A 231,041-nucleotide genomic window follows, 5' to 3' on the forward strand; every position below is an offset into this window, starting at 1 on the left:
AATATTTTTACTATTTAATCATATATAGAAATTAACAATCGGTGACGACAAAAAAATTGGGGTTTTGGTTAGGATAATCGATTCATATGCGTTCACGCTTGGCACGGCGGTGCCGATGTTTTCCGCCGTTTACGCTCATAAGACCCCAGCAAAATGTTGCAAAAGATGCCATTCAATCATGGGTGAAAGTAATCTGGCATGCCATCTTTTTAGCATCTTCATCGATGAATTTTATTTGAGCGTGGACCCCAAAAGAAGCTATTCATTTTTGGATCCAAACCACCATAATTTACAATGGATGATGTTCCGAATGTCATCAGGAACGCTACACCAACCAAAGCGTTGGACGCTAATGTAATCTCTATGGTAATGCTGAAACAGGTGGATATGAAACAGCTAAATCTCAATAAAATTCTCAACCTGTCGCTAGCCACGAAAAATTGGCAGGTTGTTCCCGCCACTGAAGCCAAAGGTGAATCGTACAGGCCGAGTTCGTTTTGTCGCCCGTAGTAAAGGCCCTTAAGGCGCTTGTCCTATCAAAAGCACTCCACATCGTTTGTGGATATCGAACAGACAACTAATTAATTATACGTGTGGACGACAGGTGCACGTGGAATTCAGGAACTATAAGTCCAAGCCCTGTTGAGGGGAACAGGGAGTTCCCCAAGGTGGGGGTAATATCTCCGAAACAGTCAGAATGCCGCTATAAGAACTCCTCCTCACTGCTCTAGTGGACCATCTACATGAGGAGACAAAGATTCTTTCGGTACAGCAGCACCATGGTATGCTTTCACTGCCGTAACCCTCGGGATGGTACAGCCGTCTACATTCCTATAGGGTAAGGATCGATGACACCGCACTACAAACTGCACCTTTTCAACTCCCCTGCCAAACCTACTCAACTAACTCCAGCAGATCAGTGGTTACATCCCATCAAAGTAGCCACATTCCAAGGACTGGATATAGACCCAGCGCCAGATTACGCAGAATAATGAACTTACCAATATAAAATAAAAACACTGTTACAACAACAACTCCCAAAATTAGACTCAGTTTCTTTCCTTCATGTATCTCCTCACCAAAACTTCAACCTTTTTTATACCCTCAGCATTTATGCAAACTAGGGTATATACACTTTGATATGACCAAAAATGTGCCTAATCGAAATAACGGTTTTAGGCCCCAAGTATGTTTGGACGAAATGCGTTTCATACAATTTGGAGCCGATTTAGCCATGCCCATCCATCTGTCTGTCCGGCTGGCTGGTACGCACGATAACTCTCGGACGGATTAACCGATTCGGTCCAAAATTTGGCTTTCGCAATATTTTGTCCAATCTTAGTTTAAGTTCGAAGATGGGTTATATCGGTCCACTCCTTCTGGACCTTCCCCACAAAAGTTCGAAAATGTTCGGAAAATTTGTGCACATGATAACTCTTGAAGGGAATAACCGGTTTGGCCCATACTTTGCACATCGTGAAATTTCTACCAGACTTAGATGAAGTTCCAATATGAACTCAATAGGTCCACTCCGTCGGATATCTCCCGTACAAAATTTTGGAAAAGTTCAGTTTAGTACCTGTTCTCGAATCGCTTTGATGTTTTTGTAGCCACGTGCATTCACTGCCCCCTATATGACGATACAAGTTTCATCAGGGGCAAGACCATACTTCCTGACAAAATAGACTGAAAGGTGCAAAAAAAAACCTATGACACCGTGTGTAGTGGTCGGAGCGCAAGATAACTCTCGAACGGATCTGCCGATTAGTTTAAGTTCGAAGATAAGCCATATTGGTCCCTACTTCAGGTACCCAAAAAAGTACAAAAATGTTCGGAAAAATTGTGCGCACTATAACTCTTGAAGGGAGTGACCTATTTGGTCCATACTATTGACATTCTAATAAATCTTCCAAATATAGATTAGGTTCGAATATGGACTATATTTCTTCATTCCTTCGGGTGCCTCCCACAAAAAAATTTCGCAATTTCTGTCTGTTGAAATCAAGATACAGCTCGCCATTTTAAAGATAGAGAGTCAATATTTGGTACAGAAGTTTTTATTACTTGCAGGATGGTTGGTACTGAAAATGGGATATATCGGTCCACGTTCTGATATAGCCCCCATAGAAACGTACCTCCCGATTTTCGGTATTTTTAAGGTTTTAGCTTCATTATCCTACCAAAATGGCTGAAATTTGGTATTTAGTTATCGTTTGGTGTTTAAAACTTTCCACCTGAAATTTGTTGGTATAAGTCCACGCATTCATATAGCCCCCATAGAACGGTACCTCCCGATATTCGGTATTTTGGAGGTTTTAGCTTCATTATCATATCGAAATGGCTGAAATTTGGTACATAGTCTTCGTTGAGGGTATAAAACTTTCCCATAGAATTTTGTCGGTGTCGGTCAACGCCTTCATATAGCCCCCATAGAACAGTACCTCCCGATATTGGGTATTTTGGTTTTAGCTTTATTATCCCACCAAAATGGCTGAAATTTAGTATTTAGTTATCGTTTGGTGTATATAACTTTACCCCAGAATTTTGTCGGTATCGGTCCACGCCTTCATATAGCCCCCATAGAACGGTACTTCCCGATTTTCGGTATTTTGATGGTTTTAGCTTCATTATCACACCGAAATAGCTGAAATTTGGTACTTAGCCTTCGTGGGGGGTATAAAATTTTCTCCCTGAATTTTATCGGTATCGGTCCACGCCTACATGCAACCCCCATAGAACGGTACCTCCCGATTTTCGGTGTTTTGAAGGTTGTGGCCTCAATTTTCCACTGAAATGGCTGAAATTTGGTATATAGTCTTCGTTAAGGGTATAAAACTTTCCCATAGAATTTTGTCGGTGTCGGTCCACGCCTTCATATAGCCCCCATAGAACAGTACCTCCCGATATTCGGTATTTTGGTTTTAGCTTTATTATCCCACCAAAATGGCTGAAATTTAGTATTTAGTTATCGTTGGGTGTATATAACTTTACCCCAGAATTTTGTCGGTATCGGTCCACGCCTTCATATAGCCCCCATAGAATGGTACTTCCCGATTTTCGGTATTTGGATGGTTTTAGCTTCATTATCACACCGAAATAGCTGAAATTTGGTACTTAGCCTTGGTGGGGGTATAAAATTTTTTCCCTGAATTTTATCGGTATCGGTCCACGCCTACATGCAACCCCCATAGAACGGTATCTCCCGATTTTCGGTGTTTTGAAGGTTGTGGCCTCAATTTTCCACTGAAATGGCTGAAATTTGGTATATAACCTTTTTTGGGAGTATAAAACTTCCGCCTCTAAATTTTTTGGTATAGATCCACGCCTTCATGTAGCCCCCATAGAACTGTACTTCCCGATTTTCGGTATTTTGAAGGTTGTGGCCTAAATATTACCCCAAAATAGCTGAAATTGGTATTGAAACTTCGTTGGGGGTACTCAATCCTCCCCTTTAAATTTGTCGGTATCGGTCCACGCCTTCATATAGCCCCATAGAACGGTACCTCCCAATTTTCGGTATTTTGAACGTTGTGGCCTCAGTATTCCACCGAAATGGAGATATAAACCTGCTCACCAGGTATATGTCTGTACAGGTCCACGCCTTCATATTGCCCCCATTCCAGTCTAAAATCCCTCGGTATAGGTCCACGTTTCGATCAATATCCCACCGAAATGACTGAAATTCGTTATAAAATATTCCAGAACAGTATTATCAGTATAGGTCCAGGTCTTCCTATATCCCCATAGAAGCGTACTTCTTGATTTGTTGTATTTTGTAAGTTTTAGCCACATTCTCTTACCGAAATATTTGGTATTAAGTCTTCTTTGAGTCTAAAAACTTTCCGTCAGAAATTTGTCGGTATAGATCGACGTGCCTCACATTGTTTTACCGAAATTGCTGAAATTTGGTATTAAGTCATACACGAAAGGAAACAATTCATTCTATTTTATTTCAATACAACTCGTGGTGGAGGGTATAACAAGTTCGGCCCGGCCGAACTTAAGGCCTCCGCCCTTCTTACTTGTTTTTAAAATGAGTAGTAATTTAGGTGCACCTGTTATTGTATTTGTTCCACAATTAATTAATTTTTACTTATTTTTGTTACTATTTTTTTGTTACTTTTTCTAACACAACTTTATATCACATTTACTTTTTCACATTTTTGTTTGGGCGCCACTCTCAAAACTCGATCACACATCCCTGCCATCCTTTCGAAGTATTACCTCAGCATCATTGATAATTTTCACAACACGATTATTGATAACTTCTTTAATGTTGGAGGCCCATAGAAAATCAATATGTGCGAAATTTTTCAATGGTATAAAATGATCGACGTTTTTGTTTCCCAAAATCGAACTAAGTTTCTCTACATCTTTTCTCGTGGATAACTCGTCATAATCGCTGTAATACAAATGTAATGGAAAGCGTGTATTGATATTGGCCAAATTATAATCCGGAGGTGTTGAGCTATTGTAACGCTCCATGTTGCCTTCAACGCCGTAATCATATTGACGAAAATATCCCGAAACTTTAAGTTGAATATAGTGTATGGCCTGATGAGTTGATGCCGATGAAGGATGGGTGTCAAAGGCTTCTTTGAGCAGCGACTGAAAAAACATCGATTCATTACTATGGGAAAGTTTTAATGGAGAAATATTACAAACCTTTTTTAAATACGCCGAATATCCACCATATATAAGAAAACCCACCCTCATACACAATTCAGGGCTGGCTAATTGTTGTCGACACTTATCTATGTAGAATATTTGCTGTAAAATTGGTTGTTGTAAAAGTGCCGAATCACCCAACAATGGATCCAATGCTGAATAAGAACCAAAAATCACAGCCATTATTTCAAATAGTAATGAACGCATATTCTTGGCAAAGGCCACCGGTGCCAACATATGCAGCGTTCTTAGTTTGGAGTTATATTCCGGTTGCATTGAAAGTAAAACAAACATAATTGTTGTTCCTTGAGAATGACCCACATAGTGAAGGGATGTCTGTTGTGTCTCTTGCAGTATGTAATCAATTGTTGTGGGTAAATCAATGGTACCAATTTCATGCCAAGAAAAACGCCAAAATTCACGAGCAGTCGGAGAAAGTTTAACATGGCGCCGGCCATAGTTGTTGCCACGAGCATTACCCAACCACACATCATAACCACTGTCGACCAAATCATATGCCAAGGTATCTGGTATGCCTTTAAGTACCCAACAATCGGAGGAGCTTAAGAGACCATGCCACATTAGGACCACTGGTCGCCTGGAGATTGCAGAATCATCTAAGGTGGTATTTCTAATACGAAATATTGTAACAATGTAACCATCCTTGGTGCGTATATCATGTGTTTCACTAGCATATCCCGCACTTCTTATTCGATCAGCCTAAATAAGAGAAATATATTTTTTTTAATTTTTTTATGAGAAAATTCTTAAAATTTTATTTCCTGCTTACACTTGTTACGGCAAAAGCACTTTGTAATTTTAGTATTAGAACACCGATATTGATTACAATCGTCGTCTTCATTATTTATTACAGTCACAACAACGCAGCCAGACAATGGGAAGATTTCAAATGGTCTAGCCCAACATCGTTTGTGGTTTTTTATAAAATAAAACATAGCAAATAGTAATAACAATGCATCCAGAATACAGCTGGTTAAGTCGAATCAAAACACACCTTGCACTATTTTAATATTTAGTACAAGTTGAGAATGTACTATTTTACTAGAAATTAAATTGTAAGCAATGTAAATAAATTACATTTTGTGTTTTACCGCAAACCGTGTTAAAAAGTTTCAATCGGCTTTACCGACAGTTGTATAACCTCAGCTTATGAAAGCAAAAAAAAAAACAATTAAAAAGCATTAAGTTCGGCTGGGCCGAAATTAAATTAAATTACAGGTAGTTCGGTCAAATATGTAGGAAAAATACTAAAAATACCGAAAATTGGTAAGTACCGTTATATAGAGCTATCCCAAAATGTGGTCATAACCTTAACATTTTTTTGTTGAGATACCTGGAAGCCTCAGATGTCAAGTTACAGGTATTTTATTTTTGGTGGGTTTTATCCCTCAGCATTTATGCTAACGAGGGTATATACACTTTCATACGGGCAAAATGTGCCTCATCGAAATAATAGTTTAAGACCCCAAGTATGTTTGGACGAAATGTGTTTCAGACAATTTGGAGTCGATTGAGCAATGTCCGTCCGTCTGTCTGGCTGGAGCGCACGATAACTCTCGAACGGATCAACCGATTAGGTCCAAAATTTGGCTTTCGTAATATTTTGTCCAAACTTAGTCTAAGTTCGAAGATGGGTTATATCAGTCCACCCCTTCCGGTACCTCCCACACAAAAGTTCGAAAATGTTCGGAAAATTTGTACGCACGATAACTCTTGAAGGGAGTAACTGATTCGTTCCATACTTAGGAAATCGTGAAATGTCTACCAGACTTAGATAAGGTTCCAATATGGACTCAATCGGTCCACACCTTACCGTACCTCCCACACAAAATTTCGGATAAGTTCAGTTTAGGACCTGCTCTCGAATCGCTTTGATTTTTGTTTTAGCAACTTGTATTCACTGCCCCCCATACGACGGTACAAGTTTCGTCAGGGGCAAGTCCATACTTCCTGAGAAAATAACGTGAAAGTTGCACAAACCCCCTATGACACCGTATGAGGTGGTTGGAGCGCAAGATAACTCTCGAAGGGATCTGCCCTTTGGTTCCAAAATTTGGCGCTTGTAATATTTTGTTCAAACTTAGTTTAAGTTCGAAGATGGTTTATATCGGTCCACTCCTTCCGGTACCTCCCCCACAAAAGTTCGAAAATGTTCGGAAAATTTGTACGTACGAATACTCTTGAAGGAAGCAACCGATTTGGTCCATAATTTGCAACTCGTGAAATGTCTACCAGACTTAGATGAGGTTCCAATATGTACTCAATCGGTCCACTCCTTCGGGTACCTCCCACACAAAATTTCGAATAAGGTTAGTTTAGGACCTGGTCTCCAATCGCTTTGATTTTTGTTTTAGCAATTTGTATTTACTGCCCCCAATACGACGGTATCAGTTTCATCGGGGGCAAGTACTTCCTGAGAAAATAGCCTGAAAGTTGCAAAAAACACTATGACCATGTGAGGTGGTTGGAGCGCAAGACGACTCTCGAACGGATCTGTCGATTTGGTCCAAAATTTGGCCTTAGTAATATTTTGTGCAAACATAGTTTAGGTTAGAAGATAAGCCATATCGGTCCACTCCTTCAGGTACCTCCCCCACAAATGTTCGGAAAAATTGTTCGTACGGTAACTCTTGAAGGGAGTGGCTGAATTGGTCCATACTTTACATATCCTAATATATCTACCAGATATATTTGTCCACTCCATCCGGGACCTCCCACACAAAATTTCGGATATGTTCACTTTAAGACCTGCTATCGAATCACTTGGAGTTTTGTTGAAGCAACTTGAATTCGCTGCCTCAATTACGATGGTAAATGTTTTTTTCAGCGGCAAGTCCATTCCAACAGCCCGAAGGGTGTAAAAAACGCATATAGCACCATATGTAGTGACTGGAGATCCACTTCCATAATGGTCAATGTCGATCCATTCCTTTAAGTATCTCCTCCGCAAAACGTTTGATCTTTTATCATAATCAACATTTTTGCTGGTTCATAGGCACAAAATTTTTAAAACCCCCTAAATACATACGTTTTTTGGGAAAATTTTGTTTCAATATACACAGGCTGAGGGTATATCTCTGTCGGCAAAGCCGATTAATACTCTTTTACTTGTTATTTTGGCTTTTGATCAAGTGAAAACAAAGTTGTTCTGTCGATCTGTTCATGTCCGTCCGTCCGTATGGGGTAATCACTCTAGCATCCACAAAAATGGACATAGGACGCCGAAGTTTTAGTAAAATGCGTCTTTTGTTTGCAGGCAGGTCATGTTCGATGATGGGCTATATCGGTCCACGTTTTGGTATAGCCCCCATACAACCGATTTACGGTATTTTGGCGTTTTTAGCTACATTTTCAGACCGAATTAGCTATATTTTGACATTTAGGGTTCTTAAGTGTCAATAAACTTATATAACAGAACTAGTGGACATAGGTCCATGTTTTGGAATAGCCCCCATATAACGGTACCGCCCGATTTTAGATATTTTGACGTTTTAAGTCACATTTCTAGACCGAATTAGCAAGATTTTGACATTTAGGGTTCTTAGTGACCAAAAAACTTATATTCGAAAAATTATGAACTTAGGTACCTCCCGATTTTCGGTATTTTGAGAATTTTACCTAAAATTTTTAACCGAATTAGCTGTAATTTGAACATTTGACATTTGAAGTTCTTAGTGGTCACCACACCTCCCCACCAAAAATTGTCAAGAAAGGTCCATGTATGGATAAAGACCCCATATAACGGTACCTCCCGATGTTCAGTAATTTGATGATTTTAGCTAAAATTTTAAACCGAACTAGCAGTAATTTGACATTTGAAGGTTGTAGTGGTCACCACACATCTGCATCAATAATTTTCAACATAGGTCCATGTTTGGATATAGCCCCAATATAACGATACCTCCCGATTTTCGGTACTTTGAGAATTTTACTTAAAATGTTTAAACGAACGTAGGTCCATGTTTTGGTATAGCCCCAAAACAAACCTCCCGATTTTCAGTACCTTAGCTTTATTTGTTGGCCGAACTATCTGTAAATTGAAATTTAATAGCCAACAAAAATTCTGCTACAGAAATTGTTCATTTAATGTCATATTTTCGTATAGCCCACATATAGGGGCACCTCCGAACTAGCTGTTAATGACATTTGAAGTTCCCACGTTATATACCGATTTTCGGTATTTTGAGGATTTTAGCATCAATTTTTAACCGAATTAGGAGTTAGTTGATATTAAAGGCTCCCAACAAAAACTGTCAACATAGGTCCATGTTTTATATAACGGTACCTTCCAATTTCTAGCCTACCAAAAATTGTCAACATACATAGTTAGATATAGGCACCATATAAAAGTGCCTTCCGAATGAAGCATTTTATGTATATTATCTGACATTTTAACGTACCCACTTAAAGTTGGGGACAGGAATGAAAACTAATTATTCCATTTAAGTTCAGAATATTTTATGGTAGAGGGTATGGAAAGTTCAGCTGAACTTAACGCCTTTTTTACTTGTTTTTTATTTGTTGTTTTTTTATCGGTTATCATTAGATAGCTAAAATAAAAATTATAAAAAAATTACCCAGTGGACTTGGATGCCATTTTCGCGATTTAATATTTAAAACCAATTTTTATCAATGATTGCACGATTAAAAAATGTAAGTCCTATTTGGTGGTGGGATTCGAATAGTTAATATTATTTCTATTTTTATATTTTCTTTATACCAGTTATTTTAGCAAAAAAATAAAAAATACATTTTTAAACATTTGTTTTGTTGTTATACCCTACACCACAATGTCGAAAGGGTATTATAAGTTTGTTTTTCCGAAAATTTATGTAACACAGCGGAATATTCGTCGCACGATTTTCAGAATCGGTTTTTCCTGGCCAAATCTCTGTAACTTTTGAATGGATAGAGACATAATTCTTTTTTTGTTCGACAGATAACAAAATCATCTTTCCGATGGATTAAAAACACTCGATTTCGGTGTAGTAGTTGCAGAGGAATTCAAGGTCACATGTTCTAACTATTTAAAAAAGGTCAAACATCAATAAACAAACTATAAAAATACAAAAAATTAATTTTTTTTGGAAAAAAAATGTTTCAAAATTTTTTTTTTAATTTAAATTTTTTCCCAAAATTAAAAAAATACTACTTGGGTTTTCATAAAACTCATATAACTCTTATAAAATCTTATATATTTAAAAAATTTCCATTTTTGTAAAAATGCTATAATTTATTTGGGAAACGGTATGGAAAAAAGCACATCTTTAGCCATGTAATTTCAAACAATTTAAAAAAGTGTTAAACGGACGGAACTAGCTGGCACAAAAGTATATATGGGCTGAAAGAGGACACTCTCGGGCATCATTCTGTGAAAACGGAACATTGCACGATGGGGGGGGGCCAAGGGCAGGTTTTCGAGGCAAAAAATCAATTTTTGAAGTGTACAATTTGAAAAAGGTTATAACGGATTTCTATTGCCAACACTCCGAATCGCTCAAAATAAAAACAAATAAATCAATCTGGTAGCATTACACAACGATATACCGATCTGGCAATGGTGACATATTTTCTTATGCATCATTTTCTGACAGTCATCATAAATAAATATTGAAAGCATTTTAGGCGTCAAACAGAACATTTCAAAATTTTTATATGTTTAATAAATGGAAAACTCTTCTATGGGTATGTAAAATAAGATGGCATTAACAAATAATAAAAATGTTACGTGTGTTAAATGTATTTTTGAGTTAATATGTGATGTCTTTTTGGAGTATTCTGCTTTGCCGTCCATGTGTTCTCTGGAGTATAACTTTCGGTATCGGTGTGTATCTGTGATATTATATATATGTGGTGAAAGGTATTAATTCTAAGTCGATTTAGCAATGTCCGTCAATCCGTATGTCCGTCCGTTCGTCTGTCCGTCTATTCTAATCAAGCTATCTTCCGAATGAATAGAGGTAGAGCGCTGAAATTTTGTCATTATGTATCTTTGGTGTTAACATAGACCAAGTTCGAAAATGGGCTATATCGTATAGCCTCCACATAACGGTACTGTCCGATTCTAGGAATTTTAAGGGTTTAAGCTATATTTTTCGACATTTAGGGTTCCCAGTAATAAAAAATTTTTCACAAAAAATTATGGATACGGTTAAATATTTTGATAATACCCACATGTAAGGGTACCTCCCGATTTTTGGCATTTTCATGTTTTTAAGTACATTTTTACTAAATTTGTTATGTCTTGACATATAGGGTTCCCAGTGGAAAAATAACTACATCTGTAGCAGGCCTTCGTGGAAGGTGGATACCTTTTACCAATGAAACACCGAAGACTTGCGTTTGTAAGTGAACTTTATTAACTTTTACTTTGCTTGTTCGATCAAATGGAAACCAGTGTAGCTGCCTAGGATGTGTTTTACATAAATGGACGATACTACTTGTTGGTGGGTCAAAAGTCGATTGCAAAGCGATTTTATTGAATTTTGTTCTGTTTAAGTACTCCTCGTGAGAAGAAATAGTAGGGCGTAATGTAAATTAATAGTTGTTTACAGTTGCATATAGAAAGTATTGAATGCTTAGTTGTAATAATTAGGTATGTACAGGGTTGCATATAAATATTTACAAGGCATTTAGCCGTTAAATTCAAATCAAAGATAAATCTATGTAGTATGGAATATTTACTTACTTACTTAGCTGGCCCATTACAGAACATTTGTTCTATAGGCCGCACTCTGGAATACCGCGCCTTTTCATCTCATCATCCACTTGTTTGCGCCACCTATTCCTTGGCCTGCCAATTCTGCGTGCACCGCCATGTGGCATATATTCATACGCCTTTTTAGCGGGTTCATCATCGCTCATTCTTATGATATGGACTAGCCAACGCAATCGCTGCATCTCGATACCTTTAACTATATTGAAGTCGTTGTATAGCAGATACAGCTCGTGGTTCATGCGACGTCGATATTCACCGTCAACGCAGATTGGACCGTAGATCTTTCGAAGAATTTTTCTCTCAAACACACCAAGCACTGCCATGTCTGCTTGCGCAAGTACCCAGGCTTCGGAGCCATACATCAGCACGGGTAGTATCAGTGTTTTGTAGAGCGTTATTTTTGTTTGACGAGATGTGGCTTTGTTTTTAAACTGCTTACTTAAACCAAAGTAGCATCTGTTGGCCAATACAATTCTTCTTTTTATTTCACAACTGATGTCGTTTGTTGTGTTTACGGAGGTGCCGAGTTAGACGAAGTCTTTAACTACCTCAATATTATAGGAACCAACATCCACAGTCGGTCCGAGCTCAATGGATGCATTGCGCGTCGACACCATCAACTTGGTCTTCTCACCGTTTACCGCCAGACCCACTTTAGCAGATTCTCCTTCGACCTTTATAAAGGTATCAGTTACTTCTTTTACTGATCGGCCCATGATGTCTATATCATCAGCATAAGCAAGTAACATGTGACTATTGGTGTAGATTGTGCCACTTCTTTTGACGTTTGCCTCTCGTTATACGAGCAGGATGTTGAAGAGGTCACACGAAAGGCTGTCTCCTTGTCTGAAACCTCTTTTGGTACCAAACTCTTCGGAGAGGTTCTTTCCTATTTTAACTGAGGACCTCGTGTCAGTTAAAGTCATTTTACAAAGCCGGATGAGCTTTGCGGGGATACCAAATTCAGACATGGCTTGGAATACCTTTGAACGCAGCGGGCTGTCGATGGCTGCTTTATAATCGACAAAAAGGTGGTAGGTGTCGATCTGCATCTCTTGGGTCTTCTCCAGGATTTTCCGCAGGGTAAATATCTGGTCAATGGTGGACTTGCCAGGTCTAAAGCCGCATTGGTATGGTCCAATTATCTCCTTGACCATAAGCTTTAGTCGTTCGCACAATATCCCTGACACGATCTTGTAGGCAATAGGGAGTAGACTTATGCCCCTATAGTTAGAGCATACAGTCTTATCTCCCTTCTTGTGGACGGGGCACAGGATACTCAGGTTCCAATCGTCGGGTACTCGTTCTTCCTGCCAGATGGTGCTAACTAGCTGATGAATACACCTTATCAGCGTGTCGCCTCCGGTTTTGAACAGCTCGGCTGGTAAGCCATCGGCCCCTGCTGCCTTATTATTCTTCAGCCGATTTATTGCTGTCTTTAGCTCATCTTGGCTGGGCGGTATACATTCAATACCATCTTCTGGGATTGGGACTGTGGTATCTTCGTCGTCTTCGCTGCTGTTGGATACCAACAGATTTGAAAATTTTCTTTCCATATCCTGAGTACATACACTATCTGTATCAGTTACCAAATTACCTTGCTGGTCTCTACAGGAGGATGTGCCTGTACCAAAGCCAGTTTGATGCTTGACTCTTTGGTAGAATTTTCGGACTTCATTCTGGCTCCTGTACATCTCGATTTTTTCACACTCCCGCTTTTCCATCTCTCTTTTTCCTGCGGAAAAGACGTTTCTCCTCTCTCCTTTTCTCCCTGTATCTCTCTCGTGCGCTACGCGTTGCTACGCATAGTAGCCCTATATGCCGCATTTTTCTCTTCGGTGGCAGCACGACACTCCTCATCATACCATGGATTCCTTGGTGGAGGCCTCTGGTATCCAAGTATGGATTTTGCGGCTGTTTGCATGGAGTGGGCAATGCTTTGCCATTGCGCTGATATGTTATCGGGATGAGGAGTGCTTTGATTAAGCAATTGGGCTAGTTGAGTGGAATATGCTGTGGCTATCTGTTGTGATTGCAGCTTACCGATGTCTAACTTTCGTGTTATGTCTGTTCGTACTTTGTTTGCTACGTTTAAGCGGGTGCGTACCTTTGCTGCAACAAGGTAGTGGCCCGAATCAATGTTTGCGCCTCGGAACGATCGTACATCCAACACGCTCGATGAATGTCTTCCATCTATCACAAAATGATCAATTTGGTTTCTTGTTTTCTGATCTGGAGACAGCCAGGTGCCCTTATGAATATCGAGATGATCGCCTAGAATGATTTTAATGTCATGGGCAGGGCAACGGTCATATGTTTCTTCTAAGCGCTCGTAAAATATATCTTTGGTCTGCTCGTCCTTTTCTTCAGTGGGAGCATGAGCGCAAATAAAGCTGATGTTGAAGAATTTAGCTTTTATTCGAATTGCAGCAAGTCTTTCATTCACTGGGGTGAAGGTGGATACCAGATGTTAGCTCACTACCTTTAACGAGTGTTAAAGGCAGTTCCCCAGGTGACACCACGGGGAGGTCAGTGTCCACTTGGGATGAAAGAGGGACCAAGATAAATCCTGGGCTTTGCCATGTTAAAACCGGTCAGGACCGTTGCTTGGTATCTTCCATCCCCTACGTCACCCAGTATGGAATATTTACAAACTTATAACTAACGTGAAATGCAAATAAAATAGTGATAAAATAAATGAATAAGAAATATATACATAATGGGTTGCTTCACATCTTATTTTTGAACCAAATTTAGAATGCTTGCATTAACTTATATCGAAGTAAAACACCAAATTCTGTTAAGATCTGATATTATGGCTTTTATGAGACAAAAACGTGAAATCTGGAAAATATATATAGAGGAGCTATATCTGAACTGACATGGTCCAATTTTTGCACATTTGGTTCTAAGAAATTTTAAGTAAGGTTTGGGTTTACGACATCATTTTGCAATTTAACATAATTATCTGATAATATTTAGCGGGTTAAATTGACCAAAACTTTTGTGTACAAATTGTTAAAGTTTTTAGTGTAATGACCATATCTTTATTGCTAGACGACAGGTTCCACCTACGTAACTTATATTTGAAAGAGGAACTCCCGACCTTCCCATTGATACAAATTATGTTGATGTACGTGGTCAAATAACAGAGTTACAGCCTATTTTATACAGGGATCCCACAGTTTCAATTGTGCAGTGTAATCATAATCAAGCTAGAAGTCGCAGTTATACTTCAATGCTGATAAATTTTTGCGCGTGGTAAGGATTTTGGTCAAGGAACATGACAATAATTTTCGATAATTGTCGGAATGTGTTTAGCAGGCGAAACTTGCCATAATTTGTGTATGAAAAATATCCAAATTTAATTTTTGGTTTGTATTTTTAACTCAGGGGGACATATTCTTGAAAACCAACTCTTGACCTCTCTCTTGATGCAAATAATCTCAATGTAATCTCAATGTAAATAATCTCAATTAGATAACGGAGCTACTGCCTAACATATGTATAAGTGGACTCCTTTACTGTTTTGTTTTTTTTTCTGTTATTCCTCTTGGGAGCATAGGGGCTTCCACAAAGCATCGCCATTTTACACAGACATTTTTTCTTAAAGTGTGGCCAATCCAGCTCCATTTCAAATCATGATAGGAAAATACCCAGTTTTTTAAATTGATGATTTTTAATTGATGCTAATCAATTCGTTAAAAATCACCGAAAGCTTTTTGTAATTGCTTTGCCAAAAAAAAATAATTTGTATTAAGAACGAAAAAAAATATTCTTTCTTAATACAAATTTACTTATTTATTTATTTATTTTTTTTTTGGAGAAATGAGTATGTCCCGTCCGTTTGTCCATTTGAAAATAAAGAAAATAACACATAACGAGTCACAATATATAAAATAAATTCTAGTGCCCAGAAGAAGTTGTGTAAGGTATCACATGGTCGGCCTTGTCCGATTATAGCTCTCTTTTACATCTTTAAGTTAGGAATTTATCTTAAACATCTTAAAAACTGCTTCATTTTTTGTTGTTAAAAATGAAGTAGCAATTGTTGTACCAGCCGGACAACAATCTAACTAAATTGATAATCAAATAACAACACTTTGGGAATTATATGAATGAACATCCGAGCCGAATAATCTACCAAATATTAAAGTGATATTTTCTCTAGAAGAAGATGATGATGATTTAAATATAAAAGAGGATTTTAATTTGAGATATTAAATGGCTAAACCTATTGTGGGCACAAAAAAACTTCATTCAGTAATACCCATTAATGCTGGTACAATAATGACTAAACCATTCGCAAAATCGAAAAATTAATAAGTTGTTAAGATGCTTAAGATAAATTCCTAAATAAAACAACAACAAAAAGGTCAACAAATTTATTGTTTATACCCTATACCACAATGTGGGAAAGGGTATTATAAGTTTGTTTTGGTAAAAATTCATGTAACACCGCGAAATATTCGTCGGAGACCACCAATCTTCATATCTCGACGAGATAAAGCGATTTTGAGATGTGTGTCCGTCCGTCCGTCTGTCCATTATAAATTGTAAACACGCTCCAGGCCGCAATTATGGACCGACCGTCACGAAATTTTGTATGGAGGTCGGGTTCAGATCAGAATAGATCCCTATTCTTATTGGTGATGATCGTGAAATATTTAGCGGGTGAAATGGACCAAAAACATAATATCTATCCAATTTTCTAGCGGCTCTGTAGGTCTCAATAATAGTCCGATCAACGCGTAATTTTAAATAAGGTAAGAGTATATCACAAAGGAGAAGCTTGCAATTTAAGATTGCGATCGGATAATATTTAGAGGGTTAAATGGACCAAAACTTTTGTGTGAAAATTGTGAAAATTTTTAATATACAGCTTATATCTTAATTCCTGGAAGTGACATTTCGGACAAGTGAGATATACTTGAAAGTGGAACGCTTGACCTTTCAATTGATGCCAATTATGTTGGTGTACAAGATCAGATAACAGAGTTACTTACTTACTTACTTACTTAGTTGGCCCATTACAGAACATTTGTTCCATAGACCGAATTAAGAAAAGATCTCCATTCCTCTCTGTTTTTCGCTTGACTTTTTGGAATACCGCGCCTTTCCATTTCTTCATTCACTTGTTTGCTCCATCGAAGCTTAGGCCTGCCGATTCTGCGTGCACCGCCATGGGGCATGTATTCATACGCCTTTTTAGCGGGTTCATCATCGCTCATTCTCATGATATGGCCTAGCCAACGCAATCGTTGCATCTCGATACGTTTAACTATATTGAAGTCGTTGTATAGCAGATACAGCTCGTGGTTCATGCGACGTCGATATTCACCGTCAACGCAGATTGGACCGTAGATCTTTCGAAGAATTTTTCTCTCAAACACACCAAGCACTGCCTTATCTGCTTGCGCAAGTACCCATGCTTCGGAGCCATACATTAGCACGGGTAGTATCAGCGTTTTGTATAGTGTTATTTTTGTTTGACGAGATGTGGCTTTGTTTTTAAATTGCTTACTTAGACCATAGTAGCATCTGTTGGCCAGAACAATTCTTCTTCTTATTTCACAACTGATGTTGTTTGTTGTGTTTATGGCAGTGCCGAGGTAGACGAAGTCTTTAACTACCTCAAAATTGTAGGTACCAACTTCCACAGTTGGTCCGAGCTCTATGGACGCTTTGCGCGTCGACACCATCAATTTGGTCTTTTCGCCGTTTACCGCCAGACCCACTTTCGCAGATTCTCCTTCGACCTTTATAAAGGTATCAGTTACTTCTTTTACTGATCGGCCCATGATGTCTATATTATCAGCATAAGCAAGTAACATGTGACTATTGGTGTAGATTGTGCCACTTCTTTTGACGTTTGCCTCTCGTATAACCTTTTCTAGCAGGATGTTGAAGAGGTCACACGAAAGGCTGTCTCCTTGTTAAAGTTATTATAGGTGAACGAAATAAAGGCAGCTCCCCAGGTGACACCACGGGGATGTCAGTGTCCCATTGAAATGAAGGAGAGACCAAGATAAGTCCTGGGTTTTGCCATGATAAAGTGCTGGGTATCTTTCATCCACTTCATTCGAATTACAAATAGAGTCATTGGAATTACAATTGTAAAAATTTGATTTACAAATGGAATAATTTGAAATTCAAATGACATTCTCGAATTACAATTATAATATTTCGAATTACCAATTGGCTTCTAGAATTATTAATGAAATCTTTCAAATTACAAACCATGATGTTTCGAATTACATCTGAAAAATATGTAGTTTCTATGTAACATACCCCATAAACAATCAGATATACCATTGTAATCATTAGGGTGAAGTGTAATGAAACTAATATTTTCCTTATTTGAAGTGATTAACGTTACACAGAAGTTCTTAATTACACATAGTTTATATTGGATTTAGTTACGGCTAGCGTGAATAAATGGTAAATAGATTAAACTAATTAGACATAATTATATGATCTGCATAAAAACCTCTGACCACTGATAGATTTTCGCACGTCCTACAACGTCTTAATAATCACGGTGTCATCGCCTTCCAAGAATCTTGCAGTGGAAATTTTTTTCCGACGCGTCTGACCGACTTCGGTCCGAACTCTGTCCGACTAGTCTGACGAACTTCTTCCGCCATCTCTCTCTCTCCCTGAAGGATTTTTTTTTCTATTTTCTCTTGTGCTGCTTTGGCAAAATTCAGTGTAAATAAGCGGAGAGAAAAGAATTGTACATATTGCGCTCGCACATTATGGACAAATTGTAAATGTGAAATTGTTGATGTGCCGACGTTGATGAAGTACGAACGAAAAATTGAGTGCTCGGGTTTTAATTTTTGTATCGGAGGATTTTTGTCAAAGAGAGTAACAATAGGGCTCTCGCGGCTGCGGAATGCTGTTTGTTTGTAATAAAGAGCTGTGTGTATGGTGTAATAGGAGACGCAGAAGCTTTGGTGGTGTGTATGCGGTAAAACACGTGTGTTTCGTGCTTTGTTGTTGTTAACCAACGTAGCAAGCGAAGAGGAAAAGAAAAAAATTGTATTAATTATGTTGTTCTTTTTTCTTCAGTTTTCTAAATACAATCGTTGAGCAAAGACGGTAAAGTGAGTGAATAAGTTAATGTTTTGCGTTTTCATAAAGAAATTGTACCTTTAATAAATTAAATGCCCAATACATTTTATAATTGAATCAAAAAGGTGAATGGATTTTTTTTATTGAACATGGAAGATATCGCATTTAATTTTGGTAATTACATCAATACATTTTTCATATCCATATGTATATTTGAAATACGGAAATAGTTATTACATTATATAATGATTTGATGCCGATTTCCCGCTGATGTTTTATTTTACAACTAAGGAGAAGTGTTCCACGATGTTTCTATATAATTTTTTTCTTTTTAAATGTGCGAATTTTTATAAATTATTTCGTTTGTTTTGTTTTAGTTGAAGATTCAATCATATGATTGCTTAAGTCTGAGGTATTCCCCCATTGGCTTAACTTCATCATTACCTTTGAGAGTGATGTTTACAAAACGCACTGACAGCCTGCAAAATTTACTGATCGCTACCAATATCATACCAAGGGAATTATCAATTAGCTTTTCAGTTTTTGAAATGATGATTTTTCTAGTGAAAACCTGAACTCTTTAAGCATCGAGTTCCCTTCGCCGGGATAAAATCATGATATTGGTAGCGATCAGTAAATTTTGCAGGCTGTCAGTGCGTTTTGTAAACATTACTCCCAAAGGTAACGATGAAGTTAAGCCAATGTAGGAATACTCCAGACTTAAGCAATTATATATTTTTTCATTCAGTTTTTCTTTTATTAAAGTCCGTTATGTATTTTTTTGGTATTTTGTATGTACCTATGTTTCTGTTGTTGCTTTTGCTTTTTTTCTATGCCTTTTAATAAACCACCACCGTTTATAAATGTGTGTATATGTTTGACATAGCCAGTGAGCGCTTACTGAGAGCAAGCTAGCATACATTTCAATGTGTTTCACATTGAAATTCACGCTCCCTTGCTCACAGAAAGCGACCACTGGTGCATGTGTTTGTTTTTTATTGTGGCTTTTGGGTTTTGTATTTTTTTTGAATCCAAACATATAATTTGTTTGAACCTAAACATATAATTTGTTTGCACCCAGACATATAATTTGTTTGCAGGGCCCAGAAAGTGATTCTATGTATATCCCCTAAAGAAACTATGGGTCCATCTCGTTTCCTTTTCCATGTTACATACAAATGCACAAAAACATAATACCTCTTCGCACAGTGTTGTGTAGGATATAAAAACACACCTGGCGGCACCGACTAAAATTACTGATGAGCACCAAAGCTTACGAATTGAGTATGCGATTTGGCCTACTTTATATATCCTAGTATTTCTTCCAAACGTACATAATCTATCCCAGCAAAATGTTCGATGCCAAAGATGTCATTCAATCATGGGTGCAAGTGATCTGGCATGCCATCTTTTTAGCGTCTTCATCGATTAATTTTATATGAGCGTGGACCCCAAAAGATGCTATTCATTTTTGGATTCAAAGCATGTCATTTACACCAATGCTTTCACATGTCATTACGACGAGAGTTTTAACAACGTTGGTTGTGATTTCGAGTCTCCGACAACACCAAGCCTATTGTAAATAATTAATCTTATATATTTAGAAAAATGTGTATAAATAAAAACACAAAATTCATCTCTATTGGATCGATGGAATGGGTTCAAATGACTTCATTTGAACCAATGCAAAAGATGCCATGAAATCACGTCATCGCATGGAACCCCTTCCTTCAAAATTTGCTGGGAAGTTAAAAATATTCGCTTATGGGCAGTTTAAGGACTGTTCGAGTTTTGAATTTCCCCGATGATTATACTTGCGCTAACTATTCTTGTTATGAGTAATTACATCTGTAAAATACATTAATATCCTATGTTTAAATCCATTTTACTATATTTTAATTTTAATATTTTCCTTCCCTAAATATATCATTAGCTGAGTTTGTGTTAAATATACCCATGAATAGCACTATCTGTATAAGATTTTATTAAAAATAATCTGACAGCAACACTTGTGTTCTGAATACAAACATTCGTCACACACATGTCTACAAAAATCTTTCTTAACGCGAGAAATATTTAACGAAAGCAACTTCTGAACAGCACAAACACACAAACAAAATCATCAACGATTTTTAACAACTGAACGAAATCAAAAATTGGTTTAGAGAACAACTCCAACAACTCCTATTTAGAATCTGTAAAAGAAAGGGTGGGTCCCACCGTGGTGCAATGGTATGCGCACCCTGGTCGTGGGTTCGATTCCCCGGCCAGTCAAAATTTTCAACGGTGGAAAAATACCCCTCAGTAATGCTGGCGACATTTCTTGAGTATTTCAGCCATGTAAAACTTCTGTACAAAGTGCTGTCTTAAGACACGCCATTCGGACTCGGCTATAAACAGTAGGTCCCATATCATTGAGTTAATATGAATCGGGGTGCACTCATTAATATGAGAGAAGTCTCCCTTGGCCCGTATGGAATGTTTGTGGAACAATTATTATTATATTATTATATAAAAGAAAGCAACCAGAAAATTAATATTAAAATGATCTTCGCTCTAACAGGCAAAATTTCATATAAAAAAACCAGCTGAGCCCGGATGGGATATGAACCAACATCCATGAAAACATATGAAAATTTTCTCACGACATGTTAGCGTTCAAAGCCAAAATCATAACTTCGGATAAATATTCGTCTCTGTAAAAAACACTTGCATTTGAAAGAAAAACATTTGATAACAGAGTATCCACTCTCACGGCTGATATTCCTGATGAGCTGCAAACTAACAGCGAAAGTAGCCACATAAATTGGTGGTTGTGTGGGTTCGAATCGTCGGCTTTCCTTTTTCACTTGCAAAAAATCCTGGGTCATTAAGCTCAACTCCAACGAAAAAATTAATAAAAATTAACATTAAAATGATCTTCGCCCTAACAGGCAAATTTTTAAATAGAAATTTAAGGAAATTCTGAAGAAAAGTTTGATTGTTATTGCATATAAATACCAATGAAATATGTTTTCCGAGTAAAATGAAGAATTTCTAAATTTGTTTGGAATGTCGAAATACAGTTGAATCGGTTGGAAAACGTTTCTAAAGGTATGGTCACATTAGGCCGGCAGTGTGCGCTTACTGAGAGCAAGTAAATAATACATGGAAATTTATGCTCATCTGCTCTCAGTTAGTGCACACTGCCGGTCGCTGGAGCAAATATTTGCCTAAATACGTGCAATCGGTTGTTGGTGGCAGTGTGACTGCTGGAAATTTTGAAAAAGTATCACAAAAAGTATCATTTCTGGAAAAAAGTGGCACAAGTTTTTTGAAAAAGTAGCACAAAAAGTTGCACAGTTTTTTTTACTATTGTTAAGGGGTTATAGGCACATATTAAGCACCAAAAAATCATTATTCATGAATTCTTTAGGAGAAATCTAAATATTGCATATTTTTCTGACAAATGCCCGCCTACGAAACATTGTTTTTACTAAAGCTGTTTGCGATGCGTATCGTAGTTCGAAAACAAATAAACCGATAAGCATATATCGACGCCTCCAAACAATAGTATGCTAAGTCGACTTAGCATGTTTTCAAGTTCTTTACATTTTTATAATTGACGTACTTTAACTTAAATTCTGTCAAATTTTGGTAATAATCGGACAATCCGAACAGAAGTTATAAACAAATACCCAGCAAAATGTTTGTAGCCAAAGAAGTAGTTAAATCATGAGTGCAAGTGATTCCGGACTACATCTTTTTACGTGAAAGAAGTCATGATTTTTACAAGGGCATGGTGCAGTGAGGATACTGTCTAATTTACTTCTTAAGCACACATTTTGCATTAGTTCTTTGTAGTGAATAAATCACAACAACATATGATTCAACTACTTCTTTGGCTACAAACAAAGATGTAGTTCGAAATCACTTTTATTTTTTTTTGTATACAAATTACTTTTTATGGATGCAAACATATTGCTGTTATTATAATTAACAAGAAACAAATTAAGTTGTTTGTCTTTTTATTTTTTTTTTTTGCAAAATTTTAAAATTTCTAAAATGTGAAAAATTTATGAAATGGATTCAAATCGGACATTGTCAAAATGTGAAGAACGGACTGCATTTTTCATGACTCTGCGTGGACTGCTTCAAAAAAAGCTATTCAATCACTACTTCACAAGGAACAACTTCAAATAAATTTTGCTGGGTATTTACTTAGCATAGTACTGAAGGTCAAAGAAATTTCCAAACTTTTAGAGCTTGTCCTGCAAAACTCACTGTTCAGAATTAGTAAACTATTATTTGGAGGTGTCGAACGTCCTTTAACTTAAATTCTGTCAAATTATGGTAATGATCGGTCAATTCGAACAGAAGTTATAAACAAATATTGACTTAGCATAGTACTGAAGTTCAAAAAAATGTCCATACTTTGAGAGCTTCTCCTGCAAAACTCACTTTTTAGACTTAGCATACTATTATTTGGAGGTGTCGATATTGAGTGCGATAAATTTCTTGTCCTTAAGCGAAACGGAAAATGTCGATTTCGTCATAAATGCGTTAAAAAATTAATAAAAATTCCTCGCTCGATTTTTATAATAATAATAATCCCATGGGCATCGCTTTCAAAATATCATTTCTATGCTACGTTCAAAACACTATAAATTTGTCCCTTCCAAGACTCATATCTTATCCATATATAATTTTGTATCCCTAGGTTTTTAATTACTTATTTGTAACTTCTTCTGATCACATTAATGTTGGTAATAGTACATTAAGAATATGCTGGATTTAGCAAATCCAATCGATTTATATTGTTATTTTCATACAGTGTATGTCAAATAAATCGGGATAATATCGTCATATAAGTGTAAAGATAGTTGCATTTGTGTGTTCGCCTATTCCTGGTCTAAAAGGCGTTTAATGAAAATATTCCAATAGCCGAACGCACACACATACAACAACACACAATTAGAGACCACCTACGACTCATTGTTATTTGACTAAGAACCCGTCAAGGATCAATGAATGCAACTGTCGAAATCTTATCCAAAATGATCAAGCCCACTGAGCTACTCATATGATTGTGACACAGTTCTTCCCGTGGGCTTGATCATTTAGTATAAGATTTCGACAATCGCATTCATCGATGCTTGCCGAGAAGTTTACATTACAATATATGTAGTTTAAAAAGGTAGCACAAGGTATGAAAAAGTGGCACAAAATATCAAAAAGTGGCACATTTGGTATCAATATAAAAAGGTGGCACAAAAGTATCAATGCCGAAAAAAAGTATCAAAATTGATACTTTAGTGGCACAACGGTCACGCTGGTTGGTGGTGGTTTAGTGACAAACCACGTGGACCAATGACAATCATTTTCTTCTCCATAGAGAACTCGAAATACCGAACAGAGAAAACTCGAAGAAAAATACGACTGCTTTTTGTCACGCAGTCGTATTTTTTTTTTGTTATTTAGTGTAAAATTCAGTATCTCCGGTAATTGGCGTATTTTTCAATCTAAACATACCAATTGATTAATTACAAATAATAAGCAAGAATGAATGTATGTACGATGGCATTTATGACAGATATTGATTTTAGAGTTTATTTATTGTTTTGCACGCAACCGGTTTTATTGGCAACAACAACACTAATTAATTTAATATAGTTCTCACATTTATATTGCTGTTTATTTGCATCATTACATTAATTATTATAAAACATATTTCCCAAGAACATCTTCAGAGAAACGTTGATAAAAATATGATGGTGTCCTTTGGTATATTGAAGCCATGACCTTCTATGTACGAGGCAGTTGTTACCAATATTGAAAATAACAAGTAGGAAAAGCGTTAAGTTCGGTCGGGCCGAACTTTTTATACCCTCCACCACAAATTTCAGCCATTTCGGTGGATTAATGTGGCCACAACCTTCAAAATGCCGAAAATCTGAAGGTACCGTTCTATGGGGGTTATATGATGACGTGGACCTATACCTAAAAATTTCTGGGGGAAAGTTTTATACCCCCAACGAAGACTAAATACCAAATTGCAGCCAACTCGGTGTGATAATGAGGCCAAAACCTTCAAAATACTGAAAATCGGGAGATATCGTCTTATAGGGGCTATATCAAAACGTGGACCTATATAAACAATTTATGGTATAAATGCTTCTTAGCCTCTGGAAACACAAAATACAAAGTTACAACCGATTCTGTTGTCAAATGGGACTTATACATTCAAAATATATTAAACTGACACGTACTTTATATGGGGCGTTTTATGGGGGCTATACCAAAACGTGGACGTGGAGACACAAAATACCAAATTACAACCAATTTGGTGGTAAAATAGGACAAATATCTTAAAAATTCCTTAAAACGACGACGCGTCACGTGTCATTTTGTATGGGGGCTATACGAAAGCGTGGACCTACATAGCCCGCTTTCAATACCAAAAGTCCTATGTACATATAATATATTTTCCCAAAATTTCATCCACTTACGTCAATCCGTTCGGACGCTAGAGTGATTTCCACAGACGGACAGACGGACGGACATGGCTATGTCGATGTAGAATTGCACGCTGATCAAGGATATATATAGTTTGTGGGGTCTACAATGATTATTTCGAGTAGTTACAAACGGAATGATAAACTTAATATAGCCCCATCCTATGGTGGAGGGTATAAAAATCCTGCTAAAATCACTAATGTGCACCATAACTTACAAATTGTGTATCCCATTGGCCGATACAAACAATAAACATACGGACATTTAATACGTGTACCTTCCTCACAAAAGTCCACGTTTTGCACGGTGAATGAAGACGCTCCTACGATTAGAGGATACTGCCACAGCTCGCCAGATATCATACATACATACCCAGCAAATTGTTCGATGCCAAAGATGCCATTCAATCATGGGTGCAAGTGATCTGGCATGTCATCTTTTTAGCATCTTCATCGATGAATTTTATATGAGCGTGGACCCCAAAATTTGCTATTCATTTTTGGATCCAAAGCATGCCATTTACAACAATGCTTTGACATGTCATTTTCACCAACCCTTTGCAAAGGCATTATCATTACGACGAAAGTTTTTACAACGTTGGTTGTGATTTCGAGTCTCCGACAACATCAAGCCTATTATAAATAATTAATCTTATATATTTAGAAAACACAAAATTTATTTTTATTGGATCGATCGGATGAGTTCAAATGCTGATGAAAAGATCGGATCTTTCACGACTTCCTTTGCATTGGTACAAATGCTAATGAAAAGATCGGATCTTTGTTTGAACCAATGCAAATGATGCCATGAAATCACGTCATCGCATGGAACCTCATCCTTAAAATTTTGCTGGGCCCAGCAAAATGTTCGATGCCAAAGATGCCATTCAATCATGGGTGAAAGTGATCTGGCATGTCATCTTTTTAGCATCTTCATCGATGAATTTTATATGAGCGTGGACCCCAAAAGATGCTATTAATTTTTGGATCCAAACCATGTCATTTACACCAATGCTTTGACATGTAATTTTCACCAATGCTTTGGCATGTCATTTCCACCAATGCTTTAGCCTGTCATTTTCGCCAAGCCTTTGCAATGACATTATCATTACGATTAGAGTTTTAACAACGTTGGTTGAGATTTCGAGTCTCCGACAACATCAAGCCTATTGTAAATAATTAATCTTATATATTTAGAAAAAATTGTATAAATAAAACACAAAATTCATCTCTTTTGGATCGATGGAATGGGTTCAAATGCTGATGAAAAGATCGGATCTCTCACGACTTCCTTTGCATGGGTTCAAATGCTGATGAAAATATCGGATCTTTCACGACTTCCTTTGCATTGGTTCAAATGCTAATGAAAAGATCGGATAATTCACGACTTCGTTTGAACCAACGCAAAAGATGCCATGAAATCACGTCATCGCATGGAACCCTTTCCTTCACATTTTGATGGTTGGTTGTGCTGGCCAAAAAAATCCAATTTTCATAATTTTGTGTGAGAAAACTACCAATATTTTTAGGTAAATCTTTTATTCCTATGAAAGAGCACATCTTAAGCTTCCTTTGGAATTTTTATTGTTGAAAAATATTGCACCCTTTTGTGCTAAATGGCTACCTGCGAAACCCATTTTTTGTAAAAGCGTTATACGGTGCCAACACTTGCTCGAAAATGAATGGGCCAATATTCATATATTCTAATAATCTTGTTTTTAAGAGAGACAGAATTTTCAAAAACCTATTTTAACAAAAATATTGACCAGTAAAAGTCAAAATTTCGATTTTAACGAAAAAAATTGACCGATTTTTGGATAACCCCTTAAGGGCTTTCCGAAAATAGTATTCAAATTTTTACTGAAGGTACACCCTGAGGTTCTGTTTACAACGATATAATGTTTTTGTGCGTAAGTTTGTGCTTCTTGACATAATTGCCCAAAAGCTGAAAAATCTTACGGTGACCAACTAAAATGGCTAGTTGGCACGATCGAAAGGAATGACACCAAAAACTAGATCCTAAAATCTTAATAGGGTAAAGCCTGTGTTATCACAATTACAACATTTCAATTTGTATACACTATCGAAAAGAGAGTGATTGATATCGGCTCAAATTTTGCATATCGCAATATGTATATCTCTCAAACTTACATAACACGGTGTGTAACTTTTGAGTCATGGTTTATTAAACATATTCTGACACAGCAGCGTGATAGAAGATACGTGTCCCGGCGTTTTTCCCTATCACTTCCACTTTCGCGGTTATGGGCCCCCAAAGACCTAAGGCCTTTGTGTCAAGAGAGTGCATATAGCCAGGCACATATCTTCTAAACCGCTAAGAATTTGGTTTTACTCGTGGAAGAAAAGTTGTAGCTCTCGCCTTAAGGAATAATAATTGTTAACACATAAAATCCAATCAACCTCACCTTCAAGGTCAAAATCGTCAAGGTCAAATTTCCCTCTAATTTTTTTTTTTTTTGGATTTTAGTCTACAGATATCAAACCGATCAAAATTAAAGCAAACATCCAACTAGAAAAATGTACCTTAGATCTTAGTAAGCAACTTTCTAGAACATACGAACTCTGTAAAAACGGTTCTTTATGGTCAAAATAGCAAATAAAATGTGATTTGTATCAGCAAACAACTTCCTGGAACATACGAAATGTCTATGGCCGGTTCTTAAATGTGAAATAAGCCAAAAACTTTTGAAAATATTCAATTTTTATACTTTTTTATCCGATTCCGGTCCACAGATACCGAACCGCCCAACTACAAAAATGTACCTAAGATTTTAATAAACATCTTTCTAGAACATAAAAAGATCCTAGGATCGGTTCTTAAAACTGAAATTCACAAAAAAATAAATTATTTTTAACGTTTCCCCCAGCTCAGGTCTGGAAATAACGATTGTTCAAAACTCAAGAAAATTTGAAAGGTTTGTTATTTACGGACCTGAACAGGAAAGAATGATATAAAATAATCGAATCGAATTTCTAGAAAGTTGTTTATTAAAAGCTTAGGTACATTTTTGTAGTTGACTCTATCCTTAATTTTTGGGCGGTTCGGTATCTATGGACCGGAATCGGATAAAAAAGTATAAAAATAGATTATTTTCAAAACAATTTTGGCTATTTTCACATTTAAGAACCGGTCATAGACATTTCGTATGTTCCAGGAAGTTGTTTGCTGATATCGTTGGTACACAATTGTGGCCCATTGTTTTCTTGAATTTTGAACGGTTTAGTATCTATGTAGCAGGGACCAAGAAAAGAGGACACAAATTGCATTTGATTTGCTAGTTTGACCATTAAGAAAGGTTTCTACAGAGTTCGTATGTTCTATAAAGTTGTTTACTAAGATGTAAGGTAAATTTTTCTAGTTGGTCGTTTGCTTTAATTTTGATCGGTTTGATATCTGTAGACAAAAATCCGAGAAAAAATTAAAAAGGAAAATTTGACCTTCACGATTTTGAACTTGAAGTGAAGTTGAATGGATTTTATGTGTTCACAATTATTATTCCTATTATACGAGAGCTACAACTTTTATTCTACGAGTAAACCCAAATTCTTAGCGGTTTAGAAGATATGTGCCTGACAAAATGATCCCTTTTGACGTCAAGGCCTCAGGTCTTGGGGGGGGGGGGGGGCCATAACCGCGAAAGTTGAAGTGATAGGGAAAAATGCCGGGACACGTATCTTCTTATTTTTGGTCTTCTATCACGCTGCGTTGCCAGAATATGGCTAATATTTTTCGTGTCGCACAGTGTAAATCAAGTTCGAACTTCGAAGATAAACAATACAAATCTGTTGGAACAAGTAAAAAAGTATCAGTCGGCTTTGCCGACAGAGATATACCCTCAGCCTGCGTATATTGAAACATTTTCTTTTTCGCAAAAAACGTATGTATTTAGGGTGTTTTAAAAATTTTGGGCGTATTAACTGACAAAAACGTTGATTAGGATTAAAGATCAAAAGTTTTGCGGAGGAGATACTTAAAGGAATGGATCGACATAGACCATTGTATGTGGTCATAGGGGGTTTTTACACCCTTCGGGCTGTTTTCTCAAGAAGTATGGACTTGCCCCTGAAAAAAACAAAGTGTTTCGATAGCAGGTCTTAAAGTGAACTTATCCGAAAATTTGTGTGAGAGGTAATGGATGGAGTGGACAAATATAGTCCATATTCGAACCTGATCTATATCTGGTAGATATATTAGGATGTGTAAATCGGCCACTCCCTTCAAGAGTTACCGTGCGAACAATTTTTCCGAACATATTTGAACTTTTGTGGGGGAGGTACCTGAAGGAGTGGACCGATATGGCTTATCTTCGAACTTAAACCAAGCTTGGACAAAATATTACTAAAGTCAAATTATGGACCGAATCGGCAGATCCGTTGGAGCGTTATCTTGCCCCTGATGAAACTTGTACCATCGTATGAGGGACAAGAAATCAAAGCGATTCGAGAGCAGGTCCTAAACTGAACTAATCCCAAACTTTGCGTGGGAGGATCCCGAAGGAGTGGACCGACTGAGTCCATATTGGAACCTCATCTAAGTCTGGTAAACATTTCACGATGTGCAAAGTATGGACCAAATCGGTTACACCCTTCAAGAGTTATCGTTCGTAAAATTTTTCCCAACATTTTCGAACTTTTGTGGGAGAGGTACCGGAAGAAGTGGACCGATATAAACCATCTTCGAACTTAAACTAAGTTTGGACAAAATATTACGAAAGCCAACTTTTGGACCGAATCGGTTCATCCGTTCAGAGTTATCGTGCGCACCAGCCAGCCAGACGGACGGACATTGTTTAATCGACTCCAAATTGTCTGAAACACATTTCGTCCAAACATACTTGGGGTCTAAAACCATTATTTCGATGAGGCACATTTTGCCCGTATGAAGTGTATATACCCTCGTTAGCATAAATGCTGAGGGTATAAACAGTGTTTTGTCTTTTCTTAAAGAAATTGTGCTTTTTAGTAAATTAAATGTCCAATACATTTTATAATTGAATCAAACAGATGAATGGAAATATTTTATTGGACAAGGAAGAAGTCGCATTTGATATTGGTAATTACATCAATACATTTTTTATATACCTACATAAATACATAATATGTATATTTGAAATATGGATGTACCTATTTATTACATTATATAATCATTTGATTCCAGATTCCGATTTCCCGCTGATGATTTCAACTTTGAGGAAAATGTGTTTTATTTTACAATTAAGAAGAAGCGTTCCACGAGGTTTCTACATAATTCTTTTCGTTTTAAAAATGCGACATTTTATAAATTATTTCATTCAGTTTTTCTTTCATTAAAGTCTGTTATGTATTTCTTTGGAATTTTCTATGTACCTATGTGTTTGTTGTTGCTTTTGCTTTTCAATAAACCACTACAATTTATAAATGTGTGTATATCATTGATGCTCAAAATAAAAAGAGAGTAAAGTAGTGAGAGAATCACAAGAAAATTTTTATCAGCATTCAGTGGTTGTTAGAACTGCGACCAGTACACATGTGGCGGGTGTGTGCTGTTTTGTTCAGTGTCCCCACTAAAATTATGCGTACATCCATGCACATGTTTACTTGTCGGCTGCTCAACGACGACTGATTGTTATTCTCATTGTGAGTACACGTATCATGTAGTCACGTTAACGTATATGGATGATCTTGGCTGGTGTATATGATAGAGATAGCCAGTGAGCGCTTACTGAGAGCAAGTGAGCATAAATTTCAATGCGTTTTACATTGAAATTTACACTCCCTTGCTCTCAGAAAGCACCCACTGTTTGTTTTTGTGTGGCTTTTGGGTTTGTGTTTGTTTGCACCCAAACATATAATTTATTTGCACCCAAACATTTATGTTTGGGTCCTGCATACAAATATATTTTTGGGACATATGTTAGAGAGATGTTTTTTTTTCTGTGTATAGTATCCTTTCCTTACATATGAATAATAAATGACGCAAAAATATCAATTAATTATTTCAATATCAATTAATTAGTGCAATCATATAAAAGAAATTCAGTGGAAAGCTCTTCTCCTCCGGGACCCGCATTAACCCTCAAAATTTCGTGACGATCCCATCAAAATTTCGACCTGTAGCGTGATTTCAGAAAAATGAAAAAATGGGATGTATTACCGATATCTCCCTTATATGGTATCTCCCTACTTCACATCGCTGTAAAGATGGGATTTTCTACTTTCAAAGCCAGGCTTTGTTTTTTTGGAAAGTCCCCAACCAAATCTGTGATATTCGTAATTATATATTGGTATACACCACCCTTATAGAAGCGGAAATATTCGCTTTGGAAAAAACGTTAACTTTTTTCCAAATAAGTTTTTTTGCCCATTCTGGTCCCTAAATATTAACCGACCATCACCAAAATCAATAGCAAAGTCTGACTATGAAGAAAGAAAATCTCATCTTTACAATGACGCAATGTAGGTTGTCATAGGTAGTCAAACAACAGAGATATCGCAATAGTCGGTAATGCATCCCTTTTTCAATTTTTTGTGCAATCACACTACAGGTCGGAATTTTTATCGGATCCTCACGAAATTTTGGGGGTTGATGGGGGTCTCACAGAGAACGAAGCCTATTGGTGGTTGGCGTACATCCCACTTTTCCATTTTTTATTTGAGTTGTACTAAAGATGCACTTAAGACATTCAGAGCAAAGGCGCTAAGCTACCCCAATTGTAATATTTTGAATTTTACCAGCCAAAAGCTTAGGCATAGGGTACAGGGTATCACATAGTCGTCCCCGACCCGACTATAGCCTTGGCTCACTTGTTTTCCTTATGTACATAGTTTTACTATTGCTCCGTTTGTCTATTTGCTGGGAAACCGCTCATTGGAAAAACTTCATATGCGTTATTACGTATATTCGACCTATAATTTGGTGCAGTTCCTTCATGCCGATCCGCATCCACTGCCATAGATTCTAAAATTTTTCGTTTGTCGTTACGCGCTGCTCTTTTTACATTTCGTGCAATAGTGGAATATCTTGTTTTTTATTGTGGGGTCTGTGTTCACCTGTAGCTTCATACTGTTCCTTTCAAGAATCAGGCTCCACGTAGTGTCTGATATCCAGCCCTTCCATTGCATTTTGCGGTTGTACCCAACGTCTCTTCCACGTTGCCCTGGCGACGGGTAGACATTGCTTAGGGCGTTTCCGATTTCCTCTTTCTTTTCTCGGTTTTTAAGTTTAGATACATTTATTATCTTTGGCAATTCCTGTTGATTCCACTTATACATTCTTTTAAGCTTGATTTTAATTGTCCCGACCACTAGTTCGTGGATATTTCATTACTTATTTTTTACTAGCTACCCCGAATAAGGTGAAATATATTTTGATACATTTATCTGTAGGCCAATTTTCCCCAGCAAAAATTCGGATCCTTTAGTCATTACGTAACCCATTACAAAGTAACATAAACAAGCTTCTTTTTCCATTACAAGTAATCTGAAAAGTAATGGGATACTTCTTAAAAAAATTACAAGGCAAACCTACTTACTTTGCTCCTCACTAAGTAATGAGGACGGTGGCACAGTGAGTGTGTGTCCGACTATAAATCCTAGGGTTGTGTGTTCAACGCTCACTGTCGGCACGCGAGTTTTTTTAATTAAAACAGTTCGTGGTGCACATGTGCACTGCACATTTAAGTTCTTAAGCAACCCTTAATGTTCGTGTGGGTGGCATAGTATGTAGTGTCTTTGACTAGAAATCAGAGGGTTCGTGTGTTCAACTTACACAGCGAGCGAAATAAAATAAAGTAAAATAAAAGTAAGAAGTGTGATGAAATTAAAAAAAAAACATCTCTACATCAACTGTTCTAAAAATAGAATTTTTTCAACTTACTTTTCAACTTCTAGTGGCCACAGAATAACTAGTTATTCTAGTGGTCATAAAATAACTACAAACTGAGTGCGACATGCCCTTGTAAAAATAATGGGGAAGAAAGGGGGTTTGCGAGTAGTTACGGCTGCCAAAAATCCCTTACAAAACCCATGATTTTGGGAGGACTTTTTTTGCTGGGTCGTCACACATTCCAACCTTTATTAAAATCGGGTATATATAGAGTGTTTGGTTCATTAAATACATGAAATCGGACGAAAATATATGTGGGAACTATATCCAAATCTGAACCGATTTCAATATAATTTGGCAAATTTATTTCTAGACCAAATTCCTTCACACATCCAAAATGTGGAGACATTATCTGTTATAGATATTTGCATAAAAAATCAAAATTTTTTGAAGATACATCCGTTTCTGATGCTATATCGCCGGAATTTCAGAAATTTGTATAGCCTATGTTACTTTCAGGCCATGTAGTGATATACTCTGAAATTTTCAGGAAGATCGGTTTAGCGGTTTTTGAGTCCATAAACTTCAAACAAACGTACAAACATTTTTCTACTTTACATATATATAGATTACTTATGTATGTATATCACTAAATTTTTAATGTGTATTCTAAGTATTCGTTCATAAATCACAAATTTGTTACATATGGACTTTCAAAGTCCATTAAGTTTGGCACAATAATTATCGTAAAAATAATAATAACAAATATATAGTAACAAATGCTTTACTACCAACTATCATCTTTAAGCTTATCTTCCGTATCCTGCATTATTTTCAATACGACTGGATTAATAAGCCTTTTAATATTATAACCCCACATAAAATCGAAATGGGCAAAATTCTTCAGATTAATAAAATGTTTAATACTTCTATTACCTAAAACACCAAGGAATTTTTCGACATCTGGCTTGGTGGCGAAATCATCAAAATCGCTGTAATAGAAATGGAAAGGAAAACGGGGCATAATTTTGTTCACTTCATAGTCGGGTGGTGTGGTGCGATTATAATGCTGAAGGTTGCCATCAATACCATGGTCGTATTGGCGAAAATGTCCCGATATAAAGAGTTGAATAAAATGAAACGATTGGCGGGCTGAAATGCTGGCTGGGTGGGTTCTGTAGACATCGGGTAATATAGACTGGAATAAAAATTCGAAATTTTAGAAATATTTGTCATTACTCCAACTTTACTTACTTGCTGCAGATAATCGGACATTCCACCATTAAGCAAAGCGGTCAAGAAGCCACATAACTGCCTTGATGACTTCGGATTATTACACGTTCTAAAAAATCTTGATGTCATTGGTAAATATCTTGAGCTGATATAGCTAACCAAAGAATCCAGAGGCGTGTGCATATTCACCAATGGTGCAAATGAGAGAACCGGTGGTGAACGTGTATGTTTGAGATATGCTATTGGTGCAAACATGTGTAAGGATTTTAATTTTTCCTTATATTCCGGTTGCATGGAAAGTAGAACGAACATTACTGTAGTGCCCTGGGAATGACCCACATAATGAATATCTGATTGTTGAGTTTTTTGCAGTATATAATCTATGGTGTTGGGTAAATCAATGACTCCAATTTCATGCCAGGAAAAATTCCAAAATTCCGGTGAATTTATTGCCAACTGTAAATGTTGTTTACTATAGGTATTACCACGAGAATTAGCCAACCATACATCATAACCATTATCCACCATGTCATAGGCCAAGGCATCTTTTAGGCCATTCATAACCCAACAGTCGGAGGAGCTCATTAAGCCGTGCATCATGAGAACAACAGGAGCAGAGGAAGAGGTTGTCTGATTTATCCTGCCAATTATGCGAAAAATAGTCAGACCATAACCATCTTGAGTGACAAGTGTATGTGTTTCACTACCATATCCAGCCGCTTTGATACGATCAGCCTGCATGCGGGTAACGTGATTAGAATTATTCATTTTATGAGCTAACTTTTTTTGCCAAACACTTTACTTACCGTTGTCAGCGTGCTCGTCACATGCTGCAATCGAACAATTAAAATAATAAAATTTGTAATAAAAACGTTATTCATTGCCAAGCGGGAAGTCTTAACAGATCGAAAGTTATCACAGAAATGGTCACAGAACCTCAGAACAATTTTATAAAATAATTAGTATTGGATGCAACAAAAAACAAGTTAAAAAGTATCAGTCGGCTTTGCCGACAGAGATATACCCTCAGCCTGTGCAAATTGATACACTATTTTCACAAAAAACTTATGTATTTAGGGGGTTTCAAAATTTTGGTCGTATGAACCGACAAAAATGTTTTTGCGGAAAAGGTACTTAAAGGAATGGACCGTCATAGACCATGGGGGGTGCCATAGGGGGTTTTTACACCCTTCGGGCTGTTTTCTCAAGAAGTATGGACTTGCCCCTGAAACAACGTAATTGAAGCAGCGAATGTAAGTTGCTTCAACAAAAATCAAAGTGATTCAATAGCAGGTCTTAAAGTGAACTTATCCAAAATTTTCTGTGGGAGGTACGGGATGGAGTGGACAAATATAGTCCATATTCGAACCTTATCTATATCTGGTAGATATTATGAGAATGTGTAAAGTATGGACCAAATCGGTCACTCCCATCAAGAGTTATCGTGCGCACAGTATTTCCGAATATTTTTGAACTTTTGTGGGGTAGGTACCTGAAGGAGTGGACAGATATGGCTTATCTACGAACTTAAACAAAGTTTGGAAACAATATTACGAAGGCCTAATTTTGGCCGGAATCGGAATTTCCGTTCGAGAATAATCTTGCCCTTCCACCCATAAACATGGTGTCATAGGGTTTGTTTTTCAACTTTCGGGCTATTTTTTCAGGAAGTATGGACTTGCCCCTGAGGAAACTTCTACCATCGTATAGGGGACAGTGAATACAAGATGGTACAACAAAAACCAAGGCGATTCGAGAGCAGGTCCTAAACTGAACTTTTCCGAAATTTTGTGTGGGAGGTACTCGAAGGAGTTTACCGATTGAGTCCATATTGGAACCTCATCTAAGTCTGGTAGAAATTTCATAATGTACAAAGTATGGACCAAATCGGTTACTCCCTTCAAGAGTTATCGTACGCACAAATTTTCCGAACATTTTCGAACTTCTGTGGGGGAGGTACCGGAAGGAGTGGACCGATATAATCCATCTTCGAACTTGAACTAAGTTTGGACAAAATATTACGAAAGCCAAATTTTGGACCGAATCGGCAGATCCGTTCGAGAGTTATCTTGCGCTGCAACCACTACACACGGTGTCATAGGGTTTTTTGTAACTTTCAGGCAATTTTCTCAGGAAGTATGGACTTGCCCCTATTGAAACTTACAGCGTCGTATAGAGGACAGCGAATACAACTTGCGTAAACAAAAATCAAAGCGATTCGAGACCCGGTCCTAAACCGAACTTTTCCGAAATTTTGTGTGGGAGGTACCCGAAGGAGTGGACCAATTGAGTCCATATTGGAACCTCATCTAAGTTTGGTAGAAATTACACGATGTGCAAAGTATGGACCAAATCGGTTATTCCCTACAAGAGTTATCGTGCGCACAAGTTTTGCGACAATTTTTGAACATTTGTGGGGGAGGTACCTGAAGGAGTGGACCTATATGGCCCATCTTCGAACTTAAATCGAATCTGGACAAAATATTTCGATACCCAAAATTTGAACCGAATCGATTGATCCGTTCGAGAGTTATCGTGCGCACCAGCCAGCCAGACAGACAGACAGACGGACAGACAGACAGACGGACGGACATTGCTAGATCTACTCAAAATTGTCTGAAACGGATATCGTACAAACATACTTGGGGTCTAAAACCATTATTTCGATGAGGCACATTTTTGGTCGTATCAAAGTGTAAATACCCTCTTTAGCCTAAAGGCTGAGGGTATAATGAATTTACATTTTAGCAAATGTGTGAGAGTGAGAGTGAAAAAAGTTTACTTTATGCGAAGCCAAGGTTCACCCTATTATAACACGAGAACTACATATTTTAGTACAACATTAAATTTAGACTATGTTTAGACAAAATAATGAAATATTTTGGAACAAAGCTCAACAGTTTGGCTATAAAAGTTAATTTTAGTGGAAGCTATGAACGCGGAAATAAAAACAAGTAAGAACGGCGTTAAGTTCGGCCTTGTTACCCTCCACCACATGTTGTACAAATTTCTGACGGAAAGTTTTTAGACTCAAAGAAGACTAAATACCAAATTTCCCATATTTCGGTAAGAGAATGTGGGTAAAACTTAAAAAATACAGAAAATCAAGAAGTACGCTTCTATGGGGATATATGAAGACGTGGACTTATACTGGTAATACTCTTCTGGAATATTTTATAACTCTTGGAAGACTAAATAACAAATTTCAGCCATTTCGGTGGGATATTGACGTCACAATCTTCAGTATTACGAAAATCGGGAGGTACCATTCTAAGGGGGCTATATCGAAACGTGGACCTATACCGACGAATTTTAGTCGGAAATGGGGCAATATGAAAGAGTGGACCTGTCGAGACAAATTTCTGGCGAACAGTTTTATATCACACTGAAGACTAAATACCAAATTTCAGCCATTTTCGTGGAATATTGAAGCCACAACATTCAAAATACGGAAAATGGGGAGGTACCTTTCCATGGGGGCTATATGAAGGCGTGGATCTATACCGACAAATTTAAAGGGGAAGTTTGAGTACCCCCAACGAAGTCTAAATACCAAATTTCAGCCATTTCGGTGGAATATTGAGGCCACATCGTTCAAAATACCGAAAATCGGGAGGTACCGTTCTACGAGGGCTATATGAAGGCATGGACCGATACCGACAAAGTTCTGGGGGAAAGTTTTATACCAACAACGTAGACTAAGTACCAAATTTCATCCATTTCGGTGTGATAATGAAGCTAAAACCTTCAAAATACCTAAAATCGGGAGGTACCGTTCTATGGGGGCTATATGAAGGCGTGGATCGATACCGACAAAATTCTGGGGGAAAGTTTCATACCCCTAAGGAAGACTATGTACCAAATTTCAGCCATTTTGGCAGGATAATGAAGTCAAAACCTTAAAAATACCGAAAATCGGGAGGTACCGTTCTATGGGGGCTATATCAAAACGTGGACCGATATATCCCGTTTTCAATACCAACCATCCTGCAAGTAATAAAAACTTCTTTACCAAATATTGACTCTGTATCTTTAAAATTGCGAGCTGTATCTTGATTTCAACAGACAAACAGACGGACGGACATGGTTAAATCGTCATAGAATTTTATGCTGATCAATAATATATATACTTCATAGGGTCTCCGACGAATATTTCGATGTGTTACAAACGGAATGACAAATTTAATTATACCCTCCATATGGTGAAGGGGATAAAAATAGGTAACAACTAAAAAAGTATCAGTCGCCTTTGCCGACAACTAAATACCATCAGACCAGAGACGTAGCCAGAAATGCATCTCGACACTAATACACCACAAGATACCACAAAGACTCCTTAAAACTTTAGTGCGAGAGTGGTATGAAGGATTTCATATTGGAACTGAATCTAATTTTAAAATGTTTTCCTTTCGGTAGTCAATGTGGTTGGTTCCTCTGTGTGAAGATTTAAAAATTCAGCAAGAAGAACCACAAGGCAGGTAAATATGTTTAACACGGAGGTCAAATAAAAGCAGCGTTTCGGCCGGTCCCAATCCCCATGCACGGCTTTGGCAGCTGCCAATGAATGGGGTGAGATCTCCGAGTACTGCATTCCTGTGCTTCCTGTCCGTTTGAACGCAGTTTGAATGCTATACAAGCCTGCCTACTAGACTCGTTGATTTAGAAGTTATCTTTCCTGACCTGTCTATGTAAGGAAAGCCTGTCAACAAAATTGTGGCATGGATGTTCACGGCGATAACACCTAAGCAGGCAACACATCGACAATATCTTGTTGTGCTGATGGAACCGGTAAAATGTTCGTCTCCGTCATTGAGATGGTTCCACTGGTGTTATGTTACACTCCTCAGATCTGCATGGCAGGTATGAATATTCCTTCACTGCGCAGCGCTAACATTTACATAACTCTGGCGCCTTATAGCATGCCACAGACCACCCACTACTCTATAACAGATCAAAAAGTTTCTTTGGAAGCAACCCAAGTGCAACAGGCCAGCGATTTCATAACCCTGTTTCTAATTCTCACCTTGTCACCCAAAACCCGATCGCCGAGCAACACTTCCGATTACCACTGGTCCGACATCAATAAACGGATCATCAACGAGTAAACATCAATAACCTGATAATCTTCAACCCGATCACCAACGAGCCTACAGCAATATCTTGATTACCATCGAACCGACTGTATCAACCCGATCACCATCAAGCCGACAGCAATCACCCTATTATCATCGAGCCGGATACAGCTAATCGATTATCAAATTCATATTCCATCGATATTCCTTCGTAGACCCAACCCCAAGAGTTTTATAATAAGCATTAAAATTGTGAACACTCGTGCTTTACTTAAGGTTTGTGGGTGCTTACATAGGCCGACCCTGGCAGCGACTGTGCTTACCTCATCCTAGGCAACACCCACTCGTTACAAATGTTCGGTTCAAGTCTCAATATTTACCGCAGTGTATTATATTTTACTTACTTACTTAGCTGGACCATTACAGAACATTTGCTCCACAGACCAAACTAAGAAAAGATCTCCAATTCTCGCTGTTTCGTGCTTCGCGTTTGGAGTACCGCGCCATCTCAGCATCCACTTGGTTGCGCCATCTACTCTTTGGCCTGCCAATTCTGCGTGCACCGCCATGTGGATCGAATTTATACGCCTTTTTAGCGGGTTCATCATCGCTCATTCTTATGATATGGCCTAGCCAACGCAATCGCAGCATCTCGATATGTTTAACAATATTGATGTCGTTGTATAGCAGATACAGCTAGTGGTTCATACGACGCCAATATACACCGTCAACGCAGATCGGTCCGTAGATCTTTCGAAGAATTTTTCTCACAAACACGCCAAGCACTGCCTTATCTGCTTGCGCAAGTACCCAGGCTTCGGAACCATACATCAGCACGGGTAGTATCAGTGTTTTGTAAAGCGTTATTTTTGCTTTACGAGTTGTGGCTTTGTTTTTAAAGTGCTTACTTAAGCCAAAGTAGCATCTGTTGGCCAATAAAATTCTTCTTTTTATTTCACAACTGATGTCGTTTGTTGTATTTACAGCGGTGCCGAGGTATACGAAGTCTTTTACTACCTCAAAATTATAGCAACCACCTTCAACAGTTGGTCCGATCTCAATGGACGCATTGCGCGTCGACACCATCAGGTTGGTCTTCTCGCCGTTTACCGCCACTTTAGCAGATTCTCCTTCGACCTTCATACAGGTATCGGTTAATTCTTTTACTGATCGTCCCATGATGTCTATAGCATCAGCATAAGCAAGTAACATGTGGCTATTGGTGTACCTCGTCTTTTGACGTTTGCCTCTTGTATAACCTTTTCTAGCAGGATGTTGAAAAGATCACGCGAAAGGCTGTCTCCTTGCCTGAAACCTCTTTTGGTACAAAATTCTTCGGAGAGGTTCTTTCCTATTTTAACTGAAGATCTTGTGTCAGTTAGAGTCGAATTTTCGGACTTCATTCTGTCTCCTGTACATCTCGATTTTTTTACACTCCCGCTTTTCCATCTCCCTCTTTTTCCTGCGGAAAAGAAGTTTCTCCTCTCTCCTTTTCTCACGATATCTCTCTCGTGCGCTACGCTTTGCTACGGATTGTAAAGTAGCCCTATATGCCGCATTTTTCCCTTCGGTAGCAGCACGACACTCCTGATCATACCATGGATTCCTTGGTGGAGGTCTGTGGTATCCAAGTATGGATTTTGCGGCTGTTTGCATGGAGTGGGCAATACTTTGCCATTGCGCAGATATGTTATCGGGATTATGAGTGATTTGATTAAGCAATTGGGCTAGTTGAGTAGAATATGCTGTGGCTATCTGTTGTGATTGCTGCTTACCGATGTCTAACTTTCGTGTTGTGTCTGTGCACTATTCAGTAGAATTTTTAAAATCCAGGACCTTACCTCAAATTTTACTGTTTTAGCTCTGATTGTTCATCCAATGTCAATGGTATTACATGTAGAAACATTTCATACATTTTAAAGGTGGATTTTAATAACACATTTCATTTGTCGGTTCACTCAACACCAGTGCTGCAATATTTAGTATTATGTAATACTTCTAGAATATTTATTGTACGACCATCTCTATCAGTGAACATGACAAATAAATAAAAAAATCCACTTCTATTTCTTACCCAATATCAAATTCATTGCACTTAAGAACTTTTCGCATACTAATTATGTAACTCCTGATTCATTGCTACACCCAACACCAAATTTAGTACTATTTTGTACTTTTCGTATTTCTAACACGACTTGAATAACTCAGTCCTCACAGACCTCCATAACTTATTTCATTTCGAAAACTCCTTATCTAAACACCAACACAGATCCTAATACAAAAAATCGAAATTACAGCTATATCCATTTATGCAACACCAAAACGATATCAAATTTAGTACTTATAATAGGTTTAAGTTTAAAAAATACACCCGTTTATCCAGAATTATATCCCAAACCGCGATACTCACCCCCTAAATAATTTTTGCCGAGGGCTCTGATATTATATTCTTTTAAGAGGTTTTCCAAAGTTTTTTCAGGAGATTTTGACTCAGTATGGAATAAATTTTAATTTAGAGTCTAAAAGTTTAACAAATAATTTCTACCTATAATATCCAATTTTGTAACGTCATTTTCTTAACAAAGTATTTTACTTTGATATATTATGAAAAATGTCTCAAATCGTCTTTTCCACTTCAAAAAAAAATTAATGCTACATATGCTACATGAGCACCCGATTTTCCAACACAGCGTATCAATCCCTTTTATTTTATGTACAGTTTGTGAAATTCTATATGGCGGCCACGATGTAGCATCTGTTGCATATTAGGGCGCAAAATACTGTGAAAAATTTCCACGAAGTTCATTTACATTTTATGCGCATCCGATTTCGATGATAACCTTTAAAAAATACATCATTTGATGTCGTTTCATTGCGATCCATCAAGAACCGTGGATGTAGCATCGCACTTAATTTTTAAAAAAAAAATCAATTGTATCTCCGGATTAGCGATAGTTTTGAAATATATGTTTTCGAACATTTTAAACAGGCGTATAGATCTATTTATTTCAGTAAAAATTACACTTCCAAAACGCGTTGCAATGCGCGCAATTGTCAATAACATTTTCTGCAGATTTTCGATATTTGAGGGGTATCATATCCGCCGATCTAGTGGACGGATTTGGACGCGTAATGGCATACTAGATTCAGAACGTAAAAAAACTATGTTTACGCGGGTTTCACTGACAATTTAGTGGCAGTTGCAAATTTTGAATCAAAATACAGGTTTTTATAAAAATTTACTCAAAAAAATTTGGACTTTAAGCTGAGATTGTTGTGAACCTTTAAAGGCTACCCGTCCGAGTTATACATAAAAAACTGCGTAATCGCGAGTACTACAATCTCATAATCAGTTTTTAAACGAGTACAGTTGCGCGTCCTGATTTGAGCAAAAATTCAAAAAACCCAATTTTCAGTCTTCAAAATCTCAGCATCCGTTTGAGATTGATGCAGTGGTGATATTAAAAAATCATACATTAGAAACTTCATCTCTGAAGTGTATTCTTTAACTTCTTCTTTGAACATTATACTCTACGTTGTATTGTAAAACAACTAATTGAAAATTGACTTAATATGACCACAGCTTCCGCTCAAATTATAATTTTAAGAAATACATCGGTGAATCGTGCTAAAACAGTTTATTTTACCTAAATGCGTTCAAAAGTTATGGTATATTACAACAATTCGCGAGTTACAATACCCCATAAATTTTCTACAAAAAGGCCGATATATACTTTGTTCCGGGACTTACAGTGAAATTTTGTGTAGAATATTTCTTCTTTTAACACTTTTCGTCTAAAACTAAATTTAATGTTACTTTCATGCATCAACCCAAAAAGAGAACAAAACAAATTTATTCAAAAAATATTTGGATATTTTGTTGGCAAATCTATCTATATATGAGGAAAAGTCAAAATTTTTTAGTTTCCATGAAGCCAAGGTTTGCACTATTATAATACGCGATCTATTGTAGTTTACCAGTAACTATGACTATTGCTGGATTAATTGAGATGTTTTTGTACAAAGCTCAAAAATTTAGCAAAAAAATTTAATTTACGTGGTAGTTACGACCGCGTAAAGGAAAAAACATAGGTAAAAACATGTTGAATCTAAACAGGTTTTTTACATTGCTATTCGATTTCTGATTAAACCATTCAAATGACTGGCATCTGTCCAAAGTAAAAGTATCACTTTCCAAAATTTCCACTGCATCCACCTTTTATTGATGCTGACATTTTGAAGCCGGATTTCAGGTGTTTTTTGTATTTTTTATGTAACTGGGACGCGCATTGGGATATTTAGAAAAACCAATTATAGGATTAAAGAACTCGCGATTTCGCATAATCTGATATGTATATTGAGTATGTAGCCCACACAGCAGCAGAGTAATCTATTGCCGAAGGCCAAAATTTAGTGCAATATTTTTTCTAAAAAAACTATTTTTTGGGTACAGTATTTACAATATCGTTTTGAGTGTGCTGGTACCCCGCGATATTTTAGTTTTTCGACGATCCGGATCATATGAATCACAGATCGTAAAAATCCATCTACTAGAACGGCGAAAACAGCAACTGCAAAAATTGAAAAATTTGCGAAAAATGTTTTTCAAAATATCGCTGACTAATTCGCGTTTTATGTGGATCGTTTCCATTTCAATGAAGAAAATGAATCATCACTCGCGTTTATGCGAAAACAGCGGTTTGAAAAATTTAGTGGCATGGGAGCTGCATCCGATTTATCCAAAAAATACTGTGTGATGCTACATCCACGGTTCTTGATGGATTTTATTGAAATATGTTTAGATCGATGTATTTTTTCACGGTTGGTAGTGAAATCGGATGCGCATAAAAAGTGTATGCACTTTGTGCAAATTATAAGCATTATACAGTTTTTTGCACACTACGCTGTAGGCGATGCTACATCTTAACCGCCAAATTAAATCCTGGCACATGTGTACAGATTAAAAGAGAAGAATTTTCCGTATTGATAAACCGCATGCGCATCAAGTGATTTTGAGGATTTCGCGATTTACACGCATTTCAAAATGAACATTACCCGATACAGTTTTATTTGAAGATTATACCCCATTCAAAGGAAACCAAAATGTATTATAACGTTGCCCATATCTTCCGCTAGATGTTAGCGTGTACTCGAGAAGTGATTAGAATAAAAAATGTGATTTTTTGCGTGAAATTTAACTGAAATAGGAGAATAACTCCGACCTAATTTTACTACATTTTCTTCAACTAACTCACAAAATAAATTTGAAAAAATATTTTCTCTTACAAAAATTTTATAAATTCTCTCAATATATTTTTTTTGTTTTTGCTATAATATGCAAACCGCTAAACAGATTTGTATATTTTTGGTTTCATTTGAATCTTCGCGATGTTTAGATTACGTACATATTTTTAAAATATTTTTCCGATGCATAAACAGCTTAATTTTTATTAAAACAATTGGCAAGCCAGCAAATTTTTTTAACTCTTTCTCAATTTCCGCGAAAACTTAAAACTTTTTCACTAATGTTATGTGGCCTCAGTAATCATATATTACGTAGGGAGCCCCTAACTAAGAGAGTTTCTCAATATAATGATTAGAGTCTTTTAAAGATTTTTTTCTTTTTATCAGAATTGAAACCGCCATAACTTTTGCGCGCAACAACCAAAATTAGTATCTCGAACAGATTTAAGAATGGGATTTTTTTCCCAATCTACGTACCAAAAATCTTTCATGTAGCTTAAAAAAAATTTTTTAATTTTTTTTTTTATGGAAAACTAAAAAATTTTGTCTTTTCTTCATATATATATATATATCTTCTATCTATATATATAAAAATGGTGTAAAAAATGTATAGTAATTCATAAAATGAGAACGGCTAGGCCGATTTCTGTAAAATTTGTTGTCAGTTATTCGTATTTTCGAGGAGAAAGTCTTTACGGAAGAAAATTTTGGAAAATCTCTCTGGAAAAGTCGGAAAATTGGAAAAATCGAAAATTGAGTTTTTGTATGAAATTTAATTCCTTAATAGCGAGACGAAGTTCGCCGGGTCCGCTAGTATATATATATAAATGGTGTAAAATATGTATGGTAATTCATAAAATGAGAACGGCTAGGCCGATTTCTGTAAAATTTTTTGTCAGTTATTCGTATTTTCGAGGAGAAGGTCTTTACGGAAGAAAATTTTGGAAAATCTCTCTGGAAAAGTCGGAAAATTGGAAAAATCGAAAATTGAGTTTTTGTATGAAATTTTATTCCTTAATAGCGAGACGAAGTTCGCCGGGTCCGCTAGTTTGATATATATTTTCTTGATATATTATAAATACATATTTCATTTATTCGGCGACTTATATTAAAATTTTATGGAGAATATTTTTGTATCTTTGACGTCTTCTATCTAGAATGAAGTTTTGTGGCACAAAACTTACTAAATTCAGAAAAAGTACAATATAACCCTAAAATGTGATTTTATTTTTGGCAGATTCCATGCGTTTAGGTACGATTTAGAGTTTTGGTGTATTTGGGGACCTATAGTAAAATTTTATGACAAATTATTTTGTAGAATATTTTGATCTGATACGATCAAAAAAGGGATAAAAATACCAATTTAGTGACTAGCATGAGGGTTAAAGATACCCCGCATTATTGTCACTAATATTGCCAAAGACACTTTATACCTAAAATGCAAGGATTCCAAGGAATCTAATGTCAAAAATTTCAAAACCTGTATAAATGGGCGGAACTTGCCACCCCTATTTACGTTCTTCTTTTTTTCGGCCCTCTTTCATAATCTGTAATATTAAAACAAATTAAATTTTGTTGTGCAGTGTAATGTATCTTATATACCTGATGAAGCTATCTATAGCTACCGATTTGTTGCCTTCTATTCTAAACACTTGCTTTCAATAAGACCAAAGCTTCGTTATGCATGACATCTGGTACTTCCATTGATTTGGCTAAAATATGTACCTAAAATCGGGGAAACGGACACGTTCGGAAGTTTTACATATCTAGCGCATTTAAAAAATAGGGCACGTGTGTAACCCGTTCCCCCGAAATTCAGCAAAATATTTAGCCAACTTCCACCAAGGGCCATCCCTGAGCATCATCTGAAAATTACATGGAAGTCGGTTTGGAAGTTTCGGAAATATAACATATTCAAAAAAGTGGACGTGGTCGGGTCTTTAGGCCCGGAATAAGTACTTAAAGTCGGAGATTCTATCACCGTTGCACAGTGGATGCGCCCAACGACAAAAATCAAAAAATTCATGTCGTCATTTTAAAAATTTAAAGATGCAAGTCGCTTCAAAGCATTCCAAATTTTTCGAAACTCAACTTATTTTTTCATTTTTCGCGGTTCTTAAGGAGAAAAACCTCACAAACATGACTAATTTTGAAGAAAAAATGTATTTAAAAATGACAAAAAATAGTTATATTCTAAGCGAATTTATGAAACAAAGGATTATTTTTAACGCCTTAACTTATGTTGAATCATTTAGTAAATTACCTGAGCTTCATTTTTCTAGTTATGAAAATTCCTGTAAATTGCAAGGGTTGCCAAATATTTTGGTTATAATATCGGTCAAAATGTAAATACTTAATATTGATGTATGGGTTTCCTTAAAGTTTTAGTTACTTTCCAAAAATACGCAAGAGTGGCCACTAGTACCAAATTGGAGCCTAGCGCTCGCGAAAGAAAAAAGTGTTGGGACTATTCACTTTAACAAATAAATTATCTTTTTGGGACACCCTAATGTTGGACCACGCTACAAAATGGAGATTTTTCCCTCAGTGAGAACCAAAAATACATTATTACAAGTAATTCTGCAGACAAACGTGGCTAAATCTTATAAAGTACCAAGAAAAGGATGGTAAACCTATATGGAGGCTGTGGTCAAAAGTGGACCGATATGACATTTCTTTATAAGAAGGTGTTCTGAAATCTGAGTTCATTATGTATAAGAACATATTCTCTTAGAATATTTGGTTGACATCTGCCTAAATAAATCGATATAAAAATCATATAGGGAGTATACCAATTAATGGACCAATACTGACAATTTTTCGCGGTTAGGTTTACTATAGCTTTGTTCCCTTACTTTTTTTAATAGTAAAAGTGGTAAAAGAGAAACGTGTCAAAAGTGCTCTCTCATGAACATTTTTATCAGAAAAGTAAAGGAACGGAAAAATGGTAGATCTGGTAGCAATGTCAAAAAGAAACATAAAAAATCAATCTTCTTTCATTTCACAGTTTTTAATTTTGTTTTGTCAGCGGTTCGGTTAAACAATATGTTGGCAACAGTAAAATACTTCAATTCAGAATGATTCGTTACATGGGAACCACGCGATATGTTGGACCTAGGACTCCAATATTTTTGTTATAGTGGTTGTAGCCCCCGAGGGCCAATCGATAAAATTTTCAGCTCGATATATCATATAGAAGAAATTTTTGTCAAACCTTCCCATGTAAGTGCCACCACTGTGCGTTGCCTCGTAAATTAATTTTTAACCGATACGTTCATAACTTTTGCAAAAAAGCGTTTTTAAAAAATAGGGCCTTTGGATGTACCCCACCCCTCCGAAATTAAAAAATATAAAGCCTATTTTCACCAAAAAATAGGTTCAGCCGATTTCCCAAAAGTTTTGGTCCGATAAACCCGCTAATTATTATCTGATCATCATGTTAATTTGCACGCTTTTTTGTCTTAAACTCAAATCATTCTTAAACATTTACGCCGATCGGAATATTATTGCGATCAACAGGACAGCTACAAAATCGGGTAAAAATTTTGGGTTTGGTCCATTTCACACCTTAGGATCATAACCAAATCTAATGGGGTCACTTCTGGTCGGAACCCGACCTCTCCACAAAATTTCGTGACGATAGGTCCATAATTGAGGCATGGAGTTTTATTAAAATTTTTAATGGACAGACGGACACCCATAGCCAGATCACTTGATCTTTCAAGATATGAAACAGTGGCAAGGGGGTCTACGAATACACGAATATTGTTTTGTAAAGTATAAATATTTTATTTTAAACAAGTAAGAAAATGTTAAGTTCGCCCGGACCGAACTTTCTATACCCTCCACCAAAATTAAATTAAAAGAGAATGGAATAACTCGTTTCCTTTCATGTACGAAAGTACTTAGGTTCGCCTAATTACCAAATTTCAACCATATTGGTGGGATAATGAGACTAACACCTTCAAAACACCGAATATCGGGAGGTACCGTTCTATGGAGACTATATTAAGGCTTGGACCTATACCATCAAATTTTAGGTGGAACGTTTTTTATGCTCAACAAAGACGAATTACCAAATTTCAACCATTTTGGTGGGATACAGAAGCTAAAACCTAAAAAATACCGAATATCGGGATGTACCGTTTTATGGGGGATATATGAAGGCGTGAACCTATACCAACAAATTTCAGGTGGAAAGATCTATACACCCAACTTTAACTAAATACCAAATTTCAGCCATTTTGGTGGGATAATGAAGCTAAAACCTTCAAAATACCGAATATCGGGAGGTACCGTTCTATGGGGGCTATATGAATGCGTGGACTTATACCAACAACTTTCAGGTGGAAAGTTTTATACACCCAACGATAACTAAATACCAAATTTCAGCCATTTTGGTGGGATAATGAAGCTAAAACCTTAAAAAAAACTGAAAATCGGGAGGTACCGTTCTATGGGGGCTATATCAAAACGTGGACCGATATATCCCATCTTCAATACCAACCATCCTACAAGTAATAAAAACTTCTGTACCAAATATTGACTCTCTATCTTTAAAGCTGTATCTTGATTTCAGCAAACAGACGGACGGACGGACAGATGGACATGGTTAAATCGACATAGTTAAATGCTGATCAATAATATACATACTTTATAGGGTCTTCGACGAATATTTCGATGTGTTACAAACGGAATGACAAATTTAAATATACCCTCCATATGGTGAAGGGTATAAAAATCCGTAAATTGTAGGAAAAGGTTGTAAGTCCATGCAAAAAAAAAACGAAACTGTACAAGGAAAAGGTCGTAAGTCCAAAGACATCCAATGGCCTTCCAAACGCGACGGAATTTGATCAAACAAAGTTCAGGTATTGAAGCGGAATAAATAAATGAAGAATACTGCCTTTACCACCATAATAAAATCGGTAATACAGAAAGGGCTGGAATGTTTTTTCTACCTTCTGAAAAATGTATGAAAAAGGACTTTCGAACTTTTCCGACGAAGCAGACGATATATATAGATATTTTATTATTTATATCACTAAATTTGCAATGCGTTCTGTAAGTATTCGTTTATAAATCACAATTTTGTTACATATCGTCACCATACATGTCCGAAGACGTAACGCACAAAATCAAAACTTTACAGGAGAAGCAAAAAACGTTATAAAATGATAAATAAAACTTATAAAATGATGATAAAACTGTTTTATGGAATATAATTCTTATGAGGGCGAGTATTCGTATAGGATTACGAATGGGAGTAATAAATGAAACCAAAACAGCGGAAACGCTTGGTTTTGGGATCCGTCACTGCAACAAAATCTGCAATATTATCCCATTTTCCGAAATGCCATTTCTTGAATAGGATCGTTGTTTTTGAACGTAGAAGCTTGCAATTTTGCCAGAGCATGTATTTTAACTTTATCTGTCAGATCCCATCAAAAAAACGAACTTTGATTTGCGTGTGGGTTTCGTTTCCGGCTTTTTGGTGACGATATGGACTTTCAAAGTCCATTAAGTTTGGCACAATAATTATAGTAAAAATAATGATAACAATTATAAGAATAAATATTTTACTACAAACTATCATTTTTAAGCGCATCTTCCGTCTCCTGCATTATTTTCAATACGACTGGATTAATAAGCCTCTTAATATTATAACCCCACATAAAATCGAAATGGGCAAAATTCTTCAGATTAATAAAATGCGGAATACTTCGATTACCTAAAACATCAAGGAGTTTTTCGACATCTGGCTTGGTGGCGAAATCATCAAAATCGCTGTAATAAAAATGAAAAGGAAAACGGGGCATAATTTTGTTCACTTCATAGTCGGGTGGTGTTGTACGATTGTAATGCTGAAGGTTGCCATCACTACCATAGTCGTATTGGCAAAAATGTCCCGATATATAGAGTTGAATAAAATGAAACGATTGGCGGGCTGAAATGCTGCCTGGGTGGGTTCTGTACATATCCGGTAATATAGACTGGAATAAAAATTTAGATTTTTAGAAATATTTGTCATTATTCCAACTTTACTTACTTGCTGCAGATAATCGGACATTCCACCATTAAGCAAAGCAGTTAACAAACCACAAAACTGCTTTGAAGCGTTTGGATTATTACACGTTCTTAATATTCTTGCAGCTATTGGTAAATATCTTGAGGTGGTATAGCTAACTAAAGAATCCAGAGGCGTGTGCATATTCACCAATGGTGCAAGTGAGAGAACCACTGGTGAACGTGTGTGTTTGAGATATGCTATTGGTGCAAACATGTGTAAGGATTTTAATTTTTCCTTATATTCCGGTTGCATGGAAAGTAGAACGAACATTACTGTAGTGCCCTGGGAATGACCCACATAATGCATATCTGGTTGTTGAGTCTTTTGCAATATATAATCTATGGTATTAGGTAAATCAATGACTCCAATTTCATGCCAGGAAAAATCCCAAAATTCTGGTGAATCTATTGTCAATTGTAAATGTTGTTTGCCATAGTTATTACCACGGGCATTAGCCAACCATACATCATAACCACTATCAACCATGTCATAGACCAAGGCATCGTTTAGACCATTCATAACCCAACAGTCGGAGGAGCTCTTTAAACCGTGCATCATTAGAACAACAGGAGCCGAAGAAGAGGTTGTCTGATTTATCCGACCACCGATGCGAAATATAGTCAGACCATAACCGTCTTTAGTGAAAAGCGTATATGTTTTACTATCATATCCAGCCGCTTTAATTCGATCAGCCTGCATGGGGGGTAACGAGATTAGAATTATTCATTTTATGAGCTAACTTTTTTTTGCCAAACCAGTTTACTTACCGTGGTCAACGTACTCGTTACATGCTGCAATCGAACAATTAAAATAATTATATTTGTAATAAATACGGCTTTCATAGCAAAGCGGGAAGTCTTAACAGATCGAAAGTTATCACAGAAATGGTCACAGAACCTCAGAACAATTTTATAAAATAATTATTACTGGATGTAACAAAAAATTAATTTACAGTTTAGCAAATGTGTATATGAGTGAGAGTGAAAAAAGTTTACTTTATGCGAAGGCCAATGCGAAAATTGTTCTTTGTATTTTATATTTATATTTTCTATTTTATATTTTATACTAGTAGACCCGGTTCCGCGTTGCTGACCCGTCATATTGCGTTTTTATGACAACTTTTTATGGAGTTTATGCTTTATTATTAAAAAATAGGTATTTGTTACCTCATTTTTTCGGGTCCATTGTCAAACCGAGTTATTCATTAGGGATTTTTAACTTATCAACAGATTTTGTCGGCAACCTTCTTTACTCTTACGGACTTTGTCGGATTTTTGACTAATGGTTAAGTCAAATTCTCCCGCTTATTGAGACGTACATGTTTTTAGTTTTTCATGGCTGATTGACCGTTGAACATCACCATATAATGAAATTTTTAAATATGTCGTTTTTTTAATAGGGGAGATACCGTGTCACCTTCGAAATTCATGCCTACAGGTACCACGGCACATTCCATAAAATTTCGTGATAATCGGTTCACAAAACAATATTCCACTTTTTAGCCGTTCCCAATACTCGTATTGACGAACATACTAGGTAGACATAAATTATTAGCACACTTAAACGGTGAGAAGCTTTATGTTTGCGAAATTCATGCAAATTTCCAAAAGAGTCTTAAAAGTGTAGAAAAATGCTGATGAGACGAATTTGGTTATTAACAAGCAATAAATAAAATTTAAATAAGAAATAAACTTTCCAACATACAATTAGAATAAAAAGCATGCAGATATATATTATTTATAAGTCAGTCCAGTTTATTTTATAGTATTTATAAATACATATTAAATGAATAAAAACTAAACTATATAAACATGTCATAAAATAGAGAGAATTTTTATTTGGCCCAAAGTCATTGACTTACTATATTGTATTACAACAATGTGTATTTATTATTAGCGGGGAAATTTTTGCATTGTTTGGAAAGAGTTAAGTTCACGCCACAAATCCTCAACCAAGAATCAACTGTTTTAATGAAAGTGTCCAAATAGTTATGTGCCGTATTATGAATGGAAATATTCCTCTTACTATTGTCAGTAATATTTCGAAAACACTATACAATTATTTCAATGAATCTTAACTCGAATATTTCCAAAAATTTGGAATTTGGTATCCCATTTACTCTCGACGTGACATTTCAAAACGATTATATAAGTGTCCTCCTGTTTTGGTACTCCTGCCAGAGGTTTCTTGTAATTTTAGAAAAAAACAAGTAAAAAAGTATCAGTCGGCTTTGCCGACAGAGATATACCCTCAGCCTGTGTATATTGAAACAATTTTTTCCCAAAAAACGTATGTATTTAGTGGGTTTTAAAAATTTTGGGCGTTTGAACCGACAAAAAAGTTGATTAGGATTAAAGATCAAAAGTTATGCAGAGGAGATACTAAAAGGAATGGATCGACATTGACCGTTATGGAAGTGGATCTCCAGCCACTACATATGGTGCCGTAGGGGGGTTTTTACACTCTTCGGGCTGTTTGCTCAAGAAGTATGGACTTGCCCATAAAAAAACTCTTCCCTTCGTAATTGAGGCATCGAATGCAAGTTGCTTCAACAAAAATCAAAGTGATTCGATATGAGGTCTTAAAGTGAACTTATCCGAAATTTTGTGTGGGAGGTACCGGATGGAGTGGACAAATATAGTCCATATTTGAACCTGATCCATATCTGGTAGATATATTAGGATGTGTAAAGTATCGACCAATTCGGCCACTCCCTTCAATAGTTACCGTACGAACAATTTTTCCGAACATTTTTGAACTTTTGTGGGGGAGGTACCTGAAGCAGTGGACCGATATGGCTTATCTTCAAACTTAAACTATGTTTGGACAAAATATTACTAAGGCCATATTTTGGACCGAATCGGCAGATCCGTTCGAGAGTTATCTTGAGCTCCAACCCCTCACACGGTGTCATAGGGGTTTTTTGCAACTTTCATGCTATTTTCTCAGGAAGTATGGACTTGCCCCTGATGGCACTTGTACCGTCGTATGGAGAGCAGTGAATACAAGTTTCTAAAACAAAAATCAAAGCGATTCGAGAGATGGCCCTAAACTGAACTTTTCCGAAATTTTGTGTGGGAGGTACCCGAAGGAGTGAACCTATTGAGACCATATTGGAACCTCATATTACCCTGGTAGAAGGTTTACGCTATACAAAGTATGGACCAAATCGGCCACTCCCTTCAAGAGTTATCGTGCGCACAAACTTTCCGAACATTTTCGAACTTTTGTGGGGGAGGTACCGGAAGGAGTGGACCGATATAGCCCATCTTCGAACCTAAACTAAGTTTGGGCAAAATATTACGAAAGCCAAAATTTGAACCGAATCGGTTCATCCGTTCGAGAGTTATCGTGCGCTCCAGCCAGCAGGACAGACAGACAGACGGACGGACATGGCTAGATCGACTCCAAATTGTCTGAAACACATTTCGTCCAAACATACTTGGGGTCTAAAACCATTATTTCGATGAGGCACATTTTCATCGTATCAAAGTGTATATGAGAAAAAGTCAAAATTTTTTAGTTTCCATGAAGCCAAGGTTTGCACTATTATAATACGCGAACTATTGTAGTTTACCAGTAACTATGACTATTGCTGGATTAATTTAGATGTTTTTGTACAAAGCTCAAAAATTTAGCAAAAAAATTTAATTTACGTGGTAGTTACGACCGCGTAAAGGAAAAAACATAGGTAAAAACACGTTGACGCTAAACAGGTTTTTTACATTGCTATTCGATTTCTGATTAAACCATTCAAATGACGGACATCTGTCCAAAGTAAAAGTAGGAGAATACAAAATGAAGATTACACTTCTAATGTATCACTTTCCAAAATTTCCACTGCATCCACCTTTTATGGATGCTGACATTTTGAAGCCGGATTTCAGGTGTTTTTTGTATTTTTTATGTAACTGGGACGCGCATTCGGATATTTCGAAAAACCAATTATAGGATTAAAGAACTCGCGATTTCGCATAATCTGATATGTATATTGAGTATGTAGCCCACACAGCAGCAGAGTAATCTACTGCCGAAGGCCAAAATTTAGTGCGATATTTTTTCTAAAAAACCTATTTTTTGGGTACAGTATTTACAATATCGTTTTGAGTGTGCTGGTACCCCGCGATATTTTAGTTTTTCGACGATCCGGATCATATGAATCACAGATCGTAAAAATCCCTCTACTAGAACGGCGGAAATGGCTACTGCAAAAATTGAAAAATTTGCGAAAAATGTTTTTCAAAATATCGCTGACTAATTCGCGTTTTATGTGGATCGTTTCCATTTCAATGAAGAAAATGAATCATCACTCGCGTTTATGCGAAAACAGCGGTTTGAAAAATTTAGTGGCATGGGAGCTGTATCCGATTTATCCAAAAAATACTGTGTGATGCTACATCCACGGTTCTTGATGGATTTTATTGAAATATGTTTAGATCGATGTATTTTTTCACGGTTGATAGTGAAATCGGATGCGCATAAAAAGTGTATGCACTTTGTGCAAAATATAAGCGTTATACAATTCGTTGCACACTAAACTGCAGACGATGCTACATCTTAGCGGCCAAAGTAAATCCTGGCAAATGTGTACAAATTAAAAGAGAAGAATTCGCTGTATTGGTAAACCGCATGCGCATCAAGTGATTTTGAGGATTTCGCGATTTACACGCATTTCAAAATGAACATTACCCGATACAATTTTATTTCAAGATTATACCCCATTTAAAGGAACCCAACATTTATTTGAAAGATATCCATATCTTCTGCTAGATGTTAGCGTGTTTTCGAGAAGTGATTAGAATAAAAAATGTGATTTATTGCGTGAAATTTAACTAAAATAGAAGAAAAACTCCGACCTATTTTTCTTACAATTTGTTCAACTAACTCACAAAATAAATTTTAATAAATATTTTCTCTTACAAAAATTTTATAAATTTCCTCAAAATATTTTTCGTTTTTTGCTATAATATGCAAACCGCTAAACGGATTTGAATAGTTTTGGTTTCATTTGAATCTTCGCGATGTTTAGATTACGTACATATTTTTTATATATTTTTCAGATGCATAAACAGCTTGAATTTTATTAGAACAAGTTGTAAACTACCAATTGTTTTGAATGCTTTCCTAATTTCCGCGAAAATTTACAACTGTTTCACTAAAGTTATGGGACCTGAGTAAACATATAGTATGTAGGGAGCCCCTAATTAAGAGAGTTTCTCAATATAATGATTGGAGTCTTTTAAAGATTTTTTCTTTTTATCAGAATTGAAACCGCCATAACTTTTGCGCGCAACAACCAAAATTAGTATCTCGAACAGATTTAAGAATGGGATTTTTTTCCCAATCTATGTACCAAAAATCTTTCATGTAGCTTAAAAAAAAATTTTTAATTTTTTTTTATGGAAAACTAAAAAATTTTGTCTTTTCTTCATATACCCTCCATAGCCTAAAGGCTGAGGGTATAAAAAACAAGTGAGAAAAGTCTATAGTCGGACGGAGCAGATTATGGGATACCCAATACCACTATCCCTCGACAATCGCTCTCCACGGAACTTCTTTTTAATGATTGTGGAAATTTAATTATCAAATATCAGAGATGTAATGTATAATACTTATGACCAAAACCAAAAAGTTATCTAGCATGACAAAGACATTTTTGTAGCAGGAAAGGAAAATTTAGTTCACACAAACTAAAATGTAATGAAACCCACTTATGTAGTACTACTACTTCCGTTGTTTAACCGCTACGTTATTGAAATTTTTACCAATTTCACACAAAAGTTCCAGTCCAATTAACCCGCTAAGTATTATCTGATCTTCACGTTGGTTTGTACGCTTCGTCTTCATCCTAAATTCAAACTTTGTTTAAAATTTTGCGGGTTATTATTTTGACCTTAAATTTGGGCATATCTAGCAAACACTTTATTGCAATTTTCATCAGAGGAAAGGTCAGTAGTTTTTTTCCATATGTAGGCTACTTTGCGAAATATATATGTCCTCAAGGAATTAAAATATCGACCAAAAATAAAATTTTTATATTTTTCATACAAAAGTAGTGGTCCATTTCACCCGCTAAAGAATATCATATTATCATTCAAAATTGTAGGCATCTTTTTCAACCTATACTCTTACCTGGTGCAAAATTTCGTGACTATTGATGTATAATTGCGAATTCTAGCGAGTTTATTATTACACTACAAACAAATAACGGAATATATTAGGCTGTAACTCTGTTATCTGATCATGCACACCAACTTAATTGGCATCAATTGAAAGGTCAAGCGTTCCACTTTCAAGTATATATCACTTGTCCGGAATGTCACTTCCAGGAATTAAGATATAAGCTGTATATTAAAAATTTTCACACAAAAGTTTTGGTCCATTTAACCCTCTAAATATTATCCGATCGCCATCTCAAATTGCAAGCTACTCCTTTGTGATATACTCTTACCTTATTTAAAATTACGCGTTGATCGGACTATTATTGAGACCTACGCTAGAAAATTGGATAAATATTATGTTTTTGGTCATTTCACCCGCTAAATATTTCACGATCATCACCAATAAAAATAGGGATCTATTCTGATCTGAACCCGACCTCCATACAAAATTTCGTGACGATCGGTCCATAATTGCGGCCTGGAGCGTGTTTACAATTTATAATGGACAGACGGACGGACACACATCTCAAAATCGCTTTATCTCGTCGAGATATGAAGATTGGTATACCACATTGGGGGTCTCCGACGAATATTTCGCGGTGTTACATGAATTTTTACCAAAAAAAACTTAAAATACCCTTTTCCACATTGTGGTATAGGGTATAAAAACAAGTAAAAAAGTATCAGTCGGCTTTACGACAGAGATATACCCTCAGCCTGTGTGGATTAAAATACTTTTTTTTTCAAAAAAAAAAAAAAAACAATCTTATGTATTTAGTAGGGTGGTTTTCAAAATTGTTGGCGTATGAACCGACAAAAGTATGGATAGGATTTTAAAGCTCAAAAATTAGCGGCCCTATCGATAGATAGGGCTTTTTTATCACACTGGACTACGAAAAACATAATATCGCTGTAAACAGGGCCACTAGGAAAACCTTCGGTAAAAATTTCCAAAAGATCCTCCAACCACACAAAATTGTTGAGCATTTGTGTCGGCGGTGCCACAAGGTTTGGACAGATAGGGCCCAAATTTGATCATAAACTAGGTTTCAACAATAATTAGAGATTTAAAGTTTGGAACAAATCGGTTGCTACGTCTATGAGAATATTTTCGAACTTTTGTAGGGGATGTACCGGAAGGAGTGGACCTAGAAGCACCACATTCGAATTTCATCTAATATTCGAAGAAATATTAAAATATCCAAAGTGTGTACGTACGCAGTATTCGGTTCGAGCTCTCCAGCCACTACATATGGTGCCATAGGGTCTTTTTTTACAACTTTCGGGCTGTCTTCTCATGAAGTATGGGCTTGACCCTGAAAAAACTTTTACAGCCGCAATTGAGGTAGCGAACGCAAGTTGCTTCAACAAAAATCAAAGTGATTCGAGAGCTGGCCTTAAAGTGAATTTATCCAAAATTTTGTGTGGGTGGTACCCGAAGGAGTGCACAAAAATAGTCCATATTCGAACCTAATCTATATATGGTAGATATATTGCGGTGTGTAAAGTATAGACTAAATCGGTCACTCCCTTCAAGAATTATCGTGCGCCCAATTTTTCAGAACATTTTTGAACTTTTGTGGGGAAGGTACCCGAAGGAGTGACCGATATGTCTTATCTTCGAACTTAAACTATGTTTGGACAAAATATTACGAAGGCCAAAGTTCGGACCGAATCTGCAGATCCGTTCGAGAGTTATCTTGCGCTCCAACCACTACACACGGTGTCATACGGGTTTTTTGTACCTTTCAGGCTGTTTTTTCAGGAAGTATGGACTTGTCCATGATAAAACATATACCGTCGTATGGGTGGGGGCGTGAATACAATTTGCTACAACAAAAATCAAAGCGATTTGAGAGCAGGTCCTAAACTGAACATTTCCGAAATTTTGTGTGGGAGGTACCCGAAGGAGTGGACCGATTGAGTCCATATTGAAACCTCATCTAAGACTGGTAGAAATTTCACGATGTGCAAAGTATGGACCAAATCGGTTACTTCCTCCAAGAGTTATCGTGCGCACAAATTTTCCGAACAATTCCGAACTTTTGTGGGGGAGGTACCAGAAGGAGTAGACCGATATAATCCATCTTCAAAATTAAACTAACTTTGGACAAAATATTACGAAAGCCAAATTTTGAACCAAATCTGTTGATCCGTTCGGGAGTTATCGTGCGCACCAGCCAGCCAGACCGATAGACAGACGGACATGGCTAAATCAACTCCAAATTGTCTGAAACACATTTCGTCCAAAAATAATTGGGGTCTAAAACCATTATTTCGATGAGGCACATTGTGCCCGTATGAAAGTGTATATATCCTCGTTAGCATAAATGCTGAGGGTATAACAATTGTTGTTATGGACGGAACATAATGAAATACATACATACGTACATATTTTTTTTTTTTTAATTTTCGTTAGACGCAATTTTCAAACCCAACTAATAAATCCAGAATACCATCCAATATTCGTAGCTGTTAAATATAATTAATTGTTGACATTTCACAAGTCACCAAATCATCATTAGAAACAATTATTGAATGATTTGTAAAACACTTTTTACACTTATTTACAGTACTGCACAACGTGAGCGGGAAGAAGCGATGTGCAAGGCGGGTTAAGTGACATACCGTAGTAATGATTTTTGATGTTGTTGAAGGAGAATGAAAACTATTTAAAAGTATAGGTTTAATGCTGGGTTGGCAGCCGCTTGCCGAAACTCTATGGTTTCGGGTCAATCCGGTATGAGAGAAACATCTGCCGTGGGATTGAGTAATGATTTTTGATGTTTGTTGCCATACAGCCGCTTGTAACGATGATCAAGTCTGAATAATTTCAAATATAAAATATAAATTTGAAAAAATGTTATTGGCGTATTTTAAAGTACAGTATGCCGCAAAAATTCAACTCGATCGGATCAAAATTGCCTGAGATAAAATACAATTTATTGTGATTTGTATGTAGCATGGAAACTTTAAAAGCGTGTTTCTCGAAATGGCATTTTGAAGTCGGTGCCAACGATAGCTCAAAAACGAATTGGCCGATCTTCATATGGTTTGGTGAGCTTATTATATACATAAAAATTTGTCTTTAAGCGAGGCAGATTTTTGGCAGATCACAATTTTTTTTAAATCGATTTTTTAAAATTCTTTTTCGCTTAAAGACAAGATTATTAGGTTCTTGTTCTTCTTATAAGATGTGCTCTTTCGGATGAAAAAAACGACTTAAAAACATTGGTAGCTTCTTGGAAAAAATTATGAAAAATTGGTTTTTTGGTCTGCACAACTGGGGATAACCCCTTAATTCTCTTTCGAGTTGAGTTGTAATGACCTAAGTCCGATCATCAGGCATATTAGAATGTTATTTTGGTGGGTGGACAAAGGCTCAACTTGAAAACTTGCATTTATACCACAAATCATTCGAAAACTGTATATTCGAATTATTTATTTCTTTTAATGTTAGTTATTTAATTCCCAACATTTCCTATAGTCCGACTTGGCTGGTAAAGCCATTTTTCAATACTTTATTACAAATACTATGACAGCATTTTTCCAACTTTATTTGTATTTGTCCTTCTGTATCAGAAGATTTGATCATCAATATTTGTCATTGGAAGCTTTGACAAGTTTATGGTGGATTAGAAGCTAAGACGCCGGCAACTGTGTCACTTGATTGTCGGAGACCCAGTTTCGAATCCCAACCAGGCTCATGCTGAAATATTATTATTACGGTATGGGTGTAGCAGCGTTTACGCAGAACTGGTAATTCCCAGCAATAACCCAGCAAAAATATTCATTACAAATTGGCCTACTTTCTCATTATTTTAACACGGGCATGTCATAGGGAGTAAGTACTTATTTTTTGGCTACTAAAAAGTAGATAAATAAGTAGTTACTCCCTGGTTACTTCAAGTCGTAACTACTTATTTAAGTACTTTTTTATTTACTTTTGATTGCCAAAAAATAAGTACTTACTCCCTATGACATGCCCTTGTTAAAATAATGAGAAAGTAGGCCAATTTGTAATGAGTATTTTTGCTGAGAAAGAGTGCATTCAAAGGTGAATTTCATTGCAAGTACTTCTGATTGCTATGCAGTCCATTTTTCTTCCCAATCCTATACTTGAGTGCACTGTAATAAATACATTACGGTTACATTACAGTAAATTTCTTTTTAATGTTCGCAACAATTAGTAAAAGGAAGTACATATCTCACAAAAAATTAAAAACAAATAAAAAAGATTTAAAAAAAATCCAAAAATTTGGTAGCCAAACAAGCTTCATTACTAGTAGGCTGAAGAATAATGGGTTATTACTTTAAAAAATTATATTGCAAAAATACCAATTTTACTCATTGCTAAGTAATGGGTAATGGTGGCACAGAATATTGTGAAATTGAACATATTTTTGGAAATACATAAATAAAAATATACATTTAAATTATTTTTTTTTTAATAAAAAAAAATATTAAGCTATTAGTAGGATTAGAAAGTAGTGCGTTTTTGAAAGTATATATTGAGACTACAAAAACCCTAGTAGGGTTTTGTCCTGTCAGATCCAGTTCAGATTTCATGGCCTCGTCTAAACCGGGCTAAAACTACTGTTTTTTGCATTTATCGGGTCTTTATCTCAGAAACGATTAGGAATTTTGCCTTGTTGTCTTTGGCAATATTGTAGCCCTAAACTAGTAGAACTTATTTTTTTGAAAAGACCACATAAGAAAAACTCCATCTAAGGCATCAAAATCTATAAAATATAGAAAATTTTACATAATTGCTGAAATTCTAGTCAGTAAACTATTGCGAGTTGAACCCAGTAACCGTTTGCAAAAATCTTCCAAATAAAGTTCTCAACAATTCTTCGGAACATTCTGAAACTCTAAAATGCTTACTTCATGTTGTTTCAGCGGTATTTTGCATCATATCTTTTACAACACGTATTTCAAACACAGTTCACACCAACAGTTTATTCTCGCATTTCGGATTTCACTACATTATTGACATTTTTATTAAATCGTCGTTGAAAAATTTACTGTAAACAACGGCATAGAGGCATTTTACATTCCAGGGAATATTTTTCCAAAACAAAATATTCAGAAAAAATTAACGGTTTTGGAGATGCGGTGCGAAATGAATAAAAATTAAGGCAGTTTTGCATATATTTTGAAATTTGTGACAATAAATGTAGTTTTTGAGTTCATTATTTCTCAAAATATTTTATTCTTGTCCTTATCTACAAATTTGCTTCAGAGTTCAGAAGAAGATTCGCATTGGTTTAATAGATATAGCCCCGAATTTCTTTAAAAACTCAATATTTAACCATGTTTAGATGGGGCCATAAAATCCAAGTTGGATCTGACACAACAAAACCCAACTAGGGTTTCTTGTCGTTTAAAAAATCCTCAGATTACATTAAAAATGTTGTACAGTGTAATTGGAGGTGTAGAACTAAAAATCAAAACAACCTTGTGTAAAGCCCGGCACAAAGAATACAACACTAATAAAATAATGTATTCGTAATATTTCTACCAGTCATTCAATGATAAAAAAAACATTTAATGATGTTTAATAAATTACAGTTACTTACGCTATAAATACTGGAAGCGGGAGCGGCACGTGTCATGTTCTGAAAGTAAACAAATTAAAGTTCATAAAAATTTTAATGTTAAAACAAAATTTCCTTTGCAATTCCATTCGAAAGAATTTAAAATATTTTTGCGAGCACATCTACAATGTTTGGTATAGAGATTAAGGAAAAAATTCTAGTTTAAAATCTGTTCGCGTTCATAAAATTGGCCGATGCGCGCAAAAGTTGTAGCGGTTTTTATTCTTATTTGTTGTTATGAGAAAATTTTTGCATAAATCGTTAACAGCATTCCATATACACATAGCCCAGAAAGTCTGCGTTCACCTTACTACTTTTCAAAAACGATGCTAAAACTTTAATAAATAGGTAAATGAGATCAGTTTTTCTTTCATAAATATGTTATTGGCACTCTTTACTACCAGAATAAAAAGAAAAATTCCTGAAAATATATTATTATTACGAAGATAACGGTAAAAAAGTGTTACAACTGCTAAATTAGAGCCCCAAAAAGTCTGCGTTCACTTTGTATGTTGCAATAATACCGTTAATTTTTTTGAATTTTTTTGCAATTTTCTCCCATTTTTAATCAATATTGTCACAACTGATCATTCTGTGAGGTCGTTTACACACTTAACTTAAAAAAGTAAAATATTTCAAGAATGGAAAACAAGGACAAAGAAATTGGCATCGATAAAAGGAAAATTCTAGGTAAATAATGGAAAAAGCTATCGAAATATTGGCGAAACTGTTGGTAGAACATATTAGTCTATACATAGAGTAATAATTAACTATAAAAAAATCGGAATTTTGAAGTCAAAGCCCAGATCTGGACGGTCAAAGCTCAGTTTTGGGCGATCAAAAATCTTACCAGAACGGGAGGACATAACTAATATAGTTAAAACAAACAGTCCGATAATTACTTCAAAAATTGTTGAAAATGTGAAAATGGCATCCAAAAAAAGTATTTGTGCACAAACCGCCAGAAAAATACTGCATAAAGCTGGATATCATGGTATAGTCGCACGGCGAAAGCCGTACATATCACTAGTGAACAGGCAGAAGCATATTGAATTTGCTAATAAATACATAAACAAGCCTCCAAGTATTCCGGAATTAAGTCATATTTTCGGCTGAAAGCATGTTCTATATGTTTGCAATGAAAGGACTTCAAACTGTTTGGAGAAAGCTCGAACAGCGCTTGAAAAAACAAAATCTTGTTTTACACTGTAAAAACAGGCAAGGGTACTGTTTTGGTTTGGGGTGTGTAGCAGCTTCTGGAGTGGGCCAACTTGTATTTATTGAATCGACAATGGACAAGTATGGTTACCTAAACATCATAAAGCGCAATTTGAACCAAAATGCAGAAGAAATATGAAATTTTGGTTGCAACAACATAACGTTTCAAAGCATACTGCTGAGACTGTAAGGTTTTGGCTCCTATATAATGCCCAGATCTGGGTTCTGACGTAAAATTTCTGGTTTGTTTATAGTTAATTATTACTCTATGTATGGACTAATACGTTCTACCTACAGTTTCGCCAATATTTCGATAGCTTTTTCCATAATTTATCTAGAATTTTCCTTTTATCGATGCCAATTTCTTTGCCCTTGTTTTCCATTCTTGAAATAACTTACTTTTTTAAGTTAAGTATGCAAGCGACCTCACAGAATGACCAGTTGTGACAATATTGATTAAAAATGGGAGAAAACTTCAAAAAAATTAAAAAAAACTAACGGTATTATTGCAACATGCAAAGTGAACGCAGACTTTTTGGGGCTTTAATTTAGCAGTTGTAACACTTTTCTACCGTTATCTTCGCAATAATAATATATTTTCTGGAATTTTTCTTTTTATTCTGGTACTAAAGAGTGCCAATAACATATTTATGAAAGAAAAACTGATCTCATTTACCTATTTATTAAAGTTTTAGCATCATTTTTGAAAAGTAGTAAGGTGAACGCAGACTTTCTGGGCTAGGTGTATATTCGTAGATGTATAAATATTTATTAAATTTATTATCATTTTCGCGGAAAATCAAAAAATAATAAAAAAAATGTTGAAGTTAATCCAAATTATCCTGTCCCAGAGCCCGTACAAACCCTCAAAAAATAAATTAAAAAATATATGCGGAATCTAGACAATGCGTAGAAAAATATGATACCAAATTTATAGAGATTGGGTACATAAATTGCATATTATACCAACAACAAAAGAGAAAAACTTATTGTTGGAAACTATTGTTGCAATAAAGTGGGTAAAAGTCGCGCAATGTGCATACGATTCTGATGCGCATCCGGTTTCATTAGCGCCCATTAAAAATACGTCAATAAACACCTATTTCAAATAGATTCTTCATGAACCGCGGATGTGCCTCCACATTCTATTTTGGGTAAAATAACCATATTACTCGCGTATCTCTGTAATTTATGACACGCGTTTTCGCAAATATTATAATTGCGTATAAAGGATTCCATTTACGTAAAAAATTTTAAAGAAAATCGCTGATTTGGTGAAATTGTCTCAATTTTTGAACTGGATATTCCGACAGTAAAACTGATTTTTGTACCGATTTTAAGTAACCGATTAAGTTTATATGCATACCATTACAAAGCTTATAGGGTTGTCAATCAAATGAAATTAATTCGCTGATTGAAAGTTTGCTAGTTGCAATGCTAGAACAAAAAAAGACGTTTTATTGAACCGATTTCAAATTTTTGTCCATATCTGTGCTTTTGATAGACAAAAGTAACCAACAATTTGATGCATATTGTAAACCATAGAACATGAGGACAGCCGGTTACCACAATAAGTTCTTTCGAAATTTTAGAGCCAAATATTTGTAAAGTAAATCCATCTGCTGTGGTAACATTTTGGGTTTCGCTTTAATATATATAATAATTGTTCCACAAACATCCCAGGAGGGACAAGGGAGACCTCTCTCATATCAATGAGTGCACCCCGATTAATTTTAGCTCAATGATATGGCACCTACAGTTTATCGCAGAGTCCGAACGGCGGTGTCTTAAGACACCAGTTATAGAGAAGTTTTACAAGGCTGAAATACTCAGGAAATGTCGCCAACATTACTGAAGGGGTATTTTGCTACCGTTGAATGTTACCTGGCCCGGGAATTGAACCCACGACCTTCAGCGTACAAGGCGGGTGTGCATACCATTGCACCACGGTGGCAACTTTAATAAATATGTTAAATCTGCGATCTACATAAAAAATTACAAAATCGATATTATTTTCTTCTTAAACTGTAAGATTTAAGCTTGTATCCACACCTACGGTAATCTTCCCAGCTGTACAGTGCACAACTTGCTTCAATTGTGAAATAACAAATGCATATATTAATGCCAGTATTCTTTTCATGATGCTTTTCAAATCCGCATTTCTAGACAAACTGACTATTTCAATTGTATTGTCAGTAGTCAATGCTTCCGCATTTTATGTGACATGAAAAAATATACATACATCACTTTTTATATTGATTTGTATTCTGCAATAGAGACAATCGAAACGTGATTGACATTTCTAATTGCAGCTCTTTCTATTTGCACAATCAATCGGCAGGGTGGATTTCCTTTAAAATACACACTAAATTTCCGTGCGTGTTGCGTGTATTAGAATGTCAAGATTAGTGAAGTGCTAGTGAAGTTGCTAGCTTTACAAAGCTAGTGACATGTCATAATCCTGTGTGAAACTATAAGGAGTTCCTCATTTCTAAACAAGTCACATCTGTTGTGACAATTTCTTCATGCACAAATATAAATTTAATAGGAAGGAATAAGAACCCAGCAAAATGTTCGATGCCAAAGATGACATTCAATCATGGGTGCAAGTGATCTAGCATGTCATCTTTTTAGCATCTTCATCGATGAATTTTATATGAGCGTGGACCCCAAAAGATGACGTTCTTTTCTGGATCCTAAGCATGTCATTTTAACCAATGCGTTGACATGTCATTTCCACCAATGCTTTGGCATGTCATTTCCACCAATGATTTGACATGTCATTTTCACCAATGCTTTGACACGTCATTTTCACCCTTGCTTTGACATGTCATTTTAACCAATGCTTTGGCATGTCATTTTCACCAACCCCTTGGCATGAAATTTTCATGTCTTGTTTGGAAAATGGAAATGCTGTATTGAACTATGGTTTTCATGAAAAACAAAACTCTTTATTAATTCAAACGAATTCATGAAATAGCTACAATTAATTTATCAGTTTAGTTTTTCAAAAGTTTACATCCAAAATTGCAATGTAATCACCACAGCTGCAACGCAAAAGATTACTTCCTCCGTTCTCCGCAACTGATATTCTTTCATCTTACAAAAGGTTTTTTCAATTATCTTCCCATCACCAGTTCAGATTTCGACATGGACTCCAAATGCACTCCTTTAAGTATTTTTATTTCGTAAATTACTTTTATTTTATAATTTTGTTATTTTATAACAACATGTTGGTAATTTATACTCTTTTGTTTAGTGACGGAAATATGTAGGGATCTACAACCCGGCTTGCTTTAGGGATCTCTAAGAACAAAATGTAACGAACGGTGAGGAGAGACTTTTTATGGAAAATACCATTTATGCCTATTTAATTTATTTTTAATTGTTTCTTTCCAAAAGTAGTTTCTTCTTTATTTTCAGATTCTTGTTCCTTTTCGTTTCGGACTTTTTTTCCAAATTCTAAGAAGCGAGATTTGATTTATTTCGTTCTATGTCAGATTTAGAACAGACAAGGGAACTTTTAAAATAGCAATGTGTGCAGTCCGATTCTATTTTTAGCTCGATGGTTGGGACTTCATATAATACCAATTGTTTAGAAGTTTTAGTTGTTTGATATGCAGGAAATGTAAGACAACATCACGACGACAGTTCTAACAACTTTGGTCTGCTCCAGAAACTGCAATAATCAACTTATTTTTACTACGATAACAATTTTTCCTTTATGTTATCGGAAAAAATAGTAAAAATTAGTAGATTTTTGCAGTACTGGAACATACCAAAATGAAAATAAACAGGCGTGTAAATAAAAACACAAACATCATCTCTATTGGATCGATGGAATGGGTACAAATCCTGATGAAAAGATCGGATCTTTCACGACTTCCTTTGCATTGGTTCAAATCCTAATGAAAAGATCGGATCTTTCACGACTTCCTTTGAACCAATGCAAAAGATGACATGAAATCACGTCATCGCAAAGAACCCCTTCCGTCAAATTTTGCTGGGAAGGAACGAAAATAACATTAGCAACTTTACAAACGAAATATAAATACCAATTTTTCAGTCCAAGAAGTGAAAAAGAATAAATCGGTTTAGCCAACATCTCATACCATCAGCCTATTACTATAACAAGTAAAGAATCGTTAAGTTCCGCCGGGTCGAACTTTTTGTAACCTCCACCATAAAGTATAATGAACTAAATTTGAATAATTAGTTTCCTTTCGTGTCCACAATTTTTGGTGGAGCAATTGGTAGCTTCGAGATACCAGTAGCCGACTTTGCATGTTGGAGGTATTGAGTACAAATGCGACGATCCTAAATTAAAATAAACAAGTAAAATAGTATCAGTCGGCTTTGCCGACAGAGATATACCCTCAGCCTATGTGAATTGAAACTTTTATCTACGGACAGATCGAATGTACGTATGTATTTAGGTTTTTTTAGAATTTTGTGCGCCTTTTTGGACATTTAAACTGTCCGACAAAAATGTGGATTAGGATTAAAGTTCAAAAGTGTTGCGCAGGAGGTACTTAAAGGAATGGACCGGCATAGTCCATTATGGAAGTTCATCATATTTTAAGAGTCAAATCTTTTCGATAGATATCGCGCCCACTAGTCATTTCAGTGAGTCATCTTATAACTTTTGGACCAGTATGCCAGGAAGCATTGACTTGTCCACGGAAACATAATATCGCTGTAAACAGGACCACAACGAATATCATAGGTATACATTTCCAAAGGATCTTCGAACACATCCGAATCTGCATTTAGACACAAATGTTGAACTTTTGTGGGGGAGGCTCCCTAAGGAGAGAATCGATATAGGCCATTTAAGAAGTTAAACTAAATTTGGAAAAAATATTAGGAGATCAAAAGTTTGGACCAAATTAGTTACTACGTTCAAGATATATCGTGCATACCATTTTAGTGACTTTTTTCAATATTGGGGGGAAGTACTGGATGTTGTGGAACGATATTGCCCATCTTCGAACTGAAACTTAGTGTGGACAAAATATGACGAAGGCCAAATTATAGACCAAATATTACGAATGCCAAATTTTGGACCGATTCGGTAGATCTGTTCGAGAGTTGTCTTGCGCTCCAACCACTACACACCGTGTCATAGGGGATTTTTTTTGCATCTTTCAGGCTATTTTCTCAGGAAGTATGGACTTGCCCCTGATAAAACAGATATCGTCGTATGGGGGCAGTGAATACAAGTGGTTACAACAAAAATCAAAGCGATTGAAGAGCAGGTCATAAACTGAACTTTTAGAAGGACCGAATCGGTTGATCCTTTCGAGAGTTATCGTACGCTTCAGCCAGACGGATATGGCTAAATCAACTCCAAATTGTCTGAAACGGATATCGTCCAAACATACTTGGGGTCTAAAACTATTATTTGGATGAGGCACAGGAAAGTGTATATACCCTCGTTAGCATAAATGCCGAGGGTATAAAAATTACTTACATAGCTGGCACATTACAGAACATTTGTTCCATAGACCGAACGAAGAAAAGATCTCCAATTCTCTCTGTTTAGTGCTTCGCTTTCTGGAATACCGCGCCTTGTCATCTCTTCATCCATTTGTTTGCGCCATCTATTCTTTGGCCTGCCAATTCTGCGTGCACCGCCATGTGGCTCGAATTTATACGCCTTTTTAGCGGGTTCATTATCGCTCATTCTTATTATATGGCCTAGCCAACGCAATCGCTGCATCTCGATACGTTTAACTATATTGATGTCGTTGTATAGCAGATACAGCTCGTTGTTCATACGACGTCGATATTCACCGTCAACGCAGATTGGTCCGTAGATCTATCGAATAAATTTTCTTTCAAACACGCCAAGCACTGCCTTACCTGCTTGCGCAAGTACCCAGGCTTCGGAACCATACATAAGCACGGGTAGTATCAGGGTTTTGAAAAGTGTTATTTTTGTTTGACGAGTTGTGACTTAGTTTTTGAAGTGCTTACTTAAGCCAAAGTAGCATCTTCGTTTTATTTCAATTCTTCGTTTTATTTCACAACTGATGTCGTTTGTTGTGTTTACGGCGCACTATAGGTAATTTGCCCTGTTTTTGAGGCAAAAAATAATAACAGCGGAATTAAAGGATTTTTTAACTTTTTAAATTATTTATGTGTAAAAGTTAGATAAAATAAAGATTTTTACAGATAAATTCGGATATAAGGAACAACGGTTATAAGCAACTACGTATATAACGAACAAAGCTATTTCTTCCAATCCCATTTTCATTAGTTTTCTTATACACAACAAACTGGTTAAAACGATCACGGTAGTAAGTAACACAAATTTTGTCCCCGCGAGTAGATTTTCCAACGAATTGTTACTACAGTTTTGATAATTTTTTTAATATACCTTAATAAAGACGAGTTTAGTACTCCTTTAAACCGTATCAATGATTAATATGTAATAGAGAGATAAAATAAAGCTTACTACTGCCGCACCGTTTACAGAAAACCACGGATATACCGAACAATTTGTCGCCATTACTTATTTTACTTGCAATGAAATTGTAGACAACAATATTTTTTCATTTACTATTTATTTCCTCAAACCAAACTTCCACAATTTTAAGACATTTTATTGAGAAGTAACCTAATAAAATCTCATAAATATCAAAAAACGGGCAAAATCGGGTTTTGAAACCTAGCAGAAGACTTTCAGTAATGTGTTCTAGGTGGCAAAACTACGGCCAAACACGGCCAATTTAGTATAAGTCTATATGAAGTAAGATTAAGAAAAATAAAATATTTATTTCTGACTTTTTGTGTTTTTGGGTCGCTAAACAAAATGTTTAAGCTATATTATATATTAAATAAATTCCTCTCGCAATTGCCAATCTATTCCATTTTACATATATTTATATTTGGTTTATTTTTCCGCGGTTTTAAATACATTGAAATATGCCTTACAATATGTATTTTTTTAGTTCTTCTTCGAAATTCTCACTTTGACTGCAATTTAAACCGCGATAATGACGCTGTTTTGAAAAATATCGTTCATATTAATAAATTTTGACATGTTCTTTTTTCAATGCCAACTAAAAAATTACTATTATTAAAAGTTGCAAAATCGACTTTTTGCCTCAAAAACAGGGCAAATTACCTATAGTGCGGCGGTGCCGAGGTATACGAAGTTATTTACTACCTCCAAATTATGGGAACCAACTTCAACTTTCGATCTCTATGGACGCATTGCGCGTCGACACCATCAACTTGGTTTTCTCACCGTTTACCGCCAGACCCACTTTAGCAGATTCTCGTTCGACCTTCATAAAGGTATCGGTTACTTCTTTTACTGATCGTCCCATGATGTCTATCTCATCAGCATAAGCAAGTAACATGTGGCTATTAGTGTAGATTGTGCCACTTCTTTTGACGTTTGCCTCTCATATAACCTTTTCTAGCAGGATGTTGAAAAGATCACACGAAAGGCAAAACTCTTCGGAGAGGTTCTTTCCTATTTTAACTGAAGATCTTATGTCAGTTAGAGTCATTTTACAAAGCCGAATGAGCTTTACGGGGATACCAAATTCAGACATTGCTTGGAATAACTTTGAACGTAGCGGACTGTCGAAGGCTGCTTTATAATCGACAAAAAGGTGGTAGGTGTCGATCTGCATCTCTTGGGTCTTCTCCAGTATTTGCCGCAGGGTAAACATCTGGTCAATGGTGGACTTGCCAGGTCTAAAGCCGCATTGGTATTGTCCAATTATTTCATTAACCATGGGCTTTAATCGTTCGCACAATATCCCTGACACTATCTTGTAGGCGATAGGGAGAAGACTTATGCTCCTTTAGTTGGAGCATAAAGTCTTATCTCCTTTCTTATGAACGGGACACAGGATGCTCAGGTTCCAATTGTCGGGTACGCGTTCTTCCTGCCAGATGGAGCTAACTTGCTGATGCATACACCTTTTCAGTGTGTCGCCTCCGGTTTTAAACAGCTCGGCTGGTAGGCCATCAGCTCCTGCTGTCGTATTATTCTTCAGCCGGTTTATTGCTGTCTTTACCTCATCTTGGCCGGGTGGTATACTCAATACCATCTTTTGGGATTGGATCTGTGGTATCTTCGTCGACTTCGCTACTATTGGATACCAACAGTTTGGAAGAATGCTATTTCCATAACCTGAGCACACTATCTGTATTAGTTACCAAATTACCTTGCTGGTCTTTACAGAAGGATGCGCCTGCTCCAAAGCCATCAGTTTGATGTATTACTCTTTGGTAGAACTTTCGGACTTCATTCTGGCTCCTGTACATTTTGGTTTTTTTCACACTCCGGCCTTTCCATTTCTCTCTTTTTCCTGCAGAAAAGACGTTTCTCCTCCTTTTCTCCCGATACCTCTCTCGCGCGCTACGAGTTGCTACGGATTGTAAGGTAGTCCCATATGCCGCATTTTTCTCTTCGGTAACAGCACGACACTCCTGATCATACCATGAATTCCGTGGTGGAGGTCTCTGGAATTCAAGTATGGACTTTGCGACTGTTTGCATGGAGTAGGCAATATTTTACCATTGTGCTGACATGTTATCGGGACGAGGAGTGCTTTCATTAAGCAGTTGGGCCCGGTGAGTGGAATATTCTGTGGCTATCTGTTGTGATTGGAGCTTACCGTTGTCCAACTTTCGTGTTGTGCCTGTTCGCACTTTGTTTGCTAAGTTTAATCTGGTACGTACCTTTGCTGCAACAAGGTACTGGTCCGAGTCTATGTTTGCATCTCGGAACGATCGTACATCCAAGACCTTTTAATCGCATTGCAGCGAGTCTTTCATTCACTGGGGTGAAGCTGGAGACCAGATGTTGTAATCTCCGACCAACTACAAATCCGCAACCAAACTCATGCTTTATGTCATGGCAGCTATAATACAGTGCGTCACCTTAAGGTGTTGTTGTGACGCTTTTCCCATTCCATCGTATTTCCTGTATGGCAGTAATGTCGGCCTTGTACTTTTCAAGTACGTCTGCCAATGCGAAGACTGCACCTTCTCTATAAAGAGTGCGAACATTCCAGGTGTAGATTCGCAGATCATGGTCTTTAAAACGTTTGCGGGGTTCGTCAACTTTAGAGGGGTTTGTTTTTCTTTTCATTCGTTTTTTTCATAGTAGGCTGTTTTTTCTAGGGGAGGGTTACTAACTCGACGCCCAAACCCAAGTTTTTAACGTTCTTATGGGTGAACGCGCGGCACATGTTAGCACACTACATTTAACGGGTGTTAAAGGCAGTTCCCCAAGTGACACCACGGGCAGGTCAGCGTCCACTTGCGATGAAAGAGGGACCAAGATAAATCCTGGGCTTTGCCATGTTAAAGCCGGTCAGGACCGTTCCTTGTTATCTTCCATCCCTTACGTCATCCATACAAGTGCACTAACACATAATACCCCATCCCACAGTGTGGTGTAGGGCAGGTACCGGCACCAATACAAACGCATTGTTTGCGGTCTCTCCACAAACAGCGTGTGCGTCAATACTTTGCTAAAATTAAAAATCATTGAAACTAGCGAACCCGAAACATTCTCCATTGACTTCTGAAGGAAGACTGAGTGGTGGTTGTTCTGCTGTTATTCTCATCAAGGGCACGTGTGGCCCTTTTTACCGGATGCTGGTGTAGGGTATAAAAACCGTCAAATGAAAAAAATTATAAAGGAAATATTTTTCATTTCAAATTTTCATAGAACAAGAATCCAGTCCCTGTTAATGGAAAATTTGTTTTCATTTTCACCACACATTTTCATTTTATCCGCTTGCGATACATTGAACTGCTGGTAAGGAGAAATGTAGCTTGTATACATGACATTGTAATTGGTTGTTCGACTTATTCCTTTTTTTTACGGGGCTGTTTTAATTTCCCTGATTTTTTTTAATAAAACTTCATCAACACAATTTAATCAAATTTTATTTGACGAGACCTTTATAATAATTATAATTACGACTATATCACAATCAATGTTCTCGTTATCTTAATTCTAAATGAGTAGTATACTATGTACGACTAACCCCCCCTTACGACTTATTTTCCTTCTGCAGCAAATGTTCCACCTTATTCATTTGCTGCAGTATTCCATTGTTCAATATAGACTTGATATTGGCACCCCATATAAAATCGCCATGAGCAAAATTCTTCTCAGCAATAAAGTGTGGCACGCAGCGTTTCCCCAGAATTCCACTCAAATACTCAACATCTTCTTTCGCTGACAGAACATCGTTGTCACTGTAGTATAAATGTAAAGGAAATCGTGGATTTATGTTGCCCAGCTGATAATCGGGAGGTGTTGTTTGGTTGTAACGTTTTAAATTTCCCTCCAAGCCATAATCATAGGGTCGAAAATGTCCCGAAACATAGGCCTGTACCAGGTGAATAAATTGATGTGTAGAACAGCTGGCTGGATGGGTGTTAAATATGTCCGGATAGAGAGACTAAACGCATTTCAAATTTAATTTCCAAATTTAAAGAATATTCTTCATTTTCTTGTTGACTTACCTTGGGTAGGTGTGTGGAGTAGCCCACTGTAAATGTTAGCCAAAAATCACACAAAAAATTTTGAGTCGACGCCATTCGACATTTAGGTATTCCAAGAATTTGTTGTACAATTGGATTTTGAAAGAAAGGCCGATCACCAACTATGGGGTCCAATTTGCTATATCTACCCAAGAAGGGTGCTGTGAGACGTATTGGCTTGGAGCGTGCATGTGTCATAAAGGCAATGGGTGCAAACATGTGACCAGTTTTTAATTTCTGATTATATGCTGGCTGTGTGGAGAGTAGGGCAAACATTATTGCAGATCCCTGCGAGTGACCAAAATAATGCAACGAAGTTTGTTTGGTTGTGCGTAGTATATAATCTATGGTGGCTGGTAAATCATCTACGGCCACATTATCCCATGAATATTGCCAAAATGTTGGGTCGGTCGTTGAGAGTGAAACATGGCGATTACCATATGGGTTACCACGGAAATTTCCCAACCATACATCATAGCCATTGTCTGCCAAATTGAAAGCTAATGCATCCTTAGGTCCTCTAAGTACCCATGCATCTGAAGAGCTGATTAAGCCATGCATCATGAGGACAGGAGATTTCTGTCGTCCAGTTATTGTAGAGTTTATGACACGAAATATATTTAAAATGTAACCATCTTTTGTCTGAACCTTATGAGTTTCAGAGTCATAGCCGAAGTTTTTTATTCGATCAGCCTAAATAAAGAGGAATAAACATGATTTTGTACGTTCCAAAATTATGACAGATTGCAAATCAAATTGCTAAATACTTACAGTAGTTCGTGGTACTGCATATGTCGCGTGCAGAATTAAAACTAATGGAATTAATATTACTACTGGCCTCATTTCCTAGATAAATTTTCAATATAATGTTAAAAGGAATGGGTATTTTTTCAAATAGTGAGCTTGAGAAATGATGTTACTACCGTAATGTACATTACTAGTAAAAATGTTCACAACAGGTACAAAGTCTCCATATAACCGAGCAAAAAAAATCATTGCCAAGTAACGGATTTTTATAGTTATTTTTGGTAGTCCTAACAAGGACATGTCGCACTGAATGACTAGATATTCTATGGTCACTAGAATTGGAAAAATACGCTAAAACATATCGCTCATTTACTCAAAAAGTGGCATATCTCAAAAAATTCAGTTTCGAAAAAAAACTTCCGAAATTAAAAATATAACAATCTGGTATCGATTGTTCAGGAAAACACAAGTGAGGATTGTTGTAGACTGCCGGACGGACAAATTGTCTCATTGTGATCTGTGCTATTGATTTTGTTGTCCTCGGCTATTACTCACTGATCTCTCGTTGTGATCTTATCTGATAGATACCATAACGTGTTAGAACGGAGATCACCTCTTGGGATCTTATCTGATGGTTATGTAACGCGTTAGAATGTAGATCACAAACTGAGCGATTTTATTGAATTTTGTTCTAGCTTAAGTACTAATCGTGAGAAGAAATAGTAGGGCGTAAATATATTAGTAACAGTTTACAGTTGCATAAAATGGTATATCGAAAGTAGTAATTAATGAGTTGTTTTACAAGAGTAGTAGAATAAATTATTTACATAGTTGCATTCTGTCAGTTAACTTTAAAATACAATGAATCAATCACAATGGGAAATTGGAATATTTACAAACTCACAATGACAAAGGTACAAAACTATGAAAATTTTTACTATTGAAATGTAGAGGGCATGAAAGTGTAATTATTGAAATATGGATTGCTTCAGTCTCCCCCTCTGATGCTGAAAGCGTCCCGATGAAGCATCAGAAATTACGGATTGTTGAACTTCTATTGTAACCTGCATCAGTTTTGCATCTGCTTAGGATGGACTGCATCAGGAACAATCGGATGTTGAAACTGCTATTGTGCCAATAAGACTGTAGTAATTGCATAAAGATGCCGTTGAAGACTTACTGCGGAACCTCCCCCTGGAGTAAAGGTGACTAACTAACGGTAGAGGTGGATGTATTTTGCCTCCCCCTGGAGCAAAACTGCATCGTACACGTACATTGTTGGTGAATCATCAAATTTCTTTTTCTCAACGTGGTTCGCGGTCCATTTTGCAGGAGTAAACATGAATAACTGACAGCAAAGGTGGATGTATGTTTACCTCACCCTGAAGTAGAACTCATACATCGTACACGTACATAGTTGTTGACACATCAAGCTTCTTTTCTTGTGGGTCATCTTTGGATACGAATGCGGCAACTGATCGTTCCAAGAATTACGCTGTGCTATTGATTTTGTTGTTGTTGTCCTCGGCTATTACTACATTTCAGCAAAGGTACGGTTTTTGCCTTTTAGCATTAAAAAGTTTATGTTTTGTTTTTAGAGAAAACGATTCAGAGAAATTGAAAAGTCTGTGACTTTGTCTGAATGGTACGGGAATAGTTTCGTTTGTTTGTGTTCATTGATTTTTAGAGCAGTTAAGGTGAATTTGTGTACATTTTTAACTTTTTTAGCCAAACACTCCACACACTGCGTCACATGTACGAACATTAAGGGTTGTTTAAACGCTTACATGTGCACCAGCAACTCTTCGTAATTTTGCTAACAAACAAGTAAAAAAGTGTCAGTCGGCTTTGCCGACAGATATAAACCCTCAGTCAATGTGAAGTGAAACTTTCAACTACGGACACATCGAATGTATTTAAGGTCTCTTCAGAATTTTGTGACCCCTTTTTGGACATTTGAACTTGCTGACGAAAATGTGGATTAAGAATTAACCGCACTAAGACACAAATGTTGAACTTTTGTGGGGGAGGTACCCTTAGGAAGGACCGATATGGGTCATTTTAGAAGTTAAACTAAATTTTGACAAAGTATTAGGAGATTCAAAGTTTGGACCAAATTAGTTGCACCATTCAAGTGATATCGTCCTAGCATTTTAGTGGCATTTTTTAAATATTGGGGAGAAGTACCGGAAGTTGTGGACCGGTATTGTCCCATGAAACTATGTTTGGATATAATATGACGAAGACCAAATGTTGGACCAAATCGGTTGAACAGTTCGAGAGTAATCGTGCTCTCCGAGCGCCACATATGGTGACATAGGGATTTTTTACATCTTTCGGGCTGTTTTCCCAAGAAATATGGACTTGCCGCTGAAAAAACGTTTACCGTCGTAATGGAGGTAGCGAATGCAAATCGCTTCAACAAAAATCAAAGTGATTCGAAGGCAGGTCTTAATGAACTTATCCGAAATTTGGGTGAGAGGTAGCAGAAGGAGAAGACAAATATAGTCCATATTCGAACCTGATCTATATCTGGTAGACCTATTAGGATGGGTAAAGTATGGACCAAATGGGTCACTCCTATCAAGAGTGACCGAACACTTTTGAAATTTTGTGGGGGGATACCTGAAGGAGTAGGCCGATATGGCTTATCTTCGAACGTAAACTAAGTTTGGACAAAATATTTCGAAGGCCAAATTTTGGACCGAATCGGCAGATCCGTTCGAGAGTTATCTTGAGCTTCAACCACTACATATGGTGCCATAGGGGTTTTTCACCTTTCAGGCTATTCTCTCAGGAAGTATAAACTTGACGAAACTTGTTCCGTCGTATATTGGACAGTGACTACAAGTTCTTACAACAAAAATCAAAGCGATTCGAGAGCAGGTCCTAAACTGGACTTTTCTGAAATTCTGTGTGAGAGGTACCCGAAGTAGTGGATCGATTGAGTCCATGTTGTAACCTCATCTAAGTCTGGTAGATATTTCACGTTGTGCAAAGTATGGACCAAATCTGTTACTTCCTTCAAGATTTATCGTGTGCTCAAAATTTCCGAATATTTTCGATCCTTTGTGTGGGAGGTACCGGAAGGCGTGGACCGATATAACCCATCTTCGAACTTAAACTAAGCTTGGGCAAAAATTACGAAAGCCAAATTTTGAAACGAATCGGTTGATCCGTTCGAGAGTTATCGTGCGCTCCAGACAGACGGACGGACAGTGCTAAATCGACTTCAAATTTTCTGAAACGGATTTCAACCAAACATACTTGGGGTCTAAAACCATTATTTCGATGAGGCACATTTTGCCCGTATGAAAGTGTACCCAGCAAAAAAAAATCCTCCCAAAATCATGGGTTTCGTAAGGGATTTTTGGCAGCCGTAACTACTCTCAAACCCCCTTTCTTCCCCATTATGTTTACAAGGGCATGTCGCACTCAGTTTGTAGTTATTTTATGACCACTGGAATAACTAGTTATTCTGTGGCCACTAGAAGTTGAAAAGTAAGGTAAAAAAATTCTATTTTTAGAACAGTTGATGTAGAGAATTTGTTTTTAATTTCATCACACTTTTTACATTTATTTTCAATTTCAATTTTTTCAATTCAATTGTTTCTTTATTTTCAAATAACATTATAAAAAATATAATTTTAACAAACAGTTTTCGTATGATTTTTAAAGAAACTTACAGCATGGTCGGATTTGACCGTCTGCTGGAATATCGAGTTATTTAATAATGTTAATAATTAAATTCATCTATTAATAATCTTCTGTATCTCAATGCTTCTTTTAAGAACCTGTGCAATTGAGGCCAGCACCAAACTTCACCACCATTTAAAATATTAATAATCTCGTTTTGCGTTAATTGGGTTTCATGAAAGTATTTAATCCGTATACTATTCAATACTGGACATCTTCCGACAAAATGAATTAATGTTTCGGATTCTCCCAGATTGCACAAAGAACAATTTTGTCCATCACCAGTTCTATTTTTGTTAAAGTTTAACCAGAACAAATCACCTCTAGCTTTCATAATAAATGATATTTGCTCTTGACTGAAATTGGCATTACAGTAAAAAGAACCCGCATTTATATCAAGGTGCTTATATATGCGAAATTCGCTAGAACGAGCGTTTTGTATCGATTCGTTACGGGAACTATTCTTCATTTCTAGCAATAGCAATTGCCCTGCCTCTAACCAATTCCTTTTATTCAGCATAATACTACTGTGTTCAATGTTGTACTGCGCAAGTTGTGATGTATAGTCCCGAAACCAAGCCAGTTTTTTATTGACAACTTTCGAGGCCAGTATTTGGGGCAATCTGTGACTTTGGAGATCAAATAACACTTTTGCCATGTATTGCATATGTAGAGTGTAGGTATAAATATAACCAGGTTCATATCCAGTTTCCAGTGATATTACATAGTTAGGCGTAGTATCAGGGAGACGTAACATTTTTTTGATAAAAAAACGATATATTTTATCAACTAAATTAAAGTATGAATGACCCCAGATTTGTGCTCCATAGCTATGTATCGAACGACAAACAGCTAGGAACATTTTCCATTTCGCTGTTAAGCTCACAGATGGTTTTGAGATAAATGTTTTCCATGTTGAGTTTAAGGTCAATTTCAAGATCTCTTCTTTTTTTACGAGGTGTTTGGTAAATGACAATTTGGGTGTTAGTATTATTCCGAGGTATTTGTACTCGTTCACTACTCTTAACGTTTCACCTTTGTATTTCCAATTTTCATTTGAAGATAGTTTACCACCTTTCCTAAAAATCATTATTTCAGACTTAGCTTGGTTCACTTCCATACCCCATTTATCACAATAAGAGTCTAGATTATTAATCATGCTTTGTAATACTTTCGGGTTGTCTGCCATTATTACGATATCATCCGCGTACATTAGTAAGCGGATGTTAGTATCGTCTACATAAAGTCCGCCTTCTAGATGTTCGTGCAGATCGTTTAAATAAATTGCAAATAGAATTGGTGACAATAAACATCCTTGTTTGACTCCACTATATGTGTTGAAATGATCTGATAGTTCGGATCCTGACCATACTGCCGACTTCGTGTTTTTGTATATCCCTTCAATGAATCTAATAGTTTTTGAGGAAAGGCCAATTTCGTGTAATTTATATATTAATCTATCTCGTGGCACTCTATCGAAGGCAGCCTTGAAGTCAACGAAAAATGCGTACACCTTTTTGTTGTCATTAAATTTCAGATTCACTACAGCCGATAAACTAAAGATGTTGTCCACTGTGGAGTATCCTTTCCTAAAGCCTGCCTGATACTCGTTTAATATCTGATGTCTATTAATCCAATCAGTAATTCTGCCGTTCACCATTCCGATCATCAACTTGCCAATACAATTCATAAATGTGATACCGCGGTAATTATTAACATCATTTATATTTCCCTTTTTGTGGATTGGAAATATGATTCCAGTTCTAAATGCTTCGAAGTCATCGCAACCATTTAAGATTTTTGTGTATATATTCGCCAAATTCGTTAAGAAGTCATCGGTTGCGTACATAAAAAATTCATAAGGGATCCGATCATCACCTGGTGCTTTATTGAGTTTGACATTCTTTAATTGGTCCTTGATTTCTCCAACTGTAAATTCTCTATCTAAATATATATCACTTAAATTGTTAGGAGCATAATAAATCGCTGTAGTCATACATTGTGGGTTTAGGAGGTTTTCAAAATACAATTTCAGAGTATCTGCCTTTATACAGCAACCGAGGTCTTCGTCTGACTGCCTAATTTCTTTCACAAGTTTCCACCAGGTCTTGCTGTTATATATTGTGTCCAGCTTTTCCTCTAAATTTTTATAATAACTTTCCTTTTTAATTTGGCATAAGTTGTCGTAATTTTTCTTATGCTGTATATATGCCACTCTATCACATGTATTTTGGGATTTTCTGAATGTGTTCAGCGCCTTCATTGTTTTCTTTCTGCTTTTTAAGCATTCGAAGTCGAACCATTTGTTCTTAAAATTCAAAGTTATTGGGTCCGAGCTCTAGGGTAAGATTTATTTATAATTTCTATTATATCCTTAATTTTGTGATTCTCTGGTAGATTGTTTAAGTGTTGGTTTAAAGATACCTGATAGATTTCTTTGTTAGCATCTTTCCATCTCAATTTTGGCAAAAGATTAAGTTTTTCTGTCCTTTTACGATTAAAGGTGGGTATCGACAAAGTTAGGACTATTGGAAAATGGTCTGACCAAATTTGATCATCCACTCTAAATAGCTTTACCATACTTAACATTTCCAACGAAACTGCACACAAATCGATTACAGAACGACCATTTCTATTAGCAAAAGTAAATCTACCGTCCATATCTCCTGTTGTTCTACCATTCAACACAACAAGGCCACTGTTGTCACAAAATTCAACATATTTTCTTCCGTTAGTGTTTGTAATTTTATCTTCTGATTGCCTTGTGTAACGACAAATTAGGGATAGTTCAGAGGGCAACTCTTGTTCTTCTCCTATTCGTACATTATGGTCTCCCATGACTATTTTCATATTATCGTAGACTTCCACAGCTCCTTTTAATGTATCAAAATCATCAACCCAGTTAGCCCCTCTTAAGTAGACTGGTACAATCTCGAAGATAATAGAATCAAATTCACATTTAAGTACATCTTGGTTTCCTCGTTGAAAAAATCGATGCTTGAAGCCCTTACTTTCCAGATCGTTTCTTATACCATATAATTTTCCTCCAATACCTCTCCCCCGAGTGTTGTTTCTACTAGCAGCGTTCCAATATATTTTAAATTTTCTAAATTTACCTGCGAAGAACTCTTCCTTATGCGCCTCAACGTGAGTTTCCGATAAAATGAAAATGTCAAAATTATGTATATATTCGTAGAAATGGTGGTGAAGATTTTTGCTATGCAACCCATGAATATTGTAAGCTACAATGTTTAATGTATGATTTTCCTTATTTTCAATTGTTTCTATTTCGTTATTTTTCTGATTTATTTGTTTATTAATGTCTCTTTTGTTTGTATTTGTTTTAGTTATCTTCAATAGTTTTTTGAGTCTAACTGCGACACCAAGTTGTTATAGCTAATATTTAGATTTCGGATACCGTCTCCAAAGATGTTGGTTAACACTTCTAATCCGCAGCTGTGGCCGCACTTTAGCTTGAAATCACCGTCCCAATGAAATGTTCTACCCTCTGCCACAAGCTGTTCTCCTCTTACACCAGTTTTTAATTCCTTATTGATCTTCTGAATTTCCTTTTTTAGCAACAGCATAACTCTTTTCTTCTGCAGACGTACCCCACTCAAGTCTCGTTCGACGAAAATAGACGAACCTGCTAGGAATTTTGTACACTTCAGCACTTCCGCTACAGTTTTTACATCTCTAAATTCAACAAGCAATGTCATTCTATCTTTTGATTCTTTAATCTTCTTAACAATTTCTACTTCCGGTTCATTATTCATCCTCAGGTTGTATCGAAAGAAGTTATTAACTGCTCCATATATTGATTTCTGGCATGGTAATCCTCTAACTATCAGTTTTTTACGACCTAGCTGATCCTCTAGTCTTTGCAGTCTTTTACTACCCTCTTCCTTGGCCTCCCTTAGCGATTTCATCTCAGCTTTCAATTCTGCATTCTCGGTGGTTAGACGTTCAACATCGCTTCTGATACTCTCCATATTGCTTTTTATATCCTGTATGTCCGCTTTTGATGGTAGATTTTCCAGTTTCTCGTCTAGCAGTTTAGACATTGAGTCATGCATCATCTTCATGAGATCTAAAGTGCTCATACTCGCTACCATGACAGGACTCTCAGGAGAAGTTTCTATTAATTTGCGTTTAGCCATTTGTTCGCCGTGAGCCACTGTACTGTTAGTGCTACGTGGTGTATTTTTTGTGGGGGATGGCATACTTTTAGGCATAACTTCAATTGTTCGCACGTTCTTCTTCTTCCTTATATTGTGTTTCTGGTTGATATCCCAATTTGTTAATGTGGTAACTTTACAAAACCACTATTTGTTAGACAGAGTAAACACAGCTGTTTTTGTTTAGCCAGACGGAGAAACTCTTTTCACTTTTGAGTCAAAATAAAGGAATTTGTTTTCCAGTGATAAATTTTATAAAGTTTGATTTTAAAAACACAATTTTTGTGACAAATAAAGTTGGAACCGAATACTATTCAATGTTTCCCGGTAGCTGGTCACGAGATTTATGGTGCTAAAGTCGAAGCAAGGAGATATTGATCCGATTGTAGTGTCTGACGGATAAACACTTGGAGCTTGGTAAATACGTGACCGATCTCAATGGAATTAAAACTCGACTCTTTATATTTTACATTTATTTTACTTTATTTTATTTCGCTGTCTGCCCGAATTGAACCCACGAACCCTCTGATTTCTAGCCAAAGACACTACACACTATGCCACGCACACGAATATTAAGGGTTGCATAAGAACTTAAATGTGCAGTACACATGTGCACCACGAATTGTTATTTTTTAATTAAAAAACTCGCGTGCCGACGGTGAGCGTTGAACACACAACCGTAGGATTTATAGTCGGACACACACTCACTGTGCCACCGTCGTCATTACTTAGTGAGGAGTAAAGTAAGTAGGTTTACCTTGTAAATTTTTTAAGAAGTAACCCATTACTTTTCAGATTACTTGTAATGCGAAAAGAAGTTTGTTTACATTACTTTGTAAAGGATTACGTAATGACTACCGGATCCAAATTTTTGCTGGGTATATACCCTCGTTAGCATAAATGCTGAGGATATAAAAACAGGGTTTCGCAGACGGCCTCAAAACTTCGTACTATTTTTCTCTTTCAGATGAAAAAAAAATCTGCCAAAAAGTTACGTAGTTTTCTCGAAAAAAAATTATGGAAAATGGCTTTTATTGAGCTTTACAACTGAGGGTATTCTTTAAGGCTAAGCACACTAAAATGTTGGCTTACATCCAGTTTGAAACTTGGTCATGAATTGCTTACAATTTTTATTGTCTGTAGTCCTTATGATTTGTATTGCCCCTTCATTTTCACATATTTTGAATTCCGTCCAGAATATACTCGTGCAAAAAAGTAAAAACGACAAAAACTTTCTAACTTTGCTATTTTTCAATGTAAGATTCGGCAGAAACAATATTGATATGTTCGAATGTACGCTCTTTCTTACAATAATAAAATAGTTTTTAAATAACTACTTTATTATTGTAAGGTTATGCAGCTTAACCTCAGTTTTGTTGTTTTTTATATTATAAATAAAATACAAGTTTTTAAAGTGGGGGTTGGTTAAAACTGATTTAATTTCGGGAAAGGCAGAAAGTTTATAATTTCGCCACTAGACCTCATCAGTTCTCTTAGTTCTTTGTATTGGAACAAATAACTTATCCCCAATTTTATGAATTCAATTAAATAAATAAAATACAAGTTTTTAAAGTGGGGGTTGGTTAAAACTGATTTAATTTCGGGAAAGGCAGAAAGTTTATAATTTCGCCACTAGACCTCATCAGTTCTCTTAGTTCTTTGTATTGGAACAAATAACTTATCCCCAATTTTATGAATTCAATTAAATGCTTATTCAACATAGACATCTAAAAACCCTCGTAGTCCAAATAAATAGTTTCCACTGTTATGTCTTTATAAAATTCGCATTTAAATTAATTCACCGGTCACACTTATTCTTGTGCTCGAGTCGTGATAAAATTGGGGAAGACTTATTTGTTTCAATATAAATAACTAAGAGAACTGATTAGATCTAGTTGCGTAGACCAAAACTATTGTCTTCTCTGTCTTTCCCAAAATTAAATTAATTTTAACTACATCCCACATTAAAAAACTTGTTGTTTTTAGAATTTAAAAACAACAAAACTGAGATTATGCTGCATTACCGCCTCTTCCCTGTTAAAACATATTTCTTGAAAACTGTTTTAAATTGTTGAATTAGTCTGCACTGTGAAAATAATCCGCGACAAATTCAGAAACAAACTACTCGTAAAAAATCTTTTCTCAAATATATAAGTGTAAATCGTTAATATCTGCACTGAACCTATCATTTGTAGCAAAAACAAATAACATTTATATTGAGATCATGGGGAGTGCCCGACCCCATAACATAGAATTATAAATTCCAATAAAAGTCATCTGAATTATGAAAAAATTAGAAATTTACATTGGTAGCCGTAACTAATTTCAAATTTACCTTTTACACATTATTTTAAAAAGCCTCACTCAAATACATTGAAATACAGATATTCTATTTTTAGAACTTTTGTGGTTCAACCAGGGTTTCGGAGTCGGAGTCGAGCTGGAGTCGGAGTCTGAGTCGAAAAAAATAACTCAATAAGTTTGTTCTGCAATTAGAAATATAACATTAAATTCTGGAAACAATTTTTGTTTTTCAAAAATCATTACTTATTTTAAAAAAAGGAGCTAAAAGAAAACATTTAAGCAAACGGTATACTATACAAATTTAGAGGACGATTCACAGGATATTTACTGTCTTTTGAAGTCTATTCTTTTCATCTCTATTTTGATTACAAAATGCATGTCCAGAATATTTTTTGGTCCAATTGATTCATTAATTTTTTGCAAGCAAAAGTAAAGTTCTACGACAATTGAATTATAATTGGGCATATAACGTCTTTTATATAAGCCCTACAAGTCTTCTGTCAGAAGACCTAGCGGTGTTCTCACAAAAAAAATCTTCTGATCTTTTTATCCTGTATTTTGGGAGATGTCATCCTTGTCTTCCATTAAATGACCTGTTGGACTCCTAGGAAGCACATTGTGTTTGCTATGAGAAATTTTATTGATTACACTGTGACATAAAATGGAAGTCAAAGTCTGGAGGTAAAAAATTCACGTTGGGAATGAAAGCCCCTATTGAATATAATAAGAACTCTAAATGATCCATGATTCATTAGAAGTTTCTGAGTTATGACGTAATGATTTTTTTATTGACCCCCAATAATACTTGAGTAAGTAGCTTTATATCTTTGTTTGGCGATATTGATTCATCATTTTGGCATGAAATATTTTCAGATAAATATAATGAATAATTTTGTTTTGTTCTTCTAGCTTAGTTCCTTCCTTGTCCTTTTTGTTCTTTAACTGAAAAAGAAACACAAGATCAGACTTTCTATATTAAACATTTTTATAGAAATGTTCCTCTAGTAATTCATCGATCGATTTAATTTTTAATCACCCAAAACCCAAAATTTAAATTTTGTTTTTTTCGGTCCGCTATTTCTGTAAAATCTAATATTTTTTACAAAATCGATCGATGAAGGACTAGATTTTGACGCCCTTGATGAGCCTACAAAAAAATATGAAAATCGGATTATTAGTTTTCGAGCTAGAGTAGGCACCGCAAAACGCTTTAATGTAGACGGTCATTTGCCACAAAACTTCTTACCGACTGTTTATGTATTTCGAAACAAACTTTAGTTTTCCAAATTTTATTTCTTTTGCTTTTGCTTCAAAACAAAAAACTAATTTGAAAAACACACTCAAATTTGGTAGTGTTTCTTAAGTTACTGGCAGTGTGCGTTTACTGAGAACATATTAGGGTAAATAATGCATTGAAATTTATGCTAACTTGCTGTCAGTAAGCGCACACTGGCGGTCGCTGCAGCAAATATTTACCTAATGTGACCTTACCTTTACTCATTCATTTTCTTATCGACATACATAAACAGACCCTTAATATTTTTCAACAAAAAATTCAGAAAGCAGATTATGTTAGTAAGTCTTTCAGATGAAGGAAAAATCTACAAAATATTCGTGGCTTTCTTCGAAAAAAATCATGATAAAGGGTTTTTATTGTTTTTTTTTTTTTTGGATGGGTGCCACCTATTTAGGCTCTCGAAGAACGCTAACCCGTTGCCTTATATCAATTTTAAAACCTGCTCATGAATTACTTATAATTTTAACTGCTTGTAGTCCTTATGATTTGTATTGCCCCTTCATTTTCACATATTTTCTGATGCATAAAAGTTCCTTTCAGAATATTCTCGTGCAAAAAACGGGCAAAACCGACAAATACTCGAAGAGCTCCAAAACTGTTGGCTTATATTATCCATTGTAAAACTTGGTCATGAATTGCTTATAACATTATGAACACAAATTTTGGGGCAGAGATAATTTCTTTTGGAGATGAAAGCCCTTGGTGAGTATATTAAGAACCCCAAAGGACAGATCCGCCGTGAGTCGAACTTCCGCGTTTTGGCGTGATTAAGTTTTGCTAGAGACCCTGTAAGGCATCAAGAATTAGCGTTATATATTTGTTCACTGTTGTTTTTGCTTATTTTTGAGATGACATGTCTGCAGTCAAATCGAATGAGGATTATTTTCGTAGAGCACTTCGGCCTTCTAACTCGCTTCCTTCAATGTCCTTTTCGTCCTTTATTTTAAGAGCCGCTATAATAGTAACACAAGATGACGTTTTTCAGCTTCGAAATGTTCTTAAAAAATGTTGCTCAGAATATTTTAAGGTACGGCTCTCATTGACAACTAATCGATTTTGTCGCGATTTCGTGGTCGTTTTGTGCATTTACCCTGTTTTTGTTCAGAAAATGACTATATTTTGTTTTTGGTATATTCGTTACAGAACATACAAAAATACAAAACACAGTTTTTTCTGAGCAAACAGGGGTAAATGTCAAAAATGACTATAAAAACGCGACAAAATCGATTAGTTGTCAATGAGAGCCGTACCTAAAATTTTCTGAGCGACATTTTTGCAGAACATTTCGAAGCTGAAAAACGTCATCCTGTGGTAATTTATAGCGCCTCTTAAAATAAAGGACAGTAAAGGAAGCGAGTTAGAAGGTCGAAGTGAAGACATGTTACCTCAAAAATAAGCTATAGCAACAGTGAACAGAGATATAACGCTAATTCCTGACGGCTTACAGGGTCCCTAGCAAAGACTTCATCACGCCATAACGCGGAAGTTCGACTCACGGCGGATTTGTTCTTCGGGGTTCTTAATATACTCACCAAGGCCTTTCTTTCGCAAGAGGAATTTTCCGTGCCCCAGACTTTCACCTCCATTTTGTTGCACAGTGTAATTTTTACTGCCTGTAGTCCTTATGATTTGTATTGCCACTTCATTTTCACATATTTTCTGACGGATAAAAATTCCTTCCAGAATATGATCGTGCAAAAAAAGAGCAAAACCGACAAATACTTACTAACTTGTATTTTTTTTTTTTTGCTTTTTTCCAATGTAAGATTCAGTAGAAAAAGTATAGATATGAATTTTACTTCATATTTATGTTCTGTAGTTGAGTATTATACTCTAACGGATGCCCTTTCTAAATAAAATGTTAGGAAAAATCCACAGATTAGCCTATATGGGCCCAAATATACGAAAAATTTAAACATTTGTGAACATTTTATTATAGGAATTTAACGTCGGAGTTGGAGCCGGAGTCGTGAAAAAATTGGTCTGGAGCCGGATTCGAGCCAAAAATACCTCGACTCCGAAACCCTGGTTTCAACTTCATCACAATGCACACTTCTGATTTGTAAATAAACACAATACATGTTGTACCACAACTATCGGTAATATAGTCGGAAATAACATTATCTGTGCCACCGTTACTCATTACATAATAATGGGTTTTGTTTTGTAAAATTTTAAAGAAATATACCATCGTTTTCAGCCTTCAGATAATGCAGAAGATTGTTTACAATATTTTACAAAGGGTTGTTCAGCTTATGTGACGACCGATTTTTACAGGGTTTTTTGTCTTTACCGACAGAGATATAACCTCACCCTATGTGAATTGAAACTTTCATCTGTTGACAGATCAACTCAAATCCTTTTCCCAAAAAATAATGTATTCAGACAAAAATATGGATTATGGTTAAAGTTCAAAAGTGTTGCGGAGGAGGTACTTGAAGGAATAAATAGACATTTTGGAAGTGGATCTTATTTTGGTATTAATTTTCCTTCGACAGATATCGCGCCCACCAGGCATTTCAGTTGGTCATCGTATAATACTGCTGTAAACAGGATCACAAGGAGTAGGATCGGTAAATTTCCATAGGATCTTCTAACAGTCCCTAAACTGCACTTAGACAAAAATGTTGAACTTCTGTGGGAGAGGTACCTGAAGGAGTGGCTCACCTTCGAACTTAAACTGAGTTCGAACAAAATATTACTGAAGCCAAAGTTTGGGCAAAATCGAGCCAATCAGACGGACGGACATTGCTAAATCTACTCCAAGTTGTCTAAAACGGATTTCGTCCAACCATACCTTGGGACTAAACCAGTGCCGAACAGACATTTGTCGCTGGTTACGAAGATTTTCGGCAATTCACACACACGACCCGAACGCAAGGAAAGAGCGTGGAAGAGAGAGAGAGAGTAAATGTTTTGATTTGTTTTTGTTTTGTAGCTAGCGTGCATACAAACTTACTGACACACTTTTGGCTTCCCTCTTCTTGGGCGACACTGGCCTAAAACCATTATTTCGATGAGGCACATTTGCCTCATTTTGAAAGTGTATATACCCTCTTTAGTCTAAAGACAGAGAGTATAAAAGATTGTTTTAGTAAATTTGTTGGATTTCTTCAAGTTGCCTCTTTTGTCACATGCAATTTAATTAGATCACAGTGTAATGCTCTAAAAAATAAGAAGTTATTTTGCGCAAGTGTCGAACTCACGACAATTTGTGTATAATTCATTAGTGTATTAATGAAGGAAGAGACGTCAGATTACTTTTACCTATTTCCTTCGAATTTTAGAAAACTGTTGTATGTCGTTCATAACATAAAGTATAGTTAAACAAAGCACTCCAATTTTAATATCCAAATAATAAGCAATTATGAGGGCATGCGTCATTTGTCATCACCACATATCCCATAAAACTATGCCGCACTCAAATTGTATCATCATCAAATTCAAAGTCAAATGTGCATATATATTTTACTCAAAAATTTAGTATGTGGTACAATTTGTTTATTTCAAGACACTTTTTCATTATGATGAACTGTTTTCAATTAAATGGTAAATATTTTTCCAGCCATTTCACAAGCTCACTTTGAATTTATTTCTATAACATCTCTTTATATTTATATTTACTATATTCTTTTTTTTTTTGCGGTGCCAACGATTATTACTATTATTATTTTTTTTTTTGTCCAATGTCAAATTCTTAAAAATACACAAAGCCAAAATTTCTTTGGCATTGGATAAGTTTCAAGTTCACAGTTATACTGAATCGAAGGTTAAACTTTTTGCAAACATCTAAGGTTTAGAACAAACATGGAAATAAATTAGAAACTAACAATCAACAACAACAACAATAAATTTATGTATATTTATTCCAACGGAGTATCGTATTTATGTTCTACCTTCTAATTAATTTTTCATGATCCATGAATGCGGTTTTTGTTTTGGGTTGTGATTCAACCAGTTTATTTGGCAACATTAACGACCAGTGTGACCACATTAAAAAAAAAGTCACCATTAAAATAATGCTAAAACGTGCTTAAATAAATATCAAAATGCCAAAAAATAATGCAAACTTTAGAAACTTTATTTTTTAATAAAATATACCCACAGTATAGAAGGTGTATTAAGTTTGGTTTTCCATTTGTAGCGCATTTCATGGGCGTATACCCACGGAAAGAAGCAACGAATACTCCATGGACAACATGATACTAGTGTATGATTTTTCGATTTATCCACTGCTGCATCCACCTAAAATTGATGCTAACATTTCGAAGCCTGAATTTCGGGGTATTTTTGATTTTTTTAAATAATCCATACGCGCAACAAGGTAATATTCCAAACTGATCATAAGATTACAAAACTCGTAATTTTACGTCGTTTTATGTGTATCTCATGAGTGTGCTGCGTACAGCATACTAGTAATTAGAGTCCAAAGTCGAAAAAAATTTTCTTGAAAACCCTATTTTTCTCATGTAAAATTTACAAGTGTCATTCAATTTCCTTTGAACCCCGCGTGAGTTTAGTTTTTTTATTCGCCGGCTCTAATGACCATTCCGCTTTCGAATCCATCCACTAAAACGGCGGATATAGATACCCTGAAATTAGGAAAATCTGCAACAATATATTTTGACAATTCCGCGCATTGAACCACGATTCTTTTTGATTATTTTGTACATAAATGCTATCCTCTATACGCGATTATAACATTTGTCAACAAGGTGTGTCATATATTTCAGAGATATGCGACTAATATACACGCAGAGAAAAAAATATGATTGATCCAACAATATTCGAAGAGCAAAATATGTATTGTAAAGATATTGTTAAATTCCAAATGTAGTATTGTGATTCCAACAATTGGGTTTTGTTAAATACAAAAATAGTTTTTGTCAACTGGACAATAGTTCTCTCTTTTCTTCGACAATTTTTTCTCTTCTCTCGCTATTCGATGCCGTGTTGAAAAAACAATTACGGTGAGTTTTGTTTGTATGACATGTATGTATACCAATAATGAGACTCTTGTTTTTATTTGTTTCTGTTTTGTTTCATTCTTCTATCTTCATTGTGCTTTGAGGTTTGGTGTTATACCGGAGTTTGTTATTGTGTTTAATTATTCCTTATGTTGTGATGGGTGCTTGTGGCTTTTTGTTTGTCTTTATTGTCAGCCAATGCAGCAAACCATGTATTGTGTACATCAATGATTGCAATATTATACGCGACATTTATATCCAAGTTATGTGAAAAGTGTATATGAGAAGTATATACACTCAAATCAAAAATTTCTGGGCTGGTTTTCTGGGTTGACAATACTTTTTGTAAACAAAATTAGATTATGATAGTTCCTACAATCGGTATTGTTAACGATTTTTACAATATTGCGGAAATTCGAAAGTCGTTTTTGTTTTCTATGTTTGGAACAAAAGATGGTAATTTTGGATTTGGATTACAATGTTTGAACAAAACAAATACATTTTTGGAACCAAAACAGATATTTTTGTTCCAACAAAAGCGAAAAATATTTTTTCTCTGCGTGTAGTTGTTTTACTCAAAATAGAATGTGGAGGAACAAATTATTGCCAAAAATTATTGCAACAAACCTTCGCGCTGCGTTAAATGTTCTCGAAAGCATAGCTCAGTAGAATGTGACACAGAAATAACCCCATCCAAAATCCTGTAATTGTGGTAAACAACACCCCGCATGCGAAGGAGGATGCGAAGTTGCAAAAAAACGGTAAAAACTGAGAGACAGAAAATTGAAAACCAAAGATTTGCCGAAGAAACCGTATACAAATCATAAAATGCCTTCTTATGATAAAGCACCTACAAATTCTGAACGCTCATACTCGAGTGTAGCTAAGCCGGTATTACATGACGAATCAAATAATGTTTTGTCCCGAATACTTCCGAGACTTTGTGCACAAGAAGAGTTTTTTACAAATATTGAACTCCGTTTAACCTATCTAGAACAAATATCAAAACAACAATAAAAATGTCAAACTCATTAAAAATAATGCTATGGAATGCCAATGGGCTACAGAAGCACCAGAGAGAACTTGAAGTTGTCTTGAACAACGAAAAAATCGATGTTTGTTTAATTGCCGAAAAACATTTTACCCAACATTCACACATAAAACTGTGAAACTTATCACACTATTCACCCATCGAACACCGCACGAGGTGGTAGCGCTGTTGTTGTCAGGAAAAGTTTGAAACATTTTGAAGAAGACAAACTTCAAACAGAAGAATTTCAAGGAACAACTATAAAATTATATACAAAAACGGAAAATTTACTTATAACCTCACTGTATAGTCCACCGAGACATCAAATAAAATCCGATCAATACAAATGTCTGATACAAAAACATAATACAAGATTTATAATTGGCGACGACTTTAACGCAAAACACACTAATTGGGGATCACGAATAACAACCACCAAAGGACGAAAGTTATTAAGCTCAGCAAAAGACTTAAGTTGCTTAAATTGTCAGTTCTGGTAGCCCAACTTATTGGCCAGCCGATGTAAACAAAACTCCAGACTTAATAGACTTTTTCTTGTTAAGAAAATACCAGTTTCTCGAATAAAAGTAGAAAGCGGCTATGATTTGAATTCAGATCATTCTCCCGTTTTCCTTACACTATTTAAAACAAGTAAAAAAGCATTAAGTTCGGCCGGGCCGAACTTTTCATACCCTCCACCATAAAATATTCTGAACTAAAATGGAATAATTACTTTTCATTCCTGTCCCCAACTTTAAGTGGGTACGTTAAAATGTCAGATAATGTTTATGTACATTTATGCTTCATTCGGGAGGCCCTTTTTTATGGTGCCTATATCTAACTATGTATGTTGACAATTTTTGGTGGGCTAGAAATTGGGAGGTACTGTTATATAGGGGTTATAATAAAACATGGGCCTATGTTGACAGTTTTTGATGGGAGCCTTTAATGTCAAATAACTCCTAATTCGGTTAAAAAATTTAGCTAGAATCTTCAAAATATCGAAATTCGGTACATAACGTGGGAACTTCATTAACAGCTAGTTCGGAGGTATCTGGGCTATACGAAAATATGAACTTAAATGAACCGTTATATGGGGGCTATACCAAAACGTGGACCTATGTCCACAAGTTTTGTCAAATTATAGCTACATCGGTCTGAAAATGTAGCTACAAACGTCAAAATACCGCAAATCGGGGGTACCGTTATATGGGGGCTATACCAAAACGTGGACCTATGTCCACAAGTTTTGTTATATAAGTTTATTGACACTTAAGAACCCTAAGTGTCAAAATATAGCTAAATCGGTCTGAAAATGTAGCTAAAACTGTCAAAATACCGTAAATCGGGGGGTACCGTTATATGGGGGCTATACCGAAACGTGGACCTATGTCCACAACTTTTGTTATATAAGTTTATTGACACTTAAGAACCCTAAATGTCAAATTATAGCTATATCGGTCTGAAAATGTAGCTAAAAACATCAAAACACCGTAAATCGGGGGGCACCGTTATATGGGGGCTATACCAAAACGGCGACCTATGTCCACAACTTTTGTTATATAAGTTTATTGACACTTAAGAACCCTAAATGTTAAATTATAGCTACATCGGTCTGAAAATGTAGCTAAAAACGTCAAAATACCGTAAATTGTGGGGTACCGTTATATGGGGGCTATACCAAAACGTGGACCTATGTGCACAACTTTTGTTATATAAGTTTATTGATACTTAAGAACCCTAAATGTCAAGTTATAGCTAAATCGGTCTGAAAATGTAGCTAAAAACGTCAAAATACCGCAAATCGGGGGGTACCGTTATATGGGGGCTATACCAAAACGTGGTATAAGTTTTGTTATATATGTTTATTGACACTTAAGAACCCTAAATGTCAAATTATAGCCAAATCGGTTTGAAAATGTAGCTGAAAACGTCAAAATACCTTAAATCGGGGGGTACCGTTATATGGGGGCTATACCAAAACGTGGACCGATATATCCCATCATCGAACTTGATCTTCATCGGCCAGATGAGTTAGAACATGAAGTTGATAAACTTACAGATACAACTCAATATGCAGCTTGTCAGAGTACTCCCTGTAGAACTACATTCCACATGGAAAATAGATACCCGGCTTATACAAGAGAAAAAATTCTACAGAAACGGAAACTACGGAAAAAATTGCAACAAACACGTCATCCATCGTATAAAACGCTTCTTAACAAATTAACAAAAGAACTCAGCGCAGATATAAAGCAGTTCAAGGATACTACGTTTCATCAACACCTTCAAACACTTACAAGCGATAAAAATACTGATTTTTCTCTATGGAATGCAACTAAAAATATAACACCCCAGCAAACCAATCGTACCGATATCTTAACGAAATCGGAACAAAATTCGGACGATAGGTCCGATGTCTGATCCGAAATCGTAACGATATCTTAACGAAAGTTGTATGAAGTGGTTGACATAATTTCGGAACGAAATGTCGGTGCGACATCGTACGATTTCGATCCGATTTCGTAACGAAATCTGAAGAAAATCCTTGGGAAATTCGAAAAGGAAATTTCTTTCCGACATTTGTTCCGATATCGGAACGAAATCGGTACAAAATCTGAACTATTTCCGCTCCGAAAAATCGTTTAGAAATCGGAACGAAATCTGAACGACGTTGCTTCCGAAATTGTTCAGACTTGTCGGAAATCCGACATTTGGTTTGCTGGGACGACCTATTACAACAAAGACTCCATTAAGAATCAACGACACACAATGGGCCAAAACAAATGATCAAAAGGTTACAGAGAATTGCAATGCTAAACCACAATTCATTTTGGGATGGAGAATTTGCATCAGTAACAATCGGTGAAGTTCTTAATGAAATAAACAAAAACATGAAGCTGAAAAAATGTCCAGGCTTTGATCTGATAACAACAGAAATACTGAGAAAACTTACGTACAACTGTCTCACAAAAATTACCCAATTATTTAATGCCTGTTTCAAACTAAGTTATGTCCCGAAACTTTGGAAAACAGCAGAAGTTTTAATGATCCCAAAACCTGGAAAACCCGCAACAGAAGTTACTTCTTATAGGCCGATATCTCTTTTACCAATGATGTCAAAATTACTAGAGAAAGTGTTTTTAAACCGACTGAACCCCATAATTACAAATTATAAACTTATTCCTAATCACCAATTCGGATTTAGAAATTCCCACTCAACAATCGATCAAGTTAATCGTATAACAAATGTCATTGAACAATCCCTGGAAAATAAAAAAATATGTTCGGCAGTTTTTCTCGACGTATCTTAAGCATTTGATAAGATACACCAGAGCCTCAAACTTCGATTGTAGCTACTTTCGCTGATGATACTGCAATCCTAACAATAGCAGATTCAGCAGAAAGAGAAGCAAATTGCAACCTGCAGCAAGCGCTACCCAAAATATAAACTCATGGACAAGGGAATGAAAATAAAACTAAACCATAACAAATGCAATGCACACCCGCCTTGCACGCAGAAGGTCGTTTGTTCGATTCCCCGTCCAGGCAACATCAAAATTTTCAACGGTGGCAAAATACCCCTCAGTAATGTTGGCGACATTTCCTGAGTATTTCAGCCATGTAAAACTTCCCTATAAAGTGGTGTCGTAAGACACGCCGTTCGGACTCGGCGATAAACAGTAGGTCCCATATCACTGAGCTAATATGAATCGGGGTGCACACATTGATATGAGAGATGTCTCCCCTGTCCCGTCTGGGATGTTTGTGGAACAATTATTATTATAACAAATCAGTACATACAAATTTCACAAACAAACGCCTGCAAAATATGCCGGTGTACATAGACGGATTGTAAATGCCTTTCTCAAACAATGCAAAGTATCTAGGAATGACACTAGATGCAAAGTTAAAATGGAAGGAGCATGTAAATAAGAAAACAGAGGAACTCAATATTAAGTGGTCAAAATTAAAAGGTCTACTAGGCAGAAAGTCTGCATTATCAATAGAAAATAAATTATTAATATACAACCAACAGTTAAAACCAATATGGGTCTATGGAATACAACCCTGGGGTTGCACCCAAAAGAATAATACAAATCAGATCCAAACATTCCAAAATAAAGTCCTAAGGAGTATGGTTTACGTCCCTTGGTACGTAAGGAACAGCGATCTACACAAAGACCTTCAGGTAAGAAAAGTATCTGAAGAAATTAAACACGTTGCTAGAAAACATGACGCCAGAATCAGAGCTCATGTGAATCCAGAAGCAGTAAGCCTCAATAATCAAGAAGGTGTACTACGAAGACTGAACCGGAAGAAGCCGTATGATCTCTTAGGATCCTAATTTGTACATATTGTTATTATTATTTACCATATGTATACTTATATGCCATAACATGTAAAACACGATAAAAATTGCTTGTTAGTCTTAGTGAACTAGTTGCAGTCAATAAATAAATAAAAAAATATATATACAACAATGGTTTTTTCTCGTTATATCCGGCAAAATTGTATAATCGCTTAAAGAAGGCTCTTGTGGATTTTGGCAAAGAAATTGTGAATAAAAACAATCGCGGTGCTTCAAACGACGTATTAAGATCGTCACAGACGACGAATCTTGGATCTATGCTTAGGAGCCCGAACAAAATAGTATTCCACCGTTTAGGCCTTCGAAAGCGAGCCAAATCCAACGAAAGTTCTTCATGGAAGAAGCACTTCAAAGCAAATGGCTGCCTGTTTCTATAAGGCTTGAGAAATGTAGGACGGTTAGTTCTGAGTGGTACACTACAATTTGTTTGCCTGAAGTCTTCTGAGAAATTCGAAAAACGAACAAGAGAAGACGAATCATTCTGCATCACGACAATGCGAGCTCTCACACATCGATTCAAACCAACTCCTGTTTGACCGGACAAAACGTGGAATTGATGGGTCATCCGCCGTACATCCCTGACTGGCGACCCAATGACTTTATTTGATTTCAGCATATCAAGAAAAAAGGCGTGGTCAACGATTTTCGTCGCCAGAGGATGCTGCTGAAGCGTTCAAAAACCGTGTTTTGAAGGTGTCTAAATCGAAGTGGAAAAAGAGCTTGAACAATTGGTTTGAGCGCATGAAAAAGCGTATAAATCATGCGGGAGACTACTTAAGAAAACAAACATAAACCAAATTTAAAAGATGTGGAGATACTAGCAACGGAAAATAACTATAAAAAACGCTTTACTTTAGAGATGCTACACATTATTAATATACCGAATGTCAAAAGAATCAATTATAAAACAGACACAGACCTCTGTGCACATACATAGGTATAGAAACTTAGTGCATAAAAACGGACGAAAGAAAACTTAGTTTGACGTTACCACAAGAAAGGAACGGATAGTCTTCCAAAAATTCATGTAATTTGATTGTGTTATATTTAATATATAACCTGTTGTTATGAAAAATTGTGTTTTTAAAGTACAGATCGCTGAAGATGATTGTCGAAGATAATTGAAATATTGGATAAAAATAAAATAACAATTTAACAACAAAACAAGTTAAAAAGTATCAGTCGGCTTTGCCGACAGAGATATACCCTCAGCCTGTGCAAATTGAAACACTTTTTTCACAAAAAACATATGTATTTAGGGGGTTTCAAAATTTTGGTCGTATGAACCGATAAAAATGTTGATTAGGATTAAAGTTCAAAAATTTTGCGAAAAAGGTACTTAAAGAAATGGACCGACATAGACCATGGGGGTGCCATAGGGGGTTTTTACACCCTTCGGACTGTTTTCTCAAAAAGTATGGACTTGCCCCTGAAACAACTTTTACCATCGTAATTGAGGCAGCGAATGTAAGTTGCTTTAACAAAAATCAAAGTGATTTAATAGCAGGTCTTAAAGTGAACTTATCCAAAATTTTGTGTGGGAGGTACGGGATGGAGTGGATATTTGTCCACTCCATATTCCATATTCGAACCTGATCTATATCTGGTAGATATTATGAGAATGTGTAAAGTATGGACCAAATCGGTCACTCCCATCAAGAGTTATCGTGCGCACAATTTTTCCGAATATTTTTGAACTTTTGTGGGGTAGGTACCTGAAGGAGTGGACCGATATGGCTTATCTACGAACTTAAACTAAGTTTGGAAACAATATTACGAAGGCCAAATTTTGGCCGGAATCGGCATTTCCGTTCGAGAATTATCTTGTGCTTCCATCCATAAACATGGTGTCATAGGGTTTGTTTTTCAACTTTCAGGCTATTTTTTCAGGAAGTATGGACTTGCCCCTGAGGAAACTTGTACCTTCGTACAGTGAATACAAAATGTTACAACAAAAAGCAAGGCGATTCGAGAGCAGGTCCTAAACTGAACTTTTCCAAAATTTTGTGTGGGAGGTACTCGAAGGAGTTTACCGATTCAGTCCATATTGGAACCACATCTAAGTCTGGTAGAAATTTCATAATGTGCAATGTATGGACCAAATCGGTTACTTCCTTCAAGAGTTATTGCACGCACAAATTTTTCGGACATTTTCGAACTTTTGTGGGGGAGGTACCGGAAGGAGTGGACCGATATAATCCATCTTTGAACTTGAACTAAGTATGGACAAAATATTACGAAAGCAAAATTTTAGACCGAATCGGCAGGTCCGTTCGAGAGTTATCATGCGCTCCAACCACTACACACGGTGTCATAGGGCTTTTTGTAACTTTCAGGCTATTTTCTGAGTAAGTATGGACTTGCGCCTAGTGAAACATACAGCGTCGTATAGAGGACAGCAAATACAACTTGAGTAAACAAAAATCAAAGCGATTCGAGACCAGGTCCTAAACTGAACTTTTCCGAAATTTTGTGTGGGAGGTACCCGAAGGAGTGGACCGATTGAGTCCATATTGGAACCTCATCTAAGTTTGGTAAAAATTACACGATGTGCAAAGTATGGACCAAATCGGTCATTCTCTACAAGAGTTATCGTGCGCACAAGTTTTGCGTCAATTTTTGAACATTTGTGGGGGAGGTACCTGAAGGAGTGGACCTATATGGCCCATCTTCGAACTTAAATCGAATCTGGACAAAATATTTCGATACCCAAAATTTGAACCGAATCGATGGATCCGTTCGAGAGTTATCGTGCGCACCAGCCAGCCAGACAGACGGACAGACAGACAGACAGACGGACGGACATTGCTAGATCTACTCAAAATTGTCTGAAACGGATATCGTACAAACATACTTGGGGTCTAAAACCATTATTTCGATGAGGCACATTTTTGGTCGTATCAACAGCTTTTTAATGACCTTAAGCCAAACGATCATGAAGAAAAATTATAACTCAACAGATCAACAATAAAACTATTTTTATGGTAAATATTCGCGTTTTCATTATTAGGCACGATAATTATCGTGCAGCCCTTGTAGACGTATTTTCATTCATTTAAAGCTGAGTAAAGGCGGCAGCCCCGGCTGAGGTTTGAACCTCTCCAATAAACGGACAATGTTGTCGAGGTCCTGGCGTTCTAAGCCACTGACAATCTATCAAACTTCCGAAATGGAAGGTATTAAAAATCATAAATTTGTATGTATTGAGAAAGGTTTCTAGACAAAGACACTAGGCTGACTTGATACGTAAAAGGCTTCAAAAATCCTTCATATCTGCAAATTTGTAATAATGGTTGTATAAATATAAGTTATCAAAATCAGCCGTTGTCTTCTAGCCATTCAGATTCAATATGTCTGATGAGCTAAATTAGTGTGACTTCGCTAGAATTCACTTTTTCAATACAAAACTCTTTAAGTCATGCCAAATAAAAATATTCAAGACTGGGCCGGATACCGTGATGAACTCAGTCTTCTTACAGCAGCTAAAACATACAATTATCGCTTTCCACATAAAATAAATATTTCCAATAAGAATGTAATAAAATGTATGATCGCTTAACATCCGGACAACGGATATGCAAATAAAGAAGAAGAAGAAATAATGGAAATTTTGTTGTTTTGTGCTGTTCCAATTCAAAGTGTTCCAAATCAAAGTACTAAAATATCTCAGAATTCGTGGATAGAATAATACTAAATGGAAATTTTGAGGCTAAATACAAAAAAAAAATAATGCTGAAGTTAGCTGCAAAAATGCTAAAATGGTCACACTGTTAACAACACCGGATTAAAGGTCAGAAACTGAATCGAGTACTCGTACACAGTACAAAGATAGAATTTGGGTAATTAAATTAAGAATTTTTATTTTATTGTTATTATTTATTTGTTTGTTACTTAATTGTGATGTCGTGAGTCTGGATAATTGAAAGTTCACAAAAAGTGCAAGTTTGTGTAAGATAAATGTGGATGTGGCTACGGTAATATATGTACGTATTTTTAAGGAGGCTGTGAGTTTTATAATAAATGTTGATTTCAAAAAATTTCTTTTATTTCTATATTTTTGGAAACATTTGAATTAAGATTTTTTGGAATCATTGCAAAATTACTTGAATACACCATACCTCTAGGAATCTGTGGACATTTTGGAAGGATGCCTTCAAAGACAAAACTATTCTACGTAGAATTTCGCAACAAGTCACCAAATAAATAAAATATCATATATTACGTCATAGATTGGAGACGCAATATATCACCTTCCGAGAAGAATAGAGCCAAACAACTCTTTTGGTAGCAAATGACTGGTTTTGCGTTCAGGAAAGATCATCAAGGGAGAACTTCAGACGCGAAACCTGAAATAAATACAGCTGAAGATTGATCAATAAGCAAGCTCCAAAAGTAAGTAAGCTCCAATTGTTAACCGAAATGGAGGAGAGTGATGTAATAGAACCATCATTAAGTCGATGATGATGTGATGATGTCACCAAGAATTGACGGCACATGGGAAACATTAGCCGGCTTATAATTGTTCTCCACCCACAACATGCAGAGTGGTAACTGGCAAGTAGATATCGCTGAAAAACATATGGAGAAGACAGCATTTGACGTTAACTGCGGGCTCCGGTAGTTTAAAATTAAGTCGTACGGATTGAGCAAGGATGGAGATGGTGTTAAATGGGGCTGAACTGGAAATCTTGCCTAATTTACCTGAATGACATTATTGTCATTATAAAATCGTTCGACGAACACCTGGCGAGCTTTAAGAAGAAGAATACAAGCCGTCAGAGACCAGCCGAAGCCGCTAAATTTGCGTGGGTTAAGGAACATTTTTTTGTCTCTTTCTGCAAGTACTCGATTCGTCCCGAATTTTGCCATTTTGCCGTCGGCGATGGATGCAGAAAGGGCAAAAGTTTCAGTGGAGCAAGGAGCAGGAAGAGGTACTTGGAAAACCAAAAGACAGGCTTTTATCGCTGATATCGATAGCATCCGAAAGCCCTCTATTGAAATCTGATCCGAAAGCTATAATAAATGTTGTCCAAGTTTAACAATGGTCCAAGTGGAAGATATCTGGGGATAACCAAGACCACCGAAAAAAAAAAATAGATTTTACTAAGTCGGATGTCAAAATTATTGTAATTGGACCTTAACGTGCATCATAAGACACGCCATACTGTGTTTGTGGAAGTCCAAAGTTGTAGGGGTTGAAAAATTCCGAAGATACTACCCCGCCTTGGGGAGATCTCTGTTTGAGTTCGTGTTCCTGAATTGCTCATATGACTGACGTACACACACGTAGTTCATTATCCAACGTTTCGAACTAGGTTAGAACCTGGTAGCATATATGTTCTCAAGCAAGCCTCCTGTCAAACGGCTTGTTCTTGTTGAGTTGACTGCTTACATGTGTGGTTATGGCGTGAAGGGCAGTCGTCGTACTATACTGTCTCTGGAAACTATGCTGGTAATCGGCAATTTTGCAACTTCCTCTAAGGCTCGGGGGGACTAAGGCCTAAAATGTACCTGCTACTGCCGGGAGGAGACCTATTTGTAAGATTCTCCCTTAGTGTAATCTTTCAAGGTTTCAGTAACGGGACCGCCCTTAGCCTAGGCTTCTGAAACTAGGTTGATGAAACGAGAATTTAAGTACATTCGTATCATCGGGTTCCGAGGCCCTATGCTCCTCAAGGAGTTAAGCGGACAAGAAGAAGAAGTACCCCGGGTTCACTTATTGCTTTAAAATGAGTTAATTGCATCGGATGACTTCTGCTACTTTATATTCGCCCTTACTCTCATCTTTCACAGGTTTTAGTAACAAGACCACCTTTCCATTTTTCAGGCTTCGCAAACCAAATGTTTGGCTAACTATAAAATTAGCACCTTGGTTATATTCCAGATTCACCAAATTGCTTCAACATGAACACGGATATCTTGTCTGGGCTTTTAATGAATTTACTTCCCCCAATGACTTCTGCAACTTCAGCTGGAATTAACTGACAGCTGCAGACTTGATAAGGTCTCTGAAACATTCATCAGCGACCTGACCATCTGAGGGAATAGACAGTTCCCCCAAGCCATTGTCCCTGAGTTTGTTCTTACTAATTAGCTTTCATAAAATTTACAAAAGTTCGGCGTTCAGAGGCTATAAAGTCGGCTGGTCGGCTGTTGTGTTCTGACCTATACGACATGACGCCTTAACGTGAGACATCGTTGCTAAAACCCTTGGACGCGATGGCGACGTCATACATAACACTTGTGGCGGCGGCGAGTTCTTCGATAACGAATTGACCGGAAACTATACATCACCAGTGTTCCGGCCATCGGCTGCCATCTCAGTGTCCACATGTTTGTATTTATATAGACCCAACCTAGCGGTCTGGTCATGTGGGACTTTAATGATCATCATGAGTTTATGTCCTCAGGAACGATTAGAGGGGTATAGTGCTGGCTGAGCAGATTGATAGCTCTACGGTTTGCACAATCAATGAGGTCGCCCCTGCCAGAATTAGCGGAGAGTTTCTCTTGGGTCAGACTAGCTCCCCATAATTGTCTCCATCAGCAGACCTTCCGATTTTATCACCTCTGAACGCCGCACTTTCATTGATAATGGGGGAAAAAACCAATTAGCCTAGTTTCAGGGAGTTCACTAATTACCGCTTCATAGATCTGGCAAACCCTTCTGATGTTCGGGTAGCAGAAGGACGTCCCGAGACATCATCACTGATGCAGGCGCTTGCCATATTCCGAAATTAGACCAACGAGATTAGCAAATGGTTGGCTGGGGAGTAAAAGCGGAACAAAAGGTGAAATAATTTGGAAAGATGGTATAAGTGAATTTTGGGCAGCAGTAAATTCACTCCCGAACCCTAGAAAGAAGAAAGATAGGACTTCAGTAATCCGAGGAGGTGCGTAAATTATTTCAATGGATAGTTTGTCAAGCACCCCGGGAATGACAGGGCAAAGGAAAGAGTACTATGTCGCATTAGAACTCTTCATGTCGAAGATAAGCCACCTCAATTTGCAATGGTTACTGTCCAGCTACTGAAGCCAGGCAAAGATGCCGGCACGGATGAATCGTACAGACCGATTTCGGTTTTGTTGCTCCTAGCATGGACCCTTGAGGATTTAATAATCCCCAGCGTTAGAAATAGCTATTCAGTGCCGATCATCAGCATGAATTCCGTAAGCAGCAGAGCACAATAACCAACCGCGCATGACATCATCTCCACAAATATTAATCGAGGACTCAACCAGAGCAAACGGTGTGATAGAACAGTGATGGTGGCGCTCGACTTATCAGCATGGACTACATGGACTGTCATGGTACCAGAATTCCGACCAACAAATATCCCATTCGACAGCATGTTCAGGTAGTTCGAGCATGCCACAGCTATCTGCGACAAGCTGAGGTGTAGAAACGAGGTCCTCAAGACCCTAACGGGCAGCATTTGGGGTGCAGATAAAGAAGCCTTTTGACCACATACAACGCGATAGGTCGCGATGCCATAAACAACAATCGTGTGAATGCAGTCCTCGGAGAACACTCCCCATCTATTGCAGCTGAGGAGCGTCAACTGCCACGATAAACCACACTAGTTTTGGCTCATGAACTACGCTCGGAATGGTGCTGTCGGCCTGTCCATTGTCAGATGTTTCAATAAGAAGACTGAATATCCATACTGATGGACCAAAGATATTCTCCCTTTCAATTTAGGCATTAAATCGCCTAGAATGTTTTGAATTGCAGCAAATCATTCTGGAGATCCGAAGTTTAAACCTGCGACCAACTACAACTCATGATTTTTATTATGACAGCTAAAATACAGTGCGTCACCATCTTTGGCTGTTGCTGTGACGGTTTTCCCAATTCATCGTATTTCCTGTATGGCAGTAACATCGGCCATATACTTTGCAAGTAACTCTGCCAGTGTGTAAAATGCGCCTTCTCTATGAAGAGTCCGAACTTTCCAGGTGCAGAAGTGGAATTCAGTAACTCATTCTTCGAGTTACCGACAAAAATCGGTCAAATTAAAGTGCTTACAATTTCGGTAATTAACGAAATTTGTCGTTAAGTTTACAACCAAAAGATAGTTGTCGCCTAGTTCTACCAATTGCAACAGTGTTGTCAACTTCTATTGGCACCTTTCATTCATAATTTTGCGCTTTAATTTTAACGATTTTTGTCGGAAACTCAAAAAAAAGAGTTACAGAATTCCACTACAGATACGCATATCAGGGTCCTTAAAATGTTAGTGGGTGTTGTCAATTTTAGAGAGGATTGTTTTTCTTTTTGCTTTTTTTGGGTTACTAGCCCAAAGCAATTGAGCGCAGCTCACATCCTTTCACGGATGTTTAAGGCAGTTCCCCAGGTGACACCATATTCTGAATTCGGTTTTAAATGTTGGTGTTCAGTTAGGACCCACCAAAATGTGTTTCACTTCTCTTAATCCGCAAAAGAATATGCGCTTCTTCGAAGAAAAGAACAATTTCGGAAAATTTGATTAAAGATACTTATTTTCAATTTGCATACATCAAATCGATGTTCATGGCAAGCAAAAAACAGTAATCAAAATCAATGAAGAAGGAACAAAACAACAAAAACAAGGGATAAAAGTAAAATAAATGGTATGGATTTAACCTATAAAACCTCAGAAAATAAATGACTCGTTAATGAATTTTGAAAACATTCAAAACAAAAAAAAAAAAAAAACATGTATTCGATTTGTAGTCCCTATTGAATTAATGTTCCCGGCCAGAAAAACATGCAGAAATTATGTGATAATGTTTTTTATGATCACCAAAGAGCCTAACCAGACAGAACCTCGCATAACTGATGCTGTTGCTTTAATCGAAACGAAACGATGAACTAAAAGGAATTCTTGGAAACAATTTGTTTCATCTTCATTGTCGGGTTTTCCCTTTTTTATTCTTATTCTTTTGATTCTTCTTCCATCATACCGTTTGGTAATTCCACCAAATAACAGCATTATGTTTATGGTAAAGGGATTAAAATGTTGTTGCTGTGTTTTGATTCCGTTTGATTTTTTTCATGCCTTGATAAATGTGAATTTTATGCAAGAACACATTGCAATTTAATAAAAAAGAAAGAAACAGCATTCATGGCAAGAGTCGGGAAGTTGTTTTTTTTTTTTTAATTTTCTTGTATCGTCAACGTCTCTGAACTTTAGTCGCCATTTACTGCAACTTCAAGCAAACGACCGACCTACGACCGACCATACGAATGTGAAATAAGAACAACAACAAGATGAAAATAAAACAAAAAGTATTATTAAATAACAATAAAGCAATAATCATAACTATAATTTTCATTGTCATCGCAGGGTAAAAATCTAACAGCGTGCTTGTTACAGCCCATTCCTCAATGAACGAGTGCTGTTGTTTCTTTTTCTGTTCAATGATCATTTATATACTACAGTGGACATGGTGAAAGAAAGTTAGGAGGGGACACAAAGTCAATTTCCTATAAGCGTGAATTTTACAGATTTCAAAATATACGAATTTTTTTACGGCGCATCTCGAATTTTCAATATCGTGAGTAGAAAAAAATCGTCCACTTGGCCACTGTTCCTTTCGTTAGCTTTCGTGGGCACTAGGGAGAGGCACAGATAGACGTACAATACCTCGGCTGTGGGTTCTTCGATACCGGATTGTTCCGGAACCACACAACACTGGTGTTCCGGCCGGCGGCTGCCGCCTCAGTGTACACATGTTTGTATTTGTATTGTTTTTCTGTGTTGGGAGCAGCATATCCGGGAATGCCTGCTCGGATTTGTGCTTCACTCGGAGACGTTGGTCCATTGTGTTCATCCTGTGTATGTTATAGTTGCAGATTTAAAGATGTTGGATGGAAGATGTTGATGAAGGATGTTGATGCGGTACAGTAAAGATGATAGGGTAGAGATGATGGTGAAGTGCAGGTAGAATGAAAATGCAAATATGAGATGTTTGATACCGAGGTATAGATGATATTGTACTGGAAAATAAAAGAAGTCTGATTAGTATCTAATAGTTAAGGACCCTTGTCAAGCCATGATAGATGTTTGACAAAGTTGAGTAGAACAATGGGATCTATGTTAAACAGGAAAGTCAGAGTGTCTGCCTCATATCTACCCAGTGTTCGGTATCTCCTTACAAACCCACAGCCAGGTTCCAATAGCCATCTTTGTTGTGCCCTCTCACTTAAGGTCTCCCGAAGTTTGCCGATGTAGTACGAGGGGTACGAAAAAAACCTTCAGGCCTAGGCAACTCGCAGTGTCGCCAGGTGGCATTTGACGTTTTTTTGGAAAGTTTGACAGTTTTTAGCCTAGGCGTACTCAGGTCAGTTTGACATATGACCATGTGTTAGGTTGTTTACAGTAGCTTGATTGAAACACCTTTTACAACATCTTCTGGCGAAGAAAATGGTTGACCACGCCTTTCTTTTCTTGATTTTCTGGAATCAAATTAAGTCACTGGATCCCCAGTCGGGGATGTACGGCGTATGACCCATCAATTCCACGTTTCGTCCGGTCAAAGAGGCGTTGGTTTGAATCGATGCGTGAGAGCTCGCATTGTCATGATGCAGAACTATTCGTCTTCTCTTGTTCGTTTTTCGAATTTCTCGGGAGACTTTAGGCAAACAAATTGCAGTGCAGAATTAACCATCCTACATTTCTGAAGCCGTAAAGTCGCCACACGGTAAGTTTTGCCGAAGAAACAGGCGAACATTTGCTTCGAAGGTATTCTTCCATGAACAACTTTCGTTGGTTTTGGCTCGCTTTCGAAGACCTAAACGGTCGATTCCTGTTTTGTTTCGGGCTTCTAAGCATACATCCAAGATTCGTCATCTGTAACGATCCTATAAATGCCGTTTGAAGCACCGCGATTGTTTTTATTCACAATTTCTTTGCACTAATCCACGATATCCTTTTTTTGAGCAATTGACCAATTTTGCTGGATCTAGCGAGAAAAATCCATTTTTTCGACCAGGTGTGTTCATGCAATATCGAATGTTAGTTGGTGGAATAAATGCCCAAAGATGTCTCTATCTCACGGTATTTAACGTGGCGGTCTTGAATTAACCGTTCACGTACAGCTTAATTTTTTTCTGACACAACGGCCGTTTTTGGGCGACCCTTACGACCTTCGTCTTCTAGCGAATGTTCGCCGCGATTGAATTCATTGAACCAGTTTTTCATAGTCCTATAGGATGTTCCTTTATCGACATACAAAGATTTGGTTTGATTGATGCACTCTTGTCGTGATTATCCACGTCGAAATTTGTGAAAAATTATGTTCACAAGTAAATTCCATTTTTTTCGCAAAGTAATTTTTTCAAGTCACTGTAAACAACCCAACACATGGTCATATGTCAAACTGACCTAAGTACGCCTAGGCCAAAAACTGTCAGACTTTCCAAAAAAAAAAAAACAAAAAAAACGTCGAATGACACCTGGCGACACTGCGAATTGCCTAGGCGAGAAGGTTTTTTAGTGCCCCTCGTAGCACATCGGTGGCCGGACGGTTTCATCAAGTGATAAGTCGATAGACTTGGAGCCACCTCGAGCTAGTTCATCTGCTATCTCGTTTGTCATAATGTTGCTGTGACCCGGAATCCAACATAACTTTACGATATCGTGTACATCCTGCAGAGCTTTCCTGCAATCAAGAATAATATAATAATAATTGTTCCACAAACATCCCAAAAGGGACAATGGAGACTTCCCTCATATCAATGAGTGCACCTCGATTTATATTAGCTCAATGATATGGGACCTACTGTTTATCGCCGAGTCCGAACGGCGTGTCTACGACACCACTTGTAGAGAAGTTTTACAAGGCTGAAATACTCAGGAAATGTCGCCAACATTACTGAAGGGTATTTTGCCATCGTTGAAAAATGTTTGATGTTGCTTGGCCGGGGAATCGAACCCACGACCTTTAGCGTGCAAGGCGGGTGTGCATACCATTGCACCACGGTGGCAATCAAGAATAGATCTTGAATTTATGGTCCATGAGTTGATAGCCTTGAGGCCGTCTGACTATCGACATATATAGTCACCGGTCCTGTAAGACTGCCTTCAAGCCCTTTCTCGCCACGCCAAAATCCGGACTCCCGGAGTCTAAAAGCAGTTCCCGAAGCCTGAAACTGGATTAAGATATCCAAAGGTGTGGAGGATGACGTTAAAGCAGCCTGAAGAGTGTTTTTAATCGATCCGGTAATCAGCAATGACGCGGTTTCTTGTACACTTGATAGTTTGGAGAGTAACGCTTTGTTCCCAAGAGCTTGCCACCAAATCAGCCCCCCATTGGTAAGTATGGGCAGGACCACGGTTACATATTTGTGTTCGCAATCTACAGCTTATCCCAATGGAGTTCTTACAAGAGTAGAGTGCCCTGAGTCCTTTCTTCGTTCGCTCCTCTACATTCCTTTTCATGTGAAGCGATGGTGGGTGACGTAGGGGATGAATGATACCAAGCAACGGTCTTGACCGGCTTTAACATGGCAAAGCCCAGGATTTATCTTGGTCCCTCTTTCATCTCAAGTGGACACTGACCTCCCCGTGGTGTCACCTGGGGAACTGCCTTTAACACCCGTTAAAGGTAGTGAGCTAAAATGTGCCGCGCGTTCACCCATAAGAACGTTAAAAACTTGGGTTTGGGCGTCGGGTTAGTAACCCTCCCCTAGAAAAAACATCCTACTATGAACGAAAGAAACGAAAGAAAAGAAAAACAAACCCCTCTAAAGTTGACGAACCCCGCAAACGTTTTAAGGACCATGATCTGCGAATCTGCACCTGGAATGTTCGCACTCTTTATAGAGAAGGTGCAGTCTTCGCATTGGCAGACGTACTTGAAAAGTACAAGGCCGATATTACTGCCATACAGGAAATACGATGGATTGGGAAAGGCGTCACAACAACACCTAAAGGTGACGCACTGTATTATAGCTGCCATGACGTAAAGCATGAGTTTGGTTGCGGATTCGTAGTTAGTCGGAGACTAAAACATCTGGTATCCAGCTTCACCCCAGTGAATGAAAGACTTGCTGCAATTCGAATAAAAGCTAAATTCTTCAACATCAGCTTTATTTGTGCTCATGCTCCCACTGAAGAAAAGGACGAACAGACCAAAGATATATTTTACGAGCGCTTAGAAGAAACATATGACCGTTGCCCTGCCCATGACATTAAAATCATTCTAGGCGATTTTAATGCCAAAATTGGAAAGGAGAATATCTTTGGCCCAACAGTCGGGAAATTCAGTCTCCACAGTGAAACATCTGACAATGGTATGAGGCTGATAGACTTTGCAGCTGCAAAAAACATGGTAGTTAGCAGTACCAGATTTAATCATCTCGATATTCATAAGGGCACCTGGCTGTCCCCAGATCAAAGAACAAGTAATCAAATTGATCATGTTGTGATAGATGGAAGACATTCATCCAGCGTGTTGGATGTACGATCGTTCCGAGGCGCAAACATAGATTCGGACCACTATCTTGTTGCACTTATTGAAATTGACCTTATATGCATGCCAATCCGTACTGAGTTTCGTCATACTGGATTTATTGAAGGATTTCCTTGCTGCTTTACGGATAGGTGATTGGGCAGCAGTCCTCATAACTCGTCAGGAGGGCTTTGTTAGAGAATCCACAGCTCTCTCGACTTTCTCGACGGTGTGGAGAGTATTACTTCAACATAGTTTTGAAGCCGTCAGGGATTCGAATTTACCCCAAATCCGTTCTCCTGGAATTTCTATGAGGGCTTTGTGGTACCCCGAGTATAGAGATCTGACATAAATTATTTTTTTAAATCCACCATACTAAGATGTTGTTCCGGATTTGGCAATGCTCTACGACAGGAAGTACGTTGCTGCATGTTGTCGTCATCTGAAAACGCGACTCCTCCGCAGTCCCCCCAACTGAAATCGCACATGCAGCACTTAATACCAGCCGTTGTTGTTCCAATCGCTGAAAACCTTTTTACAATTTAATTGCAATGAACTCCGAGGTAAGATGAAGGAAATAGTGGATTTCATGAGTCGGAAGAATATCATAGCCGCGGCGGTGCAGGAAAGCAAGCTCACGAACAACTGCGGCTTACAGGTTCGTGATGTTTACAACATATAAAGGAAGGAACGCACCAGAAGTGGATGTATTGTACCAGTCTGTTCAACACAACCCATTTAGCTCGTACATGGAATGTATGAGGGTAGCAGTCAGATGTGTAACTGCCGAGGTAGAGTCGCTGAACGTATACATCCTGTCGATAAGTAGGTGTCCTTCATGTTATAGGTCGAACATTAGCCGTCTTTTATAAAGACATAACCGTTTGATCTTTGGGTAACTACGTCGCATTAGAGTTCTGGAAACGACCAGAGGGGTATAGTGCTGGCTGAGCAGATTGATAGATCTACGTTTTGCACGATCAATAACGACGCCCCTACCAGAATTAGCAGAGAGTGTCACAGTTTGCCAGACATAACAATCGTCGTGTCACCTGGTCTGACAAATGGCGCCACCTGGCAACCCGTCGTTTATCTTGGATTAGACCATCTCCCCACAATTGTCTCCATCAGCAGACCGTCCGATTTCATCACCTTTAAACGCTACAATTTCATCAATCATCAGAGATTTAGTTCACTAATCACATCTTCAGAGATCTGCCTAACACTTCCGATGTTCGGGTAGCAGAAAGGACGTTTCGAGACATCATCGCTGCTGCAGCCGCTCCCCATATACCTGCTGGTCGAATACCCGAAGTGAAAAAGGTGCAGAGGCGACGGGATTAGCAACTGAGTGTCGAGCCAGCCTCAGTGGTGCCAGATTTAGGTAGCGACACTTAAATTTAAAACATTGGTCGGTAAACATAAGCGGAACAAGTGGTTAAATCATCTAAAGAGTTCCAATATTGGTGCAGGAATAAGTGCATTTTGGGCAACAGTTAAATCACTCTAGAACCCTGGATAGAAACAAGTTACTGAGCTCCTAACTCGTTTGGCGACATTACGCTGACTGATACGGAGAGGTGTTCACGTTTTTTCAATCGACAGTTTGTCTAGCACCCCGTAATTGACAGGGCGAAGATTCACATTAAATCTCTTCCTGCCGAGAACGAACCACCACAATTTACAACTGATGATGTTGCGAATGTCATCAAGAACTCTAAATCATCTGAAGCGTTGGGCCCTGATGGAATCTATATGGCAATGCTGAAATAGCTGGATGCGCCGGGACTCGAGTATCTCACCAATGTCCTAGCCATACATATCGTTCCCGAAGACTGAAAAGTGGACAAGAAGTCCAAGCACTTTCGAGTGATATCTCCTGAACTATGTAACCTCTTTTTGTCCTGTATTACACCCCCTCCACACAGACATTGAGATCGTAACGTACAGTATCGGCCAAAACTAAAGCACCCCCTCAGTAAATTTTTTTGAAATGATAATTTTTTTATGAAAGCTAAATTATAAATTTATTTTTTATTTTTCTTTTTATTTATTTATATCTTTATAATTGAAAAATACAAAAATAAGGAGATCAGAATTTAATAAACAAAAGTTAAAATTCAAAGTCACAAAAGTCAAATTCATAAAAATAAGGAGATCAGAATTTAATGAACAAAAGTTAAAATTCAAAAAAATATTTTAGGTCGCAAATATAAGCGGACAAAACTAAAGCACCCCCCAATTTGAGGTATAACAAAAACTATTGAAATCAATATTTCGTTGCGTATCCTCTATTCTGAATGACACAATCACACCTTTTTGGTATAGAAGATATTAAATTATTAATTACTGCAGGCGAAATAATTGATTTTCGGAAAATTTAGCTTAAATCCTCAAAATACTGAAAATCGGAAGGTACCGTTATATGGAGGCTATACCCAAACGTAGACCCAGGTCCACGATTTTTGGTGGATATGTTTTGTGACCACTAAGAACCCTAAGTACCAAATTACACCTAATTTAGTAGGAAAATGTGGCTTAAATATCCAAAATACCGAAGATCGGAAGGTACCGCTATAAGGGGGCTATACCAAAACATTAGCCGATATTGTTCATATTCATCCAAAAGTGATGCTACTGCATTCTCTGGTCAAATACTAAATCCCTTAGGTTTAAAAATTAGCAAAAGAACGAATTGCAAAAGAACGGTAGACGCCGGCTTATTCAGTCGACGACCAGCAAAAAACCTTCTGCCTACATGTTTTACAGCGTCTTTGCAATATTTAGGATTTAACGGTTGCCCATTTGGTCCAAACCTTTTACCATCTGAATACTTTAAATTAAACATAGATTCGTCGGAAAACAGTTCAAATGGGTCTTGACGAATGCCAGTCTGGCTCCTTCATTTTTAGTCGATATGAAAGGTTTTTTTTTTTTTTGCTGGTCGTGGACTGAATAAGCCGGCGTCTATCGTTCTTCCGCAATTCGTTCTTTTGCTAATTTTTAAACGTTAGCGTATTGTATTTGACTAGTGGATGCTGTAGCATCATTTTTGGATGAATATGAACAATATCGGCTAATGTTTTGGTATAGCCCTCTTATAGCGGTACCTTCCCATCTTCGGTATTTCGGATATTTAAGCCACATTTTCCTACTAAATTAGCTGTAATTTGGTACTTAGGGTTCTTAGTGGTCACAAAACATATCCACCAAAAATCGTGGACCTGGGTCCACGTTTGGGTATAGCCTCCATATAACGGTACCTTCCGATTTTCAGTATTTTGAGGATTTAAGCTAAATTTTCCGAAAATCAATTATTTCGCCTGCAGTAATTAATAATTTAATATCTTCTATACCAAAAAGGTGTGATTGTGTCATTCAGAATAGAGGATACGCAACGAAATATTGATTTCAATAGTTTTTGTTATACCTCAAATTGGGGGGTGCTTTAGTTTTGTCCGCTTATATTTGCGACCTAAAATATTTTTTTGAATTTTAACTTTTGTTCATTAAATTCTGATCTCCTTATTTTTATGAATTTGACTTTTGTGACTTTGAATTTTAACTTTTGTTTATTAAATTCTGATCTCCTTATTTTTGTATTTTTCAATTATAAAGATATAAATAAATAAAAAGAAAAATAAAAAATAAATTTATAATTTAGTTTTCATTAAAAAATTATAATTTCAAAAAAATTTACTGAGGGGGTGCTTTAGTTTTGGCCGATACTATATATGGATTATTGTACGATACTGGCGCACAGTGGTGCCACTTACATGGCAAGGTGTGACAAAAATACTTCTAAATAATATATCGAACTGAGATTTTTTACAATGGGTCCTCGTGGCCTAAAAACACTCTTACAAAAATATTGCAGTCCTACGTCCAAAATTTCGACATTTTTAGGGGTTGTTTAGGTTTTCATGACCTAGCAAGTCCTATCAAAATGAGACTGAAGAAAATGTTGTAGCTATAAAAATTCTCTACAAGATTGACCTTTACGGTATTTTCGTAGGTTTTACCATTTTTGAGTTATTGAAGTTCAAATTGGGACAATGCACTGACTGTATCGCCCCTTATAAAATAATGTCATGAAGTGTGCGCCTTAACTAACTTTTAATGAAAACCGCTTACACAGGGGAAGTTTTTCTGAATGCTGAAACAGCAATGTTCATAGATGAGAAAAATCCAAAAACAATAAAAAATCGCTGCAGGGATTTTTAAATAAATTGCGGTCAAAATTCACATTTTTTGGGTGTTTTTAAGGTTTTCACGATTTTGCTTGGAAACCGCAAGTCCAATCGAAATGGAGCTAAAGAAAATGTTATAGCTGTGAAAATTCTCTACAGGAGTGACCGTTATGATTTTTTCTCAGGCTGTACCATTTTTGAGATAAAAAAAGCTCAGTTTACATTTTTAGATTTTTTTAGGGTTTCGCGATTTTGCTTGAATACGGCAAGTCTTATCGGCATGGGACCTGAGAAAATCTTATAGCTGTGAAAATTCTCTACAAGACTGGCTTATGTAATTTTTCCTAGGTTGTACCATTTTTGAGATATATATATATAAGTTAAAGTTGGGAAATTGCAGTCATGACATTGTTTTATAAGGAGACGATACAGAATTGAATTGAATTTGAATTGTCCCATTTTCAACTTCTATATCTCAAAAGTTGTAAAACCTACGAAAATATCATTAAGGTCAATCTAGTATAGAATTTTGATAGCTACAACATTTTCTTTATTTCCATTTTGATAGGACTTGCGGTTTCCAAGCAAAATCGCAAAACCCTGAACAACCCCTAAAAATGTCAACTTGAATCGCGATTTATTTAAAAAGCGCTCCGGCGATTTTTATTTTTGTTTTTTGATTTTTTTCATCTATGGACATTGTAGTTTCAGAATCTGCAAAAACTTCCCAGGTGTAAGCACCTTCCATTTAAATTTGATTCAAGAGCACCGTGATAATTTAAAAAATTCAAAAAATATAAAATCAGCAACTAAAAAAGGGAGTTAAACTTTTGGCTATAACTGCCAAATCCGCAAATTTCCGCAAAAGGTCTATACAGTTTGGAAATCTACAGGCGCTAGGCTACAATTTAGTACTAGTAGCCATTCTTCCGAATTTTTGAAAAGTAACTACAACTTTATGGAAATCCATTCATCTATATTAAATATTTTAATTTTGACCAATATAATAACCAAAATATTTGGCAACTCTTGTAATTTAGAGGAATTTCATAACTAGAAAAATGAAGCTTAGACAATTTGCAAAATGATTCAAAAAATGATGAGTTGAGTTTCGAAAAATTTTGAATGTTTTAAAGCGATTTACATCTTTAAATTTTTAAAACGATGACATGAATTTTTTGATTTTTGTCGTTGGACGCATCCACTATGTAGCGTTAGGTACCTACCCTGATGTAATTTGTGGACTGATCTTACCATTTTTTTCCATCCTATGAATACATATGCAAATATCCCCCACTAAATATACGGTTACTCTCTTCACCACATAGACGGCAGAGGTGAGTACTGAGTTGAATGTTATAATCGATGGCAGCAAAATTAAAATCGGATTTTTCATTCTTCGACCCACCGTTCATAATCTTATTACGAAATGGTTTGGTTTTAATACCATGAGAATATTTTGTTAATGCAGACAATTGCCAGTGTTATTGTTACAATAACGGAAAGCAAACAAATCATTAATAAGAAAATGAATAAAGAGAGGAAAATAAAACAGCAAGTACTACCAAACTACAATTCAATAAACCTACATAAATCCAACAACTTCACATAATAACTTCACAAAAAAGAATGAATTGAAAACCAAATGGAAGATGGATAAAAAACATTTCCTTCAATCGGTCAAATCTGTAGTAAATCAAAGTTAAACATAAATTGTAACGGTACCCAAGGAGTTTCAGACCATTATTAAAATGTTAACAGAGGAAATAATACATCTTGGCCAAAAGAACCACATTTAACAATATTGTAATATTGCACAAACACATTTTGGAGGGAGGCTATGACTGCGGATGCAATATTTTTTCGCTTCCAAGACCATTTCATTGAACAATTCAATCAGTAATAAAATATCTTAACCATATTGCAATCTGTCTGCGTGTGTCCGTCTTTTATTGCAACCCAGACATCAATCATTCATTCTCTCATCAGTCAACGAATGCAGTTGTGCGTAAACGCAATGGTGCAACAGTGCAGTAACCGTTGGACAAGAGAACAAAACAAATTGTGATAGATTTACTGTAGCAATAAATTTTGACATTAGGGTTGAGAGAGATTGACAATTTTAATTTTAACAAATCACGATTACAACACTAAGAAAATGGATTTTTAATAATCCGTACTTACTTACTTACTTAGCTGGCCCATTACAGAACATTTGTTCCATAGGCCGAACTAAGAAAAGGTCTCCATTTCTCCCTATTTGTTGCTTCGCACTCCGGAATACCGCGCCTTTTCATATCTTCATCCACTTGTTTGCGTCATCTATTCCTTGGCCTGCCAATTCTGCGTCCACCACCAAGCGGTCATTCTTATGATATGGCCTAGCCAACGCAATCGTTGCATCTCGATACGTTTAACAATATTGATGTCGTTGTATAGCAGATACAGCTCGTGGTTCATACGACGTCGATATTCACCGCCAACGCAGATTGATCCGTAGATCTTTCGAATAATTTTTCTCTCAAACACACCAAGCACTGCCATGTCTGCTTGCGCAAGTACCCAGGCTTCTTAGCCATACATCAGCACGGGTAGTATCAGTGTTTTGTAGAGCGTTATTTTTGTTTGACGAGATGTGGCTTTGCTCTTAAACTGCTTACTTAAACCAAAGTAGCATCTGTTGGCCAATACAATTATTCTTTTTATTTCACAACTGATGTCATTTATTGTGTCTACGGCGGTGCCGAGGTAGACGAAGTCTTTTACTACCTCAAAATTATAGGAACCAACTTCCACAGTTGGTCCGAGCTCAATGGACGCATTGCGCGTCGACACCATTAACTTGGTCTTCTCGCCGTTTACCAGGTTCTCCTACTTTAGCAGGTTCTCCTTCGACCTTCATAAAGGTATCAGTTACTTCTTTTACTGATCGGCCCATGATGTCTATATCATCAGCATAAGCAAGTAGATTGTGCCACTTCTTTTGACGTTTGCCTCGTATAACCTTTTCCAGCAGGATGTTGAAGAGATCACACGAAAGCTGTCTCCTTGTCTGAAACCTCTTTTGGTGCTAAACTCTTCGGAGAGGTTTTTTCCTATTTTAACTGAGGACCTCGTGTCAGTTAAAGTCATTTTACAAAGCCGGATGAGTTTTGCGGGGATACCAAATTCAGACATGGCTTGGAATACCTTTGAACGCAGCGGGCTGTCGAAGTCTGCTTTATAATCGACAAAAAGGTGGTAGGTGGCGATCTGCATCTCTTGGGTCTTCTCCAGGATTTGCCGCAGAGTAAATATCTGGTCAATGGTGGACTTGCCAGGTCTAAAGCCGCATTGGTATGGTCCAATTATCTCGTTGACCATAGGCGAACGACTGCACAATATCCCTGACACGATCTTGTAGGCAATAGGGAGTAGACTTATGCCCCTATAGTTAGAGCATACAGTCTTATCTCCCTTCTTGTGGTCTGGGCACAGGACACTCAGGTTCCAATCGTCGGGTACTCGTTCTTCCTGTCATATGGTGCTAACTAGCTGATTAATACACCTTATCAGCGTGTCGCCTCCGGTTTTGAACAGCTCGGCTGGTAAGCCATCAGCTCCTGCCGCCTTATTCTTCAGCCGATTTATTGCTGTCTTTACCTCATCTTGGCTGGGCGGTATACATTCAATACCATCTTCTGGGATTCGGTCTGTGGTATCTCCGTCGTCTTCGCTGCTATTGGATACCAACAGTTTTGAAAAATGTTCTTTCCATATCCTGAGCACACTATCTGTATCAGTTACCAAATTACCTTGCCTGAACCAAAGCCATAAGTTTGATGTTTGACTCTTTGGTAGAATTTTCGGACTTCATTCTGGTTCCTGTACATCTCGATTTTTTCACACTCCCGCTTTTCCATTTCTCTTTTTCCTGCGGAAAATACGTTTCTCCTCTCTCCTTTTCTCCCTGTATCTCTCTCGTGCGCTACGCATTGCTATGGATTATACAGTAGCCCTATATGCCGCATTTTTCTCTTCGGCGGCAGCACGACACTCCTGATCATACCATGGATTCGTAGGTGGAGGTCTCTGGTTTCCAAGTATGGATTTTGCGGCTGTTTGCATGGAGTGGGCAATACTTTGCCATTGCACTGATATGTTTTCGGAATGAAGAGTGCTTTGATTAAGCAATTGGGCTAGTTGAGTGGAATATGCTGTGGCTATCTGTTGTGATTGCAGCTTACCGATGTCTAACTTTCGTGTCGTGTCTGTTCGTACTTTTGTTTGAAATCTGGTGCTGCTAACTACCATGTTTTTGCCGCTGCGAAGTCTATCAGCCTCATACCATTGTCAGATGTTTCACTGTGGAGAATGAATTTCCCGACTGTTGCGGCAATGTTGTTTTCCTTTCTAATTTTGGCATTAAAATCGCATAGAATAATTTTAATGTCATGGGCAGGACAACGGTCATATGTTTCTTCTAAGCGCTCATAAAATATATCTTTGGTCAGTTCGTCCTTGTCTTCTGTGGGTGCATGAGCGCTAATTAAGCTGATATTGAAGAATTTTGCTTTTATTCGAATTGTAGCAAGTCTTTCATTCACTGGTGTGAAGCTGGAGACCAGGTGTTTTAACCTCCGACTAACTACAAATCCGCAACCAAACTCATGCTTTACTTTTCCAGTACATCTGCCAATGCGTAAACTGCACCTTCTCTATAAAGAGTGCGAACATTCCATGTGCAGATTCGCAGATCATGGTCCTTAAAACGTTTGCGGGGGTCGTCAATTTTAGAGGGATTTGTTTTCCTTTTCTTTTTTCTGCGCCCAAACCCAAGTTTTTAACGTTCTTATGGGTGAACGTGCGGCACATTTTAGTGATCATTATATGTAATATAATTGTTCCAGTGAGACTTTAAAGATACCTAGGTTTTTAAAAATAATAGTACCAAGAAAAATTCCATCCTCCCCTATTGTATACTCTTAAAGAGATTGGCGTTGATAAATTTGTTACAGGTGGCGGCGTTATAATAGTAATTCAATATGAAAGACACGTCAATCAATTTGAATGAGCCATACACGTTGTTTCTTTGTTTTTCACAAAATGTAACGCATTGTGTTGCAAAGCAATATACAAAAAATATGCCATTACATAAATTTGAATTGTGTCAAAACAACTTTGTAATATTCGATTGGGATATTAAATCTCGCAACAAAGTTTGCGAAATTATTATTAACAATAAATATTGTTAGTGCGTTAGCTTAATTATTACTTTCAGTTGTGAACGGTGATCAAATTTCAAGATACTAAACATAAAAATGAAAATTGAATTCATCACAATTACTACAAATATCTAGTACCATATAATATAGTATGAAGTAAGATTTATTACATGAGTTGTTAATTATGATCCCTTAATTAACAGCCATTAAGGCCGAAAAGCTGGACATCAATATGAATGAAATAAATAATAACAAATATGAAAAAGAAATCTTCTTACCCATAGCAGTATTTTAATCTATAAAGAAAGAAGAAAGGACATTATTATTATCTCTTTGAATTCTTTTTTGTTTTCCTGGGAAATAATTTATTTATGCCCTCAGCCTTTAGGACTGTTTCAGACAATTTGTAATTGATTTAGCCATGTCCGTCTGGCTGGCTGGTGCGCACGATAACTCTCAAATGGATAAACCGAATTGGTTCAAACTTAGATCATGTTCGAAGTTGGGCCATATCGGTCCACTCCCTCGGGTATCTCCCCCACAAAAGTTCAAAAATATTCCTAAAAATTATGCTCACGATAACTCCCAACTCCCCCATTACGACGGTACAAGTTTTTTCTAAGACAAGTCCATACTTCCTGAGAAAATGGTCAGAAAGCTATAAGAAAGCCCACGGGACCATGCGTAGTGGCTGGAACGCACGGATCAAATGGTCCATATCGGTCTTCTGCTTAGAATTTTCTGTAGAGGATTTTCACTGCTACAACATTTTCCTTAGTCCCATTTCGATAGGACTTGCCGCTCCCATGCCACATCGTGAAAACCTAAACAAAAACCTAAAAAGTGAACTTTGGCCGCAATTTATTTAGAAATCCCTCAAACAATTTTTTCTGTTTTTTTTATTTTTCTCATTTATGAACACTGTACTTTCAGAACCCGCTAAAATTTCCCAGGTGTAAGCGGTTTTCATTTAAAATTAGAAAGGCGCACCGTACATGGCATTAATTAATAAGGAGGCGATAAAGTCAGTGCATTGTCTCAATTTGAACTTCTACATCTCGAAGAATGGTTAAACCTACGAAAATATCATATAGGCCAATTTTGTAGAGAATTTTCATAACTACAAAATTTTTTCTAATCGCATTTCGATAGGACTTACGAAATCGTGAAAACTTAAAAACCCTCAAGATGTGAACTTTGGTCGCGATTTATTTAAAATGCGCTCCGGTTTTTTTTTATTTTTTCTAATATATGAACATTGTAGTTTTAGAACCCCCAAAAATTTCCCAGGTGTATGCACCTTTCAGGAAGAAGAGAGCAATGGAAAAACGGGAGTGCGAAAAAATCCAGATGTACAGGAGATAGAATGAAGTCCGGAAGTTCTACCAAAGAGTGAAACATCAAACTGAGGGCTTTGGTACTGGAACATCCTCCTGTAGAGACCAGCAAGGTAATTTGGTAACTTATACTGTTGGTATCCAATAGTAGCGAAGACGACGAAATTACCACAGATTCAATCCTAAGAAGAAAATCCAAGATGAGGTAAAGACATCAATAAACCGACAGAAGAATAATAAGGCAGCAGCAGCCGATGGTCTACCGGAGTGTTCCAAACCGGAGACGACACGCTGATAAAGTGTATGCATCAGCTAGTTAGCACCATCTGGCAGGAAGAACGCGTACCCGACGAAGCCGAGCATCCTGTGTCCCGTCCACAAGAAAGGAGATAAGACTGGATGCTCTAACTATAGGGGCATAAGTATACTTCATATTGCCTACAAAATAGTGTCAGGGATAATGTGCGAACGACTATAGCTTATGGTCAACGAAGTAATTGGACAATACCAATGCGGCTTTAGGCCTGGAAACTCTACCACTGACTATATATTTACCCTGCGCCAAATCCTAGAGAAGACCCAAGGGATGATATCCCCACAAAGCACATACGGCTTTGTAAAAATACTTTAACTGACACTCGATCCTCAGTTAAAATAGAAAAGAACCTCTCCGAACAGTTTTATACCAAAAGAGGTTTCAGAAAAGGAGATAGACTTTCGTGTGATCTCTGCAACAAGGTCATACGAGAGGCAAGCGTTAAAAGAAATGACACAATAATTATATCATTATCTGTACCAGTTACCAAATTACCTTTCTGGTATATACCAGAGAATGTGCCTGTACCACCAGTTTGATGTTTGTTGATATTCTAAAGATGCTCTTAGGGCAAAAAGCCTCCTTAAAATATTTTGTGAACTGAAAACTTTCCAATGGTTTTCTAACAAAAAAACACAAATCAAAAAGATCCCTCAAAAATAGTTTAAGCGCTGCACGATGGGGCCAATGGCAGGTTTTCGAGGCAAAAAGTCAATTTTTGAAGTGAACAATTTGAAAAAAATAATAACGGATTTCGATTGCCAACACTCTAAATCACTAAAAATAAAAAAATAAATCAATCTGGTAACATCACATAGCGACATACTGATCTGGCAATGGTGACATATTTTCTTATGCATCATTTTCCGACATTCATTATAAATAAGTAGTGAAAGCATTTTAGGCGCCAAAAAGAACATTTCAACATTTTTATATTTTTTAAACATGGAAAGCTCTTCAATGGGTATGTAAAATAAGATAGTGTTAACAAATAATAAAAATGCTATGTGTGGTAAATGTATTTTTGAGCTAAGATGTTATGTCTTTTTTGGAGTATTTTGCTTTGTTATCCATGTGTTCTCTGGAGTATAACTTTTGAGATCTAGGTAGATCTAGGATATTATATATACAGTCTGTCGCAAAAGTTAGTATACACCGTTGAAACCAAAATGTATTAGGGATAAATATCACTATAACTTATTGAAAACAACAAACAATAAGTTTTATTTGATAGACAAGAAGGTTGTCTTCAGTAATAACAATTAAAAGTGCGCAATATTTGCATACATTAGCAAATGTACGGTTCGAATCCCAAAAATAGCAAAATTTATGTCGCAAAAGTTAGTATACAATGGAGAATCCTCGTGGAACTGTGTAAAAAATTCTTGATATTTTTGAACAAAATGAAACTAAATCTGTACTTAAGATCATAAAGAGTATATTAATTGGTTTTAATGGCAGTTATAGTACTTATAGTGACAAGTCCAACGTACTCTGGATCGTAAAATCCACAAAAATTGGTCATCTACAAATACAACAACTATAGGGACAAAATTCAGGGTGTTATGTCCTGTTTATGGATTCTAAAGCCATGAAATGCTCAGAAAAGCTCTAAAGTTTCAATATGGGGTGATCTTAATCGAGTTTCGGCTTGTCCTGTTTGAAAAAACGGGAACTTCTTGAAGAAAACCCATACTTTTGAGGTGATTGTCCTTTTGAAACATGTAATAATCCTTAATCCTTACACATAAGGACTTTCCTTTTGAGTTAATTTTCTCACAAATGTTGCCCCCTTTCATATTCCCACCAAAAGTAAATAGTAGGAGAACCTCAAGGTCCGTTGTAAGCCCTACAGTTAAACTGTCCTACCGGCCTTTTAGCAGTATCGAACATGCTTCTCATGTCCCTAGTGTCTAATGTACTACTAATGTCTAATGAACTACTTCTAACTGATCCATTTAGTTGTATTTTGGTCCTAAGTGAAGCGAACACAGCTTTTCAGAACGTTGTTGCTCAATCCATGCGTTATAACAGCAGAGAAAGCTCTGTATTAAAATTTTTAATGAGCTATCATATCCTTCTGTGGTGGTGGAGTGTCACTGTAGAACTTACACCCGAACTTGAGGTTCTGCTACTATTTGTTTTTGGTGGGAATGTGAAAAGGTACATAACTTGTGAGAAAATTAACTGAAAAGGAAAGTCCTTATGTGTAAGGATTAAGGATTATTACACGTTTCAAAAGGACAACGTCCTCAATAGTATGGGTTTCCTTCAAGAAGTTCCCGTTTTTTTCAAACAGGACAAGCCGAAACTCGATTAAGATCACCCGATATTGAAACTTTAGAGCTTTTCTGAGCATTTCATGGCTTTAGAATCCATAAACAGGACATAACACCCTGAATTTTGTCGCTATAGTTGTTGCATTTGTAGATGACCAATTTTTGTGGATTTTACGACCCAGTGTACGTTGGACTTGTCACTATAAGTACTATAACTGCCATTAAAACCAATTAATATACTCTTTATGATCTTAAGTACAGATTTAGTTTCATTTTGTTCAAAAATATCAAGAATTTTTTACACAGTTCCACGAGGATTCTCCGTTGTCTTTTTGGGATTCGAACCCTACATTTGCTAATGTATGCAAATATTGCGCACTTTTAATTGTTGTTACGGAAGACAACCTTCTTGTCTATCAAATAAAACTAATTGTTTGTTGTTTTCAATAAGTTATAGTGATATTTATCCCTAATACATTTTGGTTTCAACAGTGTATACTAACTTTTGCGACAGACTGTATGTGGTGAAAGGTATTAATGTGCACTATCATTGCCTTTTCATAAAAATCTGATTTCAGATGTCGTAATACTTAAAAATATGGGCATTTTTATGTTTTGGTTGGCGAATAATGGGAAACCCATTAATGTTACCAATTGGATTTTAGACAAATTTAATAGACGTATATAATAATAAAAATATATAATTTCACAGATGTCGCAAACTTTGGCTTTTGTGGCGGAATTTTACTAAATTTGGAACCTTTTTTATTAACTTATAACAAAGCACCGACAAAACCATGAAATTAGAACATATGTATATAGGGGAGCTATTTCTATATCTGAACCGATTTCAATATAACTTGACAAACTTATTTGTAGTCCGAATTCCGTAACATTTTCCAAATTTTATTGTAATTTTATGGAATTTGCATGCTTGGTCAATCATTTTCCTGAAATCGGGCGAACATATATATTGGAGCTATATCCAATTCTGAACCGATTTCAATATGATTTGCCAAAAATGTTTCTAGGCCAAAATCCGTCACACATTTCAAATTTCATCAAGATTGGACATACATAGCGGGATTGGTGCACCAAATACCTAAAATCGGGCGAAAATATATATTGGAGCAATATCAAAATCTAAACCGGTTTCAATATAACTTGGCAAACTTATTTGTAGTCCTAATTCCGTGGTATTTTCCAAATCGCATAAAAACTGGGCAGAATTTGCGTGTTTGGTCCATCAATTGCTTGAAATCGGGCGAACATATCGACGCCTCCAAACAATAGTATGTTAAGTCGACTTAGCATGTTTTCAAGTTCTTTACATTTTTATATTTAACGTCCTTTAACTTAAATTCTGTCAAATTTTGGTAATAATCGGACAATCCGAACAGAAGTTATAAACAAATATTTACTTAGCATAGTACTGAAGGTCAAAGAAATTTTCAAACTTTTAGAGCTTGTCCTGCAAAACTCACTGTTCAGAATTATCAAACTATTATTTGGAGGTGTCGAACGTCCTTTAACTTAAATTCTGTCAAATTTTGGTAATGATCGGTCAATCCGAACAGAAGTTATAAACAAATATTGACTTAGCATAGTACTGAAGTTCAAAAAAATTTCCACACTTTGAGAGCTTCTCCTGCAAAACTCACTTTTTAGACTTAGCATACTATTATTTGAAGGTGTCGATATATACGGCAGCTATATGTATATATGAACCGATATGAACCAAATTTGGCATATTAGTTTCTAAGCCCATTATAAACATCTGTACAAAATTTGGAAGGTCTAGCTTGCCCCAGTGATTTGTTGCCTCGAAAACCTGACATTGGCCCCATCGTGCGCTGCTCGGAGACCGCCTTTAAGTTCATACTTGTGCAATTGTATACAACTATATAATGTTTTTTATGGACGAGTCCATACTTCCCAACATCATGGCTCTAAAAACCAAAGCTCCGAAATAATCCCTCGAATTCTACTCGCTCGGTGTACTCTCGTGAGTAGAAAAAATAAATCGGTCTATTTTTACTCGTCACATATTTCAGAGTCAAAAGTGTTTGCGAGTACGAGTGCTTGAAGAGTACGAATTTTGCAAGAAAAAATGAGTGGGCGTGGAAATGCCCGAAACAGAGTAAAAGCGAGTGAAAAAGTACTGATATTTTTTTGAAAAAGTTTGTGTTTTTTTCCCGCAAGCCACTGTTAACAGCGCAACACAGTGTTGCTTACGTCAGAAACTTTTATAGGATCCCTTGTAGACCTAGTTTATGTTTGTTTTTCCGTTTGTAACGCATTAAAATAATCATTTGCGATAAGCACAAAATTCTAAGTCGATTTATGCGTGTCCGTCCGGCTTTTGTTTGCAGGCAGATTACCACGTTTTTATACAGCCCCTATATAGCGGTACCGTACGATTTCGGATATTTTGAAGTTTTTAGCCATATTTTCAGACCGAATTAACTAAAATATGGCATTTGAGGCCACAAAACTTATATTGTAAGGGGAGAAATTGTAATGGAGGAAATAATTCCCTTAGGTAATTATTTATTGATATAATTCTTTATATTTAAACAGAATAAGTCAACATGCATTATTCTTCCCCAGTCTTTTCTTTGCAATTGTGGCCTTAAGGCTTCCAAAGCTTGAGAGCTATTGAGCAAAAGAGTAAACAAAGATACAACAATCACGAACAAATTGGCGAGAACAATACACTAACAATGACATAAACTTGTTCGTTAAGCGAAGAAGAATCATAAGAATGGAGAAATAGAGAACTTTGCTCCTTCGAGTCAAAGTGGTTTAAACTCTGCAAATTGGATGTAAACATTGAATGTTGACATGAACATAATAACGTAACATATACAGTCTGTCGCAAAAGTTAGTATACACCGTTGAAACCATAATGTATTAGGGATAAATATCACTACATATAACTTATTGAAAACAACAAACAATTAGTTTTATTCGATAGACAAGAAGGTTGTCTTCCGTAATAACAATTAAAAGTGCGCATAAACAGGACATAACATCCGGAATTTTGTCGCTACAGTTGTATTTGTAGATGACCAATTTTTGTGGATTTTACGATCCAGAGTACGTTGGACTTGTCACTATAAGTACTATAACTGTCATTAAAGCCAATTAATATACTCCTTATGATCTTAAGTACAGATTTAGTTTCATTTTGTTGAAAAATATCAAGAATTTTTTACACAGTTCCACTAGGATTCTCCGTTGTATACTAACTTTTGCGACATAAATTTTGGTCTTTTTGGGATTCGAACCGTACATTTGCTAATGTATGCAAATACTGCGCACTTTTAATTGTTATTACGGAAGACAACCTTCTTGTCTATCAAATAAAACTAATTGTTTGTTGTTTTCAATAAGTTATAGTTATATTTATCCCTAATACATTTTGGTTTCAACGGTGTATACTAACTTTTGCGACAGACTGTACATATATGAATGAAGTTGAAAAGAAGATGTTAACTAACATTATTTATCTTATAATATCCATGTTATTTCTAATCATAATAAAAAATAAATATAATCTACCATATAATTTGACACTTAGAATTCCTAAAGGTCAAACTAATTATCTACCAAAAATTGTGGACACAGGTCCTTGCAACGTGACAAAACGTTCACGTAAATAATACAATAAGTACTACCCTTACCATACGGAACCAGTCATCCAATAAGCAATATACACTACATCATTACTACCCACCCGCTGTGAGATAACATGTAATGCAAAGAAGAATTGCATTCCAGTGTAACCTTACAACAATCGTCGTCAGTGCTTACGATTAATAATTCTCATTTACTTCATACTCCAGGTCACTGAAGTATTTGCGAAATGGTTGAGAATGGTGAGCTTACTACTACTGGGAGTTAGCTACACGGGTTTGAACAAAATACTGTTCTAATAAAATACTGTTCTAAATCGCCCTTTTTGAGGGTTACCTATTTAGTTGTGGTTAGTAATACACACATAGGGCTTTCGAGTCAGCTGTTTCACAGGGCCTTCGGATCAACAGCCGAATCCATCGTGTTCCAGATCATGAACAGCCGAACGCTGAACCCATCGTGTCCTACACATCTACAGCCGAACACCGAATACATCATATTCCCGAGCATCTAGAGTCGAACGTCGAACCTATCGTGATCCCGAACATCTACAACCGAATACATCATCTTGTCGATCATCTACAGCCGAACACCGAATACATCGTGCTCCGACCATCCACAACCGAACACCGAATCCATGGTATCACCGACAATCTGCAGCCGAACACCGATCCCATCGAACCGAATATATCCCCGATTATCTACAAATCGTTCAACAACCGTTTAAGCTCCCCGAACAGTTAGAGCTAACACAACAACCAACGGATCGTTTTGAGCAGGACATACAGACTCACAACGAACTGTCTTGCTGCCAAACTCCCACCCAGTCTGTTTGAAATAACTTCACACCAACGATCATATCTAATCTATACCGATTGATTATAGCTTTGTTCCCGTACTTTTTATACCCTCCACCATATGGAGGGTATAATTAAATTTGTCATTCCGTTTGTAACCCATCGAAATATTCGCCGGAGACCCTATAAAATACATATATTATTGATCAGCATAAAATTCTTTGTCGATTTAACCATGTCCGTTCGTCCGTCTGTCTGTTGAAATCAAGATACAGCTCGCAATTTTAAAGATAGAGAGTCAATATTTGGTACAGAAGTTTTTATTACTTACAGGATGGTTGGTATTGAAAATGGGGTATATCGGTCCACGTTTTGATATAGCCTCATAGAACGGTACATCGCGATATTCGGTATTTTGGAGGTTTTAGCTTCATTATCCCACCAAAATGGCTGAAATTTGGTAATTAGTTATCGTTGGGTGTATAGAACTTTCCACCTGAAATTTGTTGGTATAGGTTCACGCTTTCATATAGCCCCCATAGAACGGTACCTCTCGATATTCGGTATTTTGAAGGTTTTAGCTTCATTATCCCACCAAAATGGTTGAAATTTGTTAATTAGTCTTTGTTGAGGATATAAAACGTTCCATCGAAATTTGTTGAAATTCGTCGGTATAGGTGCACGTTTCGATATAGCCTCCTAGAACAATACCTCCTGATTTTCGTAATTCTGAAGGTTGTGACGTCAACATCCCGCAGAAATGACTGAAATTGGTATTTTATCTTCTTCATAAACGAATGGAAACTAATTGCTCCATTTTGCTTCAATACAACTCGTGGTGGAGGGTATAACAAGTTCGGCTAGGCCAAACTTAACCCCGTTCTTACTTGTTAATAGTAAAACTCGTAAAAGAGAGAAAGAGAGAAAAAAATGTTTTCACACAAAAGTTTTTTTCGAAAAATTCGGGAACGCAAAAATGGAATAAACGTCCAAAAAGCTGGAACAAATGTCAAAGTCAACGTAACAGCCAATCAGACGCCGGCAACCATGTTACTATTTTTTACATGCTGAAATTTGCCGAGTAAAAAGTTTTTAAAGAGAGCGTCATTCAGCGCCATTTTTGTTTAAAGAGAAATCAACATTTTTTTGTGCACGGGAACGGGTTTTCAGGTAAAATGTGTAAAAGTCGTAAAAATTGCAAAAACTTTTTAGTTCTGGAACAAAGCTATATCTTTATCGCATTTAAACACAAGTAGATTGTAAACTAAGGTTTAGTGGGTCTTAATGGAGACCCTGGACGCGACGGTATATACCCCAGCAGACGACAAAACCACGTTACACCCCCATATAATGGTACGACCGGATTTCCGATTTCGGTACAAATATATATTTGGATCCAAACATAATTTGTTTGTGTCCAAACAAATATATGTTTGCAACATTTTGTAACATATCTCAGTTTTATTTGTTTGGATACAAACATATTTTTTATGTTAGAACATATTTTTTGTGGAGAGAGGATTTTTGTCAAAGAGAGTAACGACAGGGCTCTCGCTGCTGCGGAATGCTGTTTTATAATAAAGATCTGTGTGTATGGAATAATAGGAGGCGCAGAAGCTTTTGTAGTGTGTATGCGGTAAAACACGTGTGTTTCGTGGTTTGTTGTTGTTAACCAACGTAGCAAGCGAAGAGAAAAAGAAAATAAAAATTGTACTGCCAAAGTCAATCTAAAAATAGACACAAAGCACGGTGGACGATTGGTTGTTGTTATTTTTCGACAACTATCAAAATAGTTATGTGCATTCTCTGCAATGTGAAGACACATGACAGTGGGAGTTGTTAATTTGGTTTACAGATGCGGCTACTAGAGTTTTTAGGAGTTTCGGTTAAATTCGCGTTTAAACGAATTCATCAGTCACATTTATTCTTGAGCTCGAGTCATCATAAAATTGGGGAAGGGTTCTTTGTTTCAATATAAAGAACAAAGAGAACTGATGAGTCCAAGTGGCGTTGGACGAAACTAGTCTTCTCTGCCATCCCCTAAAGTAATCAATTGTAACTACATCCCACTTTAAACTTGTTGTTTTTTAATTTGAAAACAACAAATATGAGATTAAGCTTGACTTACATACAAATAGTAAAAAATTTTATTAATTATGTTGTTTTTTTCTTAAGTTTTCTAAATACAATCGTTGAGTAAAGACGATAAAGTGAGTGAATAAATCAGTGTTTTTTGTCTTTTCTTAAAGAAATTGTGCTTTTTAGTAAATTAAATGTCCAATACATTTTATAATTTAATCAAAAAGGTGAATGGAAATATTTTATTGGACAAGGAAGAAATCGCATTAAAAATTGGTAATTACATACATACAGATAATAATTATAATAATTGTTCCACAAACATCCCTGAAGGGACAATGGAGACTTCTCTCATGTCAATGAGTGCACCCCGATTCATATTAGCTCAATGATATGGGACCTACTGTTTATCGCCGAGTCCGAACGGCGTGTCTTAAGACACCACTTTGTAGAGAAGTTTTACATGGGTGAAATACTGAGGTAATGTCGCCAACATTACTGAGGGGTATTTTGCCACCGCTGAAAAATATTTGAAGTTGCCTGGCCGAGATATCGAACCCAAGACCTTTAGCGTGCAAAGCGGGCGGTATACACGCCCGCACCATGGTGGCACCCATACATACACATGTATATTTGAAATATGGTACAGCCATATTTATTACATTATGTAATCATTTGATTTCAGATGTCGATTTCCCACTGATGATTTTAACTTTGAGGAAAATGTGTTTTATTACACAACCAAGGAGAAGTGTTCAACGTAGAGCTGGCGAACTATCGATATCTGCCCTATTCGATTTTTTCGATACATGAAAATGAGAATTCCAATTGTCGCAATTTAATTAGTCCAGGGGCTGGATTCTTGTTTTACGAAAATTTGAAATTATATATTAGTCCCAGTTTACATTAGGCGAGTTTACTTGCGGCAAGTGTCAGTTTGTAGGTGAGAGAGGGTGTTGAGAGGCAAAGGGTTACCATATGCCTCACCTCCCTCTCCTTCAAATTGACAATTGCCGCAAGTAAACTCGCCTAATGTAAATTGGGACTAATGGATTCTTGTTCTATGAAAATTTGAAATGAAAAATGTTTCCTTTAATTTTTTTCATTTGACAGTTTTCTCCTTTATAAAAGTTTTCATTTCACATTTTCATAGAAACAGTTTTCAGCCCCAGAACTAGCTCTAAGCGATACTGACACACAATTGGCCCCAAGTCAAAGACGAGACGTCAATTGCGAAATCCACCACTTTTTTAACAACAGAATAGAGAACTGGAAAATAAACTGATATATGACAGTAAACTTCAAATTAGTCCAGTACCAGCTACGGGCAATGTATAGTTAATTGGTTACTTTCGCAGACATCCCTTGTAAATGTTTACAGTTGATTGCACTGTGATGGGTCTAAAGTGGAACTACTTACTGTGAACCAGAGAATCGACGAGTTTCCGATTTCGAACTAGTTCATATTGCTAGCGGGTACTGACTCGTCGGCCGAGTGCGAAGCATAGTTAAAAAAAAATTTGGGTAAATACTCGAAATCGGGGTACCCTTAAATGGGGGCTATTAGAAAACGTAGACCTATGTTGACAAATTTTTGCAAGGATATTTTCTACATATTGAGAACTCACAGTGCCAAATTTTGTCAGGCTTCGTCAAGTGGTTCGGCAGATAAAGAGTGTTTACCCTATATTTGGGTAAATATTCGAAATCGGGGTACACTTATATGAGGGCTATAAGAAAACGTGGACCTACGTTGACAAATTTGTGCACTGTGTCAAATAACAGTCAATTTGGTTGTAAAATGTGGCTAATAGATGAAAAATATCTTAAATCGTAAGGTACGGCTATATGGGGGCTATACCAAAACATGGATCCAGGAACTCCATGTTCAATACCTTTAATACTATTGATATTAGATAGTTTACAGCCAAATTTTGTCAGCTTACGTCAAGTGGTTCGGCAGATAAAGAGTTTTTACACTATATTTTGGTAAATACTCGAAATCGGGGTACCCTTATATGGGGGCTATAAGAAAACGTGGACCTACAGCCAATTTGGTTGTAAAATGTGACTAATAGGTGAAAAATACCTTAAATCGGGAGGTACGGTTATATAGGGGCTATATCAAAACATGGACCCAGAGACTCCATTTTCAATACCAGATGTTCTCTACGTCTACGTCAAGTGGTTCGGCAGTTAAAGAGTTTTTACCCAAGGTTTGGGTAAATACTCGACATCGGGGTACCCGTATATGGGGGCTATTAGAAAACGTGGACCTATCTTGACAAATTTTTGCAAGGATATTTTCTACATATTGAGAACTCACTGTGCCAAATTTCAGCCAATATGATTGAAAAATATGGTTAGTAGGTGAAAAATACCCTAAATCGGGAGGTAGGGTTATATGGGGGCTATATCAAAACATGGACCCAGAGACCCCATTTTCAATACCAGATGTTCTCTTGATATAAATAAGATTTGAGCCAAATTTCGTCAGGCTACGTCAACTGGTTCGGCAGTTACAGAGTTTTTACCCAACATTTGGGTAAATACTCGTATATTTACCCAAGTATTTACCCACTTGTTTAAAGTATTATAAAACTATCCATTTGGAAACGAGTTCACAACCTTAACCCAGAAATAGGGTGTAAGATGTTGTATTGGCGATTCAATATAGTAAATACCCAAATAAATACCCACAAATGGGTATTTACCTGGTATTTACCCAATTTACCGGTTATTTACCCATTCGGCATTTACCCACTGTCCATCTCTAGTCATAACGCTCTTCATTTACTTGGTATGCTGTGTTCCGGTATCATGTGTTCCGACTCTGCTGAACCTTTCTTGCATACTTATGGAATTGGTTTTGTCTCCCAATGTTACATCTGGCTTGATTGTGCAATTGTTGACTGGTTGATCAGACAAACCTAATGTGACACCGTTGTCTGAATTGACACTTCTTGTGGGCTTATTTTGAAATTTCACAGTTTTATGGCCAAAAGAATTTTAATTCGACAGTCCACCTTTTTTGATTCTTCGATGAGTTGTAACCACAAAGCTACTGGAGTCTGTTGAACAGGTTTGGCAGGGAAGTTGCAGGAAGCTAGGCGAATGTTTCGCATGATGTCATCGATCTCTGACCTGTGGGAATTTATACGGCTTCACCTTCCCGAGCATAGTTAAGCCAAATCTACTCTGGTTTATGGTAGCAGCTGACGCTACTCATTTGCGATATATGAAGGAAGTTCTGTGAGGACCACATTCACGCGATAGTTGTTTATGGCATCTGCAACTGCATCTATGTGAATGGTAATCAAAAATCCTTGACAGGCTAGTTGATCTAGAGGTTCTCTCTTATAGATCATGAAGACCTCCCTGACATGCCTGGGTTGCACAGTGGATGCGCCCAACGACAAAAATCAAAAAAATCATGACATCGTTTTAAAAATTTAAAGATGCAAATCGCTTCAAAACTTTCCAAATTTTTCGAAACCCAACACATTTTTTCCATTCTTCGCGGTTATTAAGGAGAAAAAGCCTCACAAACATGACTAATTTTGAAGAAAAAAATTTATTTAAAAATGAGATAAATTAGTTATATTCTAAGCGAATTTATGAAACAAGGGCCATTATTAACGCCTTAACTTAAGTTGAATCATTTAGTAAATTGTCTAAGCTTCATTTTTCTAGTTATGAAAATTCCTCTAAATTGCAAGGGTTGCCAAGTATTTTAGTTATAATATTGGTCAAAATGAAAATATTTTATGTAGATGTATGGATTTTCTTAAAGTTTTAGTTACTTTCCAAAAATTTGCAAGAATGCCCACTGGTACCAGATTGTAGCCTAGCGCCTGTAGATTTCAAAACTGTATAGACTTTTTGCAAAAATTTGCGGCTTTGGCAGTTATGACCAAAAGTTTAACTCCTTTTTTAGTTGCTGAATTTATTTTTTTTTTTTTGTATTTTGTAAATTATGTTTTTTATCCTTTCTTACATTTATGTACAATATAATGTTTTTGTACTATTAGAGATTTCTATAACTTAGAGCCGCATTGAAAACTCGTAAAAGAAAAAGACAAAGTTTTGGGCGTATTCACTTTAAGAAATAATTTGTCTTTTTTGGAACACCCTAATGTTGGGCCACGCCAAAACATGAAGATTTTCCCTGCACTGAGAACTAAAAATACATTATTACCGGTAATTCTGCAGAAAAAGGTGATTAAAGCATATAACGTACCAAAAAAGGATGGTAACCCTATATGGAGGCTGTAGTCAAAAGTCGAACGATATAAAATTTCTTTATAAGGTGGTGTTCTGAAGTCTGAGTTTATTATTAAAACCTATTCGGTTAGAATATTTGGTTGACATCTGCCAAATAAATCGATATATGGCGAAAAACAAAAATTTTTTACAATCGATGAATCCGAGTTTCACCCTTTCAGAATTCGCGAACTGTTAACATATTCTATATAGTATGATATACATTCTTTAAACTGAAGTGTTTTAGGAGGAATCCCATAAGGTCGACCATTAAAATTAATTTACGTGGAAGCTGTGTTGGCATCAATGTAGAAAAATAGGTAAAAATGGGTTGAAACCAACAAGTTTTTGTATGCTCCCTTCCGATTTTAGGCTTAACCTTACATTTTATAGACATATGCCCAAAGAAAGACTCAAAGAATACTTCATGGGCAATATGATACTAGTGTATCATTTTTCGATATATCCACTGCATCCACCTAAAATTGATGCTGACATTTTGAAGCCGGAATTTCGGGGTTTTTTGAATTGTTTTAATAATTCGGACGCGCAACAAGATAATATTCAAAACTCACATTAGGATTATAAAACTCTTGGTTCTACGTCGTTTAATGAATATCTCATGAGTGTGCTCCTTACTGCATCCTAGTAATTTGAGTCTAAAGGCCAATATTTGATGCGTGATTTTTTTTAAAAAACCTATTTTTTGCGTTTAAAATTTACAAGTGCCAATCAATTTCCTTTGTACCCCGCGTGAATTTAGTTTTTTTACGCGACGGATCTAATGAGACCTTCCGCGATCGAATCCATCCACTAAAACCGCGGATATAGATACCCTGAAAATAGGAAAAGCAGCAAAAAATTATTTCGACAAATCCGCGTACTAAACCGCGATTTTCTTGAAATTTTTTTACGTAAATGGAATCCTTTATACGCGATTATAATATTTGCGAAAACGCGTGTCATAAATTACAGAGATTCGCGTGTAATATGGATTTTTCACCAAAAATAGAATGTGGAGGCACATCCGCGGTTCTTGAAGAATCTAATTAAAATTGGTATATTTGGACGTATTTTTGATAGGCGCTGACGAAACCGGATGCGCATCAAAATCGTATGCACATTGCGCGACTTTTACCAACTTTAAGGTTTTTTTGCAGTGTATGATGCAACTGGTGGCACACAATGGCCCCTGAGTGAAAGATCGAAATATGCATAAATTTTGACAGAGATTGATTCGCTGTATCCAAAAACGGATGCGCATCAACCGACTTTAACTAATTCGCGAATAACAGGCTTTTTAATTATAATATTAATTGAATGATTGTAATTTCAATATTACTCTTAATTTCCTACCCTTATAAGTTATCACAGTAATCAGTTAAACTCCCGCGATGGTAAACCATATGTTTTGATGAAGTTTTAACTGTATACATTCATTATTCTATGAGATTTTAGCAAAATAGTTGGAGAACTCCCAAATATTTTTTTCTAATTTTTAGAATCAAACCAAAAAATATTTGCAACAATATTTTCCAACAATAAGTTTTTCTCTTTTGTTGTTGCTATAATATGCAATTTATGTACCCAATCTCTATAAATTTGGTATCATATTTTTCTACGCATTGTCTAGATTTCGCATATATTCTTTAATTTATTTTTTGAGGGTTTGTACGGATTCTGGGACAGGATAATTTTGATTTACTTCAACATTTTTTTATTATTTGTTGACTTTCCGCGAAAATAATAATAAATTTAATAACTATTTAAACATCTACGAATAGATATGGACTGCTGTTAACGATTTATACATACATTTTCTCATAACAACAAAAAAGATATTTTTAAATATTTTTTCTTTATATGAGAATAAAAACCGCTTAAACTTTTGCGCGCATTGGCCAATTTCGTGAACGCGAGCAGATTTGAAACCGGATTTATTTTCTTTACCTCTGTACCAAAAATCGTAGATGTGCTCGTAAAAAATTTTTTTAATTTTTTTCAAATGGAATTGTAAAGGAATTTTGTTATTCGCCATATATATATATAAATCATATGGGGAGTAAACCAAATCATGGACCAATACTGACAATTTTTCGTGGGGATGCTTACTATGCAATAATAACTGCTGGTACCGGATTACAGCAAATTTGGTTGAACAATGTCTTGATAACACTAAAATACTTAAATTCAAGATGATTCGTTACATGGGAACCACGCGAAATCTTGGACGTAGGACTGCAATATTTTTGTTAGAGTGTTTTCAGGCCACGAGGACTCATTGATAAAAATTTCAGTTCGATATATTATCTAGAAGTATTTTTGTCACACCTTCCCATGTAAGTGCCACCACTATGCACTGGTGCATGTGTTTGTTTTTTTTTTTTTGTGGCTTTTGGGTTTGTATTTGTTTGCACCCAAACATATAATTCTTTTGCAGGACCCAAACATATGTTATGTTTGAGACTGATTGCAAACAAATATATGTTTGCTGCAAAATATGTTTGGGACATAAGTTAAAGAGGCGTTTTTTTCCTCCGTATAGACATAGGACTTCGAAAAACGAAAAACTCCAAAAAAAAAACGATACACCCCGATTTCAGGTATTATGGACATAACTACTTTCGTAACAGAATGACAACTAAATATACCATTTAAGTATAGAATATTTTATGGTGGAGGGAATAAAATATTCAGCCCGGCCTTAAAGCGTTTTTACATGTTACTTCTATTTATTTTCTATACATTCATGAGGGTATTTAGCTGTCGACAAAGCCGACTGATTTTTTTCTAATTTTATATTTATAAAATTTCCATTAAAACTAACAGCATGTCGTTTGTTTCAAAGAACCCATCAAACAAAAGGGCTAACATCAAATTACACAATACTGGCGGAACACCGTTATTTAAATTTCAATTTAATTGTTATCCAAAGGGCAGCAACATCTAACAAATAGATTTGTTAAAGACAAAGGTGAAAGAGTCATGTGTCATGATAATAAGGTAGCATCTTCAGTGTAAACAAAAGGTTTAAATTAAAATTAACTCGTTATCACATCACATCAAACAACTATTTGCATGTAAACAAAGGTCTATTTGTAATATTGTAAGCAACAACATAGCAACAAGTTGTTTGCCCAAGGGGTATTTTTCAAGAGAACATCATCATGGCATTCACAATTTAATACGGATAGAAAAAGGTGAACAATAGAAATTTTACTAATCTCAATTATCTTAATCCCAACAAAAGACACAGTCAATAGCGCTTCTGAAGAAGCCATCCGAGAAAAGTGAACATCTAAATACAACCAAACACTTTAAAACGTAACAACTTCATTTTAAACCACAAATTCTCTGGAATTTCTTTAGTTTCTTCATTCGTTCATAAATGTTGGTCGGCCGTCGCATCACTAAAAAAACAAAAATTTAGATATTTAAACTAACACACAGCCTGACAAAGATTGCCGCCAGCAGCGTTAAACGTTGTACAAGTTGTTAGCCAACAATGCAAAAGGTTAGAAAAACAGACGGACGGACGTCAAATGTTAGAAATTTATTAACATTTTTATTAGGATGTTTTTTGTTTCTGCTTAAATTGTTGTTGTTTTTTATGTGGAAAACAATCTGTGAAAGATTTTTGTTAGTAAATTAAAGACAAGGCTATTAAAGGTAATTTGGTCACATTAAAATAGAAATCTCAAGAATTTAATGTCCTCAGTTTTGTAGTTTATTTTCGTAGTAGGTAGGTAGGTAGTTAGTTGTTAAAATAACAAGAGATTTTCTGGGGCGCAGTTGTTGCTATTTTGTAGTAAGACCAAACAAATACAAGGAAATGATGCTTCTGTGAACATGTCAATATAATTTGAAATAAAATTGAATTCTGTGGATATTTTGAAAGTTTTTATAATCTTCACAGATAACCCGATTTATTATGGCCATTATCGATTTATAGGATATAATTTAACGTAGAAGTAACAGATGCTATCATAATCATGGATGTTAAGACCTGTATAACAACTCCATAGTCTGTGGTTAGGCCTGGTATTTCGTTATACAATACCGATATAAGGTTCCTGGATTTTTCACATAACTCACTCAGCGACAACTCGTTTTTCAGAGTTTATAGAGGAACTACTAAAGACCCATTAAGGAAAGGATACAAATCGGGAAAAGTAAAGGATAAAATGTTATCAAAATTAAACAGACAGAGTTTTTTAATCGGCCGAAAATATATGGGGATTTCCTAGTAAAATCGGACACAATTTCAAAAAGTGGTTTTTGATTTCTTTTATTTTTTATGTGTTGATGCTGCTCATCAGCAAAATATTAAAGTATATTTTCAGATTTTTTTGACTACCAGTTCCAGATATATCGCGCCTTGAACAAATCAAATTCTGTAAAAACAATGTGCAAATAAATACTCATAGCTTTTTTTATATTTTTTCCAAATATAAATTTTTTTATATGTATTTTTTATTTTTATTTATTTATTTCAAATATTTAGTATAATAAAAAATTACAATAAACTTATGTAAAAAATAGCACTAGCACTGTGGGCCTGGATGCAATTTTCGCGATTTAATATTTAAAATCAATTTTTATTATTGGTTGTACTCTTCGATTTTCATGATTTTTTTGTATTAAACTACTGTTATTTACAAAAATGTTAAGTTCTTTTTGCTAGTAGGATTTGAATAATGACTATTTTTTTAATATTTCAAAATTTGTCAATACAAATTTTAATTTATACCAGTGTTATTTTACAAAAAAAAAAAAAATAAATAAAATATTATATTTTTTTATACCCTCATCCTTAAGGCTAAGGAGGGTATATACACTTTGATACAATGAAAATGTGCCTCATCGAAATAATGATTTTAGACCCCAAGTATTTTTGGACGAGTGCAGTGAAAGAGCTGTTGGAGCACCGTTTTTTACCATATGTTGTCCAAGTGGTCCTGTTTAAAGCGATATAACGTACATATGTCGTGGGCAAGCAAGTTTAAAATTCTTGCGCCGTAATCCAAACAAATTAATTAGCGAAATGTCGTCTGCATCTATTCGGAACTTCTACAAACGTTAGGATAAATGCCCCAAATAATTCTATATTTTTGTCACAAAATTCTGAAAACCACTAAATTTTATACACAATTTTGAGAAAAAAAGTTGTTGGTTTTTGGTCCACAGGCTGAAGGTATATCTCTGTCGGCATAGCCGACCCTCAGCATTCTATCAAGCATCAAACTGATGGCTTTGGTACAGGCACATCCTCCTGTAGAGACCAGCAAGGTAATTTGGTAACTGATACAGATAGTGTACTCAGGATATGGAAAGAACTTTTTCAAATCTGTTGGTATCCAATAGCAGCGAAGACGACGAAGATACCACAGTCCCAATCCCAGAAGATGGTATTGAATGTATACCGCTCATCCAAGATGAGGTAAAGACAGCAATAAATCGGCTGAAGAATAATAAGGCAGCAGGGGCCGATGGCTTACCAGTCGAGCTGTTCAAACCCGGAGGCGACACGCTGATAAGGTGTATTCATCAGCTAGTTAGCACCATCTGGCAGAAAGAACGAGTACCCGACGATTGGAACCTGAGTATCCTGTGCCCCGTCCACAAGAAGGGAGATAAGACTGTATGCTCTAACTATAGGGGCATAAGTCTACTCCCTATTGCCTACAAGATCGTGTCAGGGATATTGTGCGAACGACTAAAGCCTATGGTCAACGAGATAATTGGACCATACCAATGCGGCTTTAGACCTGGCAAGTCCACCATTGACCAGATATTTACCCTGCGGCAAATCCTGGAGAAGACCCAAGAGATGCAGATCGACACCTACCACCTTTTTGTCGATTATAAAGCAGCCTTCGACAGCCCGCTGCGTTCAAAGATATTCCAAGCCATGTCTGAATTTGGTATTCCCGCAAAGCTCATCCGGCTTTGTAAAATGATTTTAACTGACACGAGGTCCTCAGTTAAAATAGGAAAGAACCTCTCCGAAGAGTTTGGTACCAAAAGAGGTTTCAGACAAGGAGACAGCCTTTCGTGTGACCTCTTCAACATCCTGCTAGAAAAGGTTATACGAGAGGCAAACGTCAAAAGAAGTGGCACAATCTACACCAATAGTCACATGTTACTTGCTTATGCTGATGATATAGACATCACGGGCCGATCAGTAAAAGAAGTAACTGATACCTTTATAAAGGTCGAAGGAGAATCTGCTAAAGTGGGTCTGGCGGTAAACGGTGAGAAGACCAAGTTGATGGTGTCGACTCGCAAAGTGTCCATTGAGTTCGGACCAACTGTTGAAGTTGGTTCCTATAATTTTGAGGTAGTAAAAGACTTCGTATACCTCGGCACCGCCTTAAGCACAACAAACTACGTCAGTTGTGAAATAAAAAGAAGAATTGTATTGGCCAACAGATGCCAATTTGGCTTAAGTAAGCACTTTAAAAACAAAGCCACAACTCGTCAAACAAAAATAACGCTTTAAAAACACTGATACTACTCGTGCTGATGTATGGTTCCGTAGCCTGGGTACTTGCGTAAGCAAATAAGGCAGTGCTTGGCGTGTTTGAGAGAAAAATTCTTCGAAAGATCTATGGACCGATCTGCGTAGGCGGTGAATATCGACGTCGTATAACCCACGAGCTGTATTTGCTATACAACGACATCAATATAGTTTAACGTATCGAGATGCAGCGACTGCGTTGGCTAAGGCCATATCATAGGAATTAGCGATGATGAACCCGCTAAAAATGCGTATAAATTCGAGCCACATGGCGGTGCACGCAGAATTGGCAGGCCAAAGAATAGATGGCGCAAACAAGTGGATGTTGAGATGAAAAGGCGCGATATTTCAGAGTGCAAAGCAACAAATAGAGAGGAATGGAGATCTCTTCTTAGTTCGGTCTATGGAACAAATGTTATGTAATGGGCCAGCTAAGTAAGTTATATAACCGGATTTATTATGGCCATTATGGATTTATAGGATAGAATTTAACGTAAAAGTAGCAGATGCTATTATAATCGTGGATGTTAAGACCTGTACGACCACTCCATAATCTGTGGTTATGTCTGGTATTTCGTTATACAATACCGATATAAGGTTCCTGAATTTTTCACATAACTCACTCAGCGACAACTCGTTTTTCATAGTTTTTAGAGGAACTACTAAATCCCCGGTAAGGAAAGGATACAAATCGGGAAAAAGAAAGAATAAAATTGTATCAAAAGTAAACAGACAGAGTTTTTGGTGCGTCAAATACCTCAATCGGCCGAAAATATATGGGGATTGCTGAGTGAAATCGGACACAATTTCAGAAAGTGGTTTTTGATTTCTTTTATTTTTTGCTGTGTCGATGCTGCTAATCGGTAAAATATTAAAGTATATTTTCAGATTTTTTTGACTACCGGATAGTCACGAAATTTTGGATGTTGTTGGGGGGCCCGGAGCGGAAGAAGTCTATTGATTTTGGTGATGGTCGGATAATATTTAGGGGTCGTAATGGGCAAAAACTTATTTGGAGAAAAAGACAACGTTTTTTTCCTAAGCGAGTATCGCAGCTTCAATATGGGGTATACCAAAAGCAGAACCTGGCCATGAAAGTAGAAAATATCGCATTTCTAATGATGTAATGTAGGTTCTCGTAGGTGATCAAGTCTGACTATGAAAGTAGAAAATCCCATCTTTACAGTGATGCAAAGTAGGTTGGCGTTGGTGGCCACATAACGGAGATATCACAATAGTCGGCAATACATCCCATTTTTTCATTTTTTTTGTAATCACGCTACAGGTCGCAATTATGATCGGATCGTCACGAAATTTTGGGTGTTATTGGGGGTCCCACAGAGGAAAAAACCATTTAATTTTTGATAATGGTCGGACATTATGCAGGGGTTGGAATTTGACAAAAAAAAAGTTGGAAAAAAGACCAACGTTTTATTTCAAAGTTAATATCTCCCTTCTGTCGGAGGTATATCGAAAGCAAAACCTGGCAAGAAAAGTAGAAAATATCACCTTTACAACGATGTGAAGTAGGTTGTCATAGGTGGTAAAACAACAGAGATATCGCAATAGTCGGTAATGCATCCCTTTTTCCGTTTTTGCTATGAAATTTTGATCGAATCCTCACGAAATTTTGCGGGTTGATGGGGGTCTAACAGAGAAAGAAGCCTATTGATGGTTGGCATACATCCCACTTTTCCATTTTTATTTGGGTTGTACTGTCGATGCACTTAACTGCGTTTCAAAAAAATTGACCTGTGTTAATGAAGACATTCAGAGCAAAGGCGCTAAGCTATCCCAATTGTAATATTTTGGATTTTATTAGTCAAAAGCTTATGAACAGGGGTAGTGGTGTAGGGTATCACATAGTCGGCCCCGACCTGACTATAGCCTTGGCTCACTTGTTTTTATTTACTTATTTCAAATATTTAGTATAATAAAAAATTACAATAAAATTATGTAAATAGCACTAGCACTGTGGGCCTGGATTCAATTTTCGCTATTTAATATTTAAAATCAATTTTTATTACTGGTTGTACTCTTCGATGTGATGTTATATCGAATATTACAACATTTGAAACGCATATATACCGTGTAATAGTGAAAATGACATGATGCGCATCCGATTTTCCAATACAGCGAATCAATCCTTTTTAGTTTATGTACAATTTGTGAAATTCTATTTGGCGGCCACGATGTAGCATCTGTTGCATATTAGGGTGCAAAAGTAAGTACAGTAAAATGGTGATAATTTCCATGAAGTTCATTTACATTATATTCGCATACGATTTCGATGATAACCTTTAAAAAATACATCATTTGATGTTGTTTCATAACGATCCACCAAGAACCGTGGATGTGGGTAGCATCGCATTTCCGGATTCGCTTTAGTTTTTAAATATCTGTTTTCGCACATTTTAAGCAGGCGCATCGCTCTCTTTAGTTGATTAGAAATGATACATCCTAAACGCCTTTAAATACGCGATATTTTCAAAAAAAAAATGTTGGTGATTCAGAACGTAAAAAAAACTAAATTTACGCGGGTTTCCACGGAAATATAATGACGTTTGTACATTTTAAACCATAAAAACAGTTTTTTTAAATAAATTTACGAACAAAAATTTCGTGTTTGGTCGCAGATTACTGCGATCCTATGAAGGCTACACTTTCATGTTATACATTAACAAGTAAAAAAGTATCAGTCGGCATTGCCGACAGAGATATACCCTCAGCCTGTGCAAATTGAAACACTTTTTTCACAAAAAAAAAAAACTTATGTATTTAGAGGGTTTCAAAATTTTGGTCGTATGAACCGACAAAAATGTTGATTAGGATTAAAGTTCAAAAATTTTGCGGAAAAGGTAGTTAATGGAATGGACCGACCTAGACCATGGGGGTGCCATAGGAGGTTTTTACACCCTTCATGCTGTTTTCCCAAGAAGTATGGACTTGCCCCTGAAACAACTTTTACCATCGTAATTGAGGCAGCGAATGTAAATTGCTTCAACAAAAATTAAAGTGATTCAATAGCAGGCCTTAAAGTGAACTTATCCAAAATTTTGTGTGGGGGGTACGGGATGGAGTGGACAAATATAGTCCATATTCGAACCTGATCTATATCTGGTAGATATTATGAAAATGTGTAAAGTATGGACCAAATCGGTCACTCCAATCAAGAGTTATCGTGCGCACAATTTTTCCGAATATTTTTGAACTTTTGTGGGGTAGGTTCCTGAAGGAGTGTACCGATATGGCTTATCTACATACTTAAACTAAGTTTGGAAACAATATTACAAAGGCCAAATTTTGGCCGGAATCGGCATATCCGTTCGAGAATTATCTTGCGCTTCCACCCATAAACATGGTGTCATAGGGTTTGTTTTTCAACTTTCAGGCTATTTTTTCAGGAAGTATGGACTTGCCCCTGAGGAAACTTGTACCTTCGTATAGGGGATAGTGAATAGAAGATGTTACAACAAAAACCAAGGCGATTCGAGAGCAGGTCCTAAACTGAACTTTTCCGAAATTTTGTGTGGGAGGTACTCGAAGGAGTTTACTATTGAGTCCATATTGGAACCTCATCTAAGTCTGGTGGAAATTTCATAATGTGCAAAGTATGGACCAAATCGGTTACTCCCTTCAAGAGTTATCGTACGCACAAATTTTCCGAACATTTTCGAACTTTTGTTGGGGAGGTACCGGAAGGAGTGGACCGATTTAATCTATCTTTGAACTTGGACTATGTTTGGACAAAATATTACGAAAGCCAAATTTTGGACCGAATCGGCAGATCCGTTCGAGAGTTATCTTGCGCTCCAACCACTACACACGATGTCATAGGGTTTTTTGTAACTTTCAGGCTATTTTCTCAGGAAGTATGGACTTGCCCCTAATGAAACTTACAGCGTCGTATAGAGGACAGCGAATACAACTTGCGTAAACAAAAATCAAAGCGATTCGAGACCAGGTCCTAAACTGAACTTTTCCGAAATTTTGTGTGGGAGGTACCCGAAGGAGTGGACCGATTGAGTCCATATTGGAACCTCATCTAAGTTTGGTAGAAATTACACGATGTGCAAAGTATGGACCAAATCGGTTATTCCCTACAAGAGTTCTTGTGCGCACAAGTTTTGCGACAATTTTTGAACATTTGTGGAGGAGGTACCTGAAGGAGTGGACCTATATGGCCCATCTTCGAACTTAAATCGAATCTGGACAAAATATTTCGATGCCCAAAATTGTAAACGAATCGATTGATCCGTTCGAGAGTTATCGTGCGCACCAGTCTGCCAGACAGACAGACAGGCGGACGGACATTGCTAGATCTACTCAAAATTGTCTGAAACGGATATCGTACAAACATACATGGGGTCTAAAACCATTTATTCGATGAGGCACATTTTTGGTCATATCAAAGTGTAAATACCCTCTTTAGCCTAAAGGCTGAGGGTATAAAAATGTCATGTATTTTCAGTGAAACAACATTTTTTACTCCCATTACGATATGACTCTAAAAATTTGAAATTTGACCGCGATTTATTTGAAAGTCCCCCCGCCATTTATTTATTGTTTTGATTTTTCTCATCTATGTATGAACATTGTAGTTTCAAAATCCGCAAAAACTTTGAAAAACAAAATAGAAGTCGTCATCCCAAAAAAAAAAAAACAAGTAAGAAAGTATCAGTCAGCTGAGCCGACAGAGATATACCCTCAGCCTGTGCAAATTGAAACACTTTTTTCACAAAAAACTTATGTATTTAGGGGGTTTCAAAATTTTGGTCGTATGAACCGACAAAAATGTTGATTAGGATTAAAGTTCAAAAAGTTCTGAAAAGGTACTTAAAGGAATGGACCGACATAGACCATGGGGGTGCCATAGGGGGTTTTTACACCCTTCGGGCTGTATTCTCAAGAAGTATGGACTTGCCCCTGAAACAACTTTTACCATCGTGATTGAGGCAGCGAATGTAAGTTGCTTCAACAAAAATCAAAGTGATTCAATAGCAGGACTTAAAGTGAATTTATCCAAAATCTTTTGAGGGAGGTACGGGATGTAGTGGACAAATATAGTCCATATTCGAACCTGATCTATATCTGGTAGACATTATGAGAATGTGTAAAGTATGGACCAAATCGGTCACTCCCATCAAGAGTTATCGTGCGCACAATTTTTCCGAATATTTTTGAACTTTTGTGGAACTTAAACTAAGTTTGGAAACAATATTACGAAGGCCAAATTTTGGCCGGAATCGGCATTACCGTTCGAGAATTATCTTGGCTTCCACCCCTAAACATGGTGTCATAGGGTTTTTTTCAACTTTCAGGTTATTTTTTCAGGAAGTACGGACTTGCCCCTGAGGAAACTTGTACCTTCGTATAGGGGACAGTGAATACAAGATGTTACAACAAAAACCATGGCGATTCGAGAGCAGGTCCTAAACTGAACTTTTCCGAAATTTTGTGTGGGAGGTACTCGAAGGAGTTTACCGATTGAGTCCATATTGGAACCTCATCTAAGTCTGGTAGAAATTTCATAATGTGCAAAGTATGGACCAATTCGGATATTCCCTGCAAGAGTTATCGTGCGCACAAGTTTTGCGACAATTTTTGAACATTTGTGGGGGAGGTACCGGAAGGAGTGGACCGATATAATCCATCTTTGAACTTGAACTAAGTTTGGACAAAATATTACGAAAGCCAAATTTTGGACCGAATCGGCAGATCCGTTCGAGAGTTTTCTTGCGCTCCAACCACTACACACGATGACATATGGTTTTTTTGTAACTTTCAGGCTATTTTCTCAGGAAGAAGGGACTTGCCCTAATAAATCTTAAAGCGTCGTATAGAGGACAGCGAATACAACTTGCGTAAACAAAAATCAAAGCCATTCGATACCAGGTCCTACACTGAACTTTTCCGAATTTTGTGTGGGAGGTACCCGAAGGAGTGGACCGATTGAGTCCATATTGGAACATCATCTAAGTTTGGTAGAAATTACACGATGTGCAAAGTATGGACCAAATCGGATATTCCCTGCAAGAGTTATCGTGCGCACAAGTTTTGCGACAATTTTTGAACATTTGTGGGGGAGGTTCCTGAAGGAGTGTACCTATATGGCCCATCTTCGAACTTAAATCAAATCTGGACAAAATATTTCGATACCCAAAATTTGAACCGAATCGATTGATCCGTTCGAGAGTTATCGTGCGCACCAGCCAGACAGACCGACAGACAGACGGACGGACATTGCTAGATCTACTCAAAATTGTCTGAAACGGATATCGTACAAACATACTTGGGGTCTAAAACCATTATTTCGATGAGGCACATTTTTGGTCGTATCAAAGTGTAAATACCCTCTTTAGCCTAAAGGCTGAGGGTATAAAAAAACGCCAACCCTCCGTTTATTTTATTGAAATAATTATGTTTATAGCGCCCATTAATTTTACGCTTCGATGTGGGATACCAAGAAATAAGTGGCCTAGTGAAGAATAAGCAGGAAAATTAAGATAAGAGCTGATTGTGTTCTCACCTTTAGTTTCAAGTAATTTCGAGTCTTTTATGAAGAAGTTTGACTACTAAAAATGTTTGGTATATGTGAATGATTTGGTATAACCCCACATTACAGATTTATGTTATACCTAATTATACCGATATACGTTATAATTATTGTCTTTTTTTGTCAGTGGCTGAGGGTATATCTCCGTCAGCACAGCGGACTGATACTTTCTTACTTGTTTAATCGGTTAATGATAAGAGTAACTATTCATCGCATGTCAAATTCAAAATTGGTGACGGTCCTCATCCGTCCCTGTACAGCTCCCTCCTCATTAGAAGTTGCTTTTTCAGATCATCATAATATGATCAATGTCAGCTTTCAAAAATTCGCAGTGGTTGCAGAGCCTTCGCTTTAATAAATTATAAATTTCCAAAAACGTGATTTAACTTAGGGGTCGATCATGGATAGCAGCGCAACTGTAGTTGCGTTGGCAGAAGAAAATATCATGCAATGAAAATAAGTGTAGCGACAGCAATGTTTGCCAAATTCATTCATTTTGAACCTTCAGCTAATAATTTTATTGTGAAAAATATAAATTCGAATGCGGAAATGGAAATTTAAATTTGCTGTCGGTAACGCACCTGGAGTCGGGTTGCCATACATAGTAGTCTACTATGGTAAAGGTTGTGAGATAACATGTGGCGCGCGTTCATCCATAAGAACGTTAAAAACTTGAGTTTGGGCGTCGGGTTAGTAACCCTCCTCTAGAAAAAACAGCCTACTATGAAAAAAAAACGAAAGAAAAGAAAAACAAACTCCTCTAAAGTTGACGAACCCCGCAAACGTTTTAAGGACCATGATCTGCGAATCTGCACCTGGAATGTTCGCACTCTTTATAAAGAAGGTGCAGTCTTCGCATTGGCAGACGTACTTGAAAAGTACAAGGCTGATATTTCTGTCACACAGGAAATACGATGGATTGGGAAAGGCGTCACAACAACACCTAACAGTGACGCACTGTATTATAGCTGCCATGACGTAAAGCATGAGTTTGGTTGCGGATTTGTAGTTAGTCGGAGACTAAAACATCTGGTATCCAGCTTCACCCCAGTGAATGAAAAACTTTCTGCAATTCGAATAAAAGCTAAATTCTTCAACATCGGCTTTATTTGCGCTCATGCTCCCTCTGAAGAAAAGGACGAACAGACCAAAGATATATTTTACGAGTGCTTAGAAGAAACATATGACCGTTGCCCTGCCCATGACATTAAAATCATTCTAGGCGATTTTAATGCCAAAATTGGAAATGGCCCAACAGTCGGGAAATTCAGTCTCCACAGTGAAACATCTGACAATGGTATGAAGCTGATAGACTTTGCAGCAAAAAACATGGTATGGTATTCATAAGGGCAACTGGCTGTCGCCAGATCAAAGAACAAGTAATCAAATTGATCATGTTGTGACAGATGGAAGATATTCATCGAGCGTGTTGGATGTACGATCGTTCCGAGGCGCAAACATTGATTCGGACCACTACCTTGTTGCAGCAAAGGTACGTACCCGTCTAAGCGTTGCAAATAAAGCACGAACAGACACAACGCGGAAGTTGGACATCGATAGGCTGCAAACACAACAGATAGCCACCGAATATTCCACTCTACTAGCCCAATTACTTAACGCGAGCACTCCTTGTCCCGATAACATAACAACACAATGGCAAAATATTGCCCACTCCATGCAAACAGCCGCAAAATCCGTACTTGGATTTCAGAGACCTCCACAAAGGAATTCATGGTTAGACCAGCAGTGTCGTGCTGCTGCCGGAGAGAAAAATGCGGCATATAGGGCTACTTTACAATCAGTAGAAACGCGTAGCGCATGAGAGAGATATCGGGAGAAAAGGAGAGAAGAAAAACGTCTTTTCCGCAAGAAAAAGAGAGAAATGGAAAAGCGGGAGTGTGAAAAACTCGAGATATACAGGAGCCAGAATGAATTCCGAAAATTATACCAAAGAGTGAAACATCAAACATATGGCTTTGGTACAGGCACATCCTCCTGTAGAGACCACCAAGGTAATCTGGTAACAGATACAGATAGCGTGCTCAGGATATGGAAGGAACATTTCTCTAACCTGCTGGTATCCAATAGTATCGAAGACGATGATACCACAGATCCAATCCCAGAAGATGGTATAGAATGTATACCGCCCGGCCAAGATGAGGAAAGAACAGCAATCAACCGGCTGAAGAATAATAAAGCAGCAGGAGCCGATGGCTTACCAGCCGAGCTGTTTAAAACGGGAGGCGACGCGCTTATAAGGTGTATGCATCAGCTAGTTAGCACCATCTGGAAGGAAGAACGCGTTCCCGACGATTGGAACCTGAGCATCCTATGTCCCGTCCACAAGAAAGGAGATAAGACTGTATGCTCCAACTATAGGGCCACAAGTTTTCTCCCTATTGCCTATTAGAAAGGGTCAGGTATATTGTGCGAACGACTAAAGCCAATGGTCAACGAAATAATTGGACCATACCAATGTGGCTTTAGACCTGGCAAGTCCACCATTGACCAGATATTTTCCCTGCGGCAAATCCTAGAGAAGACCCAAGAGATGCAGATCGACACCTACCACCTTTTTGTCGATTATAAAGCAGCATTCGACAGTCCACTCTGATCAAAGGTATTCCATGCAATGTCTGGATTTGGTATCCCCGCAAAGCTCATCCGGCTTTGTAAGATGACTTTAACTGATACCAGGTCCTCAGTTAAAATTGGAAAGAACCTCTCCGAACAATTTTGTACCAAAAGAGGTTTCAGACAAGGAGACAGCCTTTCGTGTGACCTATTCAACATTTTGCTGGAAAAGGTAATACGAGATGCAAACGTCAAAAGATGTGACACAATCTACACCAATAGCCACATGTTATTTGCTCATGCTGATGACATAGACATCATGGGACGATCAGTAAAGGAAGTAACTGATACCTTTAGGAAGGTCGAAGCAGAATCTGCGAAAGTGGCAGGCCTAAGCTTCGATGGAGCATACAAGTGGATGAAGAAATGAAAAGGCGCGGTATTCCAAAACGTCAAGTGAAAAGCAGAGAGGAATGGAGATCTTTTCTTAGTTCGGTCTATGGAACAAATGTTCTTTAATGGGCCAACTAAGTAAGTAAGTTACTATGAGAAGATAAAAAAATCACAGAAATATTGATCCACTCTCGTATTTTAAAATTTCCCGGGAAATCCCGGATTCCCGGGAATGGCGATTTTTTGATTCCCGTTTTCCGGGAATTAAAAAACCGGGAAAACCCAAAACCCTAATAGTAGACCCCTAAACCGGAATATTTACATTGATGTAAATTCGTTGTCACCACATCCTAGATCTTTTAATTCAAATTTAGAAGGTCGAATTAAAGATGAGAGTAACTCTTCATCGCATTAGAAATTTAATATTGGTGGCAGTCCGCCTCCGGTCCTTTGATTATCCCTTATATTTTTTCGAAGTTGCTTTTTCAGATCAATATACTTTGATCTTAAATTTGCAGCATCTCTGGGAGATCTTCTAATGATAACATTTAACTGCTCAGTCAATTTGGCTCATACATCACTTCTTAGTTGGTTTCGTTTCGACATCTAAATCACTATGTGCACTTTAAATTACGAGCTGTAATTGTTAGATATCAATTCTAAATAGTAGAATTTTTGATTTGATTGTATTTTAGACATTTCAACATTCCATCAGTGGGTTCTTACATATTCGGAAATCGTGGAATTTGGAGACTATTTTATGAGCAAACAGTCTGCCAATTCAAACTGACATTGTAACTTTTTAATTTTCCTCAATTGGTAAATAATGTAAAAGCTTTGCATCGATTAATAGTAATAAATAGGATCACGGATATGTGCGTAGACGCCTAATAGATTCGAGACAGCAAAATAGTTACACGATCAACAGAAAAACAAAAGTTGTTTGCACCGCTTGTTTACACCTCTGTCCAAAATAAAAGACATTTCAGACTAGAACTACTATGCCAACATGAGACCTCGACGACAGTGATTAAAAAAAAAGCAACTTCGAAAATCAGATCGTAGTTTCCACAAAGAACGAAGAGCTTCTGTTAGATGACATCCAATTAAAATCAAGAAAACTACAAAACTCTCTTTTTCTAAATTAATTTAAATTTCAGACGAATTCTTAAACTTGTCATCAAATGAACTGAACTGTAAATAGCTGTTTTTGAACACGACCTATCCCGATAATAACTAATAAATAATTTGTAATCGAAGAAAACCAAACAAACATCGTCCGGTTGTGATGAAAGTTCTATTTTTGATATTCATGTATGATTATTTCAAAATAAAACAATTGTTTACGTGTGGCAAAAAAATGGCGTCCCCTAACACGCTTTTCTACTATAAACAAAAAAATGTGTGTGAACTGTCACACCAAATAATGATATATAACCTCTGATAAATTTTGAAAATTATCTCTATATATGGCAAAAAAGTCACGATGTCCAAGAAAGAGTACTAAAAGCACACACATACCACCACTAATCGAAATCCATGGCAACACAAAAAAATTGTTACCATTGAAAAAATATCTTCAGTTGTACTAAAAAAAATCTGTTGTGACGTTCGCAACTTTGCTGTTGTTACGCTTGAAGATAGTGACCAAAACGATGACTCTTCACTGAGATTATCGGTGGTTGTGGTGGTGGTATCTGGGCAATAGAGTGCTGTTCCAACACTTGAAGATATACATCGATGATATGCAGCATATAAGTGTACCTATATTTGGCCAAGAATTTTTAATTAGAAAATCTAGAACAGAATACAGGTCACAGAACAGAACATTAATAGCAGTTAGTCGTTAAGGTGTATTTAACAAAGTAAGGTGGAGAAAATTGGCCTGCGATATATAAATACTACATACGTGACATAAATTTATTCTGAATTTAATTGGCCAATAATTGCAAATAATTTTCAATACTATCAAAACATAACAAGAAAGTGTTTAAATTTTAATTAAATCAAAAATTTCAATTAATTAAAAATGATTGAACACACAGAGAAACCCGGAAAATCTCGACCACAAATCTATGCAACAATACCAGGTGAGAAATGTTTACAAGTGAATCAATCGATATTAACAATTGCAAAATTTGAATATCGGGTTGGTATATTGTACAAATTTGAAAACTATTCATCGCTTTTAAATTGGTTTAATTAAAAAATAACGCAAATATCCTATCGCCTTACGGTTTCAAATCCAATTTTAGAGGCCAAAACAAAGTCGTGTAGAAATGTATGTGTTTCGTGCTTCTCTAATATATCTTATTTAATGTCACGCGGATATTCTTTAATTTCTGTCGTGCATGTTTGTGTCTAGTAGTAAAATTAAAACAACAAGAAGCCCGTGTGTACATGGAGTTCCATTGTAGCACAACTAGGGGCTGGTTGGTTGGTGGGTTTACGTGGTGGCTATACTTTATAGCCTAAATTAGTATGTAAGGAATACCGTTTTGAAAACCACACCACTCGTTCAAGGATTGTTATTTCGTAGTATTAAATTGGCAGTTAAATCCAACCTGATGAGTTGAGAAATCGCAGAAGGTCTCCCGGACATACTTCGGCTATCTCGGCGATATTATGAAGGAACGGTCGTCCTGTAGCTTTAAGTCGTCGTTGCATTGTGCAGGGCAGGAACAGCGGAGGTGCTCCACAGCTTCCTCCTCTTCTTCATCTCCGCAGCTGCGACAGTGGTCGTTGTGTGGTATATTTAAGCGCTTTGTGTGGTTACCAATAGCCCAGTGACCGGTTAACACTGCAATAAGTCTTGCCAGGTTCCGTCGATTTTGGCTGATTAGAAACTTTATGCGTTTGGCGTTGTATTGAGGCCAAGTAGATTTTGATATTCAGCATGTTTCCGTTTTGTCGCATCTACTCGCGGCCAATGATAGATAGTATTTGAAGATATCCCCTTTAACTACTCCCATTGGTGTTGCGACTGACGCCTTTGGGAGTTCGTTAGAGGCGGATCCTGCTCTGGCTGAGAACGGTACTTTCCGATTTTCGGTATTTTGAACATTTAAGCCTCACTATGACACTAAAATTTAGTACATATTTAGACTTTGTTGGGTGTATAAAACATTCCACCTGTAATTTGTCGGCATAGGTCCACATCATCATATAGCCCCCAATAGAACGGTAACTCCCGATTTTCGGTATTTTGAAGGTTGTGGCCTCAATAAACTACAGAAGTGGCTGAAATTTGGTATTTGGTCCTCGTTGGTGGTATAAAACTTTCCACCTGAAATGTGTTGGTATAGGCCCATATTTTCGATTTTCGGTATTTTGGAGTTTGCGGCCTCAATACCCAACGAAATGGCTTAAATTTGGTACTTAGTCCTCATTGGAAAATTTATCGGTGAAGGTCCTTACTTTCATATAGCCCCCATAGAATGGTACCTCCCGATGTTCGGTATTTTGGTTTTTTAGCCGCAATATCCCACCAAAATGGCTGAAATTTGCTACTTAGTCTTCGTTGGAGGTATGAAACTTTCCACCTAAAATTTGTCGGTATATGTCCACATCATCATATAGCCCTCCATAGAACGGTACCACCCGATTTTCGGTATTTTGAAAGTTGTGACCTCAATATTCCCCCGATATGGCTGAAATTTGGTATTTAATATTCGTTTGGTGTATAAAACTTTCTACCTGAAATTTGTCGGTATAGGTCCCCGCCTTCATATAGCCCAAATAGAACGGCAGCTCCTGATTTTCAGTATTTTGGAGTTTGTGTCCTCAATATCCCGGCGACGTGGATGAAATTTGGTATTTAGTCTTCGTTAGGGGTATACAACTTTCCACCTGAAATTTGTAGGTATAGGTCCACGACTTCATATAGACCCCATAGAACGGTACCACCCGATTTTAGGTATTTTAAAAGTTTTAGCCTCATTATCACACCGAAATGGCTGAAATTTGGCATTTAGTCTTCATTGGAAGCATACAACTTTCCCACAGAAATTTGTCTGTATAGGTCTATGCCTTCATATAGTCCCCCTAGGACGATACCACCCGATATTCGATATTTTAAAGGTGTTAGCCTCATTGTCCCACCGAAATGGCTGAAATGTGGTATTTAGACTTCGCTGGGGGTATACAACTTTCCACCTGAAACTTGTAGGTATAGGTCCACGCTATTACATAGCCACCATAGAACGGTACCACCCGATTTTCGATATTTTGAAGGTTGTGGCCTCAATATTCCCCCGAAATGGCTGAAATTTAGCATTTAATCTTCGTTGGGTATATAAAATGCCCCACCTGAAATTTGTCGGTAGAGGTCCACGTTTTCCTATAGCCCCCATAGGACGGTACCTACCGTTTTTCGGTATTTTAAAGGATGTGGCCCCAATATCCCTCTGAAATGGCTGAAAATTGGTATTTAGTTTTTCGTGTTTATAAAATGTACGAACATACAATGATCAGTATAGGTCCACGTTTTCATATAGCACCCATAGAAGCGTACCTCCCGATTTTTGGTATTTTGAAGGTTTTAGCCACATTATCTTACCGAAATATCTTAAATTTAGTATGTAGTCTTATTCATACTACTCATTTACTACAAGACAACTCGTGGCGGGCGGTATAACAAGTTTGGCCCCTCCGAACTTTACACATGGCAATAGTACAACACTTCGTACCACTCCACTAAACCCTGAGCCGTTTTCCGTACAATTCTTCTATAAAAGTAAGTGCTGAATGTCGCGCTGATATATTTAAATATATGTTTTTCGATACTTTTACGTGTCTTAAGGTATAATTGGAAGAAGCACGAAGCCCGTGTGACACGATTGTGTTAAAATTCTCATAAATCAACAAAAGCTCCCTTGCGTGACCTTCTTTGAATATTCAGCAGTTTAAAGAAACCCAATTGAAACAATCTCTAAGCACGCGTGATACGAGGAACCATTTTTCGTACCATCTATCTCTAAATTTGCGGTTTTAATGTCGTGCTGAAATATTTAAATATATGTTTTTGATGTATGTTAGTGCCTTGAGGAATAATTGAAGAAGCAGGAAGCCCGCATGACACGATAGGGGTAAAATTCTCTTGAATAAACACAAGCTCTTTTGTGTAACCTTTTTCTGTGTTTTCAGTTGTTTAGATAGACCCAATTGAAACAAGCACCAAGCCCGCGTGACACGAGGAACATTTTTTCTATAACCCTTCTGTAAAATTGCATGCTTATGTCTCGCTGATATATTTATAGATATGTTTGGTGCTGTACGTTCTTGCCTTGATGTATAATTGGAAGAAGCACGCGTGACACGAACGTCATTAAATTCTTATGAAACAACGCAAAGTCTCTTGTACTACCTTCCTGGTGTATTTAGTAGTTTACGGAAATCCAATTGAAACAAGCACGAAGCCCGCGTGACACGATAGGGATAAAATTCTCTTGAATAAACACAGGCTCTTTTGTGTAACCTTTTTGTGTGTTTTCAGTTGTTTAGATAGACCCAATTGAAACAAGCACGAAACCCGCGTGACACGAGGAACCTTTTTTCTATAACCCTTCTGTAAAATTGCGTGCTTATGTGTCGCTCATATATTTATAGATATGTTTGGTGCTGTACGTTCTTGAATTGATGTATAATTGGAAGAAGCACGCGTGACACGGTCGTCGTAAAATTCTCATGAAACAACGCAAAGTCACGTGTGTTACCTTCCTGGTGCATTCAGTAGTTTAAGGAAATTCAATTGAAAGAAGCATGAACCCGCGTGACACGGGGGACAGTTTTTCGTATCATCCTTCTCTAAAATTGGTTGTTTAATGTCGTGCTGATTCATTAAAATATATGTTTTGTAATGTATGTTCGTGTCTTGGAAAAATACGCTTAACAAAAGCTATTTTGTACTACCTTCTTGGTGTATTCAGCAGTTTCGGGAAACCCAATTGAAACAAGTACGAAGCCGCATGACACGATCGTGGTGAATTTTGTCCCTACGCCAGTCTCTGCTATGTAGTTTTCAAGAGACACTGGTATCAACACAAGCACTATTAGTACACCGATCGTTAAGTAGTTTAGGAAGATTCACGAAGTATTACATTTAACCGATCTACCAAAAATGCTCTAAAACATATCTAAAACTTTCCTGTACTCCTTAATCTCTCAAATTGCTAATAAAAAATATTATTTTCCTTATTTTCCAGGTGGTGTCATTTTCTTTTCCGCCGGCATGAATCTGGCCATTAGTGTGGGTTGGGCAAAATTCGGTATGATGGGAACGACAAAACACTTCTGTAACTCTTGGTTAATTGGTGTCATTGCTGGAACAATTTTATCAACAATAGTGAGAAGATTTTTGAGTAAAACAATACTTTGGGTAAGTTCTCCTTCTCTTTACACATAAACACCAAACATTTAACTAACCAATTGTTCCCCCTTGCAGGTGATATCCTCAGTTCTGATACTCGCTGGAGGTCTAATTTTTACCGCTGTTCCCGACACATATGATGCCCTGCTGGCAGGACGTTACCTCAATGGCATCGGAGTGGGACTGGCAATTATTTCCTTTATAATGCATGCCAGTGAAATTGCGGTGAAAAAACATCGTGGCCGTTGCCTGGTGGTAGAACAATTCTCCATGTCCCTCGGCATTGCTGTACAAATGATTTACACATCTAACTGGAATTCGGCATGGGAATTCTCAACATATCGCATGCATGGTATTTTGGAAATTATCCTAGCATTTTTGGGTGTGGCGGCATTGATTTATTTCATTGAATCGCCAATTGATCAAATACGTTGGGGCAATGATCATGCCGCCTTGAAATGTTATGCCAAGTTACGTTCAATTGATTCCCATTCCAAGGAAGCCTATGATCTACTCAGTATGGGTAAAGTTTATGTCAACGAAGAGGAATCGCTGACGGTGGGAGAAAGTTTGAAGCGTGGTCTATTGCCTTTGGTGAAAATGTTGCTGTTCCGTAGTGTGGTGGTGGCTTTGTGTTTCTCCTTACCCTTCAGTGCTGCCTTCCAATATAGTGCCCATCAAAATGGCACCGATTGGGTTCCAACAGTAGCGGCTTGTGGCCGTATCTTGGGTGCAATTTGCGTTATTTACCTGGTGGATTCAGTGGGCCGCAAGACCACCGCTATGTTGACCATGTTTATTGCTGGAGGTTTGCTAATTGGTATTGGTCCACTATTCGCTCGTCTTAGCGATGTAGAGGACACATCGAATATGGCCACCGCCACATATCTCTGCACTTGTATGCAATTTGCTGTGGGTTATTTCACACCCTTCACCTCGGTCTATTTGGGTGAAGCCTTCCCGCTCTTGATGAAACCATATTTTATTGCTCTCTGCGTGATTGGAGAACAATTGGTCCATATTGTTATCATCAGCACCATCTCGTTTGATTTGAGTCTCATGGATCACGGCATTATTATAGCGGTAATATTCCTAATCAGCTGCTTTACAATGCCCGAAACAAAGAACACAACGCTACAGGAGGCCCAACGTAAATTTAGAAGGTGGTTTAATGTGGGAAACAACTAATACAGGGGAAATTAGTTATAAGCAAGGATGAATTTAAAATTTAGTTTATAAGTACCTGAATAACTATTTATTTTAGTGATATAAGGATTATCTTACTTTTAAGTGGCTTATGTTTGTCTAAGATTATATAAACGACACTCTGTCCTTCGATTGGACATCGATTATTTTTTAATAATAACAATACAAAACAATACACACTTAAACGAAAAATGATAAGATTATTATTTTCTTTAATAGGAAGACCCATTTCGCAGTGTTGAGTGTAATCGAACTATAGATATACGCAGCATTAGAATATATTTCAAGATTTTCATTTCAAAATATCGATAAAAACCAATATTATTTTTATATTTGCTAAATAAAATAAAAGTCGATCAAATGTTCTTTTGTGTTGACATTAGCATTTCGTAAAGCTATTGAAATAGAATTTAAAGTCGGCGGAACGTAAATGATACTGCTATTTTTATGATATATAATGTAAATAGACATTTAATTTCTTTGTTGACCCACATTGAAATTTGACGAAGAATATTTTTGTTTTTGATGTCATCTCTCTAAATTTTGTAGAATATTTGGATTTGGTATGATCACATTTTAAAGGAGTTTTTGAAAGATATTCAAAAAAAAAATATCAACAAGTAAAAAAGTGTCAGTCGACTTTGCCGACAGATATATACCCTCAGCCAATATGAAGCGAAACTTTCACCTCCGGACATATCGAATGTATTTAAGGTCTCTTCAGAATTTCGTGGCCCTTTTTGGACATTTGAACTTGTCGACAAAAATGTGGATTAGGAATTAACTGCACTACACAAATGTTGAACTTTTGTAGGGCAGATACCCTTAGGGAGGACCGATATGGGCCATTTTAGAAGTTAAACTAAACTTTGATAAAATATTAGGAGATCCAAAGTTTGGACCAAATTGGTTGCCCCATTCAAGTGATATCGTTCTAGCATTTAAGTGACATTTTTTGAATATTGGGCAGAAGAAGCGAAAGTTGTGGACCGGTATTGCCCATGAAATTAAGTTTGGATATAATATGACGAAGACCAAATGTGGGACCAAATCGGTGGAACAGATCGAGAGTTATCGTGCTCTCCGACCGCCACATATGGTGACATAGGGGGTTTTTACACCTTTCGGGCTGTTTTCCTAAGAAATATCGACTTGCCTCTGAAAAAACTTTTACCGTCGTAATGGAGGGAGCGAATGCAAATCGCTTCAACAAAAATCAAAGTGATTCGAGAGCAGGTCTTAAAGTTAACTTATCCGAAATTTTGTGAGGCACCAGAAGGACTAGACAAATATAGTCCATATTCGAACCTGATCTACATCTGGTAGATATATTAGGATGTGCAAAGTATAGATTACATCGGTCACTCCCTTCAAGAGTTATCGTGCGCAAAATTTCGAACATTTTTGAAGTTTTGTGGGGGAGGTACCTGAAGGAGTGGACCGATATAGCCCATCTTCGAATTTAAACTATGTTTTGATAAAATATTACGAAGGCCAAATTTTGGACCGAATCGACAGATCCGTTCGAGAGTTATCTTGCGCTCCAACCACTACACAAGGTGTCATAGGGGCTTTTTGCTCCTTTCCGGCCATTTTCTCAGAAAGTATGGACTTGCCCCTGATGAAACTTGTGCCGTCGTATGGGGGGAAGTGAATGCAATTTGGAACCTCATCTAAGTCTGGTAGAAATTTCACGATGTGCAAAGTATGGACCAAATCGGTTACTCCCTTTAAGAGTTATCATGCCCACAAATTTTCCAAACTTTTGTGGGGGAGGTACCGGAAGGAGTGGACCGATATAGCTCATCTTCGAACTTAAACTAAGTTTGGACAAAACATTACAAAAGACAATTTGAACCGAATCGGTTCATTCGTTCGAGAGTTATCGTGCGCACCAGCCAGCCAGATAGACATACGGACGGACATTGCTAAATAAACTCCAAATTGTCTGAAACACATTTCGTCCAAACATACTTGGGGTCTAAAACCATTATTTCGATGAGGCACATTTTGCCCGTATGAAAATGTATATACCCTTTCGAGCCTAAAGGCTGAGGGTATAAAAAGACCCCTTTGGTGAACGGTGTGAAGGTTAGGATTTTCAACAAAAATATTCCCCACATCCTTCTCTGTGAAGTTGCCAAAAACACTACATATATACCTAAAATGCAAGAATTCCAAGACATCTTAACTGGAATATTTCGAAAAGACTAGAAATGGGTGGAACTTTCCCCGCCTACTTTGGTTACTTTCCGATGTAAACTTTAAAAACACCGATACACGTGTCTCATATTTTTAGCACTACTTTCATAATCTAATCGGTTTTTCCCATTATTTAAAAAAAAAATTGAATTTTTTTGCACAGTGTAATAGACTGCTCCAAAAAATCACAATTTTTTTATTGAAATGCTCGTCCTGCAATTGTTTTTTCAAGTGTTCCACACAAAACACAAATTTTATGGCGACCGATTCACGTAACACGTGCCCCCGACCGATCTTTATTTTTTTTATAAAATCTTATAAAAACTTTTCGATAGAGAAGAAAATAATTTTTAAGTATTTTTTATCTTTTAACTATTTTGAAACTTTACATACAGTACGATTGTGAGTTGATTTCCTTATTCTTAAAATAATATAATATTATTAAAGTAAGACAAGCATTTTGTTCATTGGTGTTATTTTCCTATTGGGTATTAATTTAACCTACATACAATTTTCTAGTCTTTTTAAGCATTTTTTAACATATAACATTTTTCTCTAAAACGTATAGTTTTCCTGCAATCGGCCCTTCCTTCAAAAGTGCCGAAAACTTTGAATGAGAATATAGGGGTATTCTTACATGCCAATCCCTTGCTTTTTGATTGAAAAAATATTTTTACTACATTCCGAACAAATCCCTGACTCTTTTTGAATGTAACATTATGTGTGTTCGTTTACTCAAAATTTGTAGAAAATACTACTGGATGTTGTTCGTTTACTCTACAGTACAATGCAATAGACCCTAGTCGCTTACAAGAAGTTACTGGACTTCTACAAATTTGTACAAATTATCGAGTAAACAAACACACATATTTATGATTAAATTTTTATCGCATATTTCAATTTTTCATCAAAAGTCGAAAATTTCAAAAAAAATTTTGAATTGCTTGCTTTTAGTCCCGAGTTTTACGTCAATTTTTCCAACCATTTTTGTGACGTTTAAACGACCTTTGGCTTTATGTGGGTTAATAACTGTGGTGAATTAGCATAAACAACAAATGCTTAGCAAACACACCTACCATTCAATTCAAAAGAGGATTTTTTGCTACTCACAGCGAATTGATAAACCAGTATTTGGTTGGCGTAACACAGCTGATATTTGTTTGTTTGTCTTCTCTTATCTCAGGTATGCCTAACAAAACCAGTTAACGAAACGATCGTCGCTTAGAGGTTGGTGTATGGTACTTTGCTGATATAATTGTTCAATAAAGCTCCCTAACTATTCATAGCTCATTAAATAAATTAAAAATTGCACATGTAATAAGTATTGGCCCTAATAAGGCAACAATTAAAATAAGTAAGAACAGCGTTAAGTTCGGCCGGGCCGAACTTTTTATACCCTCCCCACGAGTTGTATGGAAGTAAAATCGAATTCGTTAATGAAGAAGACTAAAAACCAAATATAAGCAATTTCATCGATCTATACCGACAAATCCCTGCGTAAAGTTTTTAGCCTCAAAGAAGACTAAATAGCAATTCCCGATATTTCGCCAAGATAATGTGGAAACAAGTGAGCAAAGGCTATAGTCCGGACGACTACCCCTGTGCATAAGCTTTTCACTGCTAAACATTGCTTCTAGGGAATATAATCCGACTACCAACAAACATAAAACCCCCATAAGCAAAATTTCGTGACCATCCGATCAAAATTGCGATCTGTAGCGTGATTGCAAAAAATGGAAGAATTGGATGCTTTACCAAATATTGTGGTATCTCCCTAGTTTGAAAACCTTCACCAACCTACTTTGAACCAATGTACATTGGTCACAAATGTGAATTCTTTGGCCAAAGGTAAATTTTTTGGCATTCTTCTTTTGAGTTTTTTCTTCTCAATATGGATGTAAACACTCCAAAACAACAAAAACAAAGATTGTTTATTTCAAATTTGCATTTACCGTTAGAGCAGGAGTCAAAGTAGAGATTTGTTTACTGTGTTATTAATCGAGTCGAGAACACAGTATTTTGTGATAATTTAGGGGTTATAAAATCGCAATAAGTAAAAATGTAAAAGTAAAACTCAAATATGGAGAAGAAAGACGAATTTAAATAGATTCATTTTCCTAAAAGAACAGAAGAAACATTTTGTCTAAGAACAAAGTTATCAACATATTTCTGAAACACTCTTAAATTCTTACATTTTGTTTCAATGGTAAAATTGTTCGGGACCGAAATAATTTTGATCGCTAGGGGTCGATGTTAGAAAAAAATCCAAATTACTTTGATGTGTATACTTTAATAAAAAAAATCATTTCAAGGTGCGATTCGTTGCGATAAATGATACACAATTTTTTCAGGCTACATCAAATTCCGAAATATTTCATATTCGGCTGGTACAAAATTAATTCTAATAAACACAATTTTGAACCGATTTTCCTGCAAACTTGGTATTTTTATGAGAGTGTGAGAGTCCAGAGAATATTTCAACCACAAATTGTCGACATATGTCAACGTTGGGGTATAGCCCCCATATAAGGGTACCCCCAATTTAAGGTAATTTGACAATTTTAGCCATATTTTTAAGCCGATTTAGCTATAATTTTGCATTTTGATTTCTTAAAAGAAATGAACGCTTCGCACCAAAAATTATAAACATAGGTCAAAGTTTTAGTTTAGACCCCATACAATGGGATCACCCTGTTTAATATATTTTAACGGTTTTTTGGCAATTCAGGGCGAAAATAATTCTGAATTAATATTTTGTGACAGTAACCATAAATAAAACTAAATATTAATAAAAAGGATTTCGGACCAGTGTGCTATGGTTCATCTCGTTCTTTTACCTCCTCTGGTTCTTTTTGCTTCTTTCGTTCATATTCAATCACCACCACCAATTTTTGCACACAGACAAACTCACACAAGCTGCGTCATCGCTAGCATTACAAATTTGCACATACACAAAACAATCAACGATTCAGTTAGTTCCTATCGTTCGTTTCATTCATTGGTTTATATCGTTTCGTTTGAACGAAAAAGAGCCAACGGACGAAGTGAACGACCCGGATCTTGTTGGTGAACGGAATGAAAAAGATCGATCCGCTCAATGAACGAGATTGCCCAACAGTATTGTATTGAAGTAAAATCGAACAATAAGTTTCCTTTCGTTTATGAAGAAGACTAAATACCAAATTTCATCGATCTATACCGACAAATTCGTGCGAAAATTTTTTAGACTGAAAGAAGACTAAATACCAATTCCCGATATTTCGGTAAGATAACGTGGAAAAAAGCAAAAAATAAATATAGCGACAAAATTAGAGGTGAACACTAAATACCGAAATTCAGCCACTTCGATAGATTATTGTGACCATAACCTTCAAAATACCGAAAATCTGAAGGAACCGTTCTATGGGGGCTATATTAAGGCGTGGACCCCCAAAGAAAACTAAATATAGAATTGCAGCCATTTGGGAGGAGTATTGAGACCACAACCTTCAAAATAGCAACAATCGTTCTATTGGGGCTACATAAAGTCGTGGACCTATAACGACTATTTTTATATGGAAAGTTTTATACACCAAATGAAGGCTAAATACCAAATTTCAGCCGTTTCGGTGGAATATTGAGGACACAACCTTCAAAATACCGGAAATAGGGATGTACCGTTCTATGGGGTCTATATGTAGGCTTGGACCTATACCAACAAAATTCTGGGGGAAAGTTTTATATCAAAACAAGTTAAAAGTATCAGTTGGCTTTGACAACAGAGATACACCCTCAGCCTATCTTGAATTGAAACTTTTATCTACGGGCAGATAGAATGTATTTAGGGTTTTTTTTCTGAATTTTGAGGCCGTTTTTGAACATTTGAACTTACAGAAAAATGTGGATTAGGATTAAAGTTCAAAAGTGTTGCGGAGGAGGTACTTGAAGGAATGGACCGACATAGTCCATTACGAAAGTGTATCTTATTTTGGGAGTCATATCTTTTCGATAGGTATCGCACCCACAGTGGGTCATCGTATAACATTTATCACTTGGATCAGTAAGCCAGGAAGCATGGACTTGTCCACGGAAAACATAATATCGAGGTGAACAGGACCACAACGAATAGCATCGGTATACATTTCCAAAGGATCTTCGAACATACCCTAAACTGCACATAAACAAAAATGTTGAATGTTGCTATAGTGCGCTCCAGCAACTACACATGGTGCCATAGGATTTTTACAACATTCGGGCTGTTTTCCCAAGAAATATGGACTTGCCCCTGAAAAAACATTTACCGTCATAATGAAGGTAGCGAATGCAAATCGCTTCAACAAAAATCAAAGTGATTCGAGAGCAGGTCTTAAAGTGAACTTATCCAAAATTTTGGGTGAGAGGTACCAGAAGGAGTAGACAAATATAGTCCATACTAGCAAATGCCCGCTACTTCGTATGCGGAAAGGGAACAAAATATATACAAACAATATTTAATACGGGAATGGTGAATACTGGAGATTCTGGTGTACTAAAACCTATTTTTATTACCAATGTTTTTTTCGACTGTAGTCACAATTTACAAAAAAAAAAAAATGCCGTATCGCGTCCCTACACAACTACTATATTTTTTATTTCGAATTTCCAAAACTACGTATCATATTGCAAATTTGACTCCTGGTTTTAACCCTTCACTAACACAGCATTCCCTTCCAGCACGTATTTTCAAACACTAAACTTTATCTCACCCCTTCACAACAACAATCACGCACATTTACAATGCAAGCTTCTAGCTTTAGCGGTTTCTCCCAGAACCCGAATAGGTCCGTTAAATGTTCGGCATTGAAAATGGCCATAAAAATCCACGTTTTCATATATCCCCATATAACGTACCTCTCGACTAAGTGTTTTTTAAAAGAAGAGCGATCTTCATAACAATTTTTTTCCATTTCGTATTTTTTGTACAAATAGCATATTTCCAAATTATATAATCTCAGTTTTGTCCCTACACCCAACACCAAATTTAGTACCTTAACTATTTAAAATGGCTTTGGTACCAACATATTACCCAACTTATCGTACACATAGTTAAACGTTTTAAAAATTACTTCCTTATATTCAACATATATCCTAACCCCAATTCACTTTTCCAGTTTTACCAGTTCCCCTGAAACCCATTTGGGGTCTATTTAGTAGTTTTTGTATAAATAAGTACGAATTTTCAAAACCTCCTCCCTACCTCCATACCTCCACTCTAAACACCAATTGCTAATCAAAATTCCAGTTCTACCCTTTACAAAATCACAAATTGTACAAAATTCTATACCATATAGCAAATACCAAAAGGTACCAAATTTTGTACCATTTAGCACTTTTCGTACACGATTTCCAATGTAGTTCCATTTAGCACTTTTCCATAAGTACGAATTTCCAAAACTACCTCAATCCTACACTCCAACAACAATCTGTTCACGCAAATACAAATTATAGCGAATTTCGAACCATTTATTACTACTTCGTGCACATTAGTACGATTTTCCAAAGCTACCTCCATATCTCAATTCTATATTCCAACAGTAATCTTAATTCCAAATTTCAGGATTCCAGCTCTTCAAATCCAAATCATACTAAACTCAGTACCATTTAGGACTTTTCGACCTTTGGTACATCTTTCTTACTCTTCAACAGTGACCCCCATTCCAAATCTCAGGATTCCGGCCCTATTCGTTAACCCATATCCAAATTGTACTATATTTAGTGCCATTTAGTATTTTTCGTATACTTTTAATTCGAATTTCCAAAAAACTTTCTTTTTTACTCTCCATCAGTGAACTTCATTCCAAATTTCAGGATTCCAGCTCTATTCGTTCACCCAAATCCAAATTGTACTAAATTTAGTACCATTTAGTACTTTTCGTGCACTTATAGTTCAAATTTCTAACAAACTTTCTCTGTCACTCTCCATCAGTGAACGTCATTACAAATTTCAGGATTCCAGCTCCATCCGTTCACCCAAATCCAAATTGTACTAAATTTAGTAACATTTAGTACTTTTCGTATTTACAAAAACCTTTCATTGTTACTCTTCATCAGTGACCCTCCTCCCAAATGTCTGTATTGCAGCTCAGTCCGTTCACCCAAATCAAAATTGTACTAGATTTAGTACCATTTAGTACTTTTCGTACCCTTGTAATTCGAATTTCCAAAAACCTTTCTTTTTTACTCTCCATCAGCGACCTTCATTCCAAATTTCAGGATTCCAGCTCTATTCGTTAACCCAAACCCAAATTGTACTAAATTTAGTACCATTTATTACTTTTCGTATATTATAGTTCGAATTTCAAAAACCTTTCATTTTTACTCTTCATCAGTGATCCTCATTCCGAATTTCTTGATTCCAGCTCGATCCGTTCACCCAAATCCGAATTGTACTAAATTTAGTACCATTTAGTACTTTTCGTGCACTTATGGTTCGAATTTCTAAAAATCTTTCTTTGCTACTCTCCATCAGTGACCCTCATTACAAATTTCAGGATTCCAGCTCAATCCGTTCACCCAAATCCAAATTGTACTAAATTTAGTACCATTTAGAACTTTCCGTTCCCTTGTAATTCGAATTTCCAAAAACCTTTCTTTTTTACTCTCCATCAGTGACCTTCATTCGAAATTTCAGGATTCCAGCTCTATTCGTTCACCCAAACCCAAATTGTACTAAATTTAGTACCATTTATTACTTTTCGTGCACTTATGGTTCGAATTTCTAAAAACCTTTCTTTGCTACTCTCCATCAGTGACCCTCATTACAAATTTCAGGATTCCAGCTCAATCCGTCCACCCAAATCCAAATTGTACTAAATTTAGTACCATTTAGTACTTTTCGTACCCTTGTTATTCGAATTTCCAAAAACCTTTAATTTTTACTCTTCATCAGAGATCCTCATTCCAAATTTCAGGATTCGATCTATATACGTTCACCCAAATCCGAATTGTACTAAATTCAGTACCATTTAGTACTTTTCGTGCACTTATGGTTCGAATTTCCAAAAACCTTTCTTTGTTACTCTCCACCAGTGACCCTAATTTCAAATTTCAGGATTATAGCTCCATCCGTTCACCCAAATCCGAGTTGTACTAAATTTAGTACCATTTAGTACTTTTCGTACCCTTATAGTTCGAATTTACAAAAACCTTTCATTGTTACTCTTCATCAGTGACCCTCGTTTCAAATGTCATTATTCCAGCTCAATCCGTTCACCCAAATCAAAATTGTACTAAATTTAGTACCATTTAGTACTTTTCGTACCCTTGTAGTTCGAATTTCCAAAAACCCTTTGGTACATCTTTCTAGCTCTCCATCAGTCACCCTCATTCCAAATTTCAGAATTCTAGCCCTTACCGTTTGCCTAATACAAAGGGTACCATATTTAGTACCTTTTAGTACTTTTCGTACACTTCTAGGTCGAATTTCCAAAAACCCAGCCTTATCTCACCCCTACACACCAACAGCAACCTACACCCAAAATTTCAACTTTCTAGCTTCAGCGGTTTCGTCTGGGCGCTGATGAATCAGTCAGTCAATCAGTCAGTCAGTCACTCACCTCACTACTCTTTTATATATATAGATTAGAACCTGATCTATATCGGGTAAATATATAAGGATTTGCAAAGCTTGGATTACATCGGTCAGGTACCTGAGGGAGTGGACCGATACGGCTTATCTTCGAATTAAAGCTATGTTTAGACACAATATTAGGAAGGCCAAATTTTGGACGGAATCGGCCGATCCCTTCGAGAGTTATATTGCGCTCCAACCACCTCACATGGTGTCATAGGGGTTTTGTTTGCAACGTTCAGGCTATTTTCTCAGGAAGTATGGATTTGCCCCTGATGAAACTTGTACAGTCGTATGAGGGCGGTGAATAAACGCTGCTGCAACAAAAATCAAAGCGATTCTAGAGATGGCCCTAAACTGAACTTCTCCGAAATTTTGTGTGGGAGGTACCCGAAGGAGTGGACCGATTGAGTCCATATTTAAGCCTGGTACACATTTTACGATTTGCAAAGTATGGACCAAATCGGTTACTCCCTTCAAGAGTTATCGTGTGCAAAAATTTTCCGAACATTTTCGAACTTTTGTGGGGGAGGTACCGGAAGGATTAGACCGATATAGCCCATCTTTGAAATTAAACTAAGTTTGGGTAAAATATTACGAAAGCCAAAATTTGAACCGAATCGAGAGTTATCGTGCGCTCCAGCCAGCCAGACAGACAGACAGACGGACGGACATTGCTCAATCTACTCCAAATTGTCTAAAACACATTTCGTCCAAACATACTTGGGGTCTAAAACCATTATTTCGATGAGGCACATTTTGCCCGTATGAAAGTATATATACCCTCGTTAGCATAAATGCTGAGGGTATAATTACAAGCGAAGGGAAAGGTTGTTGTTTTCTTCCCACTTTTTAACATGTCGTTAACTATCCCCAAATCGTATTGAACATTACATACTTTTCCAACAGAATTCAGAAATTAAAATAATACAAAATATTAACTTTTATTAAAAAATACACGAAAAATTACCATTTTTGTACGCTCGAATTTTTTGTATTTATGTACGTATGTATTTTTGTATTTAGTTGATGGATTGATTACTCACATATTTGTGCTATGAATAATGGTAATCAATAGAACCCCCGATATGGGGAACCACCAATATTGATATTTTTAGTTGTTGTTTGTTAGACGTCTTCAATCAATGCCCAGAGATAAGAATGTTCCAGCAATGCTATATCTTTATATATAAAAGAGCTTAGTGATAAGTGAGTGAGTGAGTGAGTGACTGACAGATCATCGCCCAGACGAAACGGCTGAAGCTAGAAGCTTGAAATTTTGAGTGTATGTTGCTGTTGGTATGTAGGCATGAGATAAGGCTCGGTTTTTGGAAATTCGAACTGGAAGGGTACGAAAAGTACTAAAAGGTACTAAATATGGTACCCTTTGTATTAGGAAAACGGGAAGAGCTAGAATTCTGAAATTTGGAATGAGGGTCACTGGTGGAGAGTTAGAAAGATGTACCCAAGGGTTTTTGGAATTTCGACCTATAAGTGTACGAAAAGTACTAAAAGTTATAAAATTTAGTACCAGTTGTATATTTTGAACGGCTACAGCTAGAATCTTAAAATTTGGTATGGAAATAAAGGTTGGGAAGTGGTGTTTATGAAAGGAAATTCGTACTCATGTGTACGAAAAGTACTAAAGTGTACTAAATTTAGTACAATTTGGATTTGGGTGAACGGATAAAGCTGGAAACTTGAATTTTGGAATTAAGACTACTGTTGAAGAGTAGGATTGAGATATGAGGGTTATTTTTGGAAATTCGTACTTATGTGTACGAAAAGTGCTAAATGGTACTAAATCTGGTACAATTTGAATTTGGGTGAATGGATGGAGGTGGAATTCTGAATTTTGGAATTAAGATTACTGCTATAGTGGAGGATGGAGGTATGGAAGTGGTTTTGGATTATCGTACCTATGTGTACGAAAAGTACTAAATGGTACTAAATTTGGTACAATTTGGATTTGGATTAACGGATAGAGCTGGAGACTGAAATTTGGAATAATGATTACTGGTGAAGTTTAGTATTGAGATATGAAGGTGGTTTTGGAAATTCGTACGAAAAATACTGAATGGTACTAAATTTGGTACAATTTAGATTCTGGTGAACGGAAAGAGCTAGAAAAGTGAAATTTGGAATAGTGATTATTGTGGGAGTATGAGAAATTCGAGTATTGGAAATTCGTACTAATGTACACGAAGAGTTTTAAATGGTACTAAATTTGGTACAATTTGGAATTTTGAGAACGGATAGAGCTAGAATTCTGGCATTTGGAATTAAGATTATTGTTGGAGTATAGAATTGAGGTAGTTTTGGAAATTCGTACTTAAGTGTACGAAAAGTACAAAATAGTACTAAATTTGGTCAAATTTATTGGATTTGGTTGAACGGATAGGGAATCCTGAAATTTGGCATATGATTATGATTGGAGTATGAGAAACCGGAGTATTGAAAATTCGTACTTATGTGTACCAAAAGTACCAAATGGTACTAAATTTGGTACAATTTAGATTTGAGTGAAGGGTAGAGCTGGAATCCTGAAATTTGGAATCAAGATTACTGTTGAAGTCTATGATTGGGATATAATAATAGTTTTGGAAATTCGTACTTATGTGTACCAAAAGTACTAAATGGTTCTAAATTTGGTACGATTCTGGTTTTGTAGAACGTATGGAGTTGAAATCCTCACAATTTGGAATATATATTACTGTCGGAGTGTGGGATTGAGATATTGAGGTATTTTTTTAAATTCTTATTTAAAAGGTACTAAATTTGGTACTACTTGGATTTTATTAACGGATAGAGATGGAATTCTGAAATTTGGAAATAAGATTAATGTTGGAGTATAGGATTAAGTTAGTTTTGGAAATTCGTACTAATTGTGTAAAAAAGTACTAAATTTGGTACAGTTTGGATGTGGTGCACGCATCGAGCTAAAATTCTGAAAAATAGAATTAAGATTACTGTTGGAGTGGAGGATTGAGATAGTTATTGAAATTCGTACTTTTCTACGAAAAGTATTAAATGGTACTAAATTTGGTATATGAATAGAGGTGGAATTCGGAAATTTGGTATAAGGGGTGGTGTTGGGTTGAGATATGAATGTGGTTGTGGATAGACGTACCATAAGTGTACGAAATTGACTAAATGGCACAGAATTTTGTTCAATTTGTTATTGTGTAAAGGTAAAGATGAAAGTATGAGCTGAAATTGTGAAATTCGGTATAAGGATATCGGTTGTCGTTTAGTGTGGAGATAAGGATGAGGTTTTGGAAATTTGTACTTATGTATACGAAAAGTATAATTATAATTTGTTTTGGGAGAATGTATAGTGCTGTAAATAAGTATCGCGGTTGGGATAAAGTTTTGGATATAGGGGTGTAATTTTTGAAATTTATACCTATTATAAGTACTGAAATTGGTATCGTTTTAGTGTTGCATGAAGGGACCAGCTATGAATTTCGATTTTTTATATTAGGATTTGTTTTGGTGTTTAGATAAGGAGTTTCCCAAATATCAATACAAATTCTGAAATAAGGTATGCAGGTCGCTGAGGGCTGAGTTATTCAGGTCGTGTTAGAAATAAGAAAAGTACAAAATGGTACTAAATTCGGTGTTGGGTGTAGCAATGAAGCTGGAGTTATATAATTAGTGTGCGAAAAGTTCTATAGTGCAATAAATTTGGTATTGGGCTAAGGAATAGAAGTGGAATTCTGATTTCTTATTTATTTGCCAGGTTCACTGTTATTAAATTATACTAGATATTGAAGAAATGGTATTGAGTGAACCGACAAATGAAATTTGTTATGAAAATCCGCCTTTAAAATCTATGAAATGTTTCTACATGTAATACCATTGGCATTGGGCGAACATGTAGAGCTAAAACAATAAAATTTGAGTTAAGGTCCTGGATTTTTAAATTTCTACTGAATAGTGTACTATTGGCTTTATGCTAACGAGAAGGCGGTTTCTAAATAATGCACTGAAATCAAAAAGTCAAACGTATCTCCTAAAAAAATACTTTTTTATTCTGGACGTTTTAGTAAGTTAATTTGAAATCATAGGTCAATGCGACCTAGAACAAGAAGAGAACAGAAAAGCCCACATTTAAATCTCAAAAATTAACTGTAATATAGGGGCCACGTCAAAGGAGACTTCTCTCATATCAATAAGTGCACTCTGATTCATACTATCTCAGTGATATGGGACCTACTGTTTATCGCCGTGTCCGAACGGCGTGTCTTAAGGCACCACTTGTAGAGAAGTTTTACATGGTTGAAATACTCAGAAAATGTTGCCAACATTACTGAGGGGTATTTCCACCGCTGAAAATTTGATTTTGGTAATCGAACCGCAGACCTTCTGGGTGCAAGGCGGGTGTGCCTTCAATTAAAATGTATGTTTTTAGTGTTCCTATTCCGCATACGAAGTAGCGGGCATTTTGCTAGTTGATTATAAATAAAAAAAAAACGATTATAGTTCACTTCTCAATATCATGGGCAATTAATAAGTGGTTTTAAAATGGGCTGAATAATTGGTTATTTTAATTATTGCTCCATATAATAATATATTATATTTTATAAGAGCGTCTATTCAACTATTTGTATACCTCAGTCTGTATACGAACAATAGAAAATACTCTTTGATACGATCGAAAATGTGCTCCATCGAAATAATGGTTTTGGACGTTCGCTATGTTTGGACGAAATCCATTTCAGACAATTTCGAGTCGATATAGCCTCTTCCGTCCATCTGGCTAGATGGTACGCAGGGTATCTGGCGAACGGATTAACCGATTTGGATCAAGTTTGAACCTAGTAATATTTTGACCAAACATAGATCAAATTCGAAGATGAACCAGGTAGCTCCTCGAATGGAGGAACCAATTTTGTCAAAAAAATGCACGTCGGGTATGGACAATATGGATCCACTATCTCGTGCAGCACCGCACATAATTTCCAAAAATTTTCGCTGTTTAATGCTTTAATATGTTTGCAGCAACCGCCCCTATTACAATGGTAAAATTGTTCCTGAGATAAAGACCTAAAAATTCTGAAACACCCTATCGGTACCATTAAACTAATGAACACAATAGCTTACGTATTGAAAATCCACTTTAACGAAATTTTGAACATCGTATATTTTCTTCCAATCTCTAAAAAGGTCCATATTGGACAAAACCTAGCTTGAGATCAGTTTAAGAGCTTGTGGTCCTGTTTACAGCGTCATAACGAATTTCGTGGACAAGGCCTTGCTTCCATACATATTGGTCTAAAAGCTCTAAAAAGTGCTACAGCGACGTAATTAAACGACTTGTCACAATAATCGAAAGGAGTGACTGACATCGGTCCAAACTTTAAACATCGTATAATTTTTTCCAAACGTATGTATATAATTTTCTACGAATGATATATTAGACGGTGACGAGACATAACATCCAAAGAATATAACTTCCAAATCAATTTAAGAGCCATAAGTCCCATCTTGGAACCATTACCATTACATTTTCAATTTGAATGTTTCCATTTCATTCCACTAAATGCATAAATTCTCGCACAAATTAGAATTCTTGCAAAAATGTTTGGGATCGCCTGAAATTCATTGACAAAGGGGAAGCGGTGCCGCGAACATGGAGTCATAAAATGTTTCTTTTTTAATTTTAACTTTTGTTAATTAAATTCTGAATTCCTTATTTTTGTATTTTCCAATAATAAAGATATAAACAAAAAGAAAAATACAACGTTTTTACCATGGTAGAACAATATAAGGTAACAGCAATACCCAGCTGACTGAACTGGGCTGTAATATTAGTGTCAAATTTCTTATGACATTTTATGGAGTGAATTTCTATTTTCGATGTATGTTAGGGATATATATTTTTGAGGAAAATATATCATTCAGAAAAAAACTATTTTCCATAAAGACTTCTTCATATTAATTACATGCAACCTCCTCCAAGTTCGAACGAAGTGCCGCGCACTAAAACACAGCATTTGTTAATATATGTGGTATTTTTTAATTAAAAAAATAAAGCCCTAATAAACATTTTTGATTTCAAAAACAAAAGATTGAAACAGCTTCCCCTTTGTCAATGAATTTCAGGCGATCCCAAACATTTTTGCAAGAATTCTAATTTCTGCGAGAATTTATGCATTTAGTAGAATGAAATGGAAACATTCAAATTGAAAATGTAATGGTAATGGTTGTTGTGTAGTTATATTTGTTGTTGTATTTACTTTAGCTTGCTTGTTCTACCATGGTTGTTTACTTAAAAAAATACAATTTAAAACAAATAGACTGAGGCGCTGCTTTAGTTTTGGCCGACACTGTATATCTATTAAGCTAAAAACACATCCAGACCAAAAATAAGTCCTTTGGGAAAAATTATCAGACCCATGCATTTATGGAGTTACCAAATTTTGCCTGTGTGCATCAACGATATTTGCCAGATATCCGCTTGATGAATTACGAACCCCTGATATGTGTATTATAGCAAGTGATGTCAATCTCCTCTAAATTCAAGTTCAATCGTCGAATAACAATATACATACATATATTATTTTTTCACAAACCAATGAAATTTTTACTTCAAAAATTGAAGCTGTAAATTCTAGTTTTTATTTTTATTGGATCAACATCTCAGCACGATTTGTATACCTTCAGTCTTTAGACTAATGGACAGTTTTGCTAACCATTAGATATCGTAATATTTCTGCAAATCTAAGACCATGTTTATATTATAGCCTTTTGCAGGCTTAACCTCCTTGTTGAGGATTTGTTTAAAATATAAGCAATGGAATTGACAGTTAAACCCCAGTGGGTTTGTTAAATCTGGTTATATGTAAACGTACTATTAGACAAAGTTCAAAGATGGTACTTATCAGTTCACTCCTTCCTATTTGCTAACATTGGCTTAAATTTTTGATCTCGTAATACCTCACTCATAAAAATTCAACATTTTCTTAAGTGCAGTTTAAAGTCTGTTCAAGAATCCTTTGGAAATTTTTACAGAAGGTACTCCTTGATAATCTGTTTACGTCGATATAATGTTTGCATAGGCAAGTCCATGCTCTAAATTATACGGTGACCAATAAGACTGACTTCAAAAATGGACTTTGTCAGTCCATTCTTTCAGGTGCCTTCTCCGCAACACTTTTGAGCTTTAATCCCTTTTTTTGTAGGCAAGTTCATACGTCCAATATTTTGAAACCACTCTAATAAATATATCATTTTTTTGGGCATGTTAGTTAACTACCTTTAACGGATGTTAAAGGCAGCTCCCCTGGTGACACCACGGGGAAGGTCAGTGTTCACTTGAAATGAAAGAGTTGCCGTACTCCAGTAACTGCGCTTTCCAAAGGGGACATGGATAAGTTCGTCTGTGTGGTGATATGTGGTATGAGTACGTTCTCATTAGGTAATGGCTTAATTTATGCTAAAATCGGGTCACTGGAGATTAAACTAGATGGACGCAAGTGCTACGGACGCCTCAGAGGCTTGCCTAAGAGTTTCGGACACTACATAGAGTTAACGTGATGATCTTATGGTCTCCCGAAGTTTAAATAAGGGAAACCATAGAGTTACGGAAACTATTTAGGATTACTCGAGGGTTAATGAAGGGACACCCAAAAGTTACGGATGTTAAACAAGCGCAACCTAATAAAGCGCAACACCAGCTTTCGTACTGGATAGACCTGAAACCATAGGATTTCGGCCAGCGGCTTCCAACCCAGTATCTAAACTATGCTTCTTGTACCTAGGTTTCATGCTGCTACAACAACAATAAAGGGTGATCCATAACGGCGTTCCCAAACACCGAACATTCACATTGAATGGGAAATTTGTATTATCATGTTTATTATTGTAGAGGTTCTCTTTTATATCTCTGGACCCTTTCCCTTTCCTGATCACGAAAATCCTCCTCATGTAAATGGTCCACTGCACACATGAGTTGACACCCTGTAGGTGTTCTCAGGGCAGCATTCTGGCAGATTTGTAAGTTATCCCACTGCGTATTACTTACGTTAGCAAACCACGCTGGCGCCACATAGCTTACCACAGACCGACCTATCGCGTTGTATTTGGTTAACAAGGTTTCTTTATCTGCACCCCACGTGCTGCCGGCTAGGGACTTGAGGACCTTGTTCCTGTTTCTCAGCTTATAGCAGATAACTGTGGCATGCTCGGACGACTTATATATGCTATCGAATGTGACCCCTAGGACTTTGGGGTAGTTTGTGGTCGGAATAATTGCTTCCGGAACCCGTGTTGATGATCCGCAACTGGATAACACGTTCTGATGCTGGGGAGGAGTAACGCCTCTAGTATCTTTGCTACTGGTGATAGAAGTGAAATCGGCCTGTTTGACTCACCTTTGCTGGCATCTTTGCCAGGTTTCAGCACGGGACCACCCTGCCCATATTCCAGGCATCGGGGACTATTAGGGTGGTTAGCGATGAGCGACCTTACTTAAATACTCGACTCCCTAGTCATCCAGCTGTTTTAGCATCACCATTGAAATTCCGTCAGTTCCAAGCGCTTTGGATGACTTTGCGCCTCGGATAACATCTGCAACATCATCCATCTTAAATTTTGGCGGTTTTTCCTCGGCTGGAAGAGATCTCAAACTATGTAAAGAACTTCTCATCGCCCGGTCGCTATCGGGGTGCTAGATAAATTGTCTGCAGAAATAGCCTGCACACCTCTTCGGATCTGTCACAGCCACGCAGTTAAACATGACAGGTGTCCGATCATCTCTCCTACCAGCGTTCGATAGCGCCTTAACCGTTGTCCACAATTTTTTACAACCGGTTCCAATGTTGCAGCACTTCAGAAGCTCTAGCCACTTTTTCCGCTTGTGCTCACCGACTAATCTATTGACTTCCATTGTCAGTTCTCCGACTCTGTGGTCCTTAGGTTTCGTGCGGCGAAGCTCATCACGTTGGGTCACATTGGGTCTTATTTCAGGAATAAAGCGAGCGGCTGCAGCAGTGATGATGTCTCGGAATTTCCTCTCTGCTACCCGAACATCAGAGGGATGGGGCAGTTCTCTGAAACGTTGATTAGTGAACTCTCTTAAACCTTGCCAATCCGCCTTCTCATGGTTAATCAAAGTACGGCGTTCAGAGATTATGACGTCTGGTAGTCTATTTATGGAGATGAGGATTGGGAGATGGTCCGACCCAAGGAAAATGACGGGTTGCCATGTCACGTCAGACCGGGTGACACGATGGATATGTCAGGCGAACTGTGGCAGTCCCCATTAATCCTGGTGGGTGCATCCTCGTTCGCAGTGCAGCTATCTATTTGCTCAGCCAAAGTTGTACCTCTCTGGTCATTCCCTAGGGCTGAATGCCATAACTCATGATGCGCATTAAAATCCACTAGGACTAGCCGGTTATCACCTCGCAACAGAGAACTGATGTTAGGCGAATAAAGGGGGACACAGTTATTGACTGGCGGGATTTACAGATTCAGCAGTTCTATCTCGGCAGTTCCACACCTTAACGCTACCCCCATATATTCCAAGTATGGGTCCCTAGAGTCTAGCTCAGGCGAGGTAGGTCTATACTGGACGGACTGGTGCAGGAGGAATGCAGGTCCACCACCCCCACTTCTCGTACGATCCTTGCGAAGAACATTGTATCCATCACAACTTCGAAGACTGCAGTTGTTGTTCAGCTTCGTTTCCTGAATCGCCGCGACCATTAAACTGCAAGAATGTCACATCCTCAGGAAATGGAAAAGCAATACGCGGTGTTAACGGCTGAGGCTGATACTGCTGTTGGGGAGATTGCGGGGGAGTTTCATAATGCGATGATGATGATGATGAAGACTCACTGGGGATCATGTTGGCGCATCACGAAGCAATATAAACCCTGTCGTAATACTCCCCCAGCTAGGTCAGGCCTGAACAGTTCCTAAAATGCACCCATCCTTGGCTGACAACGGTGCAAAACCATGGTCCGGGTTTACTCTATATCCCGGCTCGGACCAGAAGAATCCGGAGCAGGCATTCCGGGACATGACGCGCCCAAAATAAAAATAAAGACGAACAAGTAGTTGCTTGGTGACGGCGCCCGTTCGAAAAGATGTTTCCTCGGGTCAATCCGGTACATAGAACCGGCTGTCGCCGGATTTACGACCTCTAGTGGGATTCTCTAACACATTTCTTTATTTACCGACAAAAATCGGTAAAATTAAAACACATTATTATGTATGAAAAGTTAAAATAAAAGTTGACGTCACTCTTGCTATCGATAGAACATTACGACTACTTTTTATTTGAGCTAACTTACCGAAATACATCGTTAAATTTTGTCGGTAACTCAAAAAATGAAAAATTGTCCGCACACACCTTAGACTGTACTTATCCCCACAGGAAAAAATCCAACGGTGTGATATCACACGATCTTGGAGGCCAATCGACCGTCCCAAAACGTGAAATTGTCTGCTCATCGAAGTGTTCTCTTAATAAATCCATTGATTGATGCCATGTGGGGGAAGTGGCGACATCAAAATATACACCGATGATTCCACCATCTGATAAACCACACGAAACCGTTATTTTGCCTGAATCAAGTGACACCACTTGAATCTCTATAGGTTGCTCTTAAATGTGGCTACTTTCCTTGTTTACATACCCATTAAGCCTGTAATAGACCTCATCGCTGAACAAAATTTGGCTCGAAACACATTTGCAAACGTTGTTCAAACAATACTAAACAAAAATAAAATGACAGCTTTGCACGGCTCACACGTGGTCTGTCAAAAAAGGCTATTGAAAAAAGGACCTCTACTTGGATCACACATTAGTTACGGACACTATCTAGAGTCCGGTGCCGTTTTGTTTGAATTTTCTTTATTTTGAATTTTTTTTTAATGGCTAGTCGCCACGATAACTATCGAAATAAATGACTTCCAAAAAAAAAAAAATCAACTTTTAAAATAAACCCTGGGGACATTCCTTCAGCTAATGTTTCCGTTAAAGTTTTCATTATCTTCCATGTTACCCAAAAAATACAACAATATTTATGTTATACATACGATGGGTATACAAAGCGTTTTGTGGGTGTAATTTTTGAGGCCTCTATGACAGTACCGACAAAATCATAAAACTTTGATATATTACCGCAAAGCAAACATTTTATATCACCTGCAGTGATAACGTACATACCTCTCTCCCATACCCTTACACCTACCTTTCTTTCCATCAAAATCAGGGCATTAATTCTCGACTAACTCTATCACTACGGAACGACAACTGACAGTAGCATTATCAGCAACAAAAACCAAAATGTCTATACGGTATCAGCAAAGCTATAATCGACTGATAATGTTGGGGTATTAGTGAAAGAAAATTCTTTTCAATATTTGCGACGTCTGTTTTGACGATTTCAAAATATTGAACGAACACCTGCCCTTTGTATGAGGCTCAGTCTATCATAAACACTAACGAATGTCGGTTATTTGACGACGCATGCATTTTGTACAGAAACGAACGAATTTTCCTAATTGAAATTACAAAAACAAATAAAACTGATTTATAAGTGTTTTTTTTTGTTTTTTTTTTAACAATCGACAATTTGAGAACTGAATTTCTCTCACACAATTTAAATTGAAACCTCAATTTGGTGTGAAAGTGAAAATTTTTGTGATAACGAAAGTGTAAACAATCTCAAAAAATGCAGCCACAACAGCAGCAACAGTATCCGCCCCAATATCCAGGCCAACCACCGCAGCAATATCCACAACAATATCCAGGGCAGCTGCCTCCCCAGTATCCCGGTCAACCACAGCAGCAGCCACAATATCCAGGGCAACAGGGCCCACCAACAGTCATTTATGTTACATCCCCCACTCCTGTTGTGGCACCAGCACCAATTCAAGCCAATACAAGATGGCGCAACAGGCCACAAACAAATGCAACAGCAGCAGGTGATTTGAAATTTTTGTTTAGATTATTTTTTTCAGTGAGAATATTTACAGTATTTACGTGGTTCAATGGTGTGGAAAATTACACGCTAGGAAATGTAAAAGTTTATAAAAAAAGTTCTGCAGGAGTGAGTGATTCATCAACCTACAAAAGAAAAGTCTAGAATGTGCGGTTAAAAAACTTTTTAAAGATAGAAACCAAACTATGATAACTAGTATAGGAGAAAGAAGAGTACAAGAGTAAAGTCTCGAGAATCCAGACACTCGTTATTTGCGACACTAAAAGTATTTACAGTGTAGACTCTGCACTGCGTACTCCCCACTATTTATATTCTGCATTAAAAAAAAAAAATAGAAAATTTTATAAAAAATATAACAAGTAAAAAAGTTTCAGACGGATTTGCCACAGATATACCCTCAACCTATGTGAGTTGTAACGTTCAGCTATGGACAATCGAATGTATTTAGGGTCTTTTCAGAATTTTGTGGCACTTTTTGGACATTTGAACTTGCCGACAAACATGTGGATTAGGATTAAAGTTCAAAAGGGAGAAGGGAATGGACCGCCATATTGCATTACGGAGGTGGATCTTATTTTGAGAGTCATATCTTTTCGATAGCTATCGCGCCCACTAGTCATTTCCGTGGGTTATCGTACACCTGTTGGAACAGTATGCCAGGAAGCACGGACTTGTCCACGGAAAACATAATATGGCTGTACATCATCGGTATAAATTTCCAAAGGACCGAACAGACCCAAAACTGCACTTGGACACAAATGTTGAACTTTTGTGGGGGAGGTATCCTAAGGAGAGGACCGATATGGGCCATTTTAGAAGTTAAACTAAGTTTGGACAAAATATGACGAAGTCCAAATTTAGGACCAAATCGGTTTATCAGTTCGGGAGTTATTGTGTTCTCTAGCTACAACATATGGCGCCATTGGGGTTTTTTTTACAACTTTCGGGCTGTTTTCCCCAGAAGTATGGACTAGCCACTGAAAAAACTTTTACCGTTGTAATTGAGACAGCGATTGCAAGTTGCTTCAATAGAAATCATATTGGAACCTCATCTAAGTTTGGTAGAATTTTCACGATGTGCAAGCTTTGAACCAAATCGGTTTCCCTTCCAGAGTTATTGTGCGCACACATTTCCCGAGCATTTTTGAATTTTTTCTGGGGGGAGGTACCGGAAGGAGTGGACCGATATAACCCATCTTCGAACTTAATCTAAATTTGGACAAAATATTGCAATAGCCAACTTTTGGACCAAATCGGTTCATCCGTTCGAGAGTTATCGTGCGCACCAGCCAGCCAGCCAGACAGACGGACGGATGGAAATTGCTAAATCGGCTCCAAATTGTCTGAAACACATTTCGTCGAAACATACTTGGGGTCTAAAACCATTATTTCGATGAGGCACATTTTGACCGTGTGAAAGTGTATATACCCTCGGTAGGATAAATTCTGAGGGTATAAAAAAACCTTAAACTTTACATGTTCCAAATTTTGTGTGGGAGATATCCTAAGGAGTGGTACGATGTACGTTCAATATTTGGACGTAATCCAAGTATGTACGCAAGAGTTATGTTAGGCACAACCAAGTTTAGTTAGTGCCGGCAGATTTTTTTGGAGCTCCAGGGCCATTATCTCAAAAAGTATGGAATTGTCCCCGAAAAAGAATACACCGTCAAGGAAAAGAATACAAAGTCAAAATTTCGATTTTTAACAAAAAATGTGCCGTTTATTGACCACTAATCGGGCAAAAAAAAAATTAAGGAAAATTCTCTTATTTGAAGACAAAATTTTGATGTATTTAATAAACTCACAAAAATATATGAAGTCTGAACACCAAATTTCTGTAATTTTGGGTGGATAATGTGGCTAAAACCTTAAAAACCCCCATACCACGGGGGTTATATCAAAACGTGAACCAATACCAACAAATCTCTGTAAAAATATTTCGCAAAACCCGGCGTAGACTAAATACCAAATATCAGCTACATTAATTGTTTAAAGTGGCTAAAACCTTGAAAATACCGAAAATCGGGCGATACCGTTCTATTGGAGCTATGTATATCAAAACGTGGACCTATGTACATAATTTTTATCAGCAAAGTTTTTTGGTCCATTGGGAACCCTCAACGCAAAATTTCGGCGTATTTGGGCGTGAAACATATGTAAAACTTTCAAAATTCCGAAAATCGAGAGGTACCGTTATATGGGGTCTATATTAAAACGTGGACCTATGTCCATAATTTTTTTTGGGAAATGCGTTTTGAAAAGTGAAAACCCCGCATCTCAAAATTCAACCAATTTGGTTGATAAGTTTATCTAAAATATTCAAAATACCGAAGCATTAAGAAGTACTGTTGCATGGGGACTATCCCAAAACGTGGACTGACCTTCCCAATTTTTTGCTGTCGACATTGTCAGTGAACTATAAGTATTTATACCAAAATTCATCTGATTACGCCAACTCCTTTTATATTTGGACACAGTTTATTTGAACTCGCGACATAGTGCAGCGTTTCTTGCGGTTATTACAATGACATAACGTGGGCCGCAGGAACATCCTGTTACAAAAATTGCTTTACGATTCGTGAGGGGTCACTAAACTGCACTTATTTCAAATTTTGTGTGGGAGGTACCTGAGGGAGTGGACCGATATAATCCATATTCGATCCTAATGTATGCCAAGAGGTAGTATTACCATATGCAAAGTTTGGTTCAATTCGGTTACTCTCGAAGGGAGTAATCGCAAGGTGGTTTAGGGTATAAAAATATCAAAAGGGCTTTAGTAATCCCAGTCGGTGCGGAAACTTTTTTCACCGAATCCAACTAAAACACGCGTTTTCGTTATCAGGACAATATTCCGCACACGATACTGGCGTGGTATTTTTTTGGTTATACCCCTAGTGTATATAGACTTTCATACGGGCAAAATGCGCCTCATCGAAATAATGGTTTTAGACCCCAAGTATGTTTGGACGAAACGTGTTTCAGACAACTTGCAGTCGATTTAGGAATGTCCGTCTGTCTGGCTGGTGCGCAACTCTCGAACGGGTGAGCCGGTTTGGTCCAAAGTTTGGTGTTCGTAATATTTTATCCAAACTTAGTTTAAATTCGAAGATGGGTTATATCGGGCCACTCCTTACGGATCTTCCCCACAAAAGTTCGAAAATTTTCGGAAAGTTTGTGCGCACGTTAACTCTAAAAAGGAGTAACCGATTTGGTCCATACTTTGCACATCGTGAAATTTCTACCATTCATAGATGGGATTCCAATATGAACTCAATCTGTCCTTTCCTTCGGGTAACTCCCACACAAAATTTCGGATAGGATCAGATTAGGAGTTGCTCTCGAATCGCTTTGAATTTTGTTGCAACGACTTGTATTTACTGCCTGTCATACGACCGTACAAGTTTCATCAGGGGCAAGTCCATACTTCCTGAGAAAATAATCTGAAAGATGCAAAGCAAGCCATGACACCATGTGTAGTTGCGCAAGATAACTCTAGAACGGATGCCGGTTCGGTCCAAAATCTGGTCTTCGTAATATTTTGTTCAAACATAGTTTAAATTCGAAGATAAGCCATATTAGTCCCCTCCTTCGGGTGCAAATATGTTCGGAAAAATTGTTCGCACGATAACTCTTGAAGGGAGTGACCGATGTAATCCATACTTTGCACATCCTAATAGATCTACCATATATAGATCAGGTTCGAATATGGACTATATTTGTCTACTCCTTCTGGTACATCTCACACAAAATTTCGGCTAAGTTCACTTTAAGACTTGCTCTCGAAGCACTTAGATTTTTGTTAAAGCGATTTGCATTCTCTACCTCCATTTTTTCAGGGCCAAGTCCATATTTCTTGGGAAAGCAGCCTGAAAAGTGTAAAAAAAATCCTATGTCACCATATGTGGAGGTCGGAGAGCACAATAACACTAAAACGCTAGGACGATATCACTTAAATGTGGCAACCAATTTGGTCCAAACTTTGGATCTCCTAATGTTTTGTCAAAATTTAGTTTAACTACAAAAATGGTCCATAGCGGTCCTCCCTAAGGGTACCTCCCCACAAAGGTTCAACATTTGTGTCTTAGTGCAGTTAATTCCTAATCCACATTTTTGTCGGCAAGTTCAAATGTCCAAAAAGGACCACAAAATTCTGAAGAGACCTAAAATACATTTAATCTGTCCGTAGGTGAAAGTTTCACTTCATATTTGCTGAAGGTATATATCTGTCGGCAAAGCCGAACGATACTTTTTTACTTGTTCTAAAGGTAAGGTTACATTAGGGAAATATTTGCTCCAGCGACCGCCAGTGTGCGCTTACTGAAAGCAAGTGAGCGTAAATAATGCGGTGAAGCTTATGCTCACTTGCTCTCAGTAAGCGCACACTGCCGGTCGCTGGTGCCTATATTTCCCTAATGTGACCTTGCCTTAATTATTTTCTAACAAAGAATAACATTTATTGGTCAAATTATAACTAATCTGTTCTCAAAATATGACTACGTCAGAATAATTAAAACCGGGTGGTACCGTTATATGGGGGCTATACCAAAACGTGGACCGATATCGTCCATCTTCGAGCTTTACATTCCACCAAACAGAGAGCCCAACTTCCCCAAACTTCAGTATTTACCACAGACGGTCAGAATTGCATAAAAAAAAACAAAAAAAAAATATTACATAACTCATATATTTTTCGATTCGATTTCTGGGTTTGGATCTGTAATATTTTCGTCGCCAGTATTGGATACCAACAGTTTGGAATAATGCTCTTTTACTAGATTACCTTGCTCGTCTCTACAGGAGGATATGACTGGACCAAAGCCATAATTTTTTTCACTCTTTGGTAGAATTTTCAGATTATATTCTGGCTTCGGTTGATTGATTAATAAACCGTTTTGAAAACCACACCACTCGGGTAATGATGGCTATTCCATTATATAATGTTGGCAATAATATCTGTCCTGATGAAATCAGAAATCTCAGAAGGTCTCCCAGAACTAGTTCGTTTGTCGCAGCGAAAAGAAAGTGGCAGTCGTGCTAGAGCTTTCAATCTTTCTTGCATTTGTACAGGGCAGTGCCAGAGGAGGTGCTCAACCGTTGGGTCATCTTCTTCGTTTCCGCATCTGCGGCAGTACCGCAATTGTTGTTTCCAGGTTCGGCCCATTTTGGACATTCTGGAACTATTTACGTTTGATGTTGTAATGTGTCAAGAGGATGTTGATATTAGACATGTTTTAGTATTGCTCCATTTGGTCTCTGCTCGTGATATGTATCATTTATCTACACACATTAGAGTTGTGTTTTATACCTTTGGGAGGTTGTTAGGGACGGTTCCTCCTCTGGCTAGTTCGTCTCCTTTTCATTACCAACATCTTTCTTGTGACCTTGGAACCAAGTAAGAAGTACTCTGGTCAGGCACCCTAACATGGCAAGTTCTACTTGATGTGACAAGTGTTTGAATTTAATGCGCCGCTTGACAGTCGACGAAAATTCCGATTAAGCTTGATGTATTATGATGTATAAGTATATTACAATCTTCCTTTATGACCACTATCTCAGCCTAAAAAACACTGCAGTCCTCAAGTAAGTTTGTGGATGTAATATCCGAGTCGACTCCACAATTCATCTTAGAGCCGTCTTCGTATAACTTGATGTCGTGACCCGTTCTGCTTGGAAATTTGAGTTCAGAAGGCCGGTCGGTCAAAGGTCACTGCAGAAGTGCAGTAATCAACATTAATTGACATTTCTCGCGGTAGTTGGTGGAGAACGCGGGCATGTTCGTATGCCTTATCTCTCTCCACATTCCTAGTCCAAATACCATTGTAACAATACATACTAGAGATGAGTATTACCACATCGTCCGCATAAGCAACAACCTTAATCCTCATGTCAAGATTGCTTATGATTTCGTTAGTAACAAGAATCAGTGTCAAGATCACCCTCCCGGTGCAGTTCCTCAATTTACGTGCTTTGACTGTATACTATTTCCCAGTATGGCATTAATGACTTACTCTGCAGCATGGTTGTTATACAGCTACTACGCCGATGTTATATAGAGCCTGTTCTATTGCTGAGGTACTAACGTTGTTTAAGGTGCCTTCTATATCCAGAAAAGTGGTTAAGGTGTATTTTTTGTGCTCTATGTACTTTCTAACGACTTCGTATAGGGCTGTGTCTGTCGAGTGTCCTTTAGGGTAATCGACTAAGTTGATTAGAAGATATGTTATTTGAGTTCTCTATCTTTTCTCGAATATGCAAGTCGAAGAGTCTTTCGAGCTTTTAGCAGAAATTATGAAAGGCTTATGAGTCCAAAGTTGTTAACATTTTAGTGACTATGTTTTCCAGCTTTGGGTACCATTATTTCGATGAGGCACATTTTGCCCGTGTGAAAGTGTATATACTCTAGTTGGCATAAATGCTGAGGGTAAAACAACGGAGTGGTTAAGAACACCCTGATGGTTGCTGTGACTAACGAAAAGAAGTAAAATCTGTCCCCTCTCACTACAGCGGAATAGGGTAAAATAAAACCTATGTTTTCTGAACAAGTTATGGAACATGTTTTTTCAACCGGAGATTGTCCTGTGTTCCATCTCTGGTTGAAGGGTTACCAAATGCATGGACGACTTGCCACAGGGGTTTCTGAAAGAAATGCATGGTTAAGCTCAACGATGCTTAGGACGACATCAGGCTGATCCCGAACCAGTGAAACCTCATTCCAGAGTTGCCATGATAGAATGCGTCGGCCAAATGTTGCTGAAAAGTCTGGCGAAAAAGAGCACGAATTTTCCAATGAACGACTGATCCGTAATCGTCACTAAGCCACCCAAAATAACATCTTGAGTCTAGTTCTCTCTATAGCAGAGGCAAGAATGAATGCACCGGAGAGAGTGGGAAATCTGCAGTTCTTTAGCATAAGAGAGACCATACTTTGCACATCGTGGAATTTCTACCAGACTTAGATGAAGTTCCAATATGGGCTCAATCGACCGACTCCTTCGCGTACAACCACACAAAATTTCGGAAAAGTTCAGTTTAGGACCTGCTTTCGAATCGCTTTGATTTTTGTTGTAACAGCTTGTATTCACTGTCCCCTACACGACGGTACACGCATCATCAGGGCCAAGTCCATACTTCTTGAGAAGATAGCCCGAAAGGTGCAAAAAACCCCTATGACACCGTGTATAGTGGTTGGAGCGCACGGGTCTGTCGATTCGATCCAAAATTTGGCCTTCATAATATTTTGTCTAAACTTAGTATAGGCTAGAAGATAAGCCAAAGTTCAAAAATGTTCGGAAAAAAATGTGCGCGCGATAACTTTTGATGGGAGTGACCGATTTGGTCCATCCTAATATATCTACCAGATATAGATCAGGTTCGAATATGGACTGTATTTGTCCACTCCTTCGGGTACCTCCCACACAAAATTTTGGAAACTATATATGGTGCCATAGGGGCAGGATAACTCTCGAACTGAGGTTCAGTTCGAAGATGGGCAGTGATCCACTTCCATAATGGACCAAGTCGGTCCCTTCCTTTAAATACCTCCTCCGCAACATTTTTGAAATGTAATCCTAATCCACATTTTTGCCGGTAAGCTCAAATGTCAAAAATAGGGTCACAAAGTTTTGAAAATACCCTAAATAAATTTTATCTGTCCGTAGATTGAAGTTTAAATTCACATATGCTGAGGGAATACCTCTGTCGGCAAAGCCGACTGACACTTTTTTACTTGTTTTTTTTTTATTTTTGTTTTTATTTTTGAAGTGGCAGTTGAGTTGTGCTTTAGTTTCTTCCTCTTAGCGAGCTGTATGTCCTATGTTCTCGATTGGAGATGGCTGGACGATCGTCCTTTTGAGAGATTTTGGCTCTCTCGTTATCCTCGACAGTCCGTCTCATCCCACTTGTGCACTGCACCATTTGCATTCTTGGTGATTTTGTCGAGAATAAACATTGCCTTTTGGTAAAGGGCTTTCAGAACGTCGGACGCACTTTTTGTTAGGTTGTGCCACTTTCGGAACGAACAGAGTATTTGCTTTTATAGTATGTTGCTGATAAAGTGTGTTAGAAATGTTTCCAGTGCCAACTGCATTTAGATGGCTAGCTACTGTCCACTACTAGCTCCTGGCTAATCCTGGGAATAGTTGCCAGACTGCAACCGAGGAGTTTTGATTTGGAATTTTATTTTTTGATTTGTATTTTGTTCTGTGTGTTGTTCCAACGAGACTGCCGTAAGGGGATAGACCATCGTACGATGGCTTAAACAGACTGGGCCACTAGTAAGTACCGTCTAGGGGAGTTGGTATTGATCAGATCATTGGCACAACTCCTTCACAACAGTGATCGTAAAAGTATGTGTATATTGTATGTCGCTCGACCAAAGTTATATTGTGGAATAGGCAGTCCATCTGCTGGGCTCGCCAAAAGACTCCTCTCCATTCTCAACCTAGAGAATTAACACTTTGATGCGTCTCATCGAAATAATGGTTTTAATATGTTTGGACGAAATTAATTTTATTTTTATTTGAAAATTTTGCCTATTAGGCGAAGGTCAATTTTTTAATTAATTTCTCGTTAGAGACGAGCTTACTGACCAAGATGCTTTTTGAAAAAGGAAAGCCGACGATACGAACCCACACAATCACCACTGTGTGACATGCATGTTTCGCCTTTGGTTTAGGAAGGCTCCTCAGACACATCGACTGTGGGGCGGCTTCGCTATCCTCGAACTTATTCCCTCTTTCAAATGCAAGTTGTTTTTTTTTACAAAGTTGAATTTTTTGTTCAAATCTTTGTATGGCTTTCATGACAAACGCTTAGCGTAGCCTTTGAGCCAGGCTGGGGTTCGAACCCACGTCCTTGAAAAACACATGGAAAAAAGTGTTGTCACGGCGTGTTAGTGTTCAGAACCAAACTCATAACTTTCAAAGGCTACGCTAAGCGTTTGTCATGAAAGCCATACAAAGATTTGAACAAAAAATTCAACTTTGTAAAAAAAAAACAACTTGCATTTGAAAGAGGGAATAAGTTAGAGGATAGCGAAGCCGCCCCACAGTCGATGTGTCTGAGGAGCCTTCCTAAACCAAAGGCGAAACATGCATGTCACACAGTGGTGATTGTGTGGGTTCGTATCGTCGGCTTTCCTTTTTCAAAAAGCATCTTGGTCAGTAAGCTCGTCTCTAACGAGAAATTAATTAAGAAATTAATTTTAGACTATGGATTTGAAGTCGATATAGCCATCTATATGGCTGGCTGGACGTTCTCGGTCTCGAACAAATCAATCCATGTGGTCCAAAATCTGATTCTCGTAACATTTCGTCCAAATTTAGATCAAGGTTGAATACTTCCTGAGATAATGGACCCAAAAGCTCTAAGAAACGCTGTCTGGCATCAACTCAAATGACTGACGAGCACAGAAACTGATGAAGGAAAGGAGTGAATTTCATAATTAGATTCACATACTAAATTGTACATCCTCCGTAAAAGTTCAACACTTTTGGCTTTTATACAATTCCAATTTAATAGCAAAATGATTGCATATATTGGGAATCGTTAAGATATATGAGCCAAAAGTTTTTTGAAAACTCCATAAATACATAGATGAAAGTCTCAATTCACACAGGATAAGGATCATTGTCGGCATCTTTAGCCTTTTTTCGATTGTGTCTTCATTAAATTAGAACATTCTTAACACTCTTTCGGAGCATTGACAGAATTTTTGTATCATACTTTTAGGTGTTTATGAATTGTGATATTTTGGATTGTGTCTACGCTAAATTATAACATTGCAACACTGTAGCATTGGCAGCACTGACAGTTGAAATTATTCTTATTTCCCATCTACTAAGGTTCAAATATGTTACAAAGTTCAGCGGTATTTCCAAATTTCTCTTCTTATCTATACGATCTATTTCTTCGTCTTCGTTGGTTATCCGAAGTAATTAGTTTGTCCATATTGCTTATATGACAAACGTAAAGTCGTTCATATCTCTGGATGCTCCTTCTGTTCTATATGAAGCGTTTGAGCGTCGTTGTTGGTGATCGGTGGAATTACTCGTCTGATCTTGTTCACGATGTATTATATTTCTCCGTCATAAATTATTGCCGATGGCATCCTCGATACTTTTCCTAGGCCAGTATAGTAAAATTTCCTACTGGTTCCTCTACATTTCAATTTCACTTTCCCAGCTCTTTTATTTTGCCTCCGTGGATACATCTCCATTGAGAATTATATCGTCTTCTACCACCATTTCTCTCAATAGTCCTGTTGTCAGCACCTTAATGGGTCGTTATTATCACTAGCCTTACCCTATTTCTAATTAGTTCTCGTCATATGGTTTTGCTTTATCTCGATATTCTGGCTTTTTTGGTGTGTTGAATTTAAAATAATAAAGCCTAACATTTTGAAGTATAAATTTACTCTAAAAACGTTAAATTTTAACTCATTCGATTGTGAGCAATACCTTTTGATTTCGATTTAATTTCAGATAGGTAGGATACTGTAAATAATTTGTCCTTATAAACGAAGCAAAGACAACCCTAAATATCTTCTTAGTAGCTACTAATTTTATCATTTATTTACATTACAGCTGGCTTTATCTTCGTGTCCGGTGGTGCTAATTTGGCGCTAAGTGTTGGATGGACTGAAGGAAGTATTTTTGGTTCGACCGAACATTTCTTGTACTCATGGTTCATTGCTGTGATAATAGGAACCGTACTGTCAATACCTTTGCGACATTTTGTAACCAAGAAAATTATAATGGTAAGAATGAAATGTAGTGAAAGAAAGGGTAAAAATGCATTTCAAAAATAATGAATTTGGTTTTTGTTGTTGGTTTTCAGGCCATTTCTGCGCTACTGATTCTAATAAGTGGTATAATCTTTGCAAGTGATCCCCTCTATTATGACTCGCTTATGGCGGCCCGTTATCTTAATGGCATAGCAATTGGTTTGGCCACAATACCCTTCCTGATGAATGCCAGTGAAATTGCTGACGTTCAATATCGCGGAGTTTGTGTTTCCCTTGAGCAGTACTCCTTTTCGTTGGGTATAGCGATACAAATGATTTATGCCTCGAACTGGACACAGACAGAAGATTTTCCAGCTAATCGGTTGCATGGCATATTGGATATTTTCTGGGCTGTTATTGCTGGCATCTATTTAGTTGCTGAGATAGAATCTCCGGTTGATTTGATACGTAAGGGTAATGAGGCAGCTGCTCTGGAAACTTTGGGACGTTTGCGTAGACCACAGGGAGTAACAACGGAAACCCAACTATTGCTGAACGAATACAAAACTTACGTACGTGAAGAGGAAAGCCTAACGTTTGCACAAAGTTTACAACGTGGTTTGGTGCCTTTGGTGAAAATATTATTCTTCCGTAGTATGATGTTGGTCTTTTGCATTTCCATACCTCTAAATATGAGTATACAATACAGTTCCCTGGCAACCTATTCCATTTGGGTACCGACTGTCTCCGGTGTTTTCCGTGTTTTGGGAGGCATTTTTGCCATGGGCATGGTCGACAATTCCAATCGAAAAATTCCATCGATATTCTCAATGCTCATTGTTGGCTGCTTTATTATCGGTTTAGGATCCCTATTTATGCCGATTAGCAATATAACCAATTACGATGATATGAATTCCGCCATGTATTTGTATTTGTTTTTACAACTCTTTGCTGGATTCTTTGTACCGTACACCTCGGTTTATGCCAGTGAAGCATTCCCTCTGAAGGCTAAGCCGATTTTATTGGCTACAGTTATTATTGTAGAACAAATACTTCATATAATTTTAATTACTACCCTAACAGTGCATATTGGTGATAATCTGATGACTCAGGGTATTATAGCTGTGGTGGCATTTTTAGCTTTGGCAGTATCGATGCCCGAAACAAGATATACTTCACTAACCGAAGCTCAGTTACGTTTTAGAAAGCTAATAAATCTCTAAATGTCTTTGATTATTGGAGAGTGCGGAGAAAAAGGAACGATGAAGCGATCGTTGTACATACATAAATAAGTATTTATAATTTTTTTAATAAATTAATTATTAGAAATGTTTATATGTTATTTTATTTAAGGGTGTAGTTTAATGTAAAGGATTACGTACAAACAAATAAATTTATGTTTCAGAAAAAATATAAGTAAAAAATGAAATGCATTCATTGCACAGTGAACCGAAATTTTGGGGGGTTGAAAATTCTTTTTGGGGATGAAAGCCCTTAGTAAGTATATACCCATAATCCTTTCATATTCTAGTTAACACGATTAACTTATGAGATTAAGACCAAATCTCCTAGGATCAAATACACCTTAGCCGTCATTCTGGATATAGAAGGCTCCTTCAAGCATAATTAGACCAATGCTCACATATGGAGTGTGATGGCCAATGGTGGGAAAGAAAACAATACAGATCCCCAAGCATCGGGGTGACAGGGACAATGAGGACTTGGTATAGGTAAGTAGACTTTCGATTGATCGACTTTTTGCAGTCAAAAGGCTAAAAACCGTAGTCGACTTTTTTCTGAAGCGAAAATCTCATAATCGATTAGCTTGTAATCGATATTCGAGCTTGTCCATAGATTGTTGACTGGGTCGGTGTGATAATAAGACTAAAGCCGTGAAAATGCCGAAAATCGGCAGGTAAACTACTGTGGACCGCCCAATAGCCTAATAGCAATACCAAGCATCCTAGGAGAAATATAAACTTCTGAACGCAGAGAAGAGATATTGTAGGGGCAATCATATTCTAAGAACAAAATAGTACATTTTAAAAATCTGAAAGGACTTAGTTTGTCACATCCGCATCCACCACACTCTAACCTTGGTGATGCAATAGATGTCGGGAGGGTGTAGATCTCAGGGGTTGTTCTGGACTCATTCATGCGAAGGACTACGACAGAGAACATAGTCCCTGGGTGAACACTGCCTCCAATAAGTCGTCGTCGTCATCAGAATACGCGACAATGCCCTCAACACCCGCCGAGGTATACATCCCGACGAAAAATTACTGTACTCCAGGTAATAGGCCCAACATTATCCCGCTTTTTAAAGGTCATAATCGGCTGGTCTTGGGGGACTTTAATGATCATCATGAGTTGTGGCATTCGGTCATCGGAAATGACCAGAGGGATATGGTGCTAGGTAAGTAGATTGATAACTCTACGTTCGGCACGGTCAATGAGGACGCCCCTACCAGCATTAGCGGATAATGTCACAGTTCGCTAGACGGACCCATCGTGTCACCTGGTCTGACAAATGACATCAACCGCCATTTCTCTTAGATCAGACCATTTTCCCATAATTGCCTCCATTAAAAGATCGCCCAACTACATCACCTCTCATCGCCTTACTTTCATCAATCATGGGAAAGCTATTTGCCTTATCTCAGAAAGTTCATTAACCACCGTTTCAGAGATCTGCCCAACCCTTCTGGTATTCGGGTAGCAGAAAGGACGTTCTGAATTGAGGCCAAACTTCCCACCAGTGGCCCCGGAATTAGCAAATAAGCGTGGTGAGCGTCGTCGTACCAACCCCAAGCTTGTTCGGTGAGCGTATGGAAACGAGTGGTAAAATCATATAAAGAGTTGAAACATTGGAGTCGAAAAAAGTGAATTATGGTCAACGGGTAAGTCACTCTCGAACCCTGTAGAGAAAGAAACTCATTTACATTTGGCGACGTTACCCTGATTTGCACGGAGAGGTGCGCAAGTTATTTCAATCGAGTGACAAAGTACTACATCGCATTAGATCTCTTCTTGCCGAGGATGAACTACCACAGTTTACAATGGATGATATTGCGAATGTCATCAGGAAAGCTAAATCATCCAAAGCGTTGGGCTCTGATCAAATCTCCATGGTAATGTTGAAACAGCTGGATGTGCCACATCTTTCTCGAAGTCTAGCAAATAGGCAGGGTGACAGATTTCGTTTTTGTCGTCCATAACGAAGACCATTGAGGCTTTAATCCTCCCCAGCGTCAGAAATAGCTATCCTGTTGCCGATGATCAGCATGGGTCCCGTAAGCAGCAGCATATCCCCACATATTAATGGAGGACTCAACCAGAACAATCCTTGTGATAGATCAGTTATGGCTGTTTGGGGACATCGAGAAGACAAGCCTACGAAGTGTGAAACAGGGAGTTCAAAAAGGTGGGATGATATTTGCTAAACCGTTTAACCTCTACCTTTACTGTATTTCGCCCTCTCCAGACGGCATTGAGATCGTAGCGTATGCGGATGATTGACGTCAGGTACTTTCCCTGATGTCCTTTGTGAAAGGCTGAACTTTTAATTGACTGATCTTACCACGCGAGGAATATGCAAATATCCGTCACTAAATCTAATGCCCCTCTGTTCACCACATGGACGACAGAAGTGAGAACAGAATTGTATGTCATGGTCGATAGCAGCAGAATTCCGACAACAAACAACCCCAAAATTCTAGGGATCACATTCGGACATGTTTATGTCGCCTGGTCCTCAAGCAATTGGGGTGCAGATAAAGAAAATTTTTTTGACGCGATCGGTCAATATTTGGTGCCAGTATATATGTACCCTCCAACACAGTATAGAACGACCCTATATATATTAGATAAGACACTAAAATTGTGGAAGGATGCGTCTTTTGTATTCAGGCAAGTCATGTACGAAGATGGACTGTATCGCACCATATCACTATAGGTAATTTGGACAGGTTTTTAGGCAAAAAGTCAATTTTTGCACTTTTAATAACGCGAGTTTTCTAATTTGATTCGAAGAAAGAACATGTCAAATTCTATGGATGTGCAATTTGTTTTCAAAAATATTCAAAACTCGCGGTATAATTCGAAGTTAAAAACAAAATTTCGAAGACAAAATAAAAAATGTTAAAAAAGATTAAAAGTCAGAGCAGAATTTAAACGCAATTTGTAAGAGTTTGGTAATAATTAAATACAAAGATATGATATGTTTGTTACAGCAGAAGAAATCGTCATATAGGATACAACTTTTTTTTATAGTTTTATATTATAGACTTTTACAAAATTGTCCAACTTTGACCGTAATTCTGCTACCGGGAATATCTTCAGCAAAGGGTTCTGTATCAACTACATAATTACCAAGGTGCGATTTTTTGCGTTTTTTGAGTTATATCACATTTTTGAAGGTGACCTTCCTGCAGAAAAATATATATTTTTTAAATTTTTTGTTTGGTGAAGGAAATATTAAACACAAAAAAGCATCCGATTTGAACTAAAAAGACATTTTCTTTAAAGAAATATTCACCATGTGTTCTAAAAATGTACAGGCGTGTTGTGGTCAACATTTTTGTTAATTATAGCCGTAATATGTTCTAACTAGGGATCAAGATTGCGTGATTTATTTGGTCCTTTAAAAAAATAATATTTATAAAGATCTTTTCGCCAATCAATATTTTAAATATATCAACGTTTATAAAAATCTTTTGGCGGATCAGTACTTTAGTTCATTGTAACCATTTTTCTTTTGTTTTAACCGCGTTCATTGGGTTGGAACGAATAAAATAGGTAAAATGAGAATAGAGGGTAGGAAAAAGAAAAGTTGTTCGCTATATCCGGTGTTCGTGGTAAACAAGTTCGTCTGTAAAATTCTTATCAAGGCCTACTTTTAAATATCATATGTTAAAATATTTGAAACAGTGCTTAAATTCGTCGCTATCGCTCGTGTTTTAAAGCGGGCCTGAAAATCCAAACAAATTGTAAAAAATGCTGGTCCATCATATCGTATTATTCCTTCCAAATATAGATCAGGTTCCAATACTATATCAGTCAACTCTTTCGGGTAACTCCCACACATAATTCAGATAAAGTGAAGTTTAAGAGCTCCTCTCGGATCGCTTTGAATTTTTTTAGTAGGTTTTCCTTGCGGCTCTCTTTACGACGGTACAACTTTTTTATACCCTCAGCATTTATGCTAACCGTATATACACTTTCATACGGGCAAAATGTGCCTCATCGAAATAATGGTTTTAGACCCCAAGTATGATGGACGAAATGTGTTTTAGACAATTTGGAGTCTATTTAACAATGTCCATCCGTCTGTCTGTCTTCCTGGCTGGTGCGTACGATAACTCTCGATTTTGTCCAAAATTTGGCTTTCGCAATATTTTGTCCAAACTTAGTTTAAGTTCGAAGATGGGTTATATCGGTCCACTCCTTCCGTTACCTCCCCCACAAAAGTTCGAAAATGTTCGGAAAATTTGTGCGCCCGATAACTCTTGAAGGGAGTAACCGATTTGGTCCATACTTTGTACATGGTAAAATTTCTACCAAACTTAGATGGGCTTCCAATATGGACTCAATCGGTCCACTCCTTCGGGTACCTCCCACCCAAAATTTCGGAAAAGTTCAGTTTAGGACCTGCTCTCGAATCGTTTTGATTTTTGTTGTAACAACTTGTATTCACGGCCCCCCCATACAGCGGTACAAGTTTTATCAGGGGCAAAACCATACTTCCTGAGAAAATAGCCTAAAGGGTTCAAAAAACCCCTATGACACCGTGTGTAGTGTTTGGAGCGGAAGATAACTCTCGAACTGATCTGCCGATTCGATCCAAAATTTGGCGTTCATAATATTTTGTCCAAACTTAGTTTAAGTTCGAAGATAAGCCATATCGGTTCACTCCTTCAGGTACCTCCCCCACAAAAGTTCAAAAATGTTCGGAAAATTGTGCGAATGATAACTCTTGAAGGGAAGACCCGATTTGGTCCACACTTGACGCATCCTAATATATCTACCAGAAAGAAATCAGGTTTGAATATGGACTATATTTGCCCATTCCTTCGTTCACTTTAAGACCTGCTCTCGAATCACTTTGATTTATGTTGAAGCAATTTGCATTCGCTGCCTCAATTGCGACAGTAAACGTTTTTTCAGGGGCAATTCCATACTTCTTGACAAAACAGACTGAAACGTGTACAAGCCCTTATATCACCTTAAGTAGTGGCTGGAGCGCTCGAACCAAATACTGCGTTCGTCCACACTTTGGATATTGTAATATTTCTTCGAATATTAAATGAAATTCTAAAGTGTAATTTATAGGTGCGCTACTTCCGCGACCTCCCCCACAAAAGTTCAAAAAATATTCGCTAAAATGCTAAGCGCAATATCTCATAAACGGAGCAAGCAATTTAGTCCAAATTTTGGACCTCTAAATATTTTGTAAAAACATAGTTTTTGTTAAAATGTGGGCCCTATCGGTACAATCCTTGGGGTACCACCCACACAAATGTTCAACACTTTTGTGTGGTTAAGGGTCTGTTCGAGGATCCTTTGGAAATTTTTACCGAAGGTTTTCCTAGTGGAAGGTTTTTCTGTTTACAGCGATATTATGTTTGTATGCCCTATCTATCGATATCCCCCGCGACATTTTGTGCTTTAACCCAATCCATATTTTCGTCGGTTCATACGCCCAAAATTTTGAAAACCCCAATGAATACATAGGTTTTTTTTTCTTGAGAAAAAAGTCTTTCACTCCACACAGGCTGAGGGTATATCTCTGTCGACTGATACTTTTTTACATGTTTTTAATTGTATACCTTCAGCCAGTGCGGATTGAAATACTTTCTTCCAAAAAAAAAAAAAAAAAAAAAAACTTATGTATTCAAAATGTTGGCCGACAAAAGTATGGATAGGATTAAAGCTTAAAAATTTGCGGGGATATCGATAGATAAGACTTTTTATCACACTTGTCTGCGAAAAACATAATATAGCTATACTCAGTAATATATTCGGTTCGAGCCTTCCAGGCACTACAAATGGTGCCATAGGGGTTTTTTACAACTTTCGGGCTCTTTTCTCAAGAAGTATGGACTTGCCCCTGAAAAAACTTTTACTGCCGTTATTAAGACAGCGAATGCAAGTTGCTTCAACAAAAATCCAACTAGATATCAATTTTTCAATGTAATCTCCTTAGGTCATAAAAAAGCTCGATTAATTAAATTAATTAAATCTCACAAATAATGGCCTTCGCCCCTAAAAAGGCAAAAACTTTAAAATAAAAATCAAAGTGATTCGAGAGCAGGTCTTAAAGTGAACTTATCCAAAATTTTGTGTGGGAGGTAGCCGAGGGGTGGACAAATGTAGTCCATATTCGAACCTGATCTATATCTGGTAGATATTTTAGGATGTGTAAAGTATGGACCAAATCGGTCACTCCCACCATGAGTAGTTATCGTGTGAACAATTTTTCCGAACATTTTTGAACTTTGGTGGGGGAGGTACCTGAAGGAGTGAAAAGATATGACTTATCTTTGAACTTAAACTAAGTTTGCACAAAATATTACAAAGACCAAATTGTGGACCGAATCGGCAGATCCGTTCGAGAGTTATCTTGCGCTCCAACCACTACACACGGTGTAATAGGTCTTTTTTGTACCTTTCAGGGTATTTTCTCAGGAAGTATGGACTTATCCCTGATGAAGATTATACCGTAATATGGGGGGAAGTGGATGCAAGTTGCTACAACAAAAATCAAAGCGATTCTTGAACAGGCTCTAATCTGAACATTACTGAAATTTTGTGTGCGAAGTACCCGAAGGAGTGCACCGATTGAGTCTCGACATTGTCAGTGAACTATAAGTATTTATACCAAAATTCATCTGACAACTCCAACTCCTTTTATATTTGGCCACCGTTTATTTGAACTCGCGCCATAGTGCAGCGTTTTTTTTTTTTAGGTTATGCGCCATTATCCCGAGAACTATGGACTTGCATTCGAAAAAAATTACAATGAGATAACGGGGGCCGCACGAACATCCTGTTACAAAAACTTTCATAACGATTCGTGAGGTGTAACTAAACTGCACTTATTTCAGATCTTGTGTGGGAGGTACCTGAAGCAGTGGACCGATTAATCCATATTCGAACCTGATGTATGCCTAGAGGTAGTATTACCATATGCAAAGTTTGGTTCAATTCGGTTACTCTCTTCGAGAGTTATCGTGCGCACAAGTTTTGCGACAATTTTGAATATTTGTGGGGGAAGTACCTGATGGAGTGGACCTATATGGCCCATCTTCGAACATAAATCAAAACTGGACAAAATATTTCGATACCCAAAGTTTGAACCGAATCGATTGATCCGTTCGAGAGTTATTGTGCGCACCAGCCAGACAGACAGACGGACGGACGGACATTGCTAGATCTACTCAAAATTGTCTGAAACGGATAACGTACAAACATACTTGGGATCTAAAACCATTATTTCGATGAGGTACATTTTTGGTCGTATCAAAGTGTAAATACCCTCTTTAGCCTAAAGGCTGAGTGCATAAAAAGTGGGCGTAAAATAAGTAAAAAACCGATCACTATCTATAAATAACTCTGTAAGTTGCAGTAACTATGTCTTGCGAACTTATATTGTAACAAACAATTAATAAGTATCAACGATTTTGATTTAAATTCCACATAGTGTTAAAAAGTATATCCCCACTTGATTTGTCATCGCAGTTCTTGGGTACTTTCTTGTTGATAAAAAAGAGCACTTAAGCTCATTTGTGGTGACACGAGGTTGGTAAAGAAATGAAATAAAAAGGAAAAAAAAAATGTCATTTGAAGTTTAAGCTGTTTAAAGTTGTACCGTTTGCTTTAAAAATGTCCTAAAACCGCTAATAGGCTGTTTATATTATTTTTTTTTTTGTCGGATTAACCTTCCTTTATCGGATTTGTTTGACGTATATGCAATGAAATTGACATTTAAAACCAAGTGGGTTTGTTAAATCAGATTATATATACGTACTATAATACATTGCAATGAATTCGATTATGAAATAATTTTTAAAACCCATCTAATAACCATTCCCTATATTAATATTTCCTTTTATCAAAAATGTCAACCAACATTCCAACCTCGTTATTGTATATACGTATACTGGCAAAGTGCCCGCTACTTCGTATGCGAAAAGGGTATAAAAACAAATAACAATATATAATATGAAAATGGCGAATTTTTATCAATATTTATTTTAGTACTGTTCGTCCCTTTTTAGTTCGATTTTCAAAAAGATCAGCCTTATCTCACCTTTACACATTACACATTAACGTTGCAATACTCACTCTAACTCCAAAACATACAGATTCCAGCACAGTCCCTACACCCAAGAAATTGAGTACACTTATAGCACGTTTTTCGACGACATGTCTCAATCCTACACTAACTTGAATACAAAATAAAAACAGTAATCGTAATTCTAAATCTCAAGATTCCAGGTGTATCCGTTTAACCAACTCCAAACTGTATCATTTCGTACTCTTCGTACCCATAAGTAGGGTTTTCGAAAACTACCTCAATTCTTCACTCACCGTTCATACAAATCCAAATTGTACCAAATTTAGTTTTTTCGTACACATAAGTACAAATTTTCAAAACTATCTCAGTGCTATGTTCAAACAATAACCTTAATTCCAAATTTCAGGATTCCAGATATATCCGATCACTCAAATCCAAATTTGGTACCATTTAGCACTATTCGTATCCAAAGTACGAATTTCTAATCCTACCTCTATCAACACTCCAACATCAATTTTAATTCCCAATATCACGATTCCAAATCTATCAATGAAATCCAAATTGTACCATATTTAGTACCATTTAGTACTTATCCTACCCATAACTAAAAATTTCCACAACTTTATCAATGCTACACTCCAACAGTACTCCTTATTTCAAATCTCGGGATTTCAGCTATATCCGTTCACCCAAATCCAAATTGTACCAAATTTAGTACCATTTAGTTTTTTCGTACCTATAAGTACGAATTTCCACAATTACCTCAATTCTATACGCCAACAGTAATCTTAATTCCAAATTTCAGGATTAGAGCTGCATCCAATCACAGCAATCCAAATTGTACCAAATTTGGTATCATTTAGAAATTTTCGTATCCAACGTACGGATTTCCAAACCTACTTCTATCAACACTCAAACAGTAATCGTAATTCCGAATTTCATGATTCCAAATGTATCCGATCACACAAATTAAAATTGTACCAAATTTGGCACCATTTAGTACTTTTCGTACCCATAACTAAACATTTCAAAAACTTCATCAATTCTACACACCAACAGTAATCCTTATTCCGAATCTCGGGATTCCAGCTATATCTGTTCACCCAAATCCAAATTGTACCAGATTTGGTACCATTTAGTACTTTTCGTACTCATAAGTACAAATTTTCAAAACTATATCAGTGCTAAGTTCAAACAATAAGCTTAATTCCGAATTTCAGGATTCCAGATATATTCGATAACTCAAATCCAAATTTGGTACCATTTAGTACTATTCGTATCCAAAGTACGAATTTCCAAACCTACCTCTATCAACACTCCAACATCAATTTAAATTCCGAATCTCACGATTCCAAATGTATCCTATCACTGAAATCCAAATTGTACCAAATTTAGTACCATTTAGTACTTTTCCCACTGATAACTAAAAATTTCCAAAACTTTATCAATCCTACACTTCAACAGTACTCCTTATTCCAAATCTCGGGATTCCAGCTATATCCGCTCACTCAAATCCAAATTGTACCAAATTTTGTACTATTCGTACCCATGAGTACGAATTTCCACAACTACCTCAATCCTACACGCCAACAGTAATCTTAATTCCAAATTTCAGGATTACAGCTGCATCCGATCACCGTAATCCAAATTGTACAAAATCTAGTACCATTTAGTACTTTTTGTTCCCATATGTCCGAATTTCCAAACCTACCTCTATCCAACACTCCAACAGTAGTCTTAATTTCCAATTTCAGGATTCAAATCCGATCACCCAAATCCAAATTGTACCAAATTTGGTACCATATAGTACTTTTCGTAGCCATAAGTACAAATTTTCACAAGTATCCCAATCCCACACTCCAATAGTAATCATAATTTCAAATTTCACTATTCCTGCTCTATCCGATCACTTAAATTCATATTGTACCAAATTTGGTACCATTTAGTACTTTTCGTACCCAAAATGTACGAATTTCCAAAATACCTCTATCCTACACTCCGACAGTAATCTTAATTCTAAATTTCAGGATTCCAAGTCCATCCGTTCCCCCAAATCCAAATTGTACCTTATTTGGTACTATTCAGTACCTTCCGTACCCATATGTACAAATTTCGAAAACAACCTCCATATATCAAACCTACACTCCAACAGCAATAGTAATTCCAAATTTCAGAATTCCAACTTTATCGGTTCGCCCAAATTCACATTTGACCAAATTTAGTACTATTTAGTACTAATCGTACACATGAGTACACATTTTCAAAACCACCTCCTAATATCAACTTATCTTCTAAACCTTGATTTTCATTCCAAATTTCAAGATTTTAGCTCTGTCCGTTCACGTTATACCAAATGGTACTAAATTTAGTAACTTTTAGTACTTTTCGTACACTTACAGTTCGAGTTTCCAAAAACCCTTTGGTACACCTTTCTAACTCTCCATCAGTGAACCTCATTCAAAATTTCAGAATTCTAGCTCTTCGCGTTTGCCTAATACTAAGGGTACCATATTTAGTACCTTTTAGTACTTTTCGTACTGTTCTAGTTCGAATTTCCAAAATCCGAGCCTTATCTCACCTATTCGGACCATGAGTGACCCTCACCCAAAATTTCAAGATTCTAGCTCCAGCCGTTTAGCCTGGGCGTTGATTATCAGTCAGTGAGTCAGTGAGTCATCATTACTGAACTCTTTTATAAGTATAGATGGTATATCTATAAACATACATACAAATGTATTTTTTATCAATGGATGAATAAATGTCTTTGCGACCTAGCAAATAATAATTCATCATAACATACCAACAGTTCGTCGGTGTAATTGCATTAAATTAATTACTTTTTAGCAAAGTTGTTATAAATTATGACAAAGAAAACAGTCTTTTAACAACATTTGCGTCGTTTAAACCATAAAAGTGTCGGTTTCAAGAACACACAAGAAGTTGTCAAAAATTAAACGAAATTAAAAAGAAGAAAAAATAAAAAATAAACGCGAATATCAACAATGTCATCACCGACAACTTCTGTAGCTCCGCATGGATTCTATACCACACCGAGCGAACGTATAAAGAAGAGTAAACCGAATTCCATGTCAATAGCGGCAGGTGATTAAAAAAATAAAACTATACCAAAATATAAACAAAAAAACAAGATTAGTAAGAAAAGACAATAGTGGGGACGCGGCCGACCATGTGATACGCTATGCCACAAATGTTTTTCACTGACAACAAATTACTTTTAGAAAAGAACAAAAGTTATGCCTTTAACAATGAAATGCTGATAAAACAAGTAAAAAAGTATCAGTCGGCTTTGCCGACAGAGATATACCCTCAGCCTGTGTGGATTGAAATACTTTTCTTTCCCAAAAAAAAGTATGCACCGGCAAAAGTAGGGATATGATTAAAGCTCAAAAATTTGCGGGGATATCGATGCGAAAAACATAATATAGCTATATTCGGTAATATATTCGGTTCGAGCCTCCAGCCACTACATATGGTGCCATAGGGGTTTTTACTACTTTCGGGTTCTTTTCTCAAGAAGTATGGACTTGCCCCTGAAAAAAACTTTTACTGCCGTTGTTGAGACAGCGAATACAAGTTGCTTCAAAAAAAATCAAAGTGTTTCGAGGGCAGGTCTTAAAGTGAGCTTATCCGAAATTTTGTGTGGGAGGTACCCAAAGGGGTGGACAAATATAGTCCATATTCGAACCTGATCCTATATCTGGTAGATATTTTAGGATGTGTAAAGAATGGACCAAATCGGTCACTCCCATCAAGAGTTATCGTGTGCACAATTTTTCCGAACATTTTTGAACTTTTGTGGGTGAGGTATCTGAAGGAGTGAAACGATATGACTTATTTTCGAACTTAAACTAAGTTTGCACAAAATATTACAAAGACCAAATTGTGGACCGAATCGGCACATTCGTTCGACAGTTATTTGCGCTCAAACCACTACATATGGTGTCATAGAGATTTTTTTCAGGTTTCAGGCTATTTTCTCAGGAAGTATGGACTTCCTCCAGATGAAACTTGGACCTACGTATAGGTGGCGGTGAATACAAGTTCTTACAACAAAAAACAACTCGATTCGAGACCAGGCCCTAAACCGAACTTTTCCGAAATTTTGGAGGGAGGTACCCGAAGGACTGTACCTATTGAGACTATGTTGGAACCCAATTTTCCTCTTGTAGAATGTTTACGATATACAAAGTATGGACCAAATCTGTTACTCCCTTCAAAAGTTATCGTGCGCACAAGTTTTGCGACAGTTTTTGAACATTTGTGAGGGAGGTACCTGAAGGAGTGGACCTATATGGCCCATCTTCGAACTTAAATCAAATCTGTACAAAATATTTCGATACCCAAAATTTGAAACGAATCGATTAATGCGTTCGAGAGTTATCGTACGCACCAGCCAGCCAAACAGACAGACGGACGGACATTGCTAGATCTACTCAAAATTGTCTGAAACGGGTATCATACAAACATACTTGGGGTCTAAAACCATTATTTCGATGAGGCACACTTTTGCTCGTATCAATGTGTATGTAAAATATAAATTCTTAATATTTCGTAGAGTATATCTTTTGATTGTCACATTGGCTCTTGATTTCTGCTAATTTGGCATCTCTTCCGAAGAGAAATGTGTAAAAACATTCTGCCCATCCCTGCAACCTTCTGAGATACATATATCGATTCAGATTATATATAGCCCCCACATACATATATCTTTTCCCGTTGTTGTACAACTCGATCAATTTTGATCGAATAGCCTTCAAATTTAGTATGTGTTATTTTCTTAGGCCCCTGAGTAGCTACGCCCATTTGCGCAAAAATCGGTTCAGATTTGGATATAGCCCCCATATATATCTCCCCCCATGTTGCTATAATAATTGTTCCACAAACATCCCATAAGGGACAAGGGAGACTTCTCTCATATCAATGAGTGCACCCCGATTCATATTAGCTCAATGATATTTTTCATTCCTGTGCCCTCATAAATACTTGAGCAAAAATTCATCAGCCTAGGCCAAGGCCTTCTATTCTTGTCCACTTTTGTACGGAATCTGCAACACTGTGCGACGTACCGTTATATGGGGGCTATTCCAAAACATGGACCTTTGTTGAGGGAGAAGTGTTGTGACCCCGAAAAACCTCAAATGTCAAATTACGGTAAAAAATATTAGGTAAAATCTTCAAAATATCCAAACTCGGCAAATTCCGTTATTTCGCTACTATGACGAAACATAGACCTATGTCGACTATTTGTGGTTTACAAGTTCCTGACTGCGGGGAACATCAAATGCCAAAACACCGAAACACCTTTATATACGGGCTATACCTAAACCTATGTATTTTAAAAATTGTTGGTGGAGAAGTGTTGTGACCCCTAACAACCTCAAATGTCACATTACGGTTAGTTCAGTAAAAAAATTCGGGTAAACCCTCAAAATACCGAAAATCCGGAGGTACCGTTATATGGGGGCTATACCTATACACGGGTGACCTTATGAAACTCAAATGTCAAATTACGCGTAGTTCAGTCAAAAAGTTAAGTTAAATCCCTCAAAATATCGAAAATCTGGAGGTGCCGTTATAAGAGGGCTATTTCAAAACATGGACCCATATCGAAAATTTTTGGTGTAGAAGTGTTCTGACCCCTAAGAACATCAAATATCAAATTACAGCTAGTTCAGTTACAAATTGTAACTAAAATCCTCAAAATACCGCAAATTGGAGGTACCATTATATGGGGACTATGCCAAAATATGGACATTTTTGGTGGAGAAGTTTCGTGACTGCAGGGAATCTCAAATGTCAAATAATGCGCAGTTCAGTCAAAAAAATGTAGCTAAAATCCTCTAAATATCGAAAATTAGATGGTACGAGTATATGGGGTCTATACCTAAACATAGACCTACGCTAACAATTGTTGATGGGGAGAAGTGCTCTGACCCCGAAGAACCTCAAATGTTGAATTACAGCTAGTTCAGTTAAAAGTGTTATCTGAAATCCTTAAAATACAGAAAATCGGGCGTTACCGTTATATGGGGGCTATACCTAAATATGGACCTATGTCGACAGTTTTTGGTGGAGAAGTGTTGTGAACCCTTGGAACTTCAAAAATTACAGCAAATCGGTAGGTACCCTCAATTGGGGCTCTACCAAAACATGAACCGATATAGCTCATCTTCGAACTTGAACTGCCTGGGGGATGATGATACTCGGATGCAAAAATATAGCTCTCTAGTACAATGTTTGTGGATCCTAAAGTGATTACAATGGACGGGCATGGCTAGAACTACTTAGAATATTATTCTGACCAAAAATATACCGTGACTGTCACTAAAAATTATGCAACCTGAAATAAAAATGTAAACGTTGATAGCTTGAAAACGAGTTGAGATTTTTAACAATTCAAAAAAACAATTTTGTAGACTGAAAAGTTGTCTTTAAGATGGCTTACAAAAATATTCCATTTACAGTACCGTTATACTAAAATTTTTCTCGGAAAACATAAAATGGGCATTTTTGAAGTGAGCATTAAAAATGATGTACCACAATAATCGGTCAATAATTTCCAAATTTTTCGCTTCTTCTGCCATTTTAGTAATCAGAATGGTGGAATAATTTGTTTCCTATCGTTTTCAGTTGTTTTGTCATTGTTCCGATAGAAAAAATGTTGTTCCTGACGTAATATTGGCATGATTGTAATGAAATTTATAGTTTTTGAAGTTATTTTCTAAAACATGAATTTGAAAAGTCATTAAGGGTTATGTCTAGAGTACGTACAAACAATCTAATGATATGTAGAAAGTTCTGTATTAACCAGGCTTGATCTATATTATACTAGTCTTTAACGGCGTTGTCTGATAGATGGAAAAATATGGGGCATAGAACAAACATTTTTGTTCCACCATTCTGATTACTAAAACGATTATTGTGGTGCGTCCTTTTTAATGCTAACTTCAAAAATGCCCTTTTTATGTTTTCCGGTCCAATTTTAGTATAATGGTACTGTAAACAGAATATTTTTGTATGCTATCTTAAAGACAACTCTTCAGCCTACAAAATTGTTTTTGAATTGTTAAAAAATCTCATCTCGTTTCCAATTTATCAACGTTTACATTTTTTATTTCAGGTTGCATCATTTTCAGTGACAATCAGTGACACATTAAAAATTACAAAGAAATACATAACAGACTTTAATAAAAGATCAACTGAATGAAATAATTTATAAAAAGTCCCAGTTTTAAAAGAAAAAAATATATAGAAACATCGTAGAACGCTTCTCCTTAGTTGTGAAATAAAACACATTTTGCTCAAAGTTGAAGCAGATGACTTCAAATCGGCATATGGAATCAAATGATTATATAATGTAATCCATATTTCAAATATACATATGTATGTTTAGCGAATACTAACATACATATATCCTAATTGATAGTATATATTTTCGAAAGTCAAGAATTTTAAAACCAAATAAGTGCAGGGTATCAAGTGGTCGCTGCCGCCCGATTATACCTTTTTTCTTGTTTTAAGTTAGGCACTGCTTGAGGAAATGAGTGGTTTCATAAAATTTCGTACTTATTTACTATTAATTTCTTAATTTCAGGCGGGATTATTTTCCTCTCGGCTGGCATGAATATGGCTCTAGGATTGGGTTGGTATCGCTACAGTCTGCTGAATTCGGCAACACATTTTTGTTATTCATGGTTTATTGGAGTGATAATTGGAAGCATATTATCAGCGCCGTTAATTAATTTTATGCCCAAGAGATTTATATTGGTGAGCCATCGATATAATACAAAAACTATTAACAACTCCTGAAACTAACGTATTTTTTGTGTTCTTCTAGAGTCTCTCCACCTTTTTAATACTCATTGAAGGTATTCTTTTCACGTGTGCTCCTCACCGTTATGGCACCCTGTTGGCTGGACGCTACTTTAATGGCATCGGCATTGGTTTGGCCATTGTTCCCTACCTGATAAACGCCAGTGAAATATCGGCAAACTCAAATCGTGGTTCCTGTTTGGCTACGGAACAATATTCCGTGAGTATTGGCATAGCCCTACAAATGCTTTATTCGTCGCTATGGAGTTTTACTGTGGATTTCCCCATTAATTGCCTACACGGAATAATTGATATCATGTTTGCTGTTGTGGCTGGTGTGTTTTTGTTTTATTTTATCGAATCACCAATCGGCTATATTCGTAAAGGTGAAGATGGTTTGGCCTTGGAAACTATGGCTCGCCTCAGGAAACCCCAAGGTGTTACGGGAGAAGTGCGTTCACTGTTCGAACAACACAAGGCGTATGTTCGGGAACAAGATAATCTCTCAATGCAGCAGAGTTTACATAAAGGCATCTTGCCTCTGGCCAAAATGATATTCTATCGAAGTCTAATGTTGGCTTTTTGCTATTCTCTACCCCTCAACTATGCCCTGCAATTTAGCATTGTTATGAATGGGCGAACCTGGGCACCCGCTGTTGCCGGAGGCTGCCGGTTTTTGGGTTCTCTTGTGGCCATATGTGTAGTGGATTATGTGGATCGTAAAATCATATCGATTATGTCGGCCATAATTGTTGGTGGTCTAATGGTTGGTCTGGGCTTAATTTTTCGCAACAATGCAAATATTCTAATAGCCACCGATATGAATACGGCAATGGTTCTTTGTATTGTTATGCAACTGTTTGCGGGATTCTTTGCCCCCTATAGTTCGATGTATTTGGGTGAAGCGTTCCCATTACGCACAAAACCCTATCTAATGGATGCTTGTGTAATTATTGAACAAATTTTACACATTGTTTTAATTGAAGCCTATACTCTGAATATGGGTACAAATTTATTTGTACAAGGTATAATTATAATGGTGGTGTTCCTGTTGCTTGGCCTGACAATGCCTGAGACGAGAAAAACTTCCTTGGCCGAGGCACAAAGACGTTTCCGGAAATGGTTATACATTAAGTTGGATATTGAATTTTAGAATATTTGTATGTATGTGTAAGTGTTTTGGTATTATTTGTTAAAATAAGTTAGTATAGAAATACGAAAAAACAGTATGTGTTTGTAAATAAAGAAACTTACCTTGATTTAGCGAAATTTTTCAGACATATCTGAAAGAAAAATAAAATTATTTTTAAAAACTATGAATAATATTTACTATACAACAAATTATACAGAGTAACTTTGTTAACAATCAAAACAAGTAGAAAGAAGTCATTATACCCTACACCACTATGTGGTAAGGGGTATTATGTGTTAGTGCATTTGTATGTAACATACAAAAGGAAGCGAGATAGACCCATAGTTCCTTCTAGGGATATACATAGAATCACTTTCTGAGTCGATTTATGCATGTCCGTCCGTCCGTCCGTCCGTCCGTTCGCAACATACAGGTCGCATTTGTTGACCGATTTCGCTGAAAATTGGGGAACACCATTTTTTTAGCCGTCGGAAGATCAAGTTCGAAGATGGGATATATCGGTATACGTTTTGGTATAGCCCCCATATAACGGTACCCCCCGATTTACGGTATTTTGACGTTTTCAGCTACATTTTCAGACCGATTTGGCTATAATTTGACATTTAGGGTTCCTAAGTGTCAATAAACATATATAACAAAAGTTGTGGACATAGTTCCCCGTTTTGGTATAGCCCCCATATAACGGTACCCCCCGATTTGCGGTATTTTGACGTTTTTAGCTACATTTTCAGACCGATTTAGCTATAACTTGACATTTAGGGTTCTTAAGTGTCAATAAACTTATATAACAAAAATTGTGGACATAGGTCCACGTTTTGGTATACCCCCATATAACGGTACCCTCCGATTTGCGGTATTTTGACGTTTTTAGCTACATTTTCAGATCGATGTAGCTATAATTAAACATTTAGGGTTCTTAAGTGTCAACAAACTTATATAACAAAACTTGTGGACATAGGTCCACGTTTTGGTATAGCCCCCATATAACGGTACCCCCCGATTTGCGGCATTTTGACGTTTTTAGCTACATTTGCAGACCGATGTAGCTATAATTTGACAGTTAGAGTTCTTAAGTGTCAATAAACTTATAAAACAAAACTTGTGGACATAGGTCCACGTTTTGGTATAGCCCCCATATAACGGTACCCCCCGATTTACGGTAGTTTGTCGGTTTTAGCTACATTTTCAGACCGATTTGGCTATAATTTGACACTTAGGGTTCTTATATGTAAATAAACTTATAAAACAAAAATTGTAGACATAGGTCCACGTTTTGGTATAGCCCCCATATAACAGTACCCCCCGATTTACGGTATTTTGACGTTTTTAGCTACATTTTCAAACCGATGTAGCTATAATTTGACATTTAGGGTTCTTAAGTGCAAGTAAACTTATATAAAAAAAGTTGTGGACCTAGGCCCACGTTTTGGTATAGCCCCCATATAACGGTACACCCGATTTACCCCATTTCGACGTTTTTATCTACATTTTCAGACCGATTTAGCTATCAATTGACATTTAGGGTTCTTAAATGTCAATAAACTTATATAACTAGTGGACATAGGTCCATGTTTTGGAATAGCCCCCATATAACGTTACCGCCCGATTTCAGGTATTTTGAGAATTTTACCAACAAGTTTTAACCGAATTATCTGTAATTTGAAGATTTGACATTTGAAGTTCTTAGTGGTCACAACACCTCTCCATCAAAAATTGTCAACATAGGTCCATGTTCGGATATAGCTCCCATGTAACGGTACATCCCAATTTTCAGTAATTTGGCAATTTTAGCTAAAATTTTTAACAGAACTAACTGTAATTTGACATTTGAAGGTTGTAGTGGTCACCACACATCTGCATCAACAATTTTCAACATAGCCCCAATATAACGATACTTCCCGATTTTAGATACTTTGTGGAGTTTACTTAAAATGTTAACCGAACGTAGGTCCATGTTTTTGTATAGCCCCAAAATAAACCCCCCGATTTTCCGTACCTAAGCTTTATTTTTTGGACGAACTTTCTGTAATTTGAAATTTAAAAGTCAACAAAAATTGTTCATTTAAGTTCATATTTTCGTATAGCCCAGATACCTCCGAACTAGCTGTTAATAACATTTAAAGTTCCCACGTTATGTACCGATTTTTGATATTTTGAGGATTCTAGCTAAATTTTTTAACCGAATTAGGAGTTATTTGACATTAAAGGCTCCCATCAAAAACTGTCAACATAGGCCCATGTTTTATTATAATCCCTATATAACAGTACCTCTCAATTTCTAGCCCACCAAAAATTGTCAACAGTTAGATATAGGCACCATAAAAAAGGGCCTCCCGAATGAAGCATTTTATGTACATTTTCTGACATTTTAACGTACTCACTTAAAGTTGGGGACAGGAATGAATATTTTATGGTGGAGGGTATGAACTTAACGCTTTTTTACTCGTTTTTTATTTGAGTTGTACTGACGACGCACTTTCATGCATTTCAACAAAATTGACCTGTATTAATGAAGACATTCAGAGCAAAGGCGCTAAGCTATCCCACTTTTAATATTTTAAATTTTACTAGTCAAAAGCTTATGCACAGAGGTAGTAGTGGTGTAGGGTATCACGACCCGACTATAGCCTTGGCTCACTTGTTTCTTATGCCTAGAGGATCTAGTCTTAACAGAGAACTTCTTTTGAAATCGAAATTGCTCACAAGATGAGGGTTTGTGTGCAGAAGGAATATTAGATTTGTAATTCTGATCTATTTACCAGAGAGCAACTTCTGTAATTTCAAAAATTGATTTGCGTGGAAGCTGTTGCTATATTTATGTTAAGAAATGGGTAAAAATGGGTTGAAGCCAACGTGACTTTTTTTGTTTTCTCTCGATTTGTGATTAAACCACATTTTTCTCGATTTGTGATTAAACCACATTTTTCTCGATTTTCCCGTCAAAGTGAAAGTAGAAGCCAACTAAATAAGGACCATCTCACTAGTGTATAACTTTTCAAAATTTGATCCGCGTCTACCATTAAATGATGCTTACATTTTGAAGCCAGATTTTAAGTGTTTTTTGAAGTTTTCTTCTAATTTCGTTCCGCAAACAGGTTTGTCAAACAATCACATATAGGATTGTAGAACTCGCGTTTCTGAGTTATTTGATATATGTGTCGTGAATGTAGCCTACACAGCTTCACAGAAATCTGCATCTAAATACGAAAATTTTGTGCGAACATTTTTCTAAAAATCATATTTTTCGGGCCTAGTTTTTACAAATGTCATTCGATTTACTTGTACATGATTGCAAATTTTAGATTTTTACGTTGCGGAACTACTAAATCTTTACTAGTGAAATTCCATCTACTAAAACGCGAGATAGGAGAAATTCCAAGGTAGGAAAATCACCTAATATTGTTTTTGAAAATACCGCGCATTTTATCGCGTATTCTGTCGGCCGCTTGCAATGCTATGAAAAAACTAAAGCAGCATCTTCCTTTTTGCGGAAACAGAGATTTAAAAACTTCACTGACAAGGAAACTACATTCATGTTATCCCAAAAATAGTGTGTGATGCTACATCCGCGGTTCTTGACTGATTGCCTTGAAATAGGTATACAGTTGCGAAAACAATAATAGCACCACCATGAACAATTTGTTTGTCATTATCAAAACCAATGAAGATTATTGTTGTTTCCACAAATGTTGTTGTTACGTTCTTAGCCCAAGGTGTCCTCTTTTATAAAAAAACTAAAAGTAACATTCACATTATTATAAATATTTGTTTTTTGTAGCTTTAATCAAAAACGGTCAAAAAAGAGGCAAATTAATAATAGCACCACTTACAATTTCTATATAAAACGTGTAACTTTAGGGACATTTTCCAGCATTTAAACATTTATTTGACTTTTTGAACATTAATTTCCATTTTTTGGATATTCCAACTTTAAAAAAATAGGATGTTATAAATTAAAATAGGTCGTGAAAGGGCATACAGTGCAGAGAATCCCAAAATAATAGAGAACACCTGTGTTGATGGCAAAATTTTACCGATAAGTTGTCAGGTTTGTTTGAACCTCTAAAAAAAGGATTCATCACGCAATTAACTGTAAAGAAAATACATAAAATATTGGATTATATGACCCCTGACAGAACATCAGGTCAGAATTTACATCCCAAATGCCAAAAGGTAATATTTCAAACGTCCTAGTAGACTATAAAAGCATTATATTGTTTTGGAAATAGAACAAAAGGTTCACAAATGTCCCAGAGAACATAATTTAAAAGCATTCAGTTCGGGGAAACGCCATAATTTTAACGGACAACACGATGCGGAGCCCAAAAAGTTACCAAAGAATTTCTACATTTGCTAGACCAACTGTGCACTGAAAGAAACCTTACGTTAACTAAAATTTAATGATTTTTGGTTTCATTGAATAAATCAAACGTATTTCGTTGATGTAATGAAACTTCTAATTTCTTTAAATTTTAAAAAATATTTGAGTATTGAAACTATGCTAAATAGTATGTGCTTAAAAAAACTAGTATTCAAGCATCTTTTAAGAAAATTGTTTAAAATTGGATATATTTGATGTTTTTAGTTGGCTTCAAAAATTAATGATATAGTTTCATTAAATAAATAAAATAAATGAAACAGTTTCATTGAACAAATGAAACATTTTCATTAAATAAATGCAAGAGTTTCATTAAATAATTGAAACATTTCTGAAGTTCCCAATACTATTTTGCGGAATGAAAAAAGGGTCTGAAATCTTATCTATATTATGACCCTTATATGATCATTTTTCGTCTAATTATTTTTCTTTATTAAACAAATGTTTTAAATTTCCACAATCATAAACAGAACACATTTATAAATCTGCCAAGTACATACATATGTGTGTATAGAATGACATACATCAAACATACATATGTATGTATGTACGAATATTAGCAGAAGCGTCTCTAAAAGCGTAACTGTACAAAAATCTCTTACTTGCTTTACTAGCGATTGGTTTTGATATACATACATATTCATTAAAATGTTTGTCTCATTTTTTCTACTTGGGTATCAAGGCTTATTCTCTCGGTATGTTATTCTCTGTCGTTCCTTGTTATGTATTTCATTGTTGTTAGGAAGTAAATTCCAGCTGTGCGGAGTGAATGTGCGTGTGTGCGTTTAACAAGCAGAAAACAAGATTAGGCAAAACAACCCTGTCTGCCAAAAAGTTGATCAGCAAATTGTCAACAACATTGTTTTAGTTGACATTATAACGCCGCCAATAGCGGATGAATAAAAATTTTACGATTCGTGTTTTTATCTTAGAAAAGTAAGTATGTAAATATTGGACAAACTATTTCTGTTAAGTTTTATGTATTCATTTGTTTATATAAGTGAATTTACATTTATTTGGTTTTTCTCTTTGTAATAGATGAAAGCAATAGAAAATCTAAAGAAGAATGGAATGACGGAGAAAATTCCAAGAGTTTGGTGTCCAGGGACAAATAAAGGCAAATAAATTACTAACAGTTTTTATGATTTTCAATTTTACTTAATGGTGACAACGCCCAATAGGATCATAAACTTCGTTGAAAGTAGGTATGAAGTGTTTAATGTGAAAAGAAAATACAAATATTAAACTAAAACTCTTTCATGTAGTTTTTATATGTACAGTTGTTTTATGTGAACTTTGTATGCTGTATCCCAACATCATGGAAGTACACAGGGGATGACTGAGTGGCAAAATATGAAGGTAAGTTATTGTGTAGAAAACCAGTTATTTAGTAACAAATTGTTTATTCTTCCAATTTTACTTACAGATGACAACGACCAATGGTATCATTAATGTATTTAGTTAATACCTAAGGAATCAAAAATGACGTATTGTATCCATGGTCAAAACTAATTGCAATAAAATGTATTAAACATATTTAGCGTTGACTTAATTTTTATGCATTACGTGAGTATGAAATGACTTTATAAAATAAATGAAATCTTACGTTACATCAATGAAATGTATCATTGATTTTGAGCCAACGTAAGGCTTCATTGCATTAATGAAAGAATTTCTTTGCATTAATGAAAGTATTTCATTACACTAATGAAAATATTTCATTGCATTAATGAAAGTATTTCATTGTATTAATGAAAGTATTTCATTATATTAATGAAAGTATTTCATTATATTAATGAAAGTATTTCATTATATTAATGAAGAGGTTCCATTGTACTAATGAAGAGGTTTCATTGCATCAATGAAGAAGTTTCATTGCATCAATGAAAAAGTTGCATTTCATTAATGAAGATATTTCATTGCATCAATGAAGAAGTTTAATTGCAATAATGAACAAATTCGTTAATTTTACTTCAATGAAACTCAATGAAACTTTTTTCGTTTATTCAATGAAGCTCTACGTTGGCTCAAAATCAATGACAAATTTCATTGATGGAACGTAAGATTTCGTTTATATTATGAAGCTTTTTCTTTCAGTGTGGGACCATATTTTATCTAGTTGTGTGACAAAATATTCATGTTTGGAGGATAATATTTTCGTTTATTTGTTAGAAGTCCTCAAAAGCTCGGAATAAAACCAAAAATATACAGCAAAACCCATTAACAGAGAATTTTTTAACCGTAACAGTATGAGGTTGACTTTGTCGTTAGAGACTAAGCCCTATACACTGTATCAAACCCGTAAAGAATTAACTTATTTTCGTTGAAATCCTGGAAATGACGACTCCATTTAAGAAAGAAGATAATTTGGCACTAGTTTAGTCTTTCCAACTGAATATAAACAGTAATAATCTGGGGTATAATCTGGAAAAAATTAAAAGAAATTGTGGTTTATAAGTTATGTGACCATTCTCCAGGGTTGTGTGCTGTCCCTAGACTATGACAAATCATCAAAGTGTTAGAGAAGTTCAATAAGGTAACCACAACATCGAAACTAACGACCAGAAAATCATTTTGGACAGATTCTTAGAGGTTTTTGAAGTGGAATCCTGCAATCAATGTCAGAATCCGCTTGTTCGATACCAAGCCTATCCCAATGCGTTACTATCGAGTTCAACTGAACAGGAAATCAGTAGGCACTTGTTTTTCTTGATTTACTACTATTCTTGAGTGATAAAGTGTAGACATTTGTCTAATTTCTATAATTCTAGAAGAACTTTTAATGGTGGTGCTATTATTTTTTTCGCCCACTTTTTGGGTTTTTTTTATAAAAATTAGATATTTTTTTAAAAAGTGTCGAAAATAATTGTGTTTTTTGTAAGTTTTAAATTCATTAGAATCGGTTAGTTCTAAGACCGCATGAAACGGTCAGCAAAATTTGCCAATGTAAATAAGAATGCCTCCAAACCATTTTTGTAGAAGGTGGTGCTATTATTTTTTTCGCAGCTGTATATCGATGCAGATTTCCATGGTGACACTAAAACCGGATGCGGACCGAAATTGTATGAACTTTGCGCAAATTAGCGATGTTTTATAGGTTTTTTAATGCTAAGATGCAGCCGATGCTACATCTTAGCGTCCAAATTATATTTCGAAAAATATATACAAATTAAAAGATTTGGTCTTGCTGTATATGAAAATCACATGCGGACTAAACGATTTTGATAATTACGCGACTTACACATATAGTCGGTGTCATGCTTAAGTGTTCCATACGCCATTTGCCTGATTCGAGAAAAACTCTAGTTAATGTTTAAGGCCATACAGGATAAAAATGGTGCAATAATCCAATACTTTAAGAACTCAGTTCTACTTAACTAAACTCATAGAACATATCAGTAGTTTACTTTAGTCACATATCTGTGATAGTCTAGAAGTTGTGGCCAATTTTCATTATTGCAAAAATTTGCTGATTTGTTCCATGGAATCTTTTTTTCATGTTTTTGGCAGTTTGTGTCACATGGAACACGTTTTGTCACATTTCAACCAAAACACTTTTTATCAATCATGTTCCACCTCCCTTAATGAAGTGCTACTGTGGAGTTTAAAAATCAGGACTTTAAATGAAACATTTATTTTTATCATATAAATACAATAAGGACCATAATTTTAGGTTTCCTTAACACTTATTTAAGGGATTGCCTCCACTTATCACTACTTTTTTGTGCTAAAAATTTCGATCGGACAAAACGGATAGATATTTTGCATTTCTAATGTAACATAAAACATTTAAATACGTTTTTCTTCTAATACAATTTTTGTAGTCAATGTCCACACTAGCTTCAAGTCGATTGGACGTTTTTGCGTATATTTTTGTGGACTTACATCAAAATTTTGTCTTTAAACTAGGGATTTTTTATTTAAACGATTGATAAATTTTCGTTTTCATATAACAATACAATATTCAAAAATATTTGGATTTAGAAACTATTATTCTACAGTTTTTAAACCAAGTCCTTTAAAACAATTTGTTCCATACGCCACATTATTCGTAACATGGCAAAAATGGACAATTTTTTGTTCCAAACGCCATCATTTTTAGTTCGGAACAATTCGTTTTACCCCTTTTTGTTCCATACGCCAAACAACATGATATGGAACTAAAAAGTTCAAAGTTGTTTTGTTCCATACGCCAGGCTTTATGGATATGGAACAAAACGACAATATTTTTTGGGTCACAAAGCGGATATGAAACATAATGGCATCTGAATATCTCAGAAACTATAAGAGATAAAGAAAAACCGACCAAAAAATCTGAAAGAGCATGATTCAAAACCTTGTACGGCACCTTTATCTCAAAATGTCAAAAATGGCGTATGGAACACTTAAGCATGACACCGACGATATGTTAATATGGATTTAAATTAAAGCGGTTTATTTGAACTCTATTTCCGTTTAAGAAGTCTAATGATTTATTTCAACAACCGGATAACTTTCCTCAATGGGAAACCTTCTATGTGAATGTAGATAAAGCAAAATCCGCACATTTTCTTGGGAGTTTCAAGAAAAATAAGTACTCCTATAGAATTTTTCCAATATTTTCAACTCTAGAATGGATGTGAAAACTATTATTCCAACCCAAAATTTGTTTTTTTGTAATACAAATATGTGCTTATTTTGGCTTTAATATCCTAACTACTATCCCGATGATTATAAGTTTGGTCTCATTTGATTCCCCGTGAAGTCTTTCTTTAACCCTCCGTTGGACACCTGAGTCTAGCCAGGCCTTTTTCAATTTATTCTGCACTTTAAACTGGGTTAAAATAAAATTATGGACCTGAGATTTCAGGTTGCTTCATGAAATTTTCTTACCTTTCCAACGAAAGAAACATGAAGTCAAAAAGATCACCCGAAAAGGAGCTACAAGGATTTTTTGACATACATATCACATGAGTCTGGCCAGACCCCACCTATTTTTTATTGAAAAGTTTCCAAAATGTCCAAAATTTTTCTTAAAATTGGATCTTTTTCTACATTATTTGACAGAATGAATACCATTTTATGAAATTTATCGCATTTCACCATACCATGTCTTCAAAATTGCACGTAAAAAGGTCGCAAAAGTAGGAGATGGGTTAGAAAACAGTGTACGTACCACAACCTAAAAAAATCCCTTGGAAATAGGGTTACACATTTATTTGAGACAATTTTACACATAACTGGACAAATAAAACCCATTACAAAGAATTTATGCTCTTTTTGTGGAGTGGATTGGTTCAAATATAGGATTCTCCATATGAATTAGAAGAAAATCCTTAGGAGATATGCCCTCATTTATCTATTGATATTATCGTTATTGTACTGCAATAAGCTGTAAAGTTATAAAATAGACTTCATTCAGAGTAATACCCCAAAATTAAATATAGTGCTTTAAAATTATATATAAATAGGATTTTCGAGCATAGAGGCAAGAAAAGTACGAATTTATACTCCATAGGCATATGTCCGTTTTTACTAACTTGATAAAATTAATTAAATTTAGTGTTTTTCGGTATGTTTTTTTTGACAAATAACGATTATATATGTAAGATTAGGATCCTTAAAACATATTCTACAACTTTTTATACGAAAATATTCATTAAGTTTACTAAAAAAATTATATTTATTATATGGGTCTGGCCAGACTCATGTGTTACGAATGTGACAAACAATAACGGTGTCCAACGGAGGGTTAAAACTGTTACTTTTTTTTGTAATTTTTGGCGGGTAAATGGACCTATATTTTCAAAAAATTCGGATTACATTTCAAATTTTGTCATTTTTTTGTAAATTCCGCGATGCAGAGTAACATTTTACAAATATTATGCAATCTACTTAGTGACGTCACTTCGTGATAACATTTTAGTGACAATTGTTCTCAATAAAATAATTAGCCTTTTTATAATAATTTTTTCTTAAAAGCAGAAGTAAAACCGCGATAACATTTGTCCGCAACAACCAAAAATTTGCTCGCGAGCGGATTTGTACTGGGGAATTTTTTCTTAGCCTATGTACCAAAAATCGTTAATGTAGCGCGAAAAGAAAAAAATCATTTTTTTGGAAATGGAATATGAAATAATTGGCAACATTTCCCATATACCCTCATCAGCATAAATGCTGTGGGTGTAAAAATATGGGATGTGAAAGTGGGATGTGCACCAATTTATTTTGTATCATAATAAAGGTGATATTTTTTTCATTCATTGACGGGACCCCCATCAACACCCAAAATTTGGTGACGAACCGATACAATTTTGGACCTGTAGCGTGATTACAAGGTTTAGATGGACGGACGGACGAACACACACACAGCCAGATCGACTCAGCTCGTCGAGACATTCATTTTCGTATATATAAGTATGGGTCTACGACCATACAAACTTATAATACCCTATCCACATGGTGGTTTGGGATACACATATGAATGAAGTGTGTAGAATTGATGGGTCATCCGCCGTACAGCTCTGACTTGGAACCCAATGTCTTCATTTGATTACCGCACATCAAGGAAAAAAGGTGTGGTCGACGATTTTCTTCGCCAGAAAATGCAGTTAAAGCGGTCAAAAACCATGTTTTGGACATGTCTCATCCAGAGTGGAAAAAGTGCTGGAACAATTGGTTTGATTGCTGCCAAAAGTGTATAAATCATTATGTTGAATACTATAGAAAACAACAAAACTATTTTTGATGATAAATATTCACGTTTTCATTATTAGGCCAGAAACTTTTATAGAAACCCTCTTAATTACAGTATGGATGAAGATCCCGGAGTAGATGAAGCGAATTTTAAAAAAAATATCTCCTCAATTATTAAATGTTTAAGCTGATTTCTTTTCGAAATCTTTATTTCACTGTTTCAGGTAGCGATGACGATATTGCACCTGCGTTATTGTAACAGATCGTGCTTTGCACTTTCTCACAGACGTACACTGGTCGAAGTCACTGATCTAGCTGCGCGAAAGTCCAAAAACTAAACTATAAAATTGCGAAATATTTTCGATTGTATCGATAACATTTTTGTTGTTGTAAATATTCACTCAGTTATTTACTATCAAAGGCAAAAAATTGTCTTCATATTTGTTTAATGTTAAATAAATTCGTAATAAAACTGAACATAATTTATTTTTAATTGATAGCGGAGGGTGTGACTTAAATTATAACAAAATAGTTTTTTGTCAGGAGGTACATAACTACATATATAGCATTAAATTAAAAAAAAATGTATAGGGATTTTATTGGTTTTACGCGCCTTTTCCATATGGCGCATCTTGTAAACTTGGCCGAACTTGGGTTCGATTATTTTTTGGGGAATTAAATTGGACTCTTTGGATACGGAGTAACCACATTAGTTAACCAATATTTGCAAATCTTCTCATAACTGCACTTTGAAAATATGGGATTTTGCTTGAAATTAATACAAATTTAGCTTGACATTTGTATGTGAGCTACATCAAAATATGGACCTATCATTAAAATTTTTTGCAAGGAGGAGTTCTACCCCCGGAAACCCTAAAATACCATATTATAGCTAAATCAGGTAATAACAATCAAAAAAGTATCAGTCGCTTTGCCGACAGAAATATACCCTCAGCCTGTGTGGATTGAAATAGGTTTCTCGCAAAAAACAAAAAAACTTATGTATTTTGGGGGGGGGGGGGGGGGTAAGCGATTCGAGAGCTGGTCTTAAAGTGAATTTATCCAAAATTTTGTGTGAGAGGTACCCGAAAGAATTGAACAAATATAGTCCATATTCAAACCTGATCAATATCTCGTAGATATATTAGGATGTGTAAAGTGTGGACCAAACCGGTCACTTCCAACAAGAACTATCGTGCAAACAATTTGTCCGAACATTTTTGCACTTTTGTGGGGGAGGTACCTGAATGAGTGGATCGATATGGCTTATCTTCGAACTTAAACTAAGTTGGCACAAAATATTGCGAAAAGTTTTTTGGTCCATTGGGAAACCTCAATGCAAAATTTCGGCGTATTTGGGCGTGAAACATATGTAAAATCTTCACAATTCCGAAAATCGGGAAGTACCGTTATATGGGGTCTATATCAAAACGTGGACCTATGTATGTCCATAATTTTTAGCGGAAATATTTTTTGTAAAGTGAAAACCCCGCATCTCAAAATTCAACCAATTTGGCTGATAAGTTTAGCTAAAATATTCAAAATACCGAAGCTTTAAGAAGAAGTACCGTTGCATGGGGACTATCCGAAGACGAGGAGCAACCTTCCTAATTTGTTGCTCTCGACGTTGTCAGTGAACTATAAGTATTTATACCAAAATTCATCTGACAACGCCAACTACTTTTATATTTGGTCACCGTTTATTTGAACTCGCGAAATAGTGCAGCTTTTTTTGAGTTTATGCGCCATTATCTCGGGAACTATGGACTTGCCCTCGAAAAAAAAAATACAATGACGTAACGGGGGCCGCACGAACATCCTGTTACAAAAAATTTAATGACGATTCCTGAGGTGTCACAAAACTGCACTTATTTCAAATTTTGTGTGGGAGATACCTGAAGGTGTGGACCGATATAATCCATATTCGAGCCTGATGTATGCCTAGAGGTAGTATTACTATATCCAAAGTTTGGTTCAATTCCGTTACTCCCTTCGAGAGTTATCGTGCGCACAAGTTTTGCGACAATTTTTGAACATTTGTGGGGGAGGTGTCTGAAGGAGTGGACCTATATGGCCCATCTTCGAACTTAAATCAAATCTGGACAAAATATTTCCATACCCAAAATTTGAATCGAATCGATTGATCCGTTCGAGAGTTATCGTGCGCACCAGCCAGTCAGACAGACGGACAGACAGACGGACGGACATTGCTAGATCTAATCAAAATTGTCTGAAACGGATATCGTACAAACATACTTGGGGTCTAAAACCATTATTTCGATGAGGCACATTTTTGGTCGTATCAAAGTGTAAGTACCCTCTTAAGCCTAAAGGCTGAGGGTATAAAAATGGGATAACAAGAAAAATTCAGTGAATCGGGGGGTACCATAAAAGGGGGCTACATCAAAACATAAATCCACATTGAAAATGTTTTGTAAGAAGATTTTACACGCCGTGATAACAGGGAATGCAAAATAACAGCGAAGTCGGTTGAAAAATGTGGTCATGATATTCAAAATATCTTAAATCGGGAGGTACGGTTACATGGAGGCGTGCACCTATGTCCATAATTTTTGGTGGAAATGTTTTGTGACCACTAGGAACCCTAAGTACAAAATTACAACTAATTTGCAACGAAAATGTGGCTAAAATCCTCCAAATACTGAAAAACGGAAGGTACCGTTATATGGGGGCTATAACAAAACATTGGCCAATATTGTTCATATTTGGCACATTATTACCCACAGATACAGGCTGTGTTTGTGCCAAATTTCAGTAACATATCTCATTCCGTTTTTAAGTTATTAATTTATCGCCGCTAAGCCAGTGGTTTCGACCAACGTGAGACGGCTTGATACGCCAGTGAAAAGAGCGAAGTAAATCTTAGTTAAAACCCTCTAATTGTTTTAAAAACTGTTGATGGTGATTTGGTGCAAATTATTACTCAATTCTCCAACAACTATGCCCCAAACATAATAAAACTAAATTTATCTTTTGCATACATATATGCCGCCTTAAAATTCAAGTTAGAAAAAAAATGTTCTTATTTTTTCTTCAGTTTTGTAATAATATCAGTCAGCGCGGTGCTCTTGAATCAAATTTAAATGGAATGTGCTTATACCTGGGAAGTGTTTGCGGATTCTGAAACTACAATGTTCATAGATGAGAAAAATCAAATCGCTCCGGCGATTTTTTTATACCCTCAGCCTTTAACTCTCGAACGAATCTGCCGATTCGGTCCAAAATTTGGCTTTCGTAATATTTTGTCCAAACTTAGTTCAAGTTCAAAGATGAATTATATCGGTCCACTCCTTCCGGTACCTCACCCACAAAAGTTCGAAAATGTTCGGAAAATTTGTGCGCACGATAACTCTTGAAGGAAGTAACCGATTTGGTCCATACTTTGCACATTATGAAATTTCTACCAGACTTGTATAAGGTTCCAATATGGACTCAATCGGTAAACTCCTTCGAGTACCTCCCACACAAAATTTCGGAAAAGTTCAGTTTAGGACCTGCTCTCGTATCGCCTTGGTTTTTGTTGTAACATCTTGTATTCACTGTCCCCTATACGAAGGTACAAGTTTCCTTAGGGGCAAGTCCATACTTCCTGAGAAAATAGCCTGAAAGGTACAAAAAAGCCCTATGACACCGTGTGTAGTGGTTGGTGCGCAAGATAACTCTCGACCGAATCTGCCGATTCAGTCCAAAATGTGACCTTCGTAATATTTTGTGCAAACTTAGTTTAAGTTTGAAAATAAGCCCTACCGGTCCACTCCTTCAGGTACCTCCCCCACAAAAGTTCAAAAATGTTCGGAAAAAATTTTCGGACTATAACTCTTGATGGGAGTGACCGATTTGGTCCATACTTTACACATTCTCATAATATCTACCAGATAAAGATCAGGTTCGAATATGGACTATATTTGTCCAATCCATCCCGTACCTCCCACACAAAATTTGGGAAAAGTTCACTTTAAGACCTGCTATTGAATCACTTTGATTTTTGTTGAAGCAACTTACATTCGCTGCCTCAATTACGATGGTAAAAGTTGTTTCAGGGGCAAGTCCATACTTCTTGAGAAAACAGCCCGAAGGGTGTAAAAACCCCCTATGGCACCCCATTGTCTATGTCGGTCCATTCCTTTAAGTACCTTTTCCGCAAAATTTTTGAACTTTAATCCTAATCAACATTTTTGTCGGTTCATACGACCAAAATTTTGAAACCCCCTAAATACACCTAAATACATAAGTGTTTCAATTTGCACAGGCTGAGGGTATATCTCTGTCGGCAAAGCCGACTGATACTCTTTTACTTGATTTTTTTGGATTTTTCTCATCTATGAACATTGTAGTTTCAGAATCCGCAAAAATTTCCCATGTGTAACCACCTTCCATTCAAATTTGATTCAAGAGCACCGTGTCAGAATTACTCTATTTTGGAAAATCACGAAAATTGCTCCATAAGTTTGCCCGTCGGCATATCCGGGTTAAAAACAAATTGCCACCTTAACAGTTCTAAACATAGAAAAACATACATATGTAGCTTATTTTTTAGTAACAGCGACTGTTTCTTCCCTGATTTTTCGGTCGTTCATTGTGACCTAGAATACTATAGTAAACTATATCTACTGATCTAGTTCATACGCTCTTTACAATTAATCCTACGATTGAACTAGTTCGTTAATGAACTAAACAAGTCTAGTCTGGTGTAGCTTTGTCATGTTGCTTTGGAACTTTCTATTATCTCTTCTTGCAGCTTCTTCCTTGTTTTGCCAGTTGTGGATGGTGCTCTCTTGTGACACTCTTGTTGAACTTCATCCTGAGTTATCCCCTTTGAGAAAATAGCTGAAATAAGTAGGGTCTAATATTTTTTAGGTTGCATCAATCATTATCGTTTGAAATAAAATGTTTTTACAAAGCGACAATTGGTTATATTGCTAAGTTATACTAATACGCATTTTAATTATTTGTGGTATAAAATGATTATTGTGGGGAATTACGGAGAAAAAGCCAAGCAATAGCCTAAAGTCGACCCAAAATCACAACCCAACTGATTGCAAATGATTAAATAAATACAAGATAAGTACTTTTTTCACTTTTAGTTGCCAAGTATGGGTCGAATGAACAATTGCCGGGACTACCCAGCTAATAAATCATAGCCACTATCTGAACATAGTGATATCTTACTGATGACATTTTTCCCAAACTCGAATAAAGGGGTGCGTCACCTACATACAATATTTTGTTGTTTTATAACTAGAATTTATGTAGTAGTGCAATTGTTATCAATGAAAGAATTCCTGATAAATACTACGGGAATATTCGCTAAACAATTATGATCAAACCTTTAGTTCTTTCTACAGGCATTTATTAATGATTCAATTTGTTGGAATAGGCTAACATAAATTGTGTTGTGACTTTTTAGGTGGACATAATTGTGTGTACTTACATATGTACATACATATAACATGATAAGAACATATCAAAATGCCCATCCCCATAAATTAACGTCAAAGACCGTCACTCCATACAATTTAGTATGTATTAAACTATAATATTTCGAACTTACGATTTATCTGTGTCATGTGTAAAATTCGACGATTTGATAATATATTTTCTTCTACAAATGGTAAAAGTGACCAAATCATTTTGGAAAATTTTAGGAAGTTGCAGCTCACTGCCCATTTAGTACGTTATTGCATCTATGGCTTCGGAGACAACCTTTTGATGCACGATTTTCATGGTATTCGTTTAGTTTATCGGATGGAATGTCGTCTTGGATTTAAAACACACTTTGGCGAATTCTTCGATACTGAATTGACCCGAAACCATAAAACATCCGTGTTCCGCCCAGCGACTGCCACCTCAGTGTACACATGTTTGTATTTGTATCATTTTTCTGTGTTGGGAGCAGCATTTCCAGAATGCCTGCTCCGTATTCTTTTGATCCGTGCCTGGATAGCGGAAAACCCAGGACCAATTTATATGTGCTCAGTTTGTCACATGCGCAACCATCACATTTAAACATGTGTGAGATGCAATAGATGCCGGAAGTGGGTGCATCTCAGGGTGTTCTGGGCGTGTTCATGAGAGGGACTACGATAGGCACTATTTTGCTGCATGCTGCGTGAAGACAGCCCCCAGTGAGTCGTCGTAACTTCCCCGCAGTCCGCGCAACAGCAGTAGCAAACATTTTTTGCAATTTAATTGCAGTGGACTCCGAGGTAAGTAGTGGATTTCATGAGTCGGAAGAATATCATGGTCGCGGCGGTATAGGGAATTAAGCTCAACAACAACTGCAGCTTACACACAGCGTTGTGATGGTCACAATGTACTGAGGAAAGATTGCATCAGAAGTGCAGGTGGAGGATTAGCTTTCCTATTGTACCAGTTTATTAAATACAGACCTATCTCTTTTGAGCCTGGCTCTAATGACCCGAGTGTGGAATTGCCGAGTTAGAGTTGCTCACACCGATAGGGGACTTAAATGTACACCATTAGTTGTGGCGTTCGGATCTCGGAAACGACCAGTGAGGTATGGAGCTGGTCGAGCAGATTGATAGATTTACGTTTTGCACTCTGAATGCGGATGTCCCTACCAGAATTAGCGGAGAGTGTCACAGTTTTCCAGATATAACCAATGTGTCACCTGTAGTGCGATTCTCTAACACATTTTTGAGTTACCGACAAAAATCGGTAAACTTATGAATGAAAAGTTCAAGTAAAACGTTGACAACACTCTTGTTATCGGTAGAACTATACGACTACTTTTTATTCGTTGCTAACTTACCGAAAAACATCGGTAATTACCGAAACTATAAGCATTTTAATTTTACCGACAATTGTCGGTAACTCAAAAAATGAGTTAGAGAATCGCACTACTGGAACCCGTCAATTCTCCAGGATCAAGCCATCTTACAGTAATTGTCACAATCAGCAGACCGCCTGATTTCATCACCTCTAAACGCCGCACTTTCATTAATCGTGGGAGAGAGACAGAGAGTTCAATAATCACCGCTTCAGAGATCTGCCTAAACCTTCTGAAGTTCGGGTAGGAAAATGGGTTCTGAGACATCATCCATGTCATCGAATACCCGCAGTGTGACCAAACTTCCCAGCGGAGGTGACGGGATTATCATATGAGCGTGATGAGATTCTTCGTGCCAACCCCAGTGACGGCAGAATCAGAAAGATGACACTGGAAATTGGTCGGTGGGAATAAGCGGAAAAAATGGTTAAATCACATGTTGCAACATTTGGAGCCAAAAATAAGTGAATTGTGGGCAACGGTACCTCTCGGTCGTTTGGCGATGTTACGTTAAATCTCTTCCTGCCGAGGATAAACCACTACAATTTACAATGGATGACGTTGCAAATGTCATCAGGAACCCTAAATCATCTAAAGGTTTGTGCCCTGATGAAACCACCTTGGTAATGCAGAAACAGCTGGATGTGCCGAGAGTCCTCGCTAAAGTCCTCAACCTGTCACTGTCGTTTCCGAAATCTCGAAAATGGACGGGGTGGTGAATCAAAGATGAATCGTTCAGATCGATTTCACTTTTGTCGAGCGTAGCAAAGACCCTTGAGGCTTTAGTCCTCCACCAGCGCCAGAAATAGCTGTCCACTTGCCGATCAGCAATATGGGTTCGGCAAGCAACAACAGCGCTGCAAGCCATCTCCACACGCTGTAGTCAAGGCCTCAATCATAGTCGCTCAAAAGCCGTTAATACTGCCAAACACTCCACGTTATTTGCTGACATCGAGCAGACAACCCTCCGTCCAAATTTAAAATGTTGGATAATCAATTATATGAGTGACGCCAGTCGTACCTGAAATCCAGGAACAAAAAGTCCAAACTCAGTAGATAGAAAATAGAAGTACCCCAAGTTGGGCTGATATCTCCGGAACTGTTTAACCTCTACCTCTCCTGTATTCCATCCCTCCAGACGGCATTGGGATCGTATCGTATGCGCATGATTTTACAATTTTGGTGTCAGGTAGATTCCCTGATGTCATTTGTGTCAAGGTTGAACTCCTTTTTCACTGATCTTACCAACTTTCTCACGGGAGGAATATAAATCGAGGGCCACTCTCTTCAACATATGACCTGCAGAGGTGGGCACTGAGCTGAAGGTCACGGTCGATGGTAACAGAATTCGGATCACTAACTACCCCAAAATTCTAGGGCTCACATTCGACAGCATGTTCTCGTCGTCCGCGCATGCCACATCTATCTGCGACAAGCTGAGATGTAGCAACAAGGTTCTCAAGTCCTTTGCCGGCTGCCCTTTGGGGTGCAAATAAAAACCTTTTGGACCTCATATAAAGCGATATGTCGGCGCCAGTTTGGTCCGCCTATATAATAACAACGCGATGGACAATTTTTAAAAAAAGCCAGAATGCCACCCTGAGAAGAGGGTGCCTCCTCATGTCTTCAGTGGACCATTAACATGAGTAGACAAAGAAAAAAGTTTTACCGTGAGAGCCATACTAATCACCATATGGTGGATAGGACCCACCGCCCCCAGGCAGATCTGGATGAATCTTCAACATATTGAAAGAGAGGGCCAACGTTGCAAGAGAGAACCCCTAGATCAGGCGTGAACAAAAGCATACTTTAGCATCAATTTAAGTTCGTGGGAGGAGGAGTAATTCGAGCGAATTTGAATTAGCTCAGAGAGACTTATGCTCAGAGAGACTAATGCACAAAAAGCCATGGGGGCTATAACAAGATGTCGATTTTTACCTAAAAAATTCTGGCGTAAAGTTGTTAGACTCAAAGAAGACTAAATACCAAATTTCTGATATTTCGGTAAAACCTTCAAAATGCTGAAAATCAAGAGGTACGCTTCTAAGGGGGATAAAGGAACCCGCAAACCTATACTAATAATTCTCTTCTGGAATATTTTATAGCCCCATGGTGGGATATTGACGTCACAACTTTCAGAATTACGAAAATCGTTAGGTGCAGTTCTATGAGGGCTATATCGAAACGTGCACCAATTCCGAATTTCAGTCTGAAAGGCAAATGATTAAGTACCAAATTTCAACCATTTCGGTGTGATAATGAGGCTAAAACCTACAAAACGCCCAAAAATCGGGAGGCATGGACCCGTACCGACAAGTTTCTGGGGGAAAGTTGTATACCCCAGACGAAGACTAAATACCAAATTTCAGCCATTTCTGAGGAATATTAAGGCCACAACCTTCGAAACACCGAAAATCGGGTGGTACGTTCTATGGGGGCTATAAAAAGGCGTGGACCTATACCGACAAATTTCATATGGAACGTTTAGTACTCCAAATGAAGACAAAATTTTAGCCATTTGGGTGAAATATTGAGGCCACAGCCTTCACAATACCGAAAATCGGGAGGTACCGGTCTATGGGGGCTATATGAAGGCGTGGACCTATACCGATAAGTTTCATATCAAACCCCAAATGAAGACTAAATACGAAATTTAAGTCATTTCGGTAGAATATTGAGACCACAACCTTCAAAATAGCGGAAATAGGCAGGCATTGTTCTATGGGGGCTTTACTAAGGCGTGGACCTGTACCGACAAGTTTCTGGGGGAAAATTTTATACCACCAATTAAGACTAAGTACCAAATTTCAGTCATTTCGGTGACTTAAGACCGAAAATCGGGTGGTACCGTTCTATGGGGGCTATATCAAAATGTGGACCTATATTGCCCATTTGCAACACCAAACATCCTAGGAGTAATAGAAACTTCTATACCAAATTACTAAGCTCTATCTTAAAAATTGCGAGCTGTATCTTGATTTCAACAGACGGACGGACGGACGGACGGACGGACGGACAGACGGACATGGTTACTTTATAGGGTCTCCGATTAATATTTCTATGTGTTACAAACAGAATGACAAATTTAATTATACCCTCCATATTATGGTGGAGGGTATAAACAAAGATTTCAAATGTCAAAATTCATAAATAAAGGCGAAAAAAATATTTCCGACGTGACGGAATGTTTTTGAGGCGAATTTCTTTACTGTCAATTCAGGTAGATACTCGTACATACAAAACATTTTCCGAGAAAAGTTGTTGTTCAAATTACAAATATAATAATTCGAATTACAAATAGAATAATTCGAATTAAAAATGGAATAATTCGAATTACAAGTGAAATAATTCGAATTACAAATGGAATTCTAATTGCGAATTGCTAATGAAATGTTAGGAATTACAAGTAAAATGTTTCGAATTACATCTAAAAAATTACAACAGTTTTTTGTCTCTAACGAAAAATAAGAAATTTTGAGTTACTACCCTTTTGTTGAAAAGGTCACATTAATTATACCCTCAGCATTTATGCTAACGAGGGCATATACACTTTCATACGGGCAAAATGTACCTCATCGAAATAATGGTTTTAGACCCCAAGTATGTTTGCACGAAATGTGTTTCAGACAATTTGGAGTTGATTTAGCAATGTCCGTCCGTCTGTCTGTCCGTCTGTCTGTCCGTCTGTCTGGCTGGCTGGTGCGCACGATAACTCTCGAACGGATCAACCGATTCGGTCCAAAATTTGGCTTTCGTAATATTTTGTCCAAACTTAGTTTAAGTTCGAAGATGGTTTATGTCAGCCCACTCCTTCCGGTACCTCCCCCACAAAAGTTCGAAATTATTCGGAAAATTTTTGCGCACGATAACTCTTAAAGCAAGTAACCAATTTGCTCCATACTTTGCACATCGTGAAACTTCTACCAGGTTCCAATATGGACTCAATCGGTCCACTCCTTCGGGTACCTTTCACACAAAATTTCGGAAAAGTTCAGTTTAGGGCCTACTCTCGAATCGCTTTGATTTTTGTTGTAACAACTTGTATTCACTGTTCCCTATACGACGGTACATATGTATTTCATCAGGGGCAAGTCCATACTTCCTGAGAAAATCGCCCCACTTCTTCTGGTACCTCCCTTTCAAAAGTTCTAAGCTTTTCACTAAAATGGTGTGCACAGTAACTCTCGAAGGTAGTAACCGAGTTGGTCTATACTGTGCACATCGTAGTATTTCTACGAGACATAGATTAGGTTCGAATATGGAGTATATATGTCAACTCCTTAGGGTACCTCCCACACAAAAATTCCGAAAAGTGCACTTTAAGAGCTGCTCCCGAATCCCTTTGATTTCTGTTGTAGCAATTTGTATGCGTTTTCCCCATTACGACGCAACAAGTTTTTTCAGGGGCAAGTCTATAGTTCCTGAGAAAATGACCCGAAAGCTGTAAAACGCCTACGACATCAGTAGCTGGAGCGGACGGTAAGTTTCGAACGGATCAGCCGATTCGGTCCAAAGTTTGGCCTTCGTAATATTTTGTCCAAACTTGGTTTAAGTTCGAAGGCGAGCCCTATCGGTCCACTCCTTCGGGTACCTCCCCCACAAAAGTTTAAAAAATGTCACTAAAATGGTACGAACTAAAATGGGCATGCCGATCTAGTCCAAGGGGATCCAAAGATCTCCTATTATTTTATCCAAATGTAGTTTAACTTCCAAAATGGTCCATAAAGATCTTCTCTTTAGG

General features: G+C 36.9%; 6 protein-coding genes across 9 annotated transcripts; 3 read left to right on the forward strand and 3 right to left on the reverse strand.

Annotated features, from left to right (window-relative positions):
* Positions 1-4,044: 4,044 nt before the first annotated feature.
* LOC141398733 (lipase 3-like) lies at positions 4,045-5,819 on the reverse strand. Its single transcript, XM_073976346.1, has 3 exons — positions 5,459-5,819; positions 4,666-5,388; positions 4,045-4,608 (listed from the first exon to the last, which is right to left on the reverse strand). The coding sequence occupies exons 1-3, from the start codon at positions 5,528-5,530 to the stop codon at positions 4,192-4,194; spliced, it is 1,212 nt and encodes a 403-aa protein (XP_073832447.1). The 5' UTR covers positions 5,531-5,819; the 3' UTR covers positions 4,045-4,191.
* Positions 5,806-158,037, forward strand: LOC141398731 (uncharacterized). 2 transcript variants are annotated; one of them, XM_073976344.1, is made up of 3 exons: positions 5,806-5,955; positions 156,307-156,479; positions 156,546-158,037. In XM_073976344.1, the coding sequence occupies exons 2-3, from the start codon at positions 156,333-156,335 to the stop codon at positions 157,656-157,658; spliced, it is 1,260 nt and encodes a 419-aa protein (XP_073832445.1). In that variant the 5' UTR covers positions 5,806-5,955; positions 156,307-156,332; the 3' UTR covers positions 157,659-158,037. The 2 variants fall into 2 exon arrangements, with proteins under 2 accessions (XP_073832445.1, XP_073832444.1); XM_073976343.1 differs by lacking the exon at positions 5,806-5,955 and adding an exon at positions 152,099-152,193.
* Positions 33,008-51,436, reverse strand: LOC141398735 (lipase 3-like). Of its 3 annotated transcripts, none has more exons than XM_073976352.1 (3): positions 51,190-51,313; positions 34,058-34,771; positions 33,008-34,001 (listed from the first exon to the last, which is right to left on the reverse strand). In XM_073976352.1, the coding sequence occupies exons 1-3, from the start codon at positions 51,262-51,264 to the stop codon at positions 33,591-33,593; spliced, it is 1,200 nt and encodes a 399-aa protein (XP_073832453.1). In that variant the 5' UTR covers positions 51,265-51,313; the 3' UTR covers positions 33,008-33,590. The 3 variants fall into 3 exon arrangements, with proteins under 3 accessions (XP_073832453.1, XP_073832452.1, XP_073832451.1); XM_073976351.1 differs by lacking the exon at positions 51,190-51,313 and adding an exon at positions 34,843-34,966; XM_073976350.1 differs by lacking the exons at positions 33,008-34,001; positions 34,058-34,771 and adding exons at positions 49,348-50,345; positions 50,402-51,115 and having other exon boundaries at positions 51,190-51,436.
* Positions 73,433-74,827, reverse strand: LOC141398403 (lipase 3-like). The gene is made up of 3 exons (XM_073975688.1): positions 74,700-74,827; positions 73,911-74,621; positions 73,433-73,846 (listed from the first exon to the last, which is right to left on the reverse strand). The coding sequence occupies exons 1-3, from the start codon at positions 74,769-74,771 to the stop codon at positions 73,433-73,435; spliced, it is 1,197 nt and encodes a 398-aa protein (XP_073831789.1). The 5' UTR covers positions 74,772-74,827.
* A 20,683-nt stretch (positions 158,038-178,720) lies between the features above and the next one.
* On the forward strand, positions 178,721-191,485 carry LOC141398729 (glucose transporter GlcP-like). Its single transcript, XM_073976341.1, has 3 exons — positions 178,721-179,409; positions 190,013-190,185; positions 190,266-191,485. Exons 1-3 carry the CDS (start codon positions 179,157-179,159, stop codon positions 191,373-191,375), a joined length of 1,536 nt encoding a protein of 511 aa, XP_073832442.1. The 5' UTR covers positions 178,721-179,156; the 3' UTR covers positions 191,376-191,485.
* A 7,821-nt stretch (positions 191,486-199,306) lies between these two features.
* Positions 199,307-208,596, forward strand: LOC141398730 (facilitated trehalose transporter Tret1-like). The gene is made up of 3 exons (XM_073976342.1): positions 199,307-202,552; positions 207,066-207,238; positions 207,309-208,596. The coding sequence occupies exons 1-3, from the start codon at positions 202,453-202,455 to the stop codon at positions 208,434-208,436; spliced, it is 1,401 nt and encodes a 466-aa protein (XP_073832443.1). The 5' UTR covers positions 199,307-202,452; the 3' UTR covers positions 208,437-208,596.
* The last annotated feature ends 22,445 nt before the right edge of the window (positions 208,597-231,041 follow it).

This window comes from Musca autumnalis, unplaced genomic scaffold (assembly GCF_047663935.1).
Source record: "Musca autumnalis isolate F117 unplaced genomic scaffold, ASM4766393v1 scaffold_3, whole genome shotgun sequence".
NCBI classification, from domain to species: Eukaryota; Metazoa; Arthropoda; class Insecta; order Diptera; family Muscidae; genus Musca; species Musca autumnalis.

What these genes read in the sequence shown, in the direction of transcription:
- LOC141398730 (XM_073976342.1), top strand. Translation starts at nt 202,453, where the DNA reads ATGTCATCACCGACAACTTCTGTAGCTCCGCATGGATTCTATACCACA. An exon ending in TTCCATGTCAATAGCGGCAG is followed by an intron (nt 202,553 to 207,065) that starts GTGATTAAAAAA and finishes TCTTAATTTCAG; the next exon opens with GCGGGATTATTTTCCTCTCG. An exon ending in TGCCCAAGAGATTTATATTG is followed by an intron (nt 207,239 to 207,308) that starts GTGAGCCATCGA and finishes GTGTTCTTCTAG; the next exon opens with AGTCTCTCCACCTTTTTAAT.
- LOC141398735 (XM_073976352.1), bottom strand. Translation starts at nt 51,264, where the DNA reads ATGAAAGCCGTATTTATTACAAATATAATTATTTTAATTGTTCGATTG. An exon ending in TAACGAGTACGTTGACCACG is followed by an intron (nt 34,772 to 51,189) that starts GTAAGTAAACTG and finishes ACCCGCATGCAG; the next exon opens with GCTGATCGTATCAAAGCGGC. An exon ending in TGTCCGATTATCTGCAGCAA is followed by an intron (nt 34,002 to 34,057) that starts GTAAGTAAAGTT and finishes TTTTTATTCCAG; the next exon opens with TCTATATTACCCGATGTCTA.
- LOC141398403 (XM_073975688.1), bottom strand. Translation starts at nt 74,771, where the DNA reads ATGAGGCCAGTAGTAATATTAATTCCATTAGTTTTAATTCTGCACGCG. An exon ending in ATGCAGTACCACGAACTACT is followed by an intron (nt 74,622 to 74,699) that starts GTAAGTATTTAG and finishes CTCTTTATTTAG; the next exon opens with GCTGATCGAATAAAAAACTT. An exon ending in ACTCCACACACCTACCCAAG is followed by an intron (nt 73,847 to 73,910) that starts GTAAGTCAACAA and finishes AAATGCGTTTAG; the next exon opens with TCTCTCTATCCGGACATATT.
- LOC141398733 (XM_073976346.1), bottom strand. Translation starts at nt 5,530, where the DNA reads ATGAAGACGACGATTGTAATCAATATCGGTGTTCTAATACTAAAATTA. An exon ending in GTGCTTTTGCCGTAACAAGT is followed by an intron (nt 5,389 to 5,458) that starts GTAAGCAGGAAA and finishes TCTCTTATTTAG; the next exon opens with GCTGATCGAATAAGAAGTGC. An exon ending in ATTCGGCGTATTTAAAAAAG is followed by an intron (nt 4,609 to 4,665) that starts GTTTGTAATATT and finishes ATGTTTTTTCAG; the next exon opens with TCGCTGCTCAAAGAAGCCTT.
- LOC141398731 (XM_073976343.1), top strand. Translation starts at nt 152,133, where the DNA reads ATGATTGAACACACAGAGAAACCCGGAAAATCTCGACCACAAATCTAT. An exon ending in AATCTATGCAACAATACCAG is followed by an intron (nt 152,194 to 156,306) that starts GTGAGAAATGTT and finishes CTTATTTTCCAG; the next exon opens with GTGGTGTCATTTTCTTTTCC. An exon ending in TGAGTAAAACAATACTTTGG is followed by an intron (nt 156,480 to 156,545) that starts GTAAGTTCTCCT and finishes TCCCCCTTGCAG; the next exon opens with GTGATATCCTCAGTTCTGAT.
- LOC141398729 (XM_073976341.1), top strand. Translation starts at nt 179,157, where the DNA reads ATGCAGCCACAACAGCAGCAACAGTATCCGCCCCAATATCCAGGCCAA. An exon ending in AACAAATGCAACAGCAGCAG is followed by an intron (nt 179,410 to 190,012) that starts GTGATTTGAAAT and finishes TTTACATTACAG; the next exon opens with CTGGCTTTATCTTCGTGTCC. An exon ending in TAACCAAGAAAATTATAATG is followed by an intron (nt 190,186 to 190,265) that starts GTAAGAATGAAA and finishes GTTGGTTTTCAG; the next exon opens with GCCATTTCTGCGCTACTGAT.